Source organism: Salvelinus fontinalis, chromosome 4 (genome assembly GCF_029448725.1).
Source record: "Salvelinus fontinalis isolate EN_2023a chromosome 4, ASM2944872v1, whole genome shotgun sequence".
NCBI lineage: Eukaryota > Metazoa > Chordata > Actinopteri > Salmoniformes > Salmonidae > Salvelinus > Salvelinus fontinalis.
Genome location: NC_074668.1, coordinates 74,247,315 through 74,534,515, shown reverse-complemented (window position 1 = coordinate 74,534,515; position 287,201 = coordinate 74,247,315). Strand labels below are relative to the sequence as shown.

At 42.9% G+C, this 287,201-nt stretch overlaps 6 protein-coding genes, 2 long non-coding RNA genes, 1 other non-coding gene and 1 pseudogene across 13 annotated transcripts; 5 read left to right on the top strand and 5 right to left on the bottom strand.

The window, feature by feature from the left end:
* The first annotated feature begins 113,908 nt into the window (after positions 1–113,908).
* Positions 113,909–149,096, top strand: LOC129854375 (leucine-rich repeat-containing G-protein coupled receptor 4-like). 2 transcript variants are annotated; one of them, XM_055921338.1, is made up of 18 exons: positions 113,909–114,751; positions 124,261–124,332; positions 128,383–128,454; positions 131,791–131,862; positions 133,545–133,760; positions 134,875–134,946; positions 135,585–135,653; positions 136,748–136,819; positions 143,435–143,506; positions 143,765–143,833; positions 144,014–144,085; positions 144,194–144,259; positions 144,383–144,454; positions 144,785–144,856; positions 145,005–145,130; positions 145,218–145,309; positions 145,433–145,486; positions 145,584–149,096. In XM_055921338.1, the coding sequence occupies exons 1-18, from the start codon at positions 114,564–114,566 to the stop codon at positions 146,930–146,932; spliced, it is 2,877 nt and encodes a 958-aa protein (XP_055777313.1). In that variant the 5' UTR covers positions 113,909–114,563; the 3' UTR covers positions 146,933–149,096. The 2 variants fall into 2 exon arrangements, with proteins under 2 accessions (XP_055777313.1, XP_055777312.1); XM_055921337.1 differs by having other exon boundaries at positions 113,910–114,751; positions 145,218–145,315.
* A 1,273-nt stretch (positions 149,097–150,369) lies between these two features.
* On the bottom strand, positions 150,370–187,940 carry LOC129854377 (myosin-binding protein C, cardiac-type-like). Its single transcript, XM_055921340.1, has 33 exons — positions 187,799–187,940; positions 182,807–183,127; positions 180,620–180,793; positions 180,237–180,314; positions 179,909–180,057; positions 179,586–179,703; positions 179,351–179,399; positions 177,398–177,457; positions 177,265–177,267; positions 176,107–176,136; positions 175,660–175,829; positions 173,671–173,803; positions 173,446–173,448; positions 172,971–173,095; positions 172,635–172,740; positions 170,354–170,520; positions 167,375–167,540; positions 167,175–167,281; positions 167,052–167,081; positions 166,787–166,926; positions 165,174–165,333; positions 164,654–164,758; positions 164,129–164,317; positions 159,329–159,463; positions 158,624–158,791; positions 156,286–156,374; positions 155,247–155,442; positions 154,780–154,919; positions 153,589–153,748; positions 153,244–153,380; positions 152,783–152,969; positions 151,235–151,255; positions 150,370–150,647 (listed from the first exon to the last, which is right to left on the bottom strand). Exons 1-33 carry the CDS (start codon positions 187,821–187,823, stop codon positions 150,598–150,600), a joined length of 3,891 nt encoding a protein of 1,296 aa, XP_055777315.1. The 5' UTR covers positions 187,824–187,940; the 3' UTR covers positions 150,370–150,597.
* Positions 156,011–156,065, bottom strand: LOC129854644 (U7 small nuclear RNA). The gene has a single exon (XR_008759351.1). It is a non-coding gene; the product is annotated as a U7 small nuclear RNA (small nuclear RNA).
* Positions 156,381–159,153, top strand: LOC129854378 (uncharacterized). Of its 2 annotated transcripts, none has more exons than XR_008759295.1 (2): positions 156,381–156,635; positions 158,730–159,153. It is a non-coding gene; the product is annotated as an uncharacterized LOC129854378 (long non-coding RNA). The 2 variants fall into 2 exon arrangements; XR_008759294.1 differs by lacking the exon at positions 156,381–156,635 and adding an exon at positions 156,642–156,774.
* On the bottom strand, positions 161,389–164,112 carry LOC129854376 (skin secretory protein xP2-like). Its single transcript, XM_055921339.1, has one exon. It carries the CDS (start codon positions 162,004–162,006, stop codon positions 161,641–161,643), a length of 366 nt encoding a protein of 121 aa, XP_055777314.1. The 5' UTR covers positions 162,007–164,112; the 3' UTR covers positions 161,389–161,640.
* Positions 187,941–192,035: 4,095 nt separating the features above from the next.
* LOC129854372 (transcription factor PU.1-like) lies at positions 192,036–207,596 on the bottom strand. Of its 2 annotated transcripts, none has more exons than XM_055921335.1 (5): positions 207,499–207,596; positions 200,017–200,107; positions 198,951–199,138; positions 194,224–194,383; positions 192,036–194,064 (listed from the first exon to the last, which is right to left on the bottom strand). In XM_055921335.1, exons 1-5 carry the CDS (start codon positions 207,508–207,510, stop codon positions 193,742–193,744), a joined length of 774 nt encoding a protein of 257 aa, XP_055777310.1. In that variant the 5' UTR covers positions 207,511–207,596; the 3' UTR covers positions 192,036–193,741. The 2 variants fall into 2 exon arrangements, with proteins under 2 accessions (XP_055777310.1, XP_055777309.1); XM_055921334.1 differs by lacking the exon at positions 207,499–207,596 and adding an exon at positions 200,701–200,789.
* On the top strand, positions 193,795–201,004 carry LOC129854373 (uncharacterized). 2 transcript variants are annotated; one of them, XR_008759292.1, is made up of 3 exons: positions 193,795–193,882; positions 199,791–199,887; positions 200,703–201,004. It is a non-coding gene; the product is annotated as an uncharacterized LOC129854373 (long non-coding RNA). The 2 variants fall into 2 exon arrangements; XR_008759291.1 differs by lacking the exon at positions 193,795–193,882 and adding an exon at positions 199,091–199,179.
* Positions 207,597–225,507: 17,911 nt separating the features above from the next.
* Positions 225,508–236,477, top strand: slc39a13 (solute carrier family 39 member 13). The gene is made up of 10 exons (XM_055921333.1): positions 225,508–225,733; positions 226,801–227,145; positions 228,498–228,611; positions 230,478–230,611; positions 233,156–233,278; positions 233,519–233,608; positions 234,471–234,521; positions 234,746–234,878; positions 235,259–235,358; positions 235,505–236,477. The coding sequence occupies exons 2-10, from the start codon at positions 226,824–226,826 to the stop codon at positions 235,578–235,580; spliced, it is 1,143 nt and encodes a 380-aa protein (XP_055777308.1). The 5' UTR covers positions 225,508–225,733; positions 226,801–226,823; the 3' UTR covers positions 235,581–236,477.
* A 5,556-nt stretch (positions 236,478–242,033) lies between these two features.
* LOC129854369 (transmembrane protein 178B-like) lies at positions 242,034–251,060 on the top strand. The gene is made up of 4 exons (XM_055921332.1): positions 242,034–242,738; positions 246,470–246,583; positions 247,052–247,189; positions 247,629–251,060. The coding sequence occupies exons 1-4, from the start codon at positions 242,336–242,338 to the stop codon at positions 247,874–247,876; spliced, it is 903 nt and encodes a 300-aa protein (XP_055777307.1). The 5' UTR covers positions 242,034–242,335; the 3' UTR covers positions 247,877–251,060.
* A 49-nt stretch (positions 251,061–251,109) lies between these two features.
* On the bottom strand, positions 251,110–266,443 carry LOC129854370 (growth arrest-specific protein 2-like; annotated as a pseudogene).
* Between the last annotated feature and the right edge of the window lie 20,758 nt (positions 266,444–287,201).

Sequence of the window (287,201 nt, the reverse complement as noted above, 5' to 3'; positions counted from 1 at the left end):
ACATTCATCGCCTAACTCCACCCTGACTTTGCGTGCTGTGTTTCTTTTAATGTACCAATTAAAAATGTGAGTCAACAGAATATCTGGGCAAGTAATGAGATACGTGCTTGCATTCCTTCTAATTAGCCATAATTAGACACCTTTTGTCCATTATGTGAAATCCTGAGTGGGCTGAGTGGAGATGGTATGGTGGTGGGGGGTGGGCTATTTCTGGAGGTTGGGCGTGCACGCTGGATCCCCGCTGTCGAGTCACCTTGGAAAAGGGAAATTATATTTATGATAACAAGTCTTGGAACACTATCCATAGCCTTGATAAGGGAGTATAGAATGAATAAAATAAAATAAAGAAAATATATGAAATATGCATTTAATTAAAAAAATTACATTCACAAGCAGGTAGAATCATGTTAAGTTTCAGTGAGTATGGCTGAAAAATGACATCCTCTTGAAATTGGGAAAACGTCAATGATTGAAGACATGCCCTTGACCCAACCAATGGAATCGGACATCTACAGTACATTTGTAAGTAGGCTGTGTGTTTGCTGTGCATTCTTGCTAAACTGGGAGATGAACAAAGGAGCTGAAGTGTTTTTGCCTGTTCCCAAGACTAGCTCACTGTTTCACTCAACCTGTCTGCACTGCTGTAGCTTGAGCCAAAAGCCTTCTCTAGCCAATCCCTAACCAGAGGGCTATTCCAGCCAATGGTTTACTGTTCAATAGTTGCACAGTCTGACTGTTGCTTGCTCCAGACAATTTTTCACTATCCAAAGCAGAAGAGATATGTATCTTGGCCAATAGCTCGTCACACAAGATGAAACAGACACGTGCCGGCCAATGGCTCCCCCTCTAAGAGATGGAGAGAAGCAGAAGCAGTGGCTCAGAGTACATTGCTAGTCAGGTAAGGACAGCACAGTCTGCGAACCCCCTCCCTCCACAACTCCCACCCTCCTGCTCTCACTCACTCCCCGCCTGTCTCTGCTGCTCCTGCTATAAAAAGATTTCTCAATGAAAAAGGCTTTGAGGTCAAAGCCATTTGAATTATTTTTATGAATGACGCAGGAGCTGTGGGAGGAGACAGACACAGCTACTGTGGGGGGCTTTTGCTGCATTTAGCTGACTTTCAATTAAAACTTGGACATGGAAAATAAAATTGTAAATTAAAATAGTATTTATGAAGTCCTCCCCCTCCTGAGAATGCATAGCTAATGCCTTGAACCCAACCATAAATATCCCCACTCTGACTCAGTCTGTTCTCAAAATAATCTATTTTATTCTCACCTGTAACAGAATGTACCCCTGTGCGTTGTCAGATGACATAGTAACCTGAGGTAGTATGGTCTCGTCTCAGGAGAGTAGATACCCTGGAGACAGACTCCCCAGTGCACTCTATGAATGGACTGAATTCCACATCACTCTTCTCATATAATAATGATCAAGATACTGGAATGGCTGAGAAGTCCCAGAGCTAGAGGATTACCTTGTGCTCAGTCTGTAATGTAATTTACACAGGGCACAGACATTACTATAGGATTTGGGGCAAGGAGTTTTACCTCATAAGTAAATTCTCCAGGCCTAAGGTTAGATGTGCCCTAGCTTGTAAGCATAGCATGGCTATTCTCAAGGAAAAAAGTGTGTGGGTTAAGGCTTTCACCAAAGTCCATTTCTGAATTTAGAGTTTTGAAAAATGCAATTTATTTTCGTACATAGGAGTAGATGAATAGAGATGGGTTATTTTTTACCAATCTCTTTTTATTGGTTGTTTGTTAAAATAACAAAATAGTCAGGTGCTTTAAAGGAAATCACACATGACAGGATGATTCTTTGGCACAGTGGGGAATGACGAAGCCCAGAAACCAGGAGCTATCAGTAATCAACACCAATGAGGCAATGTATTGGATAGTGGCAGCAGAATAAAATCATCTTCCTCACAGTGAGGACTCCTGACTCAGTCCTGCTGCCCCTCCACTTTGGCTGCATTATCCTTCTCTAGGAAAATCACGTTTGCACTGCGACTTGTAATATTCCAAGTGGTTGTCCATGGGCTCTCACCACGGCACCATTTTAAGAGGACAGTGAATTGGAGGTTGCAGACATAACAATCACCCTTAGGTAATGACAGGGTTTGTTGCAGGTGTCATTTACTCCATATCAAGCAGCACATCCTCCTGTACAGCTCAAATGGAGTCCTTCTAAGCCTGGTCTCCCCTGGCAGCTTATCAGCAGCTACCATGTTGGTGTGTCAGATTGCTGGTGCAGTGTACCAATAGGAGTCCTGTGGTCTGTCTATAATGGTCACGGCATCTGTCTCTCATCGTTAGTGAACTCTAATGCAGTTAGCGGGGAGGGTGATTCCTTTTTTAATCAGGGCCAAAGAGACTGTTAATGATCCCTGGTGTTGGATTTGTGAGCTGTGATGGAGCATGTAATTAGATGATGAGAGGGAAGGTTCCTATGATTCCTCCACTCCTCTGTTAAATCTTTTTATGTCTTTATGATGACTCCTTCCTTGTTTTACACTGTCACCTTGTCTGTTTGATCCACAGTGTTACCAGAATCAATCTGGTCCCAGGTGAATTGAAACACTTGTGATCAGGCCTATATTATTCCACTGTGCTGCATGGTGTAGCTGAAATGATTTATGGCACAGCATGATCAAGTGTCAAAGACCAAAGAAAATGTGTTTGCCAAGGGTCAAAATCATAGGAGGTTGGTGGCACCTTAATTGGGGAGGATGGGCTTGTGGTAATGGCTGGAGTGGAATAGTATCAAACACATGGTTTCCATGTTGTTTCATGCCATCCCATTCTCGCCATTCCAGACATTATTGTGAGCTGTCCTTGCCTCGGCAGCCTCCACTGGTCAAAATGTGGAGGACAAATAAACATGACCAATGAGGACCCTCTTGGCCAGATGGTCATCGGCTCCTTGGCCGCCACAGGCCTGAGTCACAGCACAAACCAACAGCTGCCCCACATGAAATGAAGCTCCACTTTAACAGCGCTCCGCTTTGTAACCGACACAGAGAGATGGGTGATCCTGATTGGTCAAAAAATAAGGATCTCCATTGGAGTTGGGAACATATATATATTTTTGTAATAATATATTTTATCCTTAACCGACTATATTTTTGTAGTTTTGAATGGCCTTGTTGAACCGCAGCTCTGTCAATATCTCTGGATAATAATGGTTCATTGAGGGGCTACTGTCTTTGATCCATTTGAAGTACAGTACAGAATGTACAACACAAATATGGAATCCAGCGGAGGCTGGTGGGAAGAGCTATAGGAGGATGGGCTCATTGTAATGGCTGGAATGGAATAAATGGAATGGTATGAACACATCAAACATTTGGAAAACCACATTTTATTCCACGGAAACCACCATTTTATTCCATTCCAGACATCACAATGCGCCTGTCCTCTTCCCACCAGCCTCCTCTGACTGAATCACATCACATGTACACACACACACAGCTACAACTACTGTATCTTCCATCTCAGTTTTAACACAATGATTTTTAGTCTAATATTCAAAACACATCAAAACATTCACTCTTGCAGCCCAGCAGCGTGACTAAGACTGTCCCTATTCATTATTAACAGATACAATTACCATTGAATCAGGCAGTTGGTTATTTTACCTCATGCTTGACATTTTACCAGAGAGAAAGAAAGGGAGCTAGAGAAGGCAGGGCAAAAAAAGAGACCGGAATAGTCGTTGGTATTCTGGTTTCTACCAGGCAAATTATAAACTCAGCAAAAAAACAAACGTCCTCTCACTGTCAACTGCATTTATTTTCAGCAAACTTCACGTGTAAATATTTGTATGAACATAGAAAGATTCAACAGCTGAGACATAAACTGAACAAGTTCCACAGACATGTGACTAACAGAAATTGAATAATGTGTCACTGAACAAAGGGCGGGGTCAAAATCAAATGTAACAGTCAGTATCTGGTGTGGCCACCAGCTGCATTAAGTACTGCAGTGCATCTCCTCCTCATGGACTGCACCAGATTTGCCAGTTCCAGCTGTGAGATGTTACCCCACTCTTCCATCAAGGCACCTGCAAGTTCCTAGACATTTCTGGGGAGATTGGCCCTAGCCCTCACCCTCCGATCCAACAGGTCCCAGACGTGCTCAATGGGATTGAGATCCGGGCTTTTCGCTGGCCATGGCAGAACACTGACATTCCTGTCTTGTAGGAAATCACGCACAGAACGAGCAGTATGGATGGTGGCATTGTCATGCTGGAGGGTCATGTCAGGATGAGCCTGCAGGAAGGGTACCAGATGAGGGAGGAGGATGTCTTCCCTGTAACGTACAGCGTTGAGATCGCCTGCAATGACAACAAGCTCAGTCCGATGATGTTGTAACACACCGCCCCAGACCATGACGGACCCTCTACCTCCAAATCGATCCTGCTCCAGAGTACAGGCCTCAGTGTAACGCTCATTCCTTAGAAGTTAAACGCGAATCTGACCATCACCCCTAGTGAGACAAAACCGGGACTCGTCAGTGAAGAGCACTTTTTGCCAGTCCTGTCTGGTCCAGCAATGGTGGGTTTGTGCCCATAGGCAACGATGTTGCCAGTGATGTCTGGTGAGGACCTGCCTTACAACAGGCCTACAAGCCCTCAGTCCAGCCTCTCAACCTGTTGCGGACAGTCTGAGCACTGATGGAGGGATTGTGTGTTCCTGGTGTAACTCAGGCAGTTGTTGTTGCCATCCGTTACCTGTCCGGCAGGTGTGATGTTCGGATGTATCGATTCTGTGCAGGTGTTGTTACACTGCGAGGACGATCAGCTCTCCGTCCTGTCTACCTGTAGCGCTGTCTTAGGCCTCTCACAGTACGGACATTGCAATTTATTGCCCTGGCCACATCTGCAGTCCTTATGCCTCCTTGCAGCATGCCTAAGGCACGTTCACACAGATGAGCAGGGACCCTGGGCATCTTTCTTTTGGTGTTTTTCAGAGTCAGTAGAAAGGCCTCTGTAGTGTCCTAAGTTTTCATAACTGTGACCTTAATTGTAAGCTGTTAGTGTCTTAACGGCCGTTCCACAGATGCATGTTCATTAATTGTTTATGGTTCATTGAACAAGCATGGGAAACAGTGTTTAAACCCTTTACAATGAAGATCTGTGAAGTTATTTGGATTTTTACGAATGATCTTTTAGAAGACAGGGTCCCGAAAAAGGTCTGTTTCTTTTTTTGCTGAGTTTGATTATTGCTGATTACAAGTAATTGATCAAAAGAAGTCGTAAGTGCCACTGCAATTACCACTGATGCATTATTTGCCAGGAGATATAATAACGTACAATTTCCACGTTTCAGGAGGCCCACTTATGATTTAATTGCAACGTACCCCTGCCTCTTACTGTTCTATGCTTTGTTAACTTGTGGTGTTTGTGTGGTTTTCTTGCATAGTTTTCATTCAAAAGGAGAGGCCACCAATGTACACAAACCTGCAACATCATGGTCCTTTAATGCACAGTACATTCATATTCCCCTGAGTAGTAAAGCCAGTGACTTTCTCCCCAACTTAACAAAAGGTATAAACCAAATTGGTCAGCCCAAACCCCATTGAATAATGTGATGCAACTATTGCATCATGAGACCTGTGTGTAGGTGGCAAACAGACTAAAACTGTCAATTTTCTGGAGAAAACAGTTGGTGATCTAGTCCAGTGTGATTGATTTTCATTTAATTTAATCTTGTAGACATGATAAAATTGCAATATACCCAGCCATTCACATCTCTTACCAGCACACAGCAGCCAAAAGGTTTTGACTGAGGGTTAAGAGGGAATCATTAGGTAGATTGAAAGAGTTTGTACATGAGCAACAATAAACAGCACTATGCCAGCAAAGAGGCTGTGAGTGAATGAGACTGCAGGAGGGAGTGTACACATTTGTGTGAGTCTTTTAGAGGAGAGGGCTTGAGTGCGCCTGCCTGCAAGTGAAGTTGAAGCAGAGAAATGCCACAGCCCGCCGAGTGACGTCAGCCAGGAGGCCTCGTGGGGATGAGGTGAGTCAGAGCCAGGGCCGCGGCCTCGCCAGCTCTCCGCAGCCATGAGCGCGTCATCACCAGTCTCACTGACACCCTCTCACATTTCTCTGCATCTGCTTCAATGTGCCTCCTCCTCCTCACGAGGATCACTTCATCTGTGGCGTACGCCAGTCCTCTGTCTCCCTATCCTCCTCACAGCCAGGCATGCTCACAGGGGAGAGAGGTGCACATCAGCCTCCCCATCCTTATTATTCTTCAAAGCCAGCACACAAGCTGTTAAGTTTCTGTTTGTGAGCTCAAATAGTGAGGAGACTGATAAAAATAAAAGAGAATATCTGGAGCTGGACAGGATGTTTCATTGTTTTCAGGTGTTAGGTAACAATGTGTTGTATCACACTCGAATACAGGTGTGTACTGTACCCTTTTGCTTAAAACCCTCAATGTACTGTACAAGGGCAAGCAGTGGGAGTTGACAGGTGTGGTGTGGAGGTGCTTTCCATATTGATATTTCTTTTACATTTATTCTTTGTAAAGAACATGTCATGGAATGTTTTGCATCCCAAAGTGCATACTGAGACTACTACCATCCACTTTTGTTGTTCTGCTGTTGTTTGGGATTCATATGGCTTCTGATGATTACAGCTAGCTTTCAATCTTAGGAGGGATTATTGTTCAGAATATTAGGCCACTAAACCTCGATTAGGCTGATATAAATACTTATTTTTTTTCATGATTTTCCGTTTGAGTGTCATTTCTGTATGTCCTACACTTTCTCATTCTGAACTTCTAACGCGGGTGGGATATAAGGATGGGTGTGGTTTTGTCACAATGACCCCAACAGCAGCCACTCACCGATTTGACAGCACCAATGCAGCTACACCACCGACATCGCCTAAATAAAAGCAATGATATGTTATGCGTTTATTGGTTATTGCTGTTTATCTCTAATCTGATTGAATCCTGGCCTTAAAGAGTAACTTTCATAAAATGTTTAAATAAATGTATGGAACACCAGATGTTTTAGGCTTAGTTATAGTGAAACACGTCAATTCTGGTCTTCATTTTGACAGTTTGTTGGAAAAGTGATATATTTTGGTATTTTTGTAGTTAATCAAGCTCTTTTTGCCCCTAGCGGTTCAACTCTACCATTGAAATGGTGATGACTCTACGTCATCTCAAGGGAGGGGTTCAGTATGGTGGGACTAAGTCACTATTATTCAAGTCACAAGGTCCAAGTCACAAGTCGAGTCCCAAGTGAAACGGGTCGAGTTGCGTAATGTCCAAGTCGTGCATTCTAAGAGCAAGTTTTTTCAAGTCAAGTATTTTTTTTAAATCGATACATGCAATGACTTGTTCAAATACAAATCTGTGTCTGTTTATTGAGGCTACCATAAGCCCTTTTGATTATTTTGTCTACAGCACATTTTGATGATGTAATTGTAAAATAGGGACCTTGTAGCAGTCGTAAGGGCGTGACATCAGCAGAAGACAAGGCAGGTTGGCTGTACTAATTATACTAACCTGCTATGCATTTTAGCTAAGCCAAACCCTTTTCCTAACCTTAACCTTACTCTCCTAACCTGCCACTTTAATTATCCTAACCTGCTAAGTTCATTCTCCTACATTGCTGCGTTAATTCTCCTAACCTGCTACGTAAGTTCTCTTAACCTGCAATGTAAACATTAAGCTGACCAGCGGTGATCCTGACTATGGCCGGTCTGACCAATAATGGAGCGCTGATTTTACACCCATCACTGTTGAGCCACCCACTTATTTTGCAACGCCCACTTTCAGAAACATTCCAAGTATGCAGTTACCCAAAGTTGGAGCCTCCTCTTGAGAAACCAAATCGAATCTGTCTAATAGGAGCTCAAACGGGTACAGTACATAAGCACTTGGCCCCTCCCAGGATAATACAATTACAACATTGGCAATTACAACCAATAAACTGGTTCTACATTGTAAAATACAATTTCCACATCCATTGTTACATTGATACATTCATCTTAATCAGAATTAATGATTATTAATGATATTTCATCCTCATTCATACATGGAACAATAATTGTATATTTTTCAATGTACTGATTCCAAAGTGTAGTGCGCAGGCAACGAAGCCTATTTCTGTTTGTAAGCTCCTATTACATACAACCAGAATGACAGAGACAGGACACAGACACACAGAGACAGGACACAGACACACAAAACTCTTTTAACACATAACCTGGTAAATATGAACAAAGGAAACTATATATTGAATTATATTGAACAAAAATATAAATGCAACTTGCAACTATTTCAAAGATTTGACTGAGTTACAGTTAATATGAGGAAATCAGTCAATTGAAATGAATTCATTAGGCCCTAATCTATGGATTTCACATGACTGGGAATACAGATATGTATCTGTTGGTCACAGATACCTTAAAACAATTGACCTCACAATGGGCCTCAGGATCTTGTCATGGTATTTCTGTGCATTCAAATTGCCATCGATCAAATACAATGGTGTTCGTTGTCCATAGCTTATGTCTGCCCATACCATAACCCCACCGCCACCATGGGGGCACTCTTTTCACAACGTTGACATCAGCCATCCGCTTGCCCACACAATGCCAATCACGTGGTCTGCTGTTGTGAGGCCAGTTGGACATACTGCCAAATTCTAAAAAATGACGTTGGAGGCGGCTTATTGTTTAGAAATGCACATTCAATTAGCTGGCAACATTCCTGGAGTCAGCATGCCAATTGCACGCTCCCTCAAAACATGAGACATCTGTGGCATTGTGTTGTGTGACAAAATGTTAGAGTGGCCTTTTGTTGTCCCAGCACATAGTGCACCTGTGTAATGATCACACTGTTTAATCAGCTTCTTGATATGCCACACCTATCAGGTGGATGGATTATCTTGGCAAAGGAGAAATGCACACTAACAGGGATGTTAAGAAATTTGTACACAACATTTGAGAGAAATAAGCTTTTTGTGTAAATGTGACCATTTCTGGGATATTTTATTACAGCTCATGAAACATGGGACCAACGCCTTATATGTTGCATTTATATTTTTGTTCAGTGTAAATGAACAACTTCTACCTCATGAGGAGTCTTGCAAATGTTCATGTGCACAATAAACATCCCACCAACTCAGGGTAAGAAATGGTGAATGAAAATGTATTGTATCAAACTTGAAAGTGTTGCAATAAACGGAATGGGGATGAATGATGAAACGCTAGCAATTATTGTAGTATTAGATAGACTAAAGATTTATCACATATGCATTTAAACATGTGAAAGCAACAGCAAACATTTCAACAAGAGAACAAAGCGCTCTCCACTGGCGGGAGTTTGGAGAGCACAAGTGGATCGAAAGCTACAGTAGGGTGCTTCTTCGCCACAGTAATTCATTTGAACAACAAATTCCAAATGCAAGCTTTACAAGTAACTTGTCACTTTCAACCAGTTTTGACATGCCAAAAGACCAGTAGGTAATGCTGAGCGATGAACCCAAAATTTCTGTTATTTTTTGTTTGACCAAAGTCGGTTCAATTATTTGAATTCCATTTCCTTCAGGGGTATTTTCTGTGAGCTCAATGTGCACATAGCAGTTCTCTAGAGATAAATCAGATCCAGCTTGAACTGTGATATGAAGTATGCAATTTCTAACTGGCCAATATTCTACATAGTTTAGCACATAAAACATGATAATAACCTACAATTACCATAATCCATTGCGCACCTACTTGCTAAGGAAGAGAGAAGAATGTGCGATCTTGAGGTGATATAGAGAGCAGCTTTTGATTCGCCAGGTACCTGAAAACACATGATCTAAGTGACTGATAGTTGCTATTCAGCTGTCATAAGGCATACTTTCATTTACTTTGGAGAACTACAAAATAGTGATTTTGTCAGACAGCATAGGCAGCAAATCTATAGATATGAGATGATGATTTGGAATGAAATAAAGTCATCAAATAAAACAAATGTAATATACACAACAAATGAAATAATGATTTTGTTAAAGTAATAGTGATAAAAGTGATAAGCAGTAATGCACAGTCACTACCCTCATGGGACTTTTATGAATTGTTTTATTCTGTGTTGTTACAGCATTCCACCCACACAATGCAAAGTGCATTTAATGTCAAAATAATATTCAAAACCGAAATCCATGATTATTTTTTAATAATCTAACTGAAACCGAACCAACCTCCAAAAAGCACTATTCGCTCAGCACTACCAATAGGCCTAAGCTAGTAATTGTTAGTTGATGCCATATTGCTGGCAAGCTTGCAATATTACTGATCACCCAAAAACTTTTGGAGATGCATATTTATTTACTATGGCTATTCTCTCTCCCTACATTTTGATTTTTGCGCTACACCCGATCCTGTAGCTGTCCAGCAAATCAGCAATCTGTTCGCTAGCTCACCCTGACCTGCGTTAATTGACAGTTTTCTGGTCCAATCAGAATTTTAATTTGACCATTGGAAAATGAGCTACTGGGTAAATACTGCCTTGCGGGTTGGATTGAATTGAGCCCCTAATCTTCATATTCAAGGTGATGATTAAAATTTTCTTCCCAACATAATACCGCAATAAATGTGAGTCCACATCAACAACAACAAAAATTGCACCCCATGAGGGAATTAGAATTTACACCGCAAATGGCAATAGCTCTCAGGAACTCAGCACCCTACCACTCACTGTGAGCAAACTGTCAAAAGCCGTATTTGCTCTCGATGCACATAACTTTATTATCAGAGCATGCCAGTGGACTTCTGGTAAGTATGCTTTAGTGCGAAAGTGTTGGGATCAGGTACAACTACATTTACCCACTCCAAAATTAATATTTATGAGCAATTCCTCCCAACCAAAACAGAGCAATTTCTGCATATTGTACCTTTAATGAGTGCTTTTCCTTTGAAATTGGGTCTGTTTGAATAGACTCAAATGAACACCTTTGAATGCGTGAAGAAACATGGCATGCTAGCTCCATTCTGGTGGGGCAGTGGACTAATTCCATTTATAGAGAACAGAAGATAGGTTTGAATCTCACTCATGCTGAGTCACAATAAAAAAGAAATGATTAATGTCTAAGGAAATGCATTTCCATTTGCCCTGTCTTTGCTTGGAGTTCAAAAATGTTAACCCAAAGTTTGTTAACAGTGTTATTAAAAGTCTTATTGAAAAATTCTGTCACGCCTGCTCCCGCTCTTCCTCCCCCTCTCCCAGCCTGCTTGCCCAGCGCCCATGTCTCGGCCGGCTCGCCCACGTGGGATGCCAAGTGGTGCCCCCGGGGGGGGTACTGTCATACAGCAGCATACCACCTTGCATACCACTGCTGGCTTGCTTCTGAAGCTAAGCAGGGTTGGTCTTGGTCAGTCCCTGGATGGGAGACCAGATGCTGCTGGAAGTGGTGTTGGAGGGCCAGTAGGAGGCACTCTTTCCTCTGGTCTAAAAAAAATATCCCAATGCCCCAGGGCAGTGATTGGGGACACTGCCCTGTGTAGGGTGCCGTCTTTCGGATGGGACGTTAAACGGGTGTCCTGACTCTCTGAGGTCATTAAAGATCCCATGGCACTTATCGTAAGAGTAGGGGTGTTAACCCCGGTGTCCTGGCTAAATTCCCAATCTGGCCCTCAAACCATCATGGTCACCTAATAATCCCCAGTTTACAATTGGCTCATTCATCCCCCTCCTCTCCCCTGTAACTATTCCCCAGGTCGTTGCTGGTAAAATAACGGTAAAATAAAAATAAAAAATAAAACACCTGTTCCCGCTCTTCCTCCCCCTGGCACTCGAGGGCGCCAAGCTCACCAGGATTACGCAATCAAGCCACCATCAGTACGCACACCTGCCTTTCCCCATCACGCGCATCTGCGCTCATTGGACTCAGCTGAGCTCTATTACTTGTGTTATTGCCTTCCCTATATCTGTCTGTTCCCTAGCTCTGTTCCCTGCTTCAGGATTGATGTTTGTCATATGTTTACCCGTGTGCTGACGCTGTTCCTGTCGTGTTCTTTCTCCGTTCCTGATGAAATGTTTCACACCCCGTACCTGCTTCTCCTGTCCGGCGTTTTAAGGAAGTTATTCAAAAACCTCCAAATAACCTATAATTTCCATTATCAATATACTGTACATAGTCCATCTGTAAACTACCCACCCAATTTACCTACCTCACCCCCCATACTGCTTTTATTTATTTACTTTTCTGCTCTTTTGCACACCAGTATCTCTTCTTGCACATGATCATCTGATGATTTATCACTCCAGTGTTAATCTGCTAAATTGTAATTATTCGATTTATTGCCTACCTCATGCCTTTTGCACACATTGTATATAGATTCTCTTTTTTTCTACCATGTTATTGACTTGTTTATTGTTTACTCCATTTTTAACTCTGTGTTGTTGTCTGTTCACACTGCTATGCTTTATCTTGGCCAGGTCGCAGTTGCAAATGAGAACTTGTTCTTAACTAGCCTACCTGGTTAAATAAAGGTGAAATAAAAAAAATAAAAAAAATAAAAAAATAAGAGTGTAGATTAAACCTCCCAGGAAAACTTTCAAAGAACCAGAGTAAAAGATTCTCAGAACCTCCCTGCAACCTAAAAATAAACATTCCCACAACCGGCAAAATGTTTACTTCTGTTCTCAGAACGTTTAAAAAGTGTTCAGTTTTACCGTCAGGAAACATATGGCTTCGTTCCCACAACTAGTGTGAAACCAAATACGTTCCTACAACTTCAGAAGAACCAAATGTGCTAGCTGGGACACCCTTCATCTTGCTGCTGATGGCTAAATGTTAATATGTACAGCAACAGCCAACATATTATTCTCCAGTCAGAATTTCTATGGATGTACCAGGTTAGGGAGTAAATGCACATTTATGTGTGACCAGAGTGTAACATGATGCTGATAAGGAGCTCATTAGTAGCTTGTATGGTACTAGTGGTGGACAAGGGGCGGGAAGGGGGGGGGGGCGGGATGATTCACCCATCATTAACAGAGATAGGCACTTTTAAAACAAGCACAGACACATAACCTTCCCTCCTCACCCCCACGTCCCTCAGAACAGTTTTCCCTGAGCCGGCCGTTGGTTGTCAATAATGAATATAAAAGGATGAAAAGATAAGTCACTCCAGGATTACTCATCATCAGCATCAGTAGCTTGTCATATGTCCCTCAGACTGTTTAGCATCATTTTTCTTAGCTCTCCTCAACAGTCCTTTATGCGCTTGAGTCTCCTTCATCACTTATTTCAGAGAGCCCATCTTTATCTTGAGTGTATAAAATGCCCTAATTGGTGTTTATTTTCATTATGTTTATTGGAGGGCCTTGCAGTCCTCATTACAGACAGGCCATCTAAAAAGATGCAGCTTTCTGTCTTTGTTTATTAAAACTCTAAAAAGTGATGCTGTGCAGCGATTAACCCTTGGTTGCACTCCCCCAGACAACCGAATTAAAATGTGGAATCCATTTTCTTTTCCCTGTGGCAAACGTGACAAAGTGATGATGCAGGAGGACCTTAGTCTTCCAAAATGAAATTAATCTATTACCAAAGCCAAGCACCTCTTTCACAAGCTCACAAAAAAAACGTTAATTTGCGTTACATTTCCGAAATTATATAATAAAGAGTTTAAAATGTTTATCTCTGGATTGCTACAGTAAAAACATAGTTAAACACCTATAGACAATTCAAATGCGTTCAAGTTTAATTATGTAATCAAGTTATTTATAGAAAGTGTCGGCCGGGGCGACACTTCAAATCAAATCAAATCAAATTTATTAGTCACATACACATGGTTAGCAGATGTTAATGCGAGTGTAGCGAAATGCTTGTGCTTCTAGTTCCGACAATGCAGTAATAACAACAAGTAATCTAACCTAACAATTCCGCAACTACTACCTTATACACACAAGTGTAAAGGGATAAAGAATATGTACATAAAGATATATGAATGAGTGATGGTACAGACGGCATAGGCAAGGTGCAGTAGATGGTATAGAGTACGGTATATACCTATGAGATGAGTACTGTAGGGTATGTAAACATAAAGTGGCATAGTTTAAAGTGGCTAGTGGTACATGTATTACATAAAGATGGCAAGATGCAGTAGATGATATAGAGTACAGTATATACATATACATAAGAGATGTGTAATGTAGGGTATGTAAACATAAAGTGGCATAGTTTAAAGTGGCTAGTGGTACATGTATTACATAAAGATGGCAAGATGCAGTAGATGATATAGAGTACAGTATATACATATACATAAGAGATGTGTAATGTAGGGTATGTAAACATTATATTAGGTGGCATTGTTTAAAGTGGCTGGTGGTACATTTTTACATAATTTCCATCAATTCCCATTTTTAAGGTGGCTGGAGCTGAGTCAGTTTGTTGGCAGCGGCCGCTAAATGTTAGTGGTGGCTGTTTAACAGTCTGATGGCCTTGAGATAGAAGCTGTTTTTCAGTCTCTCGGTCCCTGCTTGGATGCACCTGTACTGACCTCGCCTTCTGGATGATAGCGGGGTGAACAGGTAGTGGCTTGGGTGGTTGTTGTCCTTGATGATCTTTATGGCCTTCCTGTGACATCGGGTGGTGTAGGTGTCCTGGAGGGCAGGTAGTTTGCCCCGGGTGATGCGTTCTGCCGACCTCACTACCCTCTGGAAAGCCTTACGGTTGTGTGCGGAGCAGTTGCCGTACCAGGCGGTGATACAGCCCGACAGGATGCTCTCGATTGTGCATCTGTAGAAGTTGAGTGCTTTTGGTGACAAGCCGAATTTCTTCAGCCTCCTGAGGTTGAAGAGGCGCTGCTGCGCCTTCTTCACAACGCTGTCTGTGTGGGTGGACCAATTCAGTTTGTCCGTGATGTGTACACCGAGGAACTTAAAACTTTCCACCTTCTCCACTACTGACCCGTCGATGTGGATAGGGGGAGCTCCCTCTGCTGTTTCCTGAAGTCCACAATCATCTCCTTTGTTTTGTTGACGTTGAGTGTGAGGTTATTTTCCTGACACCACACTCCGAGGGCCCTCACCTCCTCCCTGTAGGCCGTCTCGTCGTTGTTGGTAATCAAGCCTACCACTGTAGTGTCGTCCGCAAACTTGATGATTGAGTTGGAGGCGTGCATGGCCACGCAGTCGTGGGTGAACAGGGAGTACAGGAGAGGGCTCAGAACGCACCCTTGTGGGGCCCCAGTGTTGAGGATCAGCGGGGTGGAGATGTTGTTACCTACCCTCACCACCTGGGGGCGGCCCGTCAGGAAGTCCAGGACCCAGTTGCACAGGGCGAGGTCGAGGCCCAGGGTCTCGAGCTTGATGACGAGTTTGGAGGGTACTATGGTGTTAAATGCTGAGCTGTAGTCGATGAACAGCATTCTCACATAGGTATTCCTCTTGTCCAGATGGGTTAGGGCAGTGTGGTAGTCAAGCGTATGGATCACACCTTTAATCTGTGAAATAGTGGACATAGGTAGTTGCCTACTTGTGCGGTAACTCAAACTTTTGCTCACTCCCACTTTCCTCTCCCCTATTTCTTATCCCTCTAATTCACAAGACCTTGGAACAACTTTCCAGTCTTTTCTCCAATTCTAGGTCTTATTGGGACTGGGCAGCAGAATGAAATAAGTCTGGCTTGACTATGAGCTCTGAATAGGCTCTTCAAAACCTATTAAAAGCAACAACTGTAAACTTCTACCTTCCTTCTATCTGTAGTGGATGGGGTTGTCAGTCTATATTCTCTCTCTCTCTCTCTCTCTCTCTCTCTCTCTCTCTCTCTCTCTCTCTCTCTCTCTCTCTCTCTCTCTCTGTCTCTCTCTGTCTCTCTGTCTCTCTCTCTCTCTCTCAACTAGGCCCAATGTTTCACCCAGTCAATTATTCACGCGCACCCTATTGGCCGAATGTTACCCATTGATCCCGTTGACAGATTTGGTATTCATCATTTGTCCCCCAATTTCCACACTGGTGGATGCATTGCTATGCTGGCCATTCAATACTAACATCCCTCAGATATTCAAATGGTATCTTTCAAATATATTTCAGATATTGAAAGTGAATGACAAAAAGCACATTTTGATATTCACAAAATGTTATTAGCGAAATGTTAGCGAAGGGAAATACAACTTTTTCCACCAATTGCCTCATGTTATGATTACATAACATAATGAGGCAATGTAACTTGTAATATAACATATTAAAATGTGTTGACCAAATGTAAAATGCATGTGAATAAAAGATGAACAGATAGATGAAGTGTTCTTCATTTTATTAATTGTGCCATATCCACTTTTAATCTTTCTATAAAACATTAGGGGAAAATAAGTATGTCCCTGAGAATACGATGCTATGATCTGAGAAATCATAATCAGCCAAATCCTAGCAGTGCTCTTTGAGATGCAGTTTACCATAGGAGCCAGCTGCTCCAGAGAGTTACACCTCTCTGATGGCATAGACAAGCCTCTAGCGGAGGGGAATGCAGCAGAGAGAAACTCATTTTTTATTATTATTCAACGCTTGTGAATGCCCCGTCCTCCTCGTGCCTGGCGCCGCCTTCTCATTGGTTGACGCCTCTCTGCAAGCTGCCTGCAACGTAAGCATTGAGAGTTCCATTAATGCCAGGTAGGGGTGTCAGATAGGGGGGAGTATGTGAGGGGAGGGGAAGTAGCCAGCCCGGAGAAAGAGGTCTGCACCACATACAACATTCAAACGGACGTCTGACGTCAGCACATAAATAATTAAAGCATTTTATTCATAGCCTGGGAGGAAAAAAATCAATTGACAAATCACATATTCACTTTGAGTTACTTCAAACAGCGAGACAATTCAAATGCAGAAGATGGCAGAGGATGCATATGTTTGTGTGTGAGGGGTGATGCTACGTACCCCTTATCTATTTATATGCCTCCATGTCATTTAGGATGCATTCCCTTAATGTAAGTTAACGGAAGGCAAAACATTCCAAATACTAGTGTCTCAGTACTTTTCTTAAAATACTTTCCATGCATAGTCGCTCGGTTACAAATGACTTGTGTCCTTAATCTATTAGTAGAGAAGTCGCTAAAATTGGAATGCCCTAAACAACTACGTAACACTTTTAAGGGCTATATTTTTTTTGCAAGTGTCAAATGCACATTAGTTTATGCCATGTAAAAACTGGCGCACTGGCATTTTCCAGCCCTAACGCCAGGTTCAGCAATTTACCAGTCTAACATCAGCTTGCTTGCACTGAGGGGGAGGGGTGGCAATATTTGAGACGTGTCCTTAAAAACAAGGGAAAAATGAGAATTTCATGCAGCGCTAATGGGAAGTTTTAAGACCCACAAAAAGCAGGTCGTAACAGTAACACAGTTTATAATGGGATGGATTTTGAGAGGTGGAAGCACAGCCTATCCAGCCACGATGCACAGTTTTCCCTCCATTTAATTTGATTAAAAACCTAACATGGCTAAAATGTATACACAGGTGAGTTTAATAATAAACATGAAGATAATACAAAACAGGAGATGCGTACTAAACGTAACCAAAACCAATACTGCCTGATGACTGAGGCAACTGAGGGCTATATGAAGGGAGAGTAATCAGGGTGGTGATGAAGTCCAGGTGTGCTTAACGATGTGGAGCAGGTATGCGCAATGATGGTTGCCAGGTGTGCGCAATGTGGGATGCCAGGACCGGTGGTTAGTAGACTGGCGACGTCGAGTGCTGGAGAGAAGAAGCGGGAATAAGCGTGACAATAGAAACTTGTTTATTCATCAAAACCCAGCCCTTTTGTGTCACCACCAGCTACTGCGCCCATAATTCCGGTTGTGAAAATATCAACAACAAAAAATCTGACACCCCCTATAATGTTACTGCCAACACTAAGATGTACCATTGCGTTAGGTTTGTTAAAATAGAGCCCTCAAGGTACATTCCATAAAATTCCGTACTGACAATGCTGCCAAATATTTGAACAAAGATGCTCTTGAAATTGTGCAAGCCAGTTTGTAAGTAGGCCAACTACAGTGTATTTGGAAAGTATTAAGACCCCTTGACTTTTTCCACAATTTGTTACGTTACAGCCTTATTCTAAAATTGATTAAATTATTTTTTCCCCTACTCAAAATACACACAATACTCCATAATGACAAAGCAAAAACTGTTTTTTTGAAATTTCGGCAAATGTATAAAAAATAAAAAACTGAAATATCTTCAAGTATTCTGACCCATTGCTATTCTACTCAAAATTGAGCTCAGGTGCATCCTGTTTCTATTGATCATCCTTAATTTGGAAAGGCACACACCTGTCTATATAAAGTTCCACAGTTGACAGTGCATGTCAGAGCAAAAACCAAGCCATGAGGATGAAGGAATTGTCTGTAGAGCTACGAGACAGTATTGTGTCGAGGCACAGATCTGGGGAAGCATTCAATTTCCCCAAGAACACAGTGGCCTCCATCCTTCTTAAATGGAAGAAGTTTGGAACCGCCAAGACTCTTCCTAGAGCTGGCTGCCCGGCCAAACCGAGCAGTCAGCGGAGAAGGGCCTTGGTTAGGGAGGTGACCAAGAACCCGATGGTCACTCTGACAGAGCTCGAAAGTTCCTCTGTGGAGATGGGAGAATCTTCCAGAAGGACAACCGTCTCTGCAGCACTCCACCAATCAGGCCTTTATGGTAGAGTGACCAGACGGAAGCCACTTCTCAGTAAAAGGCACATGACAGCCCGCTTGGAGTTTGCCAAAAGGCACCTAAACAACTCTTAGACCATGAGAAACAAGACTATCTGGTCTGATGAAACCAAGAATGAACTCTTTGGCCTGAATGCCAAGTGTCACGTCTGGAGGAAACCTGGCACCATCCCTACGGTGAAGCATGGTGGTAACAGCATCATGCTGCGGGATGTTTTTCAGCGGCAGGGACTGGGAGACTAGTCAGGATCGAAGGAAAGATGAACAGAGCAAAGTACAGAAAGATCCTTGATGAAAACCTGCTCCAGAGCACTCAGGACCTCAGACTGGGGCGACAATTCACCTTCCAACAGGACAACGACCCTAAGCACACAGCCAAGACAATGCAACTCTGAATGTCCTTGAGTGGCCCAGCCAGAGCCCGGACTTGAACCCATTCGAACATCTCTGGCGAGACCTGAAAAATGGGAGAAACTCCCCAAATACAGGTGTGCCAAGCTTGTAGCGTCATACCGAAGAAGACTTGAGGCTGTAATCGCTGTCAAAGCATCTGAATACTTATGTAAATGAGTTATTTTAAATATTTTAGAATAAGGCCGTGACGTAACAAAATTGGAAAAAAGTTAAGGGTTCTGAATACTTTCCGAATGCACTGTATGTAACAATGTGTACCCACATTATTATTGTCACGCCCTGAGCTTAGAGAGACTTTTTATGTCTCTAGTTGGTTTGGACAGGGTGTGATTTGGGGTGGGCATTCTATGTTTTGTTTTCTATGTTTTGGCCGGGTATGGTTCTCAATCAGGGACAGCTGTCTATCGTTGTCTCTGATTGGGAATCATACTTAGGTAGCCCTTTTCCCCTCCTTTCAGTGTGGGCAGTTATCTTTGTTAGTGGCACTTTGCTCTGTAAGCTTCACAGTTGTTTTTCGTTTGTTGTTTTGTTGGCGTCATTTTAAATAAAAAGAGAAATGTACGCTTACCACGCTGCACCTTGGTCCACTTCTTATGACGGACGTGACAATTATTATTATTATGTAAATACACAGGTTCTAAGGCCACTGAATGTAAAGTGTGACCAGAGACTCTTAACAACTATAACCTTGGCGTGATTAGTTTTCCTACTCTGCCTCTGGTTGGTCTTGCACTGCCCTGCTTGCTTCTTGTTTCCTGCACTGCAAGCTGCCCCTGACCCAGCCTTGACACCAGATCTGCCCTCTAGCTGGCCCTGTCTTCAAACCTCTGCCCTCCCCTGGCCCTTCAGCTTGCTCTTTTAAGGTATAGGCCTGGGTTCTTGTTAGGCACTTTGGATGACTAACGCATTTGATTGAGAAGTGTCATCTAAAAATAATTGCTAGCAATTAGGTTAAGCACAGGTGTGCAACAGCACAGGAGAGGTAATTATTTTTGTTATTATATTTGTTTTTTTAAATAACCTTTGTTTAACTAGGCAAGTCAGGTTAGAACAAATTCTTATTTACAATGATGGCCTACACCGGCCAAACCCGCCCTATAGGACTCCCAATCATGGCCGGTTGTGATACAGCCGGCCGTCCATTTTATAGTAGCCACTCAGCCAGAGAGCCAACGACATGCAATACTGAAGAAGAAAAAACACATTTGCAATACAATAAAAGGAAATAGAAGTTACAAAATATCCTCAAATGGTGTATGGAAAATAAATGGTATCTTTGACTAATCCAAATAACTCTGTTTTTACAGAGCATAGGCCTCTTAAGACTGAACAAGAGCAGTTTGGCAGGAGGCCCTTATGAAAACATACATCGAAATGAATGTGTCAGAGATTAATCAACAATAGTCCTCATGTTTCCAGACCACATCATAATTCATTCTATAAATTTTGCAAGTGAGCGTTATGCTGAGCGAGTCAATTAGCCTAAGAGCTAATGTGTTTGGGTCACAGTTAAACAGGTTGGAGAGGAGAAGAAAATATGGGGCAGTGGCTGGATGAGGAATTTCAAAGCCAAAGAGAATTACACCCATCATGATCAATCATCTCAGGCAGTAGGGTGACTACTCCATCCATACTTCATCAGTCTGACACGATGAGCACCGCACGTTAGCTGGATGAGCACATTGATTTCATCATGTACAGCAGAATGGGTAAAAACATTTTTTACATGACTGATGCAATGAGTTAACACACATAAAATAAAGCCTTGTCTTTATAGTGGAAACAAAACTCCATAGCGACTGACTTAAAAGCAGTTGCATGTGTAACGTAAATGTGTAACGGAGACACAGAGAAATATAGATGCACCAATCAGCAGTGTGTTGGTTGGGGCTGAATATACATGCATAGTGTGTTCAGAGGCACACATTATGGTGTTGAGTGTGTGTGGGAGACAACCACTAAGAAACAGCGAGGACAGAGAACTGTCCTCTTGAAACCCACCAGATCAGTTCCCAGAGGTGCAAAATGGAACGCTCAAACACAACCATTGTCAGGGAAGATTCTCATTTATTATTAAAGTGAGGGAGGGCAAGCATGTTTTTAGCACATACACACTCTGATTCTGCCTGTGAGGCTCGCCATGCCACTTGTGATAATGCACATTTTCCTGACTCATGGTGTTGCCTACTGTAGTGGGGAGAGAATGGAGAGGGGAGAGAGTCACAGGAGCACAGGAGGAGGTGCTTGGCAATTGAGAGCTGAGTGAAGTGTTTTCTCCCCCTACTGACTGAAATCCATTCTGGTATGCTATTACATTTTGGTGAGGTGCACACATGCACACACAAAGACTCAGACATGCAGGGAGTTGACAATTACACACACTGAGCTGTCACAGAAGCAAGTACTGTATATGCATGAGGAATGGTTCTTTGAAAAGTGATGGGGGAGAAAATGTTGAGTCTCATTTGAACTGTTAATCAGGAAAGTGAAAAGTGTTGCTGAGGTATGAATAGTGTATCAGGAATAGAGAAAAGAGTAGAGGGAAAATGAGAGAGAATAAAGGAAAGGTATGACTGACCTTCTGAGACCTGGAAAACCTTTCATTTTCAAAAAGGGCAAGGGGAATTTGAGCACACTGCACTAGAATAGACTACAATACATTTACTATTTGAGTCAAATGATTGGTGCAAAAGGGCTTCCAATGGCTGTTTCATGTTGTCAATGTATGCCCTAGCTAATCAAAGCCCAGACCCATACATGGAGGAACAGGGTGTCAGTGTGGTGAAGGAAGATTTTGACCACTAAAATCTGAAGCAATAGGCCTACTTACTATAATATAATGGATTATACAACTGGCACATCTAATATAAATGTTCAGATTTTGTACCAGTAAAGTGCTACTCAAAAATAACGTTCTTTGTCATTCCATGTCTGTTTAGTTTTGTGTAATATTACCTGTGTCTGTTTATTGAGTGTCATCATTTAATATTCTGTCCACTAAACAGCACTCACAGTGAGCAAAGTTGATCGGAATACAGAAAGTGTAACATTTAAATAGATGGAATAGCACTATGTATACACAGTCAGTAATAGCGGTACTGAGCCTTTTTCTCAAATGTTTTATGAGATTGGAGAACACATTGGGAGGGATTCCACCATTCCACCAAACCACAGGTTTTCAGTGGGGTTCAAGTCTGGAGACTGAGATGGCCAATGCAACATCTTGAGTTTGGTCAATTTACCATTTCTTTGTAGATTTTTATGTGTGCTTGGGGTTATTGTTGTGCTGTAAGATCCACTAGCAGAGGCAACCAGGTTTTTGACTAAAATGTCCTATTTTTCTCTGCTCATACAGGAGTAATAAAGGCCTAGTGCACTAACGATAATAAAATTATAAATATATATACAGTACCAGTCAAAAGTTTGGACACACCTACTCATTCAAGTATTTTTCTTTATTTTTACTATTTTGTACATTGTAGAAAAGTAGTGAAGACATCAAAAATATGAAATAACACATATGGAATCATGAAGTAACCAAAAAAGTGTTATCTATTTTACATTTGAGATTATTCAAAGTAGCCCCCCTTTGCCTTGATGACAGCTTTGCACACTCTTGGCATTCTCTCAACACGCTTCACCTGGAATGCTTTTCCAACACTCTTGAAGGAGTTTCCACATATTCTGAGCACTTGTTGGCTGCTTTTCCTTCACTCTGAATCTCAATTGTTTTGAGGTTGGGTGATTGTGGAGGCCAGGTCATCTGATGCAGCACTCCATCAATCTCCTTCTTGGTCAAATAGCCCTTATGTAACAGTATTAACTTTAGACCGTCCCCTCGCCCCGACCTCGGGCGCGAACCAGGGACCCTCTGCACACATCATCAACTGACACCCACGAAGCGTCGTTACCCATCGCTCCACAAAAGCCGCGGCCCTTGCAGAGCAAGGGGCAACACTACTTCTAGGTTTCAGAGCAAGTGACGTAACTGATTGAAACGCTAGTAGCGCGTACCCGCTAACTAGCTAGCCATTTCACATCTGTTACACTTACACAGCCTGGAGATGTGTTGGGTCATTGTCCTGTTGAAAAACAAATGATTGTCCCACTAAGCGCAAATCAGATGGGATGGCGTATCGCTGCAGAATGATGTGGTAGCCATGCTGGTTAAGTGTGCCTTGAATGAACTATAAGTCACTGACAGTGTCACCAGCAAAGCACCCCCACACCATACACCTCTCCTCAATGCTACATGGTGGGAACCACACATTCGGAGATCATCCGTTCACCTACTCTGCATCTCATGGCGGTTGGAACCAAAAATCTCAAATTTGGACTCATCAGACCAAAAGACAGATTTCCACCGGTCTAATGTCCATTGCTTGTGTTTCTTGGCCCAAGCAAGCCTGATTCACGCAGTCTCCTATGAACATTTGATGTTGAGATGTGTCTGTTACTTGAACTCTGTGAAGCATTTATTTGGGCTGCAATTTCTGAGGGTGGAAACTCTAATGAACTTATCCCCTGCAGCAGAGGTAACTCTGGTTCTTCCTTTCCTGTGGCAGTCCTCATGAGAGCCGGTTTCATCATAGCGCTTGATGGTTTTTGAGACTGCACTTAAAGTAAGGATGGACTGTCGTTTCTCTTTGCTTATTTGAGATGTTCTTGCCGTTGGACTTTTGGTCTTTTACCAAATAGGGCTATCTTCTGTATACCACCCCTACCTTGTCACAGCACAACTGAAAATGCTCAAATGCATTAAGGAAAGATATTCCGCAACTTGACTTTTAACAAGGCACACCTGTTAATTGAAATGCATTCCAGGTGACTGCCTCATGAAGCTGGTTGAGAGAATGCCAGTAATGTGCAAAGCTGTCATCAAGGCAAAGGGTGGCTACTTTGAAGAATCTCATTTTTTGGTTACTATATGATTCCATATGTGTTATTTCATAGTTTTGATGTCTTCACTATTATATCAAATCAAATCCAATGTTATTAGTCACATGCGCTGAATACAACAGGTGTAGACCTGACAGTGAAATGCTTACTTACGAGCCCCTAACCAACAATGCAGTTTAAAAATGTCTGAGTAGCCATTTGATTAGGTGTTCAGGAGTCTTATGGCTTGGGGGTAGAAGCTCTTTAGAAGCCTCTTGGACCTAAACGTGGTGCTCCGGTACCACTTGCCGTGTGGTAGCAGAGAGAACAGTCTATGACTAGGGTGGCTGGAGTCTGACAATTTTCAGGGCCTTCCTCTGACACTGCCTGGTATAGAGGTCCTGGATGGCAGGCAGCTTGGCCCCTGTGATGTACTGGGCCGTTCGCACTACCCACTGTAGTGCCTTGCAGTCGGAGGCCGAGCAGTTGCCATACCAGGCACTGATGCAACCAGTCAGGATGCTCTCGATGGTGCAGCTGTAGAACCTTTTCAGGATCTGAGGACCCATGCCAAATCTTTTCAGTCTCCTGAGGGGGAAACGGTTTTGTCGTGCCCTCTTCACGACTGTCTTGGTGTGCATGGATCATGTTAGTTTTTTGGTGATGTGGACACCAAGGAACTTGAAGCTCTCAACCTGCTCCACTGCAGCCCCGTCGATGAGAATGGGGGTGTGCTCTGTCCTCTTTTTCCTGTAGTCCACAATCATCTCCTTTGTTTTGATCACATTGAGGGAGAGGTTGTTGTCCTGGCACCACACGGCCAGGTCTTTGACCTCCTCCCTATAGGCTGTCTTTTTGTTGTCGGTGATCAGGCCTACCACTGTTGTGTCATCGGCAAACTTAAAGATGGTGTTGGAGTTGTGCCTGGCCATGCAGTCATGAGTGAACAGGGAGTATAGGAGGGGACTGAGCACGCACTCCTGAGGGGCCCCTGTGTTGAGGATCAGTGTGGCAGATGTGTTGTTACCTAACCATACCACCTTAGGGCGGCCCGTCAGGAAGTCCAGGATCCAGTTGCAGAGGGAGGTGGTTAGTCCGTGTCCTTAGCTTATTGATGAGCTTTGAGGGCACTATGGTGTCGAACCCTTTGCTGTAGTCAATGAATAGCATTCTCACATAGGTGTTCCCTTTGTCCAGGTGTGAAAGGGCAGTGTGGAGTGCAATAGAGATTGCATCATCTGTTGGATCTGTTGGGGTGTTATGCGAATTGGAGTGGGTCTAGGGTTTCTGGGATAATGGTGTTGATGTGAACCATGACCAGCCTTTCAAAGCACTTCATGGCTACAGACGTGAGTGCTACGGGTCAGTAGTCATTTAGGCAGGTTACCTTTGTGTTCTTGGGCACAGGCACTATGGTGGTCTGCTTAAAACATGTTGGTATTACAGACTCGGACAGGGAGAGGTTGAAAATGTCAGTGAAGACACTTGCCAGTTGGTCAGCGCATGCTCGCAGTTCACGTCCTTGTAATGCATCTGGCCCTGCGGCCGTGTGAATGTTGACCTGTTTAAAAGTCTTACTCACATCAGCTGCGGAGAGAGTGATCACACAGTCTTCCGTAACAGCTGGTGCTCTCATGCATGTTTCAGTGTTATTTGCCTCAAAGCGAGCTCGTCTGGTAGGCTCGTGTCACTGGGCAGCTCTCAGCTGTGCTTCCCTTTGTAGTCTGTAATGGTTCGCAAGCCCTGCCACATCCTACGAGCATCAGAGCCGGTGTAGGTTTGGAGCGAGCGGTCGCATTTGCATTCGCTCTGCAGGTAGTATAACTTTTCATTACATTTCATTATAGTACAACGGTTTAATTTGTCCAACCTTAGCAATTTCTTCTTAACTAGCTACATAGCCGTCTGTGTATCAAAGATAATTGCGTAATTATCGTATTTCGTCGTCTATCGTATCTGCCCAGCAGCTAGCAAACGTCCACCGTCTACCGAATAGTAGTATAACTTTTCATTACATTTCATTATAGTACAACGGTCTGATTTGTTTGATCTTAGCTAGCTACATAGCCGTCTTTGTATCAAACATAATTGCGTAGTTATTGAGGTTCGCTAGCCAGCTATTTTCGCCCTAACGTAACGCAACGTAGCCAACACTGCTAGCTAGCCAGCTTGCCACCGAATAGCAGCATTGTAGAAACGAGTGCATTACAACGGAACGACTTGATTAGTGTAGTGTTAGCTGGCTACACAGTTGTCTTTGCTATCTTTGATTTGTTTGATCTTAGCTAGCTACTTAGCTGGCTACATAGCCGTCTTTGTATCAAAGATAATTGTGTAGTTATCGAGGTTCGCTGAGGTTCGCTAGCCAGGTATTCTCGTCCTAACGTAACGTAAGGTAGTCAACCCTGCTAGCTAGCCAGCTAGCCACCGATTAGCAGCACTGTAGAAACGATTACATTACAACGGAACGACTTGATTTGTGTAGTGTTAGCTAGCTACATAGTTTTCTTTGCTAGCTTTGTATCTAAGATAATTGTGTAGCTTTGAGTAATTATCGGTTAGCTAGCCAGCTATTTTCGCCTGCCGCGCTCCCGTCCTCCTACCTAGCCAACACTGCTAGCTAACACTGCTAGCTAGCCAACTTCTACCGAATAGCAGCACTGTAGAAACTTACATTACAACGGAACGACTTGATTAGCGTAGTGTTAGCTAGTTGTCTTTGCTGTCCTGGTATCCATGATAATTGTGTAGTTTAGAGAAATTTAGAGAAATTGTCGAGGTCACCTAGCCAGCTTCACTTTCAACAACGCAGCTACTGCTAGCCAGGCTACTTCACCAGCCAGCAGTACTATATCATTTTAGTCAATAAGATCTTTTATTTTATTTATTTTTTGCAACGTAAGCTTAACTTTCTGAACATTCGAGACGTCTAGCCCACTTGTCATTCTAATCTCCTTTGCTTTAGCGTAGCCTCTTCTGTAGCCTGTCAACTATGTGTCTGTCTATCCCTGTTCTCTCCTCTCTGCACAGACCATACAAACGCTTCACACCGCGTGGCCGCGCCCACCCTAACCTGGTGGTCCCAGCCCACCCTAACCTGGTGGTCCCAGCCCGCACGACCCACGTGGAGTTCCAGGTCTCCGGTAGCCTCTGGAACTGCCGATCCGCGGCCAACAAGGCAGAGCTCATCTCAGCCTATGCGTCCCTCCAGTCCCTCGACTTCTTGGCACTGACGGAAACATGGCTCACCACAGATAACACTGCTACTCCTACTGCTCTCTCTTCGTCTGCCCACGTGTTCTCGCACACCCCGAGAGCTTCTGGTCAGCGGGGTGGTGGCACCGGGATCCTCATCTCTCCCAAGTGGTCATTCTCTCTTTCTCCCCTTACCCATCTGTCTATCGCCTCCTTTGAATTCCATGCTGTCACAGTTACCAGCCCTTTCAAGCTTAACATCCTTATCATTTATCGCCCTCCAGGTTCCCTTGGAGAGTTCATCAATGAGCTTGATGCCTTGATAAGCTCCTTTCCTGAGGACGGCTCACCTCTCACAGTTCTGGGTGACTTTAACCTCCCCATGTCTACCTTTGACTCATTCCTCTCTGCCTCCTTCTTTCCACTCCTCTCCTCTTTTGACCTCACCCTCTCACCTTCCCCCCCTACTCACAAGGCAGGCAATACGCTTGACCTCATCTTTACTAGATGCTGTTCTTCCACTAACCTCATTGCAACTCCCCTCCAAGTCTCCGACCACTACCTTGTATCCTTTTCCCTCTCGCTCTCATCCAACACTTCCCACACTGCCCCTACTCGGATGGTATCGCGCCGTCCCAACCTTCGCTCTCTCTCCCCCGCTACTCTCTGCTCTTCCATCCTATCATCTCTTCCCTCTGCCCAAACCTTCTCCAACCTATCTCCTGATTCTGCCTCCTCAACCCTCCTCTCCTCCCTTTCTGCATCCTTTGACTCTCTATGTCCCCTATCCTCCAGGCCGGCTCGGTCCTCCCCTCCCGCTCCGTGGCTCGACGACTCATTGCGAGCTCACAGAACAGGGCTCCGGGCAGCCGAGCGGAAATGGAGGAAAACTCGCCTCCCTGCGGACCTGGCATCCTTTCACTCCCTCCTCTCTACATTTTCCTCTTCTGTCTCTGCTGCTAAAGCCACTTTCTACCACTCTAAATTCCAAGCATCTGCCTCTAACCCTAGGAAGCTCTTTGCCACCTTCTCCTCCCTCCTGAATCCTCCTCCCCCTCCCCCCCCCTCCTCCCTCTCTGCAGACGACTTCGTCAACCATTTTGAAAGAAGATCGACGACATCCGATCCTCGTTTGCTAAGTCAAACGACACCGCTGGTTCTGCTCACACTGCCCTACCCTGTGCTTTGACCTCTTTCTCCCCTCTCTCTCCAGATGAAATCTCGCGTCTTGTGACGGCCGGCCGCCCAACAACCTGCCCGCTTGACCCTATCCCCTCCTCTCTTCTCCAGACCATTTCCGGAGACCTTCTCCCTTACCTCACCTCGCTCATCAACTCATCCCTGACCGCTGGCTACGTCCCTTCCGTCTTCAAGAGAGCGAGAGTTGCACCCCTTCTGAAAAAACCTACACTCGATCCCTCCGATGTCAACAACTACAGACCAGTATCCCTTCTTTCTTTTCTCTCCAAAACTCTTGAACGTGCCGTCCTTGGCCAGCTCTCCTGCTATCTCTCTCAGAATGACCTTCTTGATCCAAATCAGTCAGGTTTCAAGACTAGTCACTCAACTGAGACTGCTCTTCTCTGTATCACGGAGGCGCTCCGCACTGCTAAAGCTAACTCTCTCTCCTCTGCTCTCATCCTTCTAGACCTATCGGCTGCCTTCGATACTGTGAACCATCAGATCCTCCTCTCCACCCTCTCCGAGTTGGGCATCTCCGGCGCGGCCCACGCTTGGATTGCGTCCTACCTGACAGGTCGCTCCTACCAGGTGGCGTGGCGAGAATCTGTCTCCTCACCACGCGCTCTCACCACTGGTGTCCCCCAGGGCTCTGTTCTAGGCCCTCTCCTATTCTCGCTATACACCAAGTCACTTGGCTCTGTCATAACCTCACATGGTCTCTCCTATCATTGCTATGCAGACGACACACAATTAATCTTCTCCTTTCCCCCTTCTGATGACCAGGTGGCGAATCGCATCTCTGCATGTCTGGCAGACATATCAGTGTGGATGACGGATCACCACCTCAAGCTGAACCTCGGCAAGACGGAGCTGCTCTTCCTCCCGGGGAAGGACTGCCCGTTCCATGATCTCGCCATCACGGTTGACAACTCCATTGTGTCCTCCTCCCAGAGCGCTAAGAACCTTGGCGTGATCCTGGACAACACCCTGTCGTTCTCAACTAACATCAAGGCGGTGGCCCGTTCCTGTAGGTTCATGCTCTACAACATCCGCAGAGTACGACCCTGCCTCACACAGGAAGCGGCGCAGGTCCTAATCCAGGCACTTGTCATCTCCCGTCTGGATTACTGCAACTCGCTGTTGGCTGGGCTCCCTGCCTGTGCCATCAAACCCCTACAACTCATCCAGAACGCCGCAGCCCGTCTGGTGTTCAACCTTCCCAAGTTCTCTCACGTCACCCCGCTCCTCCGCTCTCTCCACTGGCTTCCAGTTGAAGCTCGCATCCGCTACAAGACCATGGTGCTTGCCTACGGAGCTGTGAGGGGAACGGCACCTCAGTACCTTCAGGCTCTGATCAGGCCCTACACCCAAACAAGGGCACTGCGTTCATCCACCTCTGGCCTGCTCGCCTCCCTACCACTGAGGAAGTACAGTTCCCGCTCAGCCCAGTCAAAACTGTTCTCTGCTCTGGCACCCCAATGGTGGAACAAACTCCCTCACGACGCCAGGACAGCGGAGTCAATCACCACCTTCCGGAGACACCTGAAACCCCACCTCTTCAAGGAATACCTAGGATAGGATAAAGCAATCCTTCTGCCCCCCCCCCCCCCTTAAAAGATTTAGATGCACTATTGTAAAGTGGCTGTTCCACTGGATGTCATTAGGTGAATGCACCAATTTGTAAGTCGCTCTGGATAAGAGCGTCTGCTAAATGACTTAAATGTAAATGTAAATGTAGTAGGTGTCAATCTTAGTCCTGTATTGACGCTTTGCCTGTTTGATGGTTTGTCGGAGGGCATAGTGGGATTTCTTATAAGCTTCCGGGTAACAGTCCCTCTCCTTGAAAGCGGTAGCTCTAGCCTTTAAGCTCAGTGTGGATGTTGCCTGTAATCCTTGGCTTCTGGTAGGGTATGTACATACGGTCACTGTGAGGACGACATCATCGATGCGCTTATTGATGAAGCCAATGACTGATGTGGTGTACTCCTCAATGCTTTTGGAGGAATCCCGGAACATATTCCTGTCTGTGTTAGCAAAACAGTCCTGTAGCTTAGTATCTGCTTCATCTGACTACTTTTTTATTGATCTAGTCACTGGTGCTTCCTGCTTGAATTTTTGCTTGTAAGCAGGAATCAGGAGGATAGAATTATGGTCAGATTTGCCAAATGGAGGGCGAGGGAGAGCTTTGTATGCGTCTCTGTGTGTGGAGTCAAGGTGGTCCAGAGTTTTTCCCCCTCATGTTGCATATTTAACTTGCTGATAGAAATTTGGTAAAACTGATTTAAGTTTCCCTGCATTAAAGTGTCCGGCTACTAGGAGCGCCACCTCTGGGTGAGTGTTTTCTAGTTTGCTCATGGCGGAATACAGCTCATTCAATGCTGTCTTAGTGCCAGCTTTTGACTGTGGTGGTATATAAACAGCTACGAAAAATACAGACGAAAACTCTCTAGGTAAATAGTGTGGTCTACAGCTTATCATAAGATACTTTACCTCAGGCGAGCAATAGCTCGAGACTTCCTTAGATATTGTGCACCAGCTGTTATTTACAAAAATACATAGTCCGCTGCCCCTTGTCTTACCAGACGCCGCTGTTCTATCCTGCCGGTGCAGCGTATAACCAGCCAGCTGTATGTTGATAGGGTCGTCGTTCAGCCACGAAGGAAGTGTGGGTTTATTCAATCGCCTATGAATTCTCAGAAGTCAGCCCGCCCTCCGGCCCCTTTTTCTCCACCTCTGCATGCAAATCACGCAAATCTGGGCCTGTTCCTGAGAAAGCAGTATATCGTTTACCGGGCTCGTCAGACTCGTTAAAGGAAAAAAAGGATTCTGCCAGTCCGTGGTTAGTAATCGCAGTCCTGATGTCCAGAAGTTATTTTCGGTCATAAGAGAGATGACCGAAAATAACAACATATAATAATAATAATAACAACATTATGTCGGTCAACATTATGTACAAAATAAGTAAACAAATAAGTTTCAAATTAACAAACAAAAAAACACAATCGGTTGTGGGCACGTAAAACGTCTGCCTTCTCCATCTTCTATAATGTAGAAAATAGTTGAAAAAAAAACAAAAAACTTTAATGAGTAGTTGTGTCCAAACTTTTGACTGGTACTGTATATATATATTTTTTATCAGGGGATGCTGCAGCACCCTTAGCACCCCTACTTCCTGCGGCTATGACAATGCCATTCAGCAATCCCCATGCATTTACATTTGTCAGATGACATGAAAATAGATCTCGTTGGCCACGCACACTAGTGGTGGATCTTCCAGCAAGACAATAACTCCAAACACACATCAAAATCCACAAAGAAATGGTTAATTGACCACAAAACCATTGAAAACCTGCGGTTTAAATTGTAGAGGGCAGTCCATAAACGGAGACTAAGGTTATCAAGGTTCTGGAAAGATTATATATGGAGGAATTGTCTAAGATCCCTCCTTGTGTGTTCTCCAAACTTATACTCAGTGCCATTATCCTTGCAAGGTGAGGTATTAAAAGGTATTGAAAAGAGAAGTGCCAATAATTTTTAGCCCTATCTTTTTGAGAAACAAATTATTACTTGTTAAAAAAATCTTTATTTAACAATTGTATTAGTATAAAATAATAGAATTTTCTATTTTTTTCGAGCATACAATAAGTTTTTGTATTATTTATTTTATACAGTCTTTTTTGCTAATCTTTATCAAGGGTGCCAATCATTTTTGACCTGTGTTTTTGTGTGGTTGTGTGATTGTTTGTCTGTCTGTGTGTGTGTGAGTCAGAGAATGAAAGATGTGTGCATTTGAGTGTGTATGTTGTGCATTTGTACTGACATGAAAAGGCACTTCCACGCCCAAATATTACTGTCTAAAAATAAAGTAGTGACGTCAAACAACAGTTATTTCAGTTGGTCAGTTTCATCCTCCCATCTCAAGAGATACACAAGAATAGTGTTCACTTTTAGGTTCAACTGGAGGAAAGGTAGAATAGATATTGCTTTTAAAATGAGTCACAGACTGTTCTGATACCTTGACTATTTGTAGAATTTTTGTCTGGTGATGAATCATGTGCTGTAAATAAAACATTGGTCAGATTTAGATCATGTAGGTACCAAATATTCTATGTTTTTGTGAGGATTGTATCAGATTGGTCACCTTTCATTTTGATGGAACCAAATTACAGACTAATTGCTAATAGGTTTCATGCATTTTTACACAATCCAGTATATAGGTTCCACTTTGTTGCAAGCAGAAAAAACATTTATAGATCGATCCTATATTCATTTTTGACATCATCCACATAAACCTTAAATAGGTGCCACAGTCTCTTATTCATTAATGTGCTGGTAAAAATAAACACAAACTACATTGTTCCATAAATAAGCAGGGTATGGTTCAGAAGAGCTCAAATACATTTCTACTGGTGTTGCTTACGCAAGCAGACAGTTCTGAAGATGCAATGATAAGAGGACAAACGCCAGACATGAGTGACTTTTACAGATTGTTAACTTGATAAATATTCATATCACATCCAATACTCTGCAGTGGGGCTTATATATGAGTCATACAGCACACTAGACACCATCTATGTGACTGGAAGGAGAAGCTCTGGTAGGGTGTATTACCATTCAACTGCAAACAAACATCCCCAGTGAGAGAAAAACAACTTGTATAACAATTAATAAACATCAACAGAAAATAGAAATGACCATGAAATTGAAGATGATGAAATAATCCAATACTGTCATTTTGCTGACCACAACATGTATCTAATTGAGAGAACAAAGGTAGAAAAAGAGAGGGCCCATGCATGACCCTTCGTACGTCAGCCATTAAGGAAGTTGCTGGTGTTGTGCTACGCATGCTACACTACCAGCACTACACAGCGTCTCCGCTCTTCATTATGTCAAGTTCCTCACTCCCAGCTGGACTCGAATCTGCAACCCTGCATCTCTCAGTCCAACACCTACAGTAAGCCTTTATGCCAAGAGGTCAAAACCTAGTGATGACCTCTGGAGGAATACTAATAACTTGCATATCCACTTTCATTTTACCATAGATGCTCTCAAGACACAATCAGACTTCAAACTATCGAACCCCAGAGAACATTGGATTTTATTGTCAGCCTAGTGTATGTCCACAATGCTACAACAAATTAATCATAAATTATTGTTATTTACCTTATGCGTTCAGTTCACGTAGAAAGACTAGCTGTGTCCGGTTGGATGATCTTATTGTTCTCAATAATTGGTGGAATATAAGGCACATCATAGTGAGGATTGAACAGATGCTCTTAATATGCTTATGGAAATCCACCACCTATGAAATACCAATGGAATCCCTGTGACCGATAACTCAAATCATTATGACTGTAGGTGTTTGGTAAGCTATAAGGTCTGTCAGAGAGAACACTAAAAGGGCTTTTGAAACCTCTGTGGAAGCACAACGACATTGTTGTTAAAGACAGGAAAGATCAGCAAAAAAGTGTATGAAGTTTTCAAAGGGCCAACTAGCAAAGTGGTTCCAGAATCCCTACAGCTTGCAGAAGCTATGTGAACATCCTGAGCAGGAGGCCTTGGACTTATTACAAACCTATGGCAGGCCTCTAATTTTTTACTTTTTCTCCGTTGGCTGACTTCAAAATCTGCACTGTAAGGGCCCCCCATGTTCCTGATGCCTCCTGCTCCAGTTTCCCAGCAGTCTATAGTTGGCAGAAACTACCTCAAACTCTATGGTTTTGTAATGCTATGCTATCCATGCCAAGCTATCCATCTGCTGTGAAACACATAACTGCTTCAGAGGATTTCCATTGTTATACCCTCTGTGTGTGTGCATGCAGACCCATGCAAGTACTCAAATACAGTACAAACATGACAGATTTTGGGGTTAGGCAATATTAGAGTGCAGGTAATATAGCCAGCAGAAGAAGAGTGCCTTCAGAAAGTATTCACACCCCTTGACTTTTTCCACATTTTGTTGTGTTACAGCCTGAATTTAAAATGGAATACATTTAGATTTTTGTGTCACTGGCCTATACACAATACCCCATAATGTCAAAGCTTAATTATACTTTTCAATTTGTTTTCAAATTAATTCAAAATGAAAAACTGAATAAAAACTGAATTTAGTCAATAAGTATTTAACCCCTTTGTTATGACAAGCTTAAATAGGTTAAGGAGTAAAAATGTGCATAGCAAATTATATAATAAGTTGCATGGACTCACTCTGTGTGCATTAATAGTGGTTAACATGATTTATGAACGACTACCTCAAATAAAAATACAAATAAAAATACATTGAATATCTCTTTGAGCATGGTGAAGTTACTAATTACACTTTGGATGGTGTATCAATGCACTCAGTCACTACAAAGATACAGGCATCCTTCCTAACTCAGTTGCAGGAGAGGAACAAACCCTCTCAGGGATTTCACCATGAGGAGAATGGTGACTTTAAAACACTTACAGTATAATGGCTATGATAGGAGAAAACTGAGGATGGGTCAACAACATTGTAGTTTTACTCCACAATACTATCCCAATTGACAGAGTAAAAAGAAGGAAGCCTTTACAGAAAAAAAAATATTCCAAAACATACATCCTGTTTGCAACAAGGCACTAAAGTGGAACTGCAAAACATGTGGAAAAACAAATCCCTTTTTGTCCTGAAAACAAAGTGTTATTTTTGAGCCAAATCCAAAACAACACATTACTGAGTACCACTCTCCATATTTTCAAGCATAGTGGTGACCGCATCATGTTATGGGTATGCTTGTAATTGTTAAGGACTGGGGAGTTTTTCAGGATAAAAAAGAAACAGAATGGAACTAAGTACAGACAAAATCCTAGAGGAAAACCTGGTTCCGTCTGCTTTCCACCACACACTGGGAGATTAATTCACCTTTCCTCAGTACAATAACATAAAACACAAGGCTAAATCTACTCTGGAGTTGTTTACCAAGAAGACAGTGAATGTTCCTGATTGACCGAGTTACAGCTTTGAGTTAAATCTACTTGAAAATCTATGGCAAGACTTAAAAATGGCTGTCTAGCAATGATCAACAACCAATTTGACAGTGTTTGAAGAATTTTGAAAAGAGTAATGGGCAAATATTTTCCAATCCAGGTGTGCAAAGCTCTTAGAGGCTTAGCCAAAAAGACTCAAAGCTTTAATCACTGCCAAAGGTGATTCTAACATGTATTGACTCAGGAGTGTGAATACTTATGTAAATTAGATAATTCTGTATTTCATTTTCAAAATATTTGCAAAAATTTCTAAAATCGTGTTTTCACTTTGTCATTATGGGATATTGTGTGTTGACATTTTTTTATTTAATCAATTTTGAATTCAGGCTTTAACACAACAAAATGTGGAATAATTAAAGGGGTATGAATACTTTCTGAAGGCCCTGTACATGTATTTATATCATAAAGAAATGTTGATCTATCATCACTTTTGTAGTTTAACCCCACCATGGATTCCATGTTTAGAGCGTGGTGGTGTTTATGGACCTATAACTGATTATTTCTGTAGAACTGCCAACTACGCCATGAAAATAGGCTGATCAGGCTGTCCTGATTTTAGGGGACAGTCCCAGTTGTAAATAGTCTGTCCCTTGTGATATTCTGTTTCTGGGAACGTCCTAATTTTGCAAGCCAAATGTCAGTCAAAAAGCACTTCAGTATATACAACAGATCATCTTTGCTTATATATGTGTGAAAATATACCTCAGCCTAATGCGTTTGGAATTAATGGAAAAACACAATAAACATGTTTGATTTATTTTTACCATTAGGGTTCACATACTAAACCTAAACCTCACGAAGTGTCTGGTCAATTTATCTCAGGAGATTACCTCAGAGGACAATTAAAAGAACTGAGACAAGTATTCTCAGAATGAATAAGGCATACAGCACTGAACAAAGATATTGAAGTGGTTACAAGACAGAGATGGATCATTCCTGGGTTCCTTGGACTCCTCAAGGTGACATCATAACATTCTCCACATTCAGAAGATGACTGCCTGGAAAGTACAGTTTCCTTTTTAAGAACATAGCAGAATGTACTCTCCATTTTGTTGAGTCTGGGGCATTTTTTTATGACAATGAGGAATGTAAATATTGAAACTTGTCATGCTATGTAGTGGGATCTGGCAAGGCATCCTGAGTTGTGTACAGCAAGCCAAGGCCAGCTAATGGCAGTTTACATTTTTCAGGACTGAGAAATATATTTCTGAATGAGTCTTATGTAAATACCCTCAGATCAACTTGGTCAAGGGAAGTATGTTATGCCAGCATTGGAGTGTGTCACCCACACTGAGAGCTAACACAGAGGAGAGGGATTTTCATTTAAAAAAAATGTTTAATGCAAGCCTGAGCACATAAATATTTTCCTTTTTTTACATTCTCACGCTAACAATATTTCCATGCATCAGTCCTTTGGAATGATGTCTCGTTTTGTATTGCTAATGGCAACTTAATTACAGGAACAGAACCTTTAGGCTCCATGTCTTCATACACAAGTAATGAGAGAGGTTGAAAAATTAAACGAGATTGAGTTCATATATTTTCTCTTAATTAAGATGAAAAAAATGTAACTGTCACGATCGTCAAAGGGAGAGAGAGAGGACCAAGGCGCAGCGCGTGAAAAATACATCTTCCTATTATTATAAGAAGGAAAAATGAAACAAAACAACAAACAGACAACCGTGAAGCTATATATACAGATAGTGCTGACACAAACACTACACATAGACAATTACCCACAAAACAGCTAAAGCCTATGGTTGCCTTAAATATGGCTCCCAATCAGAGACAACCATAACCAGCTGTCTCTAATTGAGACCCAATTCAGGCAACCATAGACTTTCCTAGACACCTACACTGAACACTAAACCATCTACTCTACTAAACCCCCTAAACCATACAACACCCTAGACAATACAAAAACAAACAAACTTCCCCATGTCACACCCTGACCTAACTAAAATAATAATGAAAACAAAGATAACTAAGGCCAGGGTGTGACAGTAACCAAAGTTATGTTTGTGATATGTGCAGTTGTGCAGTGTGTACCAACTTGATTTAAAGGTAATTGAATGAATTTACATTGAATTTAGTATATTGATCTTAAGAGACAATATGCCATGCAAGTGATGTGGCAAGTAGTCTTGGAGTAAAAAAAAGAATGTTTGTAGGCTTTTTGAATGTTCATCAGGACAAAAACATAATAAAAGGCATTTAGCAGAAGTACATTCATCCACAAACATGAATATAATTTGATATACTGTATATCTTATACACTGAGTATACAAAACATTAAGGACATCTGCTCTTTCCATAACATAGACTGACCAGGTGAATCCAGGTGAAAGCTATGATCCCTTATTGATGTCACTTAAATCCACCTCAATCAGTGTAAATGAAGGGGAGGAGACAGGTTAAATAAGGATCTTTAAGCCTTGAGAGAGACATGGATTGTGTGTGTGCCATTCAGACGGTGAATGGTCAAGACAAAAAATGTAAGTGCCTTTGAACGAGGTATGGTAGTAGGTGCCAGATGCACCGGCTTGTGTCAAGAACTGCAATGCTGCTGGCCTTGTAACGCTCAACAGTTTTCCGTGCATATCAAGAATGGTCCACCACCCAAAGGACATCCAGCCAACTTGACACAACTGTGGGATGCATTGGAATCAACATGGGCCAGCATCCCTGTGGAATGCTTTCGACACCTTGTATAGTCCATGCCCTGACGAATTGAGGCTGTTCTGGGGGAAAAAGGGGGTGGGGGTGGGGGCAACTCAGTATTAGGAAGGTGTTCCTAATGTTTGTTATACTCAGTGTATGACCACGTTTTCATGATGATATAATCTTGAAGCCCATTCAAAAGACCAGGGACATGAACACGGAAGTATGATGTAGGAACCACCGGGTTAGGGTCAATTCCATTTCAATTCCAGTCAGTTCAGGAAGTCTACTGAAATTCAAATTCTCTTCAATGCTTTTCAATTTGGAAAATTTGGATCTGGAATTGGAATTTGGTTTACTTTCTGAATTGACTGGAATGGAAATGGAATTGACCCTAACCCTGATAGGAATGTGTCACTTGCATGACATATTGGATAGTAGGAGGAGAGTTAGATTAGGGCTATTAACCCCTCCAACAACTGTCTACCAAATAAAGAATAAAGAATAAACCACTATGGTGTGCAGTATAGTTGAAGAAGAAAAAAAATCAGTCTGGGATGGTATCATGTAGTAAAAAGCAATACAATATAGTTCTATCAATTTTCATGATATTGACAATGCAGGCCATACAATCCCCAATAGCTATTCCAGTATTTAGTCTGGTCCTTGTTGTCATCCACAGAAACTCTCTTCTGTAGTAGTTACAGGAGGCAGGAAAGTAAAAGGCAATTTAATGGGTTGCACAAGGAGGGAAATTACAATAATTTGTGCTAACTGAGCGTCTCTGCCCAATCACAAAGTTGAATGTGAGAAGCAGGACATGCAGCTATTATTAAGAATATGGGCATGTGCTTAAACTACAGACACAGCAATGGAAACTCACAAGTTTCTCATTCCCTGCAGGCCCTGACGGATTGGTACTGGTGGCTGGGTCTTTATAGATCAGGTGTTAATGTATACGTACAATTGGAGTCTCAGCCCAGGAAATGAATATGTCTGGGGGTGAGCTGCAGAGTGTCATCCATTGGATCTTAGAGCTCCAGTGATATCAAAGGAGAGAGGAGAGAGAGAGAGAGAGAGAGAGGAAGGAGGGAGAGAGAGAGAGAGAGAGAGAGAGAGAGAGAGAGAGAGAGAGAGAGAGAGAGAGAGAGAGAGAGAGAGAGGAAGGAGGCAGCAGGGAATGGATGAATGTGAGCTGTATTTTTAGCCTTTCATTCATAAAATACGATGTGTATTTTTAGCTTTTCATTCAGAAAATAAATAGAGAAATGCAGCAGCTCACCCTGCCTCTGGGACCTGGGAAGGCGTCATCCTGGAACTAACAAGACTTATATTGAATGCAGAGCAGCTCTACACTTTTTATTGCTTTTTTTTTACATGAATTAATGCATTGTTAGAGCAGCTTATTAGCAATATGATAATGAGTGTTGAAATGATGTAACAGTTTTTTTATGTGTATTTTTAGTTGAACAAGTGTAGAACTAATAAGTTAGCTAAAGCTAACAATTCATTACATGTGCCTGAGCTTGTTCTTTAACTTTATTTTAATCTCTAGCAATGTATACACACTAGTATTTACTAAGCATGTTGTGAAAGCCATGCGTCAAAATTGTCTGAAGTGAGACACAACAATGTCTCTAATCTAGAAATAGAATACATAATTCACTCCAAATAGTCTACCAATACAGTATCATTAGGTCATTAGGTACAAACTGGAGAGCATTCCAGTATTAATGAGAAATATGACAATCTACAGTGTATGCTTTCACCTGCAGCTGCCACAAATGGTGTGATATAAATGTTTTCTTAATGGTTAAGAAATCAAGTGATACTGTTTAGAATCTCTCTATGTAATGTATATGTTGGGGTTCGTTTCCTTGTTCCTTGTCAATCATTGGCTCATTGGGGAAATTAGCATTATGACAATATCTTTAATGAAATCATTCAAAAACCTTTATTAATGTAATTGCAGACAGAAGTTGACAACAGGAACATAACGCATGTTTCCGAGTAAGTTCTGCATCAAAGAAAAGGTCCCAAGTTATTTTATTAAACCCTAGTGATGTCACTGCCTACGTCATTATCTTCTACTTATGAGACCAAAACCATGCCTACTCAACACTAAAACTCTTGTTTATATAGCTATCTAAAAGCTTAGTAGTAAATGTCCAAGTTGATTTATAGTGGAATGTCTGACTAATATCTTATCTCTTACACTCCCCTGCAGAGTTCTGTCTTCACATTTCTCAGACAGTTTCTTCATAAGAGGCAGAGAGCCTAGAAAAGTACTGTGGAACAATATTAAACCTCATAATGCATATATATTGTTAGTCTGTAGTCTAGGAACCTATAAATGTACGGAGGGTGGGGTCTTATAACCCCTCCCCTTCTTTTAATACAACATAAGCATAATCAATTATTATAATACATCAAACATTTGATACAGCCCCTATCATGACCCCTAGGTGAACCCCTTTCATATACAGTAGCTGCTATTCAGTATATACAGTATCCTATACAGTAGCAGCTATTCTTAGACTGGCAACAGCCGGGATAATCTAATATTTCATGTTAGAACTCGCCTTGAATCATGTATTATTTCCTGATTATTTTTACGCATTGTGTTGTTCCTCAATATGAGTTTGTTTCTGTCCCTTTTTGAATCACCGTGGCAGATGTAGACTTCACCCTGAGTGCATCCCAAGGCTAAGGTTTTGGTATAATAAGTATGAGATTTAAATTCATTTCACAGACCACATTTCCTCATGCTGTAGCAGAGCATTTTATAAATGAAGATGACTCATCCTCTGATTCATGGACACAGGGGATCTGCGTGGTCCAAAGGTATCTTCTAACTAGATTAATAATTTTTCCGTCATTAAAAAGTGTTGCCAAAAAATTATAATTTCAGAGTGAATTACCATAAAGAAACAGTTTTCAATTACCATGTATGGCATTTAAAGCTAGCCTTGAATAGACATTTCAAAGTGATTATTTAATAACTCTCAACACTTTTTTATTAGTTATTTAAAAATATGTTGTAAGATTCATGACAAATGAACTAGCGCGAACCCTAACTCTAGCTTAATGTCCACATCCCAATTAAACCCTAACTGTAGCCTCAACAACAACCCTATCTTCAACCCTAACCCTAGTTACAGGTCCACATCCTGGTTCAACTCTAATCCTAAACTCAACAACAACCCTAACCTCAACCCCAACCCTAACATAACATAACATGTTCCTTGGTCTTAGCTGAGCAGTGTTTGTGCCACTGTGTAAGCTTCTTTAATGGTCCTCTGTGTTTCCACACATGTACTGTACACTAGATGGTCTGTCACTTACAGTATGCTGGGTCAGTCACCTGCTGTGCTAACCTCTGCACAATGTGTTCTTCTGCACACCAGTAGACAGAGACTTTGAAGGTCATTTTCCAATACACTATAAACCTTAATTTCACCTCAATGGATGTGTTGAGCTTGCCCTGAGGTTCTTGTCCATCCAATTGTTGGACTGTATGTAGAACACACATTTTATGACTATGTGGTTGGGGAAAAAAGAAAACATCTGAAACCGATGATAACCTTCACAAGGAAAAACAACGTTCACAAGGAAGAACAACAGAATCAGAGTTACTGAAACAGTATTTTAGGACTTCCTCAGCCTCATATCCCACCGTTTCTTAAGTCGGCCCTCCTCGAGTTATCTCTTAACCCTTCCTGAGTCGAGTGTCACCGGGCCTAAACTTTTACTGCAGTGGGCTAAATCAGGGTCACACAGAGTATTTCTTGGTAGTCTAAAACAAATCTACTTCGAAACAAAAATATACACGTCACACACATGGTTATGGTCTTAAAAAATAAAACACCTGTAACATGTCAGATATAGAGTTAAAATGTATACAATTTTGAGTTTGCATTTCTATATTACACTTTATATACATCAAATCAAATGTTATTTGTCACATGCGCCGAATAGAACAGGTGTAGACCTGACAGTGAAATGCTTACTTACAAGCCCCTAACCAACAATGCAGTTTTAAGAAGAATACCTAAATAAGGTCAGAAATAAAAGTAACAAATAATTAAAGAGCAGCAGTAAAATAACAATAGCGAGGCTATATACATGGGGTGCCAGTACAGAGTCAATGTGCGGGGGCACCGGTTAGTTGAGGCAATTGTGGTAATATGTACATGTACAGTAGGTAGAGTTATTAAAGTAACTATGCATAGATAATAACAGAGAGTAGCAGCAGCGTAAAAGGGGGGGGGGGGGGGGGGCATTTGATTAGATGTTCAGGAGTCTTATGGCTTGAGGGTAGGAGCTATTTAGAAGCATCTTGGACCTAGATTTGGCGCTCCGGTACCGCTTGCCATGCGGTAGCAGAGAGAACAGACTATGACAAGAGTGGCTGGAGTCTTTGACAATTTTTAGGGCTTTCCTCTGGTATAGAGGTCCAGGAAGCTTGGCCCCGGTGATGTACTGGGTCGTACGCACTACCCTCTGTAGTGCCTTGCGGTCGGAGGCCGAGCAGTTGCCATACCAGCCAGTGATGCATCCAGTCAGGATGCTCTCGATGGTGCAGCTGTAGAACTTTTTGAGGATCTGGGGACACATGCTAAATCTTTTCAGTCTCCTGAGGGGGAAAAGGCATTGTCGTGCCCTCTTCACGATGTTCTTGGTGTGTTTGGACCATGATAGTTTGTTGTTGATGTGGACACCAAGAAACTTGAAACTCGCGACCTGCTCCACTACAGCCCTGTCGATGTGAATGGGGGCATGTTCAGCCCTCCTTTTCCTGTCGTCTACGATCATCTCCTTTGTCTCACATTGAGGGAGAGGTTGTTGTCCTGGCACCACACTACCATGTCTCTGACCTCCTCCCTATAGGCTGTCTCATCGTTGTGTCGTCAGCAAACTTAATGATGGTCTTGGAGTCGTGCTTGGCCACATAGTCTTGGGTGAACAGCGAGCACAGGAGGGGATTAAGCATGCACCCCTGAGGGGCCTCCGTGTTGAGGATCAGTGTGACAGATGTGTTGTTGCCTACCCTTACCTCCTGGGGGTGGCCTGTCAGAAAGTCAAGGATCCAGTTGCAGAGGGAAGTGTTTAGTCCCAGGGTCCTTCTCTTAGTGATGAGCTTTGTGGGCACTATGGTGTTGAACACTGAGCTGTAGTCAATGAATAGCATTCTCACATAGGTGTTCCTTTTGTCCAGGTGGGAAAGGCCAGTGTGGAGTGCGATTGAGATTGCGTCTTCTGTGGACCTGTTGGGACGGTATGCGAATTGGAGTGGGTCTAGGGTTTCCCGGGATGCTTTTCCTTTACTCTGCAGTCCAACTCATCCCAAACCATCTCAATTGAGTTGAGGTCGGGTGATTATGGAGGCCAGGTCATCTGATGCAACACTCCATCACTCTCCTTCTTGGTCAAATAGCCCTTACACAGCCTGGATGTGTGTTGGGTAATTGTCCTGTTGAAAAACAAATGAGCGCAAACTAAGCGCAAACAAGATGGGATGTCTTATTGCTGCAGAATGCTGTGGTAGCCATGCTGGTTAAGTGGGCCTTGAATTGTAAATAAATCACAGACAGTGTCACCAGCAAAGCACCATCACACCTCCTCCATGATTCATGGTGGGAATCACACATGCGGAGATCATCCGTTCACCTACTCTGCGTCTCACAAAGACACGGCGGATGGAACCAAAAATCTCAGATTTGGACTCATCAGACCAAAGGACAGTTTTCCATCCGTTCTAATGTCCATTGCTCATGTTTCTTGGCCCAAGCAAGTCTCTTCTTCAGTTTGATTTCTATTTGCCATATATTTTTAACTGTGCTGTTTCACAAAAGTTCGGAACCTATGTACATTTTACAGACACAGTATATTTTACATTTGTTATCTTTGTTGTTATTAGTCCCACCCTTCAGCTCTACTCAACCCCTCCCATCTATCGCTTAACACCATCCGTATTGGATTTCTATTTGCAATATATTTTTCAACTGTGCTGTGATGCTTCACGAAAGTTCTGAACCTTTCTATTCTCATAATTTCTACAGATTGTAAATAAAATGTTTTAAAAAATAGCTAAAAGTATTATTATATTATTGACCGATTGACTGTGACTTTTCAAATCACCCAGTATTGCTATCTGCAGAGATAGCTCCAGTTAAATGTTGCAATTCTTCAGCCATTCCTGGACCTGTGACCAAAATCAAGCTACATATTTACAGTACCAAAATAAATGATCTAATGACTGTCTCTTCGCAGCAACATCTGTAAAGCTGGGAAGGTTGTATCCCCCATATATATTGTTTGCAAGAATTTTGTATAACAATTTAAATTAAAAAAAATACACGTTTTGAATCCAGCAACGTTTTGCATATCAGTGCATAAACCATGTGCCTTGGAATCGGTACATCGAAAATCTCTTCCCAAATATTTTGCAATCTATATGCCACAGCTGTCCATTTTTTGGTCCTTAAATGAAACTGGTTGATGGTGTTGATGTGAGCCATGACCAGCCTTTCAAAGCACTTCATGGCTACAGACGTGAGTGCAAGTTACCTTTGCTTCCTTAGGCACAGGGACTATGGTGGTCTGCTTGAAACATGTAGGTATTACAGACTCGGTCAGGGAGAAGTTGAAAATGTCAATGAAGACACTTGCCAGTTGGTCAGCGCATGCTCGCAGTACACGTCCTGATAATCCGTCTGGTCTTGTGAATGTTGACCTGTTTAAAGGTCTTACTCACATCAGCTGTGGAGAGCGTGATCACACAGTCGTCCGGAACAGCTGGTGCTCTCATGCATGCTTCAGTGTTGCTTGCCTCAAAGCGAGCATAAAAGGCATTTAACCCGTCTGGCAGGCTCGTGTCACTGAGCAGCTCGTGGCTAGGTTTCCCTTTGTAGTCCGTAATAGTTTGCAAGCCCTGCCACATCCGACAAGCGTCAGAACCGGTGTAGTAGGATTCAATCTGAGTCCTGTATTGATGGTTTGCCTGTTTGATTGTTCATCTGAAGGCACAGCGGGATTTCTTATGAGCTTCCGGATTAGTGTCCCGCTCCTTGAAAGCGGCAGCTCTAGCCTTTAGCTTGGCTTCTGGTTTGGGTATGTACTGTACATACGGTCACTATGGGGGGGATGTCGTCAATACACTTATTGATAAAGCCGGTGAGTGAGGTGGTATACTCCTCAATGCCATTGGATGAATCTCGGAACATATTCCAGTCTGTGCTAGCAAAACAGTCCTGTGGCTTAGCATCCGCGTCATCTGACCACTTCCGTATTGAGCGAGTCACTGGTTCTTCCTGCTTTAGTTTTTGTTTGGAAGCAGGAATCAGGAGGATAGAATTCTGGTCAGATTTTCCAAATGGAGGGCGAGGGAGAGCTTTGTACGCGTCTCTGTGTGTTGAGTAAAGGTGGTTTAGAGTTTTTCCCCCTCTGGTTGCACGTGACATGCTGGTAGAAATTAGGGAAAACAGATTGAAGATTGCCTGCACAGGTGTGCTAACCTTTCAGCGTTTTATCCAAGAAGACTCAAAGCTGTAATCACTGCCAAAGGTGCTTCAACAAAGTACTGAGTAAAGGGTCTGAATACTTATGTAAATGTCATATTTCAGTTTTTTATTAGTAATACAAATTCGAAAAACCTGTTTTTGCTTTGTCATTATGGGGTATTGAGTGTAAATTGACGAGGGAAAAAAACAAATGTAATCAATTTTAGCATAAGGCTGTAACGTAACAAAATGTGGAAAAGTCAAGGGGTCTGAGTTGTTTCCAAATGCACTGGATGTAGTATACTTTTATCTGAAATAGATAACCTTTTTAATGTTTTACTATTTTATTTTTATGAAATTCACTGAGGAGGATGGTCCTCCCTTCTTCCTCTGAGGAGCCTCCATTGGTGAGGGTCACTCAATGTTTTGATTTCTTCTGCAAAACAACTTCATTGATCCAAACATGATGGAGATTCATCCAAGGATAAGGATGTACATAGAAGACATACATTATTTCCTATGGTATTCTCATTTACATTTGTTCAGGGCCATTGTAATGTATTCAGAAATTCCATACATGCATGCATGTTCACAAACAGTGAGTGAGGCGACATGCTTCCACTGCGCGTACCAAAACTCACCCTAAAATAATGACCTCAGGAAACGGGTTTTGGTTCACACCTTGTGTTTGTTTGTGTATGTAGCTACTTACCACAGTGTAACTGTGGGAGAGAGCTGTCGTGTTGTGAGGCTGTACATGAAACAAGGTGCTTGGAGCCTCAATATGGGAGGAAGTAATAACTCTTAATGTTGGGCATTTGGGAGCTGCACGGGGCCTCATTATCTCCCTAAACCCTTTAGGCTTTCGGATGTTCTCACCTTCCTTCCACCGCTGACCTATGACTCACCAGCCTCTCTATCTTCACGCTAAACCTTTAATAGATTACCTGAAATCACAACGCCTCATATTAGAGGCAAAGACACTTTTTTTATCTGCGTCTCTCTGTGTTTTCTTCTCACTCTTCTGATGAAAACTGTGCGTGCCCGGCAGTGTCTGTCTACGTGTACAGAGAAGTTTGTATTTGGGAGTCCACTCATTGTGAACCACTGCAGGGTGAATCAAACACATTCACATTAGTATTGTACTTGAGTTTGTGCCGTGTAGAACGTGATTCCAGGCAATAACATGGAGGACAGTGAATAGAATCACCTGAGAAGCAGTGAGAGCTAATGGCTACATATTTTACATGGGCAGCAACATCAAGAACTGTCAGCTCTCTACCTGGGCAGAGCCCTCCCTAAAGCAAATAAAATAACGGTTGACTCTTCCCATCCACTCCACCCTGAATCCCAGCTCCTTCCCTGGCCACAGGTACAGACTACCTAAGGTAAAAAGAAAAATAGGGACAAGTATTCAAAATGCAGTTCTGCAACTTAACAAAATTTTGGACTAATTGCATTTAGCACTTGCACAATGGAACTGCTCTTACCCTGCCTATTTGCTTGTAAATATCCTTTGCTATTTATTTTTTATTTTTTTATGTGATATGTTTTATGACAGCAGCAAGATGAATGTCCTCTCTGAGGACATTAAAGTTTTCTGAATCTGAATGGGAGTTAATGTCAGAAACAATACCGGACACACTCAGCTGACGGAAGGCAGGCTACATAGGACAACCCCTTTTCAAAGATTAAAAAGTGTAATACCTGGGATGCACAACTCTGGACTTCCTAATTAGTTACTGATATAGCTAGGTAAAATAGACATGTGGACTAATGATTGACCAAGGCAACAACAAAATCGCCTGATGGGTAAAGCCTTTGGTTCAGGACTGATCTCTGTGTGATTCAAATGAAATGCATTACATTAAGGAAATCATCCATTGCAAGAGAGGTTATGATGATATCTGAAAATAATCTTCTTGATATCAGTGATTGTCAGTTGCAAGTGACCCACGAATCAGCCAAGATAGAATCTACTGGGACTATATCATACTGGTAGTCATACGAAGGGCTGAATAAACACAATGAGTCATTTCCCCATGATCCTCTCTGATTTATGTGATAATCACTGAGTGGGGCTTAATTACTTTTTAAATATTTTATAGTACGCAACAAGGGTCGTGACAAAAAGAGTAATATGATCCAAAAGTCTGTTTCTAAATATGTGTAACAATTTCCTGGAGAGATGAGACTTTAAAGAGGGAAGTGCTCCAAAATAATTATATTTAACTGTAATTTTTTTAAGAAAATGTACTATTGACCTATTGCCTGAACGGTAACCAAGTACTCAACTACTGCCAATGCTGATTTGGGCCGCTGATATGAACCTGTATACACTTTATAAAAATACAAAAAATTGAAATCGAAATATCAAACAAATTTGAAGACATCACAGAGACAGAAGAATAGAAAAAGATGGCGCCGGATGAGATGGCCGTCGTTTTACGGTCTCCTAACCAATTGTGCTATGATATGTTTTTTTTCGCGATATTTGTAAATTATTTTGTACATAATGTTTCTGCAACCATATCTTACGGCAGAAAAGAGCTTCTGGATATCAGGACAGCGATCACTCACCTCGGATTAGAGAAAGATTTTTTCAACAACAAGCAGGACTCACACGATATTCTCCAAACACCCCACAGGGCAGACATCCCAATTATTCTCAAAAGGAAGCGACGCAGAGGACGAAGAGCCGGATGCCTCGCCCGGACCCGCAGAAGGCAACTAGGAAAGCTGCCGTTACCGTCAATATTACTCGCCAATGTGCAATCATTGGACAATAAACTAGACGAGGTACGATCACGAATATCCTACCAACGGGACATCAAAAACTGTAATATCCTAATTTTTCACGGAATCGTGACTGAATGACAACATGGATAGTCAGCTAGCGGGATATACGCTGCACCGGCAGGATAGAACAGCACACTCCGGTAAGACGAGGGGGGGGGGGGGGGGGGGGGGGGGGGTATGTGCATATTTGTAAACAACAGCTGCTGCACAAAATCTAAGGAAGTCTCTAGATTTTGCTCACCTGAAGTAGAGTATATTGTGATAAATTGCAGGCCACACTACTTGCCTAGAGAGTACTCAGCTATACTTTTCGTGGCTGTTTATTTACCACCACAAACAGATGCTGGCACTAAGACCGCACTCAGTCAGCTGTATAAGGAAATAAGCAAACAGGAAACCACACACCCAGAGGCGGTGCTCCATGTGGCCGGACACTTTAATGCAGGGAAACTTAAATCAGTTCTACCAAATCTCTATCAACATGTTAAATGTGCAACCAGAGGGAAAAAAAATTCTAGATCACCTGTACTCCACACACAGAGACACGTACAAAGCTCTCCCTCACCCTCCATTTGGTAAATCCGACCACAACTCTATCCTCCTGATTCCTGCTTACAAGCAAATATTAAACAGGAAGCACCAGTGACTCGGTCTATAAAAAAGTGGTCAGATGAAGCAGATGCTAAACTACAGGACTGTTTTACTATCACAGACTGGAACATGTTCCAGGATTCTTCCGATGACATTGAGGAATACAACACATCAGTCACTGGCTTTATCAACAAGTGCATTGAGGACGTCTTCCCCACAGTGACTGTACGTACATACCCCAACCAGAAGCCATGGATTACAGGCAACATTCGCACTGAGCTAAAGGGTAGAGCTACCGCTTTCAAGGTGCGGCACTCTAACCCGGAAGCTTACAAGAAATCCCGCTATGCCCTGCGACGAACCATCAAACAGGCAAAGCATCAATACAGGGCTAAGGTTGAATCATACTACACCGGCTCCGACGCTCGTCGGATGTGGCAGGGCTCGCAAACTATTACAGACTACAGAGGGAAGCACAGCCGCTAGCTGCCCAGTGACATGAGTCTACCAGACGAGCTAAATCACTTCTATGCTCGCTTCGAGGCAAGCAACACTGAGGCATGCATGAGAGCATCAGCTGTTCCGGATGACTGTGTGATCACGCTCTCCGTAGCCGACGTGAGTAAGACCTTTAAACAGGTCAACATACACAAGGCTGCAGGGCCAGATGGATTACCAGGATGTGTGCTCCGGGCATGTGCTGACCAACTGGCAGGTGTCTTCACTAACATTTTCAACATGTCCCTGATTTAGTCTGTAATACCATACCAACATGTTTCAAGCAGACTACCATAGTCCCTGTGCCCAAGAACACAAAGGCAACCTGCCTAAATGACTACAGACCCGTAGCACTCACATCCGTAGCCATGAAGTGCTTTGAAAGGCTGGTAATGGCTCACATCAACACCATTATTCCAGAAATCCTAGACCCACTTCAATTCTCATACAGCCCAAACAGATCCACAGATGATGCAATTTCTATTGCACTCCACACTGTCCTTTCCCACCTGGACAAAATAAAAACTTATGTGAGAATGTTATTCATTGACTACAGCTCAGCGTTCAACACCATAGTACCCTCAAAGCTCATCACTAAGCTAAGAAACCTGGGACTAAACCCCTCCCTCTGCAACTGGATCCTGGACTTCCTGACGGGCCCTCCCCCAGGTGGTGAGGGTAGGTAGCAACACATCTGCCACGCTGATCCTCAACACTGGAGCTCCCCAGGGGTGCGTGCTCAGTCCCCTCCTGTACTCCCTGTTCACCCACGACTGCATGGCCAGGCATGACTCCAACACCATCATTAAGTTTGCAGACGACACAACAGCGGTAAGCCTGATCACCAACAACGACGAGACAGCTTATAGGGAGGAGGTCAAAGACCTGGCCGGGTGGTGCCAGAATAACAACCTATCCCTCAACGTAACCAAGACTAAGGAGATGATTGTGGACTACAGGAAAAGGAGCACAGAGGACGTCCCCATTCTCATCGACGGGGCTGTAGTGGAGCAGGTTGAGAGCTTCAAATTCCTTGGTGTCCACATCAACAACAAACTAGAATGGTCCATGCACACCAAGACAGTCGTGAAGAGGGCACGACAAAGCCTATTCCCCCTCAGGAAACTAAAAAGACTTGGCATGGGTCCTGAGATCCTCAAAAGGTTCTACAGCTGCAACGCTGCATCACAGCATCACTGCCTGGTACGGCAATTGCTCGGCCTCTGACCGCAAGGCACTACAGAGGGTAGTGCGTGCGGCCCAGTACATCACTGGGGCAAAGTTGCCTGCCATCCAGGACCTCTACACCAGGCGGTGTCAGAGGAAGGCCCTAAAAATTGTCAAAGACCCCACCCACCCCAGTCATAGACTGTTCTTTCTACTACAGCATGGCAAGCGGTACCGGCCTGCCAAGTCTAGGACAAAAAGGCTTCTCAACAGTTTTTACCCCCAAGCCAAGCTCCTGAACAGGTAACCAAATGGTTACCCGGACTATTTGCATTTTGTGCCCCCCCAACCCCTCTTTTACGCTGCTGCTACTCTCTGTTTATCTTATATGCATAGTCACTTTAACTATACATTCATGTACATACTACCTCAATTGGCCCGACCAACCAGTGCTCCCGCACATTGGCTAACCGGGCTATCTGCATTGTGTCCCACTACCCACCAACCCCTCTTTTTACGCTACTGCTACTCTCTGTTCATCATATATGCTTAGTCACTTTAACCATACCTACATGTACATACTACCTCAATAAGCCTGACTAACCGGTGTCTGTTTATAGCCTTGCTACTCTTATTTTCAAATGTCTTTTTACTGTTGTTTTAATTCTGTACTTACCCACACACACACACACACACACACACACACACACACACACACACACACACACACACACACACACACACACACACACACACACACACACACACACACACACACACACACACACACACACACACACACACACACACATTCCTTTTTTTCACAATATTGGTTAGAGCCTGTAAGTAAGCATTTCACTGTAAGGTCTACACCTCTTGTATTCGGCGCACGTGACAAATAAACGTTGATTTGATTTGATTTGAGATGTCTGTTGCGGTGGACAGATAGATCAGTATTGTCATTAAATACCATGTTTTAGGATAAACTGACTGACAACAAGTCTGGTTTCTTTTCTCCCTTCTTATAACAAAATACTAATGCTATTTACAGTGATTTAATAGACTTTTGATGGAACCTATGATATTTTTAGAAAGGCGATAAATTATGCGCCACAAATGTGTCTGGCTTAATTACCACTTTCATCTAACACTTGCCTAGGATGTTTCAACATGTGACTTTCCACCCCATGAACCTCTCTTTCATTCATTAAACCAACACAGGAATAGGAGAGTAACACAGCTCTGAAATAGAGCAGGGGTTGTTACTCATGGGTCACTTGACCAGGGGTTGTAGCTGAACGAGTCTCTGTACTGAGAAGATAACTACATGTGTCCGTGGGAAACCTTGACATTCACCCTCTCTCCCCGACATGATTCCACATCAACCTTATGGAGCTTGTAAAGATAAATTATAAAAGGGAAATTGCCCCTTAAAGGGCATTTCCGGCACTTTTCAACCTCATATTCATGATCTCCAACACCATACCAGTGTCTACAGGTGTCAAAACGGCGTGTTTCTATGATCTGTGTTGAAAAAGATAAGAAATGCTTCTCTTTGACATCACAGGGTAGGATTAAAAGAATGAAAAACAGTGATTTTCAACACCTGCAACACCTGCTGCGAATATTATAGTGTTTGAAAATCACTTTATCATTGGGTAGATCTTTTTAACTTTATATATGTTTTCTACAAAACATAAAAATGCACCGTTTTCACATATGTTGACACTGGTATTGTGCTGGAGATCATGAAAATTATGTTGAAAGGGGATGGAATTGCCCTAACATTGATCACGACGAGTGGGAGGCTGTTGCCAGCACTACAAGAATGACAATAGCTAACAACATGCTCCCCCTTCCTTTAATACCAAGTCAAATCCACAGAACATCCTGCTACTGCATGTGTATGGGCTCATGTAGAAGATCAAAGCCATTTTGAATGTGTAACCCTAAAATCTCTCCCTCTGTTGTATCGTAAAATAACCAATATTTTGTATTTACTTGTATTTATTTATTTAACCTTTATTTAACTAGGCAAGACAGTTAAAGAACAAATTCTACCAAAAGGCAAAAGGCCTCTTGCGGGGATGGCGGATGGAATTAAAAATTAAATAAAAATATCGGACAAAACACACATCACGACAAGAGAGACACCATAACACTACATAAAGAGAGACCTAAGACAACAACATATCATGGCAGCAACACATGACAACACAGCATGGTAGCAACACAACATGACAACAACATGGTAGCAACACAACACCTGCATTGCTTGCTGTTTGGGGTTTTAGGCTGGGTTTCTGTACAGCACCTTGAGATATCAGCTGATGTAAGAAGGGCTATATAAATACATTTGATTTGATTTAGCAACACAACATGGCAGCAGCACAACATGGTAGCAGCACAAAACATGGTACAAACATTATTGGGCACAGACAACAGCACAAAGGGCAAGAAGGTAGAGACAACAATACATCATGCAAAGCAGCCACAACTGTCAGTAAGAGTGTCCATGATTGAGTCTTTGAATGAAGAGATTGAGATAAAACTGTAGAAGAGATAGAAAACAATCTGAAGTTTCTAAAACTGTTTGAATGATGTCTGTGAGTATAACAGAACTCATATGGCAGGCAAAAACCCGAGAAGAACTCCAACCAGGAAGTGGGAAATCTGAGGTTTGTTGTTTTTCAACTCTTTGCCTATCAAATACACAGTGTCTATGGGGTCATATTGCACTTCCTAAGGCTTCCACTAGATGTCAACAGTCTTTAGAACCTTGTTTGATGCTTCTACTGTGAAGTGGGGGCGAATGAGAGGGTAATGAGTCAGAGGTCTGCCAGAGAGCCACGAGCTGGCCACGTGCGTTCACGTGATAGTTAGCTTGCGTTCCATTGCATTTCTGAAGACAAGGGAATTCTCCGGTTGGAACAATATTGAAGATTTACGTTAAAAACATCCTAAAGATTGATTCTATACATCGTTTGACATGTTTCTACGGACTGTAGCGGAACTTTTTGACTTTTCGCCTGCACCTAGTGATCGCGCGTCATGAATTTGGATTACTGGGCTAAACGCGCAAACAAAAAAGAGGTATTTTGACATAAATGATGGACATTATCGAACAAAACAAACATTTATTGTGGAACTGGGATTCCTGGGAGTGCATTCTGATGAAGATCATCAAAGGTAAGTGAATATTTATAATGCTATTTCTGACTTCTGTTGACTACACAACATAGCGGATATCTATTTGGGTTGTTTTGATCTCTGAGCGCTGTACTCAGATTATTGCATGGTGTGCTTTTTCCGTAAAGTTTTTTTGAAATCTGACACAGCGGTTGCATTAAGGAGAAGTGGATCTAAAATTCCATGCATAACATAACAATTGATGTGGCTCTCTGCAAAATCACCGGATGTTGTGGAACTACTGAACATAACGCGCCAATGTAAACTCAGATTTTTGGATATAAATATGAACTTTCCAGAACAAAATATACATGTATTGTGTAACATGAAGTCCTATGAGTGTCATCTGATGAAGATCATCAAAGGTTAGTGATTAATTTTATCTCTATTTCTGCTTTTTGTGACTGCTCTCTTTGGCTGGAAAAATGGCTGTGTTTTTCTGTGACTTGGCTCTGACCTAACATAATTGTTTGGTGTGCTTTCGTCGTTAAGCCTTTTTGAAATTGGACACTGTGGCTGGATTTACAACAAATGTATCTTTAAAATGGTGTAAAATACTTGTATGTTTGAGGAATTTTAATTATGGGATTTCTGTTGTTTTGAATTTGGCGCCCTGCAGTTTCACTGGCTGTTGACGAGGTGGGACGCTACCATCCCACATACCCTAGTGAGATTAATGGTAAAGAACATATAGCTGCTCGAGAGGATCCTTACTTGCCGTTCTATAAATGATGTCTCAAATCTAGCATGGGTAGGATGGTCATCTGAATCAGGGTTAGTTTGGCAGCTGGGGTGAAAGAGGAGTGATTACGATAGAGGAAACCAAGTGTAGATTTAACCTTCGCTTGCAGCTTTGATATGTGCTGAGAGAAGGACAGTGTACCGTCTAGCCATACTCCCAAGTACTTGTAATAGCTGACTATCTCTAGCTCTAAACCCTCAGAGGTAGTAATCACACCAGTGGGGAGAGGGGCATTCTTCTTACCAAACCACATTACCTTTGTTTTGGAGGTGTTCAGAACAGGGTTAAGGGCAGAGAAATCTTGTTGGACACTAAGAAATCTTTGTTGTAGAGCATTTAACACAAAATCCAGGGAGGGGCCAGCTGAGTATAAGACTGTATCATCTGCATATAAATGGATGAACAAGCTTCCTACTGCCTGAGCTATGTTGTTGATGTAAATTGAGAAGTGTGTGGGACCTAGGATCGAGCCTTGGGGTACTCCCTTGGTGACAGGCAGTGGCTGAGACAGCAGATGTTCTGACTTTATACACTACACTCTTTGAGAGAGGTAGTTAGCAAACCAGGCCACAGACCCCTCAGAGACACCAATACTCCTTAACCGACCCACAAGAGTGGAATGGCCTACTGTACCACGTCCTTTTGGAGGGATTGGAAATGCAAATTGAACTACATGGACAAGTTCTGGCCTTGTTTAGATCTTATCTATCGGAAAGATATCAGTTTTCTCTGTGGATTGTTTGTTCTCTGACAAATCAACTGTAAATGTTGGTGTTCCTCAAGGTTCCGTTTTAGGATCACTATTGTTTTCACTATATATTTTACTTCTTGGTGATGTCATTCGGAAACATAATGTTAACTTTCACTGCTATACGGATGACACACAGCTGTACATTTCGATGAAACATGGCTAAGCCCAAAATTGCCCTCGCTAGAAACCTGTGTTTCAGACATGAGGAAGTGGATGGCTGCAAATGTTCTACTTTTAAACTCGGACAAAACAGAGATGCTTGTTCTAGGTCCCAAGAAACAAAGAGATCTTCTGTTGAATCTGACAATTAATCTTGATGGTTGTACATTCGTCTCAAATAAAACTGTGAAGGACCTCGGCGTTACTCTGGACCCTGATCTCTCTTTTGACGAACATATCAAGACTGTTTCAAGTTTTGATATGTTTCATATCAAGTTTCATATTAAGACTGTTACAACTTTTAATCCATCTACGTAACATTGCAAAAATCAGAAACTTTCTGTCCAAAAATGATGCAGAAAAATGAATCCATGTGTTACGGCTGTCCTCGCTGACAGAAGGTGGGGACCAAAACGCAGAGTGGTTAGTGTTCATTCTTTTAATGACAATCAACAAAACACTTCAAAATACAAAAACAACCAACGTGACAAAACTGAAACCGTCCTGTGTGGCAACAAAACCTCCACAGGAACAAACACCCACAAAACACAAGTGAAACCCTGGCTGCCTAAGTATGATTCTCAATCAGGGACAACGATTGACAGCTGTCTCTGATTGAGAATCATACCAGGCCGAACACAAAATCCCAATATAGAAAATCAACCATAGACAACCCACCCAACTCACGCCCTGACCAACTAAAATAAATACAAAACAAAGGAAAACAGGTCAGGAACGTGACAGAACCCCCCCCTTAAGGTGCGAACTCCGGGCGCACCAGCACAAAGTCTAGGAGAGGGTCTGGGTGGGCGTCTGTCCATGGTGGCGGCTCTGGCGCTGGTCGTGGTCCCCACCCCACCATAGTCAACCCCCGCTTCCGTGGCCTCCTCCCAATATCCACCCTCCATGTCAATCCCACTATTCCAAAGGGCAGTAACAGACTGAGGGGCAGCACTGGACTGAGGGGCAGCACCGGACTGAGGGGCAGCACCGGACTGAGGGGCGGATCCTGGCTGGCTGGCTCTGGCGGATCCTGGCTGGCTGGCTCTGGCGGATCCTGGCTGGCTGGCTCTGGCGGATCCTGGCTGGCTGCCTCTGGCGGATCCTGGCTGGCGGAAGGCTCTGGCGGATCCTGGCTGGCGGAAGGCTCTGGCGGATCCTGGCTGGCGGAAGGCTCTGGCGGATCCTGGCTGGCGGAAGGCTCTGGCGGATCCTGGCTGGCGGAAGGCTCTGGCGGATTCTGGCTGGCGGAAGGCTCTGGCTGGTCCCTCCTGGACGGCTCCGGCTGGTCCCTCCTGGACGGCTCTGAAGGCTTGGGACAGACGGGCAGCGCTGGGCAGGCAGACAGTTCAGACAAGGCTGGGCAGGCAGACAGTTCAGGCAGCGCTGAGCAGGCAAGCATCGCAGGCGGCGTTGGGCAGACGGCCGACTCTGACCTGCTGAGGCGCACAGTAGGCCTGGTGCGTGGTACCGGAACTGGTGGTACCGGGCTGAGGGCACGCACCTCAGGGCGAGTGCGGGGAGAAGGAACAGTGCGTACATGGCTCTGGAGACGCACAGGAGGCTTGGTGCGTGGTGCCGGAACTGGTGGTACTGGGCTGGTTTGGGAAGGTGGCGCCGGATATACCGGACCGTGAAGGAGGACACGCGCTCTTGAGCACCGAGCCTCCCCAACCTTAACAGGTTGAATGGTCCCCGTAGCCCTGCCAGTGCGGCGAGGTGGAATAGCCCGCACTGGGCTATGCAGGCGAACCGGGGACACCATCTGTAAGGCTGGTGCCATGTACGCCGGCCATGGCACCCGGCTCGATGCCCAACCTAGTCCTACCAGTGCGGCAAGGTGGAATAGCCCGCACTGGGCTAAGCACGCGTACTGGGGACACCGTGCGCTCCACCGCATAACACGGTGTCTGACCAGTACGACGCCCTCTCACTCCACGGTAAGCCCGGGGAGTTGGCTCAGGTATCCAACCCGGCTTCGCCACACTCCCCTTTAGCCTCCCCCCAAGAAATTTTGGGGTGAGCCTCTCGGGCTTCCGTGCTAGCCGCGTACCCTCATACCTCCGGTTCCTCTCTCCGGTTGCCTCTGCTCTCCTCGCTGCCTCCAGCTGTTCCCATGGGAGGCGATCCTTTCCAGCCAGGATCTCCTCCCATGTGTAGCAACCCTTGCCGTTCAAGACGTCTTCCCATGTCCATTCCTCTGTCTGTCTCTGCTGCTGTCGCTGCCCTTCTCCACTCCGCTTGGTCCTCTTGTGGTGGGTGTTTCTGTTACGGCTGTCCTCGCTGACAGAAGGTGGGGACCAAAACGCAGAGTGGTTAGTGTTCATTCTTTTAATGAAAATCAACAAAACACTTCAAAATACAAAAACAACCAACGTGACAAAACTGAAACCGTCCTGTGTGGCAACAAAACCTCCACAGGAACAAACACCCACAAAACACAAGTGAAACCCTGGCTGCCTAAGTATGATTCTCAATCAGGGACAACGATTGACAGCTGTCTCTGATTGAGAATCATACCAGGCCGAACACAAAATCCCAATATAGAAAATCAACCATAGACAACCCACCCAACTCACGCCCTGACCAACTAAAATAAATACAAAACAAAGGAAAACAGGTCAGGAACGTGACACCATGCTTTTGTCACTTCTAGGTTAGACTACTGCAATGCTCTCCTTTCTGGCTACCTGGATAAAGGACTAAATAAACTTCAGTTAGTGCTAAACACGGCTGCTGGAATCTTGACTAGAACCAAAATATTTGATCATATTTCTCCAGTGCTAGCCTCTCTAAACTGGCTTCCTGTAAAGACAAGGGCTGATTTCAGGGTTTTACTGCTAACCTACAAAGCATTACATGGGCTTGCTCCTACCTATCTTTCCAATTTGGTCCTGCCGTAAATACCTACACGTACGCTACAGTCACAAGACGCAGGCCTCCTTACTGTCCTTACAATTTCTAAGCAAACAGCTGGAGGCAGGGCTTTCTCCTATAGAGCTCCATTTTTATGGAATGGTCTGCCTACCCATTTGAGAGACGCAGACTCGGTCTCAACCTTTAAGACTTTATTGAAGACTCATCTCTTCAGTAGGTCCTATGATTGAGTGTAGTCTGGCCCAGGAGTGTGAAGGTGAACGGAAAGGCACTGGGGTAACGAACCCCCCTTGCTGTCTCTGTCTTGCCGGTTCCCCTCTCTCCACTGGGATTCTCTGCATCTAACCCTATTACAGGGGCTGAGTCACTGGCTTACTGGTGCTCTTCCATGCCATCCCAGGGAGGTGTGCGTCACTTGAGTGGGTTGAGTCATGCACGTGATCTTCCTGTCCTGGTTGGCGCCCCCCCCCCCCCCCACCCCCCTTGGGTTGTGCCGTGGTGGAGATCTTTGTGGGCTATATTCTGCCTTGTCTCAGGATGGTAAGTTGGTGGTTGAAAATGTCCCTTTAGTGGTGTGGGGGCTGTGCTTTGGCAAAGTGGGTGGGGTTAGATCCTGCCTGTTTGGCCAAGTCCGGGAGTATCGTCGGATGGGGCCACAGTGTCTCCCGACCCCTCCTGTCTCAGCCTCCAGCATTTATGATGCAGTAGTTTATGTGTTGGGGGGCTAGGGTCAGTCTGTTATATCTGGAGTATTTCTCCTGTCTTATCTAGTGTCCTGTGTGAATTTAAGTATGCTCTCTCTAATTCTCTCTCTCTTTCTCTCTTTCTTTCTCTTCTTTCTTTCTTTCTTTCTTTCTTTCTTTTTTTCTTTCTTTCTTTCTTTATCTCTCTCTCGGAGGACCTGCGCCCTAGGACCATGCCTCAGGACTACCTGGTCTGATGACTCCTTGCTGTCCTCAGTCCACCTGGCCGTGCTGCTGCTCCAGTTTCAACTGTTCTGCCTGCGGCTATGGAACCCTGACTTGATCACCGGACGTGCTACCTGTCTCAGACCTGCTGTTTTCAACTCTCTAGAGACAGCAGGAACATTAGAGATACTCTGAATGATCGGCTATGAAAAGCCAACTGACATTTACTCCTGAGGTGCTGACCTGTTGCACCCTCGACAACCACTGTGATTATTATTATTTTAACCTGCTGGTCATCTATGAACATTTGAACATCTTGGCCATGTTCTGTTATAATCTCCACCCGGCACAGCCAGAAGAGGACTGGCCACCTCTCATAGCCTGGTTCCTCTCTAGGTTTCTTCCTAGTTTCTGGCCTTTCTAGGGAGTTTTACCTAGCCACCGTCCTTCTACACCTGCATTGCTTGTTGTTTGGGGTTTTAGGCTGGGTTTCTGTACAGCACTTTGTGACATCAGCTGATGTAAGAAGGGCATTATAAATAAATTTGATTTGATTTGATACTGTATCAAAAGCTTTGACCAGGTCAATAAAAATAGCAGCACAACATTGCTTAGAATCAACGGCAATGGTGACATAATTTAAGACCTTTAAGGTTGCAGTGACACGCCTATTACCTGAGCGGAAACCAGATTGCATACCAGAGAGAATATTATACACATCAATAATTTTTTAGTGTTGGGAAAGGTCTTTCAAAGACCTTAGAAAGGCAGGGTAGAATAGATATTGGTCTCTAGCAGTTTGGGTCTAGAGTGTCTCCCCCTTTGAAGAGGGGGATGACCGCGGCAGCTTTCCAATCTATGGGAATCTCAGACGATATGAAAGAGAGATTAAATAGGCTAGTAATAGGGGTTGCAAAAATTTCGGCTGATCATTTTAGAAAGAGAGGGTCTAGATTGATTAGCCCGGCTGATTTGTAGGGGTCCAGATTTTGCATCTCTTTCAGAACATCAGCTATCTGGATTTGGGTGAAGGAGAAGTGAGGGAGGTTTGGGCGAGTTGCTGTGGGGAGCGCAGGGCTGTTGACCGGGGTAGGGGTAGCCAGGTGGAAAGCATGACCAGCTGTAGAAAAATGCTTATTGAAATTCTCAATTATTGTGGATTTATCGGTAGTGACAGTGTTTCCTAGCCTCAGTGCGGTGGGCAGCTGGGAGGAGGTGCTCTTATTCTCCATGGACTTTACAGTGTCCCAGAACTTTGTACTAGTTTGTACTACAGGATGCAAATTTCTGTTTGAAAAAGCTAGCCTTAGCTTTCCTACCTGCCTGTGTATGTTGGTTCCTAACTTCCCTGAAAAGTTGCAACTAAATGCATGCTCTTCAACCGATCGCTGCCCGCTTGATCTCCCCCTTTAAATAAAGGACCCACCGAGGCTGCATTCCAAGCAATGGGATCTCCCCAGAGAGGAGAGAGGTTAAAAAGTTCAGAGATAGGCTTTGCGATGATAGGGGCAGCAACCTTAAAGAAGAAAGGGTCTAAACCATCTGACCCAGATGTTTTTTTTGGGGGGGGGTAAAGTTTAAGAAGCTCCTTTAGCACCTCGGACTCAGCGACCGCCTGCAGGGAGAAACTTTGTAGCGAGGAAAAGAAGAAGAGAAAAAGAAAAAGAGGAAGGAGCAACGGGGCTAGTCGTATTAGAAGGGGTGGGAGATGAGGACATGTTGGATGGGCATGGAGGCATGGCTGAGTCAAATAGGAATACTGACTTAATGAAGTGGTGAATAAAGAGCTCAGCTATCTGCTCCTTGCCCGTCCAACATTTCCTCATCTTCCACTGCTTCTAATACAACAACCACATCCTCAACATTAAGTGACATGGGCAGCTGTGAGGAGGGTTTATTCTCCAGGTCTTTAACCGTTTTCCAGCCCTTCTTGGGGTTAGACCCACAGAGAGATAACTGCTCTTTAAAGTAACTAACTTTGGCCTTCTGAACAGCCTGAGTGCACTTATTTCTCATTTGTCTGAACGAGGGCCAGTCAGCCTGAGTATGCATGTGCCGAGCCTTTCTGTCAAGCCCTGACCGTAGAGAGCTTTTTATGTCTCTATTTTGGTTTGGTCAGAGTGTGATTTGGGTGGGCATTCTATGTTCATTGTCTATTTTTTGTATTTCTTTGTGTTTGGCCGGGTGTGGTTCTCAATCAGAGGCAGCTGTCTATCGTTGTCTCTGATTGAGAACCATACTTAGGTAGCTTTTTTCCGCCTATGCTTTGTGGGTAGTTGTTTTCTGTTTAGTGTTTTTCACCTGACAGGACTGTTTCGGTTTCGTGTATTCTCGTTGTTACTTTTGTTTAAGTGTTCAGTTTTAATAAAAGCATGAACACTCACCACGCTGCGCTTTGGACCGAACCTTCTTCAACAGACGAACGTTACACTTTCACCAAATGGAATACTTGAGGTGGAGTAACTCTGCCAGATCACGGTCCAACCAGGGGCTGAACCCGTTTTTAAACATAGTCTTCCTTATGGGGGCGTGTTTGTTAACCACTGAAAATATCAAAAAAGAAGATCCAAGCGTCTTCGACAGAGAGGATCAAGCTGATTCTAGCATTTAGGGTACAGGCCGGTGCTGATGGTGGACGATAACACACAGCAACAGTCAACAAAGAGCTATTTGAAAGTTTAATGCCTAAAACCAGCAAATCAAATTGTTTGGGGACAGACTTGAGCACTGAAGGTGTTCCTTGGTAAAGATTGCCAATCCACCACCTTTGGAAGATCTGTCTTGCCGATCTGTTTTTTTTTACCTTCATTTAACTAGGCGTCTGTAGTGACGCCTCTTGCGCTGAGATGCAGTGCCTTAGACTGCTGCGCCACTCGGGTTAACATCAGTGTTCAAAACACTTTCGTAACCCACGTCTCAGTAATGACCAACATATCTGGATTGTAGCTGTGAACCCGGACTTTCAATTGATACATTTTAGGTAATAAGCTTCTAGTTTTAACATGCAGAAAACCCAGGCTTTTACGAGAGCAGAAATCAGTGAAGCAGATATCAGAGCAGAATTAGGGCTAGCAACAGTAGATGGGCCAGGGTGTACATGCACATTTCCAGATATCATCAGCAGTAATACAGTCATGGCATGGCAGAAGAGCTCTGCAGTGTTGATTTATGGCAACAAGATCATATTGTACAGTAATTTCATCAGGTAAGATTAATACAAAGCCGGCAAGAGGTGGTTAGAATAGGATCGTAGGCCAAGAGTCCGTAACCAATAGAGAGTTAGAGTCCCGAGTGTGGGAACAAACATAGTCTGTCCAATGGTTTGGTAAACAAGCAAGATCATAGTCAACAAAGCATGCAGGAGTCATGAGGCAAATAGCATAAAGCACAATAAAAAAAATATAACGAATTTGGGCTAGCCATTGTAAGTTCAGAGTCACTCGCCCCAACAGTGCGTGTGTGCTGGAGGCGAGCGAATGCTTGGGAGAGAGGGGGGAGCATGGTGGGGGTACATGTACCAGACAGGGGGAGACAGGCCAGGGCAGACGGTGAACAGATCGCAAGGCGGAATCCAAGCAGCAGTGCAGCAGGCAACGGAATTAGGTGTCACACCCACTTGGGAGAAGCATTTTTCAGGAAGCAGATTCCTTGTAGAAAATCCCAGTTAGCTACCTAACGTAGCTAGCAAGTCTCTGTCCACCGTTTCTTTTCCACATGGAAAAGGAGGTCGTTATCTAGTTATATCTCTTCAGTTTCGGCAAATGGTCTTTTACGTTATCCAAACAAAGTTGTCCTGTGGCTGTTGTATTTTGGAGAATGCGAGGAGGATATCTTCTGATATGATCAAAGCAACAATATTTTTTCTTATTAAGGTAATTTACATTTGAAGTGTCCTGGCTGCATATCATTTCAAAATAGAGATGAATCCAGAGGATACTGTATTGTAATGACCTCTGCACAGATGGAGGGGGCTTCAAAGGCCTCTGCAATTGGGTGGGGGAGGCTGTGAAACTCTCCTACCATTGTTGGGCTCAAGGGCTTTGACACCTCTCACTTCACACCTCAGTGCTAATTGATCTGATCTGTTCTGTCCTAGTAAGCTAGGTAGCCTTAATTTAGCATTCAGTCCTTATAAAGTAAAATATATCTTTGTAATTTATCACAACCAATATAAATCAATGAAGAGTGTGTATCGACACGTCGTTACAGTGATCATTTTGGCTGTCTTTGTTCTGCAGGATCGTGTCTAATGCTCAGAAGTCTCATGTTTTCATCTCAGCAAGAGGCCACATAGTCTCCAGATTCCTTATTTCCATGCCTCGCTCCTGTGGATGACTCATCCCCCTACACCCCCTGTCTTATTCCACACATAGAGAAGGACTTTGTCTCCATTGCCGGACTACAGGATACTGATTATTTTATTGCACATGTCTTAGAACGAAATAGGAAAAACAAAGAGAGAAAGAGGGAGAAAAAATCAATGACAAATTGCTTTTGAAATGCTTCAAACATAGTTATGATAATGAGTTTCAGATATGAAGAGGTGAATTAAACTCTTTATATTGCGCTCCACAGAAAAACGTGTTTAGTGTGTCTCTGAGATAGGAAGGCGATGAGGTGGTTGACTCAATGTGCTATAAATTCCTCTGAAGCTACATAGAGAGAAGTTATTTTAGTGCATTTGATTTCCTCTCCAGTGGAGTGCAGTGTTTTTCATTCAAATCAAGCAGCAGATAAAAGCAATATCAAAATCCCTAAGACTAGCAATGAGTGTTGCAGTCCTTAGGTTTTACGTACACACTAGATACAGGAGGATGTTTGAGAAAATTGTATTGATATGTGCCCCAAAGTGTCAATATGGGCCACTTGAAGCCGCAAGTCATGCAGGGAGATAGACCACTGATCTGAATTAGATCAGTGAGCTGAGAGACACAGCCATCAATGCACTCCAGTATGCAGGACAAGGCATCACATGCAACAAACCAACAACCCATAAGCACACAATTATATTTCATAACCAAACATGTCTGTCATGTTTTCTGAATTGGAATACATTCAGGAGATGTAAGTGTTTCATATAAGGTGCAGTGATTCGTCAGCTACATGCAAATAACTAGCCAGTGATGAGCGTTTGCATGTGATACCTTAATATCGATGGATAGAAGATAATTCACTGTGTAAGTCATCATCTCCATGGTTACTGATACTGATGCAGGTGTTAGCTTCACAGCCTGGTTAACTCCCCCTCCAAAAGTTTCACTCTTTATGACATGGAGGAAACGTCATGTATTTGTAGGTGAAGAAAAGGAGGGGGCTGGTATGAGAACTAATGCATCTTAGCTTTGATGTAAGCTGTTGTGCTCTAACACACTCACTGACGACCACACCAACTCCCTAGCTCCCCATGCACCAATCTACCTCTTACCTCCTAGCTTTAAATAGCCCCAGCCTTGAGAAATGTGAGCGAAGCTTTAGAAATACACCTTTATGTTTTATGGCCACCTGTGTGGCCTCCAGCGGCTAATATTTGCCTCCTGTTTATCCCAAAACGTGCAGGAGGCCAGGGGTGCTCAACAGAGCTCATTATTCTCATCCTTTACCATTTAATCAGGGAGATTTGGCAAGAGCTTAATGATGGGGCCGATGAGTCAGCCAGGCTGCGGTTGCAGGAGCTGGAGGTGAGAATTACACTAAGAGGAGGGGGAAACAGGGAGAAACCAATGGAGAGAGATGGAGAGAAAAACAAAAAGACAGAGTGGATTGGAAGCAATGCAAAGAACCAAAATATCTGCATTGAGTTAACAGATACTTTTCTGTTGCTGGCACAACCCCAATTTGTTGGTATAAATATATGACATGGCCCCTATCTATTGAATCCTTTCATTGACATTGTTTCCTTGCTATGTAAATGTTATCATTGGAAAGCCAACAGCCTTTGGAATGGGTGACTGTACTCATTACTAAGAACCCTAGAATGTCACTACTAAAACTACTATGAGGTAAAGCCTTATTAGGAATGTTGAAGAATAAGCCAATACTTTACGGCCATGTAACTGGGAAAAAGGTCATTCAATGAAGATCATCAACATACTGATGTTATTGGGATTACTTTAAATGATGATTAATGTAAACAATGTTCATTATCTGACCATGTAAGACATGCATGTCTGTCAGTATAACTTTAGACCGTCCCCTCGCCCCGACACGGGCGCGAACCAGGGACCCTCTGCACGCAACAACAACAGTCACCCACGAAGCGCCGTTACCCATTGCTCCACAAAAGCCGCTGCCCTTGCAGAGCAAGGGGAAACCCTACTTCAAGTCTCAGAGCAAGTGACGTAACCGATTGAAACGCTATTAGCGCATACCCGCTAACTAGCTAGACATTTCACATCCGTTACACATGCATCCCATAACCCATCCACCTGATTGATGAGGGAGTAGACTTAGGCATTCCAACTATGCCATCACAATTATAGCCAATGACACAACTTTCCATGCCTGTGTTTGGTTAATAGCTTCAATTGTTTTTCCAAATACTAAAAGTGACGTGATTTATGTGTCTTTTGGTGTTTGACTTGCTGTTTTCACACTAGTGGTACTACAGCAACACTGTATGCATGTTGGTACCAAAATTAAGGCCATGATCTGTACTCGACAAATAAATGACTCTGCATAAAAGTTTTTATCTTACCCATTCAATTACCATGTTTTGTCATCCTAAACTTGAATGGTGCATTGTAGTGATGAACCACAGAAGGTAAGAATGTAGTGAGAGAAAGATGAATGCAGGGTGCTGCTTAATGCAGTAGCCCACTGAGCTGTTGGATTGAGCCAGGCCTCAGCAGGACAGAGAAGAGAGACACAGAGCATGAACCTCTCAGTCATGAAGGGAGGAACTGCGTTTCACTTCCAGACAATACCTTAAGCAAGGCTTGGACGAGGCAGACAATGTCAGAGGGTCCTAAAGTATGACACTAGAGCCAGACAGAGATGTGAGTCCGTGGTAAGACATACACCTACCAGTACAGTGTATGATTCCCTCCATATAGTGCTACACACCCGTGAAAATCTAAAACCTTGATAGAGCCCATTCAATAAGACAATATAAAAACAAAATGAAGGGACGTCACATCATGTAAACAAACCTCACATTGATAAAATAATCACACATCATAGGAGGACAGCGGAGACACAGTGTTGGAGAATGGTAAGGTAATTATGTGCGTGGAGCAGGCTGATGTCTTAAGGGTCGCGGAGGAGCACTCAGAACAAGCAGCAGCTGCTAGCTGATTTTATTGTCATCTGGAAAACCTTCCTCACTCTATTGCCTCTCCTCTCACTCTCCTGTCTCTCTGCCGGCTGTCAAATCAAAGATGCTGAGCCTTTGAAGGAATGACGTCAAAACAGTGCATCAATCATGATCCCTCAGATTTCTGAGGTATAAAAATGATGCATTGGCAGGTCTCTGGCTCCCTCTGAATGGTAACCCTCTGTGGGGATAGGGAAACAATCCTCTGAATACAGAGGAACCGAGGATAAGGTTACGAATGAAATTTAGTTTTAGTTGGAAATACAGTATATCTATTATTTGTATCTTGACAAAACTAAGTAACATTTGCATGAAAATGATAGGAGAAGCTAATGATGATTGGAGACCTCCATCTTATCTTTGTGAGGAAGAAATACATTCATAAAGCACAGGATGATTGTAATAACCAAGACCTTTCCAAATGTAATTAAATAAACACCTCTCTGTAAACATGACTGTGTTGACATTACAAGTAACATGTGCCACTTCAGGTTAGGTATCTGAGGAATCAGACTGTGACTCACTATTATGTTAAAATCTCCTAGACTTCATGGTCTGTGTTCATTGGCTGCCATGCCATAGGCGGGCACGCTCTCCTGACTTCACAGTGACCCTCTGTGAATAGGACAGTGGCACCTGCTCCGCTCTCCACTAGTGGGCTTCCTGTTTGGTGTGAGGCGTGGAACAGAGACGTTTAATTGTACCTTATTTCTATTGACAACCTGAGCCAGTGGCTTAATGAGTTTCAGGTTCAGGGGCAAAGCTATTCAATAGAGTGATTAATCATGCAACTGGAATTGATCCAAGACGTACCCCCTACCATGGCAGGGAAAGGCTGATGAAAGCCCTGGCAGAATGAATGAGGGTTCAGGCAGGCCAACTTGTAAACAAAACAGAGCTGGACATTTGAAAGGGAACAGAGCTGGTTAAATGGTGCGTGAACACAAACACCACTCCTAAAATGTGTGTTGAAAGCGTTTGTGACTGTAGTTGCTTCAAGCCATTAATGAGATAGTGACAAACATTTTCCTAATGAGATGATAGTGATCATTCAGCAATCCAAAGCGCTGGATATTACTGGATCAATATTGGAAGCTATTGTTTAGTCAAAATTCATTGATCCAGTGTCAGGTGCAATCAGGCATTGCCCCTTTCTTGGATTCATGGCATAAGCTCTCCTTTGCTCTGAGGTCAGCCAGTCCAGGTGGAATTCAGTTTGGTTAAATTATAAGAAGCCAATTTTGTTAAAATTCCCTCAAGTTACTTTACCTCGTCTCACCTGGGAAAGCTCAAATAAGTTTTTTTTATTGGATGTTGATTTGACTAAATGAGCTGCAGGTATATTTTATATTTTGAACAGTTTTTGCAGTGCAACCGTTGGGTCTAAATGTCCAAATGATTGCTCATTTGCAACTGGAGCTGTCAGGAGAATAGAGTGACTACTGTAGCTACATGTTCTTTACTTCCAGGTGCTGTTCCGGGCAGTGAACTGTGTCTGAATATTATTGTTGTTTTCTTTTTTTTCTTCAGAAATGCCTTCTTGAACATGTGAACTTTCATGTGCCTTGATTACAAACTCGTATTGGATCTGTATATATTCATAAAAAAATATATTATGAGCCTAGTTTAGCCAAGGAGAAAGCACTAAGCAATATAGGGAGAAAGATAGGATCCTTCCTGGCTAGCCAGGGTTGGCTGAGATAATGGAGGGGTTAGTGATGCCAAGAGATGATGATTGGTCTGCCATGTCATAGTCTTCTGTCTATAAGAGAATGGGGGGCTTAGATTTTTATTTATTTAACCTTTATTTAACTAGGCAAGTCAGTTAAGAACAAATTCTTATTTACAATGACGGCCTACCAAAAGGCAAAAGGCCTCCTGCGGGGACAGGGGCCTGGGATTCAAAAAACAAAAAACAAAAAAACACATCACAACAGGAGAGACACAACACTGCATAAAGTCAGACCTAAGACAACAACATAACAAGGCAGCAACACATGACAACACAGCATGGTAGCAACACAACATAACAACAACATGGTAGCAACACAACATGGTAGCAGCACAAAAACATGGTACAAACATTATTGGGCAAAGTCAACAGCACAAAGGTCAAGAAGGTAGAGACAACAATACATCATACAAAGCAGCCACAACTGTCAGTAAGAGCATCCATGATTGAGTCTTTGAATGAAGAGATTGAGATAAAACTGTCCAGTTTGAGTATTTTCTGCAGCTCGTTCCAGTCGCTAGCTGCAGCGATCTGAAAAGAGGAGCGACCCAGGGATGTGTGTGCTTTGGGGACCATTAACAGAATGTGACTGGCAGAACGGGTGTTGTATGTGGAGAATGAGGGCTGCAGTAGATATCTCAGATAGGGGGGAGTGAGGCCTAAGAGGGTTTTTATAAATATGCATCAACCAGTGGGTCTTGCGATGGGTATACAGAGATGACCAGTTTACAGAGGAGTATAGAGTGAAGTGATGTGTCCTATAAGGAGCATTGGTGGCAAATCTGATGGCCGAATGGTAAAGAACATCTAGCCACTCGAGAGGACCCTTACCTGCCGATCTATAAATTATGTCTCTGTAATCTAGCATGGGTAGGTTGGTCATCTGAATCAGGGTTAGTTTGGCAGCTGGGGTGAAAGAGGAGCAATTACCAAGTCTAGATTTAACTTTAGCCTGCAGCTTTGATATGTGCTGAGAGAAGGACAGTGCACCCTCTAGCCATACTCCCAAGTACTTGTATGAGGTGACTACCTCTAGCTCTAAACCCTCAGAGGTAGTAATCACACCTGTGGGAAGAGGGGCATTCTTCTTACCAAACCACATGCCCTTTGTTTTGGAGGTGTTCAGAACAGGGTTAAGGGTAGAGAAAGCTTGTTGGATGCTAAGAAAGCTTTGTTGTAGAGCATTTAACACAAAATACGGGGAGGGGCCAGCTGGATAAATGGATGAGAGAGCTTCCTACTGCCTGAGCTATGTTGTTGATGTAAATTGAGAAGTGTGTGGGACCTAGGATTGAGCCTTGGGGTACTCCCTTGGTGACAGGCAGTGGCTAAGACAGCAGATTTCTGACTTCATACACTGCACTCTTTGAGAGAGGTAGTTAGCAAACCAGGCCAAAGACCCCTCAGAGACACCAATACTCCTTAGCCAGCCCACGAGAATGGAATGGTCTACCGTATCAAAAGCTTTAGCCATCAATAAAAATAGCAGCACAATATTGCTTAAAATCAAGGGCAACATCTATAACCTGAGCGGAAACCAGATTGCATATCTGAGAGAATACACTAGACATCAAGAAATCCAGTCAGTTGATTATTGACAAGTTTTTCCAACACTCTTGATAAACAGGGCAAAATAGAAATAGGACTATATAACAGTTAGGATCAGCTTGATCTCCCCCTTTAAATAAAGAACGAACTGTGGCTGCCTACCAAGCAATGGGAACCTCTCCAGAAAGGAGAGACAGGTTTTGCGATGATAGGGGCAGCAACCTTAAAGAAGAAAGGGTCTAAACCATCTGACACAGATGTTTTTGGGGGGTCAAGTTTAAGGAGCTCCTTTAGCACCTCGGACTCAGTGACTGCCTGCAGGGAGAAACTTTGTAGCGGGGCAGGGGGAAAAAATTGAGAAGCATCGGGGATAGTCGCATTAGAAGGTGTGGGAGATGAGGAAATGTTGGACGGGCAAGGAGGCATGGCCTTCCGGATAGCCTGAGTGCACTTATTTCTCATTTGCCTGAACGATAGCCAGTCAGCCTGAGTATGCGTGTGCCAAGCCTTTGCCAAATGCAGCTCTTGAGGTGGAGTAACTCTGCAAGATCACAGTCGAACCAGGGGCTGAACCTGTTTTTAATTCTCATTTTCTTTATGGGGGCGTGTTTGTTAACAATACCACTGAAAATATCAAAAAAGAAGGTCTAAGCGTCTTCGACAGAGAGGATCAAGCTGATTCTATACCATTTTACAGAGGCCAGTTCATGAAGGAAGGCTTGCTCATTAACGTTTTTTAGCAAGTGTCTATGACAAATCAGGACAGGTCTTTCACTGAGCAGCCATTAAGAACACAGGCTGTAAAACAGTGATCACTAAGGTCATTACAGAAAACACCAGACTGATACCTATCAGGATTATTGTGAGGATAACATCGAGGAGAGTAGCCTTTTCTGTGTGTTTGGAGTCATACCTTGTGGGATTGGTGATCATCTGAGAAAGATTTAGGGAGTCCCACTGCTTTAGGACTTGGTCTGGTGGTTTAAGCATGTCCCAGTTTAGGTCACCTAGCAGGAAAAATTCAGACTTAGTGTAATGGGCCAGGAGAGAGCTTAGGGCATTTAGAGTACAGGCCGGTGCTGATGGAGGACGATAGCACCCAGCAACAGTCAACAAAGAGCTATTTGAAAGTTTAATGCTTAAAACCAGAAAATCTAAATGTTTGGGGACAGACTTGGTAGAGACAACCGAGCACTGAAGGTGATCCATGGTAAAGATTGCCAGTACCCCACCTTTGGAAGATGCCGGAAAAGGTTATAACCAGAAAGGTTAACATCAGTATTCAAAACACTTTTTCTTAATTAACCACGTCTCAATAATGACCAACACATTTGGATTGGAGCTGTGAACCCACACTTTCAATTGATCAGTTTTAGGTAATAAGCTTCTCGTGTTAACATGCAGAAAACCCAGGCTTTTACGAGAGCAGAAATCAGTGAAGCAGATATCAGAGCACAAGTAAGAAATGGGGTAGCAACAGTAGGTGGGCCAGGGTGTACATGCACATTTCCAGATATCATCAGCAGTAATACAATCAAGGCACGGCATAGTACAGGGAGAGCTCTGAAGTGTTGATTTATGGCATCTGAATGTCCATCAGATGGCAACAAGATCATATTGTACAGCAATTTCATCAGGTAACATGAATACAAAGCCGGCAAGAGGTGGTTAGAATAGGATCGGAGGCCAAAAGTCTGCGTAACCAATAGAGAGTCAGAGTCCCGAGTGTGGGAACAAACATAGTCTGTCCCACAGTTGGGTAAAGAAAGTTTGTAGTCAACAAAGTATGCAGGAGTCATGAGGCAAATAGCAAAATGCATTTATTTTTATATACAACGACTTGGGGATAGCCATAGATAATATCGATAACTGCAAAAGTGTTGCTACAGCTCTGAAAAAACATTGCTGCCCTGCATTTAGCTGGGGCTATAGACAAAGCTCAGTGGGAGAAATTTTGAGTAGAGAGACTAGTTTCTGGAGGACAATGCCATGCTGGCTCACATGAGTTTACATGTGAATTCTTAAAGAGATGGGTGGGGCTAAGGCTTAAGAGGGTGTGAACGATGCTGAATGGACGTAAACAAAGAAGAGCTCTCTAGCAAGTGTGAAAATCTCAGCAAGGGCATTGCCTCTACTTGTCTCCTAAGTACACTTGTGGAAAAAGTACTCAAATGTCATACTTGAGTAAAACTAAAGATACCTTACTTGAAAACGACTCAAGTAAAAGTGATAGTCACGCAGTAAAATACTACTTGAGTAAAAGTCTAATAGTATTTGGTTTTAAATATACTTAAGAATCAAAAGTAAATGGAATTGCTAAAAAAAATACGTAAGTATCAAAAGTTAAATTTCAAATGATTTATATGATGGAAACCAGGGGTACACTCCGACAATCAGATATTAATTTACAAACAAAGCATTTGTGTTTAGTGAGTCCTCTAGATCAGAGCCAGTAGGTACGACCAGCGATGTTCTCTTGATAAGTGTGTGAATTGGACCATTTTGCTGTCAAAATGTAACGAGTACTTTTGGGTGTCAGGGAAAATGTATGAAGTAAAAGTAAAAGTTGTCAAAAATATAAATAGTAAAGTACAGATACCCCCAAAAATTACTTAAGTAGTACTTTAAAGTATTTTTACTTAAGTACTTTATGCTACTGCATGGGATAAGAGGTCTATCATAACTTTTCTTTGTTTCCTCCAACTACAGTGTATGATATACCAATTTGAAGCTCAGAGTCTATACTTTTATTAAATGCAAGAAATGTATATACTGTATACATTTTTTGTTTTTTAAACATTTGATTTAAGCTCACATAGAGAAATCGGATAAAAAAAATTCTGAACAGCTCAGTATTTACTTAAGCTAAGGATGTGAGATGTCATCACAACATGGATTCACTGAACCAATGAAAGCTTAAGTGAGCTTCCCTTGAGAGGAGGAGGATGACGGAGATAGTAAGTCTTGGTGAATGAGAGATGGAGATAGGCACACAGAGAGATATGGTAAGAGGTGAGAAGAGAGATTCAAACATAAGAAAAAAACTGTGACAATCAGAGAACGATAGTGAAGAGGGAGATCATCTGATGTATGATCATTCTAAGTATCATTCTATAAATATACCCTTTACATATGATTTTGGGATATTGTATAAGCTTTGAAGACAATAGGCCAAAAACGATTTGTCTGTTATTCACAACAACAAAAAAGTATTCCTGGTGTGTCATACGATGAGAAAGACACGTCTCGTTCCTTCTTGGCTCTCCACTAAATATCGCCACCTGCTAGTTTATTACCAGAGCTTGTTTTTTAATTAGATACACAGAGAAATGATCATCAAATTGTCTGTGTTGATCTTTGCAATAACGCACCTGCATCTCTGGGAGTCCAATGCAATCATTATTTTATTGATGATAGGATTGCAGGATTTCTTACACCTAATTGTCTTGTCATGGCATCCCAGTGTGATACTGTAAAGGCCTAAGAGTCATCTAAATATTCTAAAAGACATCATCAAGGGCTTAGATGGCATATAATTAAAATATGGACAGGGCTAATATTCTGACGCATTTCGTTTGGGAGGGTTAAGCAGTAATAGGATGCATATACTGTACATTGAAACATTGCAGCAGATTATTGTATCCCCAATACATATCTGTATGTTTTTCAACTATAGTTTGTAAGAGCTACAGTATATTGAATATTTCAAATTAGAAGCATTGTGCAGTGCACTTTTGTGATCCCCTTTCTTCATTAAGTTCATGTCAGTCATTTCTAGTGCTGACAATTCCAAATTCTCAATGGGAAAACCTGATTAGTGATATTGTGTTGATGTGTGTGTGTGTGTGTATGTGTGTGTGTGTGTGTGTGTGTGTGTGTGGGGGGGGGGGGGGGGGGGTGATAATAAAGTAATAATCAGCTTTAAAGTCAAGGATCTTACATTTCCCTGAGAGAATGGTAAGGTACAGCATGTTTTCAAAACATTGTGTAGTGATGGCTGTGCAGACAATTCATTAAAGGTGCTATTCACCTGGAACCCAGTCTTTATAGAAATAGCATTGTTTCTGGGTCCTTCCACAAAGAGCCCTTTTGCATCCCTTTGATATTTTAAGTAGAAATTGTGCACCAATATTGCATTTTAAAAGCCTGTTATATTTAACAAATTGCTCTTTAATATAGAGCACATGGAAATCTCAATTTATAAAATGTCTTATATGAATAAAAGACTTGCTAAAGTGCCAAAAATGTGCATTTTGACATGTCCCTCATGTTTCTCTGACTTCTATGAACATTTTAACCCACTTAACCCAAATATTTACCCAAGTTTTCACTATCATTATAAAGACCTAGTTATTCTTTGTTGCTTTGAAAAAGTAATTTCTGAAGATTATTATTTATTTCATGTGATCAGTGATTAATTTATGTTTATCTCTCATTTTAAGGTCAATCCTGTTACGTGAACTGAACTCTCGTTTTAATATGGTGAAACTATTCCTTTTTAAATTAAATATTTTTTTAAAGAAATCGTAAATCATAGTGTAAAAGTAGGTTCTGCTCTTCTTGGCCATTTTCTGGTGTTTTGTGGCAGAAAACTGAGCCGGTCGAGCATAACACCTCAACCCATAGATAGATAGGCTAGAAATGTTTTAACAATTTCAATATTTTTGTGACGCTTGCATTGAATTGCCCCTCGCTGTTGCACAGCTTCCATTTCCCCTCTCACAAGGAGATTTATGACTGATGAAAACTTCAACTCTGTTACGTCAACCCTGTTACCTTAATTGGCACTTACTATTGTCATTTTTCTTTATATAAACTCATATAAGGTTGAACATGTGCTCTTTATGACAGAATGTTAAAATTAGGTGAAATAAATATTTCCCCTCTCACAAGAAGATTTATGACTGATGAAAACTTCAACTCTGTTACGTCAACCCTGTTACCTTAATTGGCACTTACTATTGTCATTTTTCTTTATATAAACTCATATAAGGTTGAACATGTGCTCTTTATGACAGAATGTTAAAATTAGGTGAAATAAATAGTTTTTTAAAATCAAATTACACTACCCAAAAGGCACTCTATTGGTGGAATGACCCTCTTGCTGTCTGAGTGACATAGTGAATGGGCCCATGACTCTAAATGACCCTCCTGCCATCTGAGTGACCCATAGCATTATGGTCCAATGACTCAATTGTGTGTGTGTGTGTGTGTGTGTGTGTGTGTGTGTGTGTGTGTGTGTGTGTGTGTGTGTGTGTGTGTGTGTGTGTGTGTGTGTGTGTGTGTGTGTGTGTGTGTGTGTGTGTGTGTGTGTGTGTGTGTGTGTGTGTGTGTATTCGAACACGCTAAAAAGGAAGGTTTAAATCTCATTTCATTCACATATAAAACAAATATTTTGTTTGTGGGTGATGCTTGTGTGTGAAGATTTATCAGTAAGTTCAGATATATTCTGACATCATCAGGCATGTATTGTATGCATATATTGTATGCTTATATTGTATGCATATATTGTATGCTAGTAAAGTGGCTCCCATGTGGGGCAGTGGTCTAAGACACTGCATCTCAGTGCAGGAGGTGTCACTACAGTCCCTGGTTCAAATCCAGGCTGTATCACATCCAGCTGTGATTGGGAGTCCCATCGGGCGGTGCACAATTGGCCAAGTCTCGTCCAGTTTTGACAGGGTATATAAGAATTTGTTCTTAACTGGTTAAATAAAAAATCACATGACTGGCAAAGAGACAAAAAGTGGAGAGACCGCAGTCACATGTTTTGTCTCATTGCACTACTGTTTGTTGTTTCAGCTGGCAGTCTATTGCTTTGGCTTGATATTGACTGATAAATATTTAAATTTAAGTATGATGCTAGGTAAACAATTTGTATGCTTGGTTCAAGTTCGAAAACTGTACGATACATTGAAACTGTGAGTATGTCCAACACTTGAGTTTAACACACAGACATCCAGTTTACTGCAGGTTGGTGCCTACTAAATTAATTTGAATCAAAATGAAAATGTTCATGTACATTTCACTTCTACAATATTCGGCAAGATTTTAACTCACTCAAACCACTCAAATGAAAGTAATGCTAAGGATACTGCACAAAACATGAGTGCTTCAATTGCATAGAAAGTGAAAAATACACGAGAAACCATTTTCTGATGTCTACAATGTATGATGTCAATCATGTTAAAGGCTGTGTGTGTGGGATTGTCCGTGTCTGTGTGTGTGTGTGGGTGTGTGTCTCTGTGTGTGTGTGTCTCCGTGTGTGTGTGTGTGTGAAAGAGAGAAAGGCAGAGTGTGGGAGATGGCAGGCCAGAGGTAGAGATTGCACTAAAGGGAAAATGACAAATATTAAAATGACATGGAATAATACAGAATTTCTGCACACATTGGCACACAGCCTCCCCAGTTCCCAGGTGAAGGTGGGTGATGGAAAGGGATTGTGTGTGTGTTTGTGTGTGCATGCGCTTGCGTACTTGTGTGTGTGTGTGCGTGTGCAGTGTGTGTGCGTGTAGTGTGTGTGCGCGCGTGCGTGTGGTGTGTGTGTATGAGTGATTTAGGAAGGCACAGCTCCTCAGCTGGGAGAGATTCTTAATTACTCCATGCGGAGGTTCTCAGCCACAGAAAGGACAGAGCAGAGAAGCTCCTCCTACGCCAACAGCTGCGGATGCTGCCTTCCTTACAACAGGGTACATTTTGTAACGGGTGTCATAATCTTCCTCCTCCTCGGTCGAGGAGAAGGAGTATGGATCGGACCAAAACGCAGCGTTGTATGAAGACATAATGAATTTATTAAACAAGACGAACACTGACATGAAATACACTTGAATAACTACAAAACAACAAAACGACGTAGACAGACCTGAACATGTGAACTTACAATATAACACGAAGAACGCACAAACAGGAACAGACTAACCAAACGAAAGAAAACGAAACAGTCCCGTGTGGCGCGACAGACACAGACACAGGAACAATCACCCACAAACAAACAGTGAGAACAGCCTACCTTAATATGGTTCTCAATCAGAGGAAACGTCAAACACCTGCCCCTAATTGAGAACTATATCAGGCAACACATTTAACCCAACATAGAAACACATAACATAGAATGCCCACCCCAACTCACGCCCTGACCAACTAAACACATACAAAAACAAGGAAAACAGGTCAGGAACATGACAGAACCCCCCCCTCAAGGTGCGAACTCCGGACGCACCACCTAAAGTCTAGGGGAGGGTCTGGGTGGGCATCTGTCCACGGTGGCGGCTCCGGCTCCAGACGTGGTCCCCACCCCACCATAGTCAAACCCCGCTTCCGTAGCCTCCTCCAAATGGCCACCCTCCAAATTAACCCCACTGGATTAAGAGGCAACACCGGAATGAGGGGCAACACCGAAATGAGGGGCAGCTCCGGACTGAGGGGCAGCTCCGGACTGAGGGGCAGATCCGAACTGTGGGGCAGCTCCGGACTGAGGGGCAGCTCCGGAATGGGGGGCTGCTCCGGACTGAGGGGCTGCTCATGGCTGGCTGACGGCTCTGGCTGCTCATGGCTGGCTGCTCATGGCTGGCTGGCGGCTCTGGCTGCTCATGGCTGGCTGCCGGCTCTGGCTGCTCATGGCTGGCTGGCGTCTCTGGCTGCTCATGTCTGGCTGGCAACTCTGGCTGCTCATGGCTGGCTGGCGGCTCTGGCAGCTCATGGCTGGCGGAAGGCTCTGGCTGCTCATGGCTGGCGGAAGGCTCTGGCTGCTCATGGCTGGCGGAAGGCTCTGGCTGCTCATGGCTGGCGGAAGGCTCTGGCTGCTCATGGCTGGCGGAAGGCTCTGGCTGCTCCTGTCTGGCGGAAGGCTCTAGCGGCTCCTGTCTGGCGGACGGCTCTAGCGGCTCCTGTCTGGTGGACGGCTCTGAAGGCTCAGGACAGACGGGCGGCTTTGAAGGCTCAGTACAGACGGGCGGCTTTGAAGGCTCAGTACAGATGGGCGGCTTTGAAGGCTCAGGACAGACGGGCAGTTCAGGCGGCGCTTGGCAGACGGACAGCTCAGACGGTGTTGGGCAGACGGGCAGTTCAGGCGCCGCTGGGCAGACGGCAGACTCTGGCCGGCTGAGGCGCACTGTAGGCCTGGTGCGTGGTGCCGGAACTGGAGGTACCGGGCTAAGGACACGCACCTTCAGGCTAGTGCGGGGAGCAGCAACAGGACGCACAGGACTCTGGAGGCGCACAGGAGGCTTGGTGCGTGGGGCTGGAACTGGTGGTACCGGGCTGAAGACACGCACCATAGGGCTAGTGCGTGGAGGAGGAACAGGGCTCTGGAGACGCACAGGAAGCCTGGTGCGTGGTGTAAGGAATGGTGGTACTGGGCTGGGGCGGGGAGGTGGCGCCGGATATACCGGACCATGCAGGCGTACTGGCTCCCTTGAGCACCGAGCCTGCCCAACCTTACCTGGTTGTATGCTCCCCGTAGCCCGACCAGGGCGGGGAGGTGGAATAACCCGCACTGGGCTATGTAGGCGAACCGGGGACACCATGCGTAAGGCTGGTGCCATGTATGCCGGCCCGAGGAGACGCACTGGAGGCCAGATGCGTTGGGCCGGCTTCATGACATCCGGCTCAATGCTCAATCTAGCCCTGCCAGTGCGGGGAGGTGGAATAACCCGCACCGGGCTATGCACACGTACAGGAGACACTGTGCGCTCTACCGCATAACACAGTGTCTGCCCGTACTCTCGTTCTCCACGGTAAGATCGGGAAGTTGGCGCAGGTCTCCTACCTGACTTCGCCACACTACCCTTTAGCCCCAGAGGAAACGTCAAACACCTGCCCCTAATTGAGAACCATATCAGGCAACACATTTAACCCAACATAGAAACACATAACATAGAATGCCCACCCCAACTCACGCCCTGACCAACTAAACACATACAAAAACAAGGAAAACAGGTCAGGAACGTGACACATTTAGTGAGTTGGGAGAGAGATAGCTCTGTGTTTGGTAAAGATCTCTATCTTTGTGTGTGTAAGAATATGTGTGTAAGGCTTTGAATAATATAGGTCTCCGATAAATTCAGATTTGATTTAATCAAAAGCCACAATATGTTTTCTTATTGCAGATCATTTCCTAGAACAGATATATTTATCTCTTTTAGTCCCTCAGAATTTCTGCGCTTCACGGCGAACTAATAACACCAGCCATTACACCGAAACAAAAACAACAACTCCCAGAGGTCTATGGGAAAAGCCTTGCTTAGATGCATTGGCAGGGATGTGCGTAAGAGAGGTCCAGTGACGTGATCTGGACCTCTGATGTGTTCTGGCGGAGCACATTGACTGAGAAATTATTCATTAGTTGGAGACAAGAAGGGTAGGCTGGATATATAGGCTGTGCTTGAGGCTACGATGAGCAAGGACTTCTCCTCTTACTGACTAAACTGGCAGAGAGGGGAAGATATGTTTATTACAAAACATCTGATGCTTATATGTGAATCTGTGTGTATGCCTAGCCTATGTGTGTGTACATGTGCGTCATTCATATCTTCAATCATATTAATACAAAACAATAATGATACAAAAGTAATTGGACAAGTATGAACATATGTGAAGATGATAGGAATGTACTGGTCTCCATGATGAACAGTCATTAAGCAGCAGTCGTCCGGTTGGTCTCACAATGGCCAGCCCTGTTGCTTACACCCAGCGGCAGCTCTGTTTACGCAAAGAGCTGTGGGGCAGCCAAAGGCTTCCGCTGCCTTGGGAGACACTTCTGCAGGTTGCAAACCATGGAAGCTGGACATAAACAAAGAATTATGGATAACACCCTGTAGCTTCAAACCAAAACTGTCAGCACTACTAAGAGAAAAATCTTATCTCTTCTCTTTTCTTTGCACTGGTAACGTTCTGGTCATGATGGTGAATGTAAATGGAGGACCAAATCCCTCAGCTACCATTATATTTTCTTCTCGGCTGTCGACTTATGAGGTTAACCTATTCTCTCACGCTCTTCCCCCTGAGCTGTCTGCCATTGCATGAGTCACTAACATGACTGTGCTGCACACAACAACAAACGCTATGGCAGTGGGATGAAACACCCATTTTGACAAAAGTAGCCTATGAATATAGCATTCTTTTGGTTCATACCCAAAATCCCTTTCGGTGTCAAAGTAATTCAACGCGACGATCTATCTTTTTCCAAGAAGGGCAGAAATGTTGAAGAAATATGGATGAGCTGAGGTGTTGCCTATGAAAACAGGCTTCTAGGTGTGTTGAAACTCAGGGGAGAAGCCCGCCCAAAATGACTCTATAAAACAACCAGCATACTCCTTCACATTAACATACACTATCAAGTGTACATCCTGATAATATTCTTGGTAACAACAATACTGCTTTAAAATAATTATGACAAGTGTTCTACAGTATGCATAGGGAGGTGTTGTGCATATTGGGATTGCAAGAAAATGAGCCAGGAAATAAACCGATTTCACTTGGGTGCTGTATAGTGACACATTTCAGGGAGTGTCCATGAAATAGGTGTTTTTTTTGCGTGGTGACTCACATCTTGTTGACATGGAGACCAAAATAGCAGCTGAATGGAAGAGGACATTCAGTCTACCCTTGAGACTCGGCACCATTGAGGAAGAGAGAAAGACAGGCAGAACGAAAGAGAGCTGAGAAAGCTTGAAGAACCATGAGCCTTGTGTTGCATAAGGCAATGAGTCACACTCACCGTTTGGATCTTGGGAACCGATAGGAAATCGTTCCGTTGTCTCTCAGTGGGGAGTGGGTTTTTTTCTCTGAAAGAAAAAGGAATACTGGTGGTGATTTGAAGGGGATGCAAGAGATGTTGTATTGGGTAAATGTGTGTGTGTGTGTGTGTGTGTGTGTGTGTGTGTGTGTGTGTGTGTGTGTGTGTGTGTGTGTGTGTGTGTGTGTGTGTGTGAGAGTGTGTGTGAGAGTGTGTGTGAGAGTGTGTGTGAGAGTGTGTGTGAGAGTGTGAGTGAGAGAGAGAGAGAGAGAGAGAGAGAGAGAGAGAGAGAGAGAGAGAGAGAGAGAGAGAGAGAGAGAGAGAGAGAGAGAGAGAGAGAGAAAGTGGTGTAGGGGTGTTGAGAGATGCAAAATAAAGGTACACCATATCCAGGAAGTTCTCAGGAACATACAGTACTGTAATCTACATTTGGAGAGAGTTGGGCAAACAATGCATGAATGTTCTGTAAGCTGTCAGGAGAGCAGTGAGGGTCTAATGATGTACTTGATCCAACAGCATTCATAAGCTGTGATCATCATTAATAACAGAGGGAAAGCTATTGAGTAGTGAGTGTAACTGGCACTCACAGCATGTCTCTGTATGAGTATGTAAGTGTTGAACAGCCCACTGGTTTCCATCAATCCGAGCAGTGGTAATATTCTTATAGCCAACTCAATTAGATTACAATGGTACTCTGATTCCACTCCCCACTCAAGGGTCTGGCTTCTTTTCTCTAGAGGCATTTGGTCCAGAGAAGTATTTCTATACAGCAGTCCTCAGATATATCTTTGAAATCTCACAAAATGTACATATGTTAGAGAGAACATGTTTGTTTGATTGTATTAGAACCACCACTCTCTCCAAGTGGCATCACAATACAGTCTGATAGGCCATTGTGAGTCATTCTAAAACTCAATAGTCCCATAGAATGCTTTATGCAGCTCCAGGAGATGACGTCAATCTGCAGGCACTGTTATTTCATTTCTGCAGGGTCTGTGACCATGAAAATAACATTACAAAGCATCTGACTCACCTGATCTGTGGCCCTAAGAAGATTCACACCTCTTAGTGATGAATTGCAGTGTGAAGATGAAACCGTTTCTTTCTCTTCGTTGGGCCTAAAAATAGCCGCCATTCCACCTCCAAGCTTCTCATAGAAATACACATTTGTACCGCTGACAAAATGTACGTTTGGACATGTACGTTTGACAACACAGAAAAATGGATAAAGATTGTGTCCACACATTTTTGCACCAGGGCTTTTCTTTTTAGGCCAAGCATTTCCCATCTTCCATCAAAAGGGTAGGCATTTAAGTGAATTAGCATCCACTGCACTGATTCCACCCCCCTGCTCATTGCCATGTTAAAATTACACCAATGTTTCAGTTCATTGTCTACGGCCAGTGCACTTTGTGGGTACACAAAGGGGGAGCAGCATGGTTTTCTGGTGCTTCATCATTTCCACAATGAGCCGACAGGATTAGCCAAACCTACCCATCAGCATTTCTACCAGATTGAGAGGTTGGAAATTAATCTGACAGCGTGCTTTCAAAAAAGACCCTGGAGCTAAAGGACACATGGGCTTTGATATGTGTTTCTGCATCTCCTTGGTTTGCCTGTTTCAATTATTATTCAATGAGTTATGGTTCAGACTATTGGGGGTAAGTTTGAACACATGAACTCAGACACATTCTCTGTGATTGCTGGGACTCACATTTGCATTTAGCATGAATCTGGTATGTTTTTCACACACCCTTTGCCATTTCATCTGAGTAGATCTGTGACCGATTTGTGAATCTCTTTTTTGAGCTGAAGCTGCAGTAAAACAGTAACTCACCAAGTTTATGGTCAATTGCATCTCAGTTGTCAATTCAGGAAGTGTTTGGAATTTTCATTTTCATAATTGTTTTATTTTATTTTATTTATTTCACCTTTATTTAACCAGGTAGGCTAGTTGAGAACAAGTTCTCATTTACAACTGCGACCTGGCCAAGCAAAGCAGTGTGACACAGACAACAACACAGAGTTACACATGGAATAAACAATAAACAAGCCAATAACACAATAAACAAGTCAATGACACAGTAGAAAAAAAGAAAGTCTATATATAGTGTGTGCAAAATGCATGAGGAGGTAGGCAATACATTGGCCATAGGAGCAAATAATTACAATTTAGCAGATTACCACTGGAGTGATAAATGAGCAGATGATGATGTGCAAGTAGAGATACTGGTGTGCAAAAGAGCAGAAAAGTAAATAAAAAACAGTATGGGGATGAGGTAGGTAGATTGGGTGGGATATTTACAGATGGACTATGTACAGCTGCAGCGATTGGTTAGCTGCTCAGATAGCTGATGTTTAAAGTTGGTGAGTGAAATAGAAGTCTCCAACTTCAGCGATTTTTGAAATTCGTTCCAGTCACTGGCAACAGAGAACTGGAAGGAAAGGCGGCCAAATGAGGTGTTGGCTTTGGGGATGATCAGTGAGATATACCTGCTGGAACGTGTGCTACGGGTGGGTGTTGTATAACTGCAAACCAGTTCATAACATAAATGTTCATTATTTTCAGAGGATAAATTATTTTAAATGTAGACCAATGTCTTACAAAAAAGGCTCAGACTTGCTCAGTGGACCTGCTCTGACTTGGGGCCAAGACCAGGCCACTGGCACTTTTCAGCTTCATTTACATAACAACGGCTAACTGGGAACATGGATTAACACCTTCCACGGTTAACACCTTCTCACAAAGCAACTATCTTGATGATGCAGAAGTTGTTGATTCTGCTCTTCACAAGTCCTCAGTGTCAGCCCTAGCTATGGAAACACATTTCCCACAGAATAACACTAGAACTAACATTAACATAATCACTGGTGACACACTGGTGCTGTATAATGGAAACCCCCTAGAATTGTGATGGAATATGAATATTTTGCTAGTATGAGTATGAGTCAGTATGAGTCAGTATGAGTCAGTATGAGTCAAACATATTTTCAATACTGCCCTGGAAATGTTCTCTGTCAAATAAACTTTGCATAATCAAACCAAAATATATAATTATATGTTGTTCCATTGTATTGTTTACTGAACTGCCTGTTTCCCACAAAAAGGTTAGACAAATAGACAACTAATTTGACATTTCTATCTTGCTGCAAGCCCTCTATCCAGGAGTTCACATTAATAGAGTACTGTATGTCATGAATTTATGATTTGGGCCAGATTCCTGAGTATTTTGCAATTCCAGAAATGTTTTATAGAGAATAATTCCCACAACATTATGTTATAACTGCAAACCAGTTAGTAACTCCACCGCACATTCTTATTGCGGATGACAATCTGTACCATACATCCCAATACAACACAGACAGTTGAAGAGACAGACCAGGCTTATAGCTGAGGTCATCAACTCATGTTAAACAACAGCGTTTATTGTGTTGATGGTGTAAATGTCTGATGATATAAATCACTTGAGGCGAGTGACACACCAGCCAGTCATACCCAGTCGTACCAGGCTCAGAGAATGAATGACAAGACCACACTAGTTGACCATCATATGCATGTAAAATGGACCGTCAAGTCTCTTTGAGCTCTATGGTGACAATGACAGATACTTGCTTTGTAAAAGTTGCGGTTTCACTACCATCGCTATCCAAACCACAAGCCCCATTCCATTTCTATCTCGGGCCAAATTCATCCTCTGTTTTGTTCCCTGACAACAGGTTCTCAGTCAATAGAGCTCTCTGAGGGGCCAGTGGATGATGTAATTGGTCCAGCAGACACACATCGTGATGTAATTGGTCCAGCAGACACACATCATGTGAGCAACAACGCATTGGCAACGACCATACCCTCAATGCCTCCATTGACTGGTTACAAAAACGGACAATGCCCCAAAGTTATTTACGTAACGTTGCCTGAGCAATATGACAAATATCTGTGCTTTCTGAAAGAAATTCATTTCCTCATAAGTGAATAATTGTGAATTTATTAGCAAATTTGTGTCTGTTTTGTTCTCTCATCCTGTTTCTCTGTGATGTCCTTCTTCTGCCAGCTGTATTCTACAGACAACCGCTGCTTTATGATGGCCTGACAGTGATCATTGACCATCCACAGGCCTTTCATCAGGTGATAATCATTGACACTTTTTTGAGGACAGACTGACAGCGTCATCTTGTGTTAATGCCTTCCTTTGCTCCCTGCTGACAATATCTTAGGTCTTACACTCCATAGGCCCCTAAGGGGACTGGCTTCCTATTGAAAACTATGGCTGAAAGGAGAAAAGAGAAAATGGTTGTCGGTGACACATATTCTGCCACACTCTATTGGAGTTGACTGTGAGGACTGGACGTCTGTAGAGCAGAGTGGAGATAACATGACTGGGGCACGGCTCATTAGTGTAAACTGGATCATCACAGTGAGGATAAATGGACATTTTGGCCTGTCCACCTCCAATATGGAGAGCAAGTGGAGCATTTGGAAAGAGACCAATTTAGCAGCTTAAGATGTTACCCAGCATACACAGATGCAATAATCAACTACCTTCTTTAAAATAACATATTCATTTCACTCAGTTAAATTAATCAGTTGACATGAAATACATTTGAGTGTTGTGCAATAACAATGTATTTCTGCAGTGCAGATACGATTCCCAGCCTGTCTTTCTTCTCCTGTAGGCCTACATGGGAGACTAAGAAAAAATCTTAGGAGCACTTTTAAATACTCACCACTAAGTGGTACTATTTCTCTACAGAAGTTTTGAGCCCTCTGTTTCCCTCACATCGGGACAAGATGTGATGATATGAGAAAACAAGATACTAAATGTGCGAAAGATGTCATGACCTCTTGTGCCACTGAATAGCATGTATCAAGGCAGTGTCATTTTGATATAGAAATAGTTATGATAGGTGTATGACATACAGTACCAGTCAGAAGTTTGGACACACCTACTCATTCAAGGGCTTGTCTTTATTTTTATACATCATAGAATAAATAAAACATATATTTAACCTTTATTTAACCAGGTAGGCCAGTTGAGAACAAGTTCTCATTTACAACTGCGACCTGGCCAAGATAAAGCAAAGCAGTGCGACAAAAACAACAACACAGAGTTGTTGTTTTTAAACAAACGTACAGTACACACAATAGAAAAATATATGTACAGTGTGTGCAAATGTAGAAGATTAGGGAGGTAAGGCAATAAATAGGGCATAGAGGCGAAATAATTACAATTTAGCATTAACACTGGAGTGATAGATGTGCAGATGATGACGTGCAAGTAGAGATACTGGGGTGCAAAAGAGCAAGAAGATAAATAACAATATGAGGATGAGGTAGTTGGCTGTGCTTTATACAGATTGGCTGTGTACAGGTACAGTGATCAGTAAGCTGCTCTGACAGCTGATGCTTAAAGTTAGAGAGGGAGATATAAGTCTCCAGCATCAATGATTTTTGCAATTCGTTCCAGTCATTGGCAGCAGAGAACTGGAAGGAAAGGCGGCCAAAGTAAGTGTTGGCTTTGGGGATGACCAGGGAAATATACCTGCTGGAGCGTGTGCTACGGGTGGGTGTTGCTATGGTGACCAGAGAGCTGAGATAAGGCAGGGCTTTACCTAGCAAAGACTTATAGATGACCTGGAGCCAGTGGGTTTGGCAACGAATATGTAGCGAGGGCCAGCCAACGAGAGCATACAGGTCGCAGTGGTGGGTAGTATATGGGGCTTTGGTGACAAAACGGATGGCACTGTGATAGACTACATCCAGTTTGCTGAGTAGTGATGGAGGGTATTTTGTAAATGACATCGCCGTAGTCAAGGATCGGTAGGATAGTCAGTTTTACGAGGGTATGTTTGGCAGCATGAGTGAAGGAAGTTTTGTTGCGAAATCGGAAGCCGATTTGAGATGTAATTTTGGATTGGAAATGCTTAATGTGAGTCTGGAAGGAGAGTTTATAGTCTAACCAAGCACCGAGGCAGCAGCAAGAGCGACATCATTGATATTTACAGAGAAAAGAGTCGGCCCGAGAATTGAACCCTGTGGCACCCCCATAGAGACTGCCAGTGGTCCGGACAACAGGCCCTCCAATTGGACACACTGAACTCTATCTGAGAAGTAGTTGGTGAACCAGGCAAGGCAGTAATTTGAGAACCAAAGACTATTGAGTCTGCCGATAAGAATGTGGTGATTGACAGAGTCGAAAAGCCTTGGCCAGGTCGATGAAGACGGCTGCACAGTACCGTCTTTTATCGATGGCGGTTCTGATATCGTTTAGGATCTTGAGCGTGGCTGAGGTGCACCCATGACCAGCTCAGAAACCAGATTGCATAGTGGAGAAGGTACGGTGGGATTCGAAATGGTCGGTGATCTGTTTGTTAACTTGGCTTTCGAAGATTTTAGAAAGGCAGAGCAGGATGGATATAGGTCTAAAACAGTTTGGGTCTAGAGTGTCACCCCCTTAGAAGAGGTGGATGACCGCGGCAGCTTTCCAATCTTTGGGGATCTCAGACAATACGAAAGAGAGGTTAAACAGGCTAGTAATAGGGGTTGCAACAATTTCGGTGGATAATTTTAGCCCAGCTGATTTGTAGGGATCCAGATTTTGCAGCTCTTTCAGAACATCAGCTGTCTGGATTTTGGTGAAGGAGACGCGGGGGGGGGGGGCTTGGTTATGTTGCTGCAGGGGGTGCAGAGCTGTTGGCTGGGGTTGGGGTAGCCAGGTGGAAGTCAAGGCCAGCCGTAGAAAAATGCTTATTGAAATGATCGATTATCGTAGATTTACCGGTGGTGACAGTGTTACCTAGCCCCAGTGCAGTGGGAAGCTAGGAGGAGGTGCTCTTATTCTTCATGGACTTTACAGTGTCCCAAAATGTTGGGGAATTAGTGCTACAGGATGCAAATTTCTGTTTGAAAAAGCTCGCCTTAGCTTTCCTAACTGACTGTGCATATTGGTTCCTGACTTCCCTGAAAAGTTGCATATAGCGGGGGCTATTCAATGCTAATGCAGAACGCCACAGGATGTGGCAGTCAAGTCTGAAGTGAACCAAGGGCTATATCTGTTCTTAGTTCTACATTTTTTGAATGGAGCATGCTTATTTAAGATGGTGAGAAAAGCACTTTTAAAGAGCAACCAGGCATCCTCTACTGACGGGATGAGGTCAATATCCTTCCAGGATACCCGGGCCAGGTCGATTAGAAAGGCTTACTTGCTGAAGTGTTTTAGGGAGCGTTTGACAGTGATGAGGGGTGGTCGTTTGACCGCAGCCCCATTACGGATGCAGGCAATGAGGCAGTGATCGCTGAGATCCTAGTTGAAGACAGCAGAGGTGTATTTAGAGGGCAAGTTGGTCAGGATGATATCTAAGAGGGTGCCCATGGTTATGGATTTAGGTCTGTACCTGGTAGGTTTCTTGATAATTTGTGTGAGATTGAGGGCATCTATTTTAGATTGTAGGATGGCCGGGGTGTTAAGCATCTCCCAGTTAAGGTCACCTAACAGTACAAACTCTGAATATAGATGGGGGGCAATCAATTCACATATGGTGTCCAGGGCACAGCTGGGGCTGAGGGGGGTCTATAACAAGCGGCAATGGTGAGAGACTTGTTTCTGGATAGGTGGATTTTTAAAAGTAGAAGTTTGAATTGTTTGGGCACAGACCTAGATAGTATGACAGAACTCTGCAGGCTATCGCTGCAGTAGATTGCAACTCCGCCCCCTTTGGCAGTTCTATCTTGTCGGAAAATGTTGTAGTTGGGGATGGAAATTTCAGGAATTTTTTTGGCCTTCCTCAGCCAGGATTCAGACACGGCTAGGACATCAGGGTTGGCGGAGTGTGCTAAAGTAGTGAATAAAACAAACTTAGGGAGTTGGCTTCTAATGTTAACATGCATGAAATCAAGGCTTTTACGGTTACAGAAGTCAACAAATGAAAGTGCCTGGGGAATGGGAGTGGTGCTGGGGGCTGCAGGGTCCAATGAGTAGCAATAGATGAGTCAGGGAGCCGATTCAGAAGTCGCTACTACGCTAGGTGAGCTGGAGACACGGCGATTCAGACAGCTAGCGGGCCGGGACTAGCAGATGGGCCTCCGGCGACGTCGCAATGGAAGAGCCTGTTGAAACCACCTCGGATGATTACGTCGGCAGACCAGTCGTGATGGATCGGCGGGGCTCCGTGTTGGCAGTAAAGGGTCCAGGCCAATCTTTGGCTAGCCGGGAGATGGGCCTAGCTTGAGGCAAGCTCAAGGCTAACTGGTGCTTGCTTCGGGACAGAGACTTTAGCCAGGATAGCCACTCGGATTGTGGCTAGCTAGCTGCGATGGTCCGGTGTAAAGGTTCAAGGCTTGGGGTAGGAATCCGGAGTTGTGGTAGAGAAAAAGCAGTCCGATATGCTCTGGGTTGATATCGCACTGTGCAGACTGGCAGGCATTGACCGAGCTGAGGCTGGCTGACTACTAGCTAGTAGCTAGTTAGCTTCTGGTGGGGGTTCGGTTCTAAAGTATAAAAATAGCAGATTCATACCACATTGGGTGAGGCGGGTTGCAGGAGAGTATATTCAGTCCATAGATGGAAAGTGAGATAAAAAGTGAGATAAAAATATATTCAAAATATATGCAAAAAAACACGATATTTACACGGGACAAGAAAAAACACACGTCCGACTGCTACGCCATCTTGGAATTCCAGAATAATAGTGAAGAAATCAAAACTATGAAATTGTTACACCCCCTCCAGGTGTCGTCAATCTTCCGCATTATCCCCGGTGTATTTATAGCTGTGTTCTCGGTTTGTCTTGTATTTATAGCTATGTTCTCTGTTTGTCTGTTGCCAGTTCATTTTGTTTGTCAAACCTACCAGCGTTTTTCCCCTTGCTCCTGTCTGTTCCTGTTTTCTAGTTTTCCCGGTTTTGACCATTCTGCCTGCACATTCTGCCATTCTGTACCTTGTCACATCACACTGGATTATTCACTTCTGCCTGCCCTGAGACTGCCTGCCGTTCTGTATCTTTTGGACTCTGATCTGGATTACCGACATCTGCCTACCCTTGACCTGTCGTTTTGCCCGCGACCTGTTCTGGTAATAAACTTCTGTTACATCGACACTCTCTGCATCTGGGTCTTCCCTAAAATGTGATAGTACGAACTGGCCATGACTGACCCAGCAGACTCGGACCAGCTCCGCAACGCAAAGAGCAACCATTAGAAGGCACGAGGGGTTGCTTCGTGATCTTATGGAAAGGTTCCAGACCTTGGCTGGACGCCATGACCAAGCGTTGAACACATTGCTGCAGCAATTCTGCGGGTTGTATGTTAGGCAGCCTACCACGGCGGTAACCTCCCAGCCCCTCAGTAACCCGGATGTTAGCAGTGCCACCTCCCCGGCCACCCCTGGAACCCTGCTTACCTCCCCCGGAATGCTTCGATGGAGAGTCAGGCACCTGTCGGGCGTTTCTCACTCAGTGTTCCCTCATCATCGAGCTACAGCCCTCCTCCTTCACCTCGGACCACTCTAAGATAGCCTACCTCATCACAATAATGTCCGGGAGGGCTCTCGGCTGGGCTACGGCAGTGTGGGAACAAAAGTCGGCCGTATGCGTCAGTCTGGAGGAGTTCGTAGTGGAGGTAAAGAAAGTTTGATACTCCATTGTCTGGGAGAGAGGCTGCCCGGAAGTTACTCCAGCTTCGGCAAGACTCCCGCAGTGTGGCAGAATATGCGTTGGATTTCAGCACGTTGGCAGCTGAGAATGTCTGGAACCCGGAAGCACTGTTCAACATGTTTCGGAGGAAGTAAAGGACGAGCTTGCAGCCCGGGAACAACCATCTGATCTCGATTCGCTCATCACCTTGACCATTCTGATCGATGGGCGACTACGGGAACGAAGGAAGGAGGGGAGATTCGATTTCACTCGCCCGCCCAACGAGTACACCTCGCCTCTGAGGCATCCTGGAAGACCCTGATGGCTCCGTTGCCGAGAGAACTCGAGGCTACCCGAGCTCCCCCGTGAGTCTCCGAAGTCTACCGATTCACCTCTTCCCGAGCTAATGCAACTAGGCAGAGCTAGGCTGTCTCCAGCCGAACGGCTATACAAGCTTCACACTAAGAGTTGCCTGTATTGAGGGACTACTGGTCATTTCGTCTCCACCTGTCCACTAAAAGACCAGGCTCAACGGTAGAAGCGAGTACTCTGGTGGGCCATACGGAGAACTTTTCCACTTCCCTTACTCGCACCCCTTTTCATTCCATTTTGCTGTGGGGGAAGCAATCAAAATCTCTCCGGGTACTCATCGACTCTGGGGCCGATGAGAGCTTTATGGACGCTACCCACTCAGCCCCTCTCCATTCCCATGGACGTTAGAGCACTGGACGGGCACTCTATAGGCCGGGTCACCCACAATACCACCCCAATCAACCTAGGTGTATCAAGGAACCACAGCGAGATGATCCAATTCCTGCTCATTAAAACCTCTTGGCGCACGGATCCCTTTAACAGGATAATTTTCATAAACAACCGCTGAATTGCAAAGCGCCAAATTCAAAAATAATTACTAAAAATATTTATTTTCATGAAATCACAAGTGAAATATGCCAAAACACAGCTTAGCTTGTTAATCCCCCTATCGTGTCAGATTTTGAAAATATGCTTCACAGCGAAAGCAATCCAAGTGTTTGTGAGTTTATCGATCACTAGACAAAACATTATGAACAGCTAGCAGCAATATAGATTGGTCACGAAAGCCAGAAAAGCAATACAATTAATCGCTTACCTTTGATGATCTTCGGATGTTTGCACTCACGAGACTCCCAGTTACACAATAAATGTTCCTTTTGTTCGATAAAGATTATTTTTATATCAAAAAACCTCCATTTGTTTGGCGCGTTATGTTCAGTATTCCACAGCCTTAGGCATGTCATCAAGGGTTGACGAAAATTCCAAATAGTATCCGTAAAGTTCGTAGAAATGTCAAACGTTTTTAATAATCAATCCTCAGGTTGTTTTTAACATTAGTAATCGATAATATTTCAACCGGACTGTAAACTATTCAATAAAGGAGAGAAAGAAAATGTTGAGCTATCAGTGTTGCGCGCATGAACTAATGGAAGGACATCCGTATATCCACCGACGCAATTTGATCAATCTCGCTCATTTTTCAGAATAAAAACTTGAAACTATGTCTAAAGACTGTTCACACCCTGAGGAAGCCATGGGAAAAGGAATCTGGTTGATATCCCTTTAAATGGACGAAAGGCAGGCAATGGAACAGTGATTTTTCAAAATAAGAGTCACTTCCGGGTTGGATTTCCTCAGGTTTTGTCCTGCAAAATCAGTTCTGTTATACTCACAGACAATATTTTGACAGTTTTGGAAACTTTAGAGTGTTTTCTATCCTACTCTGTCAATTATATGCATATTCTAGCATCTGGACCTGAGAAATAGGCCGTTTACATTGGGAACGTTATTTTTCTGAACATAAAAATTCTGCCTCCTAGCGTCAAGAAGCTAAGTCTCCTCAGGTGGTGGTATTGGGATTCTCTTGGCTCCAGCGACACAACCCCTTATTGACTGGTCTGCTGGTGCCATCATGGGCTGGAACCCGTTCTCCCACACTCATTGCCTGAAGTCAACGCAGTCTGCCCCGGGACGTCTTCCTGGGGGCTCGGAAGTTGCCACGGACCTCTCCACAATTCCCGCGCAGTACCAGGACCTCTGGGAGGTGTTCAGTAAGGCCTGGGTCACTTCGCTTCTGCTTCACCGACCCTATGACAGCGGGATTGACCTTCTCCCAGTTACCACTCTGCCCCGGGGATGACTGTACTCTTTGTCGGGTCCAGAAACTAAGGCTATGGAGACCTACATTGAGGACTCCCTAGCTGCAGGGTTCATCCGTACTTCTGTCTCCCCCACCGGCGAAGGGTTCTTCTTTGTGGAGAATAAGGACAAAAGCCTGCACCCCTGCATCGACTACCGGGGCCTCAACGACATCACGGTAAAGACCTGCAACCCGCTACCACTCATCTCCTAGTCCTTTGAGCCGCTCCAAGGGGCCACCGTGTTCTCCAAGCTGGACTTATGGAAAGCCTACCACCTGGTGCAGATATGGGAAGGGGACGAGTGGAAGACTGCCTTCAACACGGCCAGCAGTCACTACGAGTATCTGGTCATGCCACTTGACCTTATCAACGCCCCAGCTGTGTTCCAGGCTCTGGTTAATGATGTTCTCATTGGGTCATCAGCCAGCCTGTCCTCTGGGTTCCACCCCAGTCCAACGGCCAGTCGGAGCAACCCAAAAAAGACCTGGAGACAACTCTTTCTGCCTGGTCTCCGCCAACCCAACCATCTGGAGCAAGCAACTAGTGTGGGTCGAATACGCCCGCAACACCCTTCCTTGCTCTTCCATGGGTCTCTTGCCCTTTGAATGGTCCCTGGGTTATTAGCCCCCGCTCTTCCCAGAGCAAGAGGAAGAGGTCGGCATACCTTCGGCCCAGATGTTTGTCCACCGCTGTCGTCTTACCTGGAAGAGTGCCCGGTCAGCCCTTCTCAAGACTACCTCGGCTTCCTGGTATCATCTTTGGCAGAAGGCATGACTGTCCACCCGGGATCTGCCCCTCCGGGTGGAGTCCAACAAACTTTCCCCCGGTTTATCGGCTCTTTCCCCATCTCCAAGGTCATTAGCCCATCTGCTGTTCGTCTTCTGTTGCCCCGTACCCTCTGTATACATCCCACTTTTCATGTATACGTATGTGTCTAGGATCAAACCAATGTCTCACAGCCCTTTATCTCCTGTATTTTTATCTCCTGTTTGTTTGTCATGCCTACCAGCGTTTTCCCCTTGATCCTGTCTTTTTCAAGTTCCTGTTTTCTCGTTTTCCAGGTTTTGACCATTCTGCCCGCCCTGACCCTGAGCCTGCCTGACGTTCTGTACCTTGTCACACCACCCTGGATTATTGACCTCCGCCTGCCCTGACACCGAGACTCGTAGTTCTGTACCTTATGGACTCTGATCTGGATTACTGACTTCTTTTTTAAATTCAATTTTGTTATTTCACCTTTATTTAACCAGGTAGGCCAGTTGAGAACAAGTTCTCATTTACAACTGCGACCTGGCCAAGATAAAGCAAAGCAGTGCGACACAAACAACAACACAGAGTTACAGATGGAATAAACAAACGTACAGTCAATAACACAATAGCAAAAAAGTCTATATACAGTGTGTACAAATGGCGTGATGAGGTAAGGCAATAAATAGGTCATAGTAGCGAAGTAATTACAATTTAGCAAATTAACACTGGAGTGATAGATGTGCAGATGATGATGTGCAAGTAGAAATACTGGTGAAGAGCAAAAAAGTAGATAAAAACAATATGGGGATGAGGTAGGTAGCAGATGCTCTTTCAGAACATCTGCTATCTGGATTTGGGTGAAGGTGAAGCTGGGGGGCTTGGGCAAGTAGCTGGGGGGTGTGCGGAGCTGTTGGCCGGGGTTGGGATAGCCAGGAGGAAAGCATGGCCAGCCGTAGAGAAATGCTTGTTGAAATTCTCGATTATCATATACACTGCTCAAAAAAATAAAGGGAACACTTAAACAACACAATGTAACTCCAAGTCAATCACACTTCTGTGAAATCAAACTGTCCACTTAGGAAGCAACACTGATTGACAATAAATTTCACATGCTGTTGTGCAAATGGAATAGACAAAAGGTGGAAATTATAGGCAATTAACAAGACACCCCCCAAAACAGGAGTGATTCTGCAGGTGGTGACCACAGACCACTTCTCAGTTCCTATGCTTCCTGGCTGATGTTTTGGTCACTTTTGAATGCTGGCGGTGCTCTCACTCTAGTGGTAGCATGAGACGGAGTCTACAACCCACACAAGTGGCTCAGGTAGTGCAGTTCATCCAGGATGGCACATCAATGCGAACTGTGGCAAAAAGGTTTGCTGTGTCTGTCAGCGTAGTGTCCAGAGCATGGAGGCGCTACCAGGAGACAGGCCAGTACATCAGGAGACGTGGAGGAGGCCGTAGGAGGACAACAACCCAGCAGTAGGACCGCTACCTCCACCTTTGTGCAAGGAGGTGCACTGCCAGAGCCCTGCAAAATGACCTCCAGCAGGCCACAAATGTGCATGTGTCTGCTCAAACAGTCATAAACAGACTCCATGAGGGTGGTATGAGGGCCCGACGTCCACAGGTGGGGGTTGTGCTTACAGCCCAACACCGTGCAGGACGTTTGGCATTTGCCAGAGAACACCAAGATTGGCAAATTCGCCACTGGCGCCCTGTGCTCTTCACAGATGAAAGCTGGTTCACACTGAGCACAGGAGCACATGTGACAGACGTGACAGAGTCTGGAGACCCCGTGGAGGACGTTCTGCTGCCTGCAACATCCTCCAGCATGACCGGTTTGGCGATGGGTCAGTCATGGTGTGGGGTGACACTTCTTTGTGGGGCCGCACAGCCCTCCATGTGCTCGCCAGAGGTAGCCTGACTGCCATTAGGTACCGAGATGAGATCCTCAGACCCCTTGTGAGACCATATGCTGACACATGCACATTTGTGGCCTGCTGGAGGTCATTTTGCAGGGCTCTGGCAGTGCACCTCCTTGCACAAAGGCGGAGGTAGCGGTCCTGCTGCTGGGTTGTTGCCCTCCTACGGCCTCCTCCACGTTTCCTGATGTACTGGCCTGTCTCCTGGTAGCGCCTGCATGCTCTGGACACTACGCTGACAGACACAGCAAACCTTTTTGCCACAGTTCGCATTGATGTGCCATCCTGGATGAACTGCACTACCTGAGCCACTTGTGTGGGTTGTAGACTCCGTCTCATGCTACCACTAGAGTGAGAGCACCGCCAGCATTCAAAAGTGACCAAAACATCAGCCAGGAAGCATAGGAACTGAGAAGTGGTCTGTGGTCACCACCTGCAGAATCACTCCTGTTTTGGGGGGTGTCTTGCTAATTGCCTATAATTTCCACCTTTTGTCTATTCCATTTGCACAACAGCATGTGAAATTTATTGTCAATCAGTGTTGCTTCCTAAGTGGACAGTTTGATTTCACAGAAGTGTGATTGATTTGGAGTTACATTGTGTTGTTTAAGTGTTCCCTTTATTTTTTTGAGCAGTGTATTTATCGGTAGTGACTGTGTTTCCTAGCCTCAGTGCAGTGGGCAGCTGGGAGGAGGTGCTCTTATTCTCCATGGACTTTACAGTGTCCCAAAACATTTTAGACTTAGAGCTACAGGATGCAAATTTCTGTTTGAAAAAGCTAGCCTTTGCTTTCCTGACTGACTGCGTATATTGGTTTCTGACTTCCCTGAAAAGTTGCATATCGCGGGGACTGTTTGATGCTAGTGCAGTCTGCCACAGGATGTTTTTGTGCTGGTTGAGGGCAGTCAGGTCTGGAGTCAACCAAGGGCTCTATCTGTTCTTAGTTCTACATTTTTTGAAAGGGGCATGCCTGCCCTTGCCCTGTCATTTTGCTTGCACCCTGTTCTAATAATACACTTTTGTTACATCGACACTGTCTGCATCTGGGTCTTCTCCTGGAACGTGATAGCATGTGTGGTTCCTACCGTGAAGCATGGTAGGCCATGCTTTGCTGGTGACACTGTCAGTGATTTATTTAGGCACACTTAACCAGCTTGGCTACCACAGCATTCTGCAGCGATACGCCATCCCATTTGGTTTGCGATTAGTGGGACTATAATTTGTTTTTCAACAGGACAATGACCTCCAGGCTGTGTAAGGGCTATTTGACCAAGAAGGAGAGTGATGGAGTGCTGCATCAGATGACCTGGTCTCCACAGTTACCCGACCTCAACCCAACTGAGATGGTTTGGGATGAGTTGGACCACAGACTGAAAGAAAACAGCTAACAAGTGCTCAGCATGTGGGAACTCATTCAAGACTGTTGGAAAAGCATTCCTCAAGAAGCTGGTTGAGAGAATGCCAAGAGTGTGCAAAGCTGTCATCAAGGCAAAGGGTGGCTACTTTGAAGAATCTCAAATATAAAATTGATTTGATTTGTTTAACACTTTTTTGGTTACTACATGATTCCATATGTGTTATTTCATAGTCTTGATGTCTTCACTATTATTCTACAATGTAGAAAATAGTAAAAAATAAAGAAAAACCCTTGAATGAGTAGATGTGTCCAAACTTTTGACTGGTACTGTATGTTGACAAAACAGTCAAGGTCGCCTCATAGGCTAAAATTAGGCTACAGTAAAAAGTGTTAGGAGGACAACGGTCAAGACTACATAACTACCGTACGTCATAACCATGAGAAGTGTCTCTATGACAGTTTTTACAGTAAAGACATCACTTGAAGGGAGTATAATGCATTCATAACACCTTTATGAAACAAGTCATGGCGCCTTAATGAATGTTGTAGTATTATACATATCAACCTTCATTAATAACACATCTCGGTTTAACCTATAGCCTCAACCACAAGCCCAACCCTAGCATCATGTCCAAATCCTGTTTCAACCCTAACCCTCAACCCCAACCCTAACCCTAGCGTCATGTCCACATCCCAGTTCAACTCTCACCCCCAACCACAACCTTATGTGTAAGATGGCTGCATGTAACATGGTGGCGCTGGGTAGAGCGCGTGTCTTGCTATTTTTTTTATCATTATTACTTTGTTTGCTCAGAATGTTTGTGCAATAATTTCCTACAACCGACAAACATCCTTTGGACATTAGATCGGAGGCTACAAACTTACGGTATCTTTCAGAAGGCAACACGGGCAACAAAGAGGAAGGAAAGGGAGACTCCAAGCAAGGCTGAATAGACATGCAACACAGCCTCCTCTTCCTAGTATTGTGATGGCTAATATCCAATCACTGGATAATGAAACAAAATAATAATATTAAAACATTTTTATTGAATTTTAAAACATACAATCTACCTGTAGTGAAGCCGCTCAACATTTACATAAATGGATAATAAACTTTGTGAACTCAGAGCAAGGCATTAATCGCAGAGGGACATCAGGGAATGCTGTCTTTGTCTTCACAGAAACATGGTTAATGAACAATACACTGAACTCTGCTATTCAACCAGACAGGTTCTTCATTTTCCGTATGCATTGAACGGTGGCTTCTGGTAAGAGTAGGGGGGAGGTATATGCTTTCTCATTAACAATTCCTGGTATACCGAAGTTGAAACATCTCGAGCTCCTGTTCAACCGATCTGGAGTTTTCGATGCTAAAATGCAGACCCCACTATCTGCCACAGCTGTTTACATACTGCCAAAAGCCAACATCACGGCAGCACTCAGTGAACTGTACAAGACCATTAGCCATCGAGAATCCTCTCACTTGTAAGCAGTCTTTATCGTCGCAGGAGATTTTAACCAAACAAGTTAAAAACAAATTCTCCCAAAATATCACCAATATGTCTCCTGCCCCTGAGAGGGAATAACATGCTAGACCACATATGCACAAACATTGGGGACATGTACAAAGCCACCCCTTGTCCCCACTTCAGCCAATACCGATCACGTCTCTCTGTTCCGCCTACAAGCAGTAACTCAAGAGGGAGCGTCCAGGACAGAGAATAGTGAGGCACTGGACGGAGGAGGCGGACTCAATGCTGCAGGACTGTTTTGGAATACTGATTGGAACCTGTTCAAAGACTCATCCACAAAGAAGTCTGTGCCATGCTGAGAGCCCGTACTGCAGCATTCAATGTCAGCAAAATGAACCCTGATGACTCGGTTGCACACAATGTGTACAAGGCGAGCAGGCACTAGCTCTGCAAAACCATTAGGGATGCAAAAAGACAATACAGACTCAAACTTGAATCATTGTTCGACAACTCAGACTCATGGCGCATGTGGCAAGGACTACAGGCTATCACAAACTACAAAAGCAAATCCAGGTGTGTGGTGCCCACTGAATCCTCCCTCCTAGACGAGTTTAATACATTTCTGCTCGCTTCGAGGTAGACAACACCAAGCCATCCAGGAGGGCTGTCACGGCTCCGGGTGAGCAGGTGCTTTCGCTCTCCGAGGCTGACATGAGGAAATCTCTCAAAAGAGTGAATACTCACAAGATGGCAGAGATAGGCGCATCCTCAGAGTGTGCACTGACCAGCTGGCAGGTGTCTTCTCTGACATCTGACATTCTACCTGTCCCTGTCCCAGGCTGTAGTCCCAGGAGACCACCATCGTTCCAATGGCCAAGAAAACCAAGTTGACATGCCTAAATGACTATCGTCTCGTCACACTCACCCCCCTGTCATCATGATGTACTTCGAGAGACTGGTCAAGGCCCACAACAAGGCCAGCATCCCAGACACACAGGACCCACTCCAATTTGCCTACTGCTCCAACAGATCTATGGAAGATGCAATTTCCATCGCAATTCACATGTCCCTAACACACCTTGACAAGAAGAACACCTAGGTGTATGTGAGAATGCTGTTCATTGACTACAGTTCAGCATTCAATACTATAGTTCCCTCCAAGCTCGTTACCAAGATCATGGCCCTGGGCCTAGACACCACCCTCTGCAACTGAATCCTGGACTTCTTGACGGGCAGACTACAGGCTGTGAGACTTGGCAACAACACCTCCTCCACACTGACTCTTAACACAGTGACCCCCCAGGGACGTGTCCTCAGCCCTCTGCTGTACTCCCTGTTCACCCAGGACTATGTGGCTAAGCACAACACCAACTCCATCATCAAGTTTGTTAATGACACCACAGTTGTAGGCCTGATCACTAACAATGACGAGTCAGCCTATAGGGAGGAGGTAAGTGAACTGGCATTGTGGTGTCAGGGCAACAACCTCTTCCTCAATGTCAGCAAAATAAAGGACTTGGTTGTGCCACACCTGTCAGGTGGATGGATTATCTTGGAGAAATTCTCAATAACAGGGATGTAAACAAATTTGTGCACACAATTGGAGAGAAATAAGATTTTTGTGTGTATGGAACATTTCTGGGATCTTTAATTTTAGCTCATGAAACATGGAACCAACACTTTAGATGTTGCATTTATATTTTAGTTCAATGTATATACCCAGTGAAGGTAAAGAACCTTGAGGGTTCTATCCCTACCTCAGAGTGTAATGGCGATTTTAGAAAACAACAGCTAACAAAAGCTAAACCAGTCACATCAAACTTTGAAATGACAACTATTTGTTTAGGTTGTTTTGCATTGATATTTATATCCACATTAAAACTTCTTCTTAATAGGGGGCGCCATTTCCACTTTGGGAAAAAATAGTGCCCAAATTAAACGGCCTCGTACTCTGTTCTAGATCGTATGATATGCATATTATTATTACTATTGGATAGAAAACACTCTGAAGTTTCTAAAACTGTTTGAATTATATCTGTGAGTAAAACAGAACTCATTTGGCAGGCAAATTTCCAAACAGGAAGTGAAAATTCTGAAATGGGTCTCTGTGAAGGGCTGCTCCTATTTAATTGCCTTTTATTTATGGATATGTATGCACTTCATACGCCTTCCACTAGATGTCAACGGGCAGTAGAACATTGAATGAGGTGTCTAGCCTGATGTGGGACCGAATGAGAGCTTTTGGAGTGACAGGTCAGCCATATTGGCAGTATTTTGCTGCGCACCAGGGAGCACCATATCTTTTTCTGCAATGCGTTAGGTAGACACAAATAAATGCTCAGTCTGGGACGTTATTGGATACATATGAGAAAAACATCCTAAAGATGGATTTTCAACTGAGTTTGACCAGTTTATTCGACTTTTATTATGACTTTTGGAATTTTTCGTTCCATGCGCCAAACGTTCATGGACATGTGCTCCACTATGGAGCACATGCGCTCCACTATGCTAGCCAAAGTTGCTAATTCGACAGAAGAAATGGACATTCTAAAACAAAACAACGATTTATAGTGGACCTAGGACACCTGGCACTGCATTCTGATGAAAGTTCATCAAAGGTAAAGAAATATTAATGATGTTATTTCGTATTTTTGTGGACTCTTTGGACTCCAACATGGTGGAGAATGGCTGAGCGCTGTCTCAGATTATTGTATGCTGTGCTTTGTACTAAAGTTATTTTTTTTAAATCTAACGCAGCGGTTGCATTAAGAACCAGTGTATCTTTCATTTGCTGTACAACATGTATTTTTCAGCAAAGTTTATGATGAGTTTTTCTGTTAGATTACGTCGTTGTCTAAAATGTCTCCGGACATTTTGGTACTATTTGCGACGATGGCTGCGTTGTAAAACCCAGATTTGTAGCTATAAATATGCACATTTTTGAACAAAACATAAATGTATTGTATAACATGATGTCATAAGACTGTCATCTGATGAAGTTGTTCAAAGGTTAGTGATTAATTTTATCTCTATTTGTGGGTTTTGTGAAAGCTATCTTTGCGGTGAAAAAATGGCGTTGTGTGTTGCGCTATTGTGGTGAGCTAACATAAATATATGTTGTGTTTTTGCTGTAAAACATTTTAAAAATCGGAAATGTTGGCTGGATTCACAAGATGTTTATCTTTCATTTGCTGTATTGGACTTGTGATTTCATGAAATTATATTATATGATATTCCCTGTGGCGCTAGGCTAGGCTATGCTAGTCAGCGTTTCTGATGAGGAGGATCCCGGATCCGGGAGGGTGATTAATTAAAGATTCTGCTGCATGATTTCGCCTGGTCAGAAAAATGGCAAGCTGATGTCCAACTCGTTAGCTCTCTATGGCATGGGGAAGATCCAATTCATATTTTGCAACATATTTTGTTGCCGAGGTTTGAGTGGCAAACAGCAAGGTTCATACAAACCAAATGCTAGCTAGAATCAAGAGGAAATGTGTTTAATAAAATACACTCTTAGCAACAAACGAAAAAAGGGGTTCTATATAGAACCCTTTGGTCAATTAAAAATTGAACTGTCATTCCGGTATCAAAAACCAACTGCCATTCCAGCCTGATGATGTAAGAGGACGGTGGATGAACCAACTTGCAAATAGTCTACCAATAAGCCCATTATTTTTCAATGTATTACGGTAAGCAAAGTTGATTATTTAATTCAAATATATGAAGCCAAAGTCATATGATAAACTATAGGCCAGATAAATAAAGTTTAAACGTTCTTAGAATTTACGTTTGTACAATGGCTTGCAAAAGTATTCACCAGGCGGTGGAAATCAGCGATGAGGGCTGGGTCCAAGATGTCTTTAGCAGGAACCCAGCACCTCTCCTCCGGGCCATAACCCTCCCAGTCAACCAGGTACTGGAAACCCCTGCCCTGTGGTCAAACCTTCAGGAGGCATCTCACCGTATACGCTGGCTGGCCACTGATAACCCGGGGGGAGGGATGGGCCTGGAGACAGAAGACAAAGGACAGTGAGACACGGGCTTAATCCTAGACACATGGAAGGTAGGGTTAATACGGAGGGTATGGGGTAACACAAGACGGACAGCAGTGGAACTCAGGACTCTGGAGATGGGAAAAGGACCAATGAACCGGGGAGACAGCTTGCGGGACAGATCCCAAGTGGAATGCCATACCCTCTGTCCAATGCGGTAGCAGGGAGCTAGGGTCCGGCGATGGTCCGCTTGTCAACAATACCTGGAGTTGGTCTTGAGAATAGCCGCCCTGGCTCTTCTCCAGGTACGTCGACAGTGGCGGACTAAATCTGGGCCGAGGGTACGCTGACCTCCTGCTCTTGTTCAGGGAAGAGTGGAGGCGGATACCCCATGGAGCACTTGAAAGGGGAGAGTCCCGTGGCAGAACTGCGAAGAGTGTTCCGAGCATACTCCACCCAGACCAGTTGACGGCTCCAGGTAGTGGGGTTGGTTGAGACCAGGCACCTTAAAGAGGCCTTGGTTGGCTCGCTCCGACTGACCGTTAGTTTGGGGATGGAATCCGGATGACAGGCTGGCCGACGACCCAATAAGGGTGCAGAATGCCTTCCAGAACTGAGACGAGAACTGAGGACCCCAATCGTAGACCATGTCTACCGGGAGTCCATGGATCCGGAAGGCATGCTGCACAATAAGCTGGACCGACTCCTTGGCAGAAGGTGGTTTGGTGAGATGGATGAAATGGGCGGCCTTGGAGAACTAATCGACTACCGTCAGAATGATAGTGTTACCATCAGACGGAGGGAGCCCAGTGACAAAGTCCAGAGATATATGAGACCAGGGACGATGAGGAACCGGTAGTGGCTGCAGGAGGCCAGAAGGAGCTTGCCGTGAAGTCTTGTTGTGAGCACACACAGTGCATGCGGTGACGAAGGCAGAGACATCAGGGATCATTGTGGGCCACCAAAAACGTTGTCGAAGGAAGGCTAGTGTACAACGGGACCCTGGATAACAGGTCAGCCTGGAGGAAAGAGTCCTGGGTTAGGGACAAACAGCCGGTTAGCCGGGCCCCCTTCAGGTCCAATTTGGGAGTGTTGCGCCTCGCGAACCAGTTTCTCATTACCCCAATCCACAGTGGCAGCAAGGCATGAGGCAGGAAGAATGGTTTCGGAAGTCGAGGGTGTGGCAGAGGAACTGCATAGGCGGGAGAGAACATCAGGCTTCACATTTTTAGACCCAGGACGGTAGAAAATGGTAAAGTTGAATCTGGTAAACAGGAGGGCCCACTGGACCTGCCTTGAGTTGAGGCGCTTGGCTGAATGGAGATATTCCAAGTTATTATGGTCGGTCCAGACCAGGAATGGCTGTTCTGCTCCTTCCAGCCAGTGCCTCCACTTCTCAAACGCCATCTTCACCGACAGGAGTTCTTGGGTGCCAACATCGTAGTTCCTCTCAACAGGATTGAGACGATGGGACAGGAAAGCACAGGGAGGAAGCTTCTCGTCCTGGGCAGATCGCTGGGACAGGATGGCCCCCATTCCAACACCTGAAGCATCCACTTCCACCACAATTTGACGCGAGGGGTCTGGATGGAGGAGGATGGGTGCGGTTGTGAACCGATGTTTCAGGTCCAAAAAGGCTTTGTCGACAGCTGGAAACCATTTGAACGGTACCTTAGGGGAGGTGAGTGCCGAGAGGGGGGCCGCCAGGGTGCTGTAATCCCGAATGAAATGGCGGTAGAAGTTTGCAAAACCAAGAAACTGTTGTAACTGCACCCTGGATGTTGGTTGAGGTCAATCCACCACTGCTTTCACCTTTCCAGGATCCATTTGAACATTGCCCTCCGCAATGACATATCCCAGAAAGGTGATAGAAGAGCGGTGGAACTCACACTTCTCGGCTTTCACGAACAATTGGTACTCCAGGAGGCACTGAAGGACCTGTTTGACATGGAGTACATGTTCTTGGGCAGATCGGGAAAAAACAGGATTTCGTCCAGGTAGACAAACACAAACCGATTTAGCATGTCCCGAAGGACATCATTGACCAAAGCCTGGAAGACAGCGAGTTGGTGAGTCCAAATGGTATGACCTGGTACTCATAATGTCCACTGGCTGTGTTGAAGGCTGTCTTCCACTCATCCCCCTCGCGTATCCGAACCAGGTGGTAGGCATTCCGAAGGTCCAACTTGGAAAACATGGTAGCCCCCTGGAGAGGTTCAAACACCGAGGAGAGGAGAGGTAAGGGGTAAAGATTTTTGACAGTGATATCGTTAAGTCCCCGGTAGTCAATGCACGGGTGCAGGGTCTTGTCCTTCTTATCCAGAAAGAAAAACCCCGCGCTGGCAGGAGATGCAGAAGGACGTACGGCCCCAGTGGCCAGAGACTCTTCTATGTACTCCTCCATAGCAATGGTCTCTGGTCCGGACAGAGAGTACAACCGACCCGAGGTGGTGTAGTGCCTGGGAGAAGATCAATGGCACAATCATAAGGACGGTGCCATTGCTAAACACTAAGGATGGTGCCATTGCTAAACAAGTGTATTGTAACTGTATTGTCTCACTGTGGTTACCAGAAACCCATAATTGAACGGGCACAGTACTATGGTTGACTTCCCCTATAGAGCGGCCGTCCAGTGCCCTAGCATCCATGGGCACAGAGAGAGGGTGAGTGGGAATACCAAGCTCCGAAGCTATTGTGGCATCCATAAGACATTCATCAGCCCCAGAGTCAATGAGCACTCAGAGAGACTTAGATTGGTCTCCCCACAGCACAAGAGCAAAAACGGGTGTATGGGTGATGGGAATTAGGGAACTCCCAGTCTGACTCACCACAGTACTGGTACCCACTAGAGACAAGGGTTTCCTGATAAGGCAGGTAGCTATAAAATGTCCTGCCCCTCCACAGTACAGACAACAGTTATTATTCATCCTCCGTGAGCGCTCCCAAACTGATAGCCTAGTTCTTCCCAACTGCATAGACTCAGGAGTATCCAACTCAACCGTCAAAGATTCACGAGAGAGCTCGGGTGACTTCGACTCCTCTCGGAAGAGCTGCCTTCGGGAACTTCCGGATTCCATATATCGGGAACGCTCCATATTGGGTGCACGAGTGTGCCCGAGATCAGACCTCCTCTCACTCTTGCGTTCCCTTAGGCGTCCACCAATTTTAATGGTTAAGGCGATAAGAGCCTTAACCATATGTACGCATTTATTTTTTTATTTTTTACAAGTCATTTTTTTTTCATTTCACTTCACCAATTTGGACTATTTTGTGTATGGCCATTACATGAAATCCAAATAAAAATCTATTTAAATGACAGGTTGTAATGCAACAAAATAGGAAATAGCCAGGTGGGATGAATACTTTTGCAAGGTACTGTAAGCTAGCTAGCTAACATTGCTAGCTAAACAGAACAAATAGGCTTCTTTAATTTGCCACTTTACAAGCTAGCCAGCTGAATCTTTCAAATAAACATAATTTTTTATTATAGTATATGCAAATTAGATATAGAGACCCAGCCTGACAGCCTGGGCAATAAGCTAATTGTTATGTTTATTTCAGTGTGGAGTCAATTTAGGTTTAGAAAACTGTTGCTGACTGAGAGGAGGTATGTTTACATTATTTCTAAGAAATTATGTATCATAAGTCTTGGTAATTAAATAGACTAGTTAATCATTACATTACTTTTAACACACTATCTATGTTTTGCTCAGTCTGGCAGTAACCCAGAACTATCAGAGGCAGAGGATCTCTTTTGGTTGCTGCTGACAACAACTGCATGTAAGTTGTTCTTTTACATCATAATAATTATATGTCTGCACATCATTTTGTATTAATTTTGCCAGATTAACTCATGCTTATTTCTGATGATTAACTCATGTTTAGCTCCTTTTTTTCTTATTCTCTGGAACCAATCAGGCAACAACCTATACTGTACTGGCAGTAGGTACAGTGCCTTCAGAAAATATGAATACCCCTTGACTTATTCCATATTTTGTTGTGTTACAGCTTGACTTAAAAATGGATTAAATGTATTTATTTTTCTCAACCTTCTACACACAATACTCCATAAGACAATGTGAAAACATGTTTTTAGACATTTTTGCACATTTATTGAAAAATAAATACAAGATCTCATTTACATAAGTATTCACACCCCTAAGTCAATACATGTTAGAATCAACTTTGGTAGCGATTACAGCTGTGAGTCTTTCTGGGTAAGTCTCTAAGAGCTTTGCACACCTGGATTGTACAACATTTGCCCATTATTCTTTTCAAAATTCTTCAAGCTCTGTCAAATTGGTTGTTGATCATTGCTAGACAACTATTTTCAAGTCTTGCCATAGATTATCAAAACTGTAACTCGACGATATTCAATGTTGTCTTGGTAAGCTACTCCAGTGTATATTTGGCCTTGTGTTTTAGGTTATTGTCATGCTGAAAGATACATTTTTATTTAACTAGGCAAGGCACTTAAGAACAAATTCTTATTTACAATGACAGCCTACCCCAGCCAAACCCAAACAACGCTGGGCTAATTGTGCGCCGCCCTATGTGACTCCCAATCACGGCCGGTTGTGATACAGCCTGGAATTGAACCAGGGTCTGTAGTGACGCCTCTGGCATTGAGATGCCGTGCCTTAGACCGCTGTGCCACTCGGGAGTCTCTCAGTGTCTGTTGGAAAACTGAATCAGGTTTTCCTCTAGGATTTTGCCTGTGCTTAGCTCCATTTTGTTTATTTTTATCCTGAAAAACTCACCAGTCCTTAACAACTACAAGCCATGTCATGAAATGATGCAGCCACCACTATGCTTGAAAATATGGATGGTTGTAATGTTTTGTATTGGATTTGCCCCAAACATAACACTTTGTATTCAGGACAAAAAGTTCATTGCTTTGACAATTTGTTTTGCAATGTTACTTCAGTGCTTTGTTGCAAACAGGATGCATGTTTAGGGATATTTTTATTCTGTACAGTCCTCCTTCTTTTCACTCTGTCAATTAGGTTAGTATTGTGGAGTAACTACAGTGTTGTTAATCCATTCTCAGTTTTCTCATATCACAGCCATTAAACTCTGTAAATTGTTTTAAAGTCACCATTGGCCTCATGGTGAAATCCATGAGCTGTTTCCTTCCTCTCCAGAAACTGAGTTAGGAAGGACACCTGCATCGTTGTAGTGACTGGGTGTATTGATACACCAAGTTTAATGAAAAACTTCACTATGATCAAAGGGATATTCAATTTCTGCTTTTGACCCATCTACCAATAAGTGCCCTTCTTTGCAAGTCATTGGAAAACGTCCCTGGTCTTTGTGGATGAATCTGTGTTTGAAATTCACTGCTCGACTGAAGGACTTTATAGATAATTGTATGTGTGGGTTACAGAAATTAGGTAGTTATTCAAAAATCATGATAAACACTATTATTGCACACAGAATAGGTCAATGCAACTTATTATGTGACTTGTTATTACTCAAGACATTTCAGCTTTTCATTTTTATTTATTTGTATAAATGTCTAAAACCCTAACTCCACTTTGACATTATGGGGTATTGTTTGTAGTGACACAAAATCTCAATGTAATCCATTTTCAATTCAGGCTGTAACACAACAAAATGTGGAAAAAGTTAAGGGGTGTGAATACTTTCTGACTGCACTGCTGTGACTGTAAGAGCATAAGTGTGGAGGGCTAAATGTTTTTAATATTAAGGCACATACAGAAACTCTCAATCCAAAACGGGTTTTCCAGCAGGCTACTAAGAAAGGCACATCATATGTTTAAGAGGGGGCTCTTTGCCTTTTTGCAGATTAAAACCGCACATTTTTGGTGGATTGACAGTATAATCCTATTTAAAGTGTCTTCCTTTTTAAATAAAGCCAAACAGAGTTGGCTGCAATTTAAATGACATCCTCCAGAAAAGGTAGATCAAATATTACAGCAAAACTCCAATGTACTGATATAGAAAGAAAACTATTATTTGAAAACATTTACAAGGAAGGACATTGTAAACAAGGATGGTAAAATTGTCACACAAGCAACTAACAACAGTGTAAGGAGGTGTATGCTCAATACAAAATGATAACCAACTCATCGCAGCTCTGCCACAAAATTGGAAGAGGCAATTACTTAAAGAAGAAATGTAGGAATTAATATTTCTCGTAAGATATTACAGTAAAATGGAGGGATGTATTGCAAAAGGAAATAGCAAAATGGTGTTATACTGGGAAAGATGAGTTAATCTGTGGACATCGGAGGGATGGAATTAAGATAAGAATGGTGGATTGTCCACTGTTGGTGAAAATACAGCACTTGCAGAAAGAGGAAATTAGGAATATATGTACAGTTGAAGTCGGTAGTTGACATACACTTATGTTGGAGTCATTAATACTCATTTTTCAACCACTCCAAAAATGTCTTGTTAACAAACTATAGTTTTGGCAAGTCGGTTAGGACATCTACTTTGTGCATGACACAAGTAATTTTTCCAACAATTGTTTACAGACAGATTATTTCACTTATAATACACTGTATCACAATTCCAGTGAGTCAGAAGTTTACGTACACAAAATTGACTGTGCCTTTAAACAGCTTGGAAAATTCCAGAAAATTATGTAATGGCTTTAGAAATGTCTGATAGGCTAATTGATATAATTTGAGTCAATTGAAGGTGTACCTGTGGATGTATTTCTAGGCCTACCTTCAAACTTAGTGCCTCTTTCCTTGACATCATGGGAAAATCAAAAGAAATCAGCCAAGACCTCCACAAGTCTGGTTCATCCTTGGGAGCAATTTCCAAAATGCCTGTAGGTACCACGTTCATCTGTACAAACAATAGTACGCAAGTATAAACACCATGGGACCACGCAGCCGTCATACCGCTCAGGAAGGAGACGTATTCTGTCACCTAGAGATGAACGTTCTTTGGTGCGAAAAGTGCATATCAATCCCAGAACAACAGCAAAGGACCTTGTGAAGATGCTGGAGGAAACAGGTACAAAAGTATCTATATCCACAGTAAAATATCGACATAACCTGAAAGGCTGCTCAGCAAGAAAGAAGCCACTGCTCCAAAACCACCATAAAAAAGCCAGACTACGGTTTGCAACTGCACATGGGGATGAAGATCGAACTTTTTGGAGAATTGTCCTCTGGTCTGATGAAACAAAAATAGAACTGTTTGGCCATAATGACCATTGTTATGTTTGGAGGAAAAAGGGGGATGCTTGCTTGCCGAAGAACACCATCCCAACCGTGAAGCATGGGAGTGGCAGCATCATGTTGTGGGGGTGCTTTGCTGCAGGAGAGACTGGTGCACTTCACAAAATAGATGGCATCATGAGGCAGGAAACTTATGTGGATATATTGAAGCAACATCTCAAGACATCAGTCAGGAAGTTAAAGCTTAGTCGTAAATGGGTCTTCCAAATGGACAATGACCCCAGGCATACTTTCAAAGTGGTGGCAAAATGGCTTAAGCATAACAAAGTCAAGGCATTGGAGTGGCTATCACAAAGCCCTGACCTCAATCCTATAGAACATTTGTGGGCAGAACTGAAAAAGTGTGTGCGAGCAAGGAGGCCTACAAACCTGACTCAGTTACACCAGCTCTGTCAGGAGGAATGGGCCAAAATTCACCCAACTTATTGTGGGAAGCTTGTGGAAGGCTACCCGAAACATTTAACCCAAGTTAAACAATTTAAAGGTCATGCTACCAAATACTAATTGAGTGTCAGTACACTTCTGACCCACTGGGAATGTGATGAAACAAATAAAATCTGAAATAATTCCTTCCCTCTACTATTATTTCACATTCTTAAAATAAAGTGGTTGTCACGCCCTGACCGTAGAGAGTTTTTTATGTCTCTATTTTGGTTTGGTCAGAGTGTGATTTGGGTTGGCATTCTATGTTCTTTTTTCTATGATTTGTATTTCTGTGTGTTTGGCCGGGTGTGGTTCTCAATCAGAGGCAGCTGTCTATCGTTGTCTCTGATTGAGAACCATACTTAGGTTGCATTTTCCCACCTGTCTGTGTGGGTAGTTGTCTATGTGTAGTTGCATGTCAGCACTAGTCGTTTATAGCTTCACGTTGTTTTTGTTAGTTTGTTTAGTGGTTCATTCGTTCATTAAAAAATAATGTATTCACATCACGCTGCGCCTTGGTCTCCTCACTACGACGAACGTGACAGAACTACCCACCAAAAGAGGACCAAGCAGCGTGGTTACCTGGAGAGTTGGACATGGGAGGAAATCCTGGAAGGCAAGGGACCCTGGGGACAGACGAGAGAACATCGCCGTCCTGAGGAGGTGGCACAGCGGAGCAGGCACGAGAGGCAGCCCCCAATTTTTTTTAGGGGGGGTCACACGAGGAGTTTGGCTCAGTCAGATTGTAGACCTGAGCCAACTCCCCGTGCTTACCGGGTGGAGCGTCGTACTGGTCAGGCACCCTGTTATGCGGTGGAGCGCACGGTGTCTCCAGTGAGCGTTCACAGCCGGTACGCTACATCGCAGCTCCTCGCATCGGCCGGGCTAGGGTGAGCATCCAGCCAGGAAGGATTGTGCCAGCCCTGCTCTCCAGACCTCCAGTACGTCTCTACGGCCCAGGATATCCTGCGACGGCTCTGCGCACTGTCTCCAGTGCGTCTGCACAGCCCAGTGCGTCATGTGCCTGCGCCCCGCACGTGCAGGGCCAAAGTCACCATCCAGCCAGGACGGGTTGTGCAGGCTCTTAGCTCGAGACCTCCAGTGCGCCTCCACGGCCCAGTGTATCCGGTGCCCCGGCCAAGGACAAGGCTTCCTGCATGTCTCCCCAGCCTGGTGAGTCCTGTGCCTGTGCTAAGAACTAATCCTCCTGCATGTCTCCCCAGCCTGGTGAGTCCTGTGCCTGCTCCCAGAGCCAGGCCTCCTGTGTGTCTCTCCACGCCAGTGATGATCCATGGCAAGAAGCCTCCAGTGGTGACCCATGGCAAGAAGCCTCTAGTGATGATCCATGGCACGAAACCTCCAGTGATGACCCATGGCACGAAGCCTCCAGTGATGATCCATGGCAAGAAGCCTCCAGTGGTGATCCATGGCAAGAAGCCTCCAGTGATGATCCATGGCACGAAGCCTCCAGTGATGATCTATGGCACGAAGCCTCCAGTGATAATCCATGGCAAGAAGCCTCCAGTGGTGATCCATGGCACAAAGCCTCCAGTGATGATCCATGGCACGAAGCCTCCAGTGATGATCCATGGCAAGAAGCCTCCAGTGGTGATCCATGGCACGAAGCCTCCAGTGATGATCAATGGCACGAAGCCTCCAGTGATGATCCATGGCAAGAAGCCTCCAGTGATGATCCATGGCAAGAAGCCTCCAAGTGTGAGACATGGCACGAAGCGTCCACCGCCACCGCAGTGAAATGCCCACCCAGACCCTCCCCTATAGGGTCAGGTTTCGCGGCCGGAGTCCGCACCTTTGGGTGCTAGTCGTTCATAGCTTCACGTTTGTTTTGTTGTTTTTGTTAGTTTGTTTAGTGGTTCATTCGTTCATTAAAAAAGAATGTATTCACATCACGCTGCGCCTTGGTCTCCTCACTTCGACGAACGTGACAGTGGTGATCCTAACTGACCTAAGACAGGGAATTTTTACTAGGATTAAATGTCAGTTATTGTGAAAAACTGAGTTTAAATGTATTTAGCTAAGGTGTATGTAAACTCCCGACTTCAACTGTATAATTAGTTAACTACAGTTATAATCACTGTAAGTTGCAGTAGATGACGTATTGTTAGCTAACCCCAATCAGGGGAGGGGTGGGGAGGGGGGATGGGAGGGGAAGGGGGAATTGTAACGGCTGATTTCCTCCTCTTCGTCTGAAGAGGAGGTGTAGCAGGGATCGGACCAAAACGCAGAGTGGTAAGTGTCCATGTTTTATTATTAAAAAAACTGAACACTACACAAAACAAAATAACAAAGACAATCTAACCGAACAACAGTCCCGTGTGGCACAAACACTGACACAGAAGACAAATACCCACAAACCTACAGTGAAAACAGGAAACCTAAATATGGTTCCCAATCAGAGACAATGCAAAACATCTGCCTCTGATTGAGAAACATATTAGGCCAAAATACAAACCTAAACATAGAAACACATAACATAGACTGCCCACCCCAACTCACGCCCTGACCATACTAACTAAAGACAAAACAAAGGAAAATAAAGGTCAGAACGTGACAGGAATAAACAAATAAGTAAATGCCAAATCTATCTGGAATATTAAAGCTGATCTACACCCCCTCCCCGTATAAAGGCTTTATATAGCGTGCAAAAGGTTTTTACTCATCTTAAAACTTATGTCATACTCTATAAAGGTTGTATAGAAGGGGACATAACAGATCCATAGGTAGGGTGCATTGGTATATGTGACAATCTAATAATGTATTACATACTCCATTTAACATCAAGGGATCCAAAACTTGTAAAATGTGTCACTTAAAAACACATTTGTAACCTCTGCCCATTATGTACGTCCACCAATGCTTTGATAAACCTGCTATGTTACATGGATTGCTTTGTTAATGTGCTTCTGTTTGGACAATTTCCTTCTCAAACAATCTATCATAACAAGTGCCTTTGCTCCTTTCACTTGCAAAATTATGCAAATATAATTTACATGAAAACTGACAACCTTGCAGGATCTTCCTCTCCATCTGCACAAACTTGGCTGCTGTTGCGTTCACACACAGTGGCGGAATGTATGTTGTATGTTATAAGTATGTCACCATCATGTGCACTACTACCAGTTAGAACTAATTGGATAACATTGTTGTGAGTATCATGTTGGTGCTTGAAAAAATGTATGGCTTTCTGAAAACACTACATTAACCGACTCCACAATGCCATGACTCTTTGATGTAAGAGAAACTTCAATTGAAAAGACAGAATTCTTAATATTTTGTTGAGCAACATATTGATCAGTTTGGAGAGATGGCTGGTTCTACAACGTTTCTTAATGATATCATACACTATTCACTTCGATATCATACACTATCCATATATTTGTATGTTGAACAGGCTGAATGGCACCTTGGACAGCACCCGCTGTAGGTCTGCATGCCTCTGGGGAACTCGCACTGGTCACCTCTGCAGCAGAGGCTTTGACACAAGTCACAGAGGATTGCCTGCCCAACCACAGAGAAGAGCCACGCTTGGAGGAGGGAGCAATGGACAAGTAACAAAATACCTTGCCCGCCACCCGGTTGGTGAAGATAGAGTCCTATTTAGCACAGCAACTCTTAAACCATTGAGAGAGAAGTATCTACTCTACTGGCTGGATTGTTGTCACACTTTCACATTCCCCCTTGTTGGAGGCAGGAGTCAAGCAGAAATCCTGAGTGGCGCAGCAGTCTAAGGCACTGCATCGCAGTGCTAGAGGCTTCACTACAGACCCAGGTTTGATCCCGGGCTGTATCACAACCGGCCATGATCGGGAGTCCCATAGGGCGGCGCACAATTGGCCCAGCATCGTCCGGGTTAGAGGAGGGTTTGGCCGCGGTAGGCCGTCATTGTAAATAACAATTTGTTCTTAACTGACTTGCCTAGTTAAATAAAGGTTCAATTTTTAAAAAGATAAAGAAAAGGGTGCATGGCCCAAGTTCCAACTCAACAAATCACAGGACCCACACAAAGTATTATGTAATCAAACAAATAACATCTGACCTGAGAAGGCTAACTAACAAGTTTCATCTGGCATGTAGCATGTAGTTGTTGAAGAAACTGTCCGGTTACACTTTATTTTAGGCCTACAGTATTATTGGCAGAAAGCATTTTGTAAAATGATAATAACCTGACAATTAGGCCTATCTAATAATAACTACATTTCAGTCAGTTGGAATTCACTAAAACAAGAATGGTAAGCCTACCTTTATATCAGATATTGACCAATTACAACCAAAGGACTAACCTGACATTGTACCACACTCAAAGAAAGGACTGAGGTGGAAATGAATTGATAATTTCAATTAATTGTTACACAATTACAAACGTATTAATTGCAGTATGTTGCCTACTAAAGCTAAAGTGTGACGTTGTGAAATAATTAATATGTAGGTCAGTATTAACATACTGTATTCAGCAGATCGTGTGGCAGGTTGTCCGGCAGGGCGCTTACCGAGTGAGCAAGAAAAAGCGGGCTGCTGGTGGCAGGGAGCAAAGGAAGGAAACGTGAGGAATGGCTGAAAGCTGACTGTGTTTTTCTACAGGAAACAAATCAGGAGAGGGAAACGATAGCTAAAATAAGTCACCAAGTGTTTCCCATTTCGGTTGGAGAATTGTATTGAGTCTTCTTATTTTGTCCACGCACGGATCCGCCTGGTTTTCTGATTTAATGGGACAACGAAAACGGAAAAAGCAAAAGGTGCCAATTTTGTCGTCTGTGTGGATGGTTGCTACTTATTTTTATGGGACCAACACTCCACACGGGATGAATAGGAACAGGAGGACACTTAGTGCAAGGTAAACCGCATTGTTTGAGTAAAGAAAATGTCCCAGATTTGACAGGGGTAGTTAAGGATATATGTTTGGTGGGACTGATGCATTAACATGTTATATCCTTGAAGTGGTCGACTACCTATCAACAAGAATACGCATTCAAGCTTCTTGGACAAGCCATCACAACAGAGCAGTCACACGAAAAGTGGCCTACATGTCCTTATAAGAGAAACACGTAAAGCCATTTTGCTCAGTCTGAACAGAAGAAGAACATGCGCGTGTTTGTCATCTGGATATTTTTGCGGTTGTTTTCACTACGGAATGGTGCGGCTGGTCAAGGACAATCCACTCCGGCTATTTGTTCGTCCTCATGCAGCTGCGACGAGGACGGAGGCGCCGATTGCTCTGGGAAAGGTCTGACCACAGTCCCGACTGGTCTAAGCGCCTTCACCTACTATCTGTAAGTATCAACACATATTGAAACTGTGTAATAAAACACGATTAAACCTAGAATTAATATCTCTCCCTAGTTAGGACGTGTTTGAAACGGTAAGGTCGGCCACTACTTACTCGTCAGTACTGGAGCAAACTTTTGCACAATGGCTGTCAATGAAGCCAAGTAATCGAGTGGGTTTTTACAACTTTGGCCTGTGGATCAGTTATTCAACTGATAACAAACACATTATTGTGGTTGGTATGAGAGAGCAAACACAAAGAATGAAGAACAGCCAGAGGAAAAGTAGCCCATAAAATTGAAGGTTGGTACAGTATATACAGTATTGGCTAGGCTATTTTTTTATGCAATGGGTGCCAAAATGTTTCATGCTGGTCCAAACTCATTCACTTGCTGACCTTTCCTTGATATGGCCCCTCTTATACCGTAGTATTTTACTATACTGAAAAGCATACAAGCTATAGCATATTCCTTGGCCTGGCACCTGGACTTTCACTTTCTTAGACTACAGCCACTTATATTTAGGGACATGTGGAATAGTAGCCCATCTGTGTAAAGCAAGAAGGTGGATCTGTCTTCATTTGCTGATTCTTTGGCCTGTCTTGGCTCTGTGGTCTCGACTGACTCCTTGTTGAGATATGAAGGAATAGAACCGCAAAGACATCTTGTGCCTGCTGCTGTAAGAAGGCTGAGATTTGATCCAGAACAGGCATTGACAGAGGGAACCTCATGATGTTTTGGTGTATACCTTTAATTTGATCTTCATAATATTGGAGATCAGACATGAACAGATCCCAGAAATACCCGGGCAGAAAGGGGATTGTACCTGCCTGAGACTGTTTATCCTGAATGCTGCTCCACTCACCAACTCACATCATGGCAGAGAAAGTCCCAGGTCACTTTAGGTGTATGCCTATCCCTAAAAGAAAACACTGTGGACACACTTACCCATCATCTCAGAGACAGTTGTTGTGGTTGGTATTCTGTTATTTCCATTACATATCCTTTACATATGTATTACATGTCCTTTACAAAGTGATGCAAATTCAAATTAATCTTACACCAGAATTCATACACCAGATACACCAGAATTCATCTCAGAGAATTTGTCAGTTCAGTAACACTTTACTGTAATAATTAAGTCTTATTTACTTTCCTTCCAAAGTTTCCTAAGTTGCAAAATTGTGGCTCAAGCAACTTATCAACATGGGGAAAATGTGCCATGTTAAATTATTTGTAGACTATATTTTTAACAAAATAAAATATTTTCTGAATCTTGTTCAGGAACCGCCGAAAGGAAAAAGCTGTTGTGATCAACACAAAATAACAACTAAACCAAAAGCCCTATGACATGGGTCTTTTAGTTAGCCTATAGTTTATTTTTAAGGAATGGTCATTGTTTCTTTTCTGTATTCCCTGTGATTCCGCCATCATATCTGTCTTTGTCTCTGTACCAAGAAAAAGCGAGTTGCTCTGCACTACCTTACTAGAGAGAAAGAGGAAGAGCATGACTAACTGAGGAGAAACTGAGACTGGGTCTACATAGTTAATACATTTCTGGTTAACTAGCCTTAAATGTTTCACAATGTCTTAGTTAATGATTAACAGAGCAGCCGCCCAAGGGCGTCAAAGGGTCTATGTGTTATTTATTGAAGGTGTATGAAGGAAATGTGCTTCCTAATGTGGAAAAGAAGGAAGGATCTGACCTTGAGAAGACTACCCTCTGGGCACACACTGGTTGAATCAAAGTTGTTTCCATGTCGTTTAAATGAAATTACGTTGAACCAACGTGAAATAGATGTTGGATTGACGTCTGGACCCGGTGGGTATTGATACAGAACAGTTTCATATCCAAGACTGAATGAGAAATTTAAATATATACAATATCACCATCACCTTTATTTACATAACATAAAAGCTGAGGGGTTGGTTTTATATTTATTTCCACCTAGGTACCTGAACATTACACCACATGGACTGTAAGTACATTTGATTGACTTCTTGAATGCATTAATATCCAGCAGAATTGTAGAAATACACACGCTCTAGAGTTGACCCAATAAACTGCTAATGTAGAGAAGTTTTGTGTCAGGTAAAATGAAGAGAAACCGTGGTATTTACCAATGTGTCAACTAAGACACAGTGTAGTGTATGCTGTTATCAAACATCATGATCTTTTCAGACTTGTGTGTAAGTTACCAACATAGCCCCAAATATTGTATTACAATTGCCAAGTCTACTTATTACGGTTGGAAGTGTGGGCGTGAAGGCTTCTTGTGCACCTACACTGAGCAAGGGTTAACCAAATGCTTTGTGACAGCTTTTTAGCTCATAACTACGTGATATATTCAGTTCAAACCCTCAGAGTATTTGACGGGTTGCCTTAGAGCAATTCCACGCTAACAGAGTGATTTTTCACTTTAAAATGTATGTCAAACAAAAACCAATGATTGCGAACAAATGATACAACTCTATGCACAGGGACTACTTAGCAATTTCCACTGACAATTCTTCAAGTAAATGTTCACTGGACGTTGTCAAAAGTGGTCAATCATTGTTTTTGTTTTGTTGTTTTAAATACATTTGAAAGTAAAAAAATTAGTATGTTACTGAGGAATTCACCCTTAGTGCAGCTGTCTCTCTCTTTCTATTTCTCTCTTTGTATTTCTCTCTCTCACTCTCTCCATTCAATGTCTCTTCTCTGTCTCTTAAACTCCCCTTCTTTCCATTCCTTCTGTGTTTTGGTGAGTAGAGAGGTCAGGGGTCATGATGGATTAGTGCGACACATCGCAGCTGTAGAAAGACTCTTTTTGTCAGAGTTAATGCACAGGGAGGCTGTGCTGAGCTGGTAATGCTCCTTACCGGAAGTGAGCTAATGTTTGTTTAAAGAACTAAACAAAATATGCACCTCCATAATGTTAATTTAATCCCATTTAGCGCTCATCAAAAGTGGAATTACATCCTTAGTACTCTGCTAGAAATATATTTTGGTAACACTTTACATTAGTGTGTCAGCAAACAAAAAACTTAATCTATTAATTGGGGTACACATCATCTGCTGTGACGTTTAGTGGCAATTATAAGCTTTTTTTGCTCAAACAGCTGAGACAGACAGGGATCAACAAGACAGGCAAATAGTGAAGAGCTTGATAAATTGAGATATGGAAAATTACTGAAGGGAGAGATTAATGGACAGAAAGAAACAGGGAAATTGACACACACACACACACACACACACAGATAATGATAGAAGCAGACAGGTCCAGCAGTCTTACAAGAGGCACATTGCAGGACCTGCTGTTCCCAGAGGTGGGAGAATGGTTTCCCAGAAGGTTGGCTTTGTTTGTGATTTTCCTCCTGCTGTGATTCCATCCAGTACAATCTGCCACCCCATGAATGTACTGAAACTGTTGGACATAGAAGCAGAGAGGAGAATGGAGGGCAGCAGTTCTGTTATGAAGAGAACTAAAAGAAATGGGGCCACAGACATTAACGCCATCTTTTGAAAGTCAGGTTTTTTTGTTGAATTTCTGGCCTTGGAATTCTGGAATTTCCTTTTAAATTGGAATAGTTTCAGACAGAGGTATGACTAGATCTGCTCTTGTCCTGCATTTGTAGTTATTTAGAGAGCGTTACTTCAAGTTTTTATTTCATGTGTCGTCATTCTTCAAAATTAGTAACCCATATACTTAGTCACAAAATAATATACAGTACTGTACATTGCCACTTTCGTTGGCAATATCTTACAATACTTTAACATTTATGCATCTGTTGATTTCCATAATCTTACGGAATTTGACACAAATTGGAATTGGCCTGTGCCCTTTGTTTTATCAGTCCATAAATCAGAGTGTTGGGTTGGCACCAGCCAGCAGCCCAGGGGAAGGTTGGAGAGGTGGGCTGGGGGTTGGAGCTGCCTGCAGCACGTTGGTGTGTACATTACGTTTTTTATTGGCAGCTGAAATTGAGACTCTCCTGTCTGAGGAAAACAGGTGGGGAGAAAGAGAAATAAGTTCTGGAACCCCCCCCCCCCCCCCACCCTGTACACCAATTTCCCCTCTCACAGTGCATGCCTGCTGCATCTCTGCTAGATACGAGTGACAAAAGAACATCTCAGTCTCTTGAGAGCTTGGTGACTGTGTGTGTGCTCTCGCTCTCATGTGTGCATGCGGGGGGCATGAGGGTTTGGGGTAGGAGGGAGTCACTTCTCACATCTCATCTCAATTGAAGTCCTTTCATAGTGTGAACAAGCACAAGTTTAGGGGAGGGAGGGGATAGGGGGACTAATGCCCTCTCACTCACTGGTCCAGCTAGCTCACTCGCCATTGGTGCCCTCTATCCATCTTAAGCTGAATGATACTTTTGTTCATGGTCAGCAGAGGTGAAAGGAGCCAGTCACTGGTTCCCGCTCCCAAACAGGATGACTGCTAGATGGTAGAATGTTTACCTCTCTCTCTCTCTCCCCTCTCTCTCTCCCTTCCCCCCTCTTGCTCTGTCTCTCTTTCTCTCTCTCCCTCACACAACTCACACTCTCTTTTACTTCTATTTTTCCATAGTCCTCTCCAACTCTCTCATCATCACATTCTCTGTCAATCTCTTTTTCTCTTGGTTCGATTCAATGTTGTAAATTGTTATAAAAAACATACATTTGAATAGCAAAATGACAATAGGTTTACAACGACAACAACTCCCATACCAATATCAATCACTTCTCTCCCTCTCTGTCTCTCACTGTTTTAGGACTGACATGTTTGCCTTGCAGGCTGGTTGTTTGCACTCTAGCTACAGCGAATCAGTCTCCCCTTGTACCCATGTGGTAAATGCTTGACCTTCTCTGCACTCCCATGGTGGAACACTCTGCCCGTCTGTGTCTACAAAGTGCCCTTGTTCCTTTCCAGCATGGCAGTCAGGGAACCTCAGCCATCTTCCTCAATTCTCACCACCTTCACCTCTTTAATCAATAAGAAACAGCCGGCTGAGAAAATAGTTACCCGTTACCTGCATTTTCCCCCACAACTCTGCTGTCATGGGACCAGGGGGCTAAAAAGCCAAAGCATTACTGAGTTTGCTTTACTTCTGAGGTAGTCAATGGTAGCAGCAAGCAGGTGGTTGGGTTGGTGCCCGGTTTGGCTTCTCTACCTCAACAAATGATCTACCGGCATGATATCGATTTTCATTTAGATTACATTAGCCGGCTAAATAAACACTGCCAAAAAGTATTGAAGAAGTGAAGTTGTCCTCCTTTTGAAGATCACCTTGGGATTCATGGTGCATCTGAACTAAGGCTTAGCCTCCTTGAAGCAAGGCCCTTGCAGAGACTACATCAGACACTTTTTACACTTGCCACCTTCTGCGCCCAGAGATCATCAAAGGAAGGACATAGTAACCTTTTTCCCCAAATCTCTATCTTACTTATCTGCCGTTGTCCTGTCTGTCAATCCTTGCTGTTCTTGACACGGTAGCTTCCCCTCCCTCTCATGGCTCCATGCCAGCCAGTGTCTGATCCGCCCACACACATACCACATATACACGCCTTGGTTTTGGAGTCGCTTTAATTTGAATCTCTTTTTGGTCTGCCTTTGCACTGCTTGGCAATCTTTCCATGTATATTTATCTGTCTGTAATGTGGAGCTCTGTGGTTGTTGTGTGGCTTTGCTGAGGTCCTTGTCTGGTCTATGGACAAACACCAGTGGCCTGTGTAATTGTGAGGGGGAAGCTAACGCTGAGCTCAGGTTAAAATCATTCTGACCAAGATCCGTTTCGGAACGAAACGTTGTCAATAAATCAGTGAATTGGGGGCATAAACAGTGTGTAGGCCTTCTTTTATTAGCCCAGCACCAAGTCTTTAAGGATGTGCTTATGACCACAAACCTTTCTCAAACCATGATCCAACCATCAGAGACTACTCAATAAGCCACTAAATAACAAGTATAATTTCTTACTTGCCAGAGACTTGAACAGGGTGGACCTCTTTTTGACCCTCTTACCATGGAGAGGTTGTGGTTGGCTTTGAGAATGCTGAGATAATCTATTTATTCTCATCTTGCATCATAGCAGAGATGATGAATTATTGCTTATTTTTTTTAAATTGTTTAAAAGGTGTAGATTTTGTCTTTGACCCCAAAAGTGATTTAGGAAAGGTATCATGTGTCTTTTAGCTGACAATTCTTTCTGAGTAAAGATGATCTGTATGTCTCTATTTACTTGGATTGGCAGTGAAATCCCAGGGAGTTTTAAAGGTGCTCTGTTGAGACTTGACAACAGTCTCTGCTGCATGCTCCCCATACTTTCCTCTGTTGGATGTGATTAGTGTTTTGAAGGAAGTCTTTGTCGCCAATCTCTTTTTTTTATGTAGGGAAATCTCGCTTGAGAAGTGAAACCTTTGGCAACTCTTGCTGGAAATGTGATTCTTTCGGTTTCCCACCAAGGCTGATATGATCAAAAAGTGACACCTTTGCATTATTTGATGTCATGTTGACATTTCATACCCTCAAAACAGTGGGCATGTAACTGTTTTGCTTCAGAAAGAGTGCTGTTTTTTCTATATGTATCACAGCTGTATTTCTATGTAGGATAGGAAGGTCATAGGCAGGTCCCCTGATGACTAATGCAGCTGGGAGGGAGGGTGACAGCATTCACAGGCCACCCTTTCATCCTGTCCCTGTGGCTGCCTGCACTCTTGACCATGGCAGCCAACAGCCTGTGAAAGATGGTTACAGGGTGCAGGTGTAGGGGTGCTGTCAGCAAGACAGAATGTATCCAAAGGAGGGACCACCGGGAAAGCCTTCCAAATAGTGGCCACACAACGCCCCAAGGAGTGTCCGTAGGGGGGATAAAGAGGGGGGTGGATCAAGGTGGAAGCTCCATTGTACAGAGCCTAGAAGAAATTGGATAAGCTAGGTAACCTGGAGATGGGAAAGATAGATGGCAGGGACGATGAGGGCTTCTGTTGGGGGCCTTTGTAGTTAGAAACGTGGGGGGTGGGAGTGTGGCGGGCGATATTATCCTTTAAGGATCCAAAGTCCTACATGCACACACATGCAAGACGTTGGGGACGGCTGGTAGTGAAATTCAAGATGGACCCTTTTTGGGGGTTTCGCTTCATTATCAAAAGCAGGATGTTTTTTCAGTCCTGTTGTGCTTCAACTCTAACATCTGGTGTCTATGGGCTCCTCTTTGAAACCAATGAAAGGATTCCTAATCAAGATGAGAGTGGTCCAAAGTTTAAAGGTACTCTCTGTTGAGTTGTTGAACATAAGGGAATGGCTATGGTGTCATACCATTTTTATAGTGTCATACCATACCAGTCTTTTTATACTATAGCCCGTGTAATTTTTATTGGAAGTTGGATGTGCACTAATCTGTAGGCTGCTTTAGGATCCTTCTACAATCAGTTTACAATCTTTACTAAACCTGCCTATATAACAATCTCTCAATTCCTAGAACTTCAGTTGGATTCGATCACAATTTTGCCCATGGTTACTCTATGTATTACATACAGTATAAGTCGGAAGTTTACATAAACCTTAGCCAAATACATTTAAACTCAGTTTTTCACAATAACTGACATTTAATCCGAGTAAATATTCCCTGTTTTAGGCCAGTTAGGATCACCACTTTATTTTAAGAATGTGAAATGTCAGAATAATAGTAGAGAGAATGATTTATTTACGCTTTTATTTCTTTCATCACATTCCCAGTGGGTCAGAAGTTTACATACACTTAATTAGTATTTAGTAGCATTGCCTTTAAATTGTTTAACTTGGGTCAAATGTTTCGGGTAGCCTTCCACAAGCTTCCCAGTTCTATTCTGCCCACACATTTTCTATAGGATTGAGGTCAGGGCTTTGTGATGGCCACTCCAATGCCTTGACTTTGTTGTCCTTAAGCCATTTTGCCACCACTTTGGAAATATGCTTGGGGTCATTGTCCATTTGGAAGACCCATTTGTGACCAAGCTTTAACTTCCTGACTGATGTCTTGAGATGTTGCTTCAATATATCCACATAATTTTCCTGCCACATGATGCCATCTATTTTGTGAAGTGCACCAGTCCCTCCTGAAGCAAAGCACCCCCACAACATGATGCTGCCACCCCCGTGCTTCACGGTTGGGATGGTGTTCTTCGGCTTGCAAGCCTCCCCCTTTTTCCTCCAAACATAACGATGGTCATTATGGCCAAACAGTTCTATTTTTGTTTCCTCAGACCAAAGGACATTGCTCCAAAAAGTTCGATCTTTGTCCCCATGTGCAGTTGCAAACCGTAGTCTAGCTTTTTTATGGCGATTTTGGAGCAGTGGCTTCTTCCTTGCTGAGCAGCCTTTCAGGTTATGTCGATATAGGACTCGTTTTACTGTGGATATAGATACTTTTGTACCTGTTTCCTCTAGCATCTTCACAAGGTCCTTTGCTGTTGTTCTGGGATTGATTTGCACTTTTCGCAACAAAGTACGTTCATCTCTAGGAGACAGAACGCATCTCCTTCCTGAGCGGTATGACGGCTGCGTGGTCCCATGGTGTTTATACTTGCATACTATTGTTTGTACAGATGAACATGGTACGTTCAGGCGTTTGGAAATTGCTCCCAAGGATGAACCAGACTTGTGGAGGTCTACATTTTTTTTTCTGAGGTCTTGGCTGAATTATTTTGATTTTCCCATGAGGTCAAGCAAAGAGAAACTGAGTTTGAAGTTAGGGCTTGATATACATCCACAGGTACACCTTCAATTGACTCAAATTATGTCAAATAGCCTATCCAAAGCTTCTGTAGCCATGACATCATTTTCTGGCACAGTAAACTTAGTGTATGTAAACTTCTGACCCACTGGAATTGTGATACAGTGAAATAATCTGTTTGCAAACAATTGTTGGAAAAATGACTTGTGTCATGCACAAAGTAGATGTCCTAACCAACTTGCCAAACTGTAGTTTGCTAACAAGAAATTTGTGGAGTGGTTGAAAAACGAGTTTTAATGACTCCAACCTAAGTGTATGTAAACTTCCGACTTCAACTGTATGTAAGTCACATACTGAATTAGTCAGGTGGGGAAGAAACGTGAGTGCTGTCTGCATAGCTGTCGTGCTGCTACACGCCTGTCTTTCTCTGCAGTGAGTTGGAAACGTGAACGTCCCTTGGGCAATACGAGGAGTTTTTTTTTAAGGGTTTACAGTATTGCTGGGGACCTGTTTTGGCCCAAATGAATCATTATGCTGCTGGGGAAGATGACAGTACCTTCCCTCTACCAATCTACATTACATGAAAACCAATGTAACCGTATTGAAAGCATGCTTCTGAGGAGTTACTTACTAGTTATGCCTCCAAAAAGATACATTTGTTACACACTACCATGGCATCAAACATTATGTACTATTTCTGCAATTCTCTGTTGTTGCATCTTTAGGAGTATAAATCCACCTTGATTGTTTGAGATTTGAATTGGAATCAGGGCTGTGTTCTGTTTCTAACCTGAGAGAAATACTGATCCACTCATGACACTTGTTGTTTGGTTCCACAGTGACATCAGCATGAACAACATCACAGAGCTCCCGGCATTTGTCTTCAAGAACTTCCCCTATCTAGAAGAACTGTGAGTATTCATATTTTCTAGTACATTACCCACTATAGTTTTTGTCACATGCATATGATAATTAGTGGTTTTCAACCACAACAGACCAGTTGTATTATGTGTTTGATCATCAAGTTGCTCAGCAAGATATAAAGAACCCTGTAGTTTCTCTTACACCAAAGAGTCATGCCATAATAGTCGGCTAAATTGCAGTGTTTTTAGAAAGGGCAAGTTATACCATGATAGCTATCAAAAAGTACCATGACTATAGGCTACGTAGGATTCCAGAGAACATGTATGTGAGATGCATCACATTCTTTCTTTCATTGTGTTTTCTTTGAGAATTTGCAGGGTGGCAACCGCATGTCTCAGTTCTGGGACCCATTCAATGAGCATATATAATCTTTGTCATTTTTTACTCTTGAAATAACCCTCTGTCTGGTTCGGGGGCTGGAAGTAAGGATAAGATCTGTCTACCTGATATCAGGTAACATGTAACCCTGAGAATGCAAAATGACCAGCTAACATTATTCTGCACCCAGTGCTGCTTCTGTGCCCATGTTATTTTAGCCTGTGTGTGTCTATCATCTCAAACCAGTCTTCACTCCCTTCTTTTCCGAACACTAGGCCTACTTCATCTGCTTTGTCAAAGGGCAATTTACTTTTCATCGCATTGTAAGTGGAGGAATGCCAGGCAGGAAGGAAGAAGGCAAAACAATGGTTTCCATGACAACCTGACTAAAAACGCACCCTCGCTGCACTCTACCACTCAACATTACCTTTCAGGCAGGGACAGGGGTCTCTGCCCAGTGTCATATATACTTAGTGAAACCTGTTCTCTAGGTTCCATCCTGCTCTGGAGCTGAGCAGTAGGCTTGGGAGAAACCATATACCAGGGTATTTTTCGAAATACTTACAGTATCATTTTCAATACTTAAAAAAAAAATGGGATGCGTGCTACGCCACTGCTTTTAACTATAAGTTAAGTATAACTATAAGAAATCTAAGATGTGACAAAATCAATTATATCATGCTGAGGGCCCCAGCTATGCATTTAATTTCCTAACTGGCTTGTTAAGTGGCTATATGTCAAGATCAAGCTTCTTGGTTACAGCAGAGGCATTAATTTCCCTCCTGGATCAGGATCCCCGTTGCCTAAATTGTTCTGTGCCCCAAAAAAACTAAACAAAAAAATAGTTTTGTTTTGTTTGAATTAGCTCCCATTGTGTGCACTGCCAGTAATACCATATACCCCGGTATGGTACAGAAACGTTATCTCGTGATGAAAATCGGGATACCGCCCAACCCTACTGAGCAGCACTGTGGGCCTAGCAGTTATATTCATGCTTCGGAATGCTTTTTTGTTGACAGCTGTCTATAGTTTTTAATTTGTGTTTGTTTAGCCTTATCCTTGAAACAAATCATAAGGTTTCATTGAGTGAACTGAGCGGATGGCCCTGTAGCCCGGGGTGGTGTTGTGTCACTGAACCACAGCTCCAGCCCTGTAGCCCGGGGTGGTGGTGTGTCACTGAACCACAGCTCCAGCCCTGTAGCCCGGGGTGGTGGTGTGTCACTGAACCACAGCTCCAGCCCTGTAGCCCGGGGTGGTGGTGTGTCACTGAACCACAGCTCCAGCCCTGTAGCCCGGGGTGGTGGTGTGTCACTGAACCACAGCTCCAGCCCTGTAGCCCGGGGTGGTGGTGTGTCACTGAACCACAGCTCCAGCCCTGTAGCCCGGGGTGGTGGTGTGTCACTGAACCACAGCTCCAGCCCTGTAGCCCGGGGTGGTGGTGTGTCACTGAACCACAGCTCCAGCCCTGTAGCCCGGGGTGGTGTTGTGTCACTGAACCACAGCTCCAGCCCTGTAGCCCGGGGTGGTGGTGTGTCACTGAACCACAGCTCCAGCCCTGTAGCCCGGGGTGGTGGTGTGTCACTGAACCACAGCTCCAGCCCTGTAGCCCGGGGTGGTGGTGTGTCACTGAACCACAGCTCCAGCCCTGTAGCCCGGGGTGGTGGTGTGTCACTGAACCACAGCTCCAGCCCTGTAGCCCGGGGTGGTGGTGTGTCACTGAACCACAGCTCCAGCCCTGTAGCCCGGGGTGGTGGTGTGTCACTGAACCACAGCTCCAGCCCTGTAGCCCGGGGTGGTGGTGTGTCACTGAACCACAGCTCCAGCCCTGTAGCCCGGGGTGGTGGTGTGTCACTGAACCACAGCTCCAGCCCTGTAGCCCGGGGTGGTGGTGTGTCACTGAACCACAGCTCCAGCCCTGAGGGCTGACAGAGAGAGGGGGACATGCCCAGAGAGGAACATTCCCTCTCTGATAGTCACGTAACCCTCCTTCATACACACCTCCCATCCTGAACAAAGGACAACACAGACTAGCTACCATGCTGACCGATAAAGAGATGTAGGGGAGTCATCCCCCTCAATTTGTGTTTGAGTGCTTGTGTATTTGTCTGTGTCTCTGCACACATTTGTCTCCCCGAGTGTGTGTTCCAAATCTCTTCACCTTCTGATGTTGAAGTGTATGTTGTCTACCAGTGAGTTTCTTAGTGAAATAGAATGGTTGTGGGAGTGGTGCTACAGAAAGGGAAGGATTTAGTCTTTCCTCAACAAGGCATAGCACATTCTTCTGCCTTCATCAAAGCCTAGGGGGACGTGTTCTGAATTTGTTGAGAGAAAGGGAATGGGTGGGGAGGTTCTTCACCCTGAAATGTGAAGGATGTCCTAGCAATTTGTTAGCAGGCCTGCGTGTGGTGGCTGGGCCGTAGACATGTGGGCGTTGACCAGCTCCAAGGCTGTGGACGTAAAGTTTACAGTACCTTATAAATCTGGCAGACACACTAACCAATTTGCTCATAAATCCTACTCTGCTTTCAAACCTGAAGCTGTGTTACTTGAGTCCTAGATTAATAATAAATAATTGTCAGTAGTTGCAGTTGCTGCAAACTTAGTGCAATAGAGTCAAGGAGTAGGCTTGATTTATGCATGAAACTGGCCCATTTGACTACAAGTACTTCAACAGTTCATTTACTGCTGGGAAACAATGAAAATGCTGTCAAAAGGAAACAATTCAGTCAATGAATAGTTGACAAAGACACATGAGAAGCCAAATTGATGTATTTGTTTGATGGTGAAGCGTGTCCTGTGGAATCCACTGGAAGGCAATCATTTGGTTTGAGCCAGAGTCAAGTTGAAGAGCATGTACCATTATATAGCCTTCCAATTCCTAACCATGTTTGTCAACCACAACAAATATGTGATTTTAAACATGTTCTGCCATTGGATCACAGTGGAAGTCTGCCACTAGCGTTTGTGTGTTTAGACTAGAGACCCTGTCATATGATGCTGTCTGGTTGTTATATGATGGACTAACAGTGTTCGACATCCCTGAAAGTGTGTCCCCGAGTAGGCCCCAGTAAGGGGTGCGTTGTGGGGTTGTATTAGGGCATGGTGGGAGTTGTTACTCAGATTCCCCAGGCTCTCAGGCTCACACCCAGCAGCTATTGGCTGCAGGGGAATCTAACGCCACCCAGCTCAAGTTGCAGAGGGTGATAAATCTGGTGCTAATCTCCCAGGCCAGATTTGGTGGAACTATGAGTCCCTGACAACCCGCCCCCACATGATTATTCACACTGCCAGTTCTTCCTGATACCCTGGCTGGAAGGGAAGGGGAGGTAGTCCAGACCCAGGAGGGGAAACCCAGGCCCAGTCCTAATGTGTCCACTCTCTCCCCAGAGTGTCTGGTGAAGTGACAACATGCCGTAGCACTGACACGTCTCTCTGGCACCCCAGGCGTTATGTTATGTTATGCTATGCCTGATAACACAAACTGGAGCCTGTGAGGTGTTTTCATTCGTTTTTTTGGTCGATGACTTTCAATCTTGAATGTATTAACATTTCAAAGTGAAGCTGTTAAATTGAAAGCTTTGAAAGTTGTACCAACAACATATAGATTACTGTACGAATCCTCGTTTAACTTTCGATGCAATTATGAATTGATCACCATCTTTTTCTCTCCCTCTTCCTCTCTCTCTCTTTCTCTCTCTTCATCTCTCTCTCTACCTCAGACGACTGGCAGGAAATGACCTCTCATTCATCCACCCTGACGCTCTGTCTGGACTACATCAGCTCAAAGTCCTGTAAGTGTGCCGCTCATTGGTCCTACACACACACTTACAACACGCACACACAGACAAACACTCATATAATACCTGTATGTTCTGTGACTGTACATTGAGCCAAGGGTTCAAAGACCAGTACTAGTGAGTGCTCGGGCACAACCCACACAAAATCAAACACACAGACATTCACACGCACACACACCTGTAAATAAAATTGGTGAATGAAATACAGGTGAATGAAATAAAACAGAGGTGTTCACTTCCTTCCCAACGAGCGGTGGCCATGTGACGTGTGTGAAGAGGCAGGACACCAGAGGGCCTGTTCCCCTGGGCCCTAGCCTGCTTTGACAACAGAGACTACTGATAGTAGAGAGGAAGGGAGATAGTCACCATAACCACATCTGTGTCCAGAAGATACTAGGATCCACAGACAGATACTAACGCTCATCACTACATGGTCAAGTACTCACATCCCACATAAAAAAATTAAATTGTACTATGGAATACTACAGTACTTACTATATAATTCTGTAGTATACTGTAGAATTCTATACTACACATTGTAGTATCCCTTGATCATGTGTAGTACTAGTAGTATATAATTTTGTAGTATACTGTAGAATACTATAGTAAATACTACAGAATTATCCACAAAAAACACTAGTAAATACTGATGAAATGTCAGTCCGCCCAAACCTTTTTTACTATAGTAAATATTACAGTATTTAATTTGCATATACCCTGCCCATTCCCCTCCCCATATCCCAATTTGTGGCACCTGTAAGTGAGAAACATACATGTCAAGGATAGACCATTTACACTGAGTGGACAAAACATTTCCTTGACAAAAACTGACCAGGTAAATCCAGTTAAGTTAGGATCCCTTATAGATGTCACTTGTTAAATCCACTTCAATCAGTGTAGATGACATTGCACCAATGTGTACCTAACCATAAACATCAATGCCTTTCTTAAAATCAATACACAAGTATATATTTTTAAACCTGCATATTTAGTTAATATTGCCTGCTAACATTAATTTATTTTAACTAGGGAAATTGTGTCACTTTTCTTGCGTTCTGTGCAAGCAGAGTCAGGATATATACAGAAGTTTGGGCCGCCTGGCTCGTTGCGAACTGTGTGAAGACCATTTCTTCCTAACAAAGACCGTAATTAATTTGCCAGAATTTTCCATAATTATGACATAACATTGAAGGTTGTGCAATGTAACAGCAATATTTAGACTTATGGATGCCACCCGTTAGATAAAATACGAAACAGTTCCGTATTTCACTGAAAGAATAAACGTTTTGTTTTCGAAATGATAGTTTCTGGATTTGACCATATTAATGATCTAAAGCTCGTATTTCTGTGTGTTATTATATTATAATTAAGTCTATGATTTGATAGAGCAGTCTGACTGAGCGGTGGTAGGCAGCAGCAGGCTCGTAAGCGTTCATTCAAACAGCACTTTCGTGCATTTGCCAGCAGCTCTTCGCTGTGCTTCAAGCGTTGCGCTGTTTATGACTTCAAGCCTATCAACTCCCGAGATTAGGCTGGCAATACTAAAGTACCTATTAGAACATCCAATAGTCAAAGGTATATGAAATACAAATGGTATAGAGAGAAATAGTCCTATAATAACTACAACCTAAAACTTCTTACCTGGGAATATTGAAGACTCATGTTAAAAGGAACCACCAGCTTTCATATGTTCTCATGTTCTGAGCAAGAAACTTAAACGTTAGCTTTTTTACATGGCACATATTGCACTTTTACTTTCTTCTCCAACACTTTGTTTTTGCATTATTTAAACCAAATTGAACATGTTTCATTATTTATTTGAGACTAAATTGATTTTATTGATGTAGTATATTAAGTTAAAATAAGTGGTCATTCAGTATTGTAATTGTCATTATTACAAATATATATATATATATATATGTATGTGTATGTATGTGTATGTGTGTGTGTGTGTGTGTGTGTGTGTGTGTGTGTGTGTGTGTGTGTGTGTGTGTGTGTGTGTGTGTGTGTGTGTGTGTGTGTGTGTGTGTGTGTGTGTGTGTGTGTGTGTGTGTGTGTGTGTGTGTGTGTGTGTGTGTATGTATGTATGTATGTATGTATGTATGTATGTATATATATATATAAAAATTGGCTGATTAATCGGTATCGGCTTTTTTGGGTCCTCCAATAATCGGATTTTGGCGTTGAAAAATCATAATCGGTTGACCTCTAATAGATAATAAAACAAAAACACTTTAGTAAATACTACAGTAATGACTGCAAAAACACTACAGTAAATAATACAGTATCCTACAATCCGCAAAAACAATACAGTAATTACTATAGTATATACTATTCTTTTTTTACTACAGTATGTATACTACAGTATACTGTAAAAACTACAGTAAATACTACAGTATTCAATGTAGTGTTTTTGCGGACTTCAGTCTGCAAAAACAATACAGTGAGTAAAGTTTGCAAAACACTACAGTGAATACTATACTATTCCTACCATAGTATACACTATAGTATTTTTTCATATGGGATATGCATGCAGACACAAATGTGTGTGCTCAGAGACACACACAACCTCCCCACAGTCAAGTATACTGTAATGCATGCTGTACACTCTACTTCACCCTGAACCCATACACAAGCGTATGAAACAAAGCCTGAGGTGCTAGTTAGAGTCAATGACTTTGACTCTTTACAGAGATAAGAGGCTGAGGCTGCAACACTTTGTGATCCTTTTGTGTTCATTTACATTTTAGTCATTTAGCAGACGCTCTTATCCAGAGCGACTTACTAGTAGTTAGTGCATACATTTTCATACTGTGTTCACACTTTAACTTGATACAGAGCTGATCTTCTCATTCTCGTACGCACCACATGACTGCTGGTTGCATCACTAGCCGGCTACCACCCGGTTACTCAACCCTGCACCTTAGAGGCTGTTGCCTTATATACATAGACATGGAATCACTGGTCACTTTAATAATGGAACACTAGTCACTTTAATAATGTTTACATACTGCTTTACTCATTTCATATGTAAATACTGTATTCTATTCTTCTGTATTTTAGTCAATGCCACTCTGACATTGCTCATCCTAATATTTATATATTTCTTAATTCTATTCTTTTACTTTTGTTTATTGTTGTGAATTGTTAGATATTACTGCACTGTTGGAGCTAGGAACACAAGCATTTCACTACACCCGCAATAACATCTGCTAAATATGTGTATGTGACCAATAAAATTTGATTTGATTTGGTTGTACAGAAATTGTAATGAGGAGGCATGTTGGTGCGACCACAGTTCAGGTTATAAAACTGTGTTTTCTCCCTCAGGATGTTGCAGAATAACCAGCTGAAGACTGTTCCAAGTACAGCTATAAAGAACCTCTACTCTCTACAGTCTCTGTGAGTCCTCCTATCTCTTCACCCATCTGGAATTACACGACTATGCACACACACACACACAAACACCCTTTAGAGACTTGAAATGGCAAAACTGCTCAAATGGACATTGTAAGCTTAATCATGACATTTACAATGGGAAGCATTCACTCTACAATCCAATTGACCTATTCACTTCCTCTAGACTGGCCTGCATCATTGCACTAACCTTTACACAGCTCACACATAACCATCTGGTTACCATGCTGTCTTTACCCCCCACCACGTTGCATTTACCAACAGTGAGACATCATCTATTTATTTATGTGATTGGTTTTTGCCTGTATGGGGTTGAAAGGGATGTGTGTGGGTTGTTATGTTTCCCAGACACTGCAGGGCTCTACAGTGCGGCCATTTTAATTATTGCTGTGCGACCTGGAATTTGAATTTAGTCACCAATGTGCTTAGAAAAATAAAGGATTCTAGATTTAATACCTCAAATATTTTTCATTGTGCTCCTAAATGTCTTTGTGTCCGCCTACTTTTTTCAACTTAGCGCACATGTGCTCCTTGTAAAAATGGTCTGCGTAGAGCCCTGCACTGGTTTCCAAATCCCCAGCTCCTCAGCGTCTCTTTCCTTTGACTTTAAGTTAGTGACTCTCTGTGACTACTGCATGTCACTCTCTGAGGGACTATGACTGAGCATTACTCCCATCTTTGTTTCCCTGTGCCTCTTTTGACTCTGACTGTGAATAGTGTAGGATGAGATCCAGCTGGAAGCCTGGTCCGGGATGTGCTGAAAATCCAGCTTTCTGCCATTTATCACCTCTCCAGATCCTTTCCCTCAGTCCCACATTTTCCCTCTCTTTTTTTCTTCTCTTTTTTTGTCTTTTCTCTCTTAGGGGTTAAGGTCTGTAGCTGAAGTAATATGTTTTGGCAGAGCCTAGCTGGGTTTGTATAATGCTTTTGAGAGTTAGATGTCAATCATAGTGCCTTTCTACTTCCAACACAGACTCGTAGGGAATGTAGAGGGAGAGAGAGATATAGAGTCATGGAGGTGGAAAGAGAGCGAGGGAAGAGGAGAGGGAAACTTAGAGGGAGTCTGTGAAGGGAAGAGCGGAATTACAAAGGGATAGAGCTTTTGTTTGCGAGGGAGAGAGTGAATGTTGTGATATCAGCATTAAGGAGCAGGTTTCATTAATGAGGAACAGAATGTGCAGCACCAGCCAAATACAAAACTAGTAGAAACCTTGATTGTAGAACAAAGCTATTTAAAACCTTTTGTTTGTAGTTCTCACCAGAACAGTCTAAATAGTTAGAAATAAATGCAGAATATTCAGAAGAAGAATAAAATTCAAATTTTTATAGTAACACCATACTTACTATACATATGTTATAATTTGGTAGGCTATCCAATGGCTCATTCAAATATTTGCAGTTGATAAGAGGGCAATGGAAAGCTGTTAAAAATGGAAGACCATAGTGTAATGTTTTTCTACTGAGGCAATAGAAGTACCTCATAAATACCATTCCTTACATGGCCCTTGATTCTCTCTCTCTCTCTCGTTATGTGCTGTATCAATATGAGATGTCCTCAATGTGAGAATGTTCATGGTGGTGAATGTATGACAGGATTCACACATTGGTGTGACATAACTAGTAAGATAAAGGTTTCTAAAATCTCTTTTCCCCCCCTCCCTCTGCAGACGTCTGGATGCCAACCACATCACGACGGTGCCTGAGGATAGCTTTGAGGGCCTGCAGCAGCTCCGCCACCTCTGGCTGGATGACAACAGCCTGACTGAGGTCCCAGTGGGCCCCATGAGACACCAGGCTAACCTGCAGGCTCTCACCCTGGCACTCAACCGCATCACCCACATCCCCGACAATGCCTTTGCCAACCTCTCCAGTCTGGTGGTGCTGTGAGTGCTGCAGATCTATCTATTCCAGACCAGGGTTCAAATACTATTTGAGTCTTTCAAATACATTTAGCGTTTGCTCTAGTCTCTCTGGAGTGCAAGAGGGGCAGGGTTTGGACTCCTTGTGATTATTCTATTGGTTCCATTGTGTCAGGCAAGCTCAGTAAACTCAAGATAGTATTTAAAGCCATGTCTGATCTTGGTGCTGTTCTGGATCTGTTCTGTGCTCCTTCCCACAGGGGAGAGTTTGGGGGGTTCAACTCATTGGTAGTATACTGTAGATTCAGATGTAGAACAGACATTAGATATTTCTGGTGGAGATTTACATCTGTTGGAAGAAGAAGAAAATGTAGAATCATGTGTAATAGAACAATCTCCACTTTTATTATGAAAGACAGTTATTTTTAAACAGTGTCAAAGGAACAAACCATCAGTTTACACTTCTCTACCATTCAAACATTGCAGATGTTCAAATCCATTCCACTCCAAGTCAAATGAAATCCTTAGTTAAATATATCAATATACTGTATGAAGCCATCACTTCAAACACAAATGCACCCATGCACACATGTGCACGCGCTCCTTGTGCACACATACACAATAAAAATGCTATTGCTGCAGGGCCCAGTTGGAGGGAAATAGGACAGCTGTGACTCTAGTGGCTGGCAAGAATAAACAGGAAGAAAATACCTTGAATCCATCAGCCTTCGACACACCAGCACTCACAATGATACCTGACTTACCAATCACTGTGGTCTCTGGTGATAGCTGCAGAGGACATTTACCTTATGAATAGTTTGAATTGGGTCTTACTATCAGGTAGGGAGTGTGGGAGATGTGAAAAGTGCTGTGTTGTTCATCCACAAAGGATGGGATGCCATTTGGCAGATTGAGCATTTTGTTTTATGTGTGTTGTATGTCACTAAGAATAGCTTTATTATATCCTGCTTAAAAACCCAGACGGACTCCTATTAAAACCTCCCTGCATGTTCAATCACATAGACTAGATATCCTATACATGTTCCTTCTGTTGTTCAATGTCCGTTTTGGCTCGTCTGCAACAGCGAAGTCTATTTTGAGCCGGGAATGGAATATAAATATATTCTTTATCTTCCAGGCATCTGCATAATAACAGAATTAAGGAGATTGGGGAGAGCTGCTTCACAGGGCTAGAGAACCTAGAGACGCTGTAAGTACATTTGAATACAAACTCATTAACAGTGTGTATGAGCCACTCGTCCCCCCACCCCCCCAGAAAAACACACACACACACACACACACCCAGAGCAGCTGGGACGTCAGTGTGTCCACTTCCTCCTGTAATTGCTCCAGGATAAATGGAGCGGAGTCCATGATGGCTATCTGCACTACCCTCCCATTGTTCGCTTCCTCCTGCGTCGCCAGCCTGAACAGTGACACAACATCTTTAGTCCGGAGAGGACAGAGACATTCTGACCTATGCTTTAACAGCAGCCATATTAGACGTACCATGGCTGTTACAATTATTTTTGCAGTGTCACACTCACTCACAACGTTGACACTGATAAAGCATAAAGAGAATTGTCTTACTTACCATAGGAGCCTACCTTATATGTGAGCAGTCTGTCATGGGAACTACAGTACACTTGGCTATTCGTGAACACTGGATATCCCTTCAAGATAATGTTTTATAGTGTATTGCCTGAAACTGGATTATCAATATTTTACTATCGTTAAGGTGACCGTATGTTTGCACAGCACTGCTAGTGGATGGTTACAGTATGATTGAGTGTGCTGTGGTGTGTGGTGTAATGATTATGAAACTCCCTGCTCCTTTTGGCTCCTCAGGGATCTTAACTTCAACAACCTGATGACCTTCCCAGAAGCAATCCAGTCACTGCCCAAACTGAAGGAGCTGTGAGTACTGTCCCATGACAAACACATGCACACACACACACAGTCACAAATGGAAGCACACACCGATACCGACACACACACACACACACACACACACACACACACACACACACACACACACACACACACACACACACACACACACACACACACACACACACACACACATACAGGGATGCACATGCGTACACAGATTCCTTAGTGAGATTTTTAAAATCTGAAACGTCAACTTTGAGTGATTAGGTTGTTTAGTCAGTAAGCGGCATGTGGCCTAGAGGTGATATCATTTTCTGGTTGCGTGCAGGCTGCAGTGTTTTTGTAGAAATGTGAGCTGTTGATGTGTCTCGGTGGAACTGTGAACCTTGGCAGGGGGAGCTGAGAGATTAATGATGGGGTCTGACTAGTGCCCCCAAGAATACACTCCTCTATCTGTTTTCCTTACCTTTGTTGCTCTCCTCTCCTGTCTGTCAGAGCTGTAGCAGAGAGAGAGGCTGTCTTAATGTTCCTGTACAATGGTTTCTTGATCCCTTGAACTTGTGATGGATATAAGGGACATGTCTACTAGATAAAAGACGCAGTCACGTTAGGTACATTACCTGGCCTTTGTTTTCACAGTGTCACTGGGACATCTTGAACAATAGATCATGACTTCACAGCGTTTCATGTGGACAGTCACAACTGTTCTCTAGATGGTGTCCTTTCATATTTCTGATGGAAAAACAATATTGAACAGATATGGAATTTACCATGTTTTATGACAGCAGTATAGATTAATTAGCAATAAAACCTTCAGTCAAATAATTGACACACATTAGATTGAAAGATGCCATCTAATGGTGAAAACTGGAATTAGCCACATTAAGTGCAGAAATCAGGAAGCTGTAGCACATATGCGTACAGAATTAGTCGTCATTTACATATTGGCAACTATAACAGTTTACTTAATTTGGACCCATCTGTTTTCCAAATCACAATTTGTATCTTCTTCTCGTTCAGCTCTTGCAACTGTATCGTTGCACATTTAATATTCCACCTTCATCCCAAAGATTGTGGTTAGAATAATTTTCACTGTGTATATTTTCATTTTCCTCCAGTGGATTTCACAGCAACGACATAGCAGCCATACCTGAGGGAGCCTTCCACAAGAACCCTTTGCTCCGCACCATGTAAGGCAATACTTCAAAGCCAGTCCTACTGTCAACAAATACTATAGAATAGAACCTTAAGCCTTCACACATTCATGTACTAGCACAGTGTTCCCCAACTCCAGTCCTCCAGTACCTCCAACTGCACACATTTTGGTTGTAGCTCCAGACAAACTCACCTGATTCAACTCATTGAGTGCTTGATGATTAGTTGACCAGTTGAATCAGGTCTGCTTGTCCGGGGCTACAAAATATGTGTACTATTGGGGGTAGTCCAAGACTGGAGTTGGGAAACACTGTACTAGCATGTACAGTTTATCATATTTACACACATAACTGACTCAGTGACTGACTGACAGCACCAAGCTTGTCATATAGTGACTGACTTGGCAGCACCAAGCTGGGAATATAGTGACTAACTGACAGCACCAAGCTGGTAATATAGTGACTGACTGACTGACTGACAGCAGCAAGCTGGTAACATAGTGACTGACTGACAGCACAAGCTGGTAATATAGTGACTGACTGACAGCACCAAGCTGGTAATATAGTGACTAACTGAAAGCAGCAAGCTAGTAATATAGTGACTGACTGACAGCAGCAAGCTGGTAATATAGTGACTGACTGACAGCACCAAGCTGGTAATATAGTGACTAACTGACAGCAGCAAGCTGGTAATATAGTGACTAACTGAAAGCAGCAAGCTGGTAATATAGTGACTGACTGACAGCACCGAGCTGGTAATATAGTGACTGACTGACAGCACCAAGCTGGTAATATAGTGACTAACTGACAGCAGCAAGCTGGTAATATAGTGACTAACTGAAAGCAGCAAGCTGGTAATATAGTGACTGACTGACAGCAGCAAGCTGGTAATATAGTGACTGACTGACAGCACCAAGCTGGTAATATAGTGACTGACTGACAGCACCAAGCTGGTAATATAGTGACTGACTGACAGCACCAAGCTGGTAATATAGTGACTAACTGACAGCAGCAAGCTGGTAATATAGTGACTGACTGACAGCACCAAGCTGGTAATATAGTGACTAACTGACAGCAGCAAGCTGGTAATATAGTGACTGACTGACAGCACCAAGCTGGTAATATAGTGACTAACTGACAGCAGCAAGCTGGTAATATAGTGACTAACTGAAAGCAGCAAGCTGGTAATATAGTGACTGACTGACAGCAGCAAGCTGGTAATATAGTGACTGACTGACAGCAGCAAGTTGGTAATATAGTGACTGACTGACTGACAGCAGCAAGCTGGTTATATAGTAACTGACTGACAGCACCAAGCTGGTAATATAGTAACTGACTGACAGCACCAAGCTGGTAATATAGTAACTGACTGACAGCACCAAGCTGGTAATATAGTGACTAACTGAAAGCACCAAGCTGGTAATATAGTGACTGACTGACAGCAGCAAGTTGGTAATATAGTGACTGACTGACTGACAGCAGCAAGCTGGTTATATAGTAACTGACTGACAGCACCAAGCTGGTAATATAGTAACTGACTGACAGCACCAAGCTGGTAATATAGTAACTGACTGACAGCACCAAGCTGGTAATATAGTGACTAACTGAAAGCACCAAGCTGGTAATATAGTGACTGACTGACAGCAGCAAGTTGGTAATATAGTGACTGACTGACAGCACCAAGCTGGTAATATAGTGACTGACTGACAGCACCGAGCTGGTAATATAGTGACTGACTGACAACACCGAGCTGGTAATATAGTGACTGACTGACAGCACCACGCTGATAATATAGTGACTGACTGACTGACAGCAGCAAGCTGGTTATATAGTGACTGACTGACAGCAGCAAGCTGGTAATATAGTAACTGACTGACAGCACCAAGCTTGTAATATAGTGACTGACTTGACAGCACCAAGCTGGGAATATAGTGACTAACTGACAGCACCAAGGTGGTAATATAGTGACTGACTGACTGACAGCAGCAAGCTGGTAACATAGTGACTGACTGACAGCACCAAGCTGGTAATATAGTGACTGACTGACAGCACCAAGCTGGTAAAATAGTGACTAACTGAAAGCAGCAAGCTGGTAATATAGTGACTAACTGAAAGCTGCAAGCTGGTAATATAGTGACTGACTGACAGCACCGAGCTGGTAATATAGTGACTGACTGACAGCACCGAGCTGGTAATATAGTGACTGACTGACAGCACCAAGCTGGTAATATAGTGACTGACTGACAGCACCAAGCTGGTAACATAGTGACTGACTGACAGCACAAGCTGGTAATATAGTGACTGACTGACAGCACCAAGCTGGTAATATAGTGACTAACTGAAAGCAGCAAGCTAGTAATATAGTGACTGACTGACAGCAGCAAGCTGGTAATATAGTGACTGACTGACAGCACCAAGCTGGTAATATAGTGACTAACTGACAGCAGCAAGCTGGTAATATAGTGACTAACTGAAAGCAGCAAGCTGGTAATATAGTGACTGACTGACAGCACCGAGCTGGTAATATAGTGACTGACTGACAGCACCAAGCTGGTAATATAGTGACTAACTGACAGCAGCAAGCTGGTAATATAGTGACTAACTGAAAGCAGCAAGCTGGTAATATAGTGACTGACTGACAGCAGCAAGCTGGTAATATAGTGACTGACTGACAGCACCAAGCTGGTAATATAGTGACTGACTGACAGCACCAAGCTGGTAATATAGTGACTGACTGACAGCACCAAGCTGGTAATATAGTGACTAACTGACAGCAGCAAGCTGGTAATATAGTGACTGACTGACAGCACCAAGCTGGTAATATAGTGACTAACTGACAGCAGCAAGCTGGTAATATAGTGACTGACTGACAGCACCAAGCTGGTAATATAGTGACTAACTGACAGCAGCAAGCTGGTAATATAGTGACTAACTGAAAGCAGCAAGCTGGTAATATAGTGACTGACTGACAGCAGCAAGCTGGTAATATAGTGACTGACTGACAGCAGCAAGTTGGTAATATAGTGACTGACTGACTGACAGCAGCAAGCTGGTTATATAGTAACTGACTGACAGCACCAAGCTGGTAATATAGTAACTGACTGACAGCACCAAGCTGGTAATATAGTAACTGACTGACAGCACCAAGCTGGTAATATAGTGACTAACTGAAAGCACCAAGCTGGTAATATAGTGACTGACTGACAGCAGCAAGTTGGTAATATAGTGACTGACTGACTGACAGCAGCAAGCTGGTTATATAGTAACTGACTGACAGCACCAAGCTGGTAATATAGTAACTGACTGACAGCACCAAGCTGGTAATATAGTAACTGACTGACAGCACCAAGCTGGTAATATAGTGACTAACTGAAAGCACCAAGCTGGTAATATAGTGACTGACTGACAGCAGCAAGTTGGTAATATAGTGACTGACTGACAGCACCAAGCTGGTAATATAGTGACTGACTGACAGCACCGAGCTGGTAATATAGTGACTGACTGACAGCACCGAGCTGGTAATATAGTGACTGACTGACAGCACCACGCTGATAATATAGTGACTGACTGACTGACGGCAGCAAGCTGGTTATATAGTGACTGACTGACAGCAGCAAGCTGGTAATATAGTAACTGACTGACAGCACCAAGCTTGTAATATAGTGACTGACTTGACAGCACCAAGCTGGGAATATAGTGACTAACTGACAGCACCAAGGTGGTAATATAGTGACTGACTGACTGACAGCAGCAAGCTGGTAACATAGTGACTGACTGACAGCACCAAGCTGGTAATATAGTGACTGACTGACAGCACCAAGCTGGTAAAATAGTGACTAACTGAAAGCAGCAAGCTGGTAATATAGTGACTAACTGAAAGCTGCAAGCTGGTAATATAGTGACTGACTGACAGCAGCAAGCTGGTAATATAGTGACTGACTGACAGCACCAAGCTGGTAATATAGTGACTAACTGAAAGCAGCAAGCTGGTAATATAGTGACTGACTGACAGCACCGAGCTGGTAATATAGTGACTGACTGACAGCACCGAGCTGGTAATATAGTGACTGACTGACAGCACCAAGCTGGTAATATAGTGACTGACTGACAGCACCAAGCTGGTAATATAGTGACTGACTGACAGCAGCAAGCTGGTAATATAGTGACTGACTGACAGCAGCAAGCTGGTAATATAGTGACTGAGGGACAGCACTGAGCTGGTAATACAGTGACTGACTGACAGCACTGAGCTGGTAATACAGTGACTGACTGACAGCACCAAGCTGGTAATATAGTGACTGACTGACAGCAGCAAGCTGGTAATATAGTGACTGACTGACAGCAGCAAGCTGGTAATATAGTGACTGACTGACAGCAGCAAGCTGGTAATATAGTGACTGACTGACAGCAGCAAGCTGGTAATATAGTGACTGACTGACAGCACCAAGCTGGTAATATAGTGACTGACTGACAGCACCAAGCTGGTAATATAGTGACTGACTGACAGCACCAAGCTGGTAATATAGTGACTAACTGAAAGCAGCAAGCTGGTAATATAGTGACTGACTGACAGCACCGAGCTGGTAATATAGTGACTGACTGACAGCACCGAGCTGGTAATATAGTGACTGACTGACAGCACCACGCAGATAATATAGTGACTGACTGACTGACTTACTGACTGACAGCAGCAAGCTGGTAATATAGTGACTGACTGACAGCAGCAAGCTGGTAATATAGTAACTGACTGACAGCACCAAGCTTGTAATATAGTGACTGATTGACTGACAGCAACACGCTGGTAATATAGTGACTGACTGACAGCACCAAGCTGGTAATATAGTAACTGACTGACAGCACCAAGCTTGTAATATAGTGACTGACTGACAGCACCAAGCTTGTAATATAGTGACTGATTGACTGACAGCACCACGCTGGTAATATAGTGACTGACTGACAGCACCAAGCTGGTAATATAGTGACTGACTGACAGCACCAAGCTGGTAATATAGTAACTGACTGACAGCACCAAGCTGGTAATATAGTGACTGACTGACAGCACCAAGCTGGTAATATAGTAACTGACTGACAGCACCAAGCTTGTAATATAGTGACTGACTTGGCAGCACCAAGCTGGGAATAGAGTGACTAACTGACAGCACCAAGCTGGTAATATAGTGACTGACTGACTGACTGACAGCAGCAAGCTGGTAACATAGTGACTGACTGACAGCACCAAGCTGGTAATATAGTGACTGACTGACAGCACCAAGCTGGTAATATAGTGACTGACTGACAGCACCAAGCTTGTAATATAGTGACTGACTGACTGACAGCACCAAGCTGGTAATATAGTGACTGACTGACAGCACCAAGCTGGTAATATAGTGAGTAACTGAAAACAGCAAGCTGGTAATATAGTGACTGACTGACAGCACCGAGCTGGTAATATAGTGACTGACTGACAGCACCAAGCTGGTAATATAGTGACTAACTGAAAGCAGCAAGCTGGTAATATAGTGACTGACTGACAGCACCGAGCTGGTAATATAGGGACTGACTGACAGCACCAAGCTGGTAATATAGTGACTAGGGACTGACTGACAGCACCAAGCTGGTAATACACTGACTGACTGACAGCAGCAAGCTGGTAATATAGTGACTGACTGACAGCAGCAAGCTGGTAATATAGTGACTGACTGACAGCACCAAGCTGGTAATATAGTGACTGACTGACTGACAGCACCAAGCTGGTAATATAGGGACTGACTGACAGCACCAAGCTGGTAATATAGTGACTGACTGACAGCACCAAGCTGGTAATATAGTGACTGACTGACTGACAGCACCAAGCTGGTAATATAGTGACTGACTAACTGACAGCAGCAAGCTGGTAATATAGTGACTGACTGACAGCACCGAGCTGGTAATATAGTGACTGACTGACAGCACCGAGCTGGTAATATAGTGACTGACTGACAGCACCAAGCTGGTAATATAGTGACTGACTGACAGCACCAAGCTGGTAATATAGTGACTAACTGAAAGCAGCAAGCTGGTAATATAGTGACTGACTGACAGCACCGAGCTGGTAATATAGGGACTGACTGACAGCACCAAGCTGGTAATATAGTGACTAGGGACTGACTGACAGCACCAAGCTGGTAATACACTGACTGACTGACAGCAGCAAGCTGGTAATATAGTGACTGACTGACAGCAGCAAGCTGGTAATATAGTGACTGACTGACAGCACCAAGCTGGTAATATAGTGACTGACTGACTGACAGCACCAAGCTGGTAATATAGGGACTGACTGACAGCACCAAGCTGGTAATATAGTGACTGACTGACAGCACCAAGCTGGTAATATAGTGACTGACTGACTGACAGCACCAAGCTGGTAATATAGTGACTGACTAACTGACAGCAGCAAGCTGGTAATATAGTGACTGACTGACAGCACCGAGCTGGTAATATAGTGACTGACTGACAGCACCGAGCTGGTAATATAGTGACTGACTGACAGCACCAAGCTGGTAAAATAGTGACTGACCATGGGCCTAGAAGATACTTGTCCAGAAGATGGTGCCATTCTCTCATAGTAAATGCGTTTACTGTCAGTGTGTCCTCTTCTCTTATCCTCCCCAGCCACCTGTATGACAACCCCCTGTCCTTTGTGGGAACGTCAGCCTTCCAGAACCTGTCTGACCTGCACTCCCTGTAAGTCTCTGTCCATATCTGTTAGACAACCAAGTCTGGTACTCTGAACATTGTATTCATAGTGTGGTAAGGATCTCTGGATTAACTGATTTACAATAAAAGTCTATTTAATCACCATGTGATACAATACACTGAATATTGCTGGTGCTTATTTCATACCATAATCTAATGTTACAAGTGGACAGTTATTCCGACTAAAGTTAGTCTCTGGTCTGTCATACATGTTTGTATTCTAACCCTGTGAGGTATGTGTTTCAGGATGCTACGTGGAGCCAGTATGATGCAGGAGTTTCCCTGTCTCATTGGGACTAACAACCTGGAGAGTCTGTGAGTACACAATACAGCAGATGCTTTACATCAACATACACAACTGACACTGACCAACAATGTTAGAATGAATGTGTTTGTGTTAGACAGATTGTGAGTGATTGGCTTTTTTTCTGCCTTGTTTGAGGTTAACTGAGACAGTTTGTCAGTGGTAATTAAATCAGAGTGTTTCTTTCTCAGCACTTTGACAGGCACAAAGATTGCCGCAATACCGGTTGAGCTCTGTGAGGATCTCAAGGTGCTGCGGACTCTGTAAGTATCCCCAACCTCACCTTTCACCCTTATCCTACCTTATTAATCTATTTCACATAAATGCTGATGACATTCCAGATTACATTATTTCATCCTTTTGCCCATCAGAGACCTGTCCTACAATGAGATTGAGGAGCTGCCTTCCTTCCAGGGCTGTCTAAAGCTGCAGGAAATGTGAGTATGGTATATATTGTTGGGAATGTGAGCAAGAGCACAAACACATTTTTAAACATTACACACTCAAGATGACCCCCACCTTCTACCTTTTTCTGAGTGTATATTCTGCCCTAATTATAGAAGCCTGCAGCACAACCACATCCAGCAAATCGACAGGGACACATTCCAGGGTCTGTCTGCCCTGCGCTTGCTGTGAGTACACACACACACACACACACACACACACACACACACACACACACACACACACACACACACACACACACACACACACACACACACACACACACACACACACACACACACACACACAGTCACACACACACACACACAAACACAGTCACACACACACTTGCAGCCTATAGTACCTTGAGGCTTAAAGGTGAAGGGCCTAAGTAGATCTCATTGGAAATTAACTCAGTTCTGCTTTCACTAGCTCATGCCAGAGGCTAATTTTAAAAAGCATGCTTAATTTTCTGCCCTTATTCTGAACACATCATTAAGTAATTTTCTTTCCCGCAGGGACCTGAGTAGAAATGAAATGAAAACCATCCACAGAGATGCTTTCCTCTATTTGACGGTGCTAACAAACCTGTGAGTAGGACACTGTACTGTGGTAAAAACTAAATCCGTTCTCATACAAGTCATGATAACAAATACATTACTGTTTAAACACATGTGTACATATGCTAGTAGTGTGTTTCAGGAATGTATGTATGCTAATATGTCCTGTTTGTTTCAGAGACCTGAGTTTAAACTCGCTGACCAGCATTCCAACAACTGGACTGAGTTCCCTGAACCAACTGAAACTCACAGGAAACCTGCAGATGAAAAATGTATTTACTGCAAAGAGCCTCCCCAAACTCAGGTCAGAATCCTAGTAATTCATCCAAATGACAACACTTTGCAACTCATCCAACACTTTGAATGATAATGGTCCTATTGTGGTCTACAGGTCAGTATCAGTTCCCTATGCTTACCAGTGCTGTGCATTTGTGGGATGTGATTCTTCAACATCTTCCACTGATGAGGAGAACATCAAGAAGGGTACAGGTAAATTATGTCAGTCATGATTGGTCATTAGACCACTCTTGACATAAACAAGTATTATTCAGAGGAGAGATAAAAAGTTTATTGAAACTGATTAGCTAAGTCATCTTTGTGTTCTAGGTGGAGAAGATGTGGAGAGGATATCGATGGTAATGCACTGCTCTCCCTCTCCAGGTAAACCACAGTCACTTTATTGTCATCTACAGCATTGAATTGTGTACATCATCACATCTCTTACTAACTGAAGGCTGACTCTGTCTCTCTCCTCCAGGAGCCTTCAAGCCCTGTGAGCACCTCCTGGGCAGCTGGATGATCCGTCTGACTGTGTGGTTCATCTGCCTGGTGGCCTTGATCTTCAACACTCTGGTGCTGGCAGCCACCTTCTCCCGCCGGGCCTTGGCCCTCTCCCCTGCCAGGCTGCTGGTTGGCCTCCTGGCCCTCACCAACCTGCTCACTGGGGTCTATGTGGGGGTGCTCACTGTCCTGGATGCTGCCACCTGGGGCTCCTTCGCTGAGTTTGGGGTCTGGTGGGAGACGGGGGTGGGCTGCCGGGCAACAGGGGCCCTGGCGGTGTTCTCATCAGAGTGGGCGGTGCTGCTGTTGCCTCTGGCGTCTGTGGAGCGCAGTGTGGCGGTGAGGGGGCTCCTGGGGAAGGCCATCTCACCCAGGAGGAGCAGCAATAGGGGGGTCGGGGACCGACGCTTCGCCCTGGCGGCTGCTCTCCTGGGACTCCTGGCGGCTGCAGCCGCCTGTCTGCCCCTCTTCAGTACCAGCGACCCTTCAGCCTCCCCTCTCTGTTTACCCTTCTCTGGCGGTGAGGGCCCTGCACTGGGGGTCACTGTGGCCCTGGTGCTGCTCAACGCTCTGGCCTACCTGTTCACAGCAGCAGTGTACACCCAGCTGTACTGTGGCTTGGGCAGGGTAGAGCTGGCAGACCAGGAGCAGGCAGGGGCCGTACGCCATGTGGCATGGCTCATATTCACCAACTGCATCTTCTTCTGCCCTGTGGCAGCCTTCTCCTTTGCCCCTCTACTGGCTAGGTCTGGCACCGTGGGGGGCCCTGAGATCGCCAAGTCTATCACGCTCATCTTCTTCCCCCTACCGGCATGCCTTAACCCCGTGCTCTACGTTTTCTTCAGCCCCGCCTTCCGGGAGGACTGGCTGCGGCTGCGGGGCCATGGAGCTGTGGCCCGGGGGGTGAAGGCTGGGCAGTGTGCAGGGGGCTCTGGGGTTGTGGATGTGGACGGGGACTCCTCCACACAGCTGGGCTATGACTGTGGGGTGTACTCCCAGCTCTGTGGGGAAACAGGCGTGTGTGAGCGCTGCGAGGCGGCTCTACACGCCAGGACCTCTTCCTCCTCATCATCAGTCTGCAGACACTTGGTGAAGTCCCACAGCTGCCCTACCCTCTCGACTGGTGCGGCAGCGGGCCAGCGTACGGAGGGCTACTGGGCAGACAGCGGCACTCTCTCTGCCCAGTCAGAGTACGCTGACGAGGGGGACTCGTTTGTGTCTGACAGTTCCGACCAGGTGCAGGCCTGTGGACGAGCCTGCTTCTGCCAGAGCCGAGGGCTCCCTCTGGTCCACTACACATACAACATACCTCGCATCAAAGACTGAGAAGCTCTTCAGCTGTGTGTGTGTGTGTGTGTGTGTGTGTGTGTGTGTGTGTGTGTGTGTGTGTGTGTGTGTGTGTGTGTGTGTGTGTGTGTGTGTGTGTGTGTGTGTGTGTGTGTGTGTGTGTGTGTGTGTGTGTGTGTGTGTGTGTTGGACACTATAACAAAAAGAAAAGGTTTGTGATACTCAACAAATTATGTGCATGTGGGTCCCTGCACACAAATCATTCAGGGAGCACTTCTTTAATCACTGTGTGAAACAGACTCAACTGTCACAAAAAGGGAATCTGGCATTAAATTAGACTTCTCTGAGTCTTTTGGCCAACACTTGTTTTGCCCATCAAGATTTACAACTGATTCCTGTGTGTGATAACACCAAACTGGCTGTCAAAAATGTAACATGTAAAATGTAATGTTCCACCAGTGCCTGCTTCTTGGTTTAGAGCAAATTCGCCTGCTTCTTGGTTTAGAGCAAACTCATTATCAAGATGTTACAAGCCTGAATTCATCTGTCACATCTCTTGCTAAGGCAAGGATCTATGTGCCATCCTTTTGTAGGTTCTACCTGTAGCTAGCTATACGTTTTATTTTATTGTCATTCCCTGGTCTGTCGACTTTAAAGCCTTGCCATAATCGCTATTAATTTGTATATGTAGCAAATGTAATCATAATCCTCATTCTAGGGTTGTTTTTCATATGAGAATGTAAAGTAACTGAAAGGAGAATTGTATGGCAGCGGCTTTAAATTAAGGGGTACTGACAATGTGTTAAATAGAATCTGAAAGCTGCATTTTCAGCCCTCCCAATGTGAGCCAACTGAATCTCCAGTCTGAATCTGTTCATGTAACTTCACATGCCCTGTATTCATTCCTCAAGAGTACAAGACAATGACTTAAATGTTTATTATCTTTGACAATAAGTGTCAACAATTCTTCCTCGCTATGAGTGATAAAGTCTTGGATGTCACGTGGGAATGGAAGAGGGCACTGTTTTAACAACAGTCTTCCCAGTTGTTGTGGAGACTTTTATGACTTTTATGTTTTGTCTCTTGGACTGAAAATCATTTTGTTGAACTGTGCTTTACCCCCAGGATCGTTCTAATTTATTGCTTAAAGAGGAGCAGAATGTCTGGGCCATGGACAAGGTTATTTCAGGTGTCAGGAAGTTGGCTTTGAAAGGTGAATGCAGCATGTACCAAGTGCAAGCTAAGCCTCTGGCGCTGAATGTTGATGCCACACAAAGGCCTTCATTTCTGTATTGTTCTCTGAGACAGATTGCGTTGTAGTAAAATATATATATATATATATATATATATATATATATATTTTTTTTTATGGACATCATTGGTGCTCACAACCCATTCATTTTGATCAGGATGCATACAATCCTACAGCTCAGCAGTGTAGCCAGTGTAATGGATATCATGGTATATATTATAATATAATAACAACATATAATGTAGATAATGTTTCACTATGAAACATTTTATTGGATCACGTGTGACTGTAGGGGAATATCTGTTTGATTTGAGCGTGACTTTGCGTATGGGGCCTGCACCACACCCTAGGAGCTTGTATCCACATGTGTAATTCATGCGAGCGCTCAGGAAATTAGGCAATGTAGGGATGCCTTGACTCCCCTCAACATTTTGTTAATGTGTCCACATTATGAAGCTCATTGGCTTTTGAAATTATATCACAAAGTTTCTTATTTTTGTATGGATTTGTCAATGTTTTGACTGAGTGTAATTTTAACACCAACCAACTGTCCAGATTGTATTGGAGATGTTAGAAGCCCTTATGTGCAAATTCCAAATTGGTGTGTATTGCTGTCTGTTTATCCATATGTAAATTATTTTTGATAGAAAAAACAATAATCAAGAATGGGATGCATTGTCTAACCACGGAAGCTACCTCTTCAACTTTAGTGGCTACCAGCAGTGCTTTGTAAGGTGTGTGTTCTTATGCTATTGATATTTTGTTATTTTGGTTTGAACTGTAGGCTTTGTTTGTAAATACATCTGGTTGTACAGCATCACTGAATTTAAGTCACGACTTTAGTTGATGCCAATTGTGGGAGGAATGTACAGTATGTACTGTATACTGGGATTTTTGTAAACCAAAATATATAAAACCAGTTGCTTAAAAAAGACTGTTTTACGTACAAGATTTCTGACACACATTCGTATAATTTATTTGCCCCACAGTGACACAGTTGAGTTGGCCTGATTTTGACCTCATCAGGACTTATCAGGAGTGTTTTTCTTTGCCTACAGTGTTAGGTTCTGTCTGACTGACTGACCATAGTGCTACTCAAGGGTGCTGTTGAAATCATCATTGCTATAAATGGTCCGCAGTGCACCAGGGCACTGGCACCTCTCCCAATTGGCTCCTCTGACCGGTGTGTGGAAAGGTTTGACTGCATTATGGGTATAAAATAACCCTGTTGATGGTGTCCATGTCACCTGACTCACACTGGGTGCCCCTGTTCCTTTAACACATACAAACCTTGCGAGGGGTGTAAAAACAACATCATGATTGGACTTACTGGAAGTGGACAAGTACACATGAACTATGGTCTTGAATATGACATGTCAAATCTACACCAAGTTTGACAACTTGTGTTTATCATATGTGTTCATTAACATATGTGTTTATGTTTAAACACATATGTTAATGAATGTGTCATGTGGATGAAGGTAGGTGGTTGGCAGTGGACCTCAGAAACCAACATGAGCAGCCTTACCTCTCACACCCTGTTTGGCAATGGACATGGCTTGGCTTGACCAAACATTTCACCTCCCAGCGATGCAGCCACAGGGGGAATGGGACATTCCAACCCTCCCCACACCTCCCACTGGGCCAAACACATTAAGCATATTGCTGTATCCTCTTTTGGCCTTAATTAGGCTTTGTTACATTAATACCCAGCAGCTTTTGTTCATTTCCACTGGCATTCAAGCGCCAGAGCGTCAACTGTTTGTTGACCTCATAGTGATCATGTTCTGTGTGTAGGGCAGCATGAGGCACACGAGTGCTGCTCCACCTGTGTATTCATCTCAATGTTAACCCCTGTCCACTGTCTGTTTCCCATGTTCAACAATGGTGAGGTTTTATCAGGCCTCACTAGCGAACAGGCCACACCAGGGGTAGTGGTTTACTTAACTTGCATTATAACCAGTTTACAGCTGGGAATATGAGTTTGATTGGGCACCCTAGAAACCTGGAATAGACTTGCATTTGAATAAGTGAGAATAAAAGGGGTGCCCACTGCCCATTGACAAAGCTTTGCATTTATTTTTCATACATAAAACAAATGATCTTTGCCACTAATACTCAATAATCTTATTCTACAAAGGATGCAATAGTGAATCAAACAATGCAATCCTTTGATACTCCTCAAATTATTCCATGAAATAAATAAAGGTACAATAACCCAATGTGGATGAATGTAATGTATTGGATGACCTATGTAAGATGATTTTACAACAGGGAACGGGGAAGATTGACATGTGCACATAACAGGGTAGTAGTGGGACACAGGGAAATGAAAGCTAATGGATTATCTCTGGTCTCTTCACATTGAGCTGTAGTCTGGCCAGGGTCCCAGTGGAGGTCCGTGTAGGATGAGACGGGACATCCACCCTATCTTCAACCGGCTTCTTTACACCTAATCGGCCTTGTTCATCTGCTTATCCTTCTCCTCTTTGGTGATTTGAGCTGCAAGGCAATTAGTCTAATTCGTGAATCATATTTCCAATTCAAAAATCAAACATACAAGAACTTATTGTTGGTGATCAATGTAAGACTGATAATACTTCACTATTTTAGACTATTCAATCTAATTATTGTCTTTTTACATTTTATTTCTAGACTATAAAATATATTATTTATAATATCCATGCCATTTGATAAATACTTACCACTGAGAAAATGACTGTTACTTCAATAATATTGGGATTAGAATATCATCTCCAGTTCAATTTGTTCTTATCAAGATAGATTTTTCTAAAAATCTATAGTGTACAGATGAGGTAAAACGTGTCTTATCCTTTCACATTATCCCATATTTTGTAACATATTTTACCTTAAATTAAGTGAGATGGACAATGCACATTGTTACATACTGTAATGTATAGTACATTTACATTTTAGTCATTTAGCAGACGGTCTTATGCAGAGCGATTTCCAGAAGCAATTAGGGTTAAGTATTTTGGCACACCTTTTATTCTTCTCAAATTAACACAAATGAAACAGTTCTATAATAATGGGATTGACCTCAGTTATTACTGAGTGTGGGGGCTTACCTTGGGGGAAAGTGCCAGGTGCTGGGAATAAAAAGGGTAGAAGCATGACAGGACACAGCATGGTGGGGTTACAGACAGAAGGAGAGACACACGTCAGAGGAGATGGATCATGTAATGGTGGCAGGATCCATTTAGAACCTTTACATGTATTCCAGTGTACATTCCAAAGGTCCGTCAGGGAGTTAATATACCCTTATAAAGACATAATGATATGTCTGTATATGTTAACATGAGATCTCAAATAGGAGGAATAGATTTACTGTATTTGCCCTCTAGAACATACTATGATTACCATGATACATGTTCTAGATTTGAACATGCCATTTAACACGTACAAGTATAATTCTTCCATCTCAGATTTGATGTCCAAATGTATTAATTATTTCATAAGGAAACCCCAAAACATGTTTCAAATATGAGTTGGGGAGCATTCATATATGATGACATTTTCAGACATTCATATACGACTTCATATTTGATGGACAGATATGTACTAGGGGTACCTGTTCCAGACCGGAAACAGAGTGAAGTACATAGGAAGTTGGAAACCTTGACAATTACATCCCTATTTACGGTGGTCATAACTGTAACAATCACCATGTACACCCAGTGGCCAGTTTATTAGGTACACCCATCTAGTATCGGGTCGGTCCGCCCTTTGCCTGAATTATTTGGGATATGGAAACATTGCTGAATTGGTATCAAGGGCCCTAATGTGTACCAGGAAAACATTCACCACACCATTACACCACCGCCACCAGCCTATACCATTGACACCAGGCAGGATGGGGCTATAGACTCAAGCTGTTTACGCCAAATCCTGACTCTGCCATCAGCATGACGCAACAGCAACCGGGATTCTTCGGACCAGGCAATGTTTTTCCATGCCTCAATTGTCCAGTGTTGGTGATCGCGTGCCCACTGGAGACACTTCTTGTGTTTAGCTGATAGGAGCGGAACCCGGTCATCTGCTGCAATGGCCCATCCGTGACAAGGACCAACGAGTTGTTCATTCCTAGATGCCATTCTGCACACCACTGCGTCGTTATTTGCCTGTTTGTGACCAGCCTGTTAGGTTGCACCATTCTTGCCATTCTCCTTCGACCTCTCATCAATGAGCTGTTTTCACCCACAGGACCGCCGTTGCCTGGATGTTTTTTGTTTGTCGCACTATTCTTGGTAACCCCTAGACACTGTCGTGCGTGAAAAGCCCAGGAGGCCGGCCATTTCTGAGATACTGGAACGCACCTGGCACCGACGATCATATCACGCTCAAAGTCACTTAGGTCACTCATTTTGCCCATTCTTATGTTCAATCGAACAGTAACTGGATGCCTTGATGCCTATCTGCCTGCTTTATATAGCAAGCCACGGCCACATGATTTGTTATCTGTAGGAGCGAACCATTTTCGTGAACAGGGTGGTGTACCTAATAAACTAGCCACTAAGCATACAAGATTGACAATGGATTTGGCAGTTGGTTTGCAGGCCAGGTGTGTTAAGGAGCTCACCTTCAGAGAAAAGGTGAGTAGTGTTAGGGATACTTACGGCGAATCTCTAGCTTGCACTCCACTACATCTTCTCCACTGGCGTTGACTGCTTTGCACATGTACACTCCCCCATCAAATGAGCAGGGCTTGCGGATCTCCAGGGTGAGTACGCCCTGCTTACTGAACATACGGTACTTGGCCTCGTTGGAGATGTCCATCTTGTTTTTGTACCATGTAACTTTGGGCTGAGAGAGAGAGGTTACAATGTGAACTAGATGTGCCTAAAGTAATGCATGTGGCAAAAAAATGAAATAATGTCTATCTGCTATAACTAAGGCTCATAGTTTTTACTGGTCAGGACATGTTTGTCATCCCCCTACAGTACTAGTAGCACATGATGATAATGTAATAGTCGTGCTGATTTGATGGTCATTCTGATGGTGATAAATCACTATATCATTCATGGTTAGCAGCATAGCCTTTGTCTCTGTCATTCTCGCTTGTATAGGGACACCTCACCTTGGGGATGCCTCTGACAGAGCAGCTGAGGGTGGCGTTGTAGCCTGCTATGACTGAACGGCTCACTAGAGGGTGTGTGAACTTAGGCGCCTCAGAAAAGTCATGCTCCTTGTAGGTTGGAGGCTTGTATTCGAAACCTGATGAACAGATGAACAGGTGCAGTGCTCAACTTTTGTTCAGAAAGTTTATGGGTTTTACACAGGTGGCAGCAGGGGATGTTTTTTTAAATGAATTTCATTAGAATGCTGCTCCTACATACATAAGTGTATAACTATTGTTTGTTTATAGTTATGATGTCATGGTGGTATTACTGTCATGAACGGTGCGCCAGGTATGGGAGCCCACCTGTTTTCTGGATGTAGGCACTGTCTGCTGAGAAGCAGGGCTCTAGGCTGAGGCCTACCATGTTCACAGCGTAGATACGGAAGATGTATTCATTCCCCATGATGAGATCAGCCACCACACAGTTAGTTCGCCTATATAGCTCATAGACAGTGTACCATTCCTGAAAACCAACCATATTTGAGTCAAACTCTTCATTTTTAAGTGAGACCATATTTTAGGGCTACCAAAATACTACAGAACAACTAAACCACAATGTCAGTGTAATGTGTCTTGAGAGAATGAGAATGCATGCCAACTCTTATGAATGTTTGCCAAACAAAGGGGCCCAACTGTGTTATATTTAGCAATGGGGCATCTCTGATATCCAAATGAGATATTGCTCTTTGTAACATGATAATCTCATATCTCACAGCCTGCCATTGTGAGATGGAGGAAATTAATTGGGTCTAATAATGACTTGTGTGAAACCTGAACAGGGAGCTTTTTTAAATTTAGCCACTAACCTTGCAGCTCAGAAGTACAATGGGTTTACATCACTACACAGACAAGCCATGTCCAGTATGAGGCCAAGGCTGGGGGCTAAAAACAGGGCGTGCTTGGCTTGCTGTGCTCTGGGTGGCTGCCTGGGGTGGTGGAAGGTGGCAGTTGGAGCTCAAACAAACAGGCCCAGAATGCAGTTCTCCTTGCTCACAAAGGCTCTCTGCCTAGCTGTGGCTGACTGTGTGTCACAAGGGAGGGTAAAATACCCCTCGGTGACCAAGTAACATTCTTCCCCTCACATAGTGTGCATACATGAGTCAATTATGGCCGTGTGTCAGAGAGCTTAGCTACCTTGCCTTGTCAATGGCATGGTTATTAAACCCAACGTTCTAACACTCAGAGCTTGGCATAGTTCACTCTGAGCCCAGCCAGAGAACTAACAGATAATTATCAGGCAGCTCGCCCTCTCTCACACACACACTGGGATGACCTCTGTGTGTCAGTTAGAAAATAAATATTAGCCTAATCATCATTTAGAATATAGATAATGCTTTCCTGAACCTTCCATGGGAGGGGCAGTGTATAACCTTACGCATTCAATATTGTCTGACCAATATTAATTGCTAGTTTTCTGTCGTATATGAACCTCTTGCACAAATTGATGAAGAGAACATTTTCATGTTAGACACTGCCCAGCACATTGACTCTCACCATGGTCTTCTTGTCAGCCTTCTGAACCATGTAGCCGGTTATTTCACAATTTCCATTGTCTTTGGGTGGCTTCCACTCCAGAGCCACGTTAAAGCCCCAAACATCCATGATCTTCAGTTTCTCTGGAGACCCAGGCAAATCTAAAGATAAGAAATAATATTTATCGAGTCAACATACTGTACCATAACTTTACCTTAAACTCCAATTCAATCATTCACAGAGAAATGTAAACCACACGGTGGGTACATGTAGAATATTGTTTACGTTGTATTTTAGGGACAGGTGTGGTTTTGTTTCAATATCCAACGATAATGGGACCAGCTTGCGGGATGTGTCACTTGCGGAACGTGTCAGTTTCATAGTTAACTCAGATACAGCATAAACCCATTCTGAGTGAACTGATAGTGCCACTGATCAATTATAAAACATTTCTATTCCAAACCATTAGAGTTGTGAGGAGTCCTCACCGACTATCTGAATTGAGATGCTGGCTGTGTCCTCAACATTCTCAATCTGCAGCTTGACTTCGTACTTCCCAGAGTCCTTCCTCTCTGACTTGCGGATGAATAGGATTGTGTCGGTGTCGCTGTTCCGGACGCTGACCTGCTTCGGGTTCAGAGGCTCCCCATCTTTACTCCAGGTGATCACAGGCCTAGGCTTGCCCTAAAATAAAAAATTATTGACATTGGAAATTAACATAAACATTCTAATATTTTTTAGAAAGACCAAACCAGATTCTGGAGGACTACAGTACAAGTAAGTTAGTATGTGTGAAATATTGGTTTTCCTCAGTAACCTACGTTTACTAAATAATCATTACAGTTCCAGGGGTGATGATGATTTCAGTACATCTCCAGACCAAGACATTTGAAATATGATATTGTTCAGATATTCTTATGGCAGATTTGAACCCAGATAAGTGTTCCTAATGAATACAGTAGATGGTGGTACATTTGGCGGCGACTCCTTGGCTTGTGGTTTTCAGCAGTTACTCATTATGAGCTGCTTAAGATAATCATGTCTGTATCAGTTATCAGTCTGTCAATTGCATGTGTTACTAGGATACAGTTTCAAAACTGAAGTTGTATGTATTTATAGTCTTGAGGGAAAAGCAGAAAGGAATAAAGAGACATAGCGTGAGTTACTGTAGTATTTTTGCAGACTGTAGTATACTGTAGTATTTACTGTTGTGTTTTTGCTGTCATTTTGTTTTATTATCTTTGACATACAAATGGGAACTTTCTCATTGAGGAAACCTACTGGACAAATACTAAAAGAGCACATTTCCCAAAACCTGTAGATAGGTAGCATTAGTATTCTATAGTAAACTGTAATATGTTTTTCATGTGGGTAGCACCATTCCATAACTCAACATGCACCAAAGAAAAGGAAATAGCAATTTCTAGTTCCTGTGTCATTCAACATATTTCTCTTATGGGCAAGGGCACCAGCATATATACAGTACATTCATCCTATAGAGTGTGAAGGATGTACTCTAGCCCATACCTGAAAAGGGATCACAAGGTTGATTGTCTCCTCCACTTTCTTGATGAGGGTCTGGCGGAGATTTCTAGGAATCCAGATTTTGGGTTTCTCTGTTAACAAAAATATCATAAGATGTCAATGAATAAAAGTGTTTGGGTACAGTTTTGTGGCGTGCGTGTGCGGGGAAAGTGGTAGGCTTGGGCGGTATACCGTATTATCAATACTGTCAATCAGGGGTGTCAATTTGGGCAGGCTTTAGGACCATGCAGACACCTCGGAGTGGGCGGGAAGGCTGTTTGCCTGACTGCGGTGAACAGCCCGACTTTCCTCTCAAAACAGTGCAGAGGTGGAAGATGGCTGTAACTGACTAGGTAACTTAACAGCTGTTTGACTTGAAACTAAACTCGAGATTTGAATTCCGGTGCTGAGCTAGTGCGTAGCAGCTAATTGCTGTAAGACATGTTGCTGAAGAATGTTATTTATGTCCCTTATCAACGGAGGTGAATGAAGGTACAGCAGCCAAAGTGATAATGACTGGAGTCAATTGTTGTCAATTGCTTGTTTTTGCTGTTCTCCTAACAGCATTTTAGAAATGTTTTAATTATGTAGGAATGCAGAAAATAGAATAAATAAAGTCACTTTGCTATAGCCTACCCTCGGCGTACCTGAAATGATGCCAATGCCATCAGTACCCTAAAGCTTAGGACCTACCCGCCTCGCGGGGGTGTGTGCTATGCCACTGCTTATAACTGTAAGTTTTCACTATCTAAGATGTGCCAAATAAATTATCTCCAGCTCAGGGCTCCAGCTATGCATTTGGTTTGCTAACTTGCTAACTTAGTGGCTAGCTCGCAAGATCAAGCTTCTTGGTTATGGCAGAAACAATCAAAATTCCCTCCTGTATAAAAATCCTGTCTGTCAAACATTTCTTTGTGCTGCAGCAAACTGATTAGCCTTTTCAGATACTGTAGTTATATAACTTTATGATCTGGGTTGTCTGTTCTTGCAATTAGTTTATGTTCGCTTGTTAGCATTTAGCTAGTGTCCGCTATGGGATTTTTTTTTTGTTGGGGGGGGGGGGGAATACCGGCCATTGTGTGCACCCCGCTATGGTACAGGAATAGTATGAAAATCTGCATACCGCCCAACCCTAGAAGTTGGTTCATGGCTCAGTCGTTTCCCTGAGACTGGGAGTATCACAATACCTTTCAACTATCAAGTTTAGCTTGATGGCACCATTACTGATGCAATGAGTTACTGTTCATGTACATTGACCAGCCGCCTGTGAGGTAGTAATAAGCGTGAGTTGACAACATCAAGTGCTTTTTAGTGCAATTCCATGGTAACAGTGACACAGACTTTCACGTCATTTAGCAGACGCTCTTATCCAGAGCGACTTACAAATTGGAAAGTTCATACATATTCATCCTGGTCCCCCCGTGGGAATTGAACCCACAACCCTGGCGTTGCAAGCGCCATGCTCTACCAACTGAGCCACACGAGATTATTTGTTTTTGTATGTCAAACAAAAACCAATAATTGGAGAATTAAACAAACCATACAACTCTATGCACAGGAACTACTTTTAACAATTTCCACAGAAACTGTTACAAAAACACATTTACTTGAATAACAGTGCAGATGCAAAGTTTGGTAAGAGAATGAGAGTTTGTGCCACCATTCTGTTGCCAAACTTTACATCTGCACTGTTCTACAAGTAAATGTGTTTTTGTAACACTTTCAATGGAAAATGTTAAACGTAGTCATTATGCATAGAGTTGTATGGTTTGTTTAACTTTGCAATCATTGGTTTTTGTTTGACATACATTTTAAAGTGAAAAATCTGAGTCTCAGTGTCACTCTGTTACCGTGAAATTTCCTTACTGCCAATCAGCACTTAGTGATAGTATCATCCTGTCAGCAAGCGGAAAGGCCGGGGGCTTCAGTGTACATCTGAGACCTCAAAATACACCTCACAACTAATCTGTTAGGTGCTGAGAGCGAAATAGCTGATGACCTTGGCAATGTATGTGTGTTCCCAAACATGATCTGTAAGCCCTGAGATCCATGTAGGGTAGTGGAGGCTAACTTCAAGCCTCATCAGCTAAATATCTCAAACTGTAGAGAAATAGGAGAGAGACAACAGCAGGACACCTCACTTACTTTCCATTACAACCTTTGGGTTTTGAACAAACTGATGATGTCTTACTCTTACAGTGCAAGTGTTTTAGGAACTTCCCTGGTAAAAAAAAATATATTAATGTCTTGTACATGTTTGGACTTCATGCTCATTGTATGGGAGGGAGGATAAAATTGAAAAATTGGGATTTGTTTTAGGCAATCATGGGGGAATGCTTACGCATGATCTCGCGGATAGTGACAGCCTGTGCTAGGGAGGTAGGTGCACTGGGCCCTGCCATGTTGTAGGCTCTGACACGGAACTGCATCTTCTCCCCGGTCGGCAGGTCCCGGATGATCACAGATGTCCTCTCTGTCAGACCCTCGAAAGCTGGCACCCATTCATCAGCTGTGGGCAAGAGACGGCCAGACAGACGTGTCAAAACGCAACATCCGAAGAAGGCTCAGTGCCCCATCCCTATATGTCATCACAACTAGAGCTGCCTGCATGGATTGAGTTAGAACATTGATGTGCAGCTGGCCAGCATAGTCAGCCCTGAAGGGAAGGGATTAATTACATATGCATTGTGCTAATGGTTCCTGGTTCAAACCACTCTTGACAACTTAGGCCTTTGGTGTTGTCAGACTAAAACCAAAGCTTTTTAGATAATGGCTCATCATGGAAAGTGTGATACAGCTAGCATGATAGAGGATGTCATTTTATGTAAGAGGGTCAAGAAAAAAAATTAAAACAGGCAATGCTCTCTGAAATGTTACTGAATTTGGATTTATTTGACAGTTTTTCTATATTGTTGGGTTGGTTTTCAAATAGTGTGTTCTTAACTTAAATGCTCTCTTCAACAGCTTTAATGCCATCCTCCTTATCTACCCAGGTATTGTGTGCGTGTGTGTGTCAGGGGATCAAAATATTGAATGCGGTACTCACAGCCCTCCTTGCAGTACTCGACCCCATAGCCATCCAGCTCAGACGAACCCAGATGCTCCGGGGTTCTCCACTTCAGTGAGATGGTAGTGTCACTGATGTCATCCACGCACAGGCCGACGGGCTCACTGGTTGGGGCTTAGAGAGAGAGAGAGAGAGAGGGATTTCAGCAACATTATTCTAGTTTAAATAAGAAATCAATGTCAAGAAAAAATACATCAATATTTTCATATGTTATGTCACAGATGTCACAGTATATGACTGTAAAAAAGACATTGGAAAATAGAGAAGGAAACATTTCAGTCTCAGCAGGTGTCAATGCAGAATATTTTTATTGTGGATTTACTGCTACCTGTCACTGATGCCTCAGCATCAAGGCAGCGTAACTTAGCTGCAGATAAAGTGTAGTGTTGCTACAGGTAACAGCCTTGTAAACTAGGGTCCTCCAATAAAAGCATCACTTCCTGAAATACAGTATCTCCAACCTAACCGCAACCCATGTGTTAAGCTCCCCTGCAGGCTAGCTGACATGGAGCTAGCACATTGGAGATTAAGTATGGACCTTGCAGGCTCCCAAATGGCTCGCGAGTGGCGCAGCGGTTTAAGGCACTGCATCTCAGTGCTTGAGGTGTCACTACAGACACCCTGGTTCGAATCCAGGCTATATCACAACCGGCTGTGATTGGGAGTCCAATAGGGTGACACACAATTGGCCCAGCATCGTCCGGGTTTGGCCGATGTAGGCTGTCATTGTAAATAAGAACCTGTTCTTAACTGACTTGCCTGGTTAAATAAAGAATGCATGACAGCTTTCATCAATACTCAACCTGGTCTTAGAGCAGTTTGTATTATTCTGTATGCAAATCCGAGCCACTCCATTTAGGATGGTATGTATTCATTTGTGGAAGTCCATTACCCTTTTCGTATAACATGTTTACGAATTACAATTCGTATTATATGTTACGAATTTCTAAAACGAACAATGTGTTACGAATTTGCGACACGTACAATATATTACGAATTTGCAAAAAGGTATGATATGTTAAAAATTCTAGCTAGGTGGCTGGGGGGTTAACGTTAGCTACCTGGCTAACCATAGCTAGGCTAGGGATTATGGTTTGAGGTAAGGGTTAAGATTAAGTTTATGAGTTAGGGTAAAGGGTTAGCTAAAGGGGTTAAGTAACCATCTGTCTTATGTAACCATCAGTGGAGGTTGCTGAGGGGAGGCCGGCTCATAATAATGACCAGAACAAAGTAAATGGAATGGCATCAAACACATGAAAACCACGTGTTTGATACCATTCCAATTATTCCGCTCCAGCCATTTCCACGAGCCCGTCCTCCCCAATTAAGGTGCCACCAACCTCCTGTGGCAACCATACCAAACGTGACATATACTAATATCAGTGTTCTGGTTTTACCTTTACTATGTTACGTCTAGTCTATGAGACCAGGCTGCAATACTGGGCTAGCTGCATCAATGCTACTATGGAAACCATTCAGTCCCTATAAATCTTAATGTCATGTTCATCTCACCATTTTTCTTAGAAAATGGGTAAATAACAATGGAGAAACAAATAGAGAGTATCTCACTCATTTTTTGTTTACATCCAAAAGTCTAAAGATGTATTTCATGAATAATCCTCCAAATATCGAGAGAACTGAGGTTATTTGTAATTTGTCTTGTCATAGCTGATTTGTACCACATAAACAGTTTGCATGTAACAAAACATTAGCACATAGAGACATCCTGCAAAAGCTGCCTAAAATAAGCTCAAGCTGACAGCCATCAGAGGTTGAGTTACAGAGTTGCCTCTCCCCCGGGCCCTGAGCCCATGGTCCCATGTCACAGGTTAACCAGACAGGGGGGCCATGTAGGCATGTACTAGAGGTCAGAGGTCAGTCTGTGTTTAAAGGGCCAGACTGAAGGGGAAAGACCAACCGGCATCTACGGGCAGTACAGGAACACAGCAAACATAATACTTTGATAAACATCCATTTCATTTTACTAGCCAACACACAAACAACAACACAGGAGAAAACTTTTCTTCTCTTTTGCGCCTGTGAGTTTTAATACAGAGAGACAAAACATACAACAAACATCTCTGATTTACCAATGAAGGTGGCACTGTCCATTCCTACTTACATTGCCCCTTACAATAACAGTAAAAAGGAGAACAGAACCATAGAAACCACAGCCAGGGTTTACCTTCTATCTTATTATCATCATTATCATCATCATTAAAGAAATACCAGTATTTATTACAGAACAAACCATGCCCCTAATAGTTGACCCTAGCTTAGAGGAAAATAAATCAATGCCTACTCCTAGGAGGTTCCGACTCTGGTACGGGCTCTGGTGCCGGGGCAGGCTCTGCTGGGGCACCCTCTGCAGGTGGAGCTCTATCGGCTGGTGGGTCTCCTTCTGCCGGAGAGGCCCCATCCTCAGCTGGGGGTGCCGGAGCTGGGGCTCCTTCTGCTGGGACTGGCTCTGCTGCGGGTGCTGCTGGCTCAACAGGGGCCTCTGGTGCTAGATCTGGGGCTTGTTCCTCTGGAGGAGGTGCTGCTGCTGCCTCTGGCTTGGCCTCCCCCTCTGTCGGTGCCTTTGCTGCACCATCCACTGGAACTTCCTCCGCTGGCGGCTTCTTCTCGGCCGTCTTTGGCAGCATTGGCTTGGTCATCCTTGAAAAAGGTTAAGATAGTGCTGTTCGAAGTGAGCTTGTCGTACTCCTCCTGTTCTTTGTCTCCCACACACCTCAATATACTCTGCTGCTGCTCCTCTCTCTCTTTCTCGCTCTGTTCTATCTCAGTGATAGCACTCGACAGCAGCAGTTCAGCTGGGTCAATGTCCTCCCTGAGCAGCCTCAACAGTAGCAGCTAGCCCCTGTGTTCTAAGCAGCTGGTCCCAGCCCCGCCATGCGCTTACATGCCATTATTTATAGAGGGGGATGCCACAGATAGTTTCCTAATCAGCTGTCTTACAAGAGATGGGTCCATCCGGATACCTCGATGTTCACACTCACATCATCGAGAAGGAGGAGAAGGTAGAGCGGGACCCAAGGTAAAATATTAAGAGACACAGCAAAGAGAGCCCCATAATTCCACTAGACTCTGATTTCTGTCTTGAAGACACCTCCTCCAGTCTTATTTTAGACAGTGTCTACCCAAACATGTTTTCCCCACGAGCACAAGTCTGCATGCCATGGGAACCAAATGTCAAGATGACCATGTGTTGTTGTTGAGTGGTTACAGGTGCCCGTTGTGATTGCATAGCAGACCTTACATGGCTTAGGGGATATGTAAACTTAACTCTCAGTAGCCAAACCCCCAAGACAATTCACTGTAGTGATAGACAGCACTGACATCAATCAAACACACTGCCACTGAAAATATGTATATGGGTAATCCAAATACTTTAAGATGGAAACAGTTTTGTACATTTTCAATTAAAATCATGTTAAAAAAAAATACATACAATTTGATACATCAAATCGGGAATTTTGTGACATATTAGCGCAACTGTATTATCAAGAAAGTAATATCAACATTATATTCAGAGAATACAGGTATGTAGCTGCAGTCAGAACAATGGGGTTGTTTCTTCTGTTTTTATGCTCTGTTTATGTTCCGTGGTCAGCTCACAGCAGGTCAGTGTGAGTGTAAATCAGAAATCAGTCATCTCTGCCAGGACAAAAGTTGTGTTTATGTGACAGTGTGACAATACATGATCAGAATGATCAGATTAATATAATAGTTTGATTAAAACGTTTACATGCTATGCAAAAATAACGATGTTCCTAATAATCCTGTTTACATGGACACATCTGAAATAGGCTACCTAATGGGACTTTGATTAATGCAGAAAATCACCAATCAAAGTAAACGTACTACCACAGCGACCATGTTATATTTGGGAAGCCTACTTGATTCTGAGTTCAGACATATACTGTTTGTATGTGAAAGCTATTTCTAAGATGCATACTTTTAGTTTTTCCACAGACACAGGTCATTACTTCTCTACATTATTCATTTAGATGGGCTAACTCACACTGTGTTACAGTAGGTTACAGTATGTGAGGTGTTAGGTTACAGTATGTGAGGTGTTAGGTTACAGTATGTGTGGTGAATTGCTTCTCATAAGTAATGGTTTAATTCCATTGATTTGGCATAATACATGATTGCGTTGTAAAGATACATACTTTCAGACCACTGTGCCCTCTTGTGGTAACTTCCCTCGCGCATAAGAGGGAGGCTTACGCTGCTGGTGCTGGCACAAATGCAGATCAAATGCACTGCTGGAACTCTGATTAAGCCATTTACACATGTCCTAATAATTAAAAAGATTGCTTAGAAGACCTGATGTTTTAATTGCTGCATGTTTACTTCGATTTTGACCTTACGCCGATTAAGATAATCAGAGTAAGGTGTGTACATGACTATTGCATAATCTGCCTGTTGCCATAATCAGTTTAATATCAAATTATTAGTTTGCATGTAAACATAATCATATGACTGGCGAGTAACTGATATCTTTAGCTGACCTGACCCTTAGTCTGACTGTCCAGTGTGACCGCCCAAGGTAGAGCACATGCCTATACGATGACCATCCATCCCATGAATCACTTTCCACCGCCCAAAGTTTACACCAACAAGTTTTGAAAGCTGACACCTATCTGTTTGCATTTTGAATGACCTGATTGTATGAGGCGCTACATGGAACAAAATGTATTTCCCCATCCCTCAAACAGGGAAGTTCAATTTCATAGATGTATATAAAGGAAAATCACAAGGAGGGGAACTCACCCACTGGGATGAAAGGTTGTGAGGCAGCGCTGTGACATGACATGCCAATGGCGTTCACTGCATAGACACGCATCTCATATTCCACACCCTCTATCATCCTCTTGGCCTCATAGGTAGTATCAGTGTAGGGGTCAAAGTTCAGCCTCATCCACCTGTAGCTCTTCTTCTTCTTCCTCTCCAGCACATAGCCTGGGAAGAAAAAGTCAAACATTGTTACTGTAGACATCACAGGAGGTTGGTGGCACCTTAATGGCTGCAGCGGAATTAGTGGAATGGTGTCAAATACATCAAACACATGGTTTCCATGTGTCTGATGCCATTCCATTCGTTCAAGTTCCGTTCCAGCCATTATTATGAGCCGTCATCCCAGCAGCCTCCACCGATAGACGTGACTGTACCTATCAGTATACTACAATCAAACTACTCATATTTTCTCTGTACATGTTCGCTGTAAACAAGTGAGCACGGTGTATGCCTGAACATAAGATCTGGTAAGAGATTATGCACGCTACTGTATATCCTCACCAATGATCGGGTTGCCACCATCTGACTTAGGGGGGTCCCACTGGACAACGCAGGAGTCCTCTCCAACACTGAGGATCCTTGGGGCCGAGGGAGGGTCTGGCGCATCTGAGGAAAAGAAAAGGCCATTAAAAAAACATAAATACGATGACTTGGGACTATAAGGTTCTATCTGCAAAAAGATGATTCTGAGATAATTGGCTTTAAAGTTTCAAACCCTCATTGGTTTGAATGGCGTCTGCAATTTTTATCTAGTATTCTTTTGAACTTAACAAAATTAATTGGGGTATTTAGAGTACTACATAGGCAGAGAACATTGAAAGGAACAAGGCTATGACAATAACTACATTTGGGGAAAAAAATGCAGATTTGCAACCTTTGTCCCAAGCCCCTCGAAATATAATGTAAAATACAGGATAAGCAAGGTACAACCTGATTAAACTAATTTGTCTCATCTCTTTGACTAATGACAGAATGAAAAATGTATCAACAGAAATCCTTGTGGACAGTGGTTGTATCTTACCAACAACTTTGACGTTAATGTCAGCTTTGTCCTCCCCAGCAGGGTTCCGCACAATCACAGAGTAGAGGCCCTCGTCCTGTTTATCCGCTCCCTCAATAGTGAAGATACAGTGCCCCTTGGTGCTCTCCACGTGGAGCCTTCCATCTCCCTCTGTCATCACCTGACTCATCAGGACAGCAGTTCATTAGTGGAGTCATTCTCATTCAGCTGAACTTAAGGGATCAATTCCAATTCGTAATGCAACCGTTTATATCATCTGATCTGGGGTGTATTCATTAGTGTACACCATTGCAAACGAGAGTTTCTTAATGGACAAATTCAGGTAGGTCCTTCCTTGTTTCGGCTTGCTTGCTTCCGGTCTGTTGTAGTGAACACACCCTTGATGATACTGTTTATTGTCAAAGCCAAAAAAGGATGAAATACACTTTCCAAGACACATTGGCTGGAAAGGATTTACCTGGTCATGCTTTTTGGCATGAAAACCAACCACACTGGGAGGTTTACTCATAGACTCAGCTGAAATGGCCATGCAAAAGCAGTTATAATACTTACTGTTCTGCCCTGGTGTCACCCCTTCGAGGTCTTTCATTTCAGCAGAAGATTTTGAACATGCTCTTACCTGATCGTCATGGAAGTATGAAACTGCATGCATTGTTTAATTAGCATTGAATGCTGTGTTAAGTTATCAGGCAACACGTTGCCACCCAGGCCTCTATTGGCACAGACAAAATAAAATCCTTGATGTTTTGAAATGAACAGTGTGTGAGAGCATGAGGAATAACAAGTAACACGGATGCCAGAAGAGAAAGGACAGCATGAGACTGACACAAATATACAGGGGAAAGAGGTGCATTTTTTGGAACCCAGGTGTTATGGAGAGAAGTAGTAACAGAGATTGAAAAGAGACATGCACAGGCCTCAGCGTTGGTGTTTAGGGCCACACTCACATCCCCATCCTTGATGCTCCATGTTTCTGCCGCCACCTCAGAGCCAGCCTACATGAGCAAAGCAAAGCAGTAAGGGTGCTGAAGAGGAGGCCAGAGGGTATTCCCCTCTTGTCTTCCCCTTCTCCCCAACTAACCTCCCGTTCCCAGCAATCAACCAGTCACCTACTGGAATTTAGGTCATGTGATCACCTGCAGACCTCCTACCTGTTGGGATGGGTGAGGAAGGGACCCTCTCACCATGAAAGTGGGACAATTAGCTAAGACATAAATTAAAAAGTTTGACAATTGAGAACATGGGAAACCACATAGTTGAAAGTGGAAAACAAGGTAAACACCATAGTTGATAGTGAAAAAAACATGGATAGAAACATTAATAATTAAGCTAGTCTACAGTACGTGGCCACTGGTAGTGGAAGAGTTAATTGTATGAGTGAACATACAAAGTATTAGACAGCTTATGACGTACTAATGGGGCAGACAAAACAACATGGTTCAGTCTTCTCACAGCAAGCCTTACCTAGAAGACGTTGGAACTGAGGTAGTCTCTCCTAAACATCCACTGGCCAGAGGCCAGCGTTCACACAAGATTTGGTTCTGGCCTACCAATATTGGAATAGAGCCTATGTGCTAGCCTGCGTGGCTAATAAGGAAAACCAGCAACTTTACCTTTTCTCCCTTTGTCCAGACCACAGTAGGCGCTGGGTCTCCAGTGATGGGCACGTCCAGTCGCAGCTTGTTCCCAGCCACCACCATTATGGTGGAGTCGGCCGTGTGACCCATGCAGTCAAGGTGGATCTTTGGAGGATCTTCAGGAATAAAGAATGATGGACATGCAACATATGTAAATGTATTCTTAATCCAGCAATCCAAGATATATAATATTTTAAATTGAATAAGAGGCTGCGAGGATGAAGAATCAACCATGGTATACCTTGGCGAGGCACATAATCGATCTTGACCTCTGAAAAGCAGACAAACACGCAATGAATTCATAAAATGAAAAGGATCATTATGAAATGCAGAGGCACATGACATGGTGTAATTGTAAAAGTACCCAGGAAGTTGAGTTTGGCTGAGAGGTTGAATGCGTATCCTTCTGGAACAAAGGTGTAGTCACCCTGGTCCTCAGGTTTGACATCATCAATAGTGAGCTTGTGGATCCTTCAGTGAGACATAATTTTCACAAATATTTGTCCAACTACTCAACAAACATTCTGACCCTACCCATTACAACAGTATGGATACCATTCTCACCTGCCAATGTGTGTAATATGGGTCCTGGCATCGGCCTTCACTTCCACTCCGTTCTTGTACCAGATACCCTTCACAGTCTCATCTGAGACCTCACACTTAAACACAGCCTCGTCCTTTGCCTTCACCGTGAGGTCAGCAATGTTCTGGTACACCTCCAGTTCCTTCTCTAAATGGTCAGAGGTCAGAGGTCAGATATGATTCACAATGTATGTAGTATATGAAGTATTTCAGAGTATGTGGTGTGTTCATTATGATCCTATTTTTTTCTGGGGGACTTTTACTTGGGGATCCTAAGTGACATGGATATACTGTGTAACTTGTACATGACAACACCAGATGCATAGAGGATAGGGCATCTGATCCACACAGGAAACAGATACTTTTAGACATCAATGGAGGCTGCAAGCTCAAAGTCTATCAACATAAGAGAGAGTATGAGACAGTTAAGGGTAGTGGACAGGTAGTGTCCGCAATGATCAATGTAAACTACTCCACTCCTAGTGAAGGTTACGGCAGAATGGAGTTAGCTGACAGGAGCAATGAGAAGCTGCTACCGAGAGCATAATGGGATTGGCAGCTGGTAATTCTTGGCAATGGCTAAATTTGATTAGAGGCCCAGATAAACTATAGTTGTGAGCTGGGCCAGATATCATCTTTAAATTCAACTACGAGCAACAACCGCTGAGCAGCACACAATAAAATTATACACACAAGATACTTGTGTATTCAAGGGTTTGTGCTTAGTCCCCACCTGTACTCCCTGTTCACCCACGACTGCGTGGCCACACACGACTCCAACACCATCATTAAGTTTGCCGATGACACAACAGTAGTAGGCCTGATCACCAATGACGAACCAGCCTACAGAGAGGAGACCTGGCAGTGTGGTGGCAGGACAACAACCTCTCCCTCAACGTGAGCAAAACAAAGGAGCTGATTGTGAACTATAGGAAAAGAAGGGCCAAGCACTCCCCCATTCACATCGACAGGGTTGTAGTGGAGCAGATCGAGAGCTTCAAGTTCCTTGGTGTCCACATCACTAGGAAACTATCATGCTCCAGATACACCAAGACAGTTGTGAAGAGGGCACGATAATGCCTATTTCCCCTCAGGAGACTGCAAAGAATTTGCATGGTTCCTCAGATCCTCAAAGAATTCTACAGCTGCACCATCAAGAGCATCCTGACTGGTTGCATCACTGTTTGGTATGGCAACTGCTCGGCATCTGACCGTAAGGCGATACAGAGGGTAGTGTGTAGGGCCCAGCTTCCTGCCATCCAGGACCTCTATACCAGGCGGTGTCAGAGGAAGGCCCTAAAAATTGCAAAAAACTACAGCCACTCAAGTCACAGACTGTTCTCTCTGCTTCCGCACGGCAAACGATACCCGAGCACCAAGTCTAGGACCAAAAGGCTCCTTAACAGCTTTTACCCTCAAGCCATAAGACTGCTCAAAAGTTAATCAAATGGCCACCTGGACTATTTACATTGACCCCCTTATTTATTCTTTTTTTTTTTTTTGCACTGACTCTCTTGCACAAGTTTGATGTACACTTACTGGACTCTAACCACACACCCGCACATACTACACTGACACTGCAATACACACACGGACACACACACACCCATTCATTTTGACGCCACACACATATATACATTAATATTCCATCACACTCCTCACATACACTGCTGCTATACACTGCTGCTATGTGTTATTTCATAGTTTTGATGTCTTCACTATTATTCTACAATTGTAAAAATAAAGAAAAATCCATCAATGAGTAGGTATGTCCAAACTTTTGAATTGGTACTGTACATCTACATCCAAAATGTTCAAAATAAATTACAGGTCTAACTTAAAGACAGCAAAACCAATGTCTTCAACTGCAGCTCTTGACATCAATGACTGGGCACTTACGGTCATGTTAGGATTGTAAAACGGTGATAAACTGATGTTTAGTTACGAGATTGTGGAGAATGGGTGTTTTTAGATGTCATAATGACACGGCTAAGGTTCTGTCAAAGTTGAAAATGCTGAAGTGACATTGTTAATTGATGGTTGTTTTTCAATCAAAATTAATGTGGTTATTTAATTTTTGTCCTACGTTCGTTTAGATTTTCTCCTACGTTCGTTTCCATTGAATGGTCATCATCCAACGTCTCTACCACGTCGCCTGTGGTTTGATTCTCTATACTCGCTGGAATAGGACAACATTTTTAGTTTGCTGTGTTCCCTGAATACCTTTTTGGAATATCCCTATAAATATACACCTATTGGCACAAATTAGATATACAGAACAAATTAAACATGCAGTACAACAGGACAGGACAGAATAGAGAGAGAGAGAGAGAGAGAGAGAAGAGAGAGAGAAGAGAGAGAGAAAGAGAGAACACAGAGAGAGAGAACAAACAGAGAGAGAGAGATAGAACACATACAGAGAGAGACAGATAGAGAGAGAGAGAGAGAGAGAGACAGACAGACAGACAGACAGACAGACAGACAACAGACAGACAGACAGACAGACAGACAGACAGACAGACAGACACAGACAGACAGACAAAGATAGACAATTGAGGGTCACCTGCGCCAGCCTGTACCCTTCAGATAAAATAAATGTGCCATGTCTTCTAACTTTAGCTGGCATTTGGACAGACTTGTGTCTGTGCTGTAACCTTGACATAGTGACATGGTTGATGGCGTGGGCAGTCATGTTTCAAGGTTAGGCAGAACAGGGGCTTGCTTGGAGTGACAGGAACATAAGAGTAGGCTGGGTCTCGGTGAAGGGTGAGGAAGAAGATTCACAATATTTTTTGTATCTTCAGCCCAGTACTCTAGTTCAAAGATTACTTTGTCTGTCTTTAAACTGGACATGCTTTATGGACTGCAGGTGGTTGGACCCCAGGATACTAGCTATCATATTCAACATTGTTGAGCAGAGATGTATTTCATTCTGTTCTGTTGTCTGACGTGAGCACTTACCCGACACCATGAGTTCAGCCATAGATTCACCGCCATTGGTTTTAACTGTGTAGTGGCCACAGTCCTCCTTAGTTGCCTCATTAATGATGAGGACGTGCTTGCGGCCATCTTTCTTGAAGCGGTACTTGAAGGACTCATCCCTTGTCAGCTCCACACCATCTTTCTCCCTGCATAGACAGAGCACCACATGAGCACCAGCAGTATCAAATTCTCCATTATTGTCTGATTAATTGAATCTACATTTCTACAGAACAGTCAGAGGTCTATAACAGCTTTGATTTGAGGTTATGTTAGACAGTATCTAGTGAATGTGTTACAGAGTTGTCGATGTAAGACAGTCAGCCATTTTGCATTACAAATGTTCTCAACATGTCGCTTTTCTGAATGGTCATCACTTTACCACAACTATTTCATTTTCACCAATGAAGGCACTTTTGCACAGGTATTAACAGTGGTATCATGGCAATCTGATACTGTATGTTTGTCCAAAGAAACAAACTGGCAGATAGATATTTATTTCTGTGCCCATGATTAGGCCCAATTCCAGGAACATCACCCTGTTGTATTTTAGATGGGTGACCATAATTCACAATTACTTTCTTGTTCCGCTAAAGGACAGGGGAGGTGCTAACAGCCCTGTGTGACCTTTCATGTGGCTGATAATTTACTGCATGTTATGATATTCAGCCTAGCCCTGTGGTAGATATACTGTGACTGAGACACTATGGCAGAGACACTGTGGCAGATACACTGTGGCAGAGACACCGTGGCAGAGACACCGTGGCAGAGACACCGTGGCAGAGATACCGTGGCAGAGATACCGTGGCAGAGACACTGTGGCAGAGACACCGTGGCAGAGACACCGTGGCAGAGACACCGTGGCAGAGACACCGTGGCTGAGACACCGTGGCAGAGACACTGTAGCAGATATACTGTGACTGAGACACCGTGGCAGAGACACCATGGCAGAGACACCGTGGCAGAGACACCGTGGTAGAGACACCGTGGCAGAGACACCGCGGCAGAGACACCGTGGCAGAGACACCGTGGCAGAGACACCGTGGCTGAGACACTGTGGCTGAGACAACGTGGCAGAGACACCGTGGCAGAGACACCGTGGCAGAGACACCGTGGCTGAGACACCGTGGCAGAGACACTGTAGCAGATATACTGTGACTGAGAGACTGTAGCAGATATACTGTGACTGAGACACCGTGGCAGAGACACCGTGGCAGAGACACCGTGGTAGAGACACCGTGGCAGAGACACCGTGGCAGAGACACCGTGGCAGAGACACCGTGGCTGAGACACCGTGGCTGAGACACCGTGGCAGAGACACCGTGGCAGAGACACCGTGGCAGAGACACCGTGGCTGAGACACCGTGGCAGAGACACTGTAGCAGATATACTGTGACTGAGAGACTGTAGCAGATATACTGTGACTGAGACACCGTGGCAGAGACACCGTGGCAGAGACACCGTGGCAGAGACACCGTGGCAGAGACACCGTGGCAGAGACACCGTGGCAGAGACACCGTGGCTGAGACACCGTGGCAGAGACACCGTGGCAGAGACACCGTGGCTGAGACACCGTGGCAGAGACACCGTGGCAGAGACACCGTGGCAGAGACACCGTAGCAGAGACACCGTGGCAGAGACACCGTGGCAGAGACACCGTGGCAGAGACACTGTAGCAGATATACTGTGACTGAGACACTGTGGCAGAGACACCGTGACAGAGACACCGTGGCAGAGACACCGTGGCTGAGACACTGTGGCAGAGACACTGTGGCAGGCAGGTCAGCATCTATCTGTCAATCAGGGAAGTCACAGCCTCGGGGTGACTAACACGTTAAAGCTATGTGCGACACAAATGCCATCAACTGGACATGTGAGGAATGTGTACCATGCAGCGCAGACTCAAAAACTACATCTGTTTCAATCCTTACAACCAGAGTAATGTATCCTCAAACCAAGATCTGATATGTGGATTACTTCTAACAAGGGAAACACAAAATATAGCTATTTCCTACTGTCCCACTATGTCTCCATATTAGTTATTACAGCCATCTGTTGTGTCTGTCTGAGTTGTTGTGAAGTGACGTAATGTGAACAGTATGCCAGGCCATGCTTTTGATGTCCTGGGTCAGGGACTTGGCACTTTGTAAATCTTAAGACCCTGTCTGGAATGGCACCCATTGTTGACCTCCTCACTCGCACCTTCTATGGTATGGAAGTTATGGTGTTTGAGTTTGATTTGTGGGTTGAGGGAACATCTTACCATTTGACAGTAGCCCCTTCTTCTGACACCTCACACTCTAACTCCACCCGCTCACCCTTCATGACCATCTGGTCCTCCAGATTACTTGTAATAGTGACAGGAGGCTCTGCAGACACACAGAGAAAGAAACAATAACAACCACCATTATACCACCAGGCACCTTAGCAAATAATCATATTTCCCTTGTTGTGAGTTTCCCTTGTTATGTCATGATGCTATCTTAAACATCACGCAGGCACAAATATAATGTTAGTGTGAAATGCATTCAAAATGGTGTACAAATGAAACATTGATGTTGGACCATTGATTGTTCACTTTCAGTTGTCTCACATGTACCTTTGACAAAGAGCTCTGTGGTGCACTTCTCATCTCCGACCACACAAGTGTATGTGGCATCGTCTGACAGTGAGCAGTGGTTGATGGTGAGGTATCGCTTGTTGCCAACACTCTCAAAGATGTACCTGGTAGATGGACAAGATCCTTCATTATCCACTCATTTATTCACTCAATTGTCCCTTCTTTTTGACAGACATAGACAACATTCAAACCACAATAACCTTCTGTGTAACACTGTATTCTGTTGATGATACATTATATAGATGGTTGGTAAATTGGTTGATAGCATAACAGTTTTACATCAGTCATCATCATGTTTTTAGATTAGACAGCAGTGTGGAGACCCCAAAAAGCTTCCATATTTACAATGGTTGACAAAGTCGTATTCCTGTGTAGCTTATTTCAGCCCTTTGCTACTGTTGGTACCTAGCAAAACAATCTCAGATGTGCTGCTTGACATGTTGGAAGTACTTACTTGCTGTTCATGAAAGGTCAACAAGGTCAGCACAGTCCATCCATGTGTTGTGGGGGGAAGGAAGAGAAACGTTAGCATGGCATATACAGCAATCCGAGAGATAGATAATTGTATTGTTGAGTTGCTGAATAAGCATGTGTTGTACACACATTTGTAAGAGATGGTACATCAGTAATTAATTCTAATTGAATGCAAGCTCAGAAAACCCTTTCCACTGATGGCTACCTTCCAGTTGATTGAATCTCTTGCCCATTCTTCAACCATTTTACATCTACGTCTTCATTGGCCACATCAATGCATAGTTTCATTTTATGCCCTTTTTCTACCTGGTAGGCAGGGTCCAGCTTCTTTAGGAAAACTGGAGTTTGGAGACACAGACACATGACACATGACACACATGACACATGACACACAGACACAGACACATTGTCCGGTCCTCTGGCAGTCTCTATGGGGGTAACACAGGGTTAAATTCTCAGGCCGACTCTTTTCTCTGTATATATCAATGATGTTGCTCTTGCTGCGGGCGATTCCCTGATCCACCTCTACGCAGACGACACCATTCAGTATACTTCTGGCCCTTCCTTGGACACTGTGCTATCTAACCTCCAAACGAGCTTCAATGCCATACAACACTCCTTCCGTGGCCTCCAACTGCTTTTAAACGCTAGTAAAACCAAATGCATGCTTTTCAACCGTTCGCTGCCTGCACCCGCCCGCCCGTCTAGCATCACCACCCTGGACGGTTCTGACCTAGAATATGTGGACATCTATAAATACCTAGGTGTCTGGCTAGACTGTAAACTCTTCTTCCATACTCATATTAAACATCTCCAATCCAAAATCAAATCAAGAATCGGCTTTCTATTTCGCAGCAAAGCCTCCTTCACTCACGTCGCCAAACTTACCCTAGTAAAACTGACTATCCTACCGATCCTCGACTTCGGCGATGTCATCTACAAAATAGCTTCCAATACTCTACTCAGCAAACTAGATGCAGTTTATCATAGTGCCATCCGTTTTGTTACTAAAACACCTTATACCACCCACCACTGCGACCTGTATGCTCTAGTCGGCTGGCCCTCGCTACATATTCGTCGCCAGACCCACTGACTCCAGGTCATCTATAAATCCATGCTAGGTAAAGCTCCGCCTTATCTCAGTTCACTGGTCACGATAACAACACCCACCCGTAGTACGCGCTCCAGCAGGTATATCTCACTGATCATCCCAAAAGCCAACACCTCATTTGGCCGCCTTTCCTTCCAGTTCTCTGCTGCCTGTGACTGGAACGAATTGCAAAAATCGCTGAAGTTGGAGACTTTTATTTCCCTCACCAACTTTAAACATCTGCTATCTGAGCAGCTAGCCGATCGCTGCAGCTGTACATAGTCCATCTGTAAACAGCCCACCCAATTTACCTACCTCATCCCCTTACTGTTTTTATTTATTCACTTTTCTGCTCTTTTGCACACCAGTATCTCTACTTGCACATGATCATCTGATGATTTATCACTCAAGTGTTAATCTGCTAAATTGTAATTATTCGCTCCTATGGCCTATTTATTGCCTACCTCCTCATGCCTTTTGCACACAATGTATATAGACTCATTCCCCCCCCTACTGTATTATTGACTTGTTTATTGTTTACTCCATGTGTAACTCTGTGTTGTTGTCTGTTCACACTGCTATGCTTTATCTTGGCCAGGTCGCAGTTGTAAATGAGAACTTGTTCTCAACTAGCCTACCTGGTTAAATAAAGGTGAAATAAAAAAAATAAAAAAAATGGAGAGCAATTACTTTTCCTATAGTTAACAATACTTATCTGCAGAGCACAGGAGGTTGGTGGCAATTTAATTGGGGAGGACGGGCTTGTGGTAATGGCTGGAGCGGAGTAAGTGTAATGGTATCAACTACATCAAACACATAGCTTCCATGCTTGATGCCATTCAATTCACTCCGTTCTGGCCATTATTATGGGCCGTCCTCCCCTCAGCAGCCTCCTGTGCTGCAGAGGTAACAATTAGCTGTAAATACAGATATAGTAGCTAGCTTCTACAATGGAGGCTTGACTGAAGGCATGGAGGGATGACTGAAGGGATGAGTACCTAAATGGGTATTTGCGGTGTCCATTTTAGGTCGGGTTCAGTCTCAGGATGCATAATGTATTAGCTGAAGGATAAGTGTTGGTTTCACAAAGATAGAGATACCAACCTTCACTCTTCTTTTCCTCCTTCTTCATCTTCTTCAGCCTCTTCAACATCCCACGCAGGTCTGTGATGCCATACTGGAAGGCAATCTTCTCATACTCACTGGCTGGAGCCTTCTGGAGGATTTCCCATACATCCTCATCAGGCTCACTTTTGACCTGGGACTTAGAGGCACTGGCGCAGAAAGATGACACAAGGGGACAAGGTAAGACACTGTCTGAAGCCACACTTAGCATTATCATTAGGGTACATTACTGACCATGCACAGTAACAGTTAGGTCTACTCATGCTCAATAGGCCTACGTATACATTTTCTTCATTATAATTTTTTTTCAATTTTCCATTACAATTTTATAAGTCAAATGTGCATTCAGGTTTCACTCAAACTCATTGCAGTCTTCACATAACAATCAGATAGCATATTATTACATCGACAACAATTGTTTCTTACCGATGACCTGGTGAACCTTTAAAACAACTGCTGCACTCATTCCGAAGCAGAACCCAAGCGACATGCATGACAAGACAAACCAAACAGATTAATACACGCATCAAATATACATTGCAGTACCCAAAATCGAATTATAGCACCCTAGAACCCACCCATGAAGACCACAAACAAGCGCAACAACTACAACAAATATAATTTCTGCTGCAATGGTCTGCAGACATGCAGAAAAGTGCCATAGCTATTGTAAAACATTGAAAATAAATTCTGATTAATCTGAATTATACAGAACATCAAATCAGAATAATTTTTACTGCATTATAAATTTTGAAAAAAACATTCACATAAACAAGAGATCCTAAAACAATGTGTTTGCCAGTATAGGTCAATACATGACATCAAGGTAAATGCCAGGGCATGAAATCCACTACACTAGGAGATGGGTTTGACATTAAGGGATTGAGTGAGATGGAACAATGTCTGTGTGTGATGGGGGCTAAAATAAACCATTAAATAAATAAATAAACCATTAAAACAGGTGGAGTCGTGACTGGATATGGAAGGTAGGTCTTGAGAGTCAGTGATGACTCATTGTGATGATGCAGTGACACTCACAGGGAAGAAACGGGTGTAGACCACAAAGTGTTGTGAAAGCTTCTAGTGCATTCAGATGTGTGCTAAATCTCCTGCACTCTCAGAAAAAAAATTGCTATCTAGAACCTAAAAGGGTCCTTTGGCTGTCCCCATAAGAGAACCCATTTAAGAACCCCATTTGGTTCCAGGGAGAACCCTTTTGGGTTCCATGTATAACCCTTTCCACAGAGGGTTCTACATGGAATCCAAAAGGGTTTTACCTGAACCCAAAAAGGGTTCTCCTATGGGGACAGCCAAAGAACCGTTTTGGAACCTATTTTTTCTAATAGTGTACTGCTCTATGTGTTCTAGCTTGTTTGGTAGAAGTGACAGAGTCTTCTGCAGGGCATGAGGGGTGTGAGTGTGCTCGGCAGAAGTAGTCTGGGACCAGTATGAGATCAGCAGGAGGACTCAAGATGCATTGTGAGTAGGCAGCAAGACTGACCTGAATTCAGGTTAGTGATAAAGTAGCTGGGAAATCATGTCCATAAATCCAATCTGTTGGGTAAACTAGTAGTAGTCACTTACTCTCTGTATAGTGAAATCCAGTGAAGAAACGGAGGGGGGGGGGGGGGGGGGTGACAAAGAGAGATGGACACAATGAGATAACATGCCCAAGAGAAACAAGCTTACTGATTTGGAAAATAATGATGTTACTCACCTTTTCTTCAACAAGGCACTGAAGTCCAACTCTCCTGCTTCCTCGCTTCCATCCATACTGCTGTAGAAATATCAGCGCCAATAACACAATGTCAGTACCCTATCAAAGCAATGTATTCTTACAGTGTAGTTATCATCATCACCATAAGAGATGAGCAGCACCCTTGAAAACAACAGTAAACATGTTGTCCCCCACGAATGATGTTCAGTTAATTACTATAGCTCCTGCCTTGGACGAATCAGTGTAATTTTGTAAATGCCGGATCTCTGTGGCAAGATGTATCATTCACCCACGTTTTTAAAAAATCAGGCCAGTACTGTCTGAGATATCGCGTGTGACTAACGTACGAAGGAACGGACAGAGACAAATCCACAGTCCCCTCCCCGATTTCATAATGGGGGACAATGATAGACAGTAGCAGAAAGGGTCTTGACATTTTTTCAAGGTGGAACACAGGGAGCTGGTAGATATTTTAAGGGGTAAGAAACAAAGAGAACTTTGGTACGCACTGTAAATATAGTATAATATAGATGGATAGAGACAGACAGGCTGTCTTTTCTGGCATGCTTAACCTGTACTAGCGTAACCATGAGAAGCAACAATCTTCCAAACAAAAACAAACCACTCAAAGTGAATGCCAGCACCTGGTCAAAATCCCCATGGAATCTGTATTCCACACTGATCAATGTGATGAGGGATCTCAGGGCGAGGACAGCAGTTTTATACGGGGCTGGAAGTGTTTATCTTTTTCCTCTGATCTCTGAAGTGATCAGGATTAAACGAGGGCCTGGTGGTTTATGTGGTAGAATTACAACACACGGCGGTGACTTCCTCCAGTGATATCTCTCATCCGACAGCCCTGGAGAACCAGTGCCACAGAAAAGCCTGTGTGTCTTAACACATCCTGGCACTTTCAATACCATCAAACCAGGGGCAAGACCAAAACTCACTACGTCGGCTCAATGTTTGTGCAGCTGGCTCCGCTGTTTTGATAAGACCCAGAGGTAGATCAGAGAGAGAGTTTGAGTGACATATAAAGTTGGTGTGCTGTTAAGCTGCTTGTTAGCCCAGCCTATTGTACTCTCTCACCTCCAAACCAGAAGCTGGTTCTGTCAAAGTCGACACAATGACAGTGTTCAAGCTGTCAAGCTAAAGGATGACCCAGTGGATTTAACATCTAAGGCGGTCTCTTTATAAGATGAGTTAGGTCAAACCCTGTCTCTTTCACACCAAGGCTGTCTTCTCAAATTCCAGCGAGGAAGTTACATATTCCTAGAAACTGGCTCTGTTTGGCCAAAAAGGAAAGCAGAAAAAAAGAGGGACTGAAAACCTTTCCCTGAAGTCCTTTTGGTAATCAGAGGCTCCAGTGTTTGGATATGAACCCCCAATGTTGCAGCAAACACCCCCCCCGCCACTACCTTCCTGATGGTCCACTTCTCTTCTTAGCAGCTCCACTTCTGACAAGTTGGCATTGCCAGATAGTTATTTCTCTCACATATCCAAAGGACTGTATAGATACTATTACACCCCATTTACTTATTGTGTATTTGCACATACTGTATACAAAAAAAGAGAAGCATTTAAATAACCGTCCAACAATATGCACAGACTGCTAGTTTGGGGCTGTCGAAAAATGCTTTTGTTAATACAATTGTACAAAGTTAATTTGTGTTGTTTTGTTGATACAGCTTGCTAAATAACAACTTGATATACTTTTAACTTTCGCACACGCACACACACACACACCAGTAGAGGCTGCTGAGGGGAGGATGGCTCATAATAATGGCTGGAACAGAGAGAATGGAATGGCATCAAACCATGTGTTTGATGTATTTGATACCATTCCATTTATTCCACTCCAGCCATTCCCTTGAGCCTGTTCTCCCCAGTTAAGGTGCCACCAACCTCTTGTGACACACACACACACAGAAAGAAAGAAATGTTTGAGCTTACGTGCGCCTGAAAGCTGCCCTGATGTCAAACCCCTCCACAGCCCGGGCCTCTGAAACATGATAGAATAATCACTTATCTCTTCTCTATCATTGATTTTTATACCACAGGTACTATAAAAAAAGAACTGAAATTTACTGTATGCTTTAGCAAGGAAAGGCACTAAGGAGAAAATAAGAACAATTGTAATTTCTGTTAATCTGCCCCTAGGGATTGTACTGTGTGTGAGGGCACCCACCATGCACAGTTAGGTCAAAGTTGCAGCTGTCGAACTTGTCCCGGGATGACACCTCACACCTGTAAGCTCCAGCGAAGCTGGGCTTGGCTGCAATGATCTGCATCTCAAAGGTGTAGACCTGAAATCAAAGGCCAAAAAATTCCTGGTAATAATAATGTCAGCCAAAACCATAAAACCTCTGAAGTCTTTTGCAAGGTGATCTCTAGGACTTTCCTGAACAACTTTTAACAGCTCATTGCAGTGTCCAACCTATCATGATGTTCAGAACTGTACATTTTTGACAACAGTATGTAGCATGCCCATGGATGGGAAAAAAGTCTAACCTTAGAGTTACGATCATAAAGCTCCTTGAGCTGCAGGTTCTTTCCAGACTTGCTAGCCAGGTCCATCCACTTCCCCTTAAACCACTTGATGGTGGGCTTCTTCAGCAGTGAAGCAGCATTCACTTTAGCCACAAAATGTATGTTCTCACCTGGACACAACAGTAGGGAAACATGCCTTGACATGGCCATAACATCTTTATGAATGGCTTGCATGAATGGTTATGATCTCTGGGGTACTGTTCCCTAATGTTACCATGTCTGGTGTCTAACTAAGTCGCTCTGGAGGAGAGAGTCTGCTAAATGACTAAAATGTAATGGTGTCACTCACCCACAGCGACCTCCCCACTCTGGGGTTTCTCTGTAAACAGGCCTGTGAGGTCTGTCTTCGTGTCAGGGGCTTGACTTTCTGGGAAAGGAACAGGAAAATGTTAAACAGAACAGAGCTAGGGAGAAGCTGGGAGAAAGTAAACTACCGAGGATTGTTAAACCATCTGTTTTCTTGTGTTTTTTTTCTTCACAGAAGCTCTGTGGAAGGTTGTGAGGCTAATACACAGCTAAATTGTGATACTGGCAAGCGCAGTGCACAATTCTTTCAGTGAAGTATATTACAATGTATCCGTTTCCATGCATTGTGACCCTACAACATCACCACAAGCGTGTATCCAGTAGCTCAAAGGATCGGTGGAAACAATCTGTAAACATTGGTCTAACCATCAAATCCTGGAGTGTCATGTGCCTGTATATTGGCACCTGGCTGAGGTGCTGCTGGTGTAGTGTCCGCTGCTGCAGGGGTCTCTGCTGGGGTTGGGGCCTCCACTGGAGCTTCAGTGTATGTAGCAGCTGGATCTGAAGCTGCTGGGTCCCCTGCTCCACCCTGGGCTTCCTCTGGTAACAAAGAGTTAACAATGAGAGACTCATAGAACTGAATGTTTCTCTAGTTAGTAGACTAAGTGTACCTTGGACTGTAGGCCATATACACTGAGTCTACAAAACATTAGGAACACCTTCCTAATATTGAGTTGCACACCCCCCCAGGCCCATGTTGACTCCAATGCTTCCCACAGTTGTGACAAGTTGGCTGAATGTTCTTTGGTGGTGGACCAAAGAAAAACTCAGATAATACTTTAATTCCCTTTTGACCAACATTTTAATTGCATAGACAATCCGTGGAAATCCACAATATCAAAAGTGTCACACAAGCAGGAAGATGGCATGCTTGGGGGGGGGGGGGGGGGGGCGTTCATGCAGGAACTAATGAGATGATTAAGGAGGGGCATCATGCAGGAACCAATGGGATGCTCGAGGGGTCACATTTTGTGGCGAAACTTAGCCTATGCGCATGCTCTCTCTTAACTCCTAAAATGTCTTAACATTTGAGAGTGCTTTGTTTCCGTAGGCCTATTGCTTGATGTTGTTTTCTCAAATTGATCAACATGTTTGTTAAATCAGTGTTACATATGAACGTACAGTAATCGCTAGGTTGACAAAATGTCATTCCCTTACCGTTTTTTTGCAGCATTGTACACATTTTTATTCATGTTTGGTAGGCCTACAATATGTTGTTGCATTTCATTGACTATTTCTTCTCCTCTGAGTGGGCACAATGTTTATAATGCACATGGACATTTGCCAGACTCACAAGGCAAGAGATTTCCATAAAAATTGTTTGTTTGCTGTTTGTCCATGGCACTCCCCATCTGTTTCAAATGTGCAGTAGTCATTGAGAGAGTGTTGAATTTGGTCAACAAAAAATGGGATTGCTCATTTGCTACGTGAGGCTTATTTGATTGAATAGAAGTTCCCGTAATGATTAGGTTGTTACGAATGCACTGATATAATGCACGTGGCATTTCGGCAACTTTGAAAAAACCCACTTTATATCAGAGTTGTACCTGTTGTCATAGAGATAGATAGAGGACTCATCATGGATATAACCCGTTTTAACATGGACATTGCCATTGAGGATTCCACCATTTTAAAGTAGTCAACTGGGTGGGAATTCCTATTAGTTGGGAGCAATCAGCCAATGAAGCAGAAGATAATTGCTTACTTTAAAATGGAGACAGCCTCAATGGCGCTGCCCAGGTAGTCACAGATGCTATAATGGCACAGATATACAGTATATCTCTATAGCCTGTTGTTCACACAAGTATCTTCCCTCTCATCAGCTAGAATGGTCCCACCTGATCTCACCTCTTCCTGCCTGCCTGCCTGCCTTCCATCTTTAAAGGACATGTATTTCCATTGTTGGAGCGGTCAATCGACTATCTTGTCAATATAATAGACAATCTTTTGGTAGATGGCTCTGAGTGGGCCTATCTGTAATGTATTTGTGCGCGGGCGCTTTCTAATTGTTGTAGATGGCCTTCCTGGGCAGACACAAGGCCATGTGCTATCTCCTGTCAGATGCCTCTTGTGACTATCTATCCTGAGCACTTGCTGCTGTGGTTACTCATGAGGAAACAATCTGTTTGCGTCAGGCCAGGGTGAAGGTCATCAGGGAGGGTTTGATGTGAATCACAGCAGCACTGGACAGGCTGGAGCTGCTCCAAGTCTGAGCTCTCCACAGCCACTCTCTCTCTCTGACCCCAGGCATTTTATCAAACCACACACAGTTCCTACTGCCAGGCTGAAGGGTACATGTTGCTGTGTGATCAACTATGTAGGTAATGTTACAGTACACACTGTGCTCTGTGCTTGATGAAATGAAACATACTGAATGATTGTCTAAAACAGACTGTGATTGAGGTGATAACAACCAGCAGTGCAGTAAACAGTACTCAGTGTTCAACAAACATGTTAATGGTGTTTGGTGGCCTCTGTGCTCGGTGCTCCTCACACTGTGCTCATAGGTGAGTATGGCTCTGGACACAGGTCTACAGCCTCATAGACTCCCACCTTTCTTCTCCTTCACTTTCTCCTTCAATTCCAATTTGACTTCCTCCATGACTTCTTTCTCCTTCACCTTTAGGTCAAACTTGACTTTTGACCCTCCGGCAATCACTGCATAGGCAGTGCCGTCCTCCTTGGTGACTTCTTGGATGGTAAGTGAGTGCTTGTTTCCATCAGCCTTGATCACATACTTGTCGTCCGAGACGAGGTCCTTTGTGTTGCACTGCCATCTCACCTTCGCATCAGGCTTCTCTGTCTCGGTCTCAAAAACCACTGTTGCCCCTTCCTCTGCCACCTGAGTCTTTGGTTTCTTGGCAAATGCTGAGACTGGAGAGGGAAGGATGGGTCAGAATGAAATTATTCCCTTTAAGATGCCCAGTTTGTCATGGATTTTTGCAGTAAATTGTGATGTAAAACCTTTGAAGTGCACTATGATGATACACCATAGTAGTTCTATTATCAAAATGGAAGCACTTCAGAAAAATTACAAATAAGGTTATACAGTGCATTCAGAAAGTATTCAGACCCCTTTCCTTTTTCCACATTTTGTTACGTTACAGCCTTATTCTAAAATGGAATCAATAAACTGTTTCCCTCATCAATCTACACACAATACCCCATAATGACAAAGCAAAAACAGGTTTTTCGAAATGTTTGCAAATTTATACAAAATAATAATAACTGGAATACCTTATTTACATAAGGATTCAGACCTTTGCTATGAGACTTGAAATTGAGCTCAGGTGCATCCTGTTTCCATTGATCATCCTTGAGATGTTTCTACAACTTGACTGGAGTCCACCTGTGGCAAATTTAACTGATTGGGCATTGTTTGGAAAGGCACACACCTGTCTATATAAGGTCCCACAGTTGACCGCACATGTCAGAACAAAAACCAAGCCATGAGGTCGAAGGAATTGTCTGTAGAGCTCCGAGACAGGATTGTGTCAAGGCACAGATCTGGGGTAGGATACCAAAACATTTCTGCAGCATTAAAGGTCCCCAAGAACACAGTGGCCTCTATCATTCTTAAATGGAAGAAGTTTGGAACTCCCAAGACTCTTCTTAGAGCTGGCCGCCTGTCCAAACTGAGCAATTGGGGGAGAAGGGCTTTGGTCAGGGAGGTGGCCAAGAACCCGATGTTCACTCTGACAGAGCTCCAGAGTTCCTCTGTGGAGATGGAAGAACCTTCCAGAAGGACAACCATCTCTGCAGCAATCCACTAATCAGGCCTTTATAGTAGAGTGGCCAGACGGAAGGCATTCCTCAGTAAAAGGCACATGACAACCCGTTTGGAGTTTGCCAAAAGGCACCTAAAGGACTCTTAGACCATGAGAAACAAAATTATCTGGTCTGATGAAACCAAGATTGAACTCTTTGGCCTGAATGGCAACGATCACATCTGAAAGAAACCTGGCACCATCCCTACGGTGAAGCATGGAGGTGGCAGCATCATGCTGTGGGGATGTTTTTCAGCAGCAGGGACTAGGAGACTAGTCAGGATCGAGTGACAGATGAACGGAGTAAAGTACAGAGAGATCCTTGATGAAAACCAGGTCCAGAGCACTCAGGACCGACTGGGGCAAAGATTAACCTTGTAACAGGAAAACAACCCTAAGCACACAGCCAAGAAAACGTAGGAGTGGCTTCAGGACAAGTCTCTGAATGTCCTTGAGTGGCCCAGCCAGAGCCCAGACTTGAACCCGATCGAACATGTCTGGAGAGACCTGAAAATAGCTGTGCAGTGACGCTCCCCATCCAACCTGACAGAGCTTGAGAGGATCTGCAGAGATGAATGGAAGTAACTTCCCAAATGCAAGCTTGTAGCATCCTTACCCAAGAAGACTCAAGGCTGTAATCACTGCCACAGTGCTTCAACAAAATACTGAGTAAAGGGTCTGAACACTTATGAAAAGGTGATATTTACGGTTTTAAATGTTTATACATTTGCAAAAAAATCAAAAAAACTGTTTTTGTGTCGATTGATGAGGGGCAAAAAAAACAATTTTATCAATTTTACAATAAGACTGTAATGTAACAAAATGTTGAAAAAGTCAAGGGGTCTGAATACTTTCCGAATGCACTGTATATAACCTTAATTGTACCCCTATTTTGAATTCAGTTGAATTAATCAATTGAAATTGATAAATGCTGAAAAGGCTGATCTTATCATTGCAATCATCTGCATTGCAGTGGATTGATATCAGAGCTCTCCAATGTGTTGTTAATGAGAGCTTTTTATTGTCTAATCCATTTCTCCTCTCTGTGAGTTGTATCAGGTGTTTTATTACCCTCTAACCAGAGAATGGTTTCCAATCAGCTCATTACATCACAAATTAAATGACCTCCACATGGAGCAAGACGACCCTATTGGTCTAAATATAGAATGCATTTGTGCCCCACTAATAAATGCACTCAGCAGGCAACCCCAGTGACAGGGGCACAGGTAGCACAGTAGAGGGATTAGTGAGACACTATTTTAGTTGCGCAGCGAGCATAGAAAGAATGTTACCCCTGTTCTGGGCTTCCAAGTGTGCTCCCTTTTTCAGGCTAGTGATGACTGGTATCTCCTCCTTAACCTCAACGGTGTATTTATTGGGCCTATTTATATTACATTTCACTCAAATTCCTCCATATAAAGTAAAGTAAATGAGAAAAAAATATAATATGAGGGTTGAAACATATTTTGAACTAACAATTGTTATTGTAAAAAGAAAAGGAAAAAATAACAAGCGAGCAAAGCAGTTAGCTAGCATTAGGACCAGTAAGTGTTTACCCAATTAACTTATATAGTTCACCTGTATCTTCTAGTTCTTGTTTTATTTCAGTCCAAATGGTTCACCACAAACTATTTCTTCATCAGTTGGGGAATTCAAAACCCCAAAACCCCAAAGTGCAAAGCATCTTTGTATCAGTAGAGAGACTCATTCTACATTTAAAAGACGCTTCAACAAAAAACAGATTTACAGAATAATTATCTGTTGATAGCAGGGTCTTGATGTTAATGCGAAATTACTCAAACAGCCCATGGCTGTTTGGGAGATCTGGAACGCTAGATGTCTTAGCAGACATACTGTATCTGAGTAACGGATACTGGGAGGAGGCTGCATTGTCATCTGATCTGTTGAGTTGCTCTTTCCACAGTGAATGGCAATGCTTTCCGTCTGACCCAAAAAAGTGGAAAGTCATTTGTCTGGTTAGAATCCTGTGAGGCATTTCTGGATCATCTGCACATGATGAGTGATGTTTACACATGGACTCAGTGGTGCATGAAATGATGCACTCAGAATTTTGAACTTACGCTTACATACACTCCCCTATGTATTTATTTGGACAGTGAAGCTAAAAATTTGAGATAAAATGTTTTATATGAGGCGACAGTAAAGAATGTCACATTTTATTTGTGGGTATTTTCATACATATCTGTTTTACCGTTTAGAAATCAACTCACTTTATGTATCTAGTCCCCCCATTTGAAGGTGTCATAAGTATTTGAACAAATTCACTTACCATGTATAACATTTTGTCAAAAGATTAGTATTTGTTCCCATATTCATAGCATGCAATGACTACATATTCATAACATGCATTGACTACACTGTACAAACTTATTGGATGCATTTGCAGTTGGTTTTGGTTGTGTTTCAGATTATGTTGTGCCCAATAGCAATGAATGGTAAATAATGTATTGTTTCATTTTGTAGTCACTTTTATTGTAAATAAGAATCAAATATGTTTCTGAACACTTCTACATTAATGTGGATGCTACCATGATTATGGATAATCATGAATGAATCGTGAATAATGATGAGTGAGAAAGTTACAGATGCACAAAGGTCATGACCCCAAAACATGCTAATCTCTCACCATTTTGGGGGGGGGTATGATAATTATGCCTCAGTAACTTTCTCACTCATCATTAGTCACGATTCATTCATTATTATTTGAAATCAAGTGAATTGGTCCAAATATGACACCTTCAAATGTTTGGACTAGATACATATCATTTATAAACGGTGAAACAGATCATATCTGGGAGACTAGTCAGGATCGAGGGAAAGATGAACAGAGCAAAGTACAGCGAGATCCTTGATGAAAACCTGCTGCAGAGCACTCACAACCTCCGACTGGGGCGAAGGTTAACCTTCTAACAGGAAAACAACCCTAAGCACACAGCCAAGAAAATGTAGGAGTGGCTTCAGGACAAGTCTCTGAATGTCCTTGAGTGGCCCAGCCAGAGCCCGGTCTTGAATCCAATCTAACATCTCTGGAGAGACCTGAAAATTGCTGTGCAGTGACGCTCCCCATTCAACCTGACAGAGCTTGAGAGGATCTGCAGAGAAGAATGGGAGAAACTCCCGAAATACAGGTGTGCCAAGCTTGTAACGTCATACCCAAGAAGACTGGAGGCTGTAATCGCTGAAAAATGTGCTTCAACAAAGTACTGAGTAAAGAGTCTGAATACTTACATAAATGTGATATTTTTTTAAACATCTGAAAATCTTTCTAAAAACCTGTTTTTGCTTTGTAATTATGGGGTATTGTGTGAAGATTGATGAGGAAGGGAAAAACAATTCAATCCATTTTAGAATACGGCTGTAACATAACAAAATTGGAAAAAGTCAAGGGGTCTGAATACTTTCCGAATGCACTGTACACTCCCTTTACAGTTTCAATGGATCAAATAGAGAGAAAACCTGCACAGAAGACATGCATAGCTAATATGAAGCTGAAGAGGCAGGCATTGGCAAAGTTCCCCCTTGTAACAGCAACAACTTTCAAACGTAACCTCTCTGAAATGCAATTGTGAAGACAAGAAACTATGACATGAGATGATCAGTGATCAAAAGTCCCACCAGTCCCATAGGTTGGGAGGGATTTGTTATTACAGAGGGAAAAGGGAGAGGAGGTAAAAAGTCCAGCGACGTCTTTAGATAGCAGCTGGAGATACAGTGATGCTGAAGTAAAATGAGATGGAATCTGATCAGGCACACTTACCTGTTTTTTGGACCGGCTCTGGCATCCTGATTGAATGTGTCTTCCAGAAAGTAACCAACAATAAATTACACGCTCCTTCCTAGCTCACCACTTGCGTTTAATAGTGGGGCTCCTGAGCAACCCCCCTTCACAACAGTACTAACCCACCCTCTTTTGTCACGATGTCTAGACCCAATCCCCTTTCTGTCCGGCAATGAGATAATAGACGTGCACCTCATCCCTCCCTGTCCCTCCACCCCACATTCACACAACCTCCAGACCCCTCTGACCTCCTGCAGACCATATTTCAACCATCTCTTCTCCCAACACCTGAGCTGCATGACAGGCAAAGCGAGTGAGGGAGGGAGGGAATGGGAGGTGGGGGGTTAAATTTAGAACCTGAGTCCAGCGAGGTCTCCTACTCTTTCTAGATTTGTGTCGCTGCCTGGCCTTGTAAAAAGTAGTTGCCGCTTCAGAATACAGCAGACAGGAGTCTAGAGCAATCATTTTATCTGTTGGCAGGAATGTGAGTGCTTTTCCCCTGGTGAACAAGGACTTCCAGGACTTCCAGGAATCCTTAAATGGCAGTATGCACAGCTTTCCATCATCCATCTGGTTAATTTAACATTCATTTTCTGAACAGGCAGCACTGTAAACGGAAAAATATTTTTCCTCATGTTCGTAATGTAACAATACTTTTTCATGTAAAACAAGTATTCCAAATGGCAGTCAATTTTACATCAGAACTTAATTTCCCTAAGAAGTAATACACATATATGTGGGACCTTTACCCTGTCTAAATAAATCCTGTTCTGGTTGAATCATACACTGTTGCCTGACACACTGGAGCTTAGCATCTTATTAGTAGGGGCCTACCGTCTGAAGCCTCGGCTTGGTGGCATAGCGAGAACATGACAGACTGACAGACTGACTGGAGTAAAATATTATGGAGTTTGGAGGCGGGCGAACAACCCCACCTCAGTGAAGTATTTTGGGATAATAAGGCATGTCTGACCCTGATCCTTAACACTACATCCTGATCATTTTATCATTTTTCTTTTTGTGTTTTACCTTGGCCTTGTGTCTGCCCAGTTTTCTCAAGTGTCCCAGCAATTACCGTAAACTACAGTACCAGTCAAAATTTTGGACACACATACTCATTCCAGGATTTTTCTTTATTTTTACTATTTTCTACATTGTAGAATAATAGTGAAGACATCAAAACTATGAAATAACAGTAGTAACCAAAAAAAGTGTTAAACAAAATAGAAATATGTTTTACATTTGAGAGTCTTCTAAGTAGCCACCCTTTGCCTTGACGGCAGCTTTGCACACTCTTGGCATTCTCTCAACCAGCATCATGAGGTAGTCAATTCATTTCAATTAACAAGTGTGCCTTGTTAAAAGTTAAATTGTGTAATTTCTTTCCTTCTTAATGTGTTTGAGCCAATTAGTTGTGTTGTGACAAGGTAGGGGTGTTATACAGATGATAGCCCTATTTGGTAAAAGACCGAGTCCATATTATGGCAAGAACAGCTCAAATAAGCAAAGAGAAATGACAGTCCATCATTACTTTAAGGCATGAAGGTCAGTCAATTCGGAAAATATCAAGAACTTTGAAAGTTTCTTCAAGTGCAGTCACAAAAAACATCAAACGCTATGATGAAACTGGCTCTCATGAGGACCGCCACAGGAAAGGAAGATCCAGAGTTACCTCTGCTGCAGAGGATAAGTTCTTTAGAGTTAACTGCACCTCATATTGCAGCTCAAATAAATGCTTCAGAGTTCAAGTAATAGCCACATCACAAAATCAACTGTTCAGAGGAGACTGCGTGAATCATGGTTGAATTGCTGCAAAGAAACCACTATTTAAGGACACCAAAAATAAGAAGAAACTTGCTTGGGCCAAGAAACACGAGCAAAAGACATTAGACCAGTGGAAATCTGTCCTTTGGTCTGATAAGTCCAAATTTGAGATTTTTGGTTCCAACCGCCATGTCTTTGTGAGACACAGAGTAGGTGAACGGATGATCTCCGCATGTGTGGTTCCCACCGTGAAGCAGGGTGGAGGAGGTGTGATGGTGTGGGGGTGCTTTGCTGGTGACACTGTCAGTGATTTATTTAGAATTCAAGGCACAATTAACCAACATGGCTACCGCAGCATCCTTCAGTGATACGCCATCCCGTCTGGTTTGTGCTTAGTGGGACTATCATTTATTTTCCAACAGGACAATGACCCAAAACACATCAGGCTGTGTAAGGGATATTTGACCAAGAAGGAGATTGATGGAGTGCCGCATCAGATGATCTGGCCTCCTTAATCACCTGACCTCAACCCAATTGAGATGGTTTGGGATGAGTTGGACCGCAGAGTGATGGAAAAGCAGTCAACAAGTGCTCAGCATGTGTGGGAACTCGTTCAAGACTTTTGGAAAATAATTCCAGGTGAAGATGGTTGAGAGAATGCCAAGAGAATGCCAAGAGTGCGCAAAGCCGTCATCAAGGGAAAAGGTGGATACTTTGAAGAATCAAAAATATATTTTGATTTATTCAACTTTATTGGGGTTACTAAATGATTCCATAAGTGTTAATTCATAGTTTCTACAATGTAGGAAATAGTCAAAATAAATAAAAACCCTTGAATGACTAGGTGTTTCCAAACTTTTGACTGGTACTGTATACAGTTGAAGTCGGAAGTTTACATACACCTTAGCCAAATACATTTAAACTCAGTTTTTCCCTATTCCTGACATTTAATCAGAGTAAAAATTCCCTGTCTTAGGTCAGTTAGGATCACCACTTTATTTTAAGAATGTGAAATGTCAGAATAATAGCAGAGAGAATGATTTATTTAAGCTTTTATTTATTTCATCACATTCCCAGTGGGTCAGAAGTTTACATACACTCAATTAGTATTTGGTAGCATTGCCTTTAAATTGTTTAACTTGGGTCAAAAACTTCAGGTAGCCTTCCACCAGCCTTCCACAATAGTTTAGGGGAATTTTGGCCCATTCCTCCTGACAGAGCTGTTGTTACTGAGTCAGGTTTGTAGGCCTCCTTGCTCGCACACACTTTTTCACACATTTTCTATAGGATTGAGGTCAGGGCTTTGTGATGGCCACTCCAATATCTTGACTTTGTTATCCTTAAGCCATTTTGCCACAACTTTGGAAGTATGCTTTGGGTCATTGTCCATTTGGAAGACCCATTTGCGACCAAGCTTTAACTTCCTGACTGAGGTCTTGAGATGTTGCTTCAATATATCCATATAATTTTCCTCTCTCATGATACCATCTATTTTGTGAAGTGCACCAGTCCCTCCTGCAGCAAAGCACCCCCACAACATGATGCTGCCACCCCCATGCTTCATGGTTGGGATGGTGTTCTTCGGCTTGCAAGCCTCCCCCTTTTTCCTAACAACATAACGATGGTCATTATGGCCAAACAGTTCTATTTTTGTATCATCAGACCAGAGGACATTTCTCCAAAAAAGTATGATCTTTCTCCCCATGTGCAGTTGCAAACTGTAGTCTGGCTTTTTTATGGCGGTTTTGGAGCAGTGGCTTCTTCCTTGCCTTTCAGGTTATATCGATAAAGGACTCATTTCACTGTGGATATTGATACCTTTGTACCTGTTTCCTCCAGCGTATTCACAAGGTCCTTTGCTGTTGTTCTGGGATTGATTTGCACTTTTCGCACCAAAGTACGTTCATCTCTAGGAGGCAGAACGCGTCTCCTTCCTGAGCGGTATGACGGCTGCGTGGTCCCATAGTGTTTATACTTGCGTTCTATTGTTTTTACAGATGAACGTGGTACCTTCAGGCATTTGGAAATTGCTCCCAAGGATGAACCAGACAGATATTTTTTTTCTTCTGAGGTCTTGGCTGATTTCTTTTGATTTTCCCATGATGTCAAGCAAAGAGACACTGAGTTTGAAGGTAGGCCTTGAAATACACCCACACAGGTACACCTCCAATTGACTCAAATTATGTCAATTAGCCTATCAGAAGCTTCTAAAGCCATAACATGTTTAAAGGCACAGTCAATAACTCATATACACGTAATCTTCTGACCCACTGGAATTGTGATACAGTGAATTAAAAGTGAAATAATCTGTCTGTAAACAATTGTTGGAAAAATGACTTGTGTCATGCACAAAGTAGATGTCCTAACCGACTTGCCAAAACTATAATTTGTTAACAAGAAATTTGTGGAGTGGTTGAAAAATGAGTTTTAATGACTCCAACCTAAGTGTATGTAAACTTTCGACTTCAACTGTATGTTTTTATTTTCAACCTTGTATTATCGCTCAGTCAGTAATAAATGCAGGTGGGTTTACTTCAATCAATCCTCCCTGTTTCTACGATTTTGCATTATTAAATAGAATTTTTCTAACTATATCCCTGTCCTTTATGTCTCCTTTTAAGTTGTATTTATTCATTGCTTTATGGTGCTGTAGGGAAAATACACTTAAAACTATTATCTGTCTCTTGATGGTGTTCTCCCTGGATACCTCACTTTGCGTCACTTTTCACTGCAGACTGTGCCCTGTGCTCCCATCATAGAGCTGTGTCAGCACCCAGAATTATTTACACCTACAGGCTTCGGCTGCCACATAACTGGGCTGGGGGTGGGTGGATGGTGGAGGACGGGGTGGCCTTGTATGCTGCCAGTGGGCCCAGTAAAGTTTCCACGGCTGCCCACATGTCTATATATTATCTGGCTCGGCCACTGGGGTTCTGCGTACATGGCTGTGATTCCCAGAGTATTTGCTAAAGCCAGTCTGTGATGTGCTGGAACAATGTGAGGATGAGTCGACTAAAACCACATGACGTGTGAGAAATAGAAATGCTTTTGAGTTCATCACGTGCAGATATGTAACTGAGTCATGCCAACATACAAACATGCCAACATGCATTATACAGAGAGCACATAGAGTACGGGAAAATAACTGGTCATATACACTTTCATACAGTTCAAACAGGGGTCTATGATTGAGAGCATGGGAGAAATATCCCTGTGTTGGTATTCCTAGGCTAGGAATAGATTGCACCCCAGCTCGGAGGAGGCAAGGGTCTGTGCTATATCTCAGAACACAAGCAGATGATAAGGGCTGGGTGACAAGCCTCTTCACCCTCTCCCATTTCAGGAACAAGTCAATGGGTTGTTACAGGGAAGTAATGGTCAAGGGGACAGTCCAAAAAGTTTGCAGGTTAAACCTCCCAATGTTCAGAAGGGTTTACTTCCCAAAGTCTTGAGCTAACATGAGTTAGTATGAAATACACATGTAATACCATCAATCAAATATACAAGCTTTATACCACGGCTTGGCTGAATTCTCAATTCTGATTAGCAAAAGCTAATGTATAATATGTTGTGTTTGTGTGCTGCTACACCAAAGGTTAAGCAAGAGGAATTGCGTATCCAAAGTCAGTGCATCTCAGAGTGTCAAATCAATTTCATTAATGCTAAAGAGTTCTTTATCACAGTCTTTTTCTTTGTTTACATTGCATCCAAGTCTAATCGATGTCAAATGTGCACAATGGTCAGTGAGTCCAACAGTGCGTAGAAGTCAGTGAACACAGACAGCTTTAAGAAAGGAGATCTCTGAGGACTTCTAGTGGTCATCTGTATTACCACTCCTGTAAGCTTTCTGGTGATAATGATTGACAGTATCATTTGAAACGGTGCTGTTTCTACGTGCTATAGATGTGATTGTGCAATCATTGAGTTGTAGGAGCAAAACTTGCTAATTGTCAGATTCCATTAAGACATTGGCTTTGACGTTCACATAAATGCTTTTTACAAGAGCAGCAAAAACAGTTATTGTTGATTTGAGCACAATCAACAGTTATTACATTGATAACCATCTTGCATACTATATACAGTTAACTATCTCTCTCTCTCTCTCTCTCTCTCTCTCTCACTCTACCCTTCTTCAGGACTTCCACTATGTTTCTCCCTCTACAAATGGGAATATGGCCTCCTCTCCAAGTGAGACCTCCCGCCCAGCACTTCACCACTGAACTGATAAGTCAGCTTCTTCTTGACCTTTTTGACCTCGCCTGTCTTGCCATAGTTGCGAAGAGCCCGTGCCATCTTCTGGTAGGTCATTTTCTTGCGATTGCCCTTCTGTACGCCCCACCGATGTGCCAGTGCCTCCTTGTGTTTCGAGGAGAACTGGAAGGTGCCCTTGTCCCTGTCCACCCACCAGATACTGTCCTTCATGTCCCCATTCCTCAGCAGATCCAGCAGGAACTGGTAGAGACGGATCTTCTTCTTGTTGCCTATATTAATGTTGACAAAATGACAAAATGGTTAAACTTGCAATGAATCAGTTGAGGAGGTTCCCTACCTATGACCTACATGGGGTAGGATTATTGTGACCTCAAAAGCTAAATCATCATGTGAGATATTAGGTATGCATTTATGAAAGAATTCCCTACCCAATTCTCCCCTTGTTACGTGGGCAATGTGGTCCCTCAGACACTCTTCATCAGACACTTCTAGTGGAGGGCTGCGGCCTCCTGGCTCCTCGTCATCTGAGCTCCTCATCGTCTGAGGAGAGGGGTGCAAGTAGCCCATGGCACGAGGGTAATATGGCACCTTGGACACCACAAACAACAATAACCATGTAGTCATTACAATACAAAACCATTACAATTACAACCAATTACAATACATTATTTTTGGAGCAGTGTTCAATGAGAAATTACAACTAAACAAATTAGATACCATGCTGATCATGTTATATACACAGTGAGGCGCAAGTGTTATTAATGACGGCAACCATTTTTACTCCCCCAATCATTTATCACCATCACAGATGGCTGGTGGCACCTTAATTAGGGAGGACTGGCACATAGTAATGGCTGGAATGGAATAAATGGAATGGTATCAAACACTCCATTCAAGCCATTATTATGAGCTGTCCTCCCCTCAACACCCTCCTGTGAATACTCACTCCCTTGAATTTATCAAGTGACAGTGGAGTTGAATGATTACTTATGTGGGAGAAAAAGAGCTTCAACGCAGATTTACTTAAAGTGTAGTCAACTTTGTTCTAAGGGCAGAAATAATCTGATTGGTTTAGGGCAGAACCAATCCGATTGGTTTTTAACTCTGAATCTTGTAAATAACTTTGAGCTAACAAGTTGTAATGTTTTAAAATCATTTTTGTGTTACAGTAGTCAAACAAAGGTGACAGTATCTCTAAGATACAACTGGTCTCCTGACTTGAAGTGAAGAGTAAAATGTAGCAAACTAGCAGCCTTATGCTAAGCTAATCAGAGCCTCTTAGCTACTCATGTTGAATTAATAAATAGAATATTGAGTCATAGAATAAAACTAGCTAGGTCTCAAATATACCTGAAAATCGGCTCCCAGTTACTTTATCAAAAATATTTAGTTAAATAAGCTATATAAACTTCTGGGGTAAGAAAAGTAAAATGCTAAGCTAAATGTAGCTTAGCTGAACAGAAACCTACCTCCTACTAATGTTGAATTATAAAATAAAAAATAGGTAGCTAGTTAGGTCTCAAATCTGCCAATAGGTCAGTTAACATTTGTTTTAAAAGTTTAGTTGAATAAGCAATATCAACAAAAAAAAATGAAACAGACTGTTTATGCTACCCTGGGGGCAGAAATGTTAGTTTGGGTCAAGATCACTTGGTGCCCTAAGGGCAGACTTTAAGCAAACTGGAATGCATTGTTTAAATGCTTCCCCGGGTGCAGTAGTGTTCATTTTGGTTTGGATCACTTTGGTGCCCTAAGGGCAGAATTCAAGCACAAAAGGTGATACAAAAAAGTATTTACTGCCCTAGGGACAGCCATGGACATATGGTAATTTCCATGTAAAAGGACCCATGAGCCCCAACATGTGAAGTTCATAGGAGAAATTAAGGCAGATATACATTTTTCAACCATTTGCCATCCTAAAAATGACTATCATGTTAAGTAAAGACCCCTGCCAACTAATATCAACACGTTCATTGTTACATTTGGATACATGTTTCTGCCTGTAAATTTAAGAAACATTGCCTTGTGCTTTGAAATTCCGTTACCAAAACCCTGCATATCTTTAAGATATTTTCTAATTTCTCTCCCTCATAAGGAGGGAGGATAATGAAAGGTCACAGAAGTAACAAGTACACCTATCAATTATTATTGTCACGATCGTCGTTACATGAAAGAGAAAAGGACCAAGGCGCAGCGTGAAATGAACACATATTTAATCAACGAAGACGAAGAACACTTACAAACTAAACAACAAACCGACGACCGTGAAGCTATAATAATGACAAGTGCAGACACAGGCAACTTACACATAGACATAGACAATCACCCACAAACTACCTAATGACTATGGTTGCCTAAATATGGCTCCCAATGAGAGACAACGATAGACAGCTGTCTCTAATTGAGAACCAATCTAGGCAACCATAGACGTACATACACCTAGACTAAACATTGCCCCATAAACATACAAAAAAACCTAGACAATACAAAACACATCCCTCCCCCATGTCACACCCTGACCTAACTAAAATAATAAAGAAAACAAAGATAACTAAGGCCAGGGCGTAACAATTATAGTGTTTTTACTGATATCAATTTTGTTAATAAATTATTAAATAATTAAAACTTGGTAACGGAATTTCCCAAAACTCGGTAATGGAATATCTGCAATTTAATTGGCTACAATGGGAAATCATAGTAGTCACAAACCACAGTTGGGTTCACAAGTTTGGACAGCACAGTACTATACAGTACCGTAAATAAAAGTAGAGTAGAGCTCAGTACAGTAAAGAAAGGTACAGTACAGTACTGTACTGTATTGTAAAGTACTGAACTATACTCTACTTTACTGTACTCTACTGTACTCGATTGTACTCTACTGTTCTGTGCTCTGCTGTACTGTACTCTACTGAACTCTACTGTGTTGTACTTTGATGTCCAAACTTATGAAACATAGACGTTCGTTCTATGACTGGTTCAGATTTGGTTAGATTAGGACCAAGCAAATTTGGTCTTGTTTGGGGGCAGAGCTCATTAAAGTAATAGCCGTTGTGTAGAATAATCCCCAAAATATGCAAAGGAGGATATTGCATATGTATACCTTTGTGTACCTATTTAGGATAGATCCACATGAAGAGAATGACATTCATATCCATAATTATGCATTTCTGTGTAGTACAGATCAGGGACCCATGATGAAATTCTGTTACCGTAATTAATTTAACCAGTGTAAATCCACTTCACCTATTGTAGTTCCATAACAAAAAATAGATTTTTTCAATGTCAAGGTGTCATGTCATAGCTGACACCCCATTCTTTCTGCAGACATTGTTGAATCCTAATTCTGAAATTTTACAGAAATTCTGTTACCAAACTTTGAATCTGCACAGATCTTCCAGTAAATGTGTTTTTGTAAAATTTTCCGTGTAAATTGTTAAACGTAGCCCTTGTGCATAGAGCCCTGGTGCACTGTATGGTTTGTTAAACTTTAAAATAAATTGTTTTTGTTTGACATACATTTTAAGTGAACAATCTGAGTCGTGGAATTGCCCTTTTCTAAATCCTATTGTTATCGTCACCCAAACTAACATTTACTGGCATATTTGAGACCTAGCTAGCTAGCTCTGTTCTTTGACTCAACATTAGTAGAAGATAGCTATCTGCTAGCCAATTAGTTCTGTTTTGCTTAGCATTTTATATTGATGCCTCTGGAGCAGCATAACTATCCATCCCTGTTGTTTTTGTCATAAAGCTTATTCAACTTAACATTTCAATAAAGCAAATGTTACCTGACTTATTTGTATATTTGACACCTAGTTAGCTATAGTAGTTATATTTATTAATTCAACATGAGTAGCTAAGAGGTTGCTAAATGCTTAGCTAACTAGCTTGCTCTGATTAGCTTAGCATGTCACTGCTAGCTTGCTACATTTGACTCTGTTTCAAGTCAGGAGACCAGTTGTATTTTAGAGGTATTGGCACATTTGTCTTCATACTCATAAAAACAACTTGTAACTCAAAGTTTTATTGACATGATTCTCAGTTCAAACCTTCGCCATGTTTTTAAGAGTAGTATATCTGTTAAACTCTGCCCATTGACCTGTTCTTGACAATATAATCATCTCAAGTTAGCCCAGCGGTCGCAAAGATTTTAGGACACCGCCCCGCTGCATGAGGTGTGATATGTGGTCGCTGTTATTGCAGTTTGACTGTTTGGCTGTGCAAAATCCTGGCAAAACATTCAGCACACAGTTCTAAAAACCTACTGTTTCTGCTCTGAGGCAGTATAAATATTACACTTTAAACAGAGAGCATTAATTAATGAGCGTGGATGAGAATATCCTTAAAGATGCATTTTCTATTTTTAAATGGAACTGACATACTGTCTCAGAGCAGAAACAGTGGGTTTTTAGAACTGTGTGCTGAATGTTTTGCCAGGATTTTGCACAGCCAAACAGTCAAACTGCAATAACAGCAACCACATATCACACAAGAAGACAGACAATGTTCTCTGTGTGTGTGTGTGTGTGTGTGTGTGTGTGTGTGTGTGTGTGTGTGTGTGTGTGTGTGTGTGTGTGTGTGTGTGTGTGTGTGTGTGTGTGTGTGTGTGTGTGTGTGTGTGTGTGTGTGTGTGTGTGTGTGTGTGTGTGTGTGTGTGTGTGTGTGTGTGTGTGTGTGTGTGTGTGTGTGTGTGTGTGTGACATAATGTTGGGGAGGCCACTTCTGGTTAAAAAAAGAATTATTTGTTCATCAGCCGTTAGTGAGTTGGCAGATTATAGTTCTGTAGCAACACCAGCAGGCCCCAGTTAGGAAAAGGCCACAATGTCAAACCATCTGTGTGTAGGCGCACCCTACATCCTCCACGCAACATAGCTCACCAGTAACAAACAGTAGCCCAGATATGCTTTCATACTCATTTCTTTATCTGAAGCCAGATGGTTGATTTTATGTTTATCTGTTATTAGGCATTTCTGAAGCATTGCTATTGCCACTAGAGGGGACATGTAAATGAATTCTGCTACTTGCTTTAGTCCTGAACATTCAGAACATTCTCTATTAGTCATGTACACTACATCTGCTTGAAAAAAATGACCAACTCCAACGCTCTGTCTGTGTTAGAGGAAAAGAGAGGTCAGGGGTCAGGGGGTGGGCTCACCGGTGGGGGTAGGGCATGGTTGTGTCCCCCAAGGCCAGGGTCCAGAGAGAGAGTGTCAACATCGCTGTAACGAGCCATACTGGGTAGATGTAGCTGCTGGACACTCTGGAGCTCAGTGAAGTGGCCCTCTGGGAGGTTGTCAAAGTCCAGAGGATGAGCATGATGAGTGGCGTGATAGTCCCAGTGTTCTGAACAGAGAGAAGCATTTTAATTGTTCGTAGAGTAAGAGGTAGGTCTGAAGGGAGTGTACACTAAATGGCAATGTTCAGATGGAATAGAATAGAGAAAACCTATTTGACTACAGATTCCAAATATACAATGTCTGCTATACATTTAAAGTGTTCAGCAAAATGTTTTAGGCAGTTTCCTGTTCACACATCTTTGCTTTGGCAGTTGCCTTTTTCTTTATTTTTAGCCTGAATGTCACAAATGTGTTAAATTGTGTAGCAACTCTAAAAACATTCCGCAGGTAAACATGTTTTAGTGATCTGTTGTGTTCTGTCCTGACACTGCACCAGAGACTTGCCCTTCTTTTATTTTATATTTATCAAGCATACTGTAATAATTGAGTTTGTTAAATGGAGCAGAGCCTATATAATTCTACAGCTCCTACTAGTAAATACCAGTTTGTTCTTGCAGTAGGATCAGTTGATTACAGGAGAAAATACAACCAAACCTCTCCATTTCAATAAACCCCAGGGGGGAAAGTTGTGCCTGACAGAAATGGCATCTGTTTCCTGTACTCCATGGGGGCAACATGGTTGGCTCCAGCTGCAGTGTCTTGATACTTTTTATGTACAGTATTGTCTTTAATACAGCTACTGTGTGTGATTTCCTCAGGCCTGGTCAAACACATACTGAATCTAGTTGGGCCGGCACTATTCACTTCCGTATAAGTGATCTTCAAATTGTTTATTTCGTCTACAATTATGCGATGGTAAGTTCATCAGAGAAAGCAACATTATTTTTTAAATGTATATCATTGTATCATAGTTACCAAGATTATCAATAGATAATACATGAGGTATTAATACTAGGAAAAATGTTGTAGTATTTTAAAGCTCACCTCCTTGACTCTCTGCATCGATGACATACGGATATGAATATTCTGACATTTGTTGTCTATAGATGTCGGGTTCGTACATGTCTTCTGATGCCTGTTAAAACAAAAATAATATCCTCAACTGAAATCATAACAAAACTTCCCATAATGTTTTACTATTGTTTCCTAGGAACTGAAACTTAACATCCATATACAAATTGCTTTCTGCCCTTGATAATGTTTGTTGATAATGACATTGTTGAACAACATTTTGAGCTTTTTAAACTTCATTGACATTTACTATAATACTTTTGCTGGGTTTTTTCATGGTTGGTCATGACCTTACAAAATGGATTGTTGTGAAACAAAACATATTGTTAGTTGTATAAACTATTATGTTTGAAATATTGTTCTTTTGCCGGTATGTAGACCACAAAAGTACCAACATTGTGTACCAGTTTAAGAGTTTGAAATTGAATGATGTTACAGTAATCGATTAACATATTTTAATTAATTATCATAATTTGAAAAATTCAATGTTAATATGAAATTCAAACTTGAATTCAGTGAGCTTGAGATGCATTTTCTGTATAAGTACATCCTGTGGTATATAAACAAGTACATAAACTCAACAAATAACCACATACCTGTACATACTTGGGCCTATAACTGAATTAACACAAATTGTTTGACTCATTGTGTACTTACAGGACCAGGTGAGATGAGGTACCCCTCCATTCTGTACGGATGCAACATGAAGGCTTCTTCTTGAACCGACCTACTTCAGGCACTTAGCTTCAATTGTTTCTCACACTCTTTCAAAACTTTTCCCGCACCATTGCACAACGTTTACCAAATTTCCACTCACCAAACGAAACCCAAAATGTCTGCCTCTGCCTACACAACTTTATCCACTTGTAAGCCAAGCTATTCTCTGGGACTCAAATTTTGTCTAAGAAAATAAAAGAAATTAGCCCTACTCAATGACTGAAAATTAAAAGGGAACCTGATATTTTGACTTCTGTATATCTTTGTGGGTGTACACATCTCAGTGTGACTGGTGGCGGTTCCTGGTCATTGGTGATTTGTCAGGGGGAGATTCTAACATCTCACATTTATTAAGGCTCAATTGCGTCTCCTCCCAAACCAGCCAATCATTTCAAGGCCTGTCTTAACTGTCAGTCTTCTAGCATAGCATCATCTGTCAGTGGATAGTATCTTAGCATCTCATTGTGACCATTTTGCCAACCAAACTAAATGTGTTTTTTTTTGTGTGGCTAAAGTGCAGGCATCCATATTCATATACCTTGCATACACTATACAAATCTATGTGAATATTACAAATCTAATATTAAACATTTTTAGCATGTTTCAATGCCAGACACCTTAACATTGTCATCTCACATTTTAAACTGGTTTAATTCCTACTTCTCAGACCAGTATCAGTGTGTACATTGGATTTGGTGTTCAGCAAGGTTCGGCACTTGGACCCCTGTTATTCCCTATACTATGCTATCCATTCAAATAAACTGGTGTAAATATGTCAATTAAAAAACAAACCAGTAGCTTGAGTTCTAACCATATCAATGAAATAATGACTCACATACATTGATGAATTCTGCTATATTTCTATCCAAACAATTGTTTCATCTGTGTGTAGATTAGCTGGACAGATAAAATCATGCCACTTCCTTTTTGCAATCCTGCAACAGCTGTGGAGATAAAGGGAAAGGAGATCAAATACCTCCTAAGACAATAGTAGTGTTGGTGGGGGGATTCTTGAGAAATTGCAAATGTTTTATTCTATTTTCTGACCAAATGTGTTTTTCTCACCATTCACCATTCTTCCTTACAATGAGTACAGTGTACAGTAGCTCTGCTACTAGACTCAGATGACCCTCTCTCCTGACCCTATGGGCTGGTTTACAGGACACAGTACGAGTATGCTTTTTTATCCAGGACTAGGCAGTGTCTGGGAAACCAGCCCTATCTGTCTCAGGTATCTCTCCCTGACACAACATCTCTGTTTTAACTTGAAGAGAAGTGAGGTCACAAGCCTATCCTCCAACTGACAGGCTTGTGTAGATTTGGACAGAGGAAGAGTGCATCAGTCTGATAATGACCAGATACTTGAAATACTGTAGACAGTAAGATCCAAATCGCACTGAAGATAATTTCGGAATTATTATTATATTCCCTTGGTGGTTCAAAGCTTAATATAACACACAACCAAAAACCCTGTCGTCAAATGTGCTCTATTATGGATGTCCATGTATTATATTGTTTTTCCTCTCCTTCATCTCTACCAAAGACTATGTTGAATTTTCTGTGAATTGTTATAACCTTATCTGATAATATTTGTATGTGCTAAGTAGCACAAAATACAGTGCATTCTTTGTTTAATAATCAACATTAACAAAGGCAAACAATCAGTTTGACTTGCTGGTTGCAGTATAACTATCTTAATTTGGTAGGCCTGTGCATTTGATGTTGGTGGACTTTGTTGGATTTTGGTTTACGTGGCTTTTCAGTTTGCCTTGCTTGCATGGTCTGGGGTTATAATTTGAGTCCCCTGCATCCTTCTACCACTTGTAGGTCTGCTGAAACCACACAGCCTGTCCATGGCCCCCATGTTAATCACAGCTGTCTGAGCTAAACTGATGACATTTAGTATTAATACACTATGTGCGTTACACCAAGCCCAGCACGCTATTTTCACCACGGCTATTTTCAGAGCACACAAACGACTCTCTTTTTGAATATATCGTTTTTTCTCAAACACAAAAATATGCTGTTTTGTCATAAATCATTCAGGTTTCCTAGATCTGTTTAAAATGAACTATTAGGTGGAGATTGGTGGACATCTCAGTAAGAGGTCAGTCCCTCAGCCTCATGGACAACACTATAGTTAGTTTGATGAGTATGATATACTGTAATTTCTGTTCCCCTGTACTTTGCTTTACAGAGTATATCCACATACAGGTCTACTACATAAGGCTTCAGATTACTAGGCCTTCGACAGCTAAGAACAAGATGAAAGTTAAACAGGCGTCATTGTGCTCATCCCATTTTGGGAAAGACAAGAAACCACTTTCAGTTCTGTGTTTGAATGAATGGCTCAATACATTAAATGTGTATTGAAATTACATTTCTTACAATGTAAAAAGCTACAGGAAATAGGCAGATAACGTTCCAACAGAATCAGGCCTATGATTTGGTTTTACATTTCTACTGTTAGTCAACTTCAGTCTTGACCATCATCATTTTCAGCATCACACGTGCACGCACACACACACACACACACCCACACCCCCACACACACACCACTATGTAAAAGAGGAACTGGGAAATTCTCTTTTAGATTCAGTTCCTTATGGGGGGGTTGCTGTGAATGACTCCATTTGTGTGTCTAAACTTCAGTATGATCTAGGCCACAAAACTTAAAATATAAATATATAGGGGTATTTCAGTGATTGTCTTGTCTGATCACGTTGGGCCATTTCATACAGTAAGGAAACACAATACGTACCGTATCTTATCAGTCTCTGACAGATCAGACCAGCTTCTTTCTTTGGTAAAACATAGTAGATAAGATGTCTACTGTGTTTGGTTTCCAGCAATGACTTGTGGACAAAGCTCCTGGACACATAAAGCCTTTTACTGGAATATATATACTTAGTTAATGGCAATACTTAATAAAACATGCTTTTTAATACAAGACTAGGTCTGGGAAACCAGCCCAGAAGTTCAGTGTGTAACTTTGCTACAGGCACACGGATGCTGTTGTGTTTACTGTATCACTTGCACCCATGGACGCTTTGGTTTTAGGCTACGAAAGCGAGTGACTGAGTACTCGACAACTTGAGATGTCTGAATGCAGTTATGTTCACAAGATGCATATCTCTGATGGCTAAAGCATCCTTATAAGCAAGCAGTCACATTGACACCTCTTACTTAACAGCCCCTTATGGCTTTAATACCCTGAGTTCTCAGGGCCACAGTGTGACATTAGTACTCATTTAGCAATACAGACAATACACTGGAGGGGGACTCAGTCAGGGTCTCAACTTACTGTTTTGAGTTAGAATAGTAGAATACACAAGATGCAATTTTGAAATTTAGTTGTGCATCAGGAGTTTTTCTCTTGTTACGTCAGTCACTGACAGTCAGTCAATTAGCCCGTCAGCTAAATATTTTTTTGATTGTTAAGTTAGTCTAGCTACTGTATTTTAACTTCTAGTTTAACACCATAGTACTCTCCAAACTTGTCACCAAGCTCGAGACCCTCGGGCTCGACCCCGCCCTGTGCAACTGGGTACTGGACTTCCTGACGGGCCGCCCCCAGGTGGTGAGGGTAGGTAACAACATCTCCACCCCGCTGATACTCAACTCTGGGGCCCCACAAGGGTGCGTTCTGAGCCCTCTCCTGTACTCCCTGTTCACCCACGACTGCGTGGTCATGCACGCCTCCAACTCAATCATCAAGTTTGCAGACGACACTACAGTGGTAGGCTTGAGTACCAACAACGACGAGACGGCCTACAGGGAGGAGGTGACGGCCCTCGGAGTGTGGTGTCAGGAAAATAACCTCACACTCAACGTCAACAAAACAAATAAGATGATCGTGGACTTCAGGAAACAGCAGAGGGAGTACCCCCCTATCCACATCGACGAGACATTAGTGGAGAGGGTAGAAAGTTTTAAGTTCCTCAGCGTACACATCACGGACAAACTGAATTGGTCCACCCACACAGACAGTTCAACCTCAGGAGGCTGAAGAAATTCGGCTTGTCACCAAAAGCACTCACAAACTTTTACAGATGCACAATCGAGAGCATCCTGTCGGGCTGTATCACCGCCTGGTACGGCAACTGCACCGCCCACAACCGTAAGGCTCTCCAGAGGGTAGTGAGGTCTGCACAACGCATCACCAGGGGCAAACTACCTGCCCTCCAGGACACCTACACCACCCAATGTCACAGGAAGGCCATAAAGATAATCAAGGACAACAACCACCCGAGCCACTGCCTGTTCACCCCGCTATCATCCAGAAGGCGAGGTCAGTACAGGTGCATCAAAGCAGGGACCGAGAGACTGAAAAACAGCTTCTATCTCAAGGCCATCAGACTGTTAAACAGCCACCACTAACATTGAGAGGCTGCTGCCATACATGTAAAAAATGTATCACTAGCCACTTTAAACAATGCCACTTAATATAATGTTTACATACCCTACATTACTCATCTCATATCTATATACTGTACTCGATACCATCTACTGCATCTTGCCTATGCCGTTCTGTACCATCACTCATTCATATATCATTATATACATATTCTTCATCCCTTTACACTTGTGTGTATAAGGTAGCTGTTGTGAAATTGTTAGGTTAGATTACTCGTTGGTTATTACTGCATTGTCGGAACTAGAAGCACAAGCATTTCGCTACACTCGCATTAACATCTGCTAACCATGTGTATGTGACAAATAAAATTTGATTTGATTTGACTTAGTAATCATGGTCCAATTACCAACCAGGGAGCCCCCTTGATTTGGTTGTCACTCTCACTCAAATATCATATTAAAAATTGCAAACATTTCTCTCCACCCAATGGCAACTTTTTTAGCATTGCAGGAAATTAGCTGTTAAAACTGCAAAACCTTCTTTCCCCCTCATGGAAAATGTGTAAAATTGCAAAAAACTTTCTTTAAAACTGCAGTATTTTCATTATGCCCCATGGCAAAATGTGTAGAATGTACTCTAAAACGTAAAGATGCAATATGCAGAAATTGCTTTGCCGTTTCCTGGTTGCTAAAATTCTAATAGTTGGCCAAATTTCTGTTTATGTGACAGAACAAGCAATATTTTCAATAACCCAAAACATTGTATTTTTAGCTGTTTGAAGCTGGTGTACAAAACCAAAGGTAAAAGTCGCAAAAACAAAACTTAAGAACTGGAAGCATAGAAATAGCGCACAAGAATGACATATCTATAACTCACATTTCTATGTACATTTGGTCTGGTTGCCCAAAAAGTTGCAACATATTGCAGCTTACATTTTTTTCTCTCTGCTGCAAAATGTTTTGCTTGCAAGGTGGCAACCCCCACCCCAAAATGTTTTTGCTTAGGGCCCCCAAAAGCCTAGAGTCTTTTGCAACTGACTGCATATGTGGGTATGGATGTGGATATGGATATGCAGACCGAGTTCAGATTTTTTGTGGCCCCCATCCCCATCAAAGTTGCCCATACCTGGTTTAAACCAATTTCAGTAAAAAACATTTTTACAAGCTGTTTCTTTTACAGTGGCAAAAGACTGCATTCTTAAGGATTGCAAAATAGTCACAATGCAGGCCAACATTTCTAGGCAGGACTATATCTGGCATTAAATGGAAACCTTTGATTACTCATATGTCATAATCTGTTTGTTTAATTCGAACAGACAGAGAGCCTCTACTGGACCTCTGTGGCCTCACACTTTCGGGTCATGAGAACATACCCACAGACCCTCTCACAAGGGTATGACATGCAACACCACTGACTGTGGAAAACAGGATACAGAGACCGTCGCAACAGGAAATGTTGCACTCTTTGTCTATTGTTTGACCAACATTTCTCCAGATCAATGTCCACACTGTGCTGGTTTTGACAGCATTTACGTAATCATCCTCTGACAAACTCTATTGAACAACTAGAGTAATTTATCTTGAATAGTTGGAAACATGTTACAGCCCAGTAAAACATTCGATAACACTTTATTTGGATAGTGAGTTGGAAAATCCGGACTATGTTGATAAGCTACTGCTTGCTAAGGTTATGGTTAGGGTTAGGTTTAGAATAAGGGTTAGGATAATGGTTAGTATTAGAGCTAAGGTTAGTAGATAGTTAGTTGAAATGTTACTGATAGTGTCTGTAAAGCATCTACAGATGGACTATCCAAATAGTGTTACCAAACATTCTTCATTCGAGTTATTATTTAAAGAGTACTGTTATTAGTTTTGATGTGCTGACAACATATTCTAAAACAATTAATTACATTTAGAAGAAACAAATTAAGACCAATGTGGATACAAAGTATTAGCTGCCAATGATGACCATAGGTCTACTGCCTAGATGTTAGCTAAAGATAACTTTTAAAGGTACATTTTTACTCTTGACGTAACCCATTGACTCTCAGTCAAAGATAAAATATACTATTAATGATCAACAAGGGTAAATTAGTATTTATTTTTCAACAACTTATAACGCAAGACTATCAAATCAAATAATGGATAAGGATATAATGCAAACTGTAACCTAGTGATCTACAAAGGCCAAATTGCCTCTCAAATTGCCTCTTTACTCCATTCAATAAAAAGTAGCAAGAATACCAATACTAGTAATACAGATATATCTCTGAGCTGAAACCAGCATAAAAACATATTTCATAACATTACAATCTGTATCAAAGGATGCTCATGGGAAGAAACGCCTCCTGCCTCTCTCAGTCCAGCCAGCCTCACTCTTACCGTCACTCTCATAAGTCTTCCAGGAGCAGCATGGATAGTAGTACGCTCTCTGTGAATGCAGGAGAATCTCACTGAGTCGGTTAAAGCAAATTGCCACAGAGAGCAAGAAATCTGAGATTTCTATAACTTAACTAGGGAACTAAAAACTTCCTTAAATTTTACCAATTTAACCTGGAACTCAAAAGATTTTCTTCTCCTTCTCCTTCTTCCTTAAACCAGATGGTAACTAAACAGCTTGCCACAAAGCAAAGCTTAATTAGAGGTAGTGGTCGAGGTAGTCATCTGTGATCTGATTTCTGCTCCCTCTGTGGAGCCACTTGCTCCTTCCAGGCCTTATACTGCAGGTGCAATTCAGTAGTATGCCATAGACTCCATTAGATTTCCATATGACGAACTGAACACCACGGGCCCTTATTGATTTGGATGTATATCAGAGAGTTGTTTATAATTATCACGAATCAAGGTAAGACCCAGATGCAGACACGTCGAATTGACAATGGTTTAATATGCCAACAGGGGCAGGCAATAGACAGGTCAAGGCAGGCAGGGGTCAGTGAACAAGAGGTGGGGCAACGGTACCGAACGGCAGGCAGGCTCAGGGGCAGGCAGAGTGGTAAGGCAGGCGGGCTCAGAGTCAGGACAGGCAAGGGTAAAAACCAGGAGGGCGAGAAAAAGAGAAACTGGGAAAAGCAGGCGATGCGAACAAAAACGCTGGTTGACATGACAAACAGTTAACGGACAAACAGAGAACACAGGTATAAATATACGGGGGATAATGGGGAAGATGGGCGACACCTGGAGGGGGGTGGAGATAATCACAAGGACAGGTGAAACAGATCAGGGTGTGACAATAATTGAACGGAGTGGACACACACTGCTATGGCCGTGGGTTATCCAAATGTAAATCGTAGTTATTTGTTTTGTCTACTGTCTACCCAGATAATAAAGAACTGGTTGTACGCATATATGTTGGAGGATAATCAGAATATTAGATCCCCAAAAAACATTCTCGAAAAGCGAGCAACTGTCAGGAAAATGATGGTTTTGAGAGCATGGCCTGGATAGACAGGCTGCAGAGAGGACCCTGACCCTGGTTTCCTGCCTGACTGACACCAGCAGTTTCGTTGGCCGTCATCTCTTTCACAATGACATGGAGCCGCCCCTGACAGGCGTGCAAGGGGACATCCAGATTTCTCACTTCTTATTCCCGATTCCTCATTTTCCCCAATGCACTCGACTTCACAAGATCCAACCGTCAGACAAGGCTTGGATAGAAGACAAAGTTAAATCACATGGCCCATTGACAAGCACACACACACACATGCACGCACACGCACACACTATGTTTTCCATAAACTCTGCTTCATGGGCCCTTGTCCCACCAACCATAAGTTCCTCTTTCTATATGCATTGCTCAAGTCAGCCAGGGATGACTCATAGTGCGGACATTATTCATGTTTCTGTTCTCTTAACCTCTCACAAACAATCTGAATGTCTTCTCAAGGCCCTCGTGTGTCCATTGTGCTGCATTGTGTTGTCCATTGTTTTTCTTTTTTCAAGATGGTAGGGATAAAAACAGCAAACAGAGGACATAGAAGGCACAGTATGTGGGTATGTGCCGGTGTATTGTGGTGGAAGGTGGGGTGTGTATTTTTGTGTTTGGAAAAGTCAAGTTAAGTCAGTAAAAAAGGGAAATGGTTGCAAATGCCAGAGCCCATGTGTGTCTGCAAGCAGGAGTTAGGACAGAGAGAGTTTTCAATTTTGTGCAGATATGGGACATACATTTTAAAATAAATAATAAATATTGTCTGATCATGATGAAGCGGTCCCCAACCCTGTACCCTAGACACAGAGCGACCCCCACACTAAGGAGAAATCCTTATCTGTTTCATCGGCGTACTGCAAGTAGCCTATATCCAGCCAAGACAGAAAAATAAAGGTGATCAGTGACCCACTAAAGCAGCACTGCCCCCTCAAGTGTCTGAGCCTGCCTGGCAGGGTTGGTCCAATAAAGCCAAAGCCCTCGGATGGCTGAGCATAATATTGTCACGAGAATTTTGAATCCCATTGATAATAACAATCAATCAATAGCTTTGACCAATCCCTGAGGTTTGTAAGACCATGGGTTTAATAATAGTTAGTCAAAGACTCAGCTTATGCAAAAGGTTAGTACAGTTTATTCACAAGAACGTTCTCAAGTCCACAATACAAAGACATCCATTTTATAGTGGCGCACATACTTCCACACAAATAGTAGATATCATACGCATATACATACACACGAACAGTAGGTATCCGACACACATATTGTATCACTACCCAGCCAACAAAGATTATGGAGACCGTGAGAAGCACTCCCTGTCCTCCCCCAAGATTAGGGAAACCGTGAGAAGTACTCCCTGCCCTCTCCCAAATCTCTCAGTGGCCCCTAGCCAAGGTCGGCATCGAATTTTGCTCAGACAGTCTGTGTTTAAGATACTATAAAGACATATTGTACAGATATATTGTTTTACCCAAATTCTGACTAAAACTACACACATCATTTATTATATTTTTACTGACTAAAACTACACACATCATTAATAATAATTGTATGATTCTAATCAATTTCATACAATTATATGGTTTCAGGGTGGAATATTCTAATCATTCATTTAAACATATAAATTCCATTAACAATCCACCCTTAATGACTAAATAATACACCCTGATACCTCAAACACTATATGGAAACATGAATGGTATACAAGAATAATCCAAACCAATACATGTATGTACATTCAATATTCATCAATGACTGTTATAGGCCTATATCCAATCATAACGCTTCCTGTTAGAATTTTTATTACAATCTTCATAAATAACAGTCTAAACATTAAAAATAGTATCATCCAACACTGTCTCCTCGTAGTTAAAAGAAACGGAGCCATCTCCTAGGCCTGGAGGCCTGTATTCGTCATCCCACTGGCCGGAGCTTGGAATTGGTCCTTATCTCACAATCTGTTGCGTCATTGACCTCTCCAGAATCCTGGTGATCAAACCTCTCACACATGGGACCAAACAACATCCACACAGAACCAAAACACTCATACAGGTGAAAGTTGCCCACAACACAGTGATTATGACAGTTTTCCATTTCCCAAACACACTGTCAAACCAATTTGTTCGAGAATTATCCACCCCAGAGTTCTTTGCTAATTCGTGAGCTAATGTGGTAAACCCAACCAGGGCCTTGGTCACTGATCCATCTGGAGCTGTGTTATTTAAAAAATAAACGTACAGCAATGAACCCCAATCATTCTACATGCCCCGCCCTTTTCTGCCAATAACATATCAAGAGTCAGTCTATTTTACCAGGTCATGAGGGAGGTGGCGTATAATTAGTCAGAGAACCCCTTTACTGCATCCCCAGCATCCCCAGTATCATTCACGAATCTCTGTTGATTATAATGGAGGTCATTAATCCAATCCACATTTTTATTTATTGTCAACCACCAAAAGAACGTGGTGGTATGGTCTTCACCTATTTGATTCATACAGTAGCTTAGTATTAATCTGTAACTTCCCTGAGGATGCAAATAGCATCCATCTAGACAAAGCTACTCCCCTCCTGGTCAAAACTCCTCCTGTGCCTACTTTAGCCTCCTATACCTGGCCTCTGATGACTAACTCGAACTGGTTGGACCAATAACCCCGGGGCGCAAGTTCCTAACCACCCTTTTTGGTAGTTTCTGTCGTATGCGTCCTTTGCTGGTACGAGCCCACCCTACATCAGTTATAGGTGCTGTTAGGTTAAGATTTTTCTCCTGTACTTCCAAACCTAAGTTAGTCACATTAACGATTACCTTTCAGCCATTAACCTCTTGACGCTAGGGGTCAGATTATTATTATTATTTTTAAATAACGTTCCCAAGGTAAACAGACTATTTCTCAGGTCCAGATCGTAGAATATGCATATAATTTACAGATTAGGATAGAAAACACTCCAAAGTTTCCAAAACTGTCAAAATATTGTCTGTGAGTATAAGAAAAACTGGGGAAATCTAACCCGGACGTGATTTTTCTTTTTAAATCTGTGTTTACTTGCCCGTCTTTCTTCCATTTAAAGGGGTATCAACCAGATTCCTTTTCCAATGGCTTCCTCAGGCTGTGACCAGGCTTCAAACATAGTTTCAGGCTTTTATTTTGAAAAATGAGCGAGATTTTTCAAAAGTAGTCAGGTGTCCTTTGATTAGTTCCTGCGTGCGAGAGGGGTAGCTCTCCAATTTCTTTCTCTCTTTTATTGAATAGGTTACGGTCCGGTTGAAAAATTATCGATTATGTTTGTTAAAAACAACCTACGAACATTACGTTTCTACGAACATTACGTTTCTATGTTTCTACGAACATTACGGAAACTTTTGGGAATTTTCGTCGAACGGAACGAGGCTTTGGTTTTCTGAACATACTGCGCAACCCAAATGGCGTTTTTTTGTTATAAAAGTAATATTTATCGAACAAAAAGAACATTTATTGTGTAACTGGGAGTCTCGTGAGTGCAAACATCCGAAGATTATCAAAGGTAAGCGATTCATTTTATTGCTTTTCTGACTTTCGTGACCATGCTAATTTGGGGCTAGCTGCTCTAGCATTGATTGATACACTCACAAAAGCTTGGATTGCTTTCGCTGCAAAGCATATTTTCAAAATCTGACACGATAGGTGGATTAACAACAAGCTAAGCTGTGTTTTGGTATATTTCACTTGTGATTGTATGATTATAAATATTTTTAGTAATATTTTTTAACCTGTCTAGGATCAGCGTGGCGCTAGCGGCACACCCCCCCCCCCCCCACTGAAAAACCAGTGCCGCGAAATTCAAAAAAAATATTTTTTTAAAATATTTAACTTTCACACATTAAAGTCCAATACAGCTAATGAAAGACACAGATCTTATGAATCCAGTCAACATTTCCGATTTTTAAAATGTTTTACAGGGAAGACACAATATGTAAAGATGTACATCTATTACCTAAAAACACATTAGCATATTCCACCATCTTTTATTTGTCCACCAACACCAGTAGCCATCACCAATTCGGCTAAACTAAGATATTTATAGCCCCTAACCAACAAAAAAACTCATTAGATGACAGTCTGATAACATATTTATGGTATGGGATAGGTTTTGTTAGAAAAAAGTGCATATTTCAGGTAGATGGCATAGTTTACAATTGCACCCACCATCACAAATGGACTAGAATAATTACAATGAGCAACGTGTTTACCTAACTACTAATCATCAAACATTTCGTAAAAATACACAGCATACACGAATCGAAAGACACAGATCCTGTGAATACAGACAATATTTCAGATTTTCTAAGTGTCTTACAGCGAAAACACAATAAATCGTTATATTAGCTTAGCACATAGCAATTAGCAGCCCAGCATTGATTCTAGCCAAAGTGAGCGATAAAAGTCAACATCGCCAAAAGATATTAATTTTTTCACTAACCTTCTCAGAATTCTTCCGATGACACTCCTGTAACATCACATTACAACATGCATATACAGTTTGATCGAAAATGTTTATATTTAGCCACCAAAATCATGGTTAGACAATGTGAAATGTAGACAAGCTGGTAAAGAAAACGTCCTTGCGCCACTTAGACAGTGATCTACTCTTATACATAAATACTCATAAACGTGACTAAAAAATATAGGGTGGACAGGGATTGATAGACAATTTAATTCTTAATACAATTGCGTTATTACATTTTTTAATTTATCCTTACTTTTCAATACAGTTTGCGCCAAGCGAAGCTACGTCAAAAAACATGGCGTCCTAAGCCACTAAAATGTTTCGACAGAAACACGATTTATCATAATAAAAATGTCCTACCTTGAGCTGTTCTTCCATCAGTATCTTGGGCAAAGGATCCTTTCTTGGGAGAAATCGTCTTTTGGTGGAAAGCTGTCCTCTTGCCATGTGGAAATGTCAACTACGTTCGGGATGAACTGAAAAGCGCACCCAACTTTTCACATCGTTGCAAAAATAAATGTCCCAAAATCGCACTAAACGGATATAAATTGCTATAAAACGCTTTAAATTAACTACTTTGTGATGTTTGTAACTCCTATAACGAGTGAAAAGATGACCGGAGAAATATAACAGGCTAAACTAACGCTTGGAACAGGAGAGGGTCGGTGTCTTCCACGCGCGTTACGCAGCAAGAAAAGACTTGCTAGCTAAAGGTTTTTTTCATTTGTAGGGCCTGTGAACGAGCAATCGAGCCCGTTGGAATCGTCATCACGTAAAGGCATCCAGGGGAAGACGTAAGAAGTGTCCGTATAGTCATAGCAACGACAGAGCCCTTTTAAATGACTTCAGAAAAGTGGCCAACGTTTCTCAAATCTGACTCCATGTCAGGGAAATTGCTGTAGAATGGGCTCTGTTCCACTTAGAGACAAAATTTCAACTCCTATAGAAACTATAGACTGTTTTCTATCCAATAATAATAATAATATGCATATTGTACGATCAAGGATTTTGTGGGAAGCCGTTTAAAAAATTAGCCACATTAGCATAAATAGTCTAAACAGCGCCCCCATCCCCAACAGGTTAATCTGATACGTTTGGGAATTTTCTTCTGCCTTTCAGGACTGGAACGAGGCTGTAGTTTTCTGAACATAACGCGCAACCCAAATGGCGTTTTTTTGTTATAAAAGTAATATTTATCGAACAAAAAGAACATTTATTGTGTAACTGGGAGTCTCGTGAGTGCAAAGATCTGAAGATTATCAAAGGTAAGCGATTAATTTTATTGCTTTTCTGACTTTCGTGACCATGCTAATTTGGGGCTAGCTGTTCTAGCATTGATTGATACACTCACAAAAGCTTGGATTGCTTTTGCTGCAAAGCATATTTTCACAATCTGACACGATAGGTGGATTATCAACAAGCTAAGCTGTGTTTTGGTATATTTCACTTGTGATTGCATGATTATAAATATTTTTAGTAATATTTTGCTCCCTGTAATTCAGCGGTTGTTTAGGAAAGGGATCCCGCTAACGGGATCCGTAGCGCAGAGAAGTTAAAATCATCTAAGTTCTCGGTGCCATTCTTGTATCTATAACACTGGTACTCATCAGGAGTTAAAGTGAACCGAGGTGGGTTGGCCGAGTACTTCAATCTGGCCAACCCAATCCCTGTAAAGTTATTTGCTTTCCTAGGAAATTGTTTAATGTTTACCTTAAATCCTACATCTTGATCTTCTTTGACTCCTTATTCTGTAAGACACTCATCAGTGTATTATATCGTTTATCTTTTACTTTTTATCAATGACGATGGCGTCATATAATTAGTACCGGCAGGTGGTAGATCTGGATGTATCAGAAAGGTTACCAAGACTATAATGCCGTTCAGAGCCCCTACTCTTCCCCAAAACCGCCAACCCTCTCCTGCCCTTAGTCTGTCTGCTAGGTACCACCCCATACTCACACTTCTAGGATCACCCACAGTGATGAACGGTCGGGAGAGGAAATCTTTGTTAAGGAGGTAACCCCCGGACCCTGTTGGTACTCGGTTCTTCTCCTAACTCTGTGTGTGATCAGCAGTGCTTTGTATGTGTACATACCCTTTTGCAGTGGGTAACGTGGACCCAAGTGACTCTCTCAGCTATTCTAATGGCAAAGGCGGTGGTTTAACAGAACCTGGTATGGGCCTTCCCAACGGGGCTGCTTCCAGTCTATACTCCTCAGGGACTGGATCCACACCCAGTCTCCTGGTTGGATTGAGTGAATCACCTTCTCCTGTAATTCACCTGTTGGACACAAAATCTTGGACATACGGGTTTGGTTAACAAACAGTCTTCTCATGTGTTCTGCTAATATATCTTCAACTTCTATGTCTACCTGTTCTGGTCCCTAACTCTGGCCTTCTATTTGTTCTACCCAATTAGCTAAACTGTCATCTATTATTTAAAGAAATAGATCCTAGTAACCCAACTCTAGGGATAATATCTTGACCTAATTTTTTTGTTACCATTTTTTTTTTAAGTAGTTCATTATCACATAGGCCACAACGTCTTTCCTAACCTGCAGTGTTTCCTAACCTGCTCCACCATCCTTACTCTAACCTGCTTTCTGTCTACCCTGGTGCTTATTCTGTGCAGAAATATTTCTGTATGCTCCAAAGTGTTGTCTAATTACCTCTACCATCTACCATTTCCGTATGTTTCAAAGTGTTGTCTAATTACCTCTACCATCTACCATCCCTCCGGTTGATACAAGGCTCTGCCCCTGTATCAATATTGCTGCATACCTAAACAATGACATAGGTAGTATGGGCAACTTATCCTTGAACCAAATCTTTTCTGAATCCCTCTATTCCTGTCTTAGGATGTGCGACTCCTTCTAATGCCCTTGCTACATCCCTCTGTGTCCATGCCCTATAGACTTCCATCGTGTCTGGTTATGCTCCATCCCCAGCTCTGGGGTTGGGTAAGGTTATGAGTGGGAATTGGGGTATCTTTTCATCGTCTTCTAATTATTCTGTGTCACTTCTGTCTTCTCTCAATCCTGGCTTATTATGAGATTCTAACCTTCGTAACGCTCCAAGTCTCCTGCTCCTCACTCCCAGTCTCTCCCTCTCATTCTCCTCAAATTCCTTCTGCTCTCTCTCTCTCTCTTGCTCATTTCCTGGCCACCCCCCTCCCCACATATTCCCAAACCATCAAGGGCACCTTAGGCCTCCGCATAGGGCGGGTAGTATGGGCCCTTCTCCGTCTGCCTTTGCTACTATCTGTCTGTCGCTTTTTCTTATAACCTCTCAATCCTATCAAATATAGGTTGTTTCCAAATATTGACTAAATGTCTCATCTGTCTGCCTGTCTGAACTCATGGATTTTAGAAAAATCACATGTCTATGGTAGTAATCTCTAAGGTTATTACATAGTTTGATTAACGTTATCTCGATGCTCTCAATGATCCTGAATCACCACAGATGTCATATATCCCTGTCCTGTTGGCTTAGAATATGTTCTAAATACTTAACATAAGTCTACCATTAGTCCAAGGCTATGCCATTTCTTTCTTCTCATTGGTTAAAATTACAAACACGTCAAAGAACTATAAACTCGTTCATAATTATCAATTGCACAAATTACCGTGAAATCAGTATTACAAATGACCTTAAATTCATTATCCAAATGGCCCTCCCATGAGGCTGATCAGACTACAAAGGAAAGCCATGATAGAGATCAAAAGTCATACCACCCTTTCACAGTAGTGTTTCTTACTATATTAGACAAATTAAAGAAAAACCATCAACCATTTTCTACATGTTCTATCCCAGGTTCCCAGAACATTCCCTTCTCCACAGAATTCACGTGTTTTATTAAAACTCAGAAAATCTAACTTAGTTAAACATTCCATGTGTGTGTGCACCCCTTTAAGATATCGTGACTTCTAGGAAACATTCCAAAGAGACAATGAAACCTTCCTATTCCCAGGAAAAAATACAACCACTTGGTTCAGCATTTCATTATACTACACCGATTCAGAAACCCAAATGTTGACCACAAACAAAACCTATTATTAATGATTATTCCATTGTACTCCCTCCAATCATTAGTTTTACATTTCCTCAATGGTTATATGTACATGCGCTACCCTTGGATACAATGCTGTACTTTAAATCTATGAAATTCCCCTACTTTAACATACTACTTGCCTCGTTTGGCCCAAGCTTGCTTTGCAAAATGTAAAACCCATTTAGTCTGTCTGCAAACATTCTCTCAAAGTGCTTGATAGGAATACCCAGCCATTCGACACACATAACTGTGATTAATGTGCACTGTCCCTGTAAAATAAAATTAACTCAACCTGCAATCCACTTTACTGATCTGACATTGTTCCACGTAATGGAAACAGATTATAATGTTAGTTTTCATTACTTTCTGTTCCAATTCACTGGTGTTACCTAAAGAATCAAACCAAGAATCAATAACCAGAAACTATCACAAAACTTTTGTCCGACATCAGTTAATCCATAAGAATAAAAACACATTGCGATGGGCACAACACTATCTTAATTATCTCTCTGCTATTATTTAGAATTCATTAGATTTAGGTAGCTGTCTCTTCTATGATTCAGTCATTTAAATACGACTCCATTCTCAATAGGTTATTCCAGCAGACCATTTAGGCAAGACAACGTATTACATCGAAATCGCCTCGCTATTATTTAGAATGAATTCTAATCTAGTCTTTGAATTAAACCTAAACAAGCTATTAAAACGTTCAGTTTATATCTTAAACAAACACTAACAACCGTATCTTTCCAGGCAAGAAATATAAATTGTTCAACTACTATCAGAAACCCAGATTTCAGTTAATTGGTGCTTAGGCTGGGATATGAACCTGAGTCTCACACATGGTAGGCAATAATTCTACCCCTGGACCACCAAAGCTATTGAAATGGCGAAGACTCGTCGCCAATAACCCTATTTATTATTGTCTCTAATGGAAAACTCAGGCACGTACTACCGAGACAATTCCCAGAAAATAGCCCTAATTTAAAGGTCCAAGCGTTTCCCCAGCAAGGATTCTCCTTACTCTCTCTCTCTCGTTGTCTCTGCCTCTCTCTTTCTCTCTTTCCTTTGTTCTTAATTCTGGGACCTCCTTTGAGGATTTACCACCCATGTTTATTCAATTACTGTTATGCTTATTCTCACAATCTATGTGTACTTACTCAATTACTACATTTATTTTGTAATATGTATTCTCACTTTCTATGGGTGTAACCTCCTTCCTCCTGTTTGGAATAATCAGACCTATTTTGCGCGCCTCCAGTAGATCTTGACTATCCTCTCCAAAAATGTATTTCGACAGGGGATTTATATTTATACAAATGATGTCCCTGACCTACTTTCTTATAATTTGTATTATTATATTTCGCCGTCTACATTCCGTTTTCCGCCTAATATATTATTGACCAGTTATCATTTAGGTCTCAATATTAGCTCCAATTCTCACAATCTATGTGTGTGTTTCTATAATCTGTTATTATACTTACATCTCACTTACTCCCATTAGTCCTAGACTAACGTAACTTACGTTACTTTATTTCGCCTTCTATATTACGTTTTCCGGCTACTGTATTTCAACCAGTTTTACTTTTAGGTGTTACTGTTAGATATTGTACTTCAACCAGTTTTACTTTTAGGTCTTACTGTTAGATGCAGTACTTCAACCAGTTTTACTTTTAGGTCTTACTGTTAGATACTGTACTTCGAAATGTCTTAATTAGATCTGTGTGCCGTTAGACCCAGTGCCGCCAACACTAACATAGATACTTTTGTCTTAAACTTTCTCTACATTAGATTATATGGACGGCATACCCGATACAAATCTTACTTACTGTTAGTTTTACAGTTAAAATCCTCTCTCATATTTATAGTAAGTTTAGAATTTAACCCCAAACTACTGAATAAAGATCACTGACCTTATCTTGCAGCTGAGAATTCAATGTTGGTTGGATTTTGTCACCGTTTTCTGTCGTGTACCAGTTTGCCACCGGCCTGAAATGGAACCTCAATTTCCACAGGTCAGGTCTTTAATTTACGGATCTCTGATCCGTCCTTGCATGGTTTACGGCGCTCCCATGGGACAACAGAAAACAGGTATTGAAATCCGGCTCGAAGGACCAAGCTTTCAATCCCAATGATAATAACAATCAATCAATAGCTTTGACCAATCCCTGAGGTTTGTAAGACCATGGGTTTAATAATAGTTAGTAAAAGACTCAGCTTATGCAAAAGGTTAGTACAGTTTATTCACGAGAACGTTCTCAAGTCCACAATACAAAGACATCCATTTTTTAGCGGCGCACATACTTCCACACAAATAGTAGACATCATACGCACATACATACACACGAACAGTAGGTATCCGACACACATATTGTATCACTACCCAGCCAACAAAGATTATGGAGACCGTGAGAAGCACTCCCTGTCCTCCCCCAAGATTAGGGAAACCGTGAGAAGTACTCCCTGCCCTCTCCCAAATCTCTCAGTGGCCCCTAGCCAAAGTCGGCACCGAATTTTGCTCAGACAGTGTCACGATCGTGTGGCGGATTGACGGACCAAAATGCAGCAGTTGGAAAATAAGCCATCTTCTTTTATTTTAAAAGATGACAAACAATAAACACGAAACACTTTAACAAAATAACAAAACGACCGTGAAGCTACAAACGTTGTGCACATACATACAGGCTACAAACGTTCTACATAGACAATTACCCACAACCAATGAGAGCCTATGGCTACCCTAAATAAGGCTCCCAATCAGAGACAACCGAAATCAGCTGTCTCTAATTGGGAACTCATTCAGGTAACCATAGACTCTCCTAGACAACTACACATACATAGACAATACTAGAAACATGTACTCCACACAAACCCATATACTAACACAACCCCTTTTCCATAAACAACACCCAAAACCAACAAAACAAAAACATTCCCCATGTCACACCCTGACCTAACTAAAATAATAAAGAAAACCAAGAATACTAAGGCCAGGGCGTGACATAACCCCCCCCTTGAGGCGCGAACTCCGGGCGCACCATACACAGTCTAGGGGAGGGTCTGGGTGGGCTTCCATCCACGGTGGCGGCTCCGGCTCTGGTCGCGGTCCCCACGTCACCACAGTACCTAAACATCTCCTAGGCTTCCTCCAAACGACCCCCCTCCACATTAACCCCATTGCATTAAAGGGCAGTTCCGGACTAAGGGACAGCTCCGAACTAAGGGCCAGTACCAGGGTAAGGGGCAGTACCAGGGTAAGGGGCAGCACCAGGGTAAGGGGCAGCACCAGGGTAAGGGGCAGCACCAGGGTAAGGGGCAGCACCAGGGTAAGGGGCAGTACCAGGGTAAGGGGCAGCTCCGGACTGAGGAATGGCAGCTCCGGACTGAGGAATGGCAGCTCCGGACTGAGGGACTGCAGCTCCGGACTGAGGGACGGCCCATGGCTGGCTGACAGATCTGGCTGCTCATGGCTGGCTGACGGATCTGGCTGCTCATGGCTGGCTGACGGATCTGGCTGCTCATGGCTGGCTGACGGATCTGGCTGCTCATGGCTGGCTGACGGATCTGGCTGCTCATGGCTAGCTGACTGATCTGGCTGCTCCTGTCTGGTTGGCGGCTCTGGCAGATCCTGTCTGGTTGGCGGCTCTGGCAGATCCTGTCTGGTTGGCGGCTCTGGCAGATCCTGTCTGGTTGGCGGCTCTGGCAGATCCTGTCTGGTTGGCGGCTCTGGCAGATCCTGTCTGACGGACGGCTCTAGCGGCTCCTGTCTGGCTGGCGGCTCTAGCGGCTCCTGTCTGGCGGACGGCTCAGTGGGCTCATGGCAGACGGGCGGCTTTGCAGGCTCATGGCAGACGGGCGGCTTTGCAGGCTCATTGCAGACGGATGGCTCAGATGGCGCTGGGGAGACGGATGGCTCAGATGGCGCTGGGGAGACGGATGGCTCAGATGGCGCTTGGCAGACGGGCAGTTCAGTCATCGCTGTGCAGACGGCAGACTCCTGCCGGCTGAGGCGCACTGTAGGCCTGGTGCGTGGTGCCGGGACTGGTGGCACCGGGCTGGGGACACGCATCTCAGGGCTAGTGCGGGGAGCAGCAACAGGACGCACAGGACTCTGGGGACACACAGGAGGCTTGGTGCGTGGTTTAGACACTGGTGGTAAAGGGCTGGAGCCACGCACCATATAGCTAGTGCGTGGAGGAGGCACTGGTGGTACTGGGTTGGGGCGGGGAGGTGGCGCCGGAAATACCGGACCGTGCAGGCGTACTGGCTCCCTTGAACGCCGAGCCTGCCCAACCTTACCTGGTTGTATGCTCCCCGTCGCCTGACCAGTGCGGGAAGGTGGAATAACCCGCACCGGCCTATGTAGGCGAACCGGGGACACCATGCGTAAGGCTGGTGCCATGTACGCCGGCCCGAGGAGACGCACTGGTGACCAGATGCGTTGGGCCGGCTTCATGACATACGGCTCAACTCTCAGTCTAGCCCGGCCGATACGTGGAGCTGAAATGTACCAAACCGGGCTATGCACACGTACAGGAGACACCGTGCGCTCTACTGCGTAACACGGTGTCTGCCCGTACTCCCGCTCTCCACGGTAAGTACAGGGAGTAGGCGCAGGTTTCCTACCTGACTTCGCCACACTCCCTTTAAGGCCCCCCCCAAGAAATTTTTGGGTTGTACTCACGGGTCTCCAGCCTTGTCTCCGTGCTGCCTCCTCATATCGCCTCCTCTCGGCTTTAGCTGCCTCCAGCTCTTCACGAGGAAGGCGATATTCTCCCGGTTGAGCCCACGGCCCCTTACCATCCAGTATCTCCTCCCATGTCCATGAATCCTGTGTAGGTAGGTCCTGTTGCCGCTTTCCATGCCGCTTGGTCCTATGGTGGGTAATTCTGTCACGATCGTGTGGCGGATTGACGGACCAAAATGCAGCAGTTGGAAAATAAGCCATCTTCTTTTATTTTAAAAGATGACAAACAATAAACACGAAACACTTTAACAAAATAACAAAACGACCGTGAAGCTACAAACGTTGTGCACATACATACAGGCTACAAACGTTCTACATAGACAATTACCCACAACCAATGAGAGCCTATGGCTACCCTAAATAAGGCTCCCAATCAGAGACAACCGAAATCAGCTGTCTCTAATTGGGAACTCATTCAGGTAACCATAGACTCTCCTAGACAACTACACATACATAGACAATACTAGAAACATGTACTCCACACAAACCCATATACTAACACAACCCCTTTTCCATAAACAACACCCAAAACCAACAAAACAAAAACATTCCCCATGTCACACCCTGACCTAACTAAAATAATAAAGAAAACCAAGAATACTAAGGCCAGGGCGTGACAGACAGTCTGTGTTTAAGATACTATAAAGACATATTGTACAGATATATTGTTTTATCCTAATTCTGACTAAAACTACACACATCATTAATAAGAATTTTATGATTCTAATCAATTTCATACAATTATATGGTTTCACGGTGGAATATTCTAATCATTCATTGAAACATATAAATTCCATTAACAAATATACAAGGAATTTCTCAAAGCTGCTAATGAGAACCTTGATGACCTTGTACCTAGTCAGTGGGGATTACGGTGGGGTGTCCCCATCCAGGTAGTGGCAGTGCTAGCAACACTAGCTACAGTAACCCATGGGGAGGGGGTCATACTTGGACAATCAAAGCAATCAGGACCAATTATTGTGGCCAGGTGGCACAAAATAATGAAAAGGTCTGGCTGCACAGAGATGTTTGGGAAAATGTTCACAACGGGGGACCAATGTGTGTGTTTTTCAGTGTAGGGGGGTGTATCTGAGCGCCATCAGCTAGGACTTGATATTGGTTAATCATATCTCCCCATTCTTGCTCAATTTTGCATGCCTTCCCAAACAGCTACAATTGTATATGTGTGTGTGTGTGTGTGTGTGTCCCATATCTGTTGCAATGATGTTAGGGCCAATACAGGATTAATCATAATAATTGTTTGTCAAAATAATAAATACTTGCCAAAAATGACATTTTTGTAATGCCAATCCTAGTTATAGGTAACAACCCTTCGTATGAACTGACAACATTATTACTCATATTATTTGTTAATTGTGGAAATAAATTAAGATATGCAAGATTTTCTAATATTGTCACGCCCTGACCTTAGTATTCTTTGTTTTCTTTATTATTTTGGTTAGGTCAGGGTGTGACATGGATGATATATGTTTTTTGTCCTGTCTAGGGTTTTTGTATGTTTATGGGGTTGTCACCAGTCTAGGGGTTTTTGTATGTCTATGGTTGCCTAGATTGGTTCTCAATTAGAGGCAGCTGTTTATCGTTGTCTCTGATTGGGAACCATATTTCGGCAGCCATATTCCTTGAGTATTTCGTGGGTGATTATCTATGTCTATGTTTAGTTGCTTGTGTCAGCACTATGATTATATAGCGTGACGTTCGTTTTGTTGTTTTTGTATAGTTCATTCCGTGTTCTTTCTTTATTAAAAGAAGATGAATTCAAATCACGCTGCGCTTTGGTCTCATCGCTATAATGAACGTGACAAATATACAGTATATTTACCCCAAAAATATGGGGAATTGGAAATGATGCAGTCAATTACATTGATAGAAGCCACAATCTATCTGCTATATCAAAGCTGATCTACCCCCTAAAAACATGTCTGCGTCATAAAAAAATAATAGATTAAAAGAGTAGAAACAGTGTTATAGATTAATGTCATACTTTTTCTTGATACAATTTTTGATTCTGAACACACACTCAGGCAGGTATTTGAGAGAGGCCTCTGAGCACTACTCATCCTTGGACAGGTGCTGTCTAAAGAAGTCATTGGCAGCTAGTTTGATGGCCTTCTCTGGAGTGAGGTTCACAGCAGCACCTAATGGTCAAAGAAGAGAGGCGCCAAATCACACCGAAACCTGTGCGCACACACGCACTTCATTGGTGTGTCAATCAGTATGGATCTCACAAATAATCTTACGGAAGAGTTATCATTATAGAGGAAATCATCTGTATCAACAGAGTATTTATGGGAATCCAACCTCATCCCCAGGCTCAAGGGAGAGGGCCAGCTGGTGGACGAGATTACTGAGTGCCATACCTTAGAATATCTAGAACTTTCTGTACTGTATCTGTCAAATGCACCATCTGGTGGTCGAACTAGATAGGCATGATGATACAGTGTAGGCCGCCTGACAAATTCGTTGGGAGTCAATTTGTATTCCATAGATCATGGCGTTAACTGCATCATGAATCATAATGACCTGGGTCCCCAATATTTATTTCACCATTCATCACCTTCCAGTGAATACAACAAGACAAGCCTTGAACATTTTGTTGATGCCTTGATGCCCTGAAGGCACCATTTCTGTTCCATTTAGGCTGCATTTAAATATGCTCTCCTATTCTGAAAGCACAATATGGATTTATAATCATATTCGCTTTGATTTATTTATCAAAATTAATGTTTTATTGCCTTGGTGGAATTATCTACCCCCACCATATAATAGAATAAAAGAGTACTGTAGCGGTCTAAGGCACTGCATCTCAGTGCAAGAGGTGTCACTACAGTTCCTGGTTCGAATCCAGGCTGTATCACATCCGGCCATGATTGGGAGTCCCATAGGGCGGCGCCCAACATCGTCCGAGTTTGGCCCGGGGTAGGCTGTTGGTATGAATAATAATTTGTTCTTAACTGACTTGCCTAGTTAAATAAATAAGTAAAATATTTTGAGATTACATTTACATTTACATTTAAGTCATTTAGCATTACCTTATAGGCTACTACTTAAGGCAGAGGTGTAAAGTAACTAATTACAAATATACTCTCGTTACTGTAAATTAGTACTTGTACTTTATTGAGTTTTTTTTCAAAGTCATTAATTGTACTTCTACTATAGTGAACTTTCATTTAAGTACTCTTTCCAAAAACATTCACATGAAACGGAAGCATTGCATTGCAGGCAAATGCCAAATCTGGGGTGTAATCATTGCAGCGTGAGGCGGCTGATAGTCTAGTGCAGGGGTGTCAAACTCATTCCACGGAGGGCCTTGTGTCTGCAGGTTTTTGGTTTTTCCTTTCAATAAAGCCCTAGACAACCAGGTGTGGTGAGTTCCTAACTAATTAGTGATGTTAATTCATCAATCAAGTATAAGGGAGGAGCGAAAACCCGCAGACACTCGACCCCCGTGGAATGAGTTTGACACCTGTGGTCTAGTGGTTAGTGCGTTGTGCCAGTAACTGAAAGGTTGCTGGATCGAATCCCCGAGCTGACAGGGTAAAAATCTCTCGTCCTCCCCTGACTCAATTACAAAAAAAAAAACGTTTACTCTTAACGTCAAACGTGAGTTTCTATTGGGTAGGTCCGTCCCGTTTAAACGGTTTCCGTGATGAATAGACCCCAGAAACCTAAACTACATTTCATCCCTCCCTCGCATCCAAATCCGGGCCATGATGTCAGGAATAAAAATGCACTTCCGGTGACGTGGCTCCTCTGGAAAAGTGGAAGCCGTGGCAGGAATGTTGGCTGGACCTATCTGCAGCATCAGCTGGAGAGTGGAACAGCAGCGCTAGCCTCACGGAGTTGGATGGCAGGGACACACTGGTGCAAGAACTTCAGGAAGCACAACAGGGTAAAATATATTATCGTATTTTTAATGTCACATTACTTATGTAGTTTTTCTTCTAATATGACTGCGTGATTTTAGCATTCCAAACTAGCTGACTTCAACTTTCAGGGCTTGAAATGCTAGTCTTGGCTAGTTAAGTTTGTTAGCGGAGTTTGTTTATAGACAGCCATTTGTGCGTCACGACCAGAACTTTCCAAGTAGCAGGGCGAATTAAATATAACTGATAGGCTGTTTTTTGGCAAAGTAAAAACAAAATTCACCTAACTAAATACATGCGATGCATATCTAACGTAGCAGATACAGCTGTTGCTACAGTGAGTACATTGTAACTAACGTTAGCTGGCCTACAAATTGTTACAATTCATCAAAATGTTACAATGTTTGGGCCTTTCCGGAACGTGTGCAACATTCGCTTGTGCTATGTCGTAACTTTTACTGCGCGAGCATCATACAACAAGATATCAGCATCCTATATCTATCGTTGAAGTACACATGCATTTAACTTGTTCCTGCAAGCCATGTTTGCGAAGTCTTCACAACAGCTTCCAACTTTTTTAGTGTTGTCTTTCTCCCTTAAATTTGTGATTTTCGTCGACGTTGAACAGCACTCTGATGGACACATTCAAAATGCGACGCTGTCGTGTAGACAGGGTATCGCAGGATTTATCACACACAACCATATAAAGTTAATATACTAATATTTTTCTGAATTAAACGTCAACCATAGATATTTGGTTTAGTTCAAGTCAAGATGCTGTGAAATAGGGCCCGTAGACACGTTTTCTTAGATATTAGCAGACCTAAGCAGTTGCTCATGGAGCACTTTTTCCATTTGTTTTGGTGGAATGACTACCCTACCAAGGGATTTATTTTGTCCTGTCCATTTTTAATCTATCGTCACCCATTACTGGTCACACACTATCACAACCTTAGCCTAAAATGTCTATACAAACTGTTTGGCAGTGAATGTGCAAACCATTTGTTTGAGAAAGCATCTCTGGTTGAGTTAATTCTTATCTACATTCTATAATGACCTCGCCATCTTGCAACATTGACCTTGTTGGTTGCAGGTACTCTCTGGAACGAGGGACGGATGAAATCAGGAGGTGGTAGGCCCAGCTGGGCGTTGGCTGCACTGTTCACTGGTGTCGCCCTGCTGGTCGTCTCATCCAGAGGGGCGTCCAGTGTTAAGATGTCCCAGGCAACCATGGCTCATGCCACAGCCACAGCCGCTGGATCAGGCCCAGGGCTTCCAGATGAGCTCCTAGGCTTCTGGGCCTTAGCTGACTTCTTTGCAAGTGAACGTGCCGATGTCTGGCTCTGCTCTCTGGTTGGGTCTGTTGCTGTAGGACTCACTGGAATTTTCCCCCTTCTTGTTATTCCTATTGAGGCAGGAGAGGCCCTCAAGACAGCGGGTAAGTTGTGACCTAAACTGATATGTGAGCCTTGCTGTTAGCCAGACTAATGTAGGCCTTCTCTTTCTTCTGAAAATGAGCCACAATGGATAGGCCTCAATCACCACACACCTGTAATTAGACAGTCGCTGTAGGCTATCTCAGGGTGACTTACCATTAGGCAGAAGAGGCAAATGCCTCACATTATCAAGGGGCCCTTGTGAGCTGGGCATAAATTTATCATAAAATATATTTTTAATTTGTTCTGCACCATTTTTTCTAAAGAGCCATTTAAATGTAGCGCAATAGCCCCTCTATTTTTCTCTGGTGAGGAAACTGCTGCTAATGAGATGAACCATGTGGTTTTAAACTCTGCCTGACCACACCCTTTTAAACACAGCCTTCAAGTAGAGTATATAGAGGCCCCAGTCACTACCTCCAAAGCTGTGTTACTGATTTCTTTTTTTCTTGTTGTCTTGAGTATTTAACCATGTGAGATACCGGTACAATTTATGTGCATATAGTGTTACAAACTGTTAAATTGGGGTCAAATGTCACTGATTCATTTTTATTTTTTATTTTTTTTCACCTTTATTTAACCAGGTAGGCAAATTGAGAACACGTTCTCATTTACAATTGCGACCTGGCCAAGATAAAGCAAAGCAGTTCGACACATACAACAACAGTTACACACATATTTGCACTTTTGGCTCACCCAAATCCTGCTGTGTTTGTTTTAGGACAAGTTTGTTTTAAATCAGTATTTTAATTTTTTTTGTTACTAGAGAAAGTAATTCTGAAGGTATCACTGACATAAGCTTAGATGGATAAATGTGTCAATGGAAATGGTGCTGAATTGGGTGTGTCATGCTGTATTCTAAACTCTCAAAGAAGAGAAACCAGGCCCCTGTATTGCATTTCAACACATCTCAGAAAACACAATTAACACTGAAGGGCACTGGCTTTTGCCTGTCCTGGTCCACTAATGTCATCTTGTAATATCATAGCAATGGCAATTGCATTCTCTGAAGCTGTAAGTTCAGAAGTTAGAATTTATTGGATCCATTTTTTTTTCTATCGAGAAATTACCCAGTAGGGCTATTTCTTTAATTCAGTCATAGTCATCATTAAGTCATACTTAATGCAAAGATGAAAATGTTTAAATAGAAAAACATGTAATGGCTCTTAATTTGAAAGCTAGAAGTAGAAAATCACTTATTCCATCGGTTTATTTTAAATGAAGCCTGTAAATGTTTTAGCTCAAACAGCGAAGAACCAGCAATTTTGTATGTCATGGATGATACAGCCTACCTCAACTAAACTTTTCATAATTACCATCTCTTTCTCTCTTGTTACTCTCCGTGTGTTTCCAGCTGGCTGTCGGAAGCTAAAGCAGCTTCTGAGCTTTGCCATTGGTGGTCTCTTGGGTGACGTGTTCCTCCACCTGCTCCCGGAGGCTTGGGCACATTCCCATTCCTGCAGCCCAGGTGGGTCAACGTTCTCTCTTAGGCACCCTCCTGTTCTTTCTATCCCCATCCTTATCCCTCCTGGAGACATCCCCATTTTAAATTGCCTGTGCTTATTTCTCCCCACCAGTATACCTCTTTTGACCCTTCACACAGACCAGTGGAATTCCTGTGTGTCCATAGGTTTGCTTATCACTTTTTTAACATGTCAGCAATATTGTGAAGATAGGCTGTTTGCGAAAACAGTTGATTTCGACACTTTTCAAGCTGACAGAGCCAGACGGGATGACAGATAACATTCACAGGGTACCACATTTATCTTTTGAATGAGTGAACTTTGGAAGTGCAGATATTCTCGTCAGTTTAAAAAAATAGTCAAATACAGCATTTTACATTAACTCTTCAAAGCAGTTTTAGTGCAAACATATAAACTAAAATATAAATGCAACACTTTCAAAGGTTTTACTCAGTTACAGTTCATTTAAAAAAAAATCTTAATCTATAGATTTCACATGACTAGGAATACAGATATGCAGTTATTGGTCACAGCTACCTTTAAAAAAAAGTTACGGGAATGAGTCAGAAATCCAGTTAGTATCTGGTGTGACCAGACCTCATGCAGCGCGACACATCTCTCTCGCATGGAGTTGATCAGGCAGTTGATTGTGGCTATGGAATTTTGTCCCACTCCTCTTCAATGGCTGTGCGAAGTTGCTGGATATTGGCGGGAACTGGAACACGCTGTTGTAAACATTGCTCCAGAGCATCCCAAACATGCTCAAAGGGTGACATGTCTGGTGGGTATGCAGGCCATGGAAGAATTGGGACATGTTCAGCTTCCAGGGATTGTGTACAAGTCCTTGCAACATGGGGCTGTGCCTTTTCATGCTGAAACATGAGGTAATGGCACCTGATGAATGGCACGATAATGGGCCTCAGGATCTCATCACGGTATCTCTGTGCATTTAAATTGCCATCGATAAAATGCAATTGGGTTAGTTGTCCCTAGCTTATGCCTGCCCATACCATAACCCCACCGCCACCATGGGGCACTGAAGGTGAGCATTTGCCCATTGAAGTCGGTTACGACGGCAAACTGCACTCGGGTCAAGACCTTTTGTGAGGACAACGAGCATGCAGATGCGCTTCCCTGAGACGGATTGTGCAGAAATTCTACAGTTGTGCAAAACCACAGTTTCATCCGGTGGCTGGTCTCAGATGATCCCGCAGGTGAAGAAGCCGGATGTGGAGGTCCTGGGCTGCCGTGCTTACACGTATTCTGCAGTTGAGATCATTTGGACATACTGCCAAATTCTCTAAAATGATGTTGGCTTATTGTAGTGAAATTATTAAATTCTCTGGCAACAGCTCTGGTGGACTTTCCTGCTGTCAGCATGCTTACTGCACACTCCCTGAACTTAGACTGTGGCATTGTTATGACAAAACTGATGATTTTAGTGGCCTTTTATTGTCCCAGCACAAGGTGCACCTGTGTAATGATATGTAAACAGACATGCCTCTCTGTCATGTAGAGCAGTGTTTCCAAACTCCAGTACCCCAACAATATATTTTTTATTGTAACCCTGGAAAAGTACTATTCATGGCATTTCTATCTATAACTATTGGCAACTGGATGTGGCCCAGGATTAAGTTTCCCTAACCTGAGGTCCTCTGGTTGTCATGTAGAAATACACGTTAAAATGCTTTGCTGACTTGTGATGTCCTCAGTGGTGATGATGAGCAACCCTAAGCCATGCCTGCTTTCCACTGATCCATGTGGAAGGGGGTCACCATGCAATCCTAGAGAAAGTTTTCCAATTGGTTTGTCATCCCTGTTACAGTGTGAGAGGCTCCATTTTATGTCTCTTCCATCCTCCCTGTGTTCAGACGAGAGCCAGCTCCACTACAGGACCCAGGGCCTGTGGGTTATCATGGGAATGCTGTCCTTCCTTCTCCTGGAGAAGATGTTCCCAGATGAGAACAGCCAGGAGGACTCCATTGGTAACAGCCAACATGTCCCTGTGAGTAGTTCAATGCTGTTGTATTATCCATGTTGTCTACATGAAATGAGGCGCAACAGAGTCAAGTCAACTCTTTAATAGCCCAAAATGTATTTAAAGATAGTGGCCATGTCTTTCCAAAGAAGGTGAATGTCACGCATGTAATTACACACCTCATCCCATATGCTGGAACCCTCATATATTTGTTTAGGTGTGTCCAGTGCACCAATGCTCTTTAATCCCTTCACTAGTACCACAGTGGCACTACTCTTCCACGCAGTGGGGTGGCTAGTGGATCAGTTGGCTCTGTCTAGAGCTTTCTGTTTGGTCTGAGCTGGTCTTCAGTGGATAACTCTGATCTAAACTTTAACAAGGCACATTAGATCATCTTGTTTGATAATGTTGTGGCTGAAGAAACCACAATCAGTTTTTATTCTACTCTTCAGTGATGAATCATTAGCATTTTAACTTCAACATTCTGAATTTAAGCCATCTTAAGGTAATGAATAAACAGTGCTGAGTTTGAGTCCAAATGGAAATAAGTCTTGAGTCAAACAAATGTCATAAGCTAGGTTTCCATCCAACTTTTGACAGATGTTCATGTGAATATTATAAAATATGCATTTAAAATAGTTTATTTTTCACATTTTCCCACCAGAGGTTTGCTTCTATCAATCGGGTGTGTTGTGGATAAAAGGCTGTGATGCAGTGTACATAGAAACCACTTTGGTGCTAAAGTTTGTCACGTACCGACAAAGAAAAAACACCCTTTTAACTAGGAATGGAATGTCAGTTAAGAACAAATTCTTATTTACAGTGACGGCCAAACCCGTACGACGCTGGGCCAATTGTGCGCCGCCCTATGGGACTCCCAATCAATTGGCAGCTAAACACAGATAATCTCACTAGCATACAAAATAAGTTCCTCAATATTTATTGGAAGGAGCATTTAGCTCATGACTGCACCACCCTGTGAAGTTCATCATAACTTCTTTCATCTGAAGCCTAATAAACTGGACACGCTTTTTCTAGTTGTAGTAGGGGGACCATACAACATAGCATTGCATGACTTCAAATTTACCTCGACATGATGGTAATTCTATCAACAATTGTGCAATAAATTGTTTTCAACGCAATTTGTTGCATAATTCATTTTACCGACAAAAAGATCCCACCTTGTCGTACAAGCAATAATGAAATTGTACCGACACTTCCTGTTTCCATCCCAGCTGTCGTGATTTCTTTTTTTTATATACAGTATAACTTTAATCTGGATGGAAACATGGTTACTGATGCAGGGACCCATTGTGCCATAGCCCCGAGTGTCTATCTGCTAGACACGCTTGGGATCAAAGCTGTATTCTCTCTCTCTCCCCTCCATTTCTCTAATACCAGTGAGACCCTTTTTCATATGGGATTTGGTGTGGGTATTAGTGCAGAGTATTAGCTTCAGGATTCTTTTGATGTTTTGGCATATAGGGGTATGGAGTGGTTTTGGGTGGTGCATTTTCCCTGTCTGACAGTGTGGATTTAGATGAGTTGAGATGTTCTCTGCTCTGTAGATATGGGAGAGCTTCTTGTGGAGTATGTTAAACAGAGGTACACAACTGCAGTCTTTTGAAGGCCTTAATGTCTGTAGGCTTCTTTTTTTAATCGATTTTATTTCACTGACGTAGTCAACTCTAAGTTGCTGATGAAAACCAGCACTTTTAATCATACTGCATTTGTGATCCCATATGCTAAAATGTTCTGTTATACAAGAGATAATTCTTAATTTAATTTCAGGCATTTCTGTTGCTTGTGCCCCATCTCGCAAAAGGTGTGTGTGTACCACTTTTCCTTCTCTTTTGCTCAAGAGGAGGATTGGCATCCATGTCTGGGCTCATTCATTGTAGCTATTTATAGAGATGGGGAGGAAGCAGCTGCTACATCTACTTCAGAGAGTCCAGAGGAGAGTGTTCAGGGGTAGATAGTGAGACTCAGGGTAGATCAGTGCTCATTCCACAAATGGAGTCTTATTAAGCATGTTTTTATCAAGATGGCGCTACTATTCAATTCAGAGACATGGGTCATGAATCACGATCTCACCTGGTGTCACTCTCCCTCTCCGATTAATTAACCAGCCCCCTCACACATTAGGGGACAGATTGATATTTGAGACGATGTGTACAGTTTGACTTCTTGCTTGTGGTGTGGTTACAAAAAGAGAACATTGCCCTCATTTAATTTGACTATTAAATGCCACCGTACTGTAAATGGCTCTAAACGAGGAAGGAACAGGGAAGTCAGCCCTGCTCTGGAAAGGAGAATGGCCTGAGGTAGGAGTTAGTTTTTTGTTCAAAGCACGCAAATTCAGTGGAAGATGTGACGACTGTGACAGCAATTTTAGGATGTAATGTGCAGTCAGTGGTTGGAGGAGAGAAGCTATGGGTGACATAAAAGAAACACAGTATTGTAGGTTGTGATTCAAGGAAATGTTAATATTTACTATGTAAACCTTTGTACGCTATGGAATTTCCTGCTGATTGGGCTAATACCGTTTTTTTTGTCACCCCTTCTCCTCAGACCTCCCATAGCTCAGACTCCAGTAGTGAGGTGTTGTCCCACATCAATGGGCACCATTCTGATACGTGGAGCTCGTCCTCCAAGACAAAAAGCAGCTTGCAGCAAGTGCCAAAGAAAATAAAGGTATGTTGGATCAAATGGGTGAAGTTTGTCTGATGGAATATTGTTCATTTTAACCAGCCATATGTAAATGATAAAAGGGAGAATAATCTGGAAGTCTCCATTGCTTAAGAGCCACCAAAATGAAATCCTCTGTACTAAGTAACCTCTTTAGCTTTATGTATATGACTTCAGTGTGAGTCAGCTGTGGGATCCTTTGAATGTTAACCTGTACAGACTTGGTTCTGTGTCTCTATCTGGCAGACGAGTGGGTACCTGAACCTGCTGGCCAACTGCATTGACAACTTCACCCATGGCCTGGCTGTGGCAGGGAGCTTCCTGGTCAGCAGAAAGGTGAGTTAGTCTGCAGAACAGTCTGTCCAGATGCTCTATATTAAATAGTCACCATGTGTGGGTTTTTAATACATGTGAATGAAACCTAATAGCAGTTACTAATTTCAATGCAAACATTTCAACAAAATGCAACTTGGTCATAAACAATGCATACAATACTTCAACATAGAGCCGACTTAGTACAGACTACATACAGTATGTTATGGAAGGTGGTTGTTTTGGCATTTGAGAGGCTTGTGCCCATGATTGGCATAGGACCTAAACCCCTTGGCAGACTTGTAGATAGCTGTATCAGCTCTCACTTAGCCATAACATTCACGTTTCTCAGCTCAGTCCACTATAAGCATGATACTGCACCCCTGCTTAAGAGACTAGTTTCAACAACACAATTCTATGCTTTTAATACTAAGTACGGTATTGTCATTATTACAGAACAGAACATTGAGTCAGGACATTGAATTCTACCTTGCTATTTTCTGATATAGAATAATGATTACATTACCCACGGTTGTGGGGGAGAAGGTCCAGCTGGAGAGGCATAAGGCTAACAGCATGAGCCAAAGGTAGAGTTTGCCAGGGAGGAAGTAAACTAGCTAGATGTCTCTACATCGCTCACACACATGGGCATCCCACTTATTTTGGCTTCCATCTGCACTCATATTTCTATATGCAGGTATGATGGTGTTTATCAAAGTAGAAGCCCAGTTGGATGCATGAAAAAACATTGTCATGTATACACACTGTAATGTAGTACAGGAGAGGCGTTATCAGAGTTTGAGTAGTATAGAATCGGAAACACGTCTTGTACAGTATACATTTTGCAGAGCCTGATCAGAGACATGTTATGTGTATTTCCTGACAGGTTGGGTGTCTCACCACCTTTGCCATCCTGCTCCATGAAATCCCCCATGAGGTAAGTTCAAACTTGCTATTTTTGTGACCTATTTATTTAAAATAATTTTTTTGTAACATACTTCATACCATTGAAAGCTAATTATGACTGTTTTTTGAGTCATGAATTGATTCAGTTCTAGTTGATATCCCCATCTTTTTTTGCTTACATAATTGTGCTCTGTGACGCATTGCTTATATGTGAATCTGTGACACATTGCTGACATGATGTTTGCTCATCTCTAGGTGGGCGACTTTGCCATCCTGCTGCGTGCAGGGTTTGACCGCTGGAGTGCCGCCCGCATGCAGCTATCCACAGCCCTGGGAGGGGTGCTGGGGGCTTGTTTCGCCCTATGTGCCCAGTCTCCCAGAGGGACAGGTGAGCTGCCTAGCATTCTCCATATACAAAACAGCAGCAGAGCACTCAAACTACAGCTCCACACCAGGTGCTTGACTTGGACTGAAATAAGGAACAGTACTTATTTTGGATGCCGGTACTGTTTATAACTAGGTGCAAGAGATCCACAATACTTTTGATTTAATATTCTATAGGAGGTGCAGGAGCTAAAGCAGTAGACCGTTAAGTGCTGGTACTCCGCTCCGGTGAGCTCCTGCCCATGTCGAGAACTGTCCACACCATTGGTATAGGCTATCAAGGAACCATATAGACTTCAGTGCTTTGGCCTCCAAGCAGCATGAAAAGCTTTTTTAAATTAAGTCAAACCAAATGTCTCATTCATTCCACTTTATCCTGTGTAGAAAATGCAACAGCGTGGATCTTACCATTCTCCTCGGGAGGCTTCCTGTACATAGCCCTGGTCAACGTGGTGCCTGACCTTCTGGAGGAGACTAGCCTCAGGTATGTACACTGGTCAGTCTGGACAGCCACTGACCACCATGCAAATACCCACTAAGAGACTAAATATGCAGAGGGGAAAAAAGTGTTACACGAATATGAAAATGAATGGGCAGACACTGAAGCAAAAAAAACACATCTTTTTCCAGACACTCCCTGTTGCAGATCCTGCTCCTGTGCTGTGGCATTGCCGTCATGGCCGTCTTGTCTGCCGTAATGGATTGAGCTCAAAAGACAAGCCTGCTTTACCAAAATATAATTGAGAACATCACCGCAACATTCACTGGACTGGGAAGCAATCCCCCTTTCTATAAAGTTAAGTCCTCAGATTGCACTCAATCGCCCTTTTTTTATATGGAACTGTTTTTAATACTCCACCTAGTGCCAAAACATCCTATCATCAGCATGGCCATCAACATGGAAGCGATCCAGCAATCAGAACGGCACCTTGAATCATACCTGCTTTTTCTATCAGGACTCTAGACCAACTGTGTCCACCTTGTCTGCTGATCTCTGACTACTGTCTGTGTGGACACTAATGTGCCAAACCCAGAGACAGACATTTTGAAATGGCAAGAGAGCTAAAGAAAGCTTATTGAAGCTTTCATGGAAGTAACTGGACTATGAGAGAATCAGACCATAATGGGGAGACGCATACACATACTCGAACAGGTCTTATCAGACACATATGAGCAGCTCATGCATGCTGTATAAACTTAATCTCACATACTAAAATGCATACACATTTCCTTAAATCCTCACATTGTATGCTCATGTGTTGCTTTTTATTTGTTTTCCTCTTTCAGGCTATTTTATATTTATTGTATCTTATTGGTTTCTGTATTTGCTTGTACTGCCTAGTATTTATTGAAGTATTTCAGAAAGTAACATGGTGCAATGTTTTTGTCAAATTCTGTTACGATTTCCATCACACACACACCATTTGGTTTTTGTGTAGGGTTAATCTGTTGCATTGATGTATATTCAAGCAAAAAGTTGGACTATTTTTCAATTGTATACAATGCTAATTTTAATGATAAGAGACACTCAGACAGATATATTTGGAACTTCTTAATTAAGGAAAATATGATTTAGAAATGTAATAAAATATTATGCAATATATTTTTGTGTGGTCTTGATTTTACTATATACAGTCCTTTCAGAAGTTATTCACACCCCTTTTTTCACACTTGTTACAAAGTGGGATTGAAATTATTGGAGAAAATAATAATCAGCGATCTACAATACTCATGTCAAAGTTAAAAAAATATATAAGAAAATTAAATCACTGTCTTGATTATATAAGTATTCAATACCTTGAGTCTGTTACACACCTTTGGCAGGGATTTACAGCTGTCTCTGGATAAGTCTAAGAGCTTTGCACCCCTGGATTGTACTATATTTGCCCATTTATTTTTTTCAATCTCGGTCATGTTGATCATCGCTAGACAGCCATTTTCAAGTCTTGCCATAGATTTTCAATTAGATTTAAGTCACCTGTAACTAGGCCACTCGGGACATTCAATGACGTCTTGGTAAGCAACTTGTGTAAACTCAGCAAAAAAGAAACATCCTCTCACTGTCAACTGCGTTTATTTTCAGCAAACAACATGTAAGTATTTGTATGACCATAAGATTCAACAGCTGAGACATAAACAGAACAAGTTACACAGACATGACGCACAGAAATGGAATAATGTGCACCTGAACAAGGGGGGAATCAAAAGTAAGTCAGTATCTGGTGTGGCCACCAGCTGCATTAAGTACTGCAGTGCATCTCCTCATGGACTGCACCAGATTTGCCAGTTCTTGCTGTGAGATGTTACCCCACTCTTCCACTAAGGCACCTGCAAGTTCACGGACATTTCTGGGGGGATTGGCCCTAGCCCTCACCCTCCGATCCAACAGGTCCCAGACATGGTATTGAGATCCGGGCTATTCGCTGGCCATGGCAGAACACTGACATTCCTGTCTTGCAGGAAAATCATGCACAGAACGAGCAGTATGGCTGGGGGCATTGTCATGCTGAAGGGTCATGTCAGGATGAGCCTGCAGGAAGGGTACCATATGAGGGATGAGGATGTCTTCCCTGTAACGCACAGCGTTGATTGCCTTCAATAACATCATTCTCAGTCCGATGATGCTGTGGCACACCGCCCCAGACCATGACAGACCTCCACCTCCAAATCGATCCCGCTCCAGAGTACAGGCCTCGGTGTAATGCTCATTCCTTTGATGATAAACGCAAATCCGATCATCACCCCTGGTGAGACAAAACCGCGACTCGCCAGTGAAGAGCACTTTTTGCCAGTCCTGTCTGACAAGAGGCCCGACAAGCCCTCAGTCCAGCCTCTCTCGGCCTATTGCGGACAGTCTGGGCACTGATGGAGGGGTTGTGTATTCCTGGTGTAACTCGGGCAGCTGTTGTTGCCATCCTGTACCTGTCCCGCAGGTGTGATGTTCAGATGTACCGGTCCTGTGCAGGTGTTACATGTGGTCTGCCACTGCGAGGATGATCAGCTGTCCATCTTGTCTCCATGTAGTGCTGTCTTAGGCGTCTCACAGTACGGACATTGCAATTTATTGCCCTGGCCACATCTTCCGTCCTCATGCCTCCTTGCAGCATGCCTAAGGCACATTCACGCAGATGAGCAGGGACCCTGGGCATCTTTCTTTTGGTGTTTTTCAGAGTCAGTAGAAAGGCCTTCTTAGTGTCCTAAGTTTTTATAACTGTGACCTTATTTGCCTGCCGTCTGTAAGCTGTTAGTGTCTTAACGACCGTTCCACAGGTGCATGTTCATTAGTTGTTTATGGTTCATTGAACAAGCATGGGAAACAGTGTTTAACCCCTTTACAGTGAAGTTATTTGGGTTTTTACAAATTATCTTTGAAAGACAGGGTCCTGAAAAAGGGGGACGTTTCTTTTTTTGCTGAGTTTATATTTGGCCATGTTTAAGGTAGTTGTCCTGCTGAAAGGTGAATTTGTCTCCCAGTGTTTGTAGGAAAGCTGACGGAACCAAGTTTTCCTCTAGGACTTTGCCTGTGCTTAGCTCTATTCCGTTTCTTTTTACACTAAAAACTCCCTATTCCTTGATGTTGACAAGCATACAACATGATGCAATCACCAACATGCTTGAGAATATGAAGTGGTACACTGTGTTGTGTTGGATTTGCCCCAAGCATAATGCTTTGTAATCAGGACAAAAAGTTAATTTCCTTGCCACGTTATTTTTCAGTATTACTTTGGTGCCTTGTCGCAAACAGGATGCATGTTTTGGAATATTTTTATTCTGTATAGGCTTCCTTTTCACTGTCATTTATGTCTGTATTGTGGAGTAACTAAAGTACAATGTTGTTGATCCATCCTCCATTATCTCCTGTCAGTCATTAAACTTTTTTAAAATCACCATTAGCCCCATGGTGAAATCCCTGAATGGTTTCCTTCCTCTCCGGCAACTGAGTTGAGAACGGTGCCTGTATATTTGTAGCGAATGGATGTAATGATACACCATTATAAGTGTTAATAGCTGCATCATGCTCAAAGGGATATGTAATGTCTGCACCCCCCCCCCCCCCCCCCCCCCCATCCTGTTATTGCACAGAGTCCATGCAGTTTATTTGACTTGTTAAGCACATGTTTACTCCTGAACTTATTTAGGCTTGCCATAAAAGGGTTGAATACTTATTGACCCAAGACATTTAATCTTTTCATTTTTAAATCATTTGTAAAAATGTTTTTTTATTTTTTTTATTCCACTTTCACATTATGGGGTGTTGTGTGTACATCAGTGACACAAAACTCAATTTAATAAGTGTTTAATTCAGTCTGTAACACAACAAAATGTGGAAAAAGTCAAAGGGTGTGAATACTTTCTAATGGCACTGTATTCACCCTTGGTATTTGCATGCTCACAAGTTACTGTAAGTGAAAGCTTGGTGATATGGAGATTATGCATCAATATGTTATGTAATCAAAACAAAATTCCACACTAAACATAAACATTTTCTGTAAGCACATGTTCTGCAGCAAAGTGTCCGGGCTTAAAATGTAATGGGAGCCAGAGGAGGGGGGTATTGATTGTTTGTTCACATATGATAAGAGCCCGTTGCCATAACGACTGCCCTGCAGATTACCTTCCTTAGTCCTGTGAGAAGCCTACTGCCTGTGGGAGCCTTCCTGTGAGTTAAGACACTGAAGCTCCGTTCATACCTGGTTCTAACATGCACCATTTGTCCTGATTTTGTCCACATTCTGATTGTGCCCACATCTTCAGACAGGTGTAGATGATTACAAGACGCACTGTGATCTGGTTGTGATCAGATCTTCCTGACCACCTCTGGAGGTAGTCAGGCAAACATTGGGAGAATCTCAATTGAATACTCCTCACATGCTTTTGCCTTGCCTTCTTAAAACCCATTGGATGAGAAAGCCATAGGTCCCTCTCCTCTGACATCCTCCAATGGGTTTTGAGGAGGCGAGTAGAGAGGATGCAATTGAGATTCTCCATAGTGTCTAGATATCTTACAAGTGTAGATGGATCTGGACAGTGAAACCATTTTTAAATCATTAGTATCAGACCTTCTAAAATCATTGACATGTGGCACCATTGATTTATGGCATGTACAGTGGGGCAAAAAAGTATTTAGTCAGCCACCAATTGTGCAAGTTCTCCCACTTAAAAAGATGAGAGAGGCCTGTAATTTTCATCATAGGTACACTTCAACTATGACAGACAAAATGAGAAAAAAAATCCAGAAAATCACATTGTAGGATTTTTTATTAATTAATTTGCAAATTATGGTGGAAAATAAGTATTTGGTCAATAACAAAAGTTTATCTCAATACTTTGTTATATACCCTTTGTTGGCAATGACAGAGGTCAAAAGTTTTCTGTAAGTCTTCACAAGGTTTTCACACACTGTTGCTGGTATATTGGCCCATTCCTCAATGCAGATCTCCTCTAGAGCAGTGATGTTTTGGGGCTGTTGCTGGGCAACACGGACCTTCAACTCCCTCCAAAGATTTGTAAGTCTTCACAAGGTCCAACACTATTTTGAAAGAAAGTCTGTCAAATAATTTACATTTAGGGAGGGACCAAGACATCTAGTCACAATGCGGACACAGTGGACAGATATGAGAGACATTTAAATTCCATGTGTAGAATGCACACAAGACCAGGACAAAGGACGCATGTTAGTGCCAGGTATAAACGAGACTTGAATGACAACCTATACCGCAAAGCGAGAAAATCCATAAACTTAACACCGTTGAACTCGAACATAAATCGGCTCTCTGATCATCTATCGAAACATTGCACAACATTTCTAACAGGAGATAGATCTTGATCCCACTAGGTCTTAGGAAAGACAAGTCCAGTTCAAGATCAGCGGACCTCCAAACTCAAGTATGGCCCACTTCGAACAAGGCTTATGTATCATTTGTTCAATGTAAATGTTTGATATCTTGTTGAATTTAAATGGATCACGTATTGCACATAGTATACACAGAGAAAATGAATGCATGAGCAATGCATGTAAAGTCTTTCAAGGGCATCTGTTGTTGCACTATTGGCACTAATGAACAAAGTGCTGATTTCCATTGCTGTCTTTACCTCCCTTTACCTCAGATGAACAATTGAGACCCATAAGTACCAATTTTTAATAGGAATATGTCCCCAAAACTTAATTGGTGACACTTTACACTAAATTGCTCTTATACTTGTGTAATATCAATGTAATTATTCAAGTAATGACATTTAATTAATATGCACACCTTATTGCTTTGTATTGTAAATGATAAAACCTATCCCTAAGTGGATATAGCATAACAGTGCTGAAGTACTGATTGAATGTCTCTCCAAAGTTGTGTAAAACCTTTCTTTGGTGTACATTAGCAGTGTTTTTGCATCAGCCGAGCCTGAGTGAAGGAGGTGTACAGTTTGATTCATTTTAAACATTGATAATGTTGTTATCATGTAGCCCAGGGGTCTCCAACCTTGTTCCTGGAGAGCTACCCTGCTGTTGGTTTTTACTCCAATCCCAGTTGTAACTAACCTGGTTCAGTTTATCAAGCAGCTAATTCTTAGAATCAGGTGTGCTAGATTAGGGTTGGAATGGAAACCTACAGCTCTCCAGAAACAGGGTTGGAGAGCACTAATGTAGGCCTTGGGAATCCCTTGGTCAGTGTGTCTCCATGTTTTGAAAGGCTGTGGGCTCAATTCAATCAAACCTGGATGGCGGTAGTTTGTAAACAAAGTCACCAATCATTGCTGTGGTGGGTTTAATTGAATTTCAGCTCGCACCTGTCTCATTGCGTTTGTCAACTGTGCACAGAAAAGGCTTGTAATGAAATATGTTGGGTTACAAATAGGTTTTGATCCAGCATGTGGTCCATGTGCATGTGTGTGTTTCTTCATGATACATAAAACATGGCCCAATATATATACTTAATATGATAGTTAAACAACTGTGTCAGGTCCTTACAGTTGTAGCAGATCACAATGTCCCAAATAATAACAATAATACTACTAATAATACATATGATATAATTCGTATATTAACACAATGTATTCATATTTAATCAATCATACATGTTTACCCCTAGTAGTATTATTATTAGTATTATTAGTGAACAACCTGCTGGAGATATATTGCCAGTGCTAAGTTTCTTCCCATCCTACTGAAACCCGAGAGGAGAGAGAGTGCATTGCATCACTACCCACTCCTCGCAACATTGGTCGCCATCCACCCACCTCTCCTCTTTCCAGTACCAAAACAGATGGTGGAAAAATCATCACATCTGCCGGGACGCAGGACAACAATAGACAGCATCTAGCCCAAGAGAACCGGGGCGTCCATCATGTTTGCTGTCAAGAGCTCCATGAGGCTGTGAGCGCCGTCGTGATTTTTGACACGGGGTACCATCACGGCAGCCGAGGATTCTTCTCGCGACTGTCTGGGCTCTCCATCGAGTGGGGAAGATGGCCGCCATGAAAATTTTAACCAGCAGTGGGCTGTTCTTAGCGTTCTGTGCGTTGGGATTGCTAGCCATGGCAATCTGCACCGACTATTGGTATGAGACAGATGCGCGTAGACACCGAGAAAGGTGTAAAAACTACGCCAACAAGAGAAACGACCCGGGGTACATCTATATCTCAAATAGCAATCTCCCCCTCCAGATGCCCCCAAAGGGCATTGAAAGGAAAGGTAACAGTCCAAGTGCCGGAGCTCAGCCTCTTATTAGGGAAAAACGGCACTTTCTGGCTGCAGCATCAGCTATGGAGTCCCACTGCAGTCGCCAGTTCAATTCAACCATCTCTGGGCTCTGGAGAAAGTGTCATCGAGATGGATTTGACCTGGAGACAGAGGATCTCATATATAAAGGTAAGGATGCTACAGCTAATAGCCTACATCAGGCCCTGGTGTGATGTGGTACTGATGCTGCTCACTGAGTGTAAGCATGATGCTCAGATCCAAGCTTAACATGATTTTATTGATACACTGGGCATGGGATTAACTGATGCTCGTAACTGTCACTGTAGGGCCGTTGCCATAATAATATTTTACAAGAGGGGCTTTTGTTCATCACTGTAAACTTCAGTAGCAAATAAATAATCAGTAAATAATCTAGATGGGAATGCCAGTTGTATACGTGACGCCGAAGACGTGAAACCTGCGTATTTTTACGCCTTGTGTGTACAACGCTGTCCATGGTGCTGAATTTCTTTTCAGGCTTTGCGCCCAGCCCGTTCGCCTAGCAGCAGAACGCTATGGCGGAGGAAGGGGGGTCTTCCCTTGTAAAAGCGAAACGGTTTTTGTCTCAGGTGCTATTTGGACTGCTCGATTTTGATGAGTGCATTTGGCATCTGTTACGTTAAAATAGTAGATCATGTGTTATGGGTGATGCGTCGACTGCCACGGGGGAGATTGAGAGAAGACCGACGACTGAATTATTGATAAACATCCTGGTTCGTGGGAATTTTGAGCTGCAGGAGAGACAATCACAGTACATGGAACTCTCGCAGAACGGCCTTGTCCGATACATAACAGCAGGGCTTTCTGTGCAATGCCATGAGGCGTTCATGCCTGACTACTCTGAGTTTCTGACGAATAATGAGAGAACAACAGCATCAATGTTAGCATAAACACAGTACCTTCATTCAAGGAAATTCAGGACACTGAATATTTTGAGGAATTTCCCACAAATTATAGCATGTTTGTTTACCAGGATTTTTTCCTTATGAATTCAATCAGATTCAAACTGTCCAGAGTAGGCCTAGAGGACAGTGAAAACATACATGTTCATGGGTTGTTCCACGAAAATAAAGTTTATTTTACATCCCTTTGATATTTTAAGTAGAAATTGAGCACCAATGTTGAATTTTAAAAGCCTGTTATATTAAATGAAATGGAGAATTCAATAAATATTTACATTTGTAACAAGAATAAAAACCGTGGTGCCAATATTCAGCATTTTGACATGTCCATCTATCGTTCTTTTTTTACATCCGTTATTAGTTATTAAGTGGTTGTTCCACTGGATATCATAAGGTGAATGCACCAATTTGTAAGTCGCTCTGGATAAGAGCGTCTGCTAAATGACTTAAATGTAAATGTAATGTAAATGTAAATGTAATTAGACAGAAAATGCAAATAAATAGTTGAATGATTATGAACATGGTCTTTTGCCTGCTAATGCCTGCAATGCAGTGAAGAAAACTATATGACAACAATAACGTTTAACTGGCCCCTCTAACAGTACAACTGGCCCCAGCTTGGTCCCCCCCAGTTGAAATGGTCTAGAACCGCCACTGGTGGGGAATCGTATGTGGCTCGTTTCAGCTAATTGTATCTTGTTCTTGATACCATGTCTTGTTTTGACTGATGTCATGTCTATGCTAATATGGCTCAAATTTGCTAGCTAGCTAACCAACAACTGTAACGATGTATTTGAGAGACAACAAGTAAGTGCTCATTGTGCAAATGTATTTGTTTTCAATAAACATGGGAGAGGAAATACAGTTTACATGTTGTCAACAATCTAAGCCAACCCTGTCTGTTTATGCCCCATTGTTGCGCATGCATCGGTTTTGTTAATCAACCAACACATCTATAGTAAAATCATAGTGTAAAAGCAGGTGAGCTGGTTCTCTTTTTTGTTGCCTGTTTTGTGGTGGAAAACTGAGCGGGGTGAGCATAACATGTCAACCCTAGAAATGTTTTAACAATGTCATTTTTTGGGGTGAAGCTTGCATTTAATTGTCATTCTGTTTCACACAACAATCTTCCATTCCCCATGTAATAAGTGGATGCATGGCTGACTTCAACCCTGTTAAGGTCAACCCTGTTACTTTATTTGGCACTTACTATAGTCATTTTGTTATTTAACTTGAGATTTAAAAAAAAATAAGTTGAACATGTTGTCTTTATAACAGAATGTTAAAATTAGGTGAAAGCAAAAAAAATAATCATAAAGTTACACTTCTCAAAACGCACCGAATTGGTGGAACGATCCTCGTGCTGAGGTAAACAGTTACTGTTGTCAGAATTGTGGGAAAGTGAGCTGCTTTCTTTGATAGAATAAGGTAATCTGTAGCATATCATAAATCGACAACAAAATCCACTACACCCTCAGGTTGATTTGCATTGAGACACATAGGCCCACTGGACAACATGATATTCTCTCTAGTTGCTCCCTTGTTTATCAGAATGATGAGTTGGTCTGCATCTGCAGACACCTCCCAACTCACACCTCAAAGTCTCTCTATAGTGAAGTTAGTAGGTCTGTATACCACCATCACAGTAATACTGATATAAGTAACCTGGTGGGACCAGGGGGTAGCCACTAGCCAGATATGTTTGTGATTCAATGCTACATCTATGGCATGAAAACATGGAACCCAATCCAGAAATGTATATTTCCTCTCTCAGACTGCTGTAGTTCCATATGAGGCTGTGAACTGTTGGCTCCATATTTTAGCCTGCGTACAGTACTTTTGACTTCCTTAGCTTCACATAGCTGAATGTTTGTAGCTGAAGTCCAGGTGTTCTAAGAGTGGAGCTTCACACTGTGACTTTTGACAACTCTATCACATTTGGTAGGTCAATACCAATGTGTTGGTGATATCCCTGCCTCAACATTGGGTTCTCACATTTGATTACTTGTTTTTGCTGCCTTTGACCTAAAATGTATCAAATAATATTAGCGAGTAGGTAGTCAGATCTGCTACTGAGCAAGTGCTTAGTAAATTGGTCTCCATCCATAGCTCTTGATCTTGAGACTCACACAATATTAGATTTTGCAGAAGTAGTCATGGGACATAAATGTCTCACCGCTCATCTGGATGTATTGTGCTTCCCCACCGAACATGAGAACAATGAATTATGTATTTCTGTACTCTGAACTGAGTGAACTCAATGCTAAATCCTTGTAAAACCCTTTTTGAACATTCACACTAGTTCATCTTTTCTTTTTTGATTATTCCTCCTGTTTATGCCAGAACCATATAGCCTTTTCCATTCATGGTGACTGACTAGGCTTCATGACAGGGGTCTTCTTCCACACTTACAAAACCACGTCATAAACATATTCCAGCATAAATCTCCTTTCTCCCTGATCTAACAAGTAACTGTTGGTAAATCAACCACAATGATTACAGTACACAACATCCAGGAATATGTGAATATATTTGCAATAATCATATGTCATTTGAGCATACATAGGTGGTCTATCTCATCGCAGTGATATGATGAAACAGTAATGTAAGACTTGTCTCTTCCTGTTGTTATAATTGGTCTGGATACCCACCTCGCACTGAGAGAGCCTAATTAGAGGCTGATCTACATGAATGATGCCGGATGCTGTTTCTGCTCTGAATCACAGCTAGATGTCTCTCACTTTGAGAGGCACACTGAGGATATTGCATGATGACATCATTCACAGTGACACAAAGGACTCAAAACAATTTTCCTCTTTTAGAACTACTGTAGTGTCTACATGCTTAACTGAGTCACTATATTCAGTGTGGTTGAGTTTATTGTCTGCAAAGCAGCCTGTTTTATCAAGATCTTATCAAGACTGTGTTTCTATCATAATCATAAACTCTTTTCTTCAGGATTGATTCAGCGGTGCATCCCAGTCAAGTATCACTACTCTTCCTCCATCCTTCCGCGCAATTTACCCATCAACATCACCAAGACCATCCGTCAGGATGAGTGGCATGCACTCCGTAAGTCTGAGCCTGTCTGTCTGTCTGTCTAATGGCTGTCTTACTGGCTGTACAGTATGTCTGGACTCTCCCTGGGTTCAATCATTTTCTCTCTCTGTCTATCTCTCTAGTTCTCTTTCTCTCTAACTGTTATCTCAGGATCAAATACATTTAAAGTGGCACCCAATGAGAGCAATTTCATCTTCTTGTTATCGCTGTTCACCCCTCCTTGTCGCCCTCTCTAGTTCTGATATCCTTAAAAAAGATAAGGAAGATTGCATGGTTCCATGAAGGAAGTGACAGGGATTTGTAAGGGTGTATGGCTCTATTTGTGTCAGGAATATTTCGGTGTATCATATGCCATGAATATGACTGTGCAGACATTGCATTTCTGTGCTGTACATGCTGTAGATCCCACTGGGCCTCCTGCTCTGATCTCCACTGTTCTTTGTCCACTAAAATGACGGAGGTGTGTGTCTGTTGGTGCAGATCTACGCAGGATGACGGCTGGCTTTGTGGGCATGGCCGTGTCCATCATCCTGTTTGGCTGGATTATCGGAGTGTTGGGCTGCTGTCAGCAGCATGACCTCATGCAGTATGTAGCTGGACTACTCTTTCTCATGGGAGGTAAGAGCTGGCTCCTCTCTCTGTTTGGTGTGTGTGTGTGTGTGTGTGTGTGTGTGTGTGTGTGTGTGTGTGTGTGTGTGTGTGTGTGTGTGTGTGTGTGTGTGTGTGTGTGTGTGTGTGTGTGTGTGTGTGTGTGTGTGTGTGTGTGTGTGTGTGTGTGTACTTGTGCGTGTGTGTCTTTGTTTGATGCATTGTGTAGACTACAGTAGTTGTGGGTATATGCGCTTGTGTGTGTGAGAGAGAGCTATATGTGTGAACACATAGGTTTATATAAAAAGATGTACAAGAAACTCATGACATGGAGTGTGAAGATCTTACCATTTATTGTCTGGGTGACCCACTAAGCCTACCAAAATAGGAATGACATAATACTGTATATAGTTCATTGAAGTTGCTGTGAATCCCATACATTTCCATTTGTCTCCTTGTCCTCCCTCAGGAACATGTTGTATCATCTCCCTGTGTACGTGTGTGGCGGGCATCAACTTTGAGCTGTCGCGTTACCCACGCTACATGTATGGCCTCCCAGAGGATATTAGCCATGGCTACGGCTGGTCCATGTTCTGTGCCTGGGGGGGCTTAGGCCTCACTCTGCTGGCTGGTTTCCTGTGCACCCTGGCCCCATCCCTAAGCACCCCCTCCCGTACAACCGTCCACAAGCCCAGGCAGGAGAACGGAACCGTGTGATGGGACTGTGTGACTGGCGCACAAATAAGCAACACCCATCCAACTTTGTCCAACGTTTTTGTCCAACCACCATCTCACCTCGTCCCCCTTCCCTGTCCATACCACCTCTGTCATCCATCTGAATCATGAGTGTACCAGAGAAATTGTACATGGGAGAACAGAGCAAAGACAAACCACACCAAACTGTACTATTTACTGTACATCTAAGACACAGAGCAATGGCCCCAGAATACTTTGGGACATGGCAAGACCTTTTTGTTGTTAAACGTTTGACTACTAACTCTATGGCAGCCTAAAGGCGACTGTTTGTCTGTTTTTTTTTCAAGAGGAATTGTCTTAAAATGGTGCTCTCTTTTAACACACACAACACAGAACACAGTCCAAAAGCTTAGAAAGAAACAATAAGCAACAAACAAGAACATGTGGCAGAGCATCCTGTCATCATTCCTCTTTTAGTCGGGTGGTCTGTACTGTGTTTGTTATTGTTCGCAACAAAAAAGGATGCTGGCATAAACTGTCCAATGTTTTGAATCAGCTGACTGATGTCAACCATTATCCCTAGGAAGCATTATCCCTAGGAAGCATTATCCCTAGGAAGGACTTTACAGTTTAAGCCTAAAACCTGCTTCTTGCATCAGAGGACAAAGAGCACAACATGGAAATGGCAGGGGTGGAACAGCAAGATACAATTTTGAAGAGCAAATCTTTCAACGCTTCTATGATTCAGTATGTACAAATGCATCTCTACGTAGATTCAGGTCATTGTTTGTATAAAGTAACTTGAATAAGAAAACATGTTTCTGTTTGTTTCGACGTAACAATGGAAATTTGGGTCTTCAGTGATGTTGTTTGCTGGAATAAATTGTATGCTTCATGATTAGAAGAATAAGAGTGATCGCGAGGCACATTAAGTACTGTTTGAGAGTAGCAGAGGCAGTTAAAGGTCCAGTGCAGTCAAAAATGTGATTTGTGTGTGTTTTATATACTGTATATTTCCACACTATGAGGTTGGAATAATACTGTGAAATGCTGATAATGCCATTATAGTGTAAGAGCTGTTTGATCAGTATTCCCCTCCCCACTCAGACCATTCCCAGAACGTCCTAGCAAAAGTCTTGCTTGAGAAATTGCTCTTTGCTAAGAAGCTATTTTAATTGAAAACAATTACAGTAAGGTACTTGATTATTACCCAGAAATGATTTGATATTGAAATAAAAACGTCTGCATTGGACCTTTAAGGAACAGTGAATATTTTATGTTGAAGGACGGGGTTCAATGAAAATAAATGTAACCTTCTGGTAACACATTCAAACTTATAAACAATGACAGACGGTAATTTACAGTTAAAAGTGACAATACCTGCCGTCTTGGATTTGGCAGGAATTGAACGGCAGACACCAGTGTTGGACTTGCATTTAATGTATTCTGTCACAAAAACCTTCACATAGCACAACACATTGTAGCAAGTATCAATGCATTGAGTGATTTGGTTTGTGTGAATTGCTTCAAGATGCAGGTATTTGCACAGCATAGATTCCCAAAGCTTCTGTTAAAGTTTATCATTGAATCCATGTCTTACTCAACACAACATTTCTGTTAATATTCTTCTGTAAGTGAAAATGAGTAATGTTGAGAGTTACATTGAGAGAGCAGTAGGGCTGTGAAAAGTCATACTCAATGTCATGTTTACATCAGTAACACCACTGGCATGTTGTTTTTTCCTGTCTACCAATCCTTCTCTCCTCACGTTTGAGGCAGGGGTGTCTGCTCTTGCCCATAGCTGTTCTCTGTATTCTTCCTCAGTAGGGGGAAACTAGGAACCAGCTTAGGTCTTTTGGAGACAAGACCAATAATGTGGCAGCTTGTCAGCAGACAACATGATGTCCTGTTAAAGCATCAACTGCATCACTTCAGTATGAAGGATCCCTATTGAGTCAACCACTTTCCTGCAAGTGGGCTGAATGAATTGAGGGAGCTCACCATTTCTATTTTCAGTGCCACTTTTGCCCCAGGCAACAGGCAGTCTTACTGGCCCTTTGCAGTTTTCTGAGTCCCCTTCGCAATTCATAGAGATCAGGAGAGGTCAAAAGGCCCTCATTTGGGTAACATTTGATTAATGTACTCTGTAAGTGCACAGTTCTTGCAGGACTTGAGAGGTGTAATAATGATACAAGCACACTTGTGTATTACATAAAGGGTCTGGGATGAAACTCAGGCCATGTTGGGAGTTTGTTTGTGGCAGGTCTGGGTTCAGACAGGCTTCGGAGGCTAGCACTACACATGAATTAAGATGGAATTACAGGTAAGATGGAATTTATATATTTTGTGAGTACAGAGTACTCAAGGAACACTGTTTTGTTACCTATATTAAAAAAAGCACTAATTGTGACACTTTTTCAGCAGTGTTATGAGGTGAGGTGATGAGCTATAACCTTTCCAGTGAATTAGTATTTGACTGTAGATAAAAACATTGCCTCAAAGTGACTACAAAGTGAAACATCCCAACATTGTTACTACATGTAGCACCACCTCAGACTTGTAAAAGAGTTGTGGATATTGGTGGTGTTCTGCTGCCATTCTGAGCTCATCCACAGTCTTCTCCTCCAGCTTATATCAACACACATGTACAGGTTTTGTCCCTTAGATCTCTAAATTGGCCAATGATATTGAATGCATGGATAATTGCTACAATAAACAATACATGTATTGCAATTGCGTTGTTTGAGTAATGATAAAGGCTTTGTTGCTAATCCGGTTGATAGAGAAAAATCTGGGTAGCATAGCAAGATTTCGGAAAAAGTAGTAAAATGGCCACATAAAAAAGAATGAGAGAAGGGGTAAGCACAATATACAACTTGTATGCAAAAGTGACAGCTAAGTACTTCTCTTATTGGGACTTCTAGTGTTTCATGAGGAACTGGAAAGTGTTCAGCGTGAGCAATGTGGGACACTGTGTACAAATGCCACAATTTCAAGTGGCACCTCTTTAAGTAGCACTGCTATGATTTTCTACAAGTCATTTATACTGGTTCAATCCACGAGGATGGAGAAAGACGATTAAAAGACATTATAGTCTCGCATGAGATCATTATGGTTCATTTCTTTTAATGTATTCAAACTTGTGTCCATTTTTGAAACTAATTTATTTTACTGAAATAAAATGTAATTAATATACTATTCTGAAGTCAACTGTGTCTGTATATTTCATGTATTTTAGATGTCTATGTCATCCTATGTCACAACAGAAAAACACTGAGCTTAGGTAAAGCTCTTCCTGTGAACTGCTCATCTGGGCTTACATGTACACTATTTCACACTCACGGAGACTATAATCAAATAGGCTGTTATGGTTCTTGCAACCACTGCAGTAAAGTTTTGGTTGGACATGTGGCTCATTTTTCAGAGGAATTACACGAATGCCATGATTTCACAATAAAAAAAAAACAACCATCATTCATCTCAGTTTGTCTTTCATCAGTATGTAGCACATATTCATTCTCCAAACGAATACAGAATTGATGAGGTTTTAAAAACATTCACATGGATGTTGCCGACATCTGTCAGTTACTGAGCTGACACTGATTTAGTCCAAATGCTAGACTTACTTTAAGTGGACCTCGGTGGATGAATTCCCTGTAATAATATTAGGCTGTGTTTAGACAGGCAGCCCAATTATGAACTTTTTTTCCACCAATAGGTCTTTTGACCAATCACAGATCTTTTCACATTAGATCATCTTAAGGCTGACCTGATTGGTAAAAAAAAAATCATAATTGTGCTGCATGTCTAAATTCAGCCATAGAGGCTAAGAAACAATGGGGTAAGTATTGCTTGTACCATCTATTGCTTAGGACACAGTGCCACCTAGAGGAGAGTTGGGTATTTTCTGTCTGTGTCCTCAGTCGTGTTAATTCCAACAACTGAGAAAGAGTCAAGGCTGCAGGGTAGTAGCTAACCATCGAACATCTGACTACAAATAAATTGATAGTTCACGTTTTTGCCTTTTTTCATGCCCATGTGATGTCATTACATGATATTCAATCAGAGTACATTCCAAAATATACATAAAATAATGAAAAATAAACAATTCATAACTGATCCCTATATCGTCTTCTCTCAGGGTTCTAACAAAAATATTTTATAGTACAATAAAACAATTCTTATAGAGAAATGACTGGACAGTCTTCAGATGAGCCCTCATCCAATGTAGTAAAATACAATTCTAAACGCCATTACCTCTCAGCTATACTAGCCATCCTGAATCAACTCTTTTAAAGACTACAGGATAGATTTTTACAGGTAAGATCACTTTTTCAAACTAATCTTAAATTGTTTTATTTAACTAGGCAAGTCAGTTAAGAACAAATTCTTATTTACAATGACAGCCTAGGAACAGTGGGTTAACTGCCTTGTTCAGGCAGAATGACAGATTTTTCGCTTGTCAGCTCAGGGATTCGATCTAGCAACATTTCGGTTACTGTCCGAACGCTCTAACCGCTAGGCTACCTGCCGCCCCAAAATAACACCATACCAGGTATTTTGTTGAATTCCTTTAGATTATCAAATATACCTTTCTACATACATGTGAGCCACTAAACCCAACTTACCAAAGATATATCTACACACACACACACACACACACCTCTGGTCACTAGGCAATAGCTTTCATTCAAATAAATCTCCAGAAAAAACCTTGATATGCTCAGCATAACCAGGAAGCTTCATTGCTAGGTTGTGGTGTCAGTTATCTGTTATGGTTGAACAGATTCATGTTTTATTTCTTGGCACGGTAGTGTGCCCCCACCACCATGTAGCTGTCTGGTGACAGTGGTGAGAAGTCCTTCATGTTGGGGGACTTGCCTTTGGCCCAACAGGTCCTGACCGGGGTGACTGGTGGAATCCGGCAGGGGTCATGCTTCAGCAGGTAACATCCCAAGGTCTCCCAGCCTCCCCCGATGCGCACCATCACATGACGCTCATTTAGCATCTGCAGGAAGAACAAGATGGAGGGGATAGTCAGAAACAGCAGGTACAATAAAACCCATGACTGCTATTCCATTTGAGTAACTTAACCAAATCACAACAAATGTACTTGTTTGTTGCTCAATACCTAGCTTGGTTTTGAATCCCCCTTCACCTATGTCTGATTTCAAGTAGGCCAAGGCATAGTAACCTTGGAAAATGTTATGATTCACTCCATAGACTGAAACTGCTCTTTGTATGACCCCTGAGCCAAGAGAAGATACCCTTCTAATCAAATATTGACCAGTTCCTTCTGCCTGTGTAACAGCCCTCATGAAAGTCAAATGATCTCTGAGCCATAGAAAGAGACAGCTTTGTCAAAATCTCATTAAGCCAAATGAAACACTGCCTCATGACGCCAGCTGAGCACATGCAGTGGACTAATCCACAGATATGCACGCACGGGCACGCACACAGAGAACCCAGCATTCATAAATAGTACGTTGTTGTGAAGTCACCATGTACATAGTTACACTTAGAACACCTGTGATAGCAGGCAAACACTGAGATATCAGCACTCTTTAAATCAAGCCCTCTGACAACTACTGCATAGACACCTTCCTCTACACATCACCCTCTGGTCTGGTACAAACCTGACGCTACCATGGCAACAGCTCTCAAATAATACAGTCGGATTGTAAGAAAATGAAAGCAGCGAAATAGAGATCACTGTCTCTTTACAAAGCTGTAGCTCCACACAGACATCTAGATTCCCAAGAGGCCTTGCCTGGCCAGCCGTCCTTCTGTCAAAACCGGCGCACACCCTCCTTCCTTATCGCCCATAACCCCTTCATTATGGAACCATTAAGAATGTGATAATACAAGCAGATTTACACCCCTGCTATACGCCTCCTGTCCTCCACTATGCATACTAATGGCGAGATGGACGGTGGAGGGGTGTAAGTGAATACACACACGCACATACACAAGCACCCACATGCACACAGACAATGCCTGGTAGTCCCATTTACCAACCAAAGAAGCCCCTGAGACGTGATCTGCCTCAGCTGTCCACAGGCAGATTAAAATGTTATCGCTGACAGCGGGGTCAAGTTTGACATAACACACGAACACAAGGGTAAGAAGGAGGAAGGGGGAGCAGGAGCAGTGGAGGGAAACACCTATATGTTTTTTCCATTCATCACCCTTAGGTTAGAGCTATCCATACAAATGTGGGCTAAAATACTGTAGGCTATAAGGATTTGTTTTATAGCCTACAGCACTACATTTTAAGAGCTCTATGAGGAAAATATATTTGGGTTACTGTATTTATTTAATTGCGTATGTAACAGAACACTAGTCAACTCAGAATACTAGTCAAAATACGTTATGACTGTTATGGCTCTCAAAACTCAATATTCTCATAGTAGAATTATGCAAGTAGACTTTCTCAGGAATTGTGCACACAACCCCCTGCGGCAGACATCTTCTATATAATCAGATTCATTCTAACAGCCCCTGCCCCCCCACACGTGTGCCTTTACTCCAGCCCATAAGCTGACTGCTGGATTCCCCTGTGTCCTCCTTCCCTGGCAGCTCTATTGATTCTCTCTCCTCCCGTTTGTTGTTGAAAGATTCATGAGAACGCTAATGGAGGAAGAGGCCTTCACCCATCATCCACTAGGGGCCATGCTTTAACCATTCCCTTCTGAGGAAAGATTATTGTGATTGCACTGGTCATTACATGAGAGATGGTGTCACGATCGTGTGGCGGATTAACGGACCAAAATGCAGCAGTTGGAAAATAAGCCATCTTCTTTTATTTTAACACGAAGATGAACACGACACAAAAACACTTTAACAAAACAACCGTGAAGCTACAAACGTTGTGCACAAACATACAGGCTACTAACGTTCTTACATAGACAATTACCCACAACCAATGAGAGCCTATGGCTACCCTAAATAAGGCTCCCAATCAGAGACAACCGAAATCAGCTGTCTCTAATTGGGAACTCATTCAGGTAACCATAGACTCTCCTAGATAACTAACCACCATAGACAATGCTAAACATCTACACTCAACACAAAACCATATACTACACCCATTAACCCCTTTACCAAATAAACACCCAAAACAACAAAACATAAACATTCCCCATGTCACACCCTGACCTAACTAAAATAATAAAGAAAACAAAGAATAATAAGGCCAGGGCGTGACAGATGGAGTAATTGTATTGGAGAAATTCACATGTATCTCACTCTACGGGAGGATCTTGTCACATGCAAAAAGGGCAGGGACTTTAATATAACCTAACCACCGTCTCCTACTTATTCTTAAATGAAACTGCTTTTTCCTTTTAGGTAACCCCATAGAACTTTAATGATAGCTTAAATGGAGATATGTCTTCTTTTTATAGCAGTCAGACCACTGCTAAAATATAAAGCAAACCAAACAAAGCTCCTATGTGTTCTGATGGAAATAGGAAGTAATGGAAGTGAGATGATATTGTGAGAGGTTTTAATGTCTCCCTTCTCTTCAGTGCCAGACACAGTTACCATCCCTGCTATAAAGCCTGGTGCTTAATTGGGCTTGGAGAAGAAAAGCCTTCCTTTCTTCAACAGCTGAGAATGCTGCATGGAGCCCTCCAGGGCTAGCATGATTGAAAAATCTCCAGTGGAGAGAGGGGGTGTCATACCAGGCCAGGCTTCAATGAGCTGTCTGATTAAATCACACCACTAATGACTTGGTTTTAGTAATCAATAGATTTTGCTCTTTAAAAAGCCAAGCAAACATCACAGGACTCATACAGACAGACAGACATACAGGGGTTATCAGGGCCTGGTTAATGGGCATCACTTCACACATTCACAGGTAACATCTTTACAGGGGAGTGGACTGTAGTGCTCTATTCATACAGAGAAGAGAAGTGTGTTTTTTACTGATTGAGAGAAAGGACTGTGTATCCGGCAGGTAGTGCTGTACAGCAGGGGTCTTCAACCTTTTCTTGCCCAGGAACCTCCTCCTAGGCAACCGACAACCCAAAGACCCCGTCATACCTTAGGCGACATTAGGAAGAAAATACATCCTATTTTCTGGTGTGGATGACAATAATAATATTTTCTGTTATTCACATTGTACTCATTCTGTTGTTGCTAGCAATATTCTTAAAAATGTTGAAATGATACAATTAAATTAAACCACTTTAAATATATATCTTTTTGCAGACCCCTTGCGGTACATGTGCTGCAGACCCACGGCTGAATACCTCTGCTGTACAGTAATAACAGTTAAGATGGAGATGTTGGGCACACAGACAATCTAAAGTGAAAAAGGTAACGTAGCCTGGCACAAGTCCATGCTGCTGTAATGAAATCTGTAATTAGCAGTTATTCTCAGGAAACCACAGAAGACTAAAATATGCCAAAGTGTGTTTAGGGGAGGGCATCTGGAATATCAGGAAAATTACAGAGCTTCAACAGACAAGCGGTTCACATGCAACCAAACCCCAGTCATATGACCTTGGTTGCCGAGAAACACTGAAGGATGAAAGAAAGGAAAAATACAATACCGTGACCATGAAACCGTCAGGGTACGCATATTTCTCCATTTTGTAAATGTTCGTCCTAAACATACAGCCTCACTGAACTTGGCCATAAACCAACAACATCCCTTGGCTATCCATTTTTATGACCTCCATTTTCTTTGATGTGGCGTAAGGGCATGTTTTCCCATGTTAGACATTTGACTATTACTGAGAAACAGGTGTTCAGTGAGTCTAAGGCAGCCATTATATCTAAATGGGCAGTAAAAATAAGTCATCTGTTGCTCAGGGAAGAAAAATAGGAGTGCAGTAGTAACTCAGCGTGTCAGTTTACTGACAAAGACAGCTAAATCACATACTGTTATTGAGTAACACATTCTAAGCCAATGGATTTCAATAACATTAACTGAGCATTAAAACGGTCTTCTGTTGGTGACCAATTGTCCCCAAAAGATGAGAAACAACATACGATTTGGTCTGTCAGCTCAGTGTGGACAGCAGACAGATGATGCTACAGTGTCAGTCAAGGCCATATAGGGAAAGCTTCCACTGAGGAAGCAATTGATGCATTTCTGGTTTGTTGAACCCATAGAGTGCGACCCCATCCAATTGTTGATAAATTAACTATGGAATTGAATAGTCGATTTCAGAATATATTAGACATGGAGCAACTAAAGGCAAAATACACATTTTACTCAATCAAGTATAAATGTTAATTTTACATTATAGCTAAGATTTCACTTTTTGTTTAACAAAATAATATACAATAACTTATTCGTAAGACATTCAATACATATTAGGACAAGTCAAGTAATACAAACCTGGGCATGTTTTAATAATACTTTTTCCCCATTAGAACGCAGTCTACTGTTGCCAAGCAACCCTGTATCCCGTGGGGCTTTGCCTGGAACAAGTCCTTCTCTACAGATTCCCACTTATTGCAGCTTAGTGCAGCAAACATGCTCTCATTGTTCAATATATGTCAATCAACATTCTTAAATATCACTTGATTAAAAAACAACCACATAAGGAAATGCAAAGGATGTAATATGTTGGTATTAAGTCAATAGCAACAAATTAAATTCCTTATATTTCCTCATGTGGTTGTTGATTTAAATTAATGTTTTATGTCCATACAGTATGTGTCCTATAAATGATGTCACTCACTGCTGTATAGAACAATATAAATATAATCTACTTCCATGGTTGCACGCAACTGCCTGAGGTTTATTAACTCCTTATAATTAGGGTGAAGGAAGGGGTTTTGACATACTCGTACGTAGAGGACCTTCTCCCCGACACGGTAGCGTCCTTTAGGATGCTTCTCCACAGAGAACTTAGTGGGGCAGCTGCATGGCGGGTCCTCGATAATGTTTCTCACCTGAAACACAAAACATCTCTCAGATAAAGCACTCAAAGGCATAACCTCGTCCTACCCGTAGGCTATACCTACCAGCATTATCACCGCTAAGAATGTTTGCTAAACAATTGGAGAGGAAGTCTGGTGTGCTAGACTAGGTCAATACTTAAGATCTTTCCTACGATACAGTCAGTGGGGCAAGATGACACTGATTAGCTACTGTATTTCTCATTATATTGATGGGTAATTCATGGTTACTTTAGGCCTATTTGAGAGGAGGTACTTACAATGTCATCCAGCATGTCGCATGTGCTTGGCGTCTTCTTAGTAGATGCTTTGCTTGGACGACGCGCCTTGGGCTTAGGTGAGGGAGAGGGTGAGGGTTGGGATGGAGGTGACGGCAGTGGCGGAGGATGTGGAGATGGGGAGACAGGGGTCTCTGTAAGGCTCAGGGCTGAGATAGTATCTGTGGTTGGAGTTGTCGGAGGGGTCTGGGTTGAGGTTGTGACAGTGGTAACAGGTGAGGTTTGAGTGGAAGTTGTACTAGTGGTGGTTGACGAGGATGAGATGGAAGTTGGAGGTGTAGGGTCTACTGGGGCTTGGGAAGGGGGTGGGCTTGGACTGGGAGGTGCGGTTACAGAAGCAGGGGGTGTAGGAGCACGGAGCAGCGGTAAGATTAAGGGAAGAGTTGTGGGTGAGGGGAAGGCCAGAGGTGACGATGGGGTGAGAGCCCCTGCCTCCTCCCTCTCTATCTCTCTCTCCAGCTTCACCAACCCTGGGGGCTCCACACCATAGCTGAGAGTGAGTCAGTGAGACACCACGACTGTTAGACGGTTGGTAAAGAAAGATTCCATGAACTGGGAAAAGCGCAGTTGTGCAAGTCTCTGAGTGAATGATGTACACGGAGTCATGACAACTCACCTGGCTGCAATCCTTCCCAGCTCCATAAGACAGAGACACACCTCCCGAGGTTGTTTGTGGAGCACTGACCATAAAGCACACACAACACATGTCATGGCTAAACAAATACTGTCATATTCATGTATTATCTTTATGTATAAAGCCTGACGACATGAACAGCAGCTAAATGTGTATTTTCATGAACGTCCATGACAAACCACACAGACTGTCAGAATGTCAGGACACACAAAGACAACCTTCATCCTGCACCAAGCTATTTGAATATGAGGATTCACACAGACAAAATGTAATAAAGATCAAACCAATGTGTTTATATTTCAAGAACCACACACACATGCTACCCATTAACAATGAGGATCATTCAGCTGCCAAAAGAGATGCTTGCAAAGATAAAACAGGACATTATCTGTGAGGAAAATGAAAACAAAAGCAGCATTTTGAATCCGGGTGAATGTCAGTGAGGACTCAGGAGGGGTTATGCCTTTCTCCAGCGCCCAGCTATCGTTGAAGCTGAACTCAAATCCCTGTAGGCACCAGACACGTGTGTAAAAAAAACGTGGGCATGCAGGCTAAACACAGCACGCTCAATGCCTGTAATCATCCGTAGTCTTCAAAGTTAGGCTCTCCAAAGTGATTAAAATACTTATCAAAACATATCTTGTTCTAAACATGTAATTTCATTTCACAGGGACAGAAGGTGTGGTTTTGTTTTGGGGAGAAAGGAATCATGGATATACTGTGTAGTGAAATTAACTTCTCTCAGTAGCCTAACATGAAAATAAAGCGCCACCAAAACACAAACAATTGGGAAAAGTTATGGTATTATAGCTCAAATGTGAGACACATTGGACACACCTCCCGAATGTGTCCATAGGTAACCTTTGATCTTTGAAATTGGCAATGAAGTTCCTTGTCATTGCTCTATTCTGTAAATCCATCCCTACACCAGGGATGCAGCAGGGAAGCGGGAGGAGAGAAAGCAGGAATAGAGTAGAGCAGACATAATGCCACAAATACACAGTATACACTTACATGTAGTTGTACATTGAAGTACAACAATTTAAGCAATTATGTACATATGAAAATATACAGTATGAATGACTTTAAAATTCTTGTGTCAAACATAAATATTGAAAAATACAGTAGTCATCATGTACATGTCCTATCATTCTGAGAGAAAATTCACCAACATGCCAGTTTAGTCAGACTAGGGGGCAAACTGACGCGTATGGTAGTTAAACCTACACATTAACTCTCTCAGTGTCACGCATGCCCATGCAGGAACATGCCCAGGTGGAATAAGTATACTGCACACACAGTTAATATCACTAAATGTGGTCAACATGCTATAACTAGTCTCCCATGTTCCTCAGTACTGAAGGCATCAAACAGAAACAGAGGTGAATGGGTGATACATGATCCTAAGACAAGACAAACCAAGTCACAGAAGAAAATATGACGTCCCTATTTTCAAGGTACAGAGTCAGGTAGCACTGTGAGCTGACCTGCTTTCCAGCTCCACCTAAACATCTGTCTCTTTCATTCCCTTTAAACCATCTCATCCACTCGCTAAATCCTCTACAGCTAGTGAGGAAGCATGGCTGGCGTACTCATAGTAACAGTCACAGATAAAAGCTAGGGAGTCAGTGGAGGACAAAGACAGGTGACACTGGAGTGTTTTCCCAGTGGGGCCATGCTTCTACAGAACAGAGAAGAGGACTGAACGGGAAACAGCACAGTCATTCTACAGGGGACAGGCTACTAATCCAGGACAGGCACAAGAAAGAAACCAGAGACTACTGCCAGAGGCCTCCCATGGTCTGATGAGAGGGTATGATAGAGTATATATACAGTTGAAGTCAGAAGTTTACATATACTGAGGTTGGAGTCATTAAAACACGTTTTTCAACCACTCCACAAATTTCTTGTTAACCAACTATAGTTTTGACAAGTCGGTTAGGACATCTACTTTGTGCTTGACACAAGTAATGTTTCCAACAATTGTTTCCAGACAGATTATTTCACTCTCACAATTCCAGTGGGTCAGAAGTTACCATACACTAAGTTGACTGTGCCTTTTAACAGCTTGGAAACATCCAGAAAAAGATGTAATGGCTTTAGAAGCTTCTGATAAATGATGTCAATTAGCCTGAGTCAATTGGAGGTGTACCTGTGGATGCATTTCAAGGCCTACCTTCAAACTCAGTGCCCCTTTGCTTGACATCATGGGGAAATCAAAAGAAATCAGCCAAGACCTCAGAAAAATAATTGTAGACCTCCACAAGTCTGGTTGATCCTTGGAAGCAATTTCCAAACGCCTGAAGGTACCACGTTCATATGTACAAACAATAGTACGCAAGCAAAAACACCATGGGACCGCACAGCCGTCATACTGCTCAGGAAGGAGAAGCGTTCTGTCTCCTAGAGATGAACGTACTTTGGTGCGAAAAGTGCAAATCAATCCCAGAACAACCGCAAAGGACCTTGTGAAGATGCTGGAGGAAATAGGTACAAAAGTATCTATATCCACAGTAAAACGAGTCCTATATCTACATAACCTGAAAGGCCTCTCAGCAAGGAAAAAGCCACTGCTCCAAAACCGCCATAAAAAATCCAGACAACGGTTTGCAACTGCACATGGGGTCAAAGATCGCACTTTTTGGAGCAATGTCCTCTGGTCTGACGAAACAAAAATAGAACTGTTTGGCCATAATGACCATTATTATGTTTGGAGGAAAAAGGGGGAGGCTTGCAAGCCCGAAGAACACCATCCCAACCGTGAAGCACGGGGATGGCAGCATCATGTTGTGGGGGTGCTTTGCTGCAGGAGGGACTGGTGCGCTTCACAAAATAGTTGGCATCATGAGGCAGGAAAGTTATGTGGATATACTGAAGCAACATCTCAAGACATCAGTCAGGAAGTAAAAGCTTGGTCGCAAATTACCCCAAGCATACTTCCAAAGTTGTGGCAAAATGGCTTAAGGACAACAAAGTCAAGGTATTGGAGTGGCCATTACAAGCCCTGACCTCATCCTATACAAAATTTGTGGGCAGAACTGAAAAAGTGTGTGTGAGCAAGGTGGCCTACAAACCTGACTCAGTTACACCAGCTCTGTCAGGAGGAATGGGCCACAATTCACCCAACTTATTGTGGGAAGCTTGTGGAAGGCTACCCAAAATGTTTGACCCAAGTTAAACATTTTAAAGGCAATGCTACCAAATGCTAATTCAATGTATGTAAACTTCTGACCCACTGGGAATGTAATGAGGGAAATGAAAGCTGAAATAAATAATTCTCTCTACTATTATTCTGACATTTCACATTCTTAAAATAAAGTGGTGATCCTAACTGACCTAAGACTGGGAATTTTTACGAGGATTAAATGTCAGGAATTGTGAAAACTCAGTTTAAATGTATTTGGCTAAGGTGTACGTAAACCTCAACTGTATATACAGTATATGGATGAGATTAGAGATGGGATGGGGGTCGGGAACATTTTAAAAGCAGACATCTTGTGACGTGTATGAGGACTGTTTCTCAATAAGATCTCTGCTAAGTCTCTGGACGTTGCACATCCTGAGCACAGATTTACAACAGATTAGAATCAGCAGAAGTGTGTTAATGATCTAACTGTAGGGTCTGTTGCCAATTAGCCACACCATTTCAGTGTTCATGAGTTAATCTGGTTGACTCTGACAGAGATTTACAGATTCTCTCTTAGACAGACAACTTGATGGACATTGGCTGTTTAAGGACAGATATGTGTCCTGTCAGTGCCAGACGGAAATAGACAAACAAGTAGGCACTCACCCAAACCTTCAGACTCAAACAGGTAAGTCTCATCCACACCAATCTTCCGACACCAGTAGAGGAAGTTGGCAGCATTGTCCCGAGCAAAGAAAGAGCCAGAAGTAGCATCAGCTCGCCAATGAATCACCCTGCGGACGAAGGGCTGGGGAAAATACACAGGGACAATCACCAAGTCAGTGTCAATACTCTAATTCAGCTCAATACACGGAGTATACCGTACAAACATTAAGAATACCCTCCTACTTTTGAGTTGCACCCCCCCCCCCCCTTTTCACTCAGAACAGCCTCGATTTGTCAGGACATGAACTCTACAATGTGTCATAAGCGTTCCACAGGGATGCTGGCCCATGTTGACTCCAATGTTTCCCACAGTTGTGTAAAGTTGTCTGGATATCCTTAGGCTGGTGGACCATTCTTGATAGACACATGAAGCTGTTGAGCATGAAAAACCCAGCAGCGTTGCAGTTCTTGACACAAACCGGTGCGCCTGGCACCTACTACCATACCCTGTTCAAAGGCACTTACATGTTTTGTCTTTCCCATTCACTCTCTGAATGGCACATATACACAATCCATGTCTCAGTTGTTTCAAGGTTTAAAAATCCTTCTTTAACCTGTCTCCTCCCCTTCATCTACACTGATTGAAGTGGATTTAATAAGTGACATTAATAAGGAATCATAGCTTTCACCTGGATTCACCTGGTCTGTCTATGTCATGGAAAGAGCAGCTGTTCTTAATGTTTTTTTATACTCAGTGTATAACATGGTATAATTAGTGCATTATAATTATTAATAACAGGTAATTTGGGGTCACTCCCACTACATTATCATCTTAGCATCAATTATTTTCTTAAAGGCCCAATGCAGCCATTTTTAGATCAATATCAAATCATTTCTGGATAACAATTAAGTTCCTTACTGTAATAGTTTACATAAATAGTTTCCAAAAGAAGCAGAAATAGCTTTTTAGCAAAACAAAACATTTCTCAAGCAAGAATTTTGCTAGGACTGTCTGGGAGTGGTCTGAATGGGGAGGGGCAAACTGAAAACTAACTGTTAATGCCAGAGAGGTTTGGAACTCTGTTTGTTATTGCTCTATTAACTAATATTCCGCCTGGTGATGATACCAGGCAGGCCAAAACTCCATCCCACCAAAACAGGCTGGAATTTCAGGCGGTCTTTTCAAACAGCTCTTACACTAAAATGGCATTATCATAATTTTCACAATTTCACAGTATTATTACAATCTCATAGTGTGGAAACATATATATATATAAACACAAGAAAATCACGTTTTTAACTGCATTGGGCCTTTAACTAATTAACCGCCTGGTGATGTCAACCATACAAAACCTGCTGATTACAAGGTCCTGTGTAGATTGTATTTTCAACCAGCAACTATCAGGAAATAACACTAATCAAATGTTTTCACTTTTTTACAGTGATAGTTTTATCAGTTGTTGAAAAATATTTAAAAAACAAAAAAACAGTTAAACATAATTTTGACAGCACTGGGCCTTAAATTAAATTCCCTCCAAATGTCCAGTCAAGATGTGAACCATAGAAAGTAACTCCAACAACCAGCACTTGGGCAGATTCTGTGTAAGATTATAAACAATATTGAGTTATTTTTGTATAAATTTAGGAAACAGTTACTAGTAAACACAATTCAAGAATGACAATGAAGCGTTGCATTATGCAGTTCTTAGTCAGTATCAGCAGCAGCAGCACTCTGAGAAGGGGTGAGGAGAACCACAGATGGTGACTTCAAAACCAGACTCTCAGTGAAACATTCTGTCCTTTATTGTCTACTTTCAAGTGAAGGCTAGGTTTCAACAGAATAAAAAAAAACACCAAACGTACACCAGAGACGGCTCAATTGCAGATCGTATCTTTAGACTACCATTCCAGTGTTTATTTGCTATATTGTAATTACTTCGCCACCATGGCCTATTTATTGCCTTACCTCTCTTATCCTACCTCATTTGCACATGCTGTATATAGATTTTCCTACTGTATTATTGATTGTATGTTTGTTTATTCCATGTGTAACTCTGTGTTGTTGTATGTGTCGAACTGCTTTGCTTTATCTTGGCCAGGTCGCAGTTGAAAATGAGAACTTGTTCTCAACTAGCCTACCTGGTTAAATAAAGGTGAAATAAAAAAATTAAAAAGACTGAGCCACTGAAATATAGACATCTGTATGGCATAAGTAAGTTGATGAAAGATCGATATTCTTAATTGTGATCATGTAATGTATGCTGTCTATGGTCATGAATGTTTCTATGTTACCTTGCCATTGCTGCCTTGGATCATCCTCTCCTGTAGCTCCTCGGCCAGCTGGCACAGCAGAACCCCATTATCCAGCCTGTCCATCAGGCTGTCAGCCGTAACCCCAGAGTCTGTGGTGAAAAATGTCAGTCACCAACACCATGCTAAACAGGCCACAGAAAGGGGAGCCCATTTCATATCAAATAGTTGTCTTATATCACTGTGTGCTTTACATCTAATGATAATGTTTTATTTACTTAAACCCTGTTTCAAAAAAATCAGCTGTACATGATAAGTGAATATATAGTGGCTACATACTGATCATGTAGGGCGTTATATGTCATTACACGGGTGTTTTTGTCCTGAGGTTACGACTCACTGCGATGACACAGAGTCACGTTCCTGACCTGTTTTCCTTTTTCTTGTATTTATTTAGTTGGTCAGGGCGTGAGTTGGGGTGGGTTGTCTATGTGTTATTTTCTATGTTGGGATGTTTGTGTTCGGCCGGGTAGGATTCTCAATCAGAGACAGCTGTCAATCGTTGTCCCTGATTGAGAATCATACTTAGGCAGCCTGGGTTTCACGTGTGTTTTGTGGGTGTTTGTTTCCGTGTCTGTGTTTGTTGCACCACACGGTACTGTATCGGTTTATGCACTTCGTTTATTTGTTTTGTAATTCAGTATTCAGTTTCGTTTTAATAAATCATTATGAACACTAACCACTCTGCGTATTGGTCCGAACCGTCTCGCCTCTCCTCGTCCGAGGAGGAGGATTACGACTGCCGTTACACACAGATGTACTATACTGCTCCGGCATTATTTGTGAATAATGATAAGGGTGTTGATCTGGAGTAATGTATTTTTATTATGCCATATTAAACTGAAGCATTTGCCTTGTTAATGGGACCTTATTATTAACGACATCATTCTCATGCAAACCTCCTGGTTGTAGACCTAGAAAATACTTATGCGTGGCTTGCATTGTTGCAAGTTGATCCCTATGTGTGAGTGATGGATATTATCTAGTCATCTTCCCGACCCAGACACACACAGGCTGTGACATGTTCAGGCCCTTCCTGACTTCCTTCCAACAATATTGTTCCCCTAGAATCTTAACAGGGTTCCTTTCAGTGACCAGACATGCAGGGGTATTTCAAGGATTTAGGTTCATGTGGGCCTTTCCAGTTCAGAACACCAACCAATAGCAAGGTCCCCAATATCCAATATAAAAAGTATGATCCAATTTCATGTCCTCGCAAAACCTGTTTGTCATTGGGTGACATTTGTATTGATGTTCAGAAACTACAAAAATAGACCTATGTTGCACAAGAATCTAGCGAAACCAATGCATCACATTATCTTAGTCATAGTTTAGACACATTCCTTGTTAAAAGTGTTTTAAAAGCCCCAAACCCCAAGATGGTTACAGGTTTGTTGCAGGTGCTTTGTACCAACATAAAAACCAGGTGAAGGTCACCCTACCTAGAAATATGTTGAGCCAGAGAGCCAGGTCCTCTCTCATGGGCAGCAGGCTGGCCTCGTGGCGGCTGGGGAGCCATTTGGTGTACTGCTGTGGGCTCTCCAGACCAGGCCCATCGTGGTGCAGTTTGGGACTGAGGGGGCAACATATTCCGAGCCCAGTGAGATGTATTGGACTGTATTTGTCGTCCTCTGTTTCCACCGGACTGTTCATGGTTCCCTCCTCTTTTGCCTGCAGGACAGGAGGAAAAGAAGCTGTTAATGTTGTATTTCATTCATATTTAAAATATTCTGTATTGTCACTTTTCTAGATTTGCAACATTTGAATATGTCACATCAAAGGAGGGAGTTGGAGAGCTTATTTGTGATGTGACATTTCTATCTGTAAATCAGCTCTTTGTCAGAGGGGCGTCGACCTGTCTGTCAGCCTCTGGTGTTTCAATATTTTCTGTACATTTCTAGTTGTATACGTCAGGATAGCCATTCTGTTTAAAGTTTTAATAGCCTACTACAGCAAGAGTTCAACCCAACTCAAACAAGCTCTAGCCTCTAGTTCATTTGACAGTAAATCGAATGGTGTGGAACTCTCATTGACCCTAACCAGGCCTAGGAGCACTCCACACCATCCTCCCAGAGCAGGGGCCAGGACAGGGGCAGACAGCTGAGACAGGAGCCAAGAGTGGGCCAGGACAGGGGGGCCTATGAGAGTCATCAACAGAGCACAGTAGGAGGACTGTCCACCAGACTCCCACATGAGCGGAAAGGTTTGGAGTTGGTGGAGGTCCGGACAGGAGAAGGTTTTGGCACAGGTAAAACTTGTAATAGTCTTCAGTGTGGAAACCAAAAGCATGGATGATACACATACAGACAACATACTAACCCACACAATAAACACATACACAAACACTATGGACCATGTATTCACAAACATACAAAATACATGTACTGACACAATAGATCACACACAGAGCCCACACACACACAAATCTTCACACAAACATGAACACACATGCACCAACCTTTTGTCATAACTGTTACTGTAACTGATGTCAGGGAAGGATTTAATAGACAAACATCTAAAGCCAAGAGCGAATCCCCTGGCACTATTCTATGCCTCTTTCCAGACAAGTATTCATCATAAAGGCCAACCCCATGCAGAGACATGCTTTGGCTTCCCGTAATCCCCACAGTTAATCTGCAGGGGTAAGAAAACAACACATGCACCGGGTTGCAGTGAAAGACCGAAGAAAATATACTGGTCAACTTCAACAAACACTAGAGTAGAGTGTTACCATAAGATGCCAAGATTCTGTGGTATGTACATCTTAACATCAGATGTGCTGTTCATTTCAATTGCCAAGAAAATGTGAGTTCTGTTTAAAGTCACAGACTATTGGAAGGTTAAACAAACTGACTGCTGACAGGGATGTAACCCCCACAGAATCCACCACTCTAACTGTATTGAAAATAGCATTTGTTGATAGGATACACATGTCAAACAGTATAATTTCAAGGTAATGTCCTATTGTCTTCAAATATTGATTGTTGTCACATAGGCACACACATGAAAAAATACTAGGTTTACTATAGAATTCTATAATTAACTGTAGTATACTATACTACACACTGTAGTATCCCTCAATCATGTGTAGTACTTACTATAGAATTTTGTAGTATACTATAGAATACTATAGTAAATACTACAGTATTTAATTTGCATATACCCTGCCCATTCCCTTCCCTATATCACAATTTGTGCCACCCATAATTGAGAAACATACATGAAAAGTATAGACCATATACTGTATTTCCTACAAGTTTTAGAAAAGAGCAGAAGCGCTGAACTATCCGTTCAGTATTTCTCCAGTAGGTTTCCTAAAAGGAGAAAGCATCCACTTCAATGTCAAAGATAATAAAACAAACACACTATAGTAAATACTACGGTAATGTCTGCAAAACACTACAGTAAATACTACAGTATCCTACAGTCCGCAAAAACACTACAGTAAATACTACAGTATCCTACAGTCCCCAAAAACACTACAGTAAATACTACAGTACACTTCAATCCGCAAAAACACTACAGTAATTACTATAGTCTATATTGCTATCTTGCTCCCAGACAGGCTAAATACCTTTTTTGCCCGCTTTGAGGATAATACAGTGCCACTGACACGGCCCACTACCAAAACCTGCGGGCTCTCCTTCACTGCAGCCGAGGTGAGTAAAACATTTAAACGTGTTAACCCTCGCAAGGCTGCAGGCCCAGACGGCATTCCCAGCCGCGTCCTCAGAGCATGCGCAGACCAGCTGGCTGGTGTGTTTACGGACATATTCAATCAATCCTTAGCCCAGTCTGCTGTTCCCACATGCTTCAAGAGGGCCACCATTGTTCCTGTTCCCAAGAAAGCTAAGGTAACTGAGCTAAACGACTACCGCCCCGTAGCACTCACTTCCGTCATCATGAAGTGCTTTGAGAGACTAGTCAAGGACCATATCACCTCCACCCTACCGGACACCCTAGACCCACTCCAATTTGCTTACCGACCCAATAGGTCCACAGACGACGCAATCGCAACCACACTGCACACTGCCCTAACCCATCTGGACAAGAGGAATACCCATGTGAGAATGCTGTTCATCGACTACAGCTCAGCATTTAACACCATAGTACCCTCCAAACTCGTCATCAAGCTCGAGACCCTGGGCCTCGACCCCGCCCTGTGCAACTGGGTTCTGGACTTCCTGACGGGCCGCCCCCAGGTGGTGAGGGTAGGTAACAACATCTCCACCCCGCTGATCCTCAACACTGGGGCCCCACAAGGGTGCGTTCTGAGCCCTCTCCTGTACTCCCTGTTCACCCACGACTGCGTGGCCATGCACGCCTCCAACTCAATCATCAAGTTTGCGGACGACACTACAGTGGTAGGCTTGATTACCAACAACGACGAGACGGCCTACAGGGAGGAGGTGAGGGCCCTCGGAGTGTGGTGTCAGGAAAATAACCTCACACTCAACGTCAACAAAACAAAGGAGATGATTGTGGACTTCAGGAAACAGCAGAGGGAGCTCCCCCCTATCCACATCGACGGGTCAGTAGTGGAGAAGGTGGAAAGTTTTAAGTTCCTCGGTGTACACATCACGGACAAACTGAATTGGTCCACCCACACAGACAGCGTTGTGAAGAAGGCGCAGCAGCGCCTCTTCAACCTCAGGAGGCTGAAGAAATTCGGCTTGTCACCAAAAGCACTCACAAACTTCTACAGATGCACAATCGAGAGCATCCTGTCGGGCTGTATCACCGCCTGGTACGGCAACTGCTCCGCACACAACCGTAAGGCTCTCCAGAGGGTAGTGAGGTCGGCAGAACGCATCACCCGGGGCAAACTACCTGCCCTCCAGGACACCACACCACCCGATGTCACAGGAAGGCCATAAAGATCATCAAGGACAACAACCACCCAAGCCACTACCTGTTCACCCCGCTATCATCCAGAAGGCGAGGTCAGTACAGGTGCATCCAAGCAGGGACCGAGAGACTGAAAAAATGCTTCTATCTCAAGGCCATCAGACTGTTAAACAGCCACCACTAACATTTAGCGGCCGCTGCCAACAAACTGACTCAGCTCCAGCCACCTTAAAAATGGGAATTGATGGAAATTATGTAAAAATGTACCACCAGCCACTTTAAACAATGCCACCTAATATAATGTTTACATACCCTACATTACACATCTCTTATGTATATGTATATACTGTACTCTATATCATCTACTGCATCTTGCCATCTTATGTAATACATGGACCACTAGCCACTTTAAACTATGCCACTTTATGTTTACATACCCTACAGTACTCATCTCATAGGTATATACCGTACTCTATACCATCTACTGCACCTTGCCTATGCCGTCTGTACCATCACTCATTCATATATCTTTATGTACATATTCTTTATCCCTTTACACTTGCGTGTATAAGGTAGTAGTTGCGGAATTGTTAGGTTAGATTACTTGTTGTTATTACTGCATTGTCGGAACTAGAAGCACAAGCATTTCGCTACACTCGCATTAACATCTGCTAACCATGTGTATGTGACTAATAAATTTGATTTGATTTTGATTATTACAGTTCTCTTTTACTGCAGTATTTATGCAGTGCATTCGGAAATTATTCAGACCCCTTGACTTTTTCCACAGTTTGTTAAGTTACAGCCTTATTATTAAATGTATTAAATAATTTTTCCCCACATCAATCTACACACAATACTCCATAATGACAAAGCAAAAACAGTTTTCTATACATACATTTTAAAAAACGTATTTACTAATTATTCAGACCCTTTGCTATGAGACTCGAAATTGAGCTCAGGTGCATCCTGTTTCAATTGATCATCCTTCAGATGTTTCTACAACTTGATTGGAGACCACCTGTGGTAAACTACATTTATTGGACATGATTTGTAAAGGCATACAACTGTCTACATAAGGTGTCAAAGTTGACAGTGCATGTCAGAGCAAAAACCAAGCCATGAGTTCGAAGGAATTGTCCGTAGAGCTTTCGAGACACGATTGTGTTGACGCACAGATCTGGGGAAGGTTGCCAAAAAATGTCTGCAGCATTGAAGGTCCGAAGGAACACTGTGGCCTCCATCCTTCTTTAATGGAAGTAGTTTGGAACCACCAAGACTCTTTCTAGAGCTGGCCGCCCAGCCAAACTGAGCAATTGGGGGAGAAAGTCCTTGGTCAGGGAGGTGACTAAGAACTCGATGGTCACTCTGAAAGAGCTCCAGAGTTCCTCTGTGGAGAAGGGAGAACATTCCAGAACGACAACCATCTCTGCAGCACTCCAACAATCAGGCCTTTATTGGTAGAGTGGCCAGACGGAAGCCATTCCTCAGTAAAAGGCACATGACAGCCCACTTGGAGTTTGCCAAAAGGCACCTAAAGGACTTTCAGTCCATGGGAAACAAGATTCTCTGGTCTGATGAAACCAAGACTCTTTGGCCTGAATGCCAAGCTTCACATCTGGAGAAAACCTGGCACCATCCCTAAGGTGAAGCATGGTGGTGGCGGCATAATGCTGTGGGGATGTTTTTCAGTGGCAGGGACTGGAAGACTAGTCAGGATCGAGGGAAAGATAATTGGAGCAAAGTACAGAGTGATCCTTGATAAAATCCTGCTCCAGAGCGCTCAGGACCTCAGACTGGGACGAAAGTTCACCATCCAACAGGACAACGACCGCTAACAGCCAAGGCAACGCAGGGATGGCTTCGGGACAAGTCTCTGAATATCCTTGAGTGGCCCAGCCAGAGCCCGGACTTGAAGCCGATCAAATATCTCTGGAGAGACTGAAAATAGCTGTGCAGCTTGGCTCCCCATCCAACCTGATAGAGCTTGAGAGGATCTGCAGAGAAGAATGGGAGAAACTCCCTAAATACAGGCTGTAATCGCTGCCAAAGGTGCTTCAACAAAGTACTGAGTAAAGGGTCTGAATACTTACGCAAATGTGATATTATTTGCAAATATTTCAAAACTATTTTTGGTTTGTCATTATTCGGTATTGTGTGTAGATTAATGAGGGGGGGAAACTATTTAATCAATTTTAGGATGTAACGTAACAAAATGTGGAAAAAGTCAAGGGGTCTGAATACTTTCAATGTACTGTACTATAGTTAACTGTAAATACCACAGCATACACTACGACAAATACTACAGTAAAGTATGCCAAAACACTACAGTAAATACTACAGTATTTATACCACAGTATGCTGTGGGCAGGAAGGCCTACATAGTTTGCGCAACACAAGCCCCAGGTTAAGGGAGACACCTAGGAGACCTGGGAGCTGTATGGAATCCAGGCAGGTAGGAAGGGGGAGGAATGGCTGCTACTACCTATGTAGTCCATTTGCTAGTGAAAGCAGGTAGATGGCGCAGCAAGCACACAACCTACAGCAACAGTAGTAGGTCAATGTACCAACAAAGCCCTCAAACATGGACAGATCAGATTGATGACCTTGTAGACTCACGGTCCCTCTATGTTCATCGTAGTGACTTTAGTAGGGTGGCTTTGTAAATGCACCATGCAGGCGTAGGTGAGAAGATGGAGGCCTGTCTGCCATGTAGGTGGCTGTTTTTCAGGCTGACCGGCTCGGGCCTGGGAGACTCACGCTCTAACAGAACACACAGGTGCCACATTCACACCTCTACTACAGGACAATCCAGGGCTGCGGAAAGAGGGCAAAGGTCCCTGACCTACCTTTTAGACACAAGGGGTCTTTATTCTCAAGGCCGAAACTACATGTACACCCACACACACCTGCACACGTACACAGACACCAAAACATGCAACCACACAGTACACAAGTATACACAGACGCACACAAGCCCATACCTGCATTGATATCATGTAGGTCTCCACTACCTCATTTATCTAGCCCTACCTAAAATCCTTTTAGCAAGATTTCCTTCAGTGAAATTTTGGAGCCTGTTACTGTGATGCTTATTCATTGACTGTGTCTTAATGGGAGGGAACAACCTCACAGGGCAGCAAACTACCCATTAGGGGGGAAAAAATTTAGAATTCTTCTGGTAATATCAAACTTAAGAATATGTGTAGTATGTTCCTGTAATGCAAAAGCGGGCCATTCAAATTGAAATTGACAAGACTGATTGATGGTCTGGTTCTCTTTGCCCTAGCTGACCCTAACCTGGGCTCTGTCATGGGGATGGGTCTGACGGCTCTGATGCTGTCTCACATCTGGCACCGGTAAACAAGTGTCCTTTCAACAGGCTGAGAGAATGTTTTCATCTTGAAATTATAGTAACCCTAACCCTAACCCTAACCCTAACCCTAACCCTTTCAAGTTTCAAGAGTTTGAGTAGAAAAGACCTCAAACTGACAACGGCTTGTCCTGACACAAAGTCAATTGCCAAAAGCAGTGTGTGTCACTGTGTTGTGGTACGTACTTAGAGCCCCTTTACTACTGTCAAGTGGAACTAATTGACCACCAAACAGCCAGCAGGCTTTCTGTGGCAACTATGAACACGTATCTATAGATGCTTTCAGAGACTTCCCCTGATCTAAATATCAGTTTTCCAAACAGTTTGAATGAACAATTCAGAGAAGAAAAAGATGGGCAATTTCAATTTGATGTCCAACAGCATTGCTGGAAGCTACACCATTTTGAAACAGCATTTGAACAGAGATCTGGTGTCCCTAAGTATCGAGTCTCAGATCGAAACAGCTGAACTGGGGTAATGCGATCCTTCTGAACACAGATATTCAAAGGGTTGGTTGGAGGGTAGGTAGGCTACATCTTGCTGGGCTCCAGGCCCGGTACATGGCTCTGTCTCAGCTGGTTCCAGACTAAATAAACTCCAGACCAGCATATAGGATTGTAAGGTCAATTGCCCATTGCTGTTTATACACCTTGAACAATGGGGCTTTACTCTAGAATTCCACTGGACATTCTTTTTTTACTATGCCACTAAAATCAAACAGAAAAAATAGGAATTTTAGCATGGATGGTTCTAAGGAGACATTTATAAAATAAACAGTGACCACAGCACAAGCTGTTCAGTGAGTACAATTTTAAGCACATCCATACTTATTAACTTCAAATAATGTATTATATATTTTTATATTAAAAATGTATTATATATGTTTATATATATTCAGGTTCAAAATGAATATTAAGGTTTGGCAATGCAGCTGTCGTTTACCATCTATACTTAGGATGTATCACATAAAATGAATGCTACAGCTTGAAATCGTCATTATTTCACTGATATTTCAAAACTAGTGCATTTTGTAAAATACATACATTTGATCTATAGCTTCACTTTTTAGATCATAAGTCACAAAGTCAACAACTGTTTTTTCTAGTAGGCCTAGTTGGGAGTAGTAGAAAATACAATTACTGGAGATAGTGGTCAAAGTAAACAAAAAAACACAGGCTATTTATTAATCATGTACAGCCATCACCATCCTCATCAATGACCTTCATTATTAAATATTCATAATATCTTAATCAACTTTCTGCATAGGAATAATACTTTATAAAGGAAATACTTACAGTGTCAATGAGTAAGTAAAACTGTTCAATAAGTCCCTCCAGTAATAATCAACAAAGAGACTGTGTGTGTCGGCACAGCAGGACCAAACATCACTTACAGGTTATCTTCTCAGGTCCGCTAAATGGAAAATGTACAATAAGAACGTAGGCTACCTCCACTTCTCAATGAAACACCCCTGTGCGCCTTGTGAAAGCTGCTGGTGTCATCTTACAAGTTGTAGGTGTTACCGCTGTCAACGACGTTGTGACAAGAGAAAATGCAGATTGTATTAGTCACAGCGCAAGTTCCTATTATTTTGTATCTGTGTTCCACTATAAATAATGTAGAACTCTTACATTAGTCATCGCTAATGTTACCTTGTCTCATGGTGAGTACTGGACATTCTTGCTTTGAGCACTCAGCACCACTGTTTTGTCAGTCCTCCACCAGCAAGTTTCCCGCGGAGACTTTAATAATCTCCATCTGCTATTAAAACGTGCAGGGGTTACTTGTGTGGGTGGTCTTTATGACTACTATGTGCAGGCAGTATCTTGTAATTCAGACCTGTCACCTCGTGTCTTTTGATTTTTGGCGCGTCATCCATTCCATGTAGGCTAGCAATAAGGTGGAGTCATCAAACAAAACAGTTGTGAAAAGTTTTGAAATTGGACCTGGACAAATTAACAACTTATTTTCTCTAAGGTCTATGTCAATATGGGTGGCCGCTCAGCTACCTAAGTGAAGAGGTAATTCCACAACTTTTGGACAGTGGAAATTGATTAAAAAATAGATATACTTTGTAAAAAAGAAACCAATGCATTTAGTCCCTATCCAGTTCTACCTATGTGTTTTACAGATGAATGGTGCTTTTAAAATATTTGTAAATGGCCTCATAGGATTCAGGGACATAGCAGCGGGTAGTAAGGGTGCTGAGGGTGCTGCAGCAGCCCTGATAAAAATACAAATAAAATAATACAAACAAATATAATATTAACAAGTATTTACAAATAATTAAACAAAATATATTACTCCTGTATGAGAGGAGCCAAAAACTCTTCAACAGAGCAGGGAGAAATGCACTCAGGTAGCTCAGAAATGTAACCTGATGAGAGTGAGGATGAATTTCCTGGCAGGTGCCATGAAGACCGCTGAGTTCGGACCTCGTCCCGATGATGACAAAGATGATTATGGCCCAGTGGGAGTGAGATTTTTGGAGAGAATGGATCCTTGCCTTCAGGATGGGTAGAGAAGAGGGTGGGGACTGTTGAATCGCTGAAAGTATCTCGAAGTGGACTTGTGATGATTTTTTATGTCTTCTGTCCAGATGGAGCGGGCTCTCCACACCACGCGTCTCGGGACAAGACCTGTGACTTGCTTTGCTCTCCAGACCAGTCTCAAAATCCAGTACAGTATGTGACGGTGTATGCACCTTTCAAGTTAGTTACGATCCGCCAATACAAATTTAAAGAAGAAGACGAAGGCAGCGTGCCCGACACCAACTACTATGAAAAGTTTACAAGGTAGCCATTTTTTTCTTCAAAAGGGGGGCTTTTAACATTAGTTTGACATTTCTAAACCATAAGGGTCAGGTAGGTAGGCCCAAACCCTCAAATAATATAACACTAATTCTCATCGGTTTTAGTAGTAGAGGGCACTGTTTATCATTGTTAACCATCAAGTGGGATGAGATCATACACTACCTGACCATAAGTATGTGGACATCTGCTTGTCGAACATCTCATGCCAAAGTTATGGGCATTAATATGGAGTTGGTCCCCGTTTTGCTGCTATAACAGCCTCTTCTCTTCTGGGAAGGCTTTCCACTAGATGTTGGAACATTGCTGCAGGGACTTGCTTTCATTCAGCCACAAGAGCATTCGTGAGGTCGGGCACTGATGTTGGGCGATTAGGCCTGGCTTGCAGTCGGCGTTCCAATTCATCCCAAAGGTGTTCGATGGGGCTGAGGTCAGGGCTCTGTGCAGGCCAGTCAAGTTCTTTCACACCGACTGCAACTTCTGACAAACAATTTCTGTATGGACCTCACTTTGTGCACAACATTATCATGCTGAAACAGGAAAGGGCCTTCCCCAAACTGTTACCACAAAGTTGGAAGCATGGAATCGTCTAGAATGTCATTGTATGCTGTAGAGTTAAGATGTCCTTTCACTAGAACTAAGAGGCCTAGCCCAAACCATGAAAAACAGCCCTAGTCCATTATTCCTCCTCCACCAAACTTTATAGTTGGCACTATGCATTTGCGCAAGTAGCATTCTCCTGGCATCCGCCAAACCCAGATTAGTCCGTCAGATTGCCAGATGGTGAAGCGTGATTCATCTCTCCAGAGAGCAAGTTTCCACTGCTCCAGGATCCAATGGCGGCAAGCATTGTGCATGGTGATCTTAGGCTTGTGTGCAGCTGCTCGGCCATGGAAACCCATTTCATGAAGCTCCCGACGAACAGTTATTGTACTGACGTTGCTTCTAGAGGCAGTTTGGAACTCGGTAGTGAGTGTTGCAACCGAGGACAGCGCGACGCACTTCAGCACTCGGCGGTCCCGTTCTGAGAGCTTGTGTGGCCTACCACTTCTCGGCTGAGCCGTTGTTGCTCTTAGACATTTCCACTTACAGTTGACCGGGGCAGCTCTAGCAGGGCAGAAATTTGACGAACTGACTTGTTGGAAAGTTGGCATCCTATGACGGTGCCACCTTGAAAGTCATTGAGCTCTTTAGTATGGCCATTCTACTGTTAATGATTGTCTATTACATTTACATTTAAGTCATTTAGCAGACGCTCTTATCCAGAGCGACTTACAAATTGGAGATTGCATGGCTATGTGCTCAATTTTATACACCTGTCAGCAACAGGTGTGGCTGAAATAGCCTAATCCACTAATTTGAAGTGGTGTCCACATACTTTTGTATATGTTGTGTATCGTATGTCCATAATTCTCAACTCAGTTTACACATCAGAATAAAGCAAACAGTCTTGACAGTTTAGTTCTTGATTTATATTGCAGGTCTGTCTGTAGCCTATGACAATTATGGAGTGTACCAACTGTATGCTAGCCCAGTACAAACCATTCTCCCACTATTCCCACCTCCCTGTTTCCTGACGACATCAGCTGGTAAACCAGCTATATTACATCCTCTCTCCCAGCCCTGTTACAGGCTCATTAATATCTAGTTTATTGGTGCTGAAGCAGAGGGGGGAGCAGAAGTAATTGCACTTTTTGTCAAAGAGAGGGAGGGGTGTGGGGATGCAGCTTAAGGGCAGCTATCCATCTAGTGTGCGCTGAGGCTCTGACATGCTAACCCCTGTGAGGAGGAGGGTGGGGTCGCAGGTGTGGTTGATCCACCACTCCTTCCCAGGGGACAGATCTCTTGTACCCATGAACCCCCTCAGACACACCCCTTCCCAGTTGCCACTAGCCAATTCCCTAATTTGCACTGGTTAACATTCAGCCCATCAGACTCCTGTATATGTGTGTGTTGGTAATGAGAGAGAGAGAGAGAGAAAGAGCAAACATATTTACATAAACAAATGTTTGTCTGAAAGATTGCCTTGAAAGAGATTTGAAGAAGCTGACCTCATGATGGACAGATTGAAGTTGGGACTCGTCTCATGTGAACTGAGGAATCAATCTGTGTGTTTGTGTGTTAGTATGTGTGTGTGTGTGTGTGTTTGCGCGTGTGTGTGTGTGTGTGTGTGTGTGTGTGTGTGTGTGTGTGTGTGTGTGTGTGTGTGTGTGTGTGTGTGTGTGTGTGTGTGTGTGTGTGTGTGTGTGTGTGTGTGTGTGTGTGTGTGTGTGTGTGTGTGTGTGTGTGTGTGTTGGCCGTGCTGCCAGTTTGTTAAAGGCATGTTAAACCCATTTAACAATGACTCAGAAGCACCAACAGAGTTCATTAACAGTAGAGCATCTGGAACTAGACTTGAACAGGAAGGCTGATGTTGTTCATTCAATGTACTGCTATATACAGTATTATACAGTAGAAAATATGTACTATAATACACTTTTTTTAAACAGCATGTGTTCATTGTGGATTCCAAAATGTGTTTTGACAAAATGTCCTATGTGAAATCCTTCAAAGTAAATTCAATTTTTTTCTGTAATATGTTTACTACAGTATTTGTGCTTCAGATGTATTGTTATAGGAGAATTTATTGGAAGTGAAACTACCCTGTTCTAAACATAAGCGCATAGTTCTCTGTTTTTACAATGGCTGAGGGTGAACAGAGACTGTCTTAAAAACAATGTTTCAGATACACCACATGGATCAGTGAGCAGGACCCTGACAGATGGCATCACATGTTGCCAAGACAACCAGAACCATTAGTGTCTCCCCAAATATGGTGTAGAGGGGGTGATGGAAATCCAGTAAACCCTTATGCTGTGCACCACTCAAATTGGTCCCCAGGGTCAAGAGAACCCATGCACCATCAGATGGGTTCACATGTATTAAGTATAGACCAACGTTTCATCACTCTGTCAAATTAGAATGGACAGATCTCCTTTTCAGGGGTATATTCTGCGCTCAAGTAATACCATTTTTACCATAGAAGTTAAATGTGCAATGTTTTAATATGTTTTAATAATCATGCATTTTTGTTTGAGCATGTAGTTCCAGATCACCCTGTGTATGATGACTGGACCCTTGAACTTGTTAGTAATGTTTCACACACTAAATACTGAACACAATCAGTGGAAAAACATTGCCATATTAAATGCCATTCAGAGAGTATTTTCTATCTGCCATTGTAGAAAAAATTAAGAAGTACTTTATTATTTTTCACTCTGGCTCTCAAAGGAACTTATTCATTTTGAATCAGCTTGCTGTCCTCGTCTTAATTAACCAGAGCTGGAAAATGCAATCAAACTCGAAGACAGCAAAGGAGTGGGTGTGAGACGTTCATAAAAATGTCTAACGGATAATGTGTCAGTCCTGCCAGACAAATGAACCTGATATTACTGGAGCCTGGGCTGCCAGGGCGGCAGGTCAGTAGCTGCAGGGTACAGTTCTAAAGTAATTACACTGGCTGTCTGCTTTGTCTCAGTATAATGCTGATCTTACATGGAAAATGAGACGGAGGTAGCCTTGGACTGGAAATTACAAATATTTCAATAGGGATCGGAATTTGACAAACTAATCTATCCAGTGGCATTATTTTGGTGATTGAGTGATTAAGCTCTGCAGAAATATAACAATATGTTCTTCTCGATAGCATCTGTAAGATATTTTAGATACAGAAAATAGTATGTTCATGATTCTGCAGTGTTTAAACCAGCCGCCAGGGGGAGATATAGCTACTTAGTAGACTGCTCAGCATACTAGCCAAGAAAAAGGGAGGAGAAATGTCTCGAGGGACAGCATAATATGATATGCTGTGTAGGATACAAAAAGTTCTGCTTGGATTATCCATTCCTGCCAAAAGGGGATGTATTGAAGTATATTGCTAAATCATTTTAAGCAAGTTCTTTCCAATACATTTATCCATTGTGGCATTCAAGTTCCAGCCTCACCCCGCATGCCATTTCAATGACTTCATCATAATGGAATATTCGATTTGATTACATTATAAATACAACCAACACATCTAATTCAAGTTACATTTCAGCTTTTCCTTCTTCAGTATATTCTTAATCAGAAATGAACCAAACTTTCAGCACATTAATACAAGGATAAAAAGATTAGTGGACCAACCGCTGCATGACTGTTGCTCTCCAGCACCAAGGTTACTCATCAAAAGCTTTGCTCTTCCACACTGTGCATTCATTCATTCATTCATTCATTCAGACATTCATTCTGACATTCATTCATTCATTCGTTCATTCATTCATTTAGACATTGGCTGCTCCATGAGCCTTTGTATGAGAGAGGCTGCCTGTTCTCTCTGTCACTGGGATGCCGACCACTCGGTTTTAACAAGATTATCCTTAGAGCGTGGAAGCAATGGAGTGCCACTGAAATGTAATTATCATGTGATGGAGTGCTTGTGATGGCTATATTATCACTCCTCAGTCTCTTAACCCCTGTCATCAGGTGAAGGATTAGACACCTGGTCCCTGAGTTATGACCGATGATGGAAGCCTGTTTAAACATGTTGGAGGATACCTGGTCATGACGAGCGGACACAACCACAGGCTCCAGGGAAGGTCCCAGCCAAGCCTCCTTAGGACTGGTGTCTGTGTGCATGTGCATATGGTTTCAACTTGTCCTCTTATCTACATTTACACCACTTGGCCTAAGCAGAGAAAGGAAAGGATGATTTCAGCTGTGCCTGTGGTTTCACCACTCTCTGTCGCTGTTGCAGTCTTCCTGCTTTCACTCTCTTGCTCTCTCTCTCTCGCTCTCACTCTCTCTGTCTCACTCTCATTCTCTCTCTCTCCTCGACCCCACAATCTCAGAGTATCTGATGACAACTAGATTTCTCCCTTCTGCCTGTTTCCTTTTCCACAAGTGCCCCGGTCTCCATGACAACCTATCTCAGCTTTGAAAAGATGGACAAAAGGTGTATAGAAAAAGAGAACTAGACAAGGACACAAATATTCTACATGCACACATACACACCTAGTCATGTACTGGATGTGCACTGCCATAGCAAATACAGACACACACAGGTACACTGAGTCTGGAGATCTGATGAGCATCCCAACACACAGGGACACAGACCCTCTCTGAGTCAGGGGTTCTGATGAGCATCCCAACACACAGGGACACATATCCTCTCTGAGTCAGGAGATCTGATGAGCATCCCAACACACAGGGACACAGACCCTCACTGTGTCTCACAGAGTCAGGGTTTGAGTTTAAAACTAGACTCCCTCACAAGGTAGAGAAAGACCTGTATTGTTGTGGTCCGTTACAGACACCGGCACATATTCACTTGGTTTTACATCAAACTAGCACTGACTGCTCTGCATCTTCGTAGTCCCCTTTTGTCCGCCCTTATTATGTGCTTCGTTTTCTGTCCTTAGTCAATGGGGAGGGGAATACATATACTGCATGTATGCTGTGTCACAGCCTTCTGTTCCAATACATTTCTCACTACTAATTTCAACTATTTGCACTGTGTCATATCATTTACTATTTTTCTCTGTCTCTGTCTCTGTCTCTGTCTCTGTCTCTGTCTCTGTCTCTGTCTCTGTCTCTGTCTCTGTCTCTGTCTCTCTCTCTCTCTCTCTCTCTCTCTCTCTCTCTCTCTCTCTCTCTCTCTCTCTCTCTATCTCTCTCTGTCTCTGTCTCTATCTCTCTCTATCTCTCGCTCTGTCTCTGTCTCTGTCTCTGTCTCTATCTCTATCTCTCTCTCTGTCTCTGTCTCTGTCTCTATCTCGCTCTCGCTCTCGCTCTCGCTCTCTCTCTCGCTCTCTGTCTCTGTCTCTGTCTCTGTATCTATCTCTCTCTCTGTCTGTCTGTTTCCGTATCTGTCTCTGTCTATCTATCTCTCTTTCTCTCTCTCTCTGTCTCTCTGTCTCTGTCTATCTCTCTCTCTCTCTCTCTGTCTCTGTCTCTGTCTCTGTCTCCCTCACTCACTCACTTACTCACTCACTCACTCACTCACTCACTCACTCACTCACTCTCTCACTCTCTCACTCTCTTCCTCTTTCTTTCCCTCTCCTCCTGCCATCTCTCTGTCTGTTGCCTGTGGTCCCCTGTGTTCCTGGCTCCCAGACGGCCTACTCGTTGGCTAGATTTCAGGGGCCGTGTGACGTGGCGTCGTGCCACAGCCAGCCACATATGACACAACCCACTTTCATGTGGGAGCTGCACCGCTACTCAGGGAGCAGTCAGATGGACTTAACAGGCTTTTCCTAACCACACCTCCTCCCTCCTCCTTACTTCCTACTCTTTCTCCCTCTACCTCTCCCATCCCTCCTTCTTCCCCCTCCTTGCTCCCCACTCCTGCCTCCTTCCTGTCTCTCCTTCCTCCCCACTCCTCCGTAGATCTCCCCTCCCACCATCATTTTCTCTCTAAACAGCACAAACATGTCTGCCAATACCCGTTCAGGGGACATGATTTTATCTGCAACAGTAACAAGATACTTAAGCATTAGGTCTGTGAGAGCAGCGTGCATGTTTATTTGAAGGAGGGGAGTGGCATTAAGTAATCAATTTGCGAGGGCACTTTGAAGAGCTTTGGCACCAAGCTGTTAAAGCAACATCAACCGTCCCAGAGTGCTCATAATGTCACTGAAAGCTAAATGACAATGAGTGTCAAGCGTTCTTCTAAGGCCTATCTCTACAGAACAGTTTTCCTTTCATGGTCACATTCTATCTGTGGGCAGTGGGCACTTTATTTTCAATTGAAGGCCTGTGCTTGACTGACTTGCTGAAGCCATTCTAGACCAAAGAAAATACTTTTAAAAGACTGTGCGGTTTTTCACAGCTGACATACCAACCATGCAGTGCTGACTTTCAATTTGAGAGAGAGAAATGGAGAACGAGACAGAGACAGAGAGAGAGCAGGATGTCTCTGAGGGGAGGCATGTGGATTGACAGCCTCAGCCAGTGTGTGCATTCATCCTGTGTGATGTGTGGTCAAGGCAGTGTGAAGAGAGCATCATTAAAGTCAGTTTCTGTATTTATTCAGGTGTCTAGGTACATTGGAAGAGCACATTCTGGTAATGGAGTTTCTTTGATAAGTACGCCAGCTCACTGTCCGTGCCAGGCTGTTTGCGGGCAAGCTGCAGCGGAGGGTTGGTAGTGAGTACTGAGGCTAAATTGTGTGTGTGTGTGTGTGTGTGTGTGTGTGTGTGTGTGTGTGTGTGTGTGTGTGTGTGTGTGTGTGTGTGTGTGTATGAGTGTGTGTGAGAAAGAGAGCTAGATAATGTCCGGTTGCAGCGTGACTAATTTCATATCATGTAAGATCTAGCAGTTCTGCAGTGTCTGAGTCACCATGCAGTGACAAACAGAGAGAGGGGGGTGGGAGAGGGGCAGATGAACAGCGAATGGACGTAATCAGAGAAATACAGCGACAGTGGTCATACGTTATCATATTATATCAATCCGACTCATTTTGACATTCATCTTGACCCTTTTCTGATTCTGTCCCCCACTCAATAAATTATGCTCTGACACTTTCTTTATCTAGCAAACTCTGTGCTGATTTCTATAGTTCTGCCTTGGTGTCAAGACGCTATATTGTGGGGTTTTCTGTCTTTGTCTATGAGAGAATCAGACTGCACTTGTTTCTTTCTTCCGTAAATGTCAAGGCACTGTCTCTCGTGTGCCTCCCCTTGTATGTGTTCATTTTCTATGGTTTGTTCCCTCTCACTCATCACAAGGTGTCTGCGCTCACACCTTCCGCTCTTAAAGGGACAGTACGCCCCAGCAGTGAACACCATGCTCATTAAAGCAGGACACAGAAAAAGGAAAGCGAGCGAGAGATGAAAGAGAGTTGAAAACTGGGGACAGAGGAAGAGAAACAAACAAAATCGAATATAAATCCAGAAGAAATGAATGAACATAGATCAGGAAGCTCATTGAAGTGAAAATTAGAATGCACCGAAACGCTCACATTAGAAATGCAAGAAAGATGGAATCATGAAGCTGAAAAGACAGAATACAATTCAGATCCTTTGGCAGCACATAGTGTATCTGCCAGGAGGAAAGAGCTAGCCATCCATCTGGTTATCCGAGTGGCTGTAACATTGATGGGGTTTGGATGATAGGCCAATTGATGTGTGTAATCTTACAATGAGTGAAATGACAGGGTTGTTGAATCCCCCATTCACTGTGTTAAACGGTAAATTACAGGGTCAGTGACGTGACGAATGAGCAGTGATCAAAAGAGGACCAACTGCACTTACATAGACATACACACAACATTGGAAATCATCACTCATTCAAGTTTGTGGATACAATATCATACAGTATAATATAACCATTCAGTCCCTAAGTACTACATTGTGCTCCATCTTAACATGGAACAAGATGGGAGACTGTGATACTGTCACTCCTGTGTTGTCCTCTTCCTTCTCTGAGATCCCTCCATCTGATATGTCACCTCAGTGTGACTAATGAAATCCGATAGAGAGGTGTGGTGACAACATGAAATCAATAAAGCATAGAGGGAGAAAGTGGAGGAAGGGACTAGGGTAGGCGGAGGGGACCAGGGACAGGGAGAAGGGCAGTGTTTGTGAGTGTGGGTGGTTGTGTTGGTTGGTTGAGAAATAAAAACATTTGTTTGAAAGGAAGAGAAGATCATTCTATGCGACCTTGTAAAACTGGTTGACTTAAAATGCTGGTGATGTGTAACACAAGTCACAGACAGTCTTGTTTTGTGTTTGTCATGGTAAAATACGGCAGTTTGTAAAATGTCTGTAACATTGTGATGCTTTCTTCATTTCATAACAAATGTCCTTAAAGTAGCTGAGGTTATTGAAGACCTTTTGTGGATAGAGTGAGTTACGGTGGGGGCAGATGTTTGTGATTGAATCCAATATGCAAGCTTTCCCCATGTATTGTTATTAGAAAGCCTCCTAAAGCCTCCTTCAGCCACTCCTCTCACTTTTTAATGAGATTTGCAGTGTGCCTGCCTGTGTTACCCCACTGCGCTGCCATCGGTGACAGCCAAGAGGACAAAGGGAGGCCTAATGCTTGGGGTTCAGGAGAGCCCCCCTACCCTCGCGACCCTCCACCCTTCCCTACCTCCCATCTGGTGAAGAGCTACTGAGAGGCTGAGAGGCATGCAGGCTGAATGAAAAACTCTTGGCAGTATACCCCCCCCTCCCCCCCCCCATACACATGTGCCTAAGCTCCATTAATTGAAACCCCCTTTCCCGTGTCTCACACTTTCTACTCTGTCTACTTCTCCCGTCATTCTCCATCCCCTTCACACATCTGTTCTTTCCCTTCCATTCCTCAGTTGGCATTTTTTGTCAGGTTGGTGGCAGTGGAGCTGTCCAGTGCTGAAACAGATCCTTATGCTATCTCCATCACTCAGAGACTTTGGTGCTTTTCTGACATGCATTGGTTGTACATGCAGGTTTTTGTCTTCCATCCCGTCTTCTGTAACATGCTACCACATGGTCATTTCCTTGGCATGAATAATACAAGGATGTAGGAAGCATTTGCCTTTTATAGATTTTGAATGCTTTTTAGATGTTATCGTAGAAAACCCTTTTCATTTTCTAATTGTCTATTGCATCCTCTCCTTTTTATTTTCTGGTGCATTTTTATGTGATTTTATTTATAAATCAGGATCATCTCTCACACTGAAAAACATCCCCAAATGCATATTCCCAAATCCGCTGTGTCTCATTCTGAAAAATGAATGCTTCTAACGCCGAACCGATGTCCTTGAATCCTCTTATGAGAATATAGTGCGAAATATTCATATTCATTCTCACTTTTACCTTTCCTCTTGATAAACATTTCCCTTCTATGTTCTCTTCTATCCTGTAAACATCTCCTTTGATGCTACTCAGATGCAGGGCTGCACTACAAACACTGACATATCCTTTGAAGACTGCATTCACTGACATTCTGAAAACAGTACGAGAGACAGTATTGTGTACAACAATATTACTAATGGAAAACTAAGTACAGGGGTCAGTTCTTTGAGCAGAGAGAGGAGAGCACCTGTCCATTTGCCTGCGTGCGTGTGTGTGTGTGTGTTTGTTTGTATGCTTGTGTTTGTGCTTGTGTAGGCAGGTCTTGTAGAGTTTGATCTGAGAGGAAGCCAGATGAAGTGGAGTGCGTGTGTCTTCAGCCCTCTAACCATTATCGTGCCACACCCCAGAGACTTTCCCTCGGTTTCATACCTGTGACACACATCTCATATCTCACACAGACGAGGGGGGCCAACACCTACCAGCTGGGGTGATGCAATTCAGCAACACGTGCCAATCCCCTCCACTCTCTATCACGTTGCCAGAGCCAGAGGCGGGTTCTCAACCAGCCAATCCATGCCTCTCCCCTGCCAAATACGCATCCTGCCTTACTATAATCATTCATGTAACACTGTGAAAAAGTCCCGTGGCTTTTCATGACTGAAGATGGCTGGGGAGAGGACATGCGATATGAGAGTGGAATCATATTTCTCGTCCAGGGATGCGAGAGGAAACCGGGACATTGCACTAATAAGATTCTACATTCTATTGTTCCAGTCTGGAATCCAAACGACAGAGTTCATTCAATAAAAAGTCAGTCGCTAGCTTCGTGTGTTATTGCACCAATGTAATGAAACCTCCAAATTATAGATGAAATCTGTAGCAGTGGTCTATTGGAGAGGGGGTTGGGCTGTGTGGGTTGTACTGTTCATTGCGCTTTACAACTGACAGTTCATTCATTCATTCAGTGTTTTATGCACAGAGATGCTGAAATGCACGATAGGTGTGCTTTACATTATCGTCTCTGATTTCAGTAGCTCCTCCGTGTATCATGGAGGCTGTATGTGGAGAATAGGGTATTATTTATAAAGCCCAGAGGGTCTCATGGGCCCCAGTGCTGCCCCAGTCATCAAAGAGTGATTTTGGCATGACATAGCCTCCCCTCATGGTCCCTATATCACCTGCCCCCCACCCACAGATGAGCAGTCATCTTTAAACCACTGAGCATATGGACATACACTCTCTTATGTAGCTACACCCTCTGATATGCACTAACACCACACACACACTTGCATAATGCATACATATAAATACACACACCACGTACACACACACACACTCACTCACATAGACACTTCCATTTTGCTCTCTTGCCTTAATAATCATATAGGACAGAGTAGGGATAGACAGTTTAGTTATAATAGATGGGTTGATGGTCACACAGAGGGTTATGGGTCAGTTCCCCTGTTTGCTATGAGATGAGAACCGTGACCGCTCTGGCTGGTTGGCTGGGAGAAAATATCATTTAAGGGGCTGGTGACACATTTATCGAGCCTGTCAAATTAATGAAAGCAATGGGCTGAGCCAG

Coding starts and splice junctions, on each gene's coding strand:
- LOC129854375 (XM_055921337.1), top strand. CDS start 114,564: ATGCGCGTGTTTGTCATCTGGATATTTTTGCGGTTGTTTTCACTACGG. Junction 144,857..145,004: donor TTGACGGTGCTAACAAACCT/GTGAGTAGGACA, acceptor TGTTTGTTTCAG/AGACCTGAGTTTAAACTCGC. Junction 145,131..145,217: donor AAGAGCCTCCCCAAACTCAG/GTCAGAATCCTA, acceptor TGTGGTCTACAG/GTCAGTATCAGTTCCCTATG.
- LOC129854376 (XM_055921339.1), bottom strand. CDS start 162,006: ATGACCAAGCCAATGCTGCCAAAGACGGCCGAGAAGAAGCCGCCAGCG.
- LOC129854377 (XM_055921340.1), bottom strand. CDS start 187,823: ATGCCAGAGCCGGTCCAAAAAACAG. Junction 180,058..180,236: donor GAGTGGGGAGGTCGCTGTGG/GTGAGTGACACC, acceptor TGTTGTGTCCAG/GTGAGAACATACATTTTGTG. Junction 179,400..179,585: donor CTTTGACCTAACTGTGCATG/GTGGGTGCCCTC, acceptor ATCATGTTTCAG/AGGCCCGGGCTGTGGAGGGG.
- LOC129854372 (XM_055921334.1), bottom strand. CDS start 200,748: ATGTTGCATCCGTACAGAATGGAGGGGTACCTCATCTCACCTGGTCCT. Junction 199,139..200,016: donor CGATGCAGAGAGTCAAGGAG/GTGAGCTTTAAA, acceptor CTCTCTGTTCAG/AACACTGGGACTATCACGCC. Junction 194,065..194,223: donor CGTAACAAGGGGAGAATTGG/GTAGGGAATTCT, acceptor ACATTAATATAG/GCAACAAGAAGAAGATCCGT.
- slc39a13 (XM_055921333.1), top strand. CDS start 226,824: ATGAAATCAGGAGGTGGTAGGCCCAGCTGGGCGTTGGCTGCACTGTTC. Junction 233,279..233,518: donor AAGTGCCAAAGAAAATAAAG/GTATGTTGGATC, acceptor TCTATCTGGCAG/ACGAGTGGGTACCTGAACCT. Junction 234,879..235,258: donor CCAGTCTCCCAGAGGGACAG/GTGAGCTGCCTA, acceptor TATCCTGTGTAG/AAAATGCAACAGCGTGGATC.
- LOC129854369 (XM_055921332.1), top strand. CDS start 242,336: ATGGCCGCCATGAAAATTTTAACCAGCAGTGGGCTGTTCTTAGCGTTC. Junction 242,739..246,469: donor AGAGGATCTCATATATAAAG/GTAAGGATGCTA, acceptor TCTTTTCTTCAG/GATTGATTCAGCGGTGCATC. Junction 247,190..247,628: donor ACTACTCTTTCTCATGGGAG/GTAAGAGCTGGC, acceptor GTCCTCCCTCAG/GAACATGTTGTATCATCTCC.